The following is a 288,358-nucleotide window of genomic DNA, read 5'->3' as shown; positions in this document are numbered from 1 at the left end:
ATCAACTGAGTGAATGGTGAAAGGCAGTTTCATCTTAATTGGTCACTGGAAGTTGAAAAGACCAATCTGATAAACCAAAATGTAGGCCCAGCCCAACTAAGGAAGTGCTTTACTTTAAAAAAACAAAACAAAACAAAACAAAAACATTTTTAATCTTTTTTTTTTTTAACTGTTTTAAATTTTTTATGTTTTGGCTGGGTTTGGTAGCTCACACCTGTAATCCTAGCACTTTGGGAGGCCGCGGTGGGCAGATTGCCTGAGCTCTGGAGTTCAAGACCAACCTGGGCAACATGGCCAAGCCCCATATCTACTAAAATACAAAAATTAGTTGGGCCTGGTGGCACATGTCTGTAATCTCAGTTACTGGGGAGGCTGAGGCACAAGAATCGCTTGAATCTGGGAGGCAGAGGTTGCAGTGAGCCGAGATTGCACCACTGCACTCCAGCCTGAGCGACAAAATGAAACTTAGTCTCAAAAAAAAAAAAAATTATGTTTTGTAGAGATGGGGGTCTCACTATGTTGCCCAGGCTAGTCTTAAATTCCTGGCCTCAAGCAAATTCTGGTGCCTTGGCTTCCCAAACTGCAGAGGTTACAGAAGAGGTGCTCTACTGTTGTGTAGGCCAGATTTCCTCCCTGGAGCCTGTGTGTAGTGGCCAGCATCCGCTACTGGACCTGGTGTATCTGGACGCCTCCCTGCCTTCAACTCCCATCCCTCCCTCCACAGCAGGAGCTGTGGAGTCCTGGGCCTTCACTTTGGCCTCCTTCTCTGGAGGTAACTTCAAGCACAGGACGATATTTGTGGACCTAGCGTTCCAGCCCTCTGTTGCCTGCCTGCTTGCTGATCCTGGATTCTCGCTAAGTGTCTCCACTATGCAAGTGCCTGCTGGCTTCTCAGGTGGGGTTCACCAAAGGTTTGGCCAGGAGATACTCCCATAGGACCAGAACCACTCAGACCTGGCGTGGATGTCCATCCTTGAAAAATGCAGGACGTCCTCCCTGCCTTTGCCCATCTGTGGAGCCAACCATGCCCCAGGAGGGTCTCCCAAGCCCTTCCCAGCATCAGTGAAGCTCCTGATGGCTGCATACTGGCTGCACAGCTGAGCCCCTGTCTTGAGACCAAGGGGAGTATCTCGCAGCCTGGGAGATTCCAAAGCTTTCCATGTAAGACCCCAGAGACCCCCACACTCGGCCTTTGGTGGAGGCAGCCCTGAGAATCCTGTCCGGTCACAGACATGAACAAGACCTATTCTCTGGTTAGCAGACAGCAACGGAAACTCATTCCATTCTGACCTTCTCGGATACTATTTTCAACTTATTTGCCATTTCTGATAGAAATACATTAGTGCATTTCAGAAACCCCATAATCTGCCCAAATTCCTTCTTTCCAGCAGCATCTTTTGAGATGCCACCCAGATGGGCTCTGAGGGCTGCTCCTGGTCCTTCCCAGCAGAGGGGGTCTCAATTCTTTTTATTTTTATTTTTTTGGACACGGAGTCTCACTCTGTCGCCCAGGCTGGAGTGCAGTGGTGTGATCTCGGCTCACTGCATCCGCCTCCTGGGTTCAAGTGAATCTCATGCCTCAGTAGCTGTGATTGCAGGCATGCACTGACCATGCCTGACTTTTTTTGTATTTTTAGCTGGAGACAGGTTTCACCATGTTAGCCAGGCTGGTTTCGAACTCCTGACGTCAAGTGATCTGCTTGCCTCAGTCTCCCAAACTGCTGGGATTACAGGTGTGAGCCACCGTGCCTGGCCTGAACTCAATTCTTAGAAGCCACAAGGGGAGATGGAGTCTCTGAGGGTCCCAGATGTATGCTGCTTATATAGACATTCTGGAACTTCCCCAGACATTGATTTCTTCAAATGCCAGGTGATGTGGTTTGGGTGTGTGTCCTCTCCAAACCTCATGTCAAAATGTGATCCCCAGTGTTGGAGGGGGGGGCCTGATGGGAGGTGTTTGTGTCATGGGGATGGATCCTTCGTGAATGTCTTAGTGCCCTCCTCGTGGTAATGAGTGAATTCTTGCTCTGAGTTCCCTCGAGATCTGGCTGTTTAAAAGAGCCTGGCACCTCTCTCCCCTCTCTCTTGCTCCCTCTCTTGCCATGTGACACACAGCTCCCTTTTTCCTTCTGCCATGAGTGGAAGTTTCCTGAGGCCCCACCAGAAGCAGGTGCTGATGCCATGCTTCTTGTACAGCCTGCAGATCTGTGAGGCAAATAAACCTCTTTTCTTTATCAGTTACCCAGTCTCAGGTATTCCTTTTTAGCAACACAGAAATGGGCTAGAACAAACCAGGAGTTCTTTTTTTTTTTTTTTTTTTTTTGAGACGGAGTCTCGCTCTGTCACCCGGGCTGGAGTGCAGTGGCCGGATCTCAGCTCACTGCAAACTCCGCCTCCGGGTTTACGCCATTCTCCTGCCTCAGCCTCCCGAATAGCTGGGACTACAGGTGCCCGCTACCTCGCCCGGCTAGTTTTTTGTGTTTTTTAGTAGAGACGGGGTTTCACCGTGTTAGCCAGGATGATCTCGATCTCCTGACCTCGTGATCCGCCCGTCTCGGCCTCCCAAAGTGCTGGGATTACAGGCTTGAGCCACCGCGCCCGGCCACAAACCAGGAGTTCTAAGGTGCCCTCTGGCCAGTATCTTCTCTGAAGTCCGTCTGGCACCACAGCAGACAGAATACATTACAGAATGGCCACACAGGTCAAGTGCTGTTTCACTGTCAGTCTGGTCTCCTGTAAGATGGGATGTCGGCGCCTCTTCTACAGGGCTCGGGCAAGGACTGAGATAATTTACGGGAAGCCCTTAGCATGGTGCCTAGGACACAGATAACATTTGTTGTGCACTGTAATTTTTTTCTTTTGTTTTTAATTTTTAGAGACAGGGTCTCGCTCTGTCGCCCAGGCTGGAGTAGTGAGTGGTGTGATCACAGCTCATTGCAACCTCCAACTCCTGGGCTCAAGTGATCCTCCTGCCTCAGCCTCCTGAGTAGTTGGGAGTACAGGTGTGCATCACCATGCCTGGCTAATCTTTAAAAATTTTTTATAGATGTGGGATCTCACTATGTTGCTCAGGCTGGTCTTGAATTCCTGGGGTCAAGCGATTCTCCTGCCTTGGTCTTTGCTCAGGAATCCAGCCCAGTCCAAGCGGACAGTGAGTTGTGGAGTGGAGGGAATGACTCTAGAAGGAAAGGGAAGCGTCATTTCTTCATGGACCAGTGCACCAGGATCCTGACCCGTAGGACACCAGAAGGGTCCTAGGCCCTGTATCAAAGTCAGACATTTCGGTTCTGTGCTCTAGTGCTGTATCTCGGGTCTCAGTTCTGAATAAATCTGTGTAAGACAGGTCCTTCTAGCTTTCCTCATTTTGGGCAATCAATCCCTCCAAATAACATAAATAATTTGATTCAAAATAAGTTATGTGACAGGCACACACTTGGGAGAGAATACTGAAATGAACATACTGGTTTTGCTCCCTGCTGGCTTCTTGCCAGTGGACTGTGGCTGTGAGACAAGCTTCTTAAACTTACCTCACACGCAGCCAGGCGTTCAGGCAAGATTGTAGGTGGTCCTGTGCCCCATCTCAGAGCCCTGCTCCTGGCTTATCCTGGCTTCCACCCTGTAGACAGCATCTCCCCCGACTCCACATGCTTGGATAAACTGCCGTATGCCACCACTGTGTGCCCCAGAGTTCGAGTCTGTATCTGAGGCAGGGAGAGAAAGGAGCCGATTAGAAGCTCACACCTGTCATCCCAACACTCTGGGAGGCCTAGGTGGGCAGATCACTTGAGGTCAGGGGTTCGAGACCAGCCTGGCCAACATGACAGATCCCTGTCTTCACTAAAAATACCAAAAAAGAAAAAAGTAGCTGGGTCAGGCGTGGTGGCTTACACCTGTAATCCTAACACTTTGGGAGGCTGAGGCGGGTGGATCACTTGAGGTCAGGAGTTCAAGACCAGCCTGGCCAATATGGTGAAACCTTGTTTCTACTAAAAATACAAAAATTAGTCAGGTGTGGTGGCATGCTCCTGTAACCTCAGCCACTCAGGAGGCTGAGGCAGGAGAATCACTTGAACCCAGGAGGTTGAGGTTGCAGTGAGCTGAGATCAAGCCACTGCACTCCAACCTGGGGACAGAGCGAGACTCTGTCTCAAAAACAAAACAAAAAAAATATCCAGGCACAGTGGCAGACGCCTATAGTCCCAGCTACTTGGGAGGCTGAGGAAGGAGAATTGTTTGAATCTGGGAGATGAAGGTTGCAGTGAGCCAAGATCACGCCACTGCACTCCAGCCTGGGTGACAGAGTGAGTGAGACTCCATTGCAAAAAAAAAGTCCAACCCCCTCAAGCACCAACCCTACCCCGAGATCATGCCCAATGTGTCCACTGGCCTCCTCCTCTTTGCATCCTTCCCCCATGGGCAGGTGCAGGGAGCAGGCCATGGACACTACCTTAGGAGTTCCCTGTCCCACCAACACCCCCACCTGCTTGTCCAGGACAGAAGTAGGGTGGGCCCTGGCTTCAGGGTGGGCCCTAAAAGGTGGGTTGGGGTCACTCACAAGGCCCACCCCTACCACCTCCATGAGGCTGAGACTTTGGGGCCATGACTGAAGCTTTCTTTAGACTCTGTCCTGGGGTGCACATGTGGATTAAATTAGAGCAATATGTTTTTCAAACAGCATCTTGGCTGAAAAGTCATGCAGATAAATGGAAACAAACCCAGCTTTGTGTGAATGGAAAGGGGTTGGTGGGAGGACCGCTTCCGCCTGAAGCACCATTGCAGGCCAGGCTCCCCTTCTGGGCTCTCCCCACCCCCACCCTCTCCCCCTCTCCACCCTCCCCCTGCAGCCCTGACTCCTTCGCCTAACCCAGGAAGGTCTGAGCAGAGGCTTCCCCTGCCACTCCACATCCCCTCTCCAGGCCCCTGCTCCAGCCTGCCTGGCCTCCTGCTGCACCCGTCAACTGTCTTCTCCCAGGTCAGTCTGGCACCACGACGGAGAAAGCACATTTGAGTCACTGGGCAGGTCCAATGCTGTTTCCCTGTTAGTCTCCTCATCTGTAAAATTGAGGATGTTGATGCCTCCTCCAAAGGGCTCCAGCAAGGACTGAGTGAGAAAATTCACGGGAAGCCCTCAGCGTGGCCTAGGACACAGAGGTAACATTTGTTGTGCATGCCCTCTCTTTTTTCTTTAATTTTTAGAGACAGGGTCTCTGTTGCCTAGGCTGGAGTATAGTGGTGCAATCAGAGCTCACTGCAGCCTCCAACTCCTGGCTTCCAGTGATCTTCCTGCCTCAGCCTCCAAAGTAGCTGGGACTATAGGTACACGCCACCACATCCAGCTAATTAATTTATTTATTGGGGGGGCGGGTCTTGCTATGTTGCCCAGGCTGGTCTTGAACTCCTGGGCTCAAGCAATCCTCCTGCCTCCGCCTCCCAAAGTGCTGGGGTTACTGGTGTGAGCCACTGTGTACTTGGCTTCAATTTTTTCAGTCTTACAAAAGTTTAGAAAAGATAATTTTAGGCCCGGCGCGGTGGCTCAAGCCTGTAATCCCAGCACTTTGGGAGGCCAAGACGGGCGGATCACGAGGTCAGGAGATCGAGACCATCCTGACTAACACGGTGAAACCCCGTCTCTACTAAAAATACAAAAAACTAGCCAGGCGAGGTGGTGGGCGCCTGTAGTCCCAGCTACTCCGGAGGCTGAGGCAGGAGAATGGCATAAAACTCAGGAGGCAGAGCTTGCAGTGAGCTGAGATCCGGCCACTGCACTCCAGCCCGGGCGACAGAGCAAGACTCCGTCTCAAAAAAAAAAAAAAAAAGAAAAGATAATTTTAGAAGATACATTACCTTTTCATTTGTTTTCAGAGACAGGGTCTCATTTTGTTGCCCAGGCTGGTATTGAAGTCCTGGGCTCAAGTGATCCTCCCACCTTGGCCTCCCAAAGTGCTGGGATTACAGGCGTAAGCCAGCTCTCCTGGCCCATTGTCTTTATTATCATGTTATTATTATTATTACTCACCATCTCACCTCCTCTCAGCAAACAGCTCACTCCTCCCCACTGACCACCACAGCTGAGCCCTGTCTGGGGTAACAGCAGGGGCAGAGACAGCAGCTATTGAATGAATACTTGTTGGCGGATTGGCTTGTGATGAGGGGTTTTGCTATTGTTAGTAGGAGGGAAGAGTTGGGCATGCTGTCCTACAAAGCGACCTGAATCCATCCCCCCCGGGCCCACTTCCAGGTCCTGTGTGTGGAGCTGCTCGCAAGGCCCCCTGGCAAAACTGAGATGGCTGCTGCCAGGCATCCATTCAAGATGGCAACTTCCCAGCAGTTCAAACACTTGGTCAGGAACTGATTAGTCACTAGATGACATAAGAGTCCAGCAGTTGTGATTTAGATTTTTTTAAACCACTTTGTTCTGTAAGCATTTTTGGGTACTTGGACTCAATTAGCCCCTTCCACATAGGAGGAGAGTATTAGTGAAATCCCTGCTGTTCCAAGACCTTCCTCACTCACCCCAGGGCCCACTGGCCGCTGCCTCACCAGAAATTCCTCAGCCGCGTTGACCGCTCACTCACCTGATGCCCCCAAGAGACTGTACTCTTCAAGGAAGAGCAGAAAAGGAATTGTACCCTGCCTTGTGCACCTGCCCTCAGTGCTGGGATACTTAACACAGGCCTCCCCTGTGACAAGTGCTCGGAAAACCTTTAGTGACTGATGGTACTTATAAATGCCAAGTTATTACCAATCATCTTTCTTGTTTAATCTGTTTGTTTGCTTGTTTTGAGATGGAGTCTTGCTCTGTTGCCCAGGCTGGAGTGTAGTGGCACAATCTCAGCTCACTGCAGCCTCTGCCTCGAGTTCAAGCAATTCTCCCATTCCAGCCTCTCCACTAACTGGGATTATAGGGGTGCGCCACCACACCCAGCTAATTTTTGCATTTTTAGTAGAGATGGGTTCTCAGCATGTTGGCCAGTCTGGTCTCGAACTCCTGACCTCAGGTGATCCACCCACCTCAGCCTCCCAAAGTGCTGGGATTACAGGTGTGAGCCACTGCACCTGGCCTTGTTTTGTTTTGTTTTTTGAGATGGAGTCTCGCCCTGTTGCCTAGGCTGCAGTGCAATGGCACGATCTCAGCTCACTGCAATGTCTGCCTCTCCGGTTCAAGCGATTTCCGGCTAATTTCTGTATTTTTAATAGAGACGGAGTTTCGCCATGTTGACCAGGCTGGTCTCAAACTTCTAACCTCAAGTGATCCTTCCGCCTCGGCCACCCAAAGTGCTAGGATTACAGGTGTGAACCGCTGCTCCTGGCCACCTTTCTCATTTAATCTTTATTAAAGGTTAGTAAAGATTATCTAGTAAAGAGATAATTTTAGAAAGCCCGAGAGGCTGCCTTTTAGATGGTCAGATGGTCAGAAGTCCTGCCCTCACCTTGGCGCTGGCAGCTCTGTGTCTGCACTTCCCTCTTCTGGACACACCAACATCTCTTCGAAGGCAGGGACTCCATCCATCCCTCACCTGGCAGCATCCTTCCAGCATCTAGAATGTGGCAGACGCTGCACATAGATGCTGTGAGTGCATTCGTAGAGAAGAGGGAGTGGGAGACGGAAATTACTGAGAAAATGGCAATGCAGGTTTATTTCACTCTCCGGATACTGTCACAAAATTCTGGTTGTGGGTGGATGGGGAAAAAAACCAAAGGCCATGTGATAGCCCCTCTGGGCTGTAACCTTGAAGGAGGATGGCCCTGGAAGGAATAAATGGCCTTCTTCACTCTCCTCTCTCATTCCTGTCTTGGGCCAGAGAATCCCAGGAGCCAGATCCAACTAAAAGTCAGAGGCTAGGGAGACATTGATGCGGTCCACACAGGCCAGCCTTGAGGGTGGATATGAAAGGCACAGGAAACACTTGGGCTCCCGTGGAAAGGTAGAGAAGTGGTTCTTGTTTCTCAGCAGGTTTCTCTGATCTGTACCCCGGGGTCTTTATACAGCTTTGCTGATCCTCTCCAGCTCAGATACCAATGGATTCTCAATTCCCCCATAGAAGACAAGCAGAGGGAGACTTAGATAGAAATACGGTGAGAGGCTGGGTGCAGTGGCTCACGCCTGTAATCCCAACATTTTGGAAAGCCAAGGTGGGCAGATCGCTTGAGCTCAGGAGTTCAAGACCACCCTGCCCAACATGGTGAAACTCCATCTCTGCTAAAAATACAAAAACTTAGCCAGGTGTGGTGGCAGGTGCCTATAATCCCAGCTACTTGGGAGGCTGAGGCAGGAGAATCGCTTGAGGGGTTGCAGTGAGCCAAGATCATGCCACTGCACTCCAGCCTGGGCAAACAGAGCAAGACTGCATCTCAAAAAAAAAAAAAAAGAAAGAAAAAGAAAAGAAAAAGAAAGAAATGTGGTCAGAGGCAGACCTCAGACACATCCATTCATCCCCCACCTTCCTAGTACCAAATCTCAAAAGGGAGATCAGAAGTCATGGCCAGGCACAGTGGCTGTTTCCTATAATCCCAGTGCCTTGGGAGGCCACGCAAGGCAGGAAAATCATTTGAGGCTGAGTGTTAGAGACTAGCCTGGGCAACACAGCAAAACGCCCTCTCTACAGAAAATAAAGAAATTTGCCATGGTGGTGCACACCTGTAGTCCCAGCTTCTTGGGAGGCTGAGGTGGGAGGATCGCTTGAGCCCAGGAGTTGGAGGCTTCAGTGAGCTGTGATCATGCCACTGCACTCCAGTCTGGGTGATAGAGCGAAACTCTCTCTCTAAATACAATAAAATCACAGCAGGGCTCCATCTCCAAAATGATTTGGGATTGTTGAGGTTAGAGTGCATGGGAAGGAGAAAATAGATTTCTTTTTTAGGAAAAAAGTTATGATCTACAAGCTACTCAAACACCTGTTCTTTAGAAGACAATGGGCAGGTGGAAAGTTAGGAAGTCAGTTTCTTTAGGAAGTCAGTTTCTTTGGGGTTTTTTTTTTTTTTTTTTTGAATAAGGATTTGATGCTGGAGTCTTCAGAATCTGAGTTTATATTAAAAATGTGGAAGTGCCAAACCTCAAAGCAAGTCTGTGGAGCCAAAGTGAGTGGGATGGTAGCAGAGAAGAAAGACGCAGGCGAGGCTGTGATGCGGCACAGAGCTGGAGGCCCTGTGGGCTCGCTCATCTCGCATTCTGCACCGCGCAGGTGGTGTGGGATCGCAGCGCTTGCCAGTGCCTGTTCATAGCTTATTGCCACGGGGGAGGCGTGCGGGCAGCAGCAGCCCAGGCGTTCAAAAGACCTGCATCGCTGTCAGAGAGCTGGGGATTGGATCTCTGCAGAGACACCCCAGAGTCTGGGAAACTCCTTATTTGCAGGCAGTTTTCAGTTGTCCACTTGCTCCAACACTGCCCCGTTTTATGGGGCTGCAGTGGGAACCCTTTCTTAGGGTCCTGCTGAGCACCTCTCTTTCTGGGCGGTATATATCCTTCTGTAGCGCATTCTCTCTCTTGCTATCTGGCTCTCTCTCTCTCTCATATATATGAGCTCACCATGTTGATACATATAGATCTAGATCTAGTTTATTCATTTTGATTCTTCAATAGTATTCCATTGCATTATCTATACTTTTTTTTTAACCTATTGCTCAATTATTAGAAATTCAGCATATTCCTTCGGGGCTAACAACGCAAGCGCAAGCCTGGGCAACACCGTGAGACCCCGTCTCTATAAAAAATATCCAGGCGTGGTAGAGCATGCCTGTAGTCCCAGCTACTCAGGATGCTAAGGTGGGAGGATCCCTGAGCCCAGGAGGTCAAGACTGCAGTGAGCCGTGATCATGCCCCTGCACTGTAGCCCTGGGCGACAGAGCGAGATCCCGTGTCCAAAAAAAAAAAGCGAAGCAAAAAAACCAGTGTAGTGCTCAACACATTTTGAGCACCTAACCTAGTGTACATAACCTTGAGCATTGCAGGGCAGATAGCTAAATGAAGAAATGTCAGGTGATGTGGGGAAGTGCATCTTCAAATTCCCTAGCTCTTGCCAAATTCCTCATCAATTTGTTCTCTGAAGATACACTCCCATTAGGAACACAGAACGGTTTCCATTTCCCCACATCCTTGCCAACAGTCTGTTATCTGACAATCACATTTTGCCATTCTAATTTCTATTTTCCTGGTTGAGAGTGAGTTGACATCTTTTCACATGCTTGTGGATGATTTGATTTTTTTTCACTCATGATTTGCCTAGTGATATCCTAGCCATTTTTCATTAGGTTGTGTTTTTCTGATTGCTTTATAATCGTTTATAAAATATTCTGGATACTAATCTTTTTTGTTGCTGTTGTTATATGGGTTGTATATATCCTCTCCCAATCTGTTGGAGTTTTGTTGTTGTTGTTTTTTAAGAGAAAGCCTCACTGTCGCCCAGGCTGGAGTGCAGTGGCGCGATCTGGACCCATTGCAACCTCCGCCTCCCAGATTCAAGCAATTCTCCTGCCTCAGCCTCCGGAGTAGCTGGGATTACAGGCACCCACCACTACGCCTGGCTAATTTTTGTATTTTTAGTAGAGACAGGGTTTCACCATGTTGGCCAGGCTGGTCTTGAACTCCTGACCTCATGTGATCCACCCGCCTCAACCTCCCAAAGTGCGGAGATTATAGGCGTGAGCCACTGCGCCCAGCCTGTCGGTTGTTTTTTAATATTGAGACTGGTGTCTTCTGATACGTAGAAGTTGCGAATTTTAATGTAGTAGAATTCTCTTTGTCCTTTGTGGTTTATAGTTTTTATATATTATTCAAAAATATATTCTCTACCCCCAATGGCATAAAAATATTTTTTCTTTCTTTTTTCCTTTAATTCCAACTTATTGAGGCATAATTTTTACAAAATAAAATGCACCCATGCATTCTGACAAATGTATACAACCATGTAACCACCCTCCACTCGAAAAAGATATAGAACATTTCCATCCCTATAGCTGCTTCCCCACTCCTGCCTCGTAGGTCATCTTCCTTCCTAGCCCCTGCTCCAGGCAGTGGCCAATCTGCTTTTTGTCAGTATTTCTATTTCATATCAACAGAATAGTACAGCCTATACTCTTTTGTATCTGGCTTCTTGTGCCTGGCAACATGCTTTTTTTTTTTTTTTAGTTCTGGGGTACATGTGCAGGTTTGTTACATAGGTAACCTTGTACTGTGTTTACCTAGGAGGTTTGCCATGGTGGTTTGCTGCACCCAGCATCATACTTTTGAGGCATCATTTTGTTTTGTTTTTTGTTTTTTTGAGATGGAGAGATGCAGTCTTGTTCTGATGCCCAGGCTGGAGTGCAGTGGCATGATCTCAGCTCACTGCAACCTCCGCTTCTTGGGTTCAAGCAATTCTCCTGCCTCAGCCTCCCGAGTAGCTAGGATTATAAGCATGCGCCACCATGCCTGGCTAATATTATTTATTATTTTTTTTTTCTAGTAGAGATGGGGTTTTTGCCATGTTGGCCAGGCTGGTCTCGAACTCCCAATCTCAGGTGATCTGCCCTCCCCGGCCTCCCAAAGTGCTGAGATTACAGGCATGAGCCACCTCTCCCTGCTGAGGCATCTTTTGAGAGATCACTTATGCTTTTGAGAATCAGCCATGCCATTGCACCTAACAGCAGTTTATCCTCTTTTGTGCTGAATAGTGTTCTGTTGTATGGATGTACTGCAATTTGTGTTTTCACTTATCTGTCATTTGGATTGTTTCCAGTTTTTGGTTTTTATGAGTAAAGCTGCTATGAACATTTGTGTACAAGTCTCGGTACACCTAACTAATGGGCGTACGTTTTTCTTTCCCTTGGGTAAATATCTAAGTGTGGAATCTCTGGGTCATGTGATGAGCGTATTTTTTTCCCCTGTTCAACTTCATTTTTATTTTTTTATTTCAATAGGTTTTGTGGGGAACAAGTGGTGTTTGGTTACAGGCATAAGTTCTTCAGTGGTGATTTCTGAGACTTTGGTGCACACATCACCCGAGCAGTGTACACATAGATACAGTGTATATATGCTATACACTGTATGTATAGTCTTTTATCGCTCACCCCCCAACCCTTTCCTCTGAGTCCCTAAAGGCCATTGTATCATTTTTATGCCTTTGCATCCTCATCTTAGCTCCCACTTATGAGTGAGAACATATGATGTTTGGTTTTCCATTCCTGAGTTATTTCACTTAGAATAACCATCTCCAATTCCATCCAGGTTGCTGCAAAAGCCATTATTCATTCCTTTTTATTGCTGAGTAGCATTCCATGGTATTTATATATCACATTTTCTTTATCGAGTGTATGTTTAATGTTATAACAACTGCTAAACTGTTTGCAAAGTAGCTGAGTGATTTTACACTTCCTCCAGCCAGGGATTCGAGCTCTAGCTCCTCCACCAGAGCTCAGAATTATCTGTTTTTCATTTTAGCCCATTTTAGTAGGGATGCTTATTGATATCTTATTGTAGTTTTAATTAATATTTTCCTAATGACTAATAATGTTGAGCATTTTTCATGTGCTTCTTAGCCTGTGAAATGTTTGTTCAAATCTTTCACCCATTTTAAAATTCAATTGTCTTCTTCTTATTGAATCTTTTGTAAGATATTATACAAGTCTTTCTGTAAGATCTGTGTATTGACAATATTGTCTTATACCTTTTGTCTTGACTTTATTTATTTATTTATTTATTGAGACAGGGCCTCTCTCTGTCACCCAGGCTGGAGTGCAGTGGTGTGATCTTGGCTCACTGCAACCTCCACCCCTCAAGGCTCAAGCAATTCTCCCACCTCAGCCCCCCAAGTAGCTGGGATGGTAGGCATGCACCACCACACCTGGGTAATTTTTTGCATTTTTAGTAGAGACGGGGTCTTACCATGTTGCCCATGCTGGTCTCAAACTCCTGACTTCAAGACTTGATTTTTAAAGTGCCTTTCAGAAAGCAGTTTTTTCTATTTTGATGAAGGAAAAAAGTTGTCAAGTTTTTCCTTTATGGTTAGTGCTTTTATGTCTTGTTTAAGGCATCTTTGCCGATCCCAAGCTCACAAAGACTGTCACCTCTATTCACTTATAGAAGTTTCTTAATGTTATATTTTGCATTTAAGTCTACTACTCTATTTCAAGTTAATTTTTGTGTAAGTGAGACATAAAGGTTGAGGTTCATTTTTGCCTATGGATGTCCAAGTGTCTGGGACCATTTTCTGTGAACACTATCATTTTCCTGATGCTAAATAACCTTAGCACGTGTGTCAAAAATCAAGCAACCTGGCCAGGCACGGTGGTTCATGTAATCCTAGCACTTTGGGAGGCCGAGGCAGGTGGATCACTTGAGGTCAGGAGTTCAAGACCAGCTTGGTCAACATGGTGAAACCCCGTCTCTATTAAAAACTAAAAAAAATAGCTGGGCATGGTGGCACACGCCTGTAATCCCAGCTACTCGGGAGGCTGAGGCATGAGAATCTCTCGACCCCGGGAGGCGGACGTTGCAGTGAGCCGAGATCACAGCACTGTACTCCAGCCTGGGCAACAGAGTGAGACTCCGTCTCAACAAAATACAAATAAAATAAAAATCAAGTAACGAGAGAAGGGTGGGTTTATTTCTGGACCTCTATTCTGATCTCTATTTCAGAATCTATATTCACTGATCTACCTGTCTACCCTGACATCAATACCACACTGTCTTAATTGCTATTATTTTTATTGAAAGTCTTGAAGTTAACTGTAAGTCCTCCAACTTTGCTTTTCTTTTTTAAAAACTGTTTAGATATACTAGGATTTTACATTTCCACATAAATTTTACAACTAGCTTGTTAATTTTGACCCCCCCCAAAAAAGAAAGGCCTGCTGATATATTGTTGATTGGAATTATTTTGAATCCATAGATCCACTACAAGAAAATAGACATTTAGTAACACTGAACGTGAACATGAACTGTCTTTGCTTATTTAAGTCTTCTCTCGTTTATCTTGTTTTGTAGTTTTAAGTGCAAAGGTGTTACCTATTTTTTGTTAAATGTATTTCTATAAATTTCATTGTTTTAGACAAATGTTTTAAAATTTGATTTTTCAGTTGTTTTGTGCTAGTATGCAGAGAAAAAGCTGGATATATATTTATATATTATATACATTATTTGTGATATATATACATATAATATATACATATTACACACATATAATATACACATATTACATACATTATATATAATATACATAATATATTATATATATGCATATCTTTAGTATATAATATATACCATACATATAAAAGCTTGTATCCTGAGACTTTACCAAATTCACTTATTTCTAGTAGGCTTTCAGACATTCCTTAGGATTTTCTATGTATGGTATTATGTCATCTTTGAAGAAAGAAAATTTTACCTCTTTCTATAGGGTCCATATAATTTTTATTCCATATTCTTGCCTTATTGCATTAGCTAGGATGTAAAGTACAATGTTGACTAGAAGTAGTGAGAGTAGATGTCTTGTTAATCCTAACTTTAGGATGAAAACATTAACTCTTTCATGATTGTGATGTTAACTGTAGATTTTTCACAGATTCCCTTCATTGGGTTGAAGAAGTTCCTTTCTAGTCCAAAAACAAGTTTTTGCTGAACTTGTTTTTACATGAATGAATGATGAATTTTGTCAAATGCTTCTTCTTGCATCTATTGAGACAATCATGTGAATTTTTCTTCTTTATTCTGTTAATGTAGTAAATTATATTGATTGATTTGAAAATGTTAAGCCAGCTTTTTGTTCCTGAGATAAACCCTATTTGGTCATATGTTACTGAACTTAATTTGCTAATGTTTTGTCGACGACTTATACACCAAATTTAATAAGCATAGAGGGCGGAGCAAGATGGCCGAATAGGAACAGCTCCAGTCTCCAACTCCCAGCGCGAGTAACACAGAAGACCGGTGATTTCTGCATTTTCAACTGAGGTACTGGGGTCATCTCTCTAGGGAGTGCCGGACAATCGGTGCTGGTCAGCTGCTGCAGCCTGACCAGCGTGAGCTGAAGCAGGGCGAGGCATCGCCTCACCTGGAAGAGCAAGGGGGAAGGAAATCCGTTTTCCTAGCCAGGGGAACTGAGACACATAACACCTGGAAAATCGCGTAACTCCCACCCCAATACTGCGCTTTAAGGAACAGGCACACCAGGAGAATATATCCCACACCTGGCCGGGAGGGTCCCACGCCCACGGAGCCTCCCTCACTGCTAACACAGCCGTCTGCGGCGATCTATCCGCAAGGCAGCAGCGAGGCTGGGGGAGGGGCGCCCGCCATTGCTGAGGCTTAAGTAGGTAAACAAAGCCGCTGGGAAGCTCGAACTGGGTGGAGCTCACAGCAGCTCAAGGAAACCTGCCTGTCTCTGTAGACTCCACCTCTGGGGACAGCCCACAGCTGAGGTCCAATAGGGAAAGCAGCGGGGGCGGTGCAGAGGCGAACGACTCTGTCTGACAGCTTTGGGGAGAGCCGTGGATCTCCCAACGCGGAGGTTGAGATCTGAGAACGGACAGACTGCCTGCTCAGGTGGGTCCCTGACCCCTGAGTAGCCTAGCTGGGAGACATCCCCCACTAGGGGCAGTCTGACACCCCACACCTCACAGGGTGGAGTCATCCCTGAGAGGAAACTTCCAAAGGAAGAATCAGACAGGTACACTCGCTGCTCAGCAATATTCTATCTTTGGCAACCTCTGCTGCTGATACCCAGGCAAACAGGGTCTGGAGTGGACCTCAAGCAATCTCCAACAGACCAACAGACAGTCCTTCTGACTGTCAGACGGAAAACTATCAAACAGGAAGGACACCTATACCAAAACCCCATCAGTACGTCACCATCATCAAAGACCAGAGACAGATAAAACCACAAAGATGGGGAAAAAGCAGGGCAGAAAAGCTGGAAATTCAAAAAATAAGAGCGCATCTCCCCCTGCAAAGGAGCGCAGCCCATCGCCAGCAACGGATCAAAGCTGGTCAGAGAATGACTTTGACGAGATGAGAGAAGAAGGCTTCAGTCCATCAAACTTCTCAGAGCTAAAGGAGGAATACGTACCCAGCGCAAAGAAACTAAAAATCTTGAAAAAAAGTGGAAGAATTGACAGCTAGACTAATTAATGCAGAGAAGATCATAAACGAAATGACAGAGATGAAAACCATGACACGAGAAATACGTGACAAATGCACAAGCTTCGGTAACCGACTCGATCAACTGGAAGAAAGAGTATCAGCGATTGAGGATCAAATGAATGAAATGAAGCGAGAAGAGAAACCAAAAGAAAAAAGAAGAAAAAGAAATGAACAAAGCCTGCAAGAAGTATGGGATTATGTAAAAAGACCAAATCTACGTCTGATTGGGGTGCCTGAAAGTGAGGGGGAAAATGGAACCAAGTTGGAAAACACTCTTCAGGATATCATCCAGGAGAACTTCCCCAACCTAGTAGGGCAGGCCAACATTCAAATTCAGGAAATACAGAGAACGCCACAAAGATACTCCTCCAGAAGAGCAACTCCAAGACACATAATTGCCAGATTCACCAAAGTTGAAATGAAGGAAAAAATCTTAAGGGCAGCCAGAGAGAAAGGTCGGGTTACCCACAAAGGGAAGCCCATCAGACTAACAGCAGATCTCTCGGCAGAAACTCTACAAGCCAGAAGAGAGTGGGGGCCAATATTCAACGTTCTTAAAGAAAAGAATTTTCAACCCAGAATTTCATATCCAGCCAAACTAAGTTTCATCAGTGAAGGAGAAATAAAATCCTTTACAGATAAGCAAATGCTTAGAGATTTTGTCACCACCAGGCCTGCCTTACAAGAGACCCTGAAGGAAGCCCTAAACATGGAAAGGAACAACCGGTACCAGCCATTGCAAAAACATGCCAAAATGTAAAGACCATCGAGGCTAGGAAGAAACTGCATCAACTAATGAGCAAAATAACCAGTTAATATCATAATGACAGGATCAAGTTCACACATAACAATATTAACCTTAAATGTAAATGGACTAAATGCTCCAATTAAAAGACACAGACTGGCAAACTGGATAAAGAGTCAAGACCCATCAGTCTGCTGTATTCAGGAGACCCATCTCACATGCAGAGACATACATAGGCTCAAAATAAAGGGATGGAGAAAGATCTACCAAGCAAATGGAGAACAAAAAAAAGCAGGGGTTGCAATCCTAGTCTCTGATAAAACAGACTTTAAACCATCAAAGATCAAAAGAGACAGAGAAGGCCATTACATAATGGTAAAGGGATCAATTCAACAGGAAGAGCTAACTCTCCTAAATATATATGCACCCAATACAGGAGCACCCAGATTCATAAAGCAAGTCCTTAGAGACCTACAAAGAGACTTAGACTCCCATACAATAATAATGGGAGATTTCAACACTCCACTGTCAACATTAGACAGATCAACGAGACAGAAAGTTAACAAGGATATCCAGGAATTGAACTCATCTCTGCACCAAGCGGACCTAATAGACATCTATAGAACTCTCCACCCCAAATCAACAGAATATACATTCTTCTCAGCACCACATCGCACTTATTCCAAAATTGACCACATAATGGAAGTAAAGCACTCCTCAGCAAATGTACAAGAACAGAAATTATAACAAACTGTCTCTCAGACCACAGTGCAATCAAACTAGAACTCAGGACTAAGAAACTCAATCAAAACCGCTCAACTACATGGAAACTGAATAACCTGCTCCTGAATGACTACTGGGTACATAACGAAATGAAAGCAGAAATAAAGATGTTCTTTGAAACCAATGAGAACAAAGATACAACATACCAGAATCTCTGGGACACATTTAAAGCAGTGTGTAGAGGGAAATTTATAGCACTAAATGCCCACAAGAGAAAGCAGGAAAGATCTAAAATTGACACTTTAACATCACAATTAAAAGAACTAGAGAGGCAAGAGCAAACACATTCAAAAGCTAGCAGAAATAAGGCAAGAAATAACTAAGATCAGAGCAGAACTGAAGGAGATAGAGTCACAAAAAACCCTCCAAAAAATCAATGAATCCAGGAGTTGGTTTTTTGAAAAGATCAACAAAATTGACAGACCGCTAGCAAGACTATAAAGAAGAAAAGAGAGAGGAATCAAATAGACGCAATAAAAAATGATAAAGGGGATATCACCACCGACCCCACAGAAATACAAACAACCATCAGAGAATACTATAAATGCCTCTACGCAAATCGACTAGAAAATCTAGAAGAAATGGATAATTTCCTGGACACTTACACTCTCCCAAGACTGAACCAGGAAGAAGTTGAATCCCTGAATAGACCAATAACAGGCTCTGAAATTGAGGCAACAATTAATAGCCTACCCATGAAAAAAAGTCCAGGACCAGATGGATTCACAGCTGAATTCTACCAGAGGTACAAGGAGGAGCTGGTACCATTCCTTCTGAAACTATTCCAATCAATAGAAAAAGAGGGAATCCTCCCTAACTCATTTTATGAGGCCAACATCATCCTGATACCAAAGCCTGGCAGAGACACACAAAAAAAGAGAATTTTAGACCAATATCCCTGATGAACATCGATGCAAAAATTCTCAATAAAATACTGGCAAACCGGATTCAGCAGCACATCAAAAAGCTTATCCACCATGATCAAGTGGGCTTCATCCCTGGGATGCAAGGCTGGTTCAACATTCGCAAATCAATAAACGTAATCCAGCATATAAACAGAACCAAAGACAAGAACCACATGATTATCTCAATAGATGCAGAAAAGGCTTTTGACAAAATTCAACAGCCCTTTATGCTAAAAACGCTCAATAAATTCGGTATTGATGGAACGTACCTCAAAATAATAAGAGCTATTTACGACAAACCCACAGCTAATATCATACTGAATGGGCAAAAACTGGAAAAATTCCCTTTGAAAACTGGCACAAGACAGGGATGCCCTCTCTCACCACTCCTATTCAACATAGTGTTGGAAGTTCTGGCTAGGGCAATCAGGCAAGAGAAAGAAATCAAGGGTATCCAGTTAGGAAAAGAAGAAGTCAAATTGTCCCTGTTTGCAGATGACATGATTGTATATTTAGAAAAACCCATCGTCTCAGCCCAAAATCTCCTTAAGCTGATAAGCAACTTCAGCAAAGTCTCAGGATACAAAATTAATGTGCAAAAATCACAAGCATTCTTATACACCAGTAACAGACAAGCAGAGAGCCAAGTCAGGAATGAACTTCCATTCACAATTGCTTCAAAGAGAATAAAATACCTAGGAATCCAGCTTACAAGGGATGTAAAGGACCTCTTCAAGGAGAACTACAAACCACTGCTCAGTGAAATCAAAGAGGACACAAACAAATGGAAGAACATACCATGCTCATGGATAGGAAGAATCAATATCGTGAAAATGGCCATACTGCCCAAGGTTATTTATAGATTCAATGCCATCCCCATCAAGCTACCAATGAGTTTCTTCACAGAATTGGAAAAAACTGCTTTAAAGTTCATATGGAACCAAAAAAGAGCCCGCATTGCCAAGACAATCCTAGGTCAAAAGGACAAAGCTGGAGGCGTCACGCTACCTGACTTCAAACTATACTACAAGGCTACAGTAACCAAAACAGCATGGTACTGGTACCACAACAGAGAAATAGACCAGTGGAACAGAACAGAGTCCTCAGAAATAATACCACACATCTACAGCCATCTGATCTTTGACAAACCTGACAAAAACAAGAAATGGGGAAAGGATTCCCTATTTAATAAATGGTGCTGGGAAAATTGGCTAGCCACAAGTAGAAAGCTGAAACTGGATCCTTTCCTTACCCCTTATACGAAAATTAATTCAAGATGGATTAGAGACTTAAATGTTAGACCTAATACCATAAAAACCCTAGAAGAAAATCTAGGTAGTACCATTCAGGACATAGGCATGGGCAAGGACTTCATGTCTAAAACACCAAAAGCAACGGCAGCAAAAGCCAAAATTGACAAATGGGATCTCATTAAACTAAAGAGCTTTTGCACAGCAAAAGAAACTACCATCAGAGTGAACAGGCAACCTACAGAATGGGAGAAAATTTTTGCAACCTACTCATCTGACAAAGGGCTAATATCCAGAATCTACAAAGAACTCAAACAAATATACAAGAAAAAACAAACAACCCCATCAAAAAGCGGGGAAAGGATATGAACAGACATTTCTCAAAAGAAGACATCCATACAGCCAACAGACACATGAAAAAATGCTCGTCATCACTCGCCATCAGAGAAATGCAAATCAAAACCACAATGAGATACCATCTCACACCAGTTAGAATGGCAATCATTAAGAAGTCAGGAAACAATAGATGTTGGAGAGGATGTGGAGAAATAGGAACACTTTTACACTGTTGGTGGGATTGTAAACTAGTTCAACCATTATGGAAAACAGTATGGCGATTCCTCAAGGATCTAGAACTAGATGTACCATATGACCCAGCCATCCCACTACTGGGTATATACCCAAAGGATTATAAATTACTCTACTACAAAGACACATGCACACGTTTGTTTATTGCGGCACTATTCACAATAGCAAAGACTTGGAATCAACCCAAATGTCCATCTGTGACAGACTGGATTAAGAAAATGTGGCACATATACACCATGGAATACTATGCAGCCATCAAAAAGGATGAGTTTGCGTCCTTTGTAGGGACATGGATGCAGCTGGAAACCATCATTCTTAGCAAACTATCACAAGAAGAGAAACCAAACACCGCATGTTCTCACTCATAGGTGGGAACTGAACAATGAGATCACTTGGACTCGGGAAGGGGAACATCACACACTGGGGCCTATCATGGGGGGGGGGGAGGAGGGAGGGATTGCACTGGGGAGTTATACATGATATAAACGTTATGCACATGTACCCTAGAACTTAAAGTATAATAAAAAAAAAAAAAAAAAAAGAAAAAAAACAAGCATATTGGTCTGGAGGTCTTTTTTGTTTTTGTTTTTTGGTAATGTCTCTGTCTGGTTTTATTTTAGAGTTATGCTTGCCTCATAGAATGAGTTGGGAAATGTTCTCTCCTCTACTTTCTGAAATAATTTATGTATGCTTATGAATGACTTACTCTTTCAGTGTTTGGTAGAAGTCCCCAGTGAAATCATCTTGGCCTAAAATTTTCCGGCTGGGCACGTTGGCTTATGCTTATAATTTCAGCACTTTGGGAGGCCAAGGCAGGCAGATTACCTGAGGTCAGGAGTTCGAGACCAGACTGGCTAACATGGTGAAACCCCGTCTCTATAAAAATACAAAAAAATTAGCCAGGTATGGTGGTGCACACCTGTAATCCCAGCTACTCGGGAGGCTGAGGCAAGAGAATCACTTGAACCAGAGAGGTGGAGGTTGCAGTGAGCCCAGATCGTGCCACTGCACTCCAGCCTGGGTGACAAAGGGACACTCTGTCTCAACAAAAGAAAATAAATTAAAATAAATACATAAAATTTGCGAGAAATTTTAGAAATTATGAATTAATTAAAATTTAAAAAACAGATGATGGATTATTAATACTTCCTATTGCTTCCTGAGACAGTTTTTTGAGATTTTTTTAAAAATGCTACATATTTATGGGGTACATATGATATTTTATTGCATGCGTAGAACGTGTAATGGTCACGTCAAGGTGTTTGTGATATCCATCACCTTGAGTTTTTATCATTTCTTTGTGTTGAGAACATTTCAAGTTCTCTCTTCCAGCTACTTTGAAATATACAATACAGCTAGGTGTGGTGGCTCACACCTGTAATCCCAGCACTTTGGGAGGCCAAGATGGGCAGATCACCTGAGGTCAGGAGTTTGAGACCAGTCGGTCCAACATAGTGAAACCCCATCTCTACTAAAAATACAAAAATTAGCCAGGCATGGTGGTAGGTGCCTGTAATCCCAACTACTCGGGAGGCTGAGACAGGAGAATCACTTGAACCTGAGAGGCGCAGGTTGCAGTGAGCTGAGATCGCGCCATTGCACTCCAGCCTGGGGGACAAGAGTGAGACTTTGTCTCAAAAAAAAAAAAAAGAAAAAGGAAAAAAAAAAAGAAACATACAATACATTGTTGTTAACTATAGTCACCCTACTTTGCAATTAGAGTATTGATATTAGAATGTATGCCTCCTATCTACCTGTATGTTTGTAGAATGGACCAACCTGTCTTCATTTCCCTCTCCTCCCTACCCTTTCCAGCCTGTGGTAACCACCATGATGGCTCATGCCTGTAATCCCAGCATTTTGGGAGGCCAAGGCAGGTGGATCACTTGAACTCAGCCTGAGCAACATGGCAAGACCCCATCGCTACCAAAAATACAAAATATTAGCCAGGCATGGTGGTGCGTCCCTGTGGTCCCAGCTACTCAGGGGTTGAGGCGGGAGGATCGCTTGAGCCTGGCGGGTGGAGGATTCAGTGAGCCAAGATCGCACCACTGCACTCCAGCCTGGGTGACAGAGCAAGACCCTGTTTATATATATAGGGAAAGAGCAGCAATTTGACTTCTTATTTTCCAATTTGGATGCCTTTTGTTTCTTTCTCTTGTCTGATTACTCTGGCTAGGACTTCCGATACTATGTTGAGTAGGAGTGGTGAAAAAAGGCATCCTTGTGTTGTTTTAGTTCTTAGGGGAAAGGCTTTTACCTTTTCCCCATTCATTATGATGTTAGCTGTGGTTTTGTCATATATGGCCTTTATTATATTAAGCTATATTCCTTCTATGCCTAGTTTATTCAGTGTTTTTATCAAATGCTTTTTCTGTATCTATTGAGATGATCGTATGGTTTTTTTGTCCCTCATTCTGTTGATGTGATATATCACCTTTATTGATTTGTGTGTGTTGGATGATCCTTGCATCCCTGGGATTAATTTTCATGTATTTGTATAGTTTTCAAAGTTCCACTTGATTATGGTGTTTTTTGTTTGTTTGTTTTTGTTTTTTAAGACAAAATCTCACTCTGTCTCCCAGACTGGAGTGCAGTGATGCAATCTCAGCTCACTGCAAACTCCGCCTCCTGGGTTCAAGTGATTCTCCTGCCTCAGCCTCCCGAGTCACTGGGATTACAAGGGCCTGCCACCACACCTGGCTAATTTTTGTGTTTTTAGTAGAGATGGAAGGTTTCACCATCTTGGCCAGGCTGGTCTTGAACTCCTGACCTCAGGTGATCCTCCTGCCTCGGCCTCCCAAAGTGCTGAGATTACAGGCATGAGCCACTTCACCAGGTCCTATTTTTTGTTTGTTTGTTTGTTGTTTGTTTTTATTTGTTGTTGTTGTTTTTAATGTGCTGCTAGATTTGGTTTGCTAGTATTTTGTTCAGAATTTTTGCAGTCGTGTTCATCAGGGATGTTGGCCTGTAGTTTTCTTTTGTTGTTGTGTCTTTGTCTGGTTTTGGCATCAAGGTAATTTTGGTCTCATAGAATGAGTAGGGAGAATTCCTTACTCTTCAATTTTTTTTTTTTTTTCTTTTTTTCTTTTTTTTGAGACGGAGTCTTGCTCTGTCGCCCGGGCTGGAGTGCAGTGGCCGGATCTCAGCTCACTGCAAGCTCCGCCTCCCGGGTTTACGCCATTCTCCTGCCTCAGCCTCCGGAGTAGCTGGGACTACAGGCGCCCGCCACCTCGCCCGGCTAGTATTTTGTATTTTTAGTAGAGACGGGGTTTCACAGTGTTAGCCAGGATGGTCTCGATCTCCTGACCACGTGATCCGCCCGTCTCAGCCTCCCAAAGTGCTGGGATAATTTTTTTTTTATTAGTTTGAGGAGAATTGATATTAGTCCTTCTTTGGAATCTTGGTAGAATTTGGCAGTAAAGCCATCCTGTCTTGGACTTTTAATTACTGATTCAATCTCATTACTCATTATTGGCCTGTTCAGGTTTTATATTGCTTCCTGATTCCATCTTGGTTGGTTGTATGTGTCCTAGAGTTATGCATTTACTCTAGGTTTTGTAAGTGTATAAATGCTCATTATAGTCTCTCATGATCTTTTGTATTTCTATAGTATCAGTTGTAATGTCTCCTTTTTTGTTTTTGATTTTGTTTATTTGGGCCTTCTCTCTTTTATCCCCAGTTAGTCTAGCAAGCGGTTTATCAATTTTGTTTATCTTTTCAAAAAACCAACGTTTCATTTATTTATCCTTTGTATTTTTAAAGTCTGTATTTCATTTAGTTCTGGTCTGATTATTTATTTTCTTATACTAATTTGGGTTTGGTTTGTTCTTGATTTTCTGGTTCCTTGAAGTACATCATTAAATTATTTATTTTAAATTTCTCTACTTTTTGATGTAGGTATTTATTGCTATAAACTTCTCTCTTAGAACTGCTTTTGCTATATCTCATAGGTTTGGATATGTTCTGTTTTGATTTTCATTTATTTCAATAAATTTTTTAAATCTCCTCTTTCTTTCTTGACCCAATGGTCATTCAAGCATATGTCATTTAATTTCCATGTATTTGTACAGTTTTCAAAGTTTCTGTGATTATTGATTTCTAGTTTTATTTCATTGTGGTCTGAGAAGATAATTTTAATTTTTAAAAATTTATTGAGACTTGTTTTGTGTTCTAACATATGGTCTATCCTGGAGAATGTTTCATGTGCTGATGAGAAGAATATGTATTCTGCAGCTGTTGGATGAAATGTTCTATAAATTTCTGTTATGTACATTTGGCCTAATGTGCAGTTTAAATCCAATGTTTTTTCTTAATTTTCTATCTGGATGATCAGTCTAATGCTGAGAATTGGGTGTTGAAGTCTCCAACTATTTCTGTGTTGGAGTCTATCTCTTCCTTTAGATCTAATAATACTTGCTTTATATATCTAGGTGCTCCAGTGTTGGGTGCATATATGTTTAGAATTGTTATATCCTCTTGCTGAATTGATCCCTTTTTCATTATATGGTGATCTTTTTTGTCTCCTTTATACAATTTTTGACACAAAGTCTGACTTACATAAGCATAGCTACTCCTGCTCACTTTTGGTTTCTATTGGCATAAAATATATTCTTCCATTCCTTTGTTTTCAGTCTTGTAGGCAGCATATTGTTAGGTCATGTTTTGTTGTTGTTGTTGTTGTTGTTGTTTTTCCATTCAGTCAGTCTATATAAGTGGAAATGTAGGCCATTTTTATTTATTTATTTTTATTTTATTTTACTGTTATTGTAATTCTGGGGGAGATGAAGTCTCTGTTGCCCAGGCTGGAATGCAATGGCACTATCTTGGCTCACTGCAACCTCTGTATTGCAGGTTCAAGCAATTCTCCTGCCTCAGCCTCCCGAATAGCTGGGATTACAGGTGCTGGCCACCATACCTGGCTAATTTTTTTGTATTTTTAGTAGAGACAGGGTTTCACCATGTTGGCCAGGCTGGTCTCAAACTCCTGACCCAGGTGATCCATCTGTCTCAGCCTCCCAAAGTGCTGGGATTACAGGCATGAGCCACCACACCTGGTTGAAATTTAGTTCATTTATATTCAAGGTTATTATTGATATGTAAGGGCTTATTCTTGTCGTTCTATTACTTGATTTCTGCCTATTTTCTATACCCTTTGTTCTTTTCTTTCTCTCTTTTTGTTTATCACTATGGTTTTGTGATATTCTATACTCATAACATTTCAGTTTTTTTTCTCTTTCTTGTTTGTGTGTTTGCTCTTCCAGTGGTTTTTATATTTTTGTGTATTTTCATGATGCTAGTATTGATCTTTTACTTCCAGGTGTAGGACTCCCTTATGCATTTCTTGTAGGACTGGTCTAACGATGATGAATTCCCCAGCTTTTGCTTATCTGGGGAAGATTTTATTTCTCCTTCATTTGTGAATGATTATTTTGCTGGGTAGAGTATCCTGGGCTGGCAGGTTTTTGTTTTTGTTTCCCATCACTTAAAATATATCATCCCATTCTCTGCTAGCCTGTAAGTTTTCCCCTAAGAAATCTGCTGTAAGTCTGACCGGGGTTCCTTTCTAGGTGACTAGATGCTTTCTCTTGCTGTTTTTAGAATTTTCTCTTTGTTTTTGACTTCGACAGTTTGACTATAATGGTACGTGGAGAAGATCTTTTTGAATTGTATCTATTTGGGGATCTTTGAGCCTTGTGTATCTGGATGTCTAAATCTCTTGCTAGTCTTGGGAAATGTTCATCTATTATTTCATTAAATAGGGTTTCTAACCCTTTCATTTTTCCTTCACCTTTTGATACACCAAAAATTTGAATATTTGCTCACTTTATAGTGTCCCACATGTCATGATGGTTTGGCTCCTTCTTTTTCTTCTTTATTTTTATCTGACTGGGTTATTTCGAAAGATCTGTCTTCAAGTTCTGAGATTCTTTCTCTCTCTTTTTCTTTTCCCTTTTTTTTTTTAATTTAATTTTATTTTCTGAGACAGAGATTCGCTCTTGTCACCCAGGCTGGAATGCAATGGCGCAGTCTCAGCTCACTGCAACCTCTGCCTCCTGGATTCAAGCGATTCTCCTGCCTCAGCCTCCCAAGTAACTGGGATTACAGGCATGTGCCACCATACCCAGCTAATTCTGTATTTTTAGTAGAGACGGGATTTCACCATGTTGACCAGGCTGGTCTCAAACTCCTGACCTCAGATGATCTGCCCATTTTGGATTCCCAAAGTGCTGGGATTACAGGCATGAGCCACCTCACCCAGCCAAATTTTAAGATTCTTCTTCTGCTTGTTCTAGTCTATTGTTGAAGTTTTCAAATATATCTTGTATTTCATTGAATAAATTATTCAGTTCCTGAATTTCTGCTTGGTTCTTTTTTCTGCTTGGCTTTTTGGTAAATTTCTCATTCATATCCTGAATTGTTTTTCTGATTTGTGTTGTTTTACAGAATCTCTTGTTTCTTATTGAACTTCTTTAGTATCAATATTTTGAATTCTTTTTCTGGGATTTCATTAATTTATTTTTGTTTATTTTTTCTTCTTTTTTATTTTTTTATATATATATTTTTATTCTTTTCTTTCTTTATTTCATTAATTTATTTTTGAGATCTGTTGCTAGAGATTTCTTGGGTTCCTTTGGAGGTGTCACATTCATTTTTCATTTTTCTTGTGTCCTTACATTGATATGTGCACATCTGGTGTAACAATTGCTTCTTCCTTTTTATTTTTTTGAATTTGCTTTCATTGGGGAGGACTTTTTCCTTCAGAGGTATCTATGGTGTTGGTAGGTAGGGCACTTTGGCTTAAATTCTGGGTGTGTACAGTAGTGTAGTCTCTGTATGATTTCTTTGGCTGTAGACATTGCCAGTGGTGTCTGCAATTTCTTCAGTGGCTGAGGGTGTGGTTGTTAATGGAGGCTGTGATGAAATTTTGTTGAGGACTGGGGAGCTAAGTGGGCCAGTCTTCAGTCCCTAGTGGTGACAGTAATGGGTTGAACATGCCTGTCCTTGGGCCTCAGGGTGGCATACACTGGTACTTGTGTTAGCAGGCCTATTCTTGGGTCTCCTGCTGGCTTTCTTGGGTGCTAGGAATGACAGCAGTCAGATGGGTGGGCAGGCTCTTGAGCTCCTGAGCAATGGAGGTAGCAGTGGTGAGACAACCTTCTGGGACCCAAGCAGTCCACACTGGAGTTGGTAATGGCTGTGACAGGTTGGGCAGGCTGGTCCCCAGACCCACAGATGGCACATGCAGATGAATACCAGCTGTGGCAGTAGTGGGGGCTTGAGTGGACATGACCTCAGACCCCAGGGGGAGGGCTCAGGTGCCACTAGTGATGGACTAGGCTGGGCAATCCCCAGGACCTTGGACAGTGTGCACGGGTGATCCCCAGGCCCCTGGATGCCATGCTTGGATACTTTAAGGTGGGTGAAGCCAGGCCAGGTGGACCTGTCCTAAGGCCCCACAGTGCTGCATGCAATCTCTGGCTGGAAGGCAGAGGTGGGGTGAACCCCAGGCTGCTCATGGAAAGCTCAGGTCGGGCCATCAGCTGCTGCACTGTGGCCTTGCTACTGGGGAGGACGAGGTTGGTTTCCCTGGCAGCAGCCATAGATAGGCAGCTGTGGGGCAGTGTACAGGCTTTGCTCACACTCATGCCTTGGCCCCCGGCAGCCCTCAGTGGCAGTGGTGTAAACAGTGGAATTTGTCCTTGGGGTGCATGAAGATGTGCAACTGTCCCTCTGCTGGGGGTAGGGGGGTGGGATTGCTGCCTGTGGCTCCTGCCTCAGTACGGTGCCAGGGCAGACTTAGTCTGGTAGGGGCCTGTACTCTCAAAATGGTGCCATGTTGCAGCTGTTCAGGACCCAGGAGTTTGTGGGACCCAGCATGAATTATCTTTCTGGATTTATACCTTTGCATAGTCTCTAGGCAGCTCCCTATGCTCGTCTTGGGACCTGCGAGGGTCGACAGGCTCTCTCTTGGCTAGGATTATAGGAGTCCACAGAAGGAATGCGGATCTAGGGTCCTTCACTTACCTTTCCCTACATTAGAGGGCTACTCTAGACTTCTAGCCAATCTCAGCTGAATAGGCTGCCTCATTTCTTTCTTCTTCCTTGCTTTCAGTGCTTCTCTGTTGAATTCAGTGTTCTCTCTTAGATGATCTATTCAAAGTATGATTACCTGTGGGCTGTTTTGGTTCCTCTCCATGGAAGAGACGAATACCAGATGCATCCAGTCAACCGTCTTTCTGAGTCAGTTTTGATACTTTGTATCTTTCAAGAAGCTTGTCCAGTTCATCTATTTATCAATTTATTGGCATACATTTGTTTATAATATTTCTTTATTATTCTTTAGTGTCTATAGGATCTTTAGTGATGACTTCTCTTTCATACCTTATGTTGGTTATTCATGTCTTCATTCCTTTTTGTGATCATTTTAATTAGATATTTATAATTTTATTGATCTTTTCAAAGAACCAGGTTTTTATTTCATTGGTTGTTCTATTATTTGTACATTTTTAATTTTATTGATTTCCACCCTGATTTATATTCTTTCCTTCAATTTCTTTCTTTCTTTTTTTTTTTTTTTTTTGAGATGGAATCTCGCTCTGTTGCCAGGCTAGAGTGTAGTGGTGCAATCTCAGCTCACTGCAACCTCTGCCTCCTGGGTTCAAGTGATTCTCCTGCTTCAGCCACCCAAGTAGCTGAGGCTACAGGTATGTACCACCACGCCCAGCTAATTTTTGTATTTTTAGTAGAGATGGGGTTTCACCGTGTTGGCCAGGATGGTCTCAATCTCTTGACCTCGTGATTTCCCCTCCTCGGCCTCCCAAAGTGTTGGGATTACAGGCGTGAGCCACCGCACCCAACCGATTTTCTTCTACTTCTTTTGGGTTTAATTTGCTCTTCTTTTTCTAGCTTCTTATGATGGAAGCTTAGATCAGCTTAGATCAGGACCCAGTGGTGATAGTCACTTGAAACTTTGCTTCTTTTCTAAATGCTTTTAAGTTTTCCTTTAAGCATCGTTTTGGTGCTCTCAACTCCACTTTACTGTGTACTAATAACTTAGTGTGCTGCAGCTCCATTTCAAGATATTTTCTAATTTTCTGAGTGATTTCTTCTTGACTCATAGATTATTTAAGACGGTATTGTTTAACTTCTAAATATTTGGGGATTTAATAGCTATCTTATTGATTTTTACATTAACATTTTATGGTTAGAAAACATACTCTATGATTTCAATCCTTTAAAATGTATTGAGACTTGTTTATACTACAGTATACAATCTATGTAGCAAATGATTCATGTGCACTTGAAAAAAAATGTGTATTTCACCATTATTATGTGTAGTGTTCTATAAATGTCAGTTATGACAAGTTAGCTGATAATATTGTTCATGTCTTCGGTTGGGTATGGTGGCTCACACCTGTCATCCCAGCACTTTGGGAGACAGAGGCGAGTGGATCACCTGAGGTCAGGAGTTCGAGACGAGCCTGGCCAACATGCTGAAACCCTGTCTTTACTAAAAATACAAAAATTAGCCAGGTGTGGTGGCACGTGCCTGTAGTCCCAGTTATTGGAGAGGCTAAGGCAGGAGAATTGGTCAAATGTGGGAAGTGGAGGTTGCAGTGAGCCCAGATCGTGCCACTACACTCCAGCCTGGGTGACAGAGTAAGAGTCCGTCTCAAAAAAGAAAAAAAAAATTGTTCATGTCTTCTATATTCTTACTTGATATTCTGTCTACTTATTTGATCAACTAATAAAGAGGATTCTGGAAATCTCCAACCATAAATGTAATTGTATCTGTTTCTGTTTTTTAATTATGTTATTATTTGCTTTGCACATTTTGCAACTCTGTTATTAAGTGCATGAAATTTTAGGTTTTTAATGTCTTCTTGATGAATTGAGCTTTTCATCATTATGTAATGCTCTTGTTTATTTCCAATAATACTCTATCCTGATGTCTACATTGTAACATTTTAATATAGCTACTTCAGTTTTCTTGTATTTGTATGGTATCCCATTTTTCCATTTCTCACATTTATCTGTGTTTTTTATTTAAATTTTATTTATTTATTTGTTTATTTATTTTCTTGAGACAGGGTCGTGCTCTGTGGGCTGGAGTACAGGGACACAGTCATGGCTCACTGCAGGCTCAACTTCCTGGGCTCAAGTGATCCTTCTTCCTCAGCCTCCCGAGTGGCTAGGATTACAGGTGTGTGCTAATTTTAACCTAGCTAATTTTAAACTTTTTGCAAACATGGGGTCCCACTATGTTGCTCAGGCTTGTCTCAAACTGCTTGGGCTCCAGCAATCCTGCCTTGGCCTCCCAAAGTGTTGGGGTTACAGGCATGAGCCATTGTGCTCTACCTTAAAGTGTTTCTTAAACAGCATATAATTTCACCTTATTTTTTTATCCAGTTTGACAATTGCCACCTTTTGGCAGTTAGACCATTTACGTTTAAATTAATTATTAGTATGGTTGAGTGTTGGTGCACTGTCTTGTTTCTTTTTGTTCCATTTTCATGGTTCTTTTGCTCCTCTTTCCTGCCTTCTTTTAGATACATATTTTTTTTCTTTATTCCACTTCTATGTTGGCTGATTAGTAATACTTTTTCATTTTACTTTTAGTCATGTTCTAAGGTTGACTTCATGTAATGCCTCCAAGTAATATTATATTACTTCATGTATAGTATAGTAACTGTACAACAGTATACCTCTATTTACGTCCTGCTCTCTGTACACTCTCTGTACACTCTGTACACTAGTTTACTTCTGCATATGTTATAAACCTCAAAATGCATTTTTACTGTTTTTCTTTAAATAATCAAATATATTTTTAAAGTTAAAAAGAAGAGAAAAGAAAAGGTTTAAATGTATTTACCTATCTACCATTTCCACCTCTCTTCCCTTATTTGATTTTTATTTTGGGGGAGTAGGGGTGGGGCAGCAGGGCAGAGTCTCAATTTGTTGCCCAGGCTGGAGTGCAGTGGTGTGATCTCGGCTCACGGCAAACTCCACCTCCCAGGCTCAAGCAATTTTCCTGCCTCAGCCTCCCGAGTAGCTGGGACTACAGGGGCCCGCCACCATGCCTGGCTAATTTTTATGTTTTCAGTAGAGATGGGATTTCACCGTGTTGGCCAGGCTGGTATCAAACTCTTGACCTCAGGTGATCCCCCCACCTCAGCCTCCCAAAGTGCTAGAATTACAGGTGTGAGCCACTGCAGCTAGCCCTTTATTTGATTTGATCCAAGTTTCCTTATTTGATTTGATCCAAGGTGTCATAGTCCTTCAGCCTGAAGAACTTTCTTTGCTATTCCTTGAGGTGAAGGTCACTAGTGATATATTTTCTCAAATGCTAAAAGGAAAAAAAAAGTCAACCAGTAATTCTATATCCAGCAAAAGTGATCTTTTTTTTTTCTTTTAGCACCTGAAGATGTTATTTCATTTTCTTTTTGATTACATTGTTTCTGACAAGTCAGCATTAACTCTTATCTTTGTAAGCCCTGTATGTAATGTGCCTTTAAAATATTTTAATATAACTGCTTTTAAGTTTATTTTTATTACCTGTTTTCAAGCATTTAATTACGATTTATTTGTGATTATCCTGCTTTGGGATGCCAACATTCTTTGATCTATGAGTGTAAATATTTCATCAAGTCTGGGAAATTTTGGACCATTAGTTCTCGGGAAAAATCTCCCCCACTTCCTTGTGTATCTCCTTTTTTACGTATTTTAAACTATTTCATATTGTCTCATGTGTCACTGAGACTGTTTGTTTGTTAAAGTCTTTTATCTTTCTTCTTCACTTTGCCTCTATTCTATGTTTTCTGTTGCTATGTCTTCAAGTTTGCTAATTTTGTATGTTTAAAAGTATGCTCTTTGGCCTGGAGCAGTGGCTCATGCCTGTAATCCCAGCACTTTGGGAGGCTGAGGCGGACAGATCACCTGAGGTCAGAAGTTTGAGACCAGCCTGGCCAACATGGCAAACCCATCTCTACTAAACATACAAAAATCATGGGCATAGTGGCACGTTCCTGTAATCCCAGCTACTTGGGAGGCTGAAGCAGGAGAATCGTTTGAACTTGGGAGGTGGAGGTTGCAGTGAGCCAAAATCGTGCCACTGCACTCCAGCCTGGGTGACAGAGTGAGACTCTGTCTAAAAATAAAATAAAATAAAATAAAATAAAATAATAAAATAAAATACAAAATTATTCTCTTTTTCAAACTTGCTGGGTTTTTTTTCCTTGTAGACTCTAATTACTTTATTGTAATTCCCACTCCTTTTATCTCTTATCATCTTACACCCTTGGAGCCCTTTCAAATTGTTCTTTTACAGCGCTATTTTACAGTGTCTTTTAATTTGTCCTTTTGCCTTGAATTCTCCGGGTGATACTCCTTTGTATGTTGTGTCTGCTGACTCTACTTCAAGATGAATTATTTCTTCACACATGTACATTTTAAAGCTGTGAGCTCATCTTCATTGGAGATTGTCTTTGTCAATAGAAGCGAGCTCTGTGTACTTGGAGTCATAAGAGTGTTGCCACGGAACAGAACTAGGATTTTTTTTTTTTTTTTTTTTGAGACAGATTCTCGCTCTGTCGCCTAGGCTGGAGTGCAGTGGCGCAATCTCGGCTCACTGCAACCTCCGCCTTCCAGGTCCAAGCAATTCTCCTGCCTCAGCCTCCCGAGTAGCTGGGACTACAGGCACCCACCACCACGCGCGGCTAATTTTTTGTATTTTTAGTAGAGACGGGGTTTCACCGTGTTAGCCGGGATGATCTTTATTTCCTGACCTCGTGATCCACCCGCCTCGGCCTCCCAAAGTGCTGGGATTGCAGGCATGAGTCACAGCGCCTGGCCAGGATTTTGTTGTTTTTTTTTTTTTAAGCAATTCTTGTGCCTCAGCCTCCCAAGTAGCTGGGATTATAGGTGCACACCAACATGCCCAGCTAATTATTTTGCATTTTCAGTAGAGACAGGGTTTCACCATGTTGGCTAGGCTGGTCTTGAACTCCCGACCTTAAGTGATCCTCCTGCTTCAGTCTCCTCAAGTGCTGGCATTACAGGCATGAGCCACCACACCCGGCCTGAACTATGCATTTTAATGCCAAGAAAGTCCAGAAGTTTCACTACTCTGGGCTGGGTTTTAAATTTCCTCACCTTGGGGCTTATAAAATGTGAGTAGTATGAATTTGGATCCAGTACCTACACATATATATTCTTGGTTTTTATTTTCTCATGAGAGGTTGTGGCGGGTTTGTTCTTTTGTTTGCTTTGTTTTTTTTTTTTTTTTTTTTACCATCTAGAGGTTCAGGCAAAGACAGACTTTCTTGTTGCCTCCCTCCAGTGGTGTTTCTCTAGTTTCTTCTCACATTAGGGAACAGCCTTTCCAGAGCCCCAGCTTTACACACATACTGTGGTTCCAGCTCCCCACCTGGGGTTATCTGTGTCCTCGTGCTTTTTTTTCAGCAGATGTTACCCCCCAGTCCCTGGCCCCTGGCTTTGCATCTAGTCTGATAGGCTCACAGCTGCTTCAGCTTCTACCATGAACTCACTTCTCTGGCCTTGAGTTGTTGCTCCATTTCTGGTACTCAGGGATTTAATTTCTTTTGCTCTTTCATGATCCGCCATGCATTTTTTTTTTTTTTTTTTTTTTTTTTTTTGAGACAGGGTCTCACTCTGTCTCTCAGGCTGGAGTGCAATGGTGCAATCATAGCTCACTGCAGCCTCGACCTCCTGGGCTCAAGAAATCCTCCCACATCTGCCTCCCAAGTAGCTGGGACCACAGGCATGTGCTACCATGCCTAGCTAACTTCTTGTATTTTTTGTAGAGATGGGGTTTTGCCATGTTGCCCAGGCTGGTCTCAAACTCCCAGGCTCCAGCAATCCACCTGCCTTGGCCTCCCAAAGTGCTGGAATTACAAGTGTGAGTCACCATGCCCAGCTGCCATGCATTTAAAAATGTTTTATTAATTATTATTAACTACAGACTGAATATCCTTAATCTAAACATCTGAAATTCAAAATGCTCCCAATTTTTTGAGTGCTGGCATGACACTCAAAGGAAATACTCGATGAAGCATTCTAGACTTCAGATTTTTGGATTAGGGATGCTGAATCAATAAGTACAATGCAAACATTCCAAAATCTGAAAAAAAAAATCTGAAATTCAAAACATTTCTGGTCCTAAGCATTTCAGATAAGGGACACTCAGTGTATATTATTACATTTCACCAAATGTTTCTGTTTGTGTGTTGGGCAGGGGTTTCTGTTAGCTCAGTCCACCATGGTGCTGGGATTGAAGGCTCTATATTGGTTTTTTGACCATTATTTCTCTTCCAGTGATTCTGCTTTGTGTAGCTGAGAGCTATCTTCAGTCAAACTTCATATGTATTATTTAGTCTTTTTTATGTCTTGGATTTTCCCTGGGAGAATTTTTTGATCCTGTGTTCTAATTCACTGCCTCAGTTTTCTTTTTTCATTATCTAGTCTGTTGTTCACTGCCTCCTGCCTCTTTTGCATTTTATTTTTTTATTTGACATTCAGGCTCTCTTGCATACGAAAATTGAGTGATCAGCTTTTTCATCTCCGAGAACATTTCTGTCCCTAGATTGTTCCATTTTCGGTTTTTTTTTTTTTTGCTCTTATGTTTTAGATGCAATTACCTCTGAAAATTGTGAATATGAATTAGATTCTTTACAAATTTTACTCTTTCTTGGACCACTCTTTGTTGGACCACTGTGGGGGTCATCCCAAATCCTAAATTTGGGGGTTCCAGAGTCCAATATACTTCTTAGAAGTTTTAATAACTGCCCTATAGCTCACCTTCATCCCCAGCCCCTGAAGTTCTGAGGTCTTAGCATCGTTCTGCTAGACTCTGCTATCCATCGGCTTCTCAGATGAGATTTCCCTTTGCAGGAATCGTGGGCTAGTCTCGTGCCATTTCCTAGCTTCTCATAGTGATGGAGAGTTTTCCCTATCATGTTAAAAAGCAGATGTGATGCAGAAAATCCACACTAGGCCTGTGACAATGTGAGGATAGCTCATCCTTTTATCATCCCCACTGTCCCTACCTCCCTGTCTCCTCTCCTGCCCCCCTAACTCTGAATGCCCCTCTGTTACCCACACCTCCTCACACACTTGTGTTTTTGCCCTCAGCTGGTTTCTAATGCACTTCAACAACCAAAACAACCTCTATTCAATGTGCCCTGCAGAAAGATGGGGAATGGGCCCTCCACATCCCCAGCACCTTAGCTGTACGGTCCTTTCACCTCCTGCCTTTACTGAAGATACTGAAGGAATAAACAAACTCTAGCTTGGTGTCATTTCATATACCCATTGCTGGAATAATGCAAGCTCTCTTCCGTACCTAGAGCTTATTTAGGTGACCCCTGGTATAGACACACATTAAGGCCAACAAAGGCTGGGGAGCTGGGCATCCTGGGCTCTCACTTCTCCCTAAGGAGTCCCAATGTCCTTATTCCTTACCATTCTTGTTGGGCAAATATTCATTGAGCACCCGACAGGAGTCAGGCACTGTGTGAGGACATAGAATAAAACTGACATCCTGTTCCAGAGGGGCAGCAGAGCACAGAGACAGGTCTCTCAGAGTCCAAAGTGAAGTCCTCCATGGGCTCAAACTCTCAAACTTTACTTACGTATTTATTTATTTGAGATGAGTTTTGCTTTTGTTACCCAGGCTGGAGTGCAATGGTGCGATCTCGGCTCACTGCAACCTCTGCCTCCCGGCTTCAAGGGATTCTCCTGCCTCAGCCTCCCGAGTAGCTGGGATTACAGGCATGTGCCACCATGCCCGGCTAATTTGGTATTTTTAGTAGACATGGGGTTTCTCCATGTTGGTCAGGCTGGTCTCGAACTCCCAGCCTCAGGTGATCCGCCCATCTTAGCCTCCCAAAGTGCTGGGATTACAGGTGTGAGCCACCATGCCGGGCCTCAAGCTTTATTTTTTAAAACTGCTTATTTTGAAATAGTTATAGATTAACAGGAAATTGCAAATAAATGTATAGGGATGTCCTGTGTACACTTCACCCAATTCCCTGCTATGGTAACATCTTATATAACTCTAGTACAATGTCAACACTAGGAAATGGACATTGGTGCCATACACAGCTTATTTCCATTTTACTGATTATCCATGCCTTTGTGTGTGTGCATGCATGTGTGCGTGCAGGTAGCTCTATGCAATTTTGTCACATGTGTAGCTTTGTGTGACCATCACCCCAATCGAGATATTTAATTGGGCTGCGCACAGTGGCTCACACTTGTAATCCCAGCACTTTGGGTGGCCGAGGTAGGTGAATCACTTGAAGTCAGGAGTTCGAGACCAGACTGGCCAACATGATGAAACCCCATCTCTACTAAAATATAAAAACTAGCCAGGCGTGGAGGCAGGTGCCCGTAATCCCAGCCACTTGGGAGGCTGAGGCAGGAGAATCACTTGAACCTGGGAGGCGGATGTTGCAGTGAGCTGGGATCACGTCACTATGCTCCAGCCTGGGCGACAGAGCAAGACTCTGTCTCAAAACAAACAAACAAATGAACAAAAAAACTTAACTGTGCTATCACAGGATTCGTAGTGTTGCTCTTTTATACAAATACCCATTCCTTCTTCTCCATCCTCCCTTAACCCTAACCCCTGGCAACGACGAATCTATTCTCAATCTCTATAATTATATTATTTTACAAATGTTATACAAGCAGATTCATACAGTATTATTCTTTTGAGACTGGCTTTTTTCAACATAATTTTCTGCAGGTTCATTCATGTTGTTGTGTGTATCAGTAGATCATTCCTTTTTATTGCCAGTAGCATGCCAGGGTATGAATCTATCACAGTTTGTTTAACCATCCCCCACTGAAGGATATTTGGGTAGTTTTCAAGTTGGAGCTATTATGAATAAAGCGTCTATGAACATTTATGTACACGCTTCTACATAAAAATAAGGTTTTCATTTATCTGGAAAAAAAACGCCCAAGAGTATAATTGCTGGGTCGTATGCTAAGTTCACTTTTAGTTTTCAAAGGAACTACCAAACTCTTTTCCAGAGTGGCGGAACAATTTTATGTGCTCCCATCAGCAGTGTGTAAGTGATCCAGTTTTTCTACACACTCATCAGCATTTGGTGTTATCACTACTTTTTAATTTTAGCCATTCTGATAGGTGTGCTGTAGTATCTCGATAAGTTTTAATTTGCATTTCTCTACCAGCTAATGATGTTGAGCATCTTTATTTGCCATCTGTATACCCACTTCAGCAAAATGTCTGTGCAGATTTTATGCCTATTTTCTAATTTGGATTGTTGGAGAGTTTTGTTTTGTTTCATTTTTTACTATTGAATTCTCAGGGTTTTTTTTACAGTCTAGATACTCGTCCTTGGTCATATATGTGATTTGCAAATAGTATCTATTTTGCCTCTTCATCCTGAGCCTTATGCAAAGCAAAAGTTTTTCATTTTAATGTTAATAAGGTCTGGTTTATCAGATTTTCCTTTTATGGATCATGTTTTTATAGATAATACTCAGTCTTAGATTCTGAACATCTCCATATACATACAAACACACACACACACATACACACATATATACATACATGTATACATACATGTATATATGTATATATGTGTGTGTGTGTATATATGTATATATACACATATATATACACACATGTATATATGTGTGTGTGTGTGTGTGTGTGTGTATATTTTTTGAAACAGAGTCTCCCTCTGTCACCCAGGCTGGAGTGCAGTGGCATGATCTTGGCTCACTGCAACTTCTGCCTCCCGGGTCCAGGCAATTCTCCTGCCTTAGCCTCCCAAGTAGCTGGGATTACAGGCACCTGTCACCATGCCTAGCTAATTTTTTGTATTTTTAGTAGAGACGGGTTTTCCATGTTGGCCAGGCTGGTCTTGATTTCCTAACCTCAAGTGATCCGCCCGCCTCAGCCTCCCAAAGTGCTGGGATTACAGGTGTGAACCACTGCGCTCTGCCTCCTCTTATATTTTCTCCTAGATGTTTGATAAGTTTACATTTTACATTTTAGTCCATGATCCATTTTTAGTTAATTTTTGTATGAGGTGTGAGACAAATTGAAGTTCACTTTTCTGCCTATGAATGTCCAATTGCTCCAGCAGATTTAGGGAAAAGTCTATTTCTCCTCCATTAAATTCCTTTTGCTTCTTTGTCAACTGTTAGTCAGGCATCTTTATGTGAATCTACCTCTGTATTCCCTATTCGGTTCCATTGATCCATCTGTCTATCCCTAGGCAGTACCACATTGTCTTACTCACTTAGCTATGTAGTAAAATCTTAAAATCTTAACACCAGTAGAATGGTTCCTCCCATTATATTCTTTTTTTTTTACTTTTCAAAATTGTTTTGGTCAAGCTAGGTCTTGTGTCTTTTCCTATAAATGTTATTATTTTATTTTATTTATTTATTTATTTTTGAGACAAAGTCTCGCTGCGACGTCCAGGCTGCAGTGCAGTGGTGCGATCTTGGCTTACTGCAACCTCCACTTCCTGCGTTCAAGCAATTCTCCTGCCTCAGCCTCCCAGGGGCTACAGGCACCTGCCACCATGCCCGGCTAATTTATGTATTTTTAGTAAAGATGGGGTTTCACCATGTTGGCCAGGCTGGTCTCAAACTCCTGACTTCAAGTGATCCGCCTGCCTCGGCTTCCCAAAGTGCTGGAATTATAGGCTTGAGCCACCATGCCCAGCCTAAATTTTAGCATAAGGTTGTTTATGTCTACAAAATTCTTGCTGAGAATTTGGTAAGAATTGCATTAAACCTATAGATCATTTAGAGAGACTTGGCATTTTTACTATGTTAGGTCTTTCAATCCATGAACTTAGTATGTCTCTCCAACTATTTAGGTTTTCTTTGATTTCTTTCATTGCCATGTTGAAATTTTCATCATACAGATTCTGTACATGTTTTGTTAGGTTTATAGCTAAGGATTTTATTTTCTTTGGAGCAGTTTTACGTGGTATTGTGTTTTTTATTTTGATTTCCACTTGTTTGCTGTCAGTATATAGAAATGCAATTGATTTTATATGTTAATCTTGTGTTCTGCAACCTTACTGAACTCACTGAACTTTTTAATTAGTTCTAGGAGTTTTTTATAGATTCCTTGGTATTTTTCTTGTAGACAACATGTCATCTGCAAATAGAGATAGTTTTATTTTTTTCCATTCCAATTTGTATCCTTCTTCTTTCTTTTCCTTGCCTTATTGCAGTGGCTAGAACTTCCCATATTATGTTCAATCAGAATGATAAGAGTGAACATTCTTCTCTTGTTTCTGACCATAGGGGAAACCATGCAGTCTTTTGCTATGAAGTATGACGTAAGCTTTAGACTTTTTTGTAGATGCCCTTTATGAGGTTGAAGACATCCCCTTCAATTCCTAGCATACCAAGAGTTGTTATCATGAATGGATGCTGAATTTTTCAAATGCTTTGTCAAATGCATCAATTGACATAATCATATGATTTTTCTTCTTTAGCCTGTTAATCTGGTGGATGACATTAATTGATTTTTGAATAGTGAACCAACCTTGCATACCTGTAAGAAATTCCACTTGGTTATTGTGTATTATTCTTTTCATACATCGTTGAATTCAGTTGCTAAAATTTTGTCGAGAATGTCTCTAAGTTCATAAGACATGTTAGTCTGTAGTTTTCTTTTTTCTTTTCTTTTGAGACAGAGTCTCGCTCTGTTGCCCAGGCTGGAGTGCAGCGGTGTGATCTCGGCTCACTATAACCTCTGCCTCCTGGGCTCAAGCAATTCTCCTGCCTCAGCCTTCCGAGTAGCCGGGGTTACAGGCGCAAGGCACCACGCCTGGCTGATTTCTGTATTTTTTATAGAGACAGGTTTTCACCATGTTGGCCAGGCTGGTCTCAAACTCCCGACCTCAGGTGATCTGCCCACCTCGGCCTCCCACAGTGCAGGGATTACAGGTGTGAGCCACCATGCCCAGCTTTGTAGTTTTCTTTTTTGTCAAAATTTGGTATCAGGGTAATACTGGCCTCAATAAAATGAGTTTGAAAGTGTTCACTCCTCTTCTGCTTTCTGAAAGACATTGTGCAAAATTGATGTTTATGAATCTTTTAAAACATTAATTTTTGAATGTTTGGCACAAGTCTGTAATGAAACATTCTGGCCGTAGAGATTCCTTTTTCAGGAGTTTTATAATTACAATTCAATTTCTTTAACAGTTATGGAAAAATTCAGGTTATCTATTTCATCTTGGCCCAGTTTTATGGTTTTTGAGGAATAGCCTTATTTCTTCTAAGTTGTTGAATTTATGAGTGTAAAGTTATTTATAGTATCGCATTAGTATCCATTTAATGGCTGCAGGATCGATTGCAATATCATCTGTTTCATTCTTGATATTGATGATGTGTGTCTTCTCCATTTTTCTCTTTGTCAGTCTTGCTAGAGTTTTATATATTTTGTTGATCTTTATGAAGAGCCAGATTTTGGTTTAATTTTCTCTGTTGCTTTCTTTTTTTAATTTTGTTGATTTCTGCTCTTGTATTTATTGTTTCCTTCCTTCTGCTTGCTTCGGGATTAATTTGCTCTTCTTTTTCTAGGTTATTGAGAAGGAAGCTTAAATGATTGATTTGAGACTTTTCCTTTTTTCTAACATAAGACTTAAATGCTCCAACCTCCTTCTGTTACCATTTTCTTTCTGTCTGGGGAGATTCCTCTAAGGATAGATCCACTAACAACAATTCTCTTAGTTTTCCTTTGTGTGCGAATGACTTTATTTTCCCTTTATTCCTGAAGGATGGTTTCATTGGATAGAGGATTTGCAGTGGGAGGTTCTTTTCTTTCAACAGTTAAAAAATGTTGGGCTGTCCAGGCACAGTGGCTCATGCCTGTAATCCCAGTACTTTGGGAGACCAAGGCAGGAGGATCGCCTGAGCCCAGGAGTTTGAGACCAGTCTGGGCAATATTGTGAGACTCTGTCTCTATAAAAACCTTAAAAAATTAGCAAAGCCTGGTGACATGCACCTGTAGTCCCAGCTACTTGGGAGGTTGAGGTAGGAGGATCACTTGACCCCAAAAGGCAGAGGCTGCAGTAAGCAAGATCACACAATTGCACTCCAGCCTGGGTGACAAAGTGAAACCCTGTCTCAAAAAAAAAAAAAAAAAAACCGTTGGGCCACTTCCTTCTGGCCTCCATGGTTTCCAGTGGGAAATTCATTATCATTTGAATTGGTATGCATTTACAGGGAACACATTGTTTGCCTGGCTATTTTTAAGATTTTTGTCTTTGTTTTTAGTTTTCAGAATTTAATTATGATATATCTTGGGGTGGATTTCTTTTCATATTTCTTTAAATACTTTTTTAGTCCACATTCTCTTTTCTCATTCTGGGATTCTGATTGTATATAAAAGCATTACATCTTTGGTTACTGCTCCACAGAACACCGAAGCTCTTTCTTCTTTTTTTCAGTCTGTTTTCTTTCTGTTGTTTAGACGGAGTACATCCTATTGATCTGTTGCAAGTTTATCATTCCTATCTTGTGTCATCTCCTTTATACTATTGAGTCCATCTAATACATTTTTTCAAATTTCAATTATTGTATTTTTCAGTTTTATAATATCCATTGGGTTTTTTATTTAAATTACTGCTCTTTCTTTGCTGAGAGTTTTAAACTTTTTTTTTTTTCATTTATTTCAAGAGAATGTATAAGTGTTTGTTGAGGCATTTTTATGAGGCTGCTTTAAAATTCTTGTCAGGTAATTCCAACATCTGATTTATTAGGTTTCGGAGACAGTGTGTCTTTTCTCATTCAAATGGTGGTTCTTGGTATGATGAGTGTTTTGCAAGTGTATTCTGGACACTGGATATTATGTTAACACACTCTTGATCCTATTTAAATCTGTTTTAGGGCTGTGTATGTTGTCTCACACTTATAATCCCAGCACTTTGGGAGGCTGAGGTGGGAGGATCGCTTAAGCCCAGGAGTTTGAGACCAGCCTGGGCAACATAGCAAGACCCTGTCTCTACAAATAATAATATGATAAAAATTAGCCAAGCATGGTGGTGTGCACCTGTGGTCTCAGCTATTTGAGAGGCTGAGGCAGGAGGATTACTGGAGCCCAGAGGATTGAGGCTGCAGTGAGCTGTGATTGCACCACTGCACTGCAGTCTGGCGACAGAACAAAAGACTGCCTCTTTTTAAAAAACGGTTTTTTAATGTGTTTTAGCAGGCAGTCACTCTATTTAGTTTTAGTATATAGGTTCTGACATACATTTGTAGGCATTAGTTCCAGGGACAGTTTGGTCATCAGAACACTTTCTTCCTGGTTTGTTGTCGTTGTTGTTATTGTTGTTGTTTTGAGATGGAGTTTCACTCTTGTTGCCCAGCCTAGAGTGCAATGGCGCAGTCTCAGCTCACTATAACCTTTGCCTCCCAGGTTCAAGCAATTCTCCTGCCTCAGCCTCCCAGGTAGCTGGGATTACAGTCATGCTGAACTATGCCCGGCTAATTTTATATTTTTAGTAGAGACGGGATTTCTCCATGTTGGTCAGGCTGGTCTCGAACCCCCAACCTCAGGTGATCCACCTATCTCAGCCTCCCAAAGTGCTGGGATTACAGATGTGAGCGACTGCGCCCGGCCCATCAGAACACTTTCAATGTGGTTTGGAACTGCTTGATCCTTCCAGCACTGCTAGGGCTACTTCTAGCCGTGCCCCATCTCTGTTGATGTCATCAGTTAAGGCAGAAGGCACTTCCCTGAGCTGCTTGGTGTTTGTGAGCTACATTCTTCTGCTAAATGGTTTAGAGGGCCTGGGTCTTCTTCTGCCAGTGCATGGAGGGCAGATAGACACAGGGCTGAGCTGACGCTGCCCCTGCCCCTGCAGGTTGTGATTACAGGTGGGTCAGGTGAGGCTGCTTGCCAGTGCTTCTGTTGTGGAGGGGGCATGGGGACTCCCCACTAGGCGTCTTTTGGGTTTTCCTTAAGTTGTTCTTTGTCCATTTGTCCAGAGAGAGCAAGATTTTCTTATCTTTTTTTTTTTTAAGTGCTTAATGGAATTTCTAGGTTGTGGGAATCTTCAGCACCTGGTCTAGGGTATATGGAAGATAAAAAAAAAGAAGACACGGCCAAGCATGGTGGCTCATGCCTGTAATCTCAGTACTTTGAGAGGCCTAGGCAAGTGGATCACTTAAGGTCAGGAGTTCGAGACCAGCCTGGCCAACAGGGTGAAACCCCATCTCTACTAAAAATAAAAAGAAATTAGCCAGGTATGGTGGTGTGTGCCTGTAATCCTAGCTACTCGGGAGGCTGAGGCAGGAGAATCACTTGAGCCCAGGAGGTGGAGGTTGTGGGGAGCCGAGATCACACCACTGCACTCCTGCCTGAGTGACAGGGTGAGACCCTGTCTCAAAAAAATAAAAAGAAAAAAAAAGTTTCAGGGAACTCACTACATTATTTTTCCGTAGCTAGCTCACCTTTCTCTTTGCAGCTTTAAGTCATTTTTATGGCTGTTAAATAATTCCCAGGATATTTAGTTCTATTTAGAGGGGAGTGTTTTAATTGCCTCCTCTTCATTCCCTTGGGGCGGGGGAGGAATTCCTGCCCTGGGATTGTGGGGATAGTCAAATATACAACTGGTGAGACTGGACAGATGACATCCACAGTTAGTTACATATACTCATGGCCTGGGGGTGGAGAGCACCACATGCCACACAGGGTCACATGGGTGTTGGGGACAGAAGGAGCAGCCAGGGTCTGTGGGAGGCAGGCTTTGCAATATCAAGAGCATGGGGTGCTCCCTGGTTTCCAAGGGAGGTTGTGATGGTCCTTTTGGACAATTCCATGGGCTAACGGGGACCAAAAGCCAATACTCAGGGACAAACAAGAACTGCTCTTAGTGTCCCTGATGAGGAGGGCTGCTTAGCTAAAGGACCCTATCAATGAGAGCACAGTGAGGAGGGAATGTTGCAGTTAGGCCACTCGAGGATCTCCTGGTTTTACCAGATGTAAGGTAGCACATGGGAGTGAGCCTTTATACCAAAGGGAGGAGCAAGGAAAAGTACCATCTTGTTCCAGAACCAGGACTCAAGTTTTAGTTTTAAAATCCAGAAGAACTTTGTATTCTGATCCAGGCTTATTTTTATTTTTGTTTTTTTTGAGACAGAGTCCCGCTCTGTCACCTAGGCTGGAGTATAGTGGCCTGATCTCAACTCACTGCAACCTCTGCCTCCCGGGTTCAGGTGATTCCCCTGCCTCAGCCTCCCAAGTAGGTGGGATTACAGGCACCCACCACCACGCCCAGCTAATTTTTGTATTTTTAGTAGAGATGGGGTTTTGCCATGTTGGCCAGACTGGTCTTGAACTCCCAACCTTAGGTGATCCACCCGCCTCGGCCTCCCAAAGTGCTGGGATTACAGGTGTGAGTCACTGCACCTGGCCACACAATGTTTTTGAAGTTTGTCCATTTTGTAGTGTGTATTAGCACTTCATCCCTTTTCATAGCTGAATTAAATATTTCATTGTGTGGATATATCTTATGTTGTTTATCCATTCATCTTTTGCTGGGGACTTGGGTTGTTCCACCTTTTGGCTACAGTGAATAATGCTGCCATGAACATTTGTGTGGAAGTATTTGAGGCCAGGTGTGGTGGCTCACACCTGTAATCCCAGCACTTTGGGAGGCTGAGGTAGGCAGATCACTTGAAGTCAGGAGTTCAAGACCAGCCTGGCCAACATGGTGAAAACCCGTCTCTACTAACAATACAAAAATTAGCCAGGCACAGTGATGTACACTTGTAATCCCAGCTACTCGAGAGGCTGAGGCAGGAGAATTGCTTGAACCCAGGAGGTGGAGGTTGCAGTGAGCCGAGATTGTGCCACTGTACTCCAGCCTGGGAGACAGAGTGAGACTTGGCCTCAAAAAGAAAAAAATTTGTTTCAGCACCTGTTTTCAGTTATTTTGTATGAATCTAAGAATGGAATTACTGGGTCACATAATATGACCTTATCATGAGAAAATACCAGCCCAGCTCAAATTGGGGGACATTCTACAAAATAAGTGACTTGTAATAATCAAAAGTGTCAAGGTCATGAAAGTCAGGGAAAGATGGAGGAACTGAAGAGATGTGACCACTAAATGTGTTGATCCTGGGCTGGATGCTTTGCTACGAAGGATGCTACCAGGACAACTGGTAAAACCTGTGTGGGTTGGAAGAGCAGGTATTAGTAACACAGCTATGTGATTTCCTGGTATTGATGACTGTTTGTGGTTATGGAGGGGAATATCCTTGTTTATAGAAAACACATGGTATTTTGGGGGTGAAGGGGCATCATGTCCGCAACAATCTGAAATGGTTCATCAAAAAATAGTAATGGGCTGGGTGCAGTGGCTCATGGCCTGTAGTCTTAGCACTGTAGGAGGCCAAGGCAGGCGGCTTGCTTGAGCCCAGGAGTTCAAGACCAGCGTGGGTGAAAGAGTGAGACTCCGTCTCAAAAAAAAAAAAAAGTTTTGCTTCCTCCCATATCAATAATTTAAAAATCACAATTTTGGATCAACCACTCTAGAGGAAATGCAAAATTGCTTTTCTGTTCTCTCAATAAAAACATATATTATTGTAGCTATTTGAAGAAGTGATCAGGGTAGGTAGCTAAATTACGTAGGAAGAATGTTGTACATCAGCCAGTTGATTAATAATATAGGAATGAAATACTAATATGGTATTGTTCTGAATTTTGTGATGTTCATAGTATTTTATTTTTATTTTTATTTTTTTTTTAGAGACAGAGTCCTACTATGTCACCCAGGCTAGAGTGCAGTGGCATGATCAACAGCTCACTGCAGCCTGAAACTTCTGGGCTCAAGGGATCTTCCCTCCTCGGCCTCCAGAATAGCTGGGACTACAGGCACGCACCACCATGCCCAGCTAAATTTTGCTATGTTGCCCAGGCTGGTCTCGAACTCCTGGGCTCAAGCAATCCTCCTGCCTTGGCCTCCCAAAGTGCTGGGATTACAGGCATGAGCCACCATACCTGGCCATTTTGTGGTATTTTAAATTTGTAATATGTTTTGACTTTTCTCATTCTAAATAAATACTTTTGTTCATGGTAAAACCAAACAGTTTTGTACTGTCCTTGCAATTTTTTTGGTAAATTTGTGATTGTTTCAAAATACAACAAAATTAATTAAAAATAATTTATTGGCTGGGTGCGGTGGCTCACGCCTGTAATCCCAGCACTTTAGGAGGCCGAGGCTGGCGGATCGCAAGGTCAGGAGATCGAGATTCATCCTCCCAAAGTGCTGGGATTACAGGCGTGAGCCACCGTGCCTGGCCAGTCTCTTCTCTTCTTTTGACACTGCCTTGGAGACCTTATCCAGTCTTGGCTTTGAATGCTGTCTAACTCATGAGGACCCTCCAGCGTACACCTGCAGCCTGGACTCCCTCCTAAGTTCTGGAGTACCTGTCTGTCTCCCAGCCCAGCTTTGCCAGTCCTGTGCTTAACAGGCGTCTCAACAGCCCGCTCCATCAGCCCAACACCGTCAATCTTCTCATCCCAGCAAAAGGCAACTTCATCTTTCCTTTGCTTGGGCCCAAGCCCTTGTAGCCACCCTAGACACCTTACTGCCTCCCACATTTCATATCTAAGCAGGCATCAAGTCGTGTTGCTCCTCCTTCCAAGTGTACCCAGGATGGAACTGCCTCTCCCTACCCCCACATCTCTCACCCTGCTCCAGGCCACCTTCAGCTCGCTCTGAAGGATCACAGTCGCATCCATCTGGTTTCCCTGCTTCTCCCCAGCCCCCTTCAGTCTATGTCCCTCCTCTGCTCACCATTGGGCAGTGGCCACTGCTCTCACACTCAGGAAAAGCCCAAGTCCCAGTCAGGCGCAGTGGCTCACACCTATAATCCCAGCACTTTGGGAGGCCAGGAGTTCGAGACCATCCTGGCTAACATGGTGAAACCCCGTCTCTACTAAAAATACAAAAAATCAGCCAGACATGGTGGCACATGCCTGTAGTCCCAGCTACTTGGGAGGCTAAGGCAGGAGAATCAATTTAACCCGGGAGGCAGAGGTTGTGGTGAGCTGAGATCGCACCACTGCACTCCAGTCTGGGAGAAAGAGCGAGACTCTGTCTCAAAATAAAAATAAAAATAGAAGACCAAGTCCCAATCATGGCTCACTGCAGTGTCTTAGATTGGGATGCTCTGGAAGTTGATGCCGAGACAAGACCTTGCACAAAGTATTCACTGGGAGGTGATTCCTGGTATATAGGAAGAGAGATAGGGAAGTAAGACAGGGCAAGGAAGGAAGCCAAGAGAGGGAAGGCTAATAAGGGAGCTACTTGTCAGGGCACGGCAGCTCATGCCTGTAATCCCAGCACTTTGGGAGGCTGAAGTGGAAGGATCACTTGAGGCCAGGAGTTTGAGACCAGCCTGGGCGACACAGAAAGGCCCCTCTACCTGTACAAAACTAAAAATTGGCTGGGCATAGTGGCTCACACCTGTAATCCCAGCACTTCGGGAGGCTGAGGCAGACGAATTACTTGAGGTCAGGAGTTTGAGACCAGCCTCGTCAATGAATAGAAATGGCAAAACCCCGTCTCTACTAAAAATACAAAAATTAGCTGGATGTGGTGGTGCACATCTGTAATCCCAGCTACTTGAGAAGCTGAGACACGAGAATCGTTTGAACCCGGGAGGTGGAGGTTGCAGTGAGCCAAGATCGCGCCACTGTACTCCAGCCTGGGCAACAGAGCAAGACTAGGTCTCAATAAATAAATAAATAAATAGATAAATATAAAAAATTAGCCAGGCACTGTGGCATGTGCCTGTAGTTCTAGCTACTAGGGAAACTGAGGTGGGAGGATTGCTTGAGGCCAGTAGTTCAGCTTTACAGTGTGCTATGATCTACCACTGCACCCCAGCCTGGGCAACAGAGCAAGACCCTGGCTCTTAAAAAATAACAAATGAGGCCGGGCGCGGTGGCTCAAGCCCATAATCCCAGCACTTTGGGAGGCCGAGACGGGCGGATCACGAGGTCATGAGATCGAGACCACCCTGGCTAACACGGTGAAACCCCGTCTCTACTAAAAAATACAGAAAACTAGCCGGGCGAGGTGGCGGGCGCCTGTAGTCCCAGCTACTCGGGAGGCTGAGGCAGGAGAATGGTGTAAACCCGGGAGGTGGAGCTTGCAGTGAGCTGAGATCCGGCCACTGCACTCCAGCCTGGGCGACAGAGCGAAACTCCGTCTCAACAACAACAACAACAACAAAAAAAATAATAATAATAATAACAAATGAGGCCAGGAGTGGTGGCTGACGCCTCTAATCCCAGCACTTTGGGAGGCGGAGGCGGATGGATCACCTGAGGTTAGGAGTTTGAGACCAGCCTGGCCAACGTGGTGAAACCCAGTCTTTATTAAAAATACAAAAATTAGCCAGACATGGTGGCACATGCCTGTAATCACAACTACCTGGGAGGCTGAGGCAGGAGAATCGTTTACACCTGGGAAGCAGGGTTTGCAGTGAGCCAAGGTCGTGCCATTGCACTCCAGCCCCACTGGAGACCCCTGAGAGAGCCTAGACCAGACCTCCCCATTGTCAGACGCAAAAGGCAAGACACCTGGGTGTTTATTCGCCATCTCCACAATAGTAGAGAGCTAAGGGGGCATTAACTTCCTGACCTGCCCCATGCGTGAGGAGCTGTTGCACTCCTGGCCAACAAAGACCCTCAGGCAGAGAGTTACAGGAGCAAGCCACAGGGTCTGTGTGCACCTGAAGGCAAGTGCTGAGGGGAAATGGGTGGAGCACTGGCAGCACCTTTTTCAAAGACCCTACATGATCTGACTTCCCTCCTACCCCAGGCACCCCTGCGACCTCACCTTCTGCAACTCCCCAGCCCCTCACACATTCCAGCCACATAACCTCCTTCTTGCTGTTTCTCAGACACATCCTGCACACTCCTACCTCAAGGCCTTTGAACTTGCAGCCCCTCTGCCCCAAATGCTCTTCTGCCAGGAATCTACATGTCTCCCGCCTTACCTTCTTCTTTTTTGCTGGGGGCGGGGATAGAGTCTCACTCCAGCCTAGTCACCCAGGCTGGAGTTCAGTGACGCCATCTCGGCTCACTGCAACCTCCGCCTCCGGGGCTCAAATGATTCTCCTGCCTCAGCCTCCTGAGCAGCTGGGACTACAGGTGCAGGCCACCATGCCTGGCTAATTTTTGAATTTTTTGTTTTGTTTTGTTTTGTTTTGCAGTGGACTCTCGCTCTGTCACCCAGGCTGGAGTGCAGTGGTGCCATCTCGGCTCACTGCAACCTCCGCCTCACAGGTTCAAGCAATTCTCCTGTCTCAGCCTCCCAAGTAGCTGGGACTACAGGCATAGGTCACCACGCCCAGCTAATTTTTGTATTTTTAGTAGAGATGGGTTTTCACCATATTGGTCAGGCTGGTCTCAAACTTCTGACCTCAGGTGATTTACTTGCTTCGGCCTCCCAAAGTGCTGGATTACAGGCGTGAGTCATCCCGCCCAGTCTCCTGCCTTACCTTCTTTGGGGCTTGTTTTTTTTTTTTTTTTTTGAGACGGAGTCTCACTCTGTTGCCCAGGCTAGAGTGCAGTGGCCGGATCTCAGCTCACTGCAAGCTCCGCCTCCCGGGTTTACGCCATTCTCCTGCCTCAGCCTCCGGAGTAACTGGGACTACAGGCGCCCGCCACCTCGCCCAGCTAGTTTTTTTGTATTTTTTTTAGTAGAGACGGGGTTTCACCGTGTTAGCCAGGATGGTCTCGATCTCCTGACCTCGTGATCCACCCGTCTCGGCCTCCCAAAGTGCTGGGATTACAGGCTTGAGCCACCGCGCCCGGCCCTTCTTTGGGGCTTTATTTAAATTTTACATATGGCTCAGCAACGCCTTCTTGGTAAAAACAGACAGCACTCGCCAATTAATAAAGTACTATCGGCTGAGCATCCCTAAACTGAAAATCTGAAATCCCAAATGCTTCAAAATCTGAAACTTTTTGGGTGCCACCCTGATGTCACAAGTAGGAAATTCCACAGTTGACTTCATGTAATGGTTTGGAGCCAAAACATGAGCACACAACACACAGTTTATTCAGTGTCTCCAGGGAATAAAAGACTTCCTAGCTCCCATTAGTGGCAATATGTCTTTTCCACACTCACCCAGATCCCCACACAAGCACGCCCACAAAGTGTAATAAAACAGCACGTGTTCAGGCTGGACGCGCCAACAGCAGGTTCCCCACAACGTCTCACGTGGGGCCAAGACCTACTTGCATTACTCACTGTGTTCTTTTGCTCATTCTCTGCTCTGTAGTATGAAGATATGGTTAAAAAGTTCAAAAAGCCCTGCAGACACCCCTCAGGGTAACAGCGATAAGAAAAAAAGGAGCATTTATGTATATCTGTAGCACAGAAAGCCAAGCTGTTGGAGAATCTGGAGAGAGATCCAAATATGAAACATTTTACGGAAGAATGTGGTGTTGGAATGACCACCATGTATAGTTGATATATATGCATATATAAATATGCACCATGCATATGTATATGGCTGGGCACAGTGGCTCACATCTGTAATCCCAGCACTTTGGGAGGCTGAGGTGGGTGGATCACCTTAGGTCGGGAGTTCGAGACCAGCCTGGCCAATATGGTGAATCCCTGTCTCTACTAAAAATGTAGGCTGAGGCAGGAGAATCACTTGAACCCAGGAGGCGGAGGTTGCAGTGAGCCGAAATTGCGCCATTGCACTCCAGCCTGGGCAACAAGAGCAAAACTCAGTCTCAAAATAATAATAATAATAAAGATTAAAAAAATACAATGTATAGTAACCTTTTAAAATTTACTTTTGTAAAATTAACCTATATTTCATCTTGTTTTTTCTTTACCCCATACCTGCTGAATGCAAATATAGTAACCTTTGAATCAAAACGCAGCATCGGAGGTAAGAGACTGAAAGCTTTGCCATTGTGGCCGGGCGCGGTGGCTCAAGCCTGTAATCCCAGCACTTTGGGAGGCCGAGACGGGCGGATCACGAGGTCAGGAGATCGAGACCATCCTGGCTAACATGGTGAAACCCCGTCTCTACTAAAAATACAAAAAAACTAGCTGGGCGAGGTGGCGGGCGCCTGTAGTCCCAGCTACTCCGGAGGCTGAGGCAGGAGAATGGCGTAAAACCCGGCTGAGGCAGGAGAATGGCGTAAAACCCGGGAGGCGGAGCTTGCAGTGAGCTGAGATCCAGCCACTGCACTCCAGCCCGGACGAAAGAGCAAGACTCCGTCTCAAAAAAAAAAAAAAAAAAAAAGCTTTGCCATTGTTTGTCTCTGCTGTTTAACCACTGATGCGGTATTCCTGTGATGCTACCATGCTACTTAGGTACGCTAAATACATTATTTTTTTTCATTTTATGAATGATATACCAAATTTTTTACTGTTAAGTACTTATGTGTAAATAGGTGCAAGAAACGGATTACTTATTGGCAGCATATAAATTCAGTCAGGAATGGCCGGGCATGGTGTCTCACACCTGTAATCCCAGCACTTTGGGAGGCCGAGGCGGGTGGATCACTTGAGGCCAGGAGTTTGAGACCAACTTGGCCAACATGGTGAAACTCTGTCTGTACTAAAAATACAAAAATTAGCTGGGTATGGTGGCACAGCCTGTAATCCCAGCTACTCGGGAGGCTGAGGCAAGAGAATCGCTTGAACCTGGGAGGTGGAGGCTGCAGTGAGCCAAGATGGCGCCACTGCACTCCAGCCTGGGTGACAGAGTAAGACTTAGTCTAAAAAAAAAAAAAAAAGGAATGGTGTTGATGCCAACCCACCACAGATTGTCCACCCAGGTGGCTGAGATAGTAACACCTTTGCTTTCTGCTGCTCCATGTGCACAAACTTTGTTTCATGCACAAAATTATTTAGACTATTCTATACAATTACCTTCCAGCTGTGTGTATAAGATGTATATAAAAGAGATAAATTTTGTGTTTAGACTTGGGTCCTATTCCCAAGAAATCTCATTACATATAAGCAATATTCCAACATTGTAAAAAAGCAAAATCCAAAACATTTCTGGTCCCAAGCATTTCCAGATGAGGGATACTCAACCTGTATTTACAAAGGTGAGGGCAGGGTATAGAGAAATCAGGCGTAATGAGTCCTTCCCGGGAAGTATAGCCAACCGTTATTACCATCCCTAGGCTGGAAGGGGAGAATGGAGAGGTATTCTCAGAGCCAGGTGGGCTGTGTGAGATGTGAGAAAAGCCTTTGGTGGGGGTTGAAGTCTTTGTTATTTATTTATTTTATTTAGGTTCTTTTTTTTTTTTTTTTTTTTTTTTTTTTAGAACCAGAGTCTTGCTCTGTTGCCCAGGCAGTGGGCATGCAGTGGCATGATCATAGCTCACTGCAGCATCAAATTCCTGGGCTCAAGGGATCCTCCTGCCTCAGCCTTCTGAGTAGCTGGGACTACAGGTGTATGTCACCATAACCATAAAAAAATTATTTATTTATTTTTTTATAGAGATAGGTTCTTACTGTATTGTCCATGATGGTCTCCAGCTTCTAGACTCAAGCAATCCTCCCACCTTGGCCTCCCAAGGTGCTGGGATTACAGGCAATAAGACACTGGGCCTGGCCCAGGGCTGAGGTCTTTAGTGGAGTGATGAGACAGGCTGACTTGCCTTCTGCCCTCCAGTCTCCTGAAGATGCTTCCCATCAGCCATGCCCAACAGGAAGCCAAGAGGATAAGGGAGCCCCTTCACACTGTTTACAATGTCAGCTTCCAGGCCCAGGGTAGGGGGCGGGGTAAATGGGAGATGTCCAGCGCGCTGTCCAAAATAGCAACACACACACTCCTATTCCCCTTCCTTGCTTTATTTTAGGCACTATTTAACCTAGGACACATTTTACTTATTTTTGTTATTGGGTTTTTGTTGTTTATTTTTTGTTTTTCTTTTTTGAGACAGGGTCTTGCTCTGTCACCCAGGCGGGAGTGCAATGGTGGGTTGACTTCAACAGGCTCAAGCAATCCTCCCACCTCAGCCTCTGGATTAGCTGAGACCACAGGTGCATGCCACCACACTTGGCTAATTTTTTTTTTTTTTTTTCTGGAGAGATGAGGTTTCGCTATGTTGCCCACACTGGTCTCAAACTCCTGAGCTCAAGCAATCCTCCCACCTGGACCTCCCAAAGTGCTGGGATTACAGGTGTGACCCACCGCACCCGGCCTTATTTTTGTTTCTTGTGCATCTCTCTTCACTAGAGTGTAAGCTCCACAAGACTGGGGCTGTTCTGTATTCATTCACTACTATATCCTAGCGCCCGAAAGAGAGCATGTGTTTAATAACAATTGTTTGAGTAGATAAAGTTGCTACCTAGATGTGGTAGGCAGAATAATGCTACCAAATATGTCCACATCCTAAACCTGAGTATCTTGGGTTATGTGGCAAAGGGGAATTAAGATTGCCTATGGAATTAAGGTGAATGAGTAGACCTTAAAAATAGGGATATTAACTGCAGGGTGGAGGGTGAGCAATGGAATCACTAGAGTCCAGAAAAACAAGGGTGAGGGGATCTAAAGATGCTACACTGCTGGTTTTGGGGATAAAGGAAGGGACCACAACCGATGGAATGCAGGTGGCCTCTAGAAGCTGGAAAGGACAAGGAAACAGATTCTCCCCTAGAGCTCCAGAAAGGAACGCAGCTCTGTTGACAGCTTGATTTTAACCTAGTGTGACCCATGTCAGACTTCTGACATTTAGAACTGTACGATGAAAATGTATCATCTTAAAATCAGTGTTGGACTAGGCATGGTGGCTCACACCTGTTATCCCAGCACTTTGGGAGGCCGAGGTGGGAGGATCGCTTGAGTCCAGGAGTTCAAGACCCGCCTGGGCAACACAGGAAGACCCTGTCTCTACAAAAAGAAAAAAAAAAAAAAATAGTATTGTTCTAAGCCACATTTGTGGTAACTTGCCATAGCCACAAGAGGAAACCAATATACTAATCTCTGTTTTTAATCCAGGAGCACAAGCTCTGGAGCCAGTTGAGGCTGCTTTTTGGCTCTTCCTTAGGGAGAGAGCTTGCACCTTCTTTTTCTGTGTAAATGAAATCATTAAATATTGTTTCTTCCTGGGGGAGGTGGGAAATGGGTGGTGTTAGTTGTCAGGGTTTGGAGAGCTGGTGATGCATGGGACACTCACGACTCAGAGCCTGGCCTCCAGTAACCAGGCTGATTGTAGACACTCAGTAGATATTTGTGGAAGGATAAATGTATTTCTTCAACTGATGTTCCATAATCGATTTCATCTCTCCTGGTTTTAGGACACTAAGGGATCCCCTTCCTTTCTGTGACTACTGTAAATACAGTTTGAGAATCTGTGCATACAGGGGTGCTTTTCTTTTTGTTTTGAAATTAGCCTTCTGGCCAGGTGCAGTAGTTCACACCTATAACCTCAGCACTTTGGGAAGCCAAGGAGGGTGGATCACTTGAGGTCAGGAGTTTAAGACCAGCCTGGCCAACATGGTGAAACCCCGTCGGTACTAAAAACACAAAACTTCATGCTCGCTTCAGCAGCACATATACTAAAAACACAAAAATTAGCTAGGCGTGGTGGTGGGCGCCTGTAATCCCAGCTACTCTGGAGGCTGAGGCAGGAGAATCACTCACTTGAACCTGGGAGGCACAGGTTGCAGTGAGCCAAGATCACACCAATGCACCCCAGCCTAGATGGCAGAGCCAGACTGTCTCTAAATAAATAAATAAATAAATAAATAAATAAATAAATAAAATAATTAGTCTTCTATTTCTTCAAAGCAAGAGCCTTGCCAGGCTGGTGCTCTCCATACATGTAATGTGTATGGTAGTCAGCTGCCTTCTGTGCAGGGCTGCTCACTCACCCGGCAGCTGGGCACTGCTTGGCACAGGAGCCCCCCACGTGGCCAGCCAGGCTGGGGCTGGAAGGTGGGAGTGGAGAGGAGGCAAACTAGAGGCTGTGTGGGAAGGTGCTTTGATGAATTCCCTTCCTGGGCTGGGCTTCTACATGGGTTCCTCCACCTGGACATGGGAACTGGGGGAGGCTAAAGGGAGGGGAAAGAGGAGTGCTAGTGGTGGTGCTGGAAGCCTCTCCCTGATGCAAGAGAAGCCTCAGGGCAGTGCTGGCCAGGGTGAGAGCATCCAAACCTCCCTCCCTCCTGATGTGCGTCCAGGATCTGCAGTCCAGAGGCTGCACACCACAACCTATGCAGGGCAGTGGCGGCTTCCCCAGATATCTGGGGAGGTGGGAGAGCCTGGGCCTTGAGAGGGCAGGGAACTGAGGAAGCAAGAAAGCAGCTGCAGCCTTCTGCGGGGTGAGCCCACTCTCCAGGTGGCACCCATGCTCACCTCTGTGAGCCTCGGAGCTTGGCGTCCCTAAAACCCAGAGGGTTGCAACTCAGAGAGGGTTGGGAAGCAAAGCCAGCAGGAGAACAAAGGATGCTTTGCCGGAAAGGGAGGCACCTTCCACGAAGGCCTCGGGGGCCTGGGGAAGTGACTCACTGGGCCCGGGGATGGACCCACCCATGGGGGCTCCGCGGGCCCACAACAGACCCACAGGATAGGAAAGGGACTATCAGCCTCCTGCCTCCGGCGGGCGCCTCCCAGCCCAATCCCGCGGGATCTGGTCTGCGTCCAGCCCGGGGCCCCTTGGGGATAGGCCCTGTTCTCGTTAGGCTCTGCCAGTCGGGGCCGCCACCGCCGCTGCTGCCACCTGGGGCTGTGGGCGTGGCCCCTTCCGCCAGCCCTCCCTCCCCTTGGCCCTGCAGGGACCTGGGCTCCCCAGTTCTCGGCAGAGCCACACTACTCCTCTGCCAGAGCGAGGCTATCGGTGCCACCCGAAGGTGGCGTCGGGCTCTGTCCCGAGGCTCCCCGGAGGCCTGTGATGGGGACTTGGAGAGAGCCCTTGCTGCGCGCCCAGGCTTCCCGGGCAGTTGCACAACCCCCCCAATTATGCTCCGTACAGAGTGTGGCAACCGGGCGAGAATTCCAGGACCTTGTACCTACTCGTACCAATCTGCCTTCCCGCTGTTTGGCTGCAGGGCCAGGCGTGGCTCTGTGGGCCCCGGGAAATGGGGGTGTGTCCGCGTCCAGGAGGGCGTGGCCCGCGTCAGGCCCGGGAGCAGCAGCCCGGCCCTGCCAGTGCAATCGGCTCGCCCCAAACCGCAGCTTCCCCAGGGGCCCTGAACCGGGTCCAGAACACAGAAAAGGAAGCTTTGGTGACATTCTAGACACGGGCTTCGAGCAGCAGGCCTGGCCCAGCTACCGCTGGTGGCGCACCTCGGGCCCCGTCCAGCCAGGGATGCGCGGCCTGGGTTCTCCCGCGGGCAGGGCGGGCGTCCTCCCGGGCCCTAGCGTGGCTTGGGCGTCCCTGCCCCTCCCAGGCTCTGCTTTTTAAGCCTTTGGCCTGGTTTGTGATTTCCATGTTAAGAAGGATCCTAGGAGGAGACCCTGATGACCTAGCTCTTATTCCAGGGCCATGGCTCCGGGTCCAGGAACAGCGTTGTCCTGTGGGGCCTGGGCTGTGTCGGGACTGGCTGTTCTGTGTAATGGAAAAAAAGACAAAATCCCAAATGCAGCTGACCTCTAACCCCTCTCCTTTGTGTGTACCCGAGAGTGTGCCTGCCTCTTTCTCTGGGTCTCTCATTAGCATTTCAGAGAAGCTTCCTTTGCTATGGAGACGCTAGTCTTGAGGCCTGAGAGGTGGTTCTGTCTACATGCAGATCAATGCATTTGGGGTAATCCATGTTCCGTGTCATGACGAAGCGGAAAACTGCAATGTGGTCTCTCTTCCTGATAAATTTACAGAGCCTCAAGTACACAATTGAAAGTAAACAATTCCTGGCTGGGCGCAATGGCTCACACCTGTAATCCCAGCACTTTGGGAGGCCAAGGTGGGAGGACCACTTGAGGCCAGGAGTTCAAGACCAGCCTGGCCAACATGGTAAAACCCTGCCTCTACTAAAAATACAGAAATTAGCTGGGCGTGGTGGTGCGCACCTGTAATCCCAGCTACTCAGGAGACTGAGGCACAAGAATCGCTTGAAGCCAGGAGGTAGAGGTTGCAGTAAGCCAAGATTGCACCACTGCACTCCAGCCTGGGCAACAGAGTGAGACCTGTCTCACGGAAAAAAAAAAAAAAAAAAAAGGAGAAAAAAAGTAAACAATTCCTGTGCAAATAAACAAATGTCTGCTCGTAGCCTTATGAGCTATCTTGCCCTCCCAAGCACCTGCAGTGCTTGGCACATGCTGGCCACCAATAAATGGTGCTCTTGGGTGGTTGGGAAGATAAGGATCTTTGCAAGGAAACAGGGACCCTTTGATAATCAACATCCAAAGTCTTAATAGATACATCAGCGCCCCTTTTCAAATCATGACTTTTCCTCAAAAAGCAAAAACTCTACTCAACATATCCTTCCACTGGGGGTGGAGACAAAAACACAGAAGATTCTCTTTCCCTGTGGGTAAACAACTACCAACAGGCAGTTGTGCCTGGATGCACAACCTCAGGGGTGGGCCCGTCCCCAGGAACGAGCCCCCAACTCTGCCTGCAGCTCCTAGGTCCGTAGAGCTCACCGTGGGCCCGGCAGGGCTCTGCTTGTCTAGCTTTGGGGCTTGCGGAAAGAGAGCTCCTGAACCAGATCCAGGGATTAGCCTGGGATGCGGCAGGGTAGGCTTCTCTGGGGCTGGGGTTTCCCTGCCACTGAAAGCTCACAGACAAATGTCCCTGGGCTAACAGAGGCCATGTCTGCGAGAACTCACTGGTTGTGAGATCCGGAAAGAGCAGGGACACGCTCTTCTTTTCTGACCTTCAACCTTCCCTGGGGTTGTGTTCCATTTGGGTCACCTTAGAAAACTCTGGTGCTTCTAAGAGAACATCAGCGCTAGTCTTGGTGCTGGCAGGAAGCTGTCCTTTCCTGTCACCAACACTTTTTTCTTTCTCTTGGTCCACAAAGCATCACCTTACCTCACCGGTCCGCCAGAGAACATCGGGGGCTGCCTAGAATGTGGTGACAGGAGTGAACTCTTAATGGAAAGGGGTTCTGGAGGGAATGTTTCAGTGCCTTTCTGCCCTAGTTGGTGAATTTAGCAGTTTAACCTAAATACAGTTGTTTCTGGATAGACTTCCTCCAAGCAGGTGCCCTAGACCATCTTTTGTCTCGGGCTTTATGTTGGACATTAGAGCTTTATCTTTGTGATGCCTTTGTAGGTTTCTCTGGATACTGACAAGAAAGTTCATTTGATCTAATGAGGAATCTCTCACTAATAAAGGCAGGAGCTGCTTTTGACACATATGCATTAACATCATCCTTCTATTCTTACCATTTTTTCCCCTGTTTTTTGAGAAGGAGTCTCACTCTGTCACCCAGGCTGGAGTGCAGTGGTGAGATCTCGGCTCACTGCAACCTCCGCCTCCCAGGTTCAAGCAATTCTCCTGCCTCAGACTCCCAAGTAGCTGGAACTACAGGCGCACGCCACCATGCCTGGCTAATTTTTCTATTTTTAGTAGAGACGGGGTTTCACCATGTTGGCCAGGCTGGTCTCAAACTCCTGACCTAAAATGATCCACCCACCTCGGCCTCCCGGAGTGCTGGGATTCCAGGTGTGTGCCACCGCCCTGACCCTATTCTTACCATTTGTTCTAAGCATATCCATTTGTAGATAATTTTAAAGTTTGTGGCAGTTAACGATGTGGTTTTTCACTTTATACAGTGACCCAGACTCTTCATTGCAGGTAACTCCACATCAAATCTCCCATCAGAGATAAGATGGCTGCCAGCCCCTGATCTCCAGGTGAGGGCAAGCCCTCTCTCTACAATGAGTCTCCTCCTTTGGGCGGGGTTGGGGTGAGCAAAGAGAGCCACCCACATTCTCGTCACACATGTGACAAGACCAATATTACCTGACTGACTTGAGCCTCGTGGCTAAACACATTTGCCAACCCCCCTTGAGATGGCCATCAAACTGTGACATCCTACTTCCTACAACAGCTACCTCAGCCCAGAGGCAACACTCCATCCAGGCCAGCAGCTGCCTTCTCTGGCCGTCACTTGTCCCTCTCTCTGTCTAGACCTCCCTATTGTTTTGAACTGAGGCAGTTTTCCTGCCTCCAACTGAATATCCCCTGGCAGTTCCCATTTTTGTATTTTCCACCTGGTCATCTACTTAGGAGAAACTGAGTATCTTCCAGGGCCAATGCAGCCATTTTCCTGTCTCCGGAGAATCAGGAGGGAAGGCAGGGCTTGATGGGATGGGGCCATCTTGGCAGACAGCATTCCCCCGAGAACGTGGGTTGACCTCCAGGGAGGGGAAGACAGCAGGCTCTGATGGGCTTAGTCAAGTTAAATATTCTCTTGGTCAGTGGCTTAATGGATACAGTTCCCCATTTCTCACATCTGTTCTTTCCCTTTTTTTTTTTTTTTTTCAGATGGAGCCTCGCTCTGTCACCAGGCTAGAATACAGTGGTGAGATCTTGGCTCACTGCAATCTATGACTCCCGGGTTCAAGCGATTCTCGTGTCTCAGCCTCCCAAGTAGCTGGGACTACAGGCACATGCCACCACGTCTGGCTTTTTTTTTTTTTTTTTGTATTTTTAGTAGAGACGGGGTTTCATCATGTTGGCCAAGCTGGTCTTGAACTCATGACCTCAGGGGATCCACTCACCTCGGCCTCCCGAAGAGCTGGGATTACAGGCGTGAGCCACCACACTCAGCTGTGCTTTCTCTTTTTAATTTTATTTTGAGACAGGGGCTTGCTCTGTTGCCTAGGCTGGAGTGCAGTGATGCGAACATGGCTCACCGCAGCCTCAACCTCCTGGACTTAAGTGATCCTCCCGCCTCAGCCTCCTGAGTAGCTGGGACTATAGGCACAGGCCACCATGGCTGGTTCATTTTTAAATTCTTTTGTAGAGATGGGGTCTCACCAGATTGCCCAGGCTTGTTTTGAACTCCTGTGCTCGAGCAATTCTCCCGCCTCAGCCTCCCAAAGTGTTGGGATTACAGGCGTGAGTCACTGTGACCCGCTCACTTTCCTTTTTTAAAATGTGTTAGTGGTTTGGTTCACAGATATATACATATGCAAAACCAACATAGTGCAACACGCTCATCACAGCCTGAACACTTGAGTCCAGGCTTGGGGGTCTGGAGAGGTGAAGGGAGGCCATGCCTGTACCACCTTTCCCACCAGATCTGCCAACAGCATGTGCACCGAGCGCATAGAGACCACACTGCTGCTCTCTGGTCGGTCCTCAAATCAGGAAGCTTTGGGATTTGGGACTTGGGATGTTAAGGTCCTATTCAGTAGCCACACCAGGTCCCAAGTGTGGGGAGTGCTGGTTCCCGAGGACGCATGCCGGAGTACCTGATTGTGGCTGCTTCCGTGAATTACAAACCAAGGGCTAGAGCTGTAATTTATAAAATATCCTTTATTTATTCTAAGGAACAGTCAAGCAGTAGCTTAAAAAAAAAAAGACACATTTTTTGAAAGATATTATTAGTGTTGTGACCTGGCATTGGGCCCCCTGTGAGTGGGACAGTGGCTGGGGCCACCTGCTGTGGCTTTGCGAGTTCTCTGCACTCACTGGCAGGGGTTTGGTGGGAAACTGGGAAGCTTTGGCACGATTCTGTCCAGTTGCTTATAATCAAGAATAATGAGTTTTGAGGTTTACAAAGAGCAGAAGTAACATTTATACTGCTGGCATTTGACAAAAGATTGCTTATAATATACTCATTCCAGGAAGTGTAAAAATGCTTTAAAGGAATGATAATTTGTACTTACTGTTTATGGGGACTAGATATATTAGAATCATAGCATCATTATGGGAACACAGTATTTCTCTGTAAATTCAGAAATTCTCTGGTTGATGTAAAATCATACTTCCTGGTTTTACTTAGTTAGTAAAGAAATAAATAAATTAGAGTAACATTTAGTCAGGTAGTTACTCCTTTTTCCCCTTCTTTATTAATACATTTTATTTTTAGCACAATGCTTTACCCAAAAAGAGAGTTTGAGAATGTTCGAGAATCTCTACCACTCAGTAACCATGCTGGCTGTTATATCAGAAAAATCCATAAACACACACAGCAGCGAGCTGTTTTCACAAGACTTCCTTGCTAATAAACACAACACTTTCTCCTCCACTCAGATGGGAGCCTCAGATGCCAAAACGCAGATATGCCAACTATAGGCTCGTTGCTAAGCAAAGAAACCTATCAAGTTTGTCCAGCAAATTCGATTGTACAATGGAATGGCGTCTGCTCTGCGGCCTTGGACAGGGAGCGGCTGGTCTGTGCGGCTGTCCCCTGAGGCAAGTCGAAGCTGGTGGCCCTTAGGGGGCAGGTAAAATGGTTCTCATGGGTTAGAACATAAGGGCTTTGAGAAAAAAAATGCAAAAAGTCTCATTAAAATTGGAGGCCTATGTGAATCTGTTTACATAGAGGCATACTGAGATCTCGTTCTGTGCTCAGGTGAACTGCAGGTCTCACGCTGGCAGCGCGACTCGGCTCCCCCCCGCCCGGCTGGCCTGAGCCACCGCCTGCCACCTTCTCACACCATTACATGGGGGTCTAAAGAGGACATCATCCCCAACCAAGGAACAGTGAGAGAGAAAATCCCAAACATTTAAGACAGGGTTCAAAAGCACCCAGACGCCTTCTGTCTCTTTCCCAGTTCCCATCTGGCTAGGGGCTGTGAATCAGGATTCAGAATCTGTGCTGCCCGGAGGGGACAGACAACCAAATGCAATAAATAACACCAAGCTCAAGACCCAGTGACTGACCTTCCCCCACCACCGCTGCAGGTTATTCCTCGATGTGAACTGAAGGATCCAAGGGAGGAATCCGTTCTGCCCCCAAACCTCCCTGCACAACATCGGATGCGGGAGTCCGGCTGCTGCTTCTGCACAGGACAGAGCCTCCAGTCTTTTGCTTGAGAGCATCATTTATGGCATGGACTGGGAACACAATGTGTTCACACAAACGCACGACAATTGTACATCAGCATCTTTACAATATTAAAGGAGCCATATACAAGTCTACAGCCATTGTACACAGGATGGTGAGAGCTGGGGAGCCCCACCCTCCAGTCCTTTGTGGTTTCTCCACTGGAGAACACTCCGGGAGCTGTCACAAGGCCAGGGGGGCAGTGTCCATCTTTGGGCCTGTCATGGTGGGGGCAGCAGGTCTGCAAGGACTCCTCAGGGCCAGTCCTCACTGGAATCGGGGGTCAAGAGCGCCAGGTCTGTCTGTGTCCAGGTCTCATTGGCAGGCTAGTGTAACAAGTTTAATTAAAACTCTGTGCATATTCGCATGAGAAAACTGGAGCTGGGGATGGCTCCCTGAGCTGGGGACCTAGAAGACGCTGCTGACAGATGGGCCCCTTTGTGGTGGGGCCCATTCCTGAGGTAAGGTGCAGCCCTGAGCCTGGTCCGAATGGGAGGAGATTTCTCCAGCAGCCCAGGTGCCAGTCCACACAGACAGAACCAGAAGCCCCCGGGCAGTAGGAGGTCAGGTGACCCGGGGAGTGCAGCCTGAGCCCCCGACGGCAGCAAAGGTGAAGGTCTCAGGTGGTTACAGAGTCACTCAGCCCTCAGGCCCCCACCACTCTCCTCCCAGCAGCCCTGCAGCACACATCCCTGCATCTGTCCCGAGAGCCCCAGCCCTGCAGGCATCTAGGCCTGAATGCCAGGCAGCTGGTCCACCCTGTGGCCATGCTGTGCAGCCATGCTGCACATCCGACTGAGAACTGAGCACCAGATAAAGAAGCGTTGGTCCTTGTCAGCCTCTCTGACTTTTGCAGTTAGGGTTGCATCCATTTTAAATACTGTAGAAAAATAAGCCATCTCGGACGCTAGGAGACCCGCCAGAGTCTGCCCTGCGTGGAGAGGGATAAACAGCTCCTCTGAAGTAGCTGCAGACAGCTCTTCCAAACCCACCCCAGCGGGCCCCAGGGCCTCACAGGATGCTGCGCCAGGCTGGGAAGCTGAGGGGCTGGGAGAGCTGGCAGCCAAGTTCCCACTGCTGCATCTTTGGGTCACATCAACAGTCCTTCTGCAGGCATGCCTCCAGCATCCTACATTCTGTTGCCATGACACCTGGGGCCCTGGTGCTTGCTGGGCCTGCTTTGGACCCTGTAGCCTCACCCTCAGTCTCATGCCCATGGCCAAGCATACACAGGCAGAACTCCCCAGCACTGTTTCCAGGTTCCTGGGGGGGCCCAGGTAGGCACTGAAGTAGGGCCTAGTCCAGGGGTTCCTGCTTGATCCGAACAGCAGTGGGGGTGGGCTGCGGTCGCCGCTCCTCCCGGCAAAGCACATACTCGCTGAACTGGGAGGAGTCCACGCCGCCCCCACAGGACGCGGCCACGCTGAAACCCCTCTGGAACAGCCGCTCCAGGACCTGCCCGGGAAGAAACAGAGGTCATCAAGGCCAAGCTGCAAGAGGACACCTGGCTTGGCCTGGCAGGCAGGTGGGTGCCTGCTGGGGCAGCCAGCCAGAGCACCTTCTCCTGTGATGGTATCAGTCTCGCTCACCAACAAAGGTCCCTACAGAACCACGTGCTGGGTTCCACCATCAGAGGGACAGAAGTTGCCAGGCCCAGTGACCCCTCAGGTTACCAAACCCAGTTGCATGACCCCATCCAGGTCACCATTCTGTTGCCCTCAGGGCCTTGATTCCAGGAGGCAAAAAGAGCCTTTGGGTCCCTTCTTTCTTCTGTAGGGTGTAACCTGTGCCCTTTCTCCAGACACATGGCCCCGAGCATCCTGCCTAACTGAGTCCTGCCCCAATAATGGAGAGTTCCCTGTCCTTCCGCCTCTAGGCATCCAGCGGCTTCCCTGAGCTGTGCATTCCAGGTGGTTTGAGGCCTGGGGGCACATCAGCTAGTGGGAGCTCTGGAGGGAGAGAAAAAGGAGAAGTCCTCTCAATATTTGAGTCTCTGCAGGCGTCCACAACTATGTGCGTTTGTGTCTCTGTGAGGGTGAGTTCTGATGACTGTGTGTAACACCTGCCTCCTGCAACTAGCAAGTTCTGACCAACAGGCTGTGGAATGCATGCATGGGGGGACCTCTTCCCTGCAAAGCCCATTCTACCCTAAACCGGAAATGTGCCAAGCTCTTGGGTCTGCGAAGAGCTGTTGGAAAATAGGCCCTCACTCCATCTGAGCTGTCCAATTCTTGGACCCATCCAGGAAGAGCTGGTCCAGGGATTCTCTTGGCAGCTGGTGGGTGCCTATGGCTCCCAGGTCAGCAGGGAGAGGGAGGGGGCTCCAGGCCACCTTTCCACTCAGCCTCTGTCCTGCCTTGCCTGTTGCCTGGGTTTAATTCAAATCCAAAGTCAGAATGTGGGTGTCAAAATGAAGCACGCTTTGTTGAAAATACTCTGGGCCATTTTTATAGAACATCCTTTTGGGAAAAAAAAAAAAAAAAGTTCAGATCGATTTTTTTAAGTCCATCCCCCAGGCACCATCATTTAATTATGAGAGGAATATAAATTATGCATCCACACATTGTTGCCTTTTTTGTAGGATGGCACGGAGGGCTTCACCACTTCAGGGATCGCGCCTCCCTCCAGCTCACTCTGCCCCTGGAGGGCTCTGCGGACACCGGGGGTGCGGCGGGGAGGGGGCAGCGCGCAGCCCTCACCTGTACCGAGTTGAGCCGGCAGTAGCCATTGAGCGGGAAGCGGATGACGTGCGTGGGGTCCTGGTTCCAGCCGGCGTTGACGGAGTTGCACATGACGTCTCCTGTCTCAGGGAAGACCTCCTCGATAAGGGCCTTCTCGCCGCTGAGTGCGATCCGCTCCCCCAAGTCGGGCGTGACGCGCACCACCAGGCAGTCACAGGCCCGGCTGCGGCGCCGCTGCTCCTGCTCCTGCTGCCAGCGCTCCAGCTCGCGCACCATGGGCTGGAGCTGATAGTAGCGCGCCTCCTCGTACAGCAGGCTGAAGTCCTGGGGACAGGCGCACAGGGTGTTGATGTAGGTGTCGGGGTAGGGGTGGGTGGGGGGAGCAGGGGAAGGGGGAGGTGGGAGGCGGCCTGCTGGTTCCAACCAATTCTGCAGGAACTGCGACTCCCAGGGCATCGTGTGGACTGGGCCGGTTGCACCCATTGTACAGATGGGGCAACTGAGTGTTTGCAAGTATAAGGAACCTAGCCTTGTCCCAAGGGCAGCCGCTGATGTGCACCTGTGCCAGCCCCCCTGAACCCTTCCATCTGGCCCCAGGCACTGGGCAGTGAAGCCTCCCCATGGAAAGACCGGAAGCTCCACTAAAGGAGGAGGCTGTGCCTGTGCCTAGGGACCTGCTGATGGCTTAGAATCCCACCGAGAGAAGAGATCATGCTGGGCACAAGGCAGCCGGCCTGTGCCTATTCTGGAGAAGCTCACAGCCCACCTGGAAGCAAAAGCAGTTCTTCTCCAGCCAGGCCTGCCTGGGTCACATTTTCACCTTTATCATTTCACCTTTATTTCAACCAGCCCTGAGACCTCTAAACCCCTCTATACCTCAATCACTGAGCGTCTCAGTTCCTTTTTTTTTTAAAGACGGACTCTCTCTGTCACCCAGGCTAGAGTGCAGTGGCTCGATCTTGGCTCAAAGCAAACTGCACGATTCTCATGCTTCAGCCTCCCGAGTAGCTGGGACCTACAGGCACCTGCCACCACACCCAGCTAACTTTTATATTTAGTAGAGACGGGGTTTTGCCATGTTGGCCAGGCTGGTCTTGAACTCCTGCCCTCATGTGATCCACCCGCCTCAGCCTCCCAAAGTGCTGGGATTACAGGTGTGAGCCACTGTGCCCGGCCTCAGTTCCCTTATGTATAAAACGGATATAAACAACCAGTTCAGGGAATTAAAGTGAGGATCAAAGGATGCAAGATGTGCCAAGTGCCTGGCCCAGCCCCTGCCCAAACAAGCAGAGTGTGATAAAGTGTCCAGGGAGGGGAGGCCTGCCCCCTGCCAGGCAGCCCCCCTCTGGGCTGAGCAGGCTCACACAGACTGTCCCTCAGGCACTGATAGTGGCCCATGCCCCAGGTCACATATGCACACCATACATGCTCACCCATACCCATCCCACCAGGAGTGGCCAAGGTCCCATAGGTCCCATGACTCATGCCTGAGGAAGAGGCAAGGAAGCCCAGCCCCCTGACCTACAGGCCCTAAGTCCCTTCCACCTGCTGGTCCTGGCTTTTGGAACTGCCTCCAGGGAGGCCTAGATTCTAACACTGACCTCTGGGCCTCTCATCGGTCAGTGGCCTATCCTGCCTCTCCTGCCCCATGCAAGGGTTCCTCAGGGATCTATCCTGGGCCTCTGCTCTCTCCACTCTCACTTGCTTCTGAGATTTTTATTTTATTTTTTAAGACAGGGTCTCATTCTGTAGCCCACACTGGAGTGCAGTGATGTGATCATAGCTCACTGCAGCCTTGAACTTCCAGGCTCAAGGGATCCTCCTGTCTCAGCCTCCCAAGCAGCTGAGACTACAGGCATGAGCCATCATGCCAGGATAATAATAATAATTATTATTTGTAGACACAGGGTCCAGGCTGGTCTAGAATTCCTGGGATCAAATGATCCTCCTGTCTTGGCCTCCCAAAGCACTGGGATTACAGGTGTGAGCTACCTCTCCTGGCCATTCTCCTGAGATTTTAAATGATAACTGCATGCCAGACAACCCCCACCTTTTGTCATGGTCCAGAATTTCTCCATCTGATGCCCCACCAGCTCTCCCATGCAGGGGCAGAAACCCTACTCCCACAGCCTGGTCCACCCCGGGCCTTGACTTAACAACTCAGAATTCAAGCCACAAGCCCCGGGGCACCTGCAAGAGGCCCTTTACACTGCCACAACCACATGCTTTTGCTTGCTTGCTTGCTTATTTATTTATTTACTTACTTACGGAATTTCGCTCTGTTGCCCAGGCTGGAGTGCAGTGGTGCTTACTTACTTACTCACTCACTCACTTACTTAATTTTGCTCTGTCGCCCAGGCTGGAGTACAGTGGTGCGATCTCGGCTCACTGTAACTTTTGCCTCCTGGGTTCAAGCAATTCTCCTGTCTCAGTCTCCCAAGTAGCTGGGACTACAGGTGCCCACCACTATGCTCAGCTCACTTTTGTATTTTTAGTAGAGATGGCGTTTCACCATATTGGTCAGGCTGGTTTCAAACTCCTGACCTCAGGTGATCCACCTACCTCGGCCTCCCAAAGTGCTACGATTACAGGTGTAAGCCACTGCGCCCGGCCTTTTTGAATTAAAAAAATTTTTTGTATAGACAGGGTCTCGCTATGTGCCCAGGCTGGTCTTGAACTCCAGGCCTCAAAGGATCCTCCCCACTTGGCCTCCCAAAGTGCTGGGATGACCGTAATGAGCCACTGTGCCTGTGCTAAACAGAAGTCTGATGTGCCACCTTGCGCCATCTTCTCTATCTCCATCCTGGTCCATCCAAAGCCTCCACCCAGCCTCCCTTGGCCTGGGGAAGGGGCCTCATCCATAATTGCCTCACTGCACCCACCCCCGCCCCTCCCTGCCTCCTTCCCCACACAACAGTCAGAGAGATCTTCCCAATTTGCAGACCTAACTGCCCTTCCCCTGCACACACCCCTTCCACTGCATTCAGAGTTAAATGCCAGGCTCTGGGCCACCTGCCAAGGTCCTGACATCAAACAGCAGCCTCCTTTCCTGCCCTTCCCCTCCCAGGCCATAAGGCTCCAGGCTTGACACCTTCTTTCCAGTTCTGGAATGCATCAAGCCATCTGCCGCCCCCATCCCCTGCACCAAGGCCGTCACACCTGTTTGGCCCCATTCTGCCTTTACCACCCAGATGAACGTCGTTTCTTTCAAACCCACCCAGCCCAGGTCACATGGAATTCAAGTTCAGTATCCGCCTGCCCCCTAGACTGTAAGTGTTGTGGGGCAGGGTCTAATGTGTGTGTTTCACTGTTTTCAGCCTGAATGTAGTGGCTGGCACCCAGTAACTGAGTTGGATGAAAGACAAGGCCCCAGGGCTACTGGTCCTTTGAATAGAGGAAGGAATGAAGGAAGGAAGGACAGATATTTGCTAGTATTAGTTCATGCCAGTGGACCCTAAGCCTGAGTTTCCTTCCTCCCAGGGTCCCTGACACGTGGGAGGGGCTCAGCCCTGAGGCAGGACCCAGGGAACCAGGTCACCTGCCCTGACGGGCTCACCCTGAGACCTGGAGGTCACCTTGTTTAAAGGGTATCTGTTTCGGTCATCAGGGCTTTTCTCCCTGCAAATTGCCCAACACGGAACAGACCTTTTTTTTTTTTTTTGAGAGAGAGTCTTGCTCTGTCATCCAGGTTGGAGTGCAGTGATGTGACCTCGGCTCACTGCAACCTCTGCCTCTACCTCCTGGGTTCAAAAGATTCTTCTGCCTCAGCTGCCCAAGTAGCTGGTGTTACAGGCACCTGCCACCACACCTGGCTAATTTTCGTATTTTTTTAATACTTTATTTTTCAAAGTCTAATTACAGCTATCCTTTTATTTTTTTCTTTTCTTTTCCTCTTTTTTTTTTGTTTTTTTGTTTTTTTTTTTGCGATGGAGTCTTGCTCTGTCATCCAGGCTAGAGTACTCGGCCTACTGCAACCTCTGCCTCCTGGGTTCAAGTGATTCCCCTGCCTCAACCTCCCGAGTAGCTGGGATTACAGGCCTGCCACCACGCCTGGCTAATTTTTCTATTTTTAGTAGAGACAGGGTTTCACCATCTTGGCCAGGCTGGTCTCAAACTCCTGACCTCATGATCCACCCGCGTCGGCCTCCCAAAGTGCTGGGATTACAGGCATGAGCCACCGTGCCCGGCCTAATTTTTATATTTTTAGTACAGATGGGGTTTCACCAAGTTGGCCAAGCTGGCCTCGAACTCCTGACCTCAAGTGATCCACCCACCTCGATCTCCCAAAGTGCTGGGATTACAGGCATGAGCCACCGCGCCCAGCCGATGGAACAGATTTATGAACCTCTAACTACTATATCGCTGGCACGCACCCATGTTTAAACACGACAAATGTTCAGCTGAGGTACGTTCCGCAGCTTAATTGTTGTTATATACCCTGATAAATAAGCTAAAAATGTGAGAAAACAAAATTAGTTTAGAAAAACTGATTTAGCCCTCGGCTTCATCGTTTAACTTTTTATGGTTACCATGACAACCAGGGGTCCATTTATTAAGTCACAGCGTCCCCTGTGTAATGCCATCGCACAGGCAGCGCAGGGGGGCCGCCAGCCATGGACTTACCTTAAAGTCATCCGGGAGCAGCAGCTTGGACGTCCGCAGGAAGCTCAGGACGTAGCGGAAAATCTCCCCATCCCGGTCAATGAAATAATGTTGCTTCAAACTGTCCAGGACGATGGGTTCAGTGCCATTGAAGAGGCGGCTTATTCTAGGAGAGACAGGTGAGGTGGGACGTCTGAAGGATGGGGACAAGTCCACCTGTCTTCCCACGCCCTGCCCCCACTCCTTAGGGCCCACACGGCTGGAGGGACGAGGGACCTGACATGGATGACTCTGAAACTGTTCCAGGCCTGGCAACATCTGCACACACCCGGGGCAGCCAGGCTACAGTTGACAGGACACACCACACATCCTGCCTACACCCGCAAGTCACAGCCAGAGAGGGACACACCCAGCTGTACACACCAGCCCGCCAACACATGTTATTTTACAGGCCTGGAAAGCTATGGCAAGACACAGGCACCTTATCCCCTACACACAAACCAGCTGGCCACAGGCCTGGTGCACACACCCTTGCCGGACAGATCCACCCAGAAAATGCACATGAACCATCCAACACCCCTGCCAACAACCACACACCCAGTAAACCAGCCAGGACATACATCCTCCCCACCCAACCCATGTAAACGAGTGTGAGACACAACAGGCCTGTGCAACAGGCACGGGGTCACATAGTCCCTTCCTTCCCAACACACACATATCACGCAGTCCCAGACACATCCAGGAAAGGACACGCACCTGTCCATACCAGGTACCCAGAGACATGACGGCACAAATCCCCCACTGCCGCTCACTCAGGGAGCCCACGGGGAGAAAAAAGAGGCAGACAGGAGGGATGGCAAGTGTGCCACAGTACACACATGCAACAGGGCCCTTGCACACACGCCACAATGCAGACATACACACACGCCAGTATGTACACACACAGAAACCATGCACACACACGCGCCACAGTGCATACATATGTGCACACACGCCAGAGTGTATGCATACCACACCTAGCGGTGGGGGATGGGGACTGGAGAGAAGGCAGGTGCCGGTACCCTATCCTCTGAAGGGCAGTAGTTCTAACAAATGCAAGACTGGGAGAAGGGTCCTGGGGAGCCCCTGATGCCTGTCCCTGTCCACTCCAGGGAGAAGGGGCCAGGTCTCAGAGCCAGGGCTGATACCACCTCGCCAGTGCCCAGAGCGGCCAGCTCTGGTTTGGAAACTGCCCTGGCAGACCCCAGGTCGAGCTATGGATAACTAGGAAACCCAAAGAGGGCTGGGGATAGCCAAGGGCTTGGCTTGGGAACAGGAGGGAGGTTGGCATCGTTTCCCCAAAGGCAGCACCACCACATCCTTCAGCAGGCAGCCCAGCTGGACCCTGCCAAGGTGGCAGCTTCTCTGCACAGCTGGGAGAACAGTAGCTCCAGCTTGGGACCTAGGCTTCCCAGCCTGGCCTGCACACAAGCTGGAGCCTAAACCCTTCACTCTCTGCCTGCATCAGCAGGGACCCCTGCAGGGATGCCCCCTGTCCCAACAGCAGCCCACTCCTCTGTCCACTCCAAGTCAGCTGCCTCCAGGGCCCTGCCCCACTGCCACTTGCACCCAGGACACACTAGCTGGGCAGGAGCTGAGGGGGTTAGAGCCCCCAAGTCTGCCCTCAGGGCCTCCCGTCCACACTATCCTATGCTCTGATGGCCTAGCACACTCAATGCATTGGCCATGATGGTCTGTCCAGGTATGGAGTCTCTGGGAACATGGTGCGGGTTTCTGTCCTAGCAGGGTAGTATAAAGGGCACGGTTTAGCTGGGCACCGTGGCTCACACCTGTAATCCCGGCACTTTGGGAAGCTGAGGTGGAGGATTGCTTGAGGCCAGGGGTTCGAGACCAGCCTGGACAACACAGCAAGACCCCATCTCTACAAACAATTTAAAAGTTAGCTGGGTATGGTGGCATGCACTTGTAGCCCACTTGGGAGGATGAGGTGGGAGGATCACTTGAGTCCAGGAGTTTGAGGTTGCAACGAGCCGGGATCGCACCACATACTCCAGCCTGACCAAGAAAGCCAAATACTGTTGTTTAAAAGAAAGAAAGAAAGAAAGAAAAGGGCAAGGCTGTCTCATGCATGGGCATGGGGAGGTCAGAGTCTGCTGTGAGCCCGAGTCTGTGGAACCAGAGCTGCAGCCACCCAGATACAATTCATCTCAGAGCTGTAAAAGCCGAAGAGCCCTGTCAACCCCCAGGCCTGGTGACAATGGCACTGCAGGTCACAGCCCCTGCTGGAAAGGCTTGTGGGTTCCACAGCTGGCTCCAGTTCCAAAGGCCCTAGGACCTGGCCTAGCAGAGCGTGGGCATCCAGATGTCAGAGTGAGGGCCACCCGGCATTCCTGGAGACAGATGGGTCCGGCCCAGGCTGCCAGATACCATGGGCAGTGGTTGGCAAGTGGCTGAGGTCCATGTGTGGCACCGGTGGGAAGTAAGAGCTACATCCATAGGTGAGTCAGCAGATCCAAACCCTCGGGCTCTCTGGGAACTCTCCCCACCATTCCCAGTGGAGCTCCAAAGTCCATGTAAGCAGGCAGCCTTCTAGGCCTGGCTGAGTTCCCGACCCTTCTGACGTCAGGTCTGGCTGAGGCTCTAGCTGGTCCTGTTGGTCTAGAAGACTCCTGATGCACCCACATTCCAGGACTGGATGGGTTCTTGGTTGTCTCATTGGTCCAAGTTTAGAAGGTTCTCCATCTGCCTTATTTCAGGACAGGCTGATTCTAGATCTTTCCATGGTTCAGTGTCGACTCCTGGATCAACTGGCAGCTGCAGCCTCTTAGGACAGAGGCCTTTCATGCCCTCGGCGTCCAAGGCTGCCAAGGACGTGAGCAGGTTGAGGAAAGGTGAGGATAATCACCATGGAGGAGCCCCCAGCCATTCTCAGCCCTGCAGGTGTGAGTTCCCAGCTCTGTCAGGGGCTCCACGTTCCCCATGGAAAACGGCCCAGGTCACCCTCTGAGAGAGGCTGCAGGGATTGAGGTGCCGGCTTCCGAAGTCCTCCATGGAATTAGGTGACCAGTTCATGCTGCAACAGCTGGGACCCTCCGGGGCAGAAAAGATGCCTCCAACCACCCGCCCTATGTGCACAAGGGGGAATATCAGGATGGCCTTCGTCTTTTTGTTTATTTCCTTTTTTTTTTAAGCTCTGGCTCCAATTTCCTGGCTGTTTCAGGCAACAGGTTTTAAGAGTTCTGAAGCTCCTGGCCATCTTTATCTGATGCTTCCCACAGTCAGGATGGATGTCAGAGTGGGCTGTGCTGGCAGCATCTAATGGGTGTCAAGCAGGCAGGACACCAGCAAGGGGGCCGGCCCAGGGAGTCCACTCCCAGCCCCGGCTGCGCTCAGCTGTCTCAGGTGAGGAGCAGTGACTGCTCCTAGGCAGACCAGAGGAGGCACCCGGCATGAGGCTCTCCAGCATCCAGGCCACCCTGACCGCCGAGACCCAGAAGCCCAGGCAGAGTCCCGGTGGGAACTGAGCGTGGAGGTCCCAGCTTTTACAGTGCTGCCTAGGGCAGGTCATCACCACTATCCAGAAATACCCTGAGGACCTTAACACTCTTAGTCTTTCATCTCCAGGTGTCTCATAGATCAGTGACACTAGGTGAGACTGATTTTTTTCCAGAATTGGTGGAAAACAGTGCTTATACTATAATAATCCACTACAAGAAGGACAAGAGAGATCCGAGGGGCTCTTGCCAGCACAGCTGCTTGACCCACTTCTCAGGCCCCCCGGCCCCCTGGCCCCTGATTGTCCTACAGGTCACACCATCCCTGGTCTCTAGTCCAAAGCTTCAGGCCTGCAGGGCGCCCCCATGGCAGCCAGAGGCCATCCAGGCAGAGCAACAGATTCACCTTGAGCCCCAGCCATGGGGAAGAACGAACACAGACTGCCACCCTTTGGGCACACCAGGAGGGTCCCAAGTGCCAGATCACAGGGCCACAGGGGCCCTAGCTCCCCATGAGAGCACACCCTACACCAGAACAGAGCAATGGGTGAGCAGCACAGTGGGGCTGGGTGTGGGGAGATGGCCCCCTGCCCTCCTGCTCCCAGGCAGCAGCCAAGAGCCCAGAATGAGAAGCCCCTCCCACCCGCCTCCCCCAGGGCCTGGGCTGTGATTACTCCAGACAGACAACTCTGATTTCAAGAAACACTCTTCAGAGGGGGTTGTGGGCAAAGGTTTTATGAATTTCACTCACAAACGTCGTCAACCGATTAAGGGATGATCTATCTCAAACAACTCGGAAATGCCGCAGAAGGCAAAATGGAAATTAAATAAGCAGAATCTATCTCCCATCCTAGACAGGGCTCTGTGAGTGAGCACACAGACCGATACTGCTCACCTGGCCCCATGGCTCTTGTCCCCACCCCACAAGCCCCTAGGCTGAGTCTCTGTCCACCCGGGGTACTGGAACACCAGTCACCATCTGCACCCTAGACTCTCTGAATTTGGAACTAGACCCTGCATCCATTTCCAGTTTTTCCTCCTCAAGGGACCACGCCAGCCCCTGCACGGACTCCCCTGCAGCCCCAACAGGCTCGGAAAGCCACCTCCACGTACTACCATCCTCCCTGCTCTGAGCCACCACACCAGTGACAATGCAGCCTGCCACATATGCTCCCCAGAGACGATCCCTTAGTGTCTGGGGGATTAATTAACTCCTCCTGTTATTTTAAATGCATAACACAGGGGTGATGCCCGCAGCCTTGGCCCCTCCCACGCTCAGCCTTTAGCAGCCCCAGGGGAGCAGTGACCGCCTCTCTGTGCCAGGAGCAAACATCCTCGGCTGAGCAAGCTGCTCAGAGACCCACCCCACCTCGGGTCAGTCCTGCTGCCGTGCCAACGGGGAAAGCAGGTCCCTCACCCAGGAGAGAAACGCCCTGCAGGGAAGAGCAGGAGAGCTGGCAGCACCCAGCACCCCGCACCTCTCGCAGGCCCAAGGGCCTGGGCAGCCTGTAAGTTCAGCAGCATGGAGGGTACCTGTGAGCCCCCAACCAGAGTCCTGGCCTGAGATCCTTTATCCACTGCTGAGGTATGTGGTTCATTCCTAGTTAGTCACTGCAACACCAGCTCCACAGAAAGCCTGCTGCTAGCCTCTAGGGCCCAGCAGTGGCCACCGAAAATGACAAAGATGACACACTGCTGCTTATTGCAGCTCCTCCTTCCTCCCCTTGTGAATTTCCCAGGGGTGGAATAGGAAATAGGATTAAATACCCACCCCCATAACCCCAAGACTTACCTACTCAGTGTCACTCATAAATGACCCTCTGCAGAGGCCAGGCCTAAGTCTTGCTCCAGAGGAACCTTGAAGGTACGTGAGACTATCCAGCCCGCTGCTGGCGGGCTCAGGCAGGGCTGCCTCTGAATAAGCCCTAGGCCCCTGAAGGTGGGTCAGGAGATCCACCTTGCACTACCAATGCCGCCAAGTCAGGGTCACAAGCCTCTGTGCACAGCAGCTTTCAACAGGCAGATACGCACTCCCCAACCCTAGCTCCTTCAGGCTGTGTCAGCTTGTGCACCCTAGAGAGCCTGGTGGGTGGAGTGACAGCGGGGAGAGACCCCATCCCCCAGGCAGCAGATTACAGCTGCTGCCGTGACCCACACGTGCCTGATGTTTCAAGGGGCTTACTCTTACCTGGAGTCAGGGTACTTGGTGAGCGTGGCCAGGCTGCTGGTGTACATGTGGCCGCCCACATCGATGTGCACAGGTGCATTGGACTTGGTGAGCTGCGCTGGCAGGGGGATGCCCTGGGCTGCCAGGGGAGACACAGGCGACCGGGTGAGAGACAGCCGGGACATGTTTCCTCCCTCCTAGAGATGGAAATAAAGCGGAACACAAGAGTTTCTCCACAACATGGCCATGCGCTCCCTTTATTGCGAGTGTGATCACAGATCTAATCAGATCACTTCTGCCGGTGCCTGATCACATATTCAGCTGACAAATTATGGCCACCACTGTAATTAAGTGTATTTGCATCATTTTCTTCAAAGTACCAGAGGGAAAAAGAAAGATGCTTATTAGCAATAAGAAACCAAGAAAAAAAATTTTTCAAGGTGTCAGCCTCCAGGGGCATAAAACAAACTGCAAAATTCTAATTAAAGGTCATGGGCTTATGTGTTAGATGTGAAATATCCCCTGACAAACGAATCACCAATTTGTGAATTGGGATTCAGGGGTTTTTTGCAAGTTTGTCTCAGTAACGAGACACCTCTAAATTAGTGACTTCCTCAGCACCTAAGGCGTTGAGTTTTATACATGTAGTAAATTTCACATCAAATTAAGAGCATTTTTGTTTCAAAAATACATAATCCTACAGCCAGTCAACAGCCACCTTGAGTGTCATGGCCCCAAGGAAGGGCAGCCAGTGAACAGGTGCTGGGGAAGAAGGGAAAGAGGGGACCCCTGGTGGGGACCCAGCCCACCCTGCAGGCTCACCGCGGTGCCGGTGCTGCCGTGTGTGTGAAGCGAGGACCCGCTCGGCCGCTCCTTGCGGTGAGGCATCTAGGCTTCCATCCCTGCCCAGAGTATCTGCGGGAGGCATCCACGAAACCAGAGAAGGCTTATTCCTCATAGTCATCTACCATGGAGTCAAAGACACTTAGAATCGTTCTTTCTGCATGCTGAGACCCTGCGAGGTCCATGCAGCCCTCCCTGATTGACTCCACCACCACTATCTCTCTATCTGTCTCCACACCCCAAAGCAGGCCTCCAGGCTGTAGCAGATGACACATATACACATGCACACACACACAGTTACACTCACACGTGTTTTCTGGGCAGCTCCATGTCTGCTAATTCGCCTAATGACAGCACTGAAACATATGCTCACCATTATTGCCCCAAAATGTTTCAGAACAAATCAGATTTTCCTGGTATTTTCGTTTCAAGCCATGTTACCAAGCGTGTCTCCTCTTGCAAAAGCCTCGTGGACCAAGGCTCAGAAAGCACCCCTCACCCTCCATGGGCCAGGGAACCTAGGACCTCTCTTAGTACCATCCCCATGGTGACAAGATACATCTTGCATCTGGCTAGACACAGGGAAGCCTTTATGCAGAAGTCCAGGCACACGGATAAGGGCAAGTCATCTGGGAAGCCACCTCTTCTCTGTGGCTCCCAATAGCAGAGAAAACCTGTCTTTGTTTGCCTAGTCTGCACCTCACAGTTTCTCCCCAGACTCCCAGAGTGGTGTTGTCTATGCCTAATGCATTCCAGACCCCTCACCATCACATACCCCTGAGGCATCAGGAGATGGCCAGGAGGAAGCAGAGAGCAAGCAGATCAACCAATGGACCCTTTCTACTGCTCCTCCCCAGAAGCACTCAGTGACTCTCCTCTGTGCTGTAGCCACCTGAAATAAGATTGTCCCTCAGTGCCTGGAAGCCACACCCAGGGGCGCTTTGCAGGCCCTAAGCAGGAGGGGCAGGATTCTGCAGCCCCATTCACTGATTTACAGCTGTCTCAAAAGGGAGGAAGGAGGAGATTTGCACGTGAATAGTCACCCCCCTTCACACATCCACAGACACTGGCTTCCACAAACCTACGCTGGACGACTCTTGAAGGTTTAGTCTTTAAGACAGCAACCACATGAAATTCTTGGGACCCATGGGATTGCTTTTTCCCATTAAAACTCTGGTATCAAAATTTGTGCCTTGAAATTCAACATCCAATTTTAATCCAATGAGAATCAAATCCTGCAAACGTAAGCAAGGTTGCTCTCCTGTGACTTGTTCTGCCCTGAGTGCCCGGGGAAGTTTCCTGACATAAAACTGGGGTGGGAGGTTGCAATGGGCAGACAGTGATGTGTAAATATATACCCTCACTGGGGCCTGTGGGCTCAGAGTCCACTGCTCTTGGCATTCCTGAGTTCCAGAAGCTTAAAAAAACAAAACCAGGTCACTTAGCTCAAGGAGTTCTGAGAACCAAAACAGACCTCAGGAACGGATTATCCTGCCCTAGGAGGCTCTGCTGGGGGAGGAGTCAGAAGGGAAGACGCGCTGAGGATAAACTGAACAGGAAGGAATTCTGGCTGAAATTCTATCAAAGCGGACTGCAATATATTTTACCCAATACCAGGACACTATTCCAAAGTGACATGAACACCAAGCCCCCATCACAGAAGCCGATCCACCGTTCTTAGCCCCTTTTACCTCCCAAGCACAACCTGATGTTCATGGCAAACTAGAAACTTACCGTTGGAAGCCCCAGGCTTTACGCCTTGCCGTGAATCTCCAAGGCTTCCCCCAACAAGCGCATCCGTGCAGGACCACGACCTTCTTTCCGAGACCACTGCTTAAGTCAGAGCACAAAAGTGGGTGCAGTGAGAGATATAAGTTCATTCCACCAGCACCAGCATCAAACCCACCACCCAGCCCCAGTGCGCCCTGGCCCGCCTGTTGCAGGGGCCTCAGCGATAGTGGTCGGGAGGGCCCACGGGTTTCCAAACTGGCCCGGTAGTGACCCGCTTCTCCAGCTGCGGCGGGAGACCCGGGTCCCCGCCCGCCCGCCGCCGAGCCCCGCCCGCCCGAGCAGAGAGAAGTGTGCAGAATGCCACGCTCATTTACACACAAAATGATTTTGTGTCCCATTGCGCTCGCAGTTGTTCGGCTCTCTGGGGGTGATTAAACTGGCTGAGCTGCGGCAGCTTGAGACGATTTCACTAAATCGCTTCTTCGTGAAGTCGCTTTTTTGCTAAGCTGTTATTTTAACCATAAAAGGTAAACAGAAGGCGCCTCTCAAGCTCCCTTCGGCTCCGCACTCAGGGCGCTGGCCCGGGGCGAGTCCCGGGGACCTGCACAGTTGTCCCAGGGGTGGCCCCCGAGAGGCAGGCGGGCCACCTGGTGCGCGCCAGCTCCCCCACCCCACCCCGCCCCGCCGCGGAGCCAGCCGGCCGGTGTGAACTTAGGGGCGACGGGAGACGGCTGGGCCAGAGCTGGAGGCGCCGCAGGGCGGGGTGGCCGCGGCACCCGAAGCGCCGGGCTGGGCTGGGAGGGGTTGCGGTGGAGGCGGGGCGGGGACAAAGTTAAATCAAGAGGCAGACACTTGGAGACCACAGATGGGAAGCTCGCCTAATTAAGGACGTAAAAGCGCTTTTGTTCTCAAAGTTTATTGTTGCTGGGATTAAAAAAATTAATTGAAACTAATGCTGTTATTCACTCGTGCAGTTAAATTCCTTCATGCACATTTGAGATACGAAGCGAAAACTTGAAGCTTATCTTTCTGCAGTCGGGGGTGGGGGCCGCCAGAAGACAGAAAGGCGCTGCAGTGGCGGGGGTCCGCCCCCGGGTGTGTTTGCGAGTGTGCCCGGTGCGCGCGTCCAGGTCAGGGGGTGCGGGCGGGCAGCGGGGAACCGGATCTGCAGGCGGCGATCCCGTCTCATCGCGGCCCTCTCCCAGCCCCAAACCCTGTGCACCCGGGACCACCACTAGCGCGACAGCCCCTCCTGCCAGCTTTCGGACTCTTGGGGTGGGCGTCAGAGGACGCACATCTGTCCCGCTGGAGACTTTCTCTGATTTTGGGCGCCAAGCCGGGCCTTGTGCACCTCGAAGCCCCAATTGCGTGAGCCCGTTTCCGACCCCGGAAACTCGCCAGCTCTGCAGGGCGCTCGGCCCAGAACAGGGGCCAGAGTGCGGGGACCTGCACGCGCGCGCGCGCGCGCACACGCACACACACACACATACACCGCGCGGCAGGAAGCTTCGAGCCCGCCCGCGTGGGGAGGGTCCACCCGCGGCCAGGACCAGCCCACGTGGGCAGCCCCACTCTCGCACCAGGCCTTTGTGCTGGGCGCCCCCGCGCCGCCAGCCCCCGCCGCCCAGCAGAGGGACAAAGCGGCCGCCCCCGCCCAGCTCCGGACCCTGGCCGGGCGACTTTCTCAGTATCGCAGCCACTTCGGGGACAGGGGTGCGCGGCGCTGAGCGGTGGCCGCCCGCGCTGGGCTTACCTCGCAGCCGGAGCGGCAGATCGGGCTCGGGCGCAGCCCCCGCCCCCCGCAGCCGCCGGTCTCGGGCGCCGGGCGCAGCTTCGCCGCCTATGCTCGCTGCGCGGGTCGCTCCGGTCTCGTCCTGGAGTTACTTTCTCTCTCGCCCCCAACCCTCCCCCCACCCACCCCTCCCGCCCCGGCCCCCGCTTCGCGCGGCCCCTCGCGGCGCGGCGCGCCGGGGCCTCCCCTCCCCACACTCCCCTCGCCTCCTCCCCTCCTCGCGGCCGCGGCCGCCGCCGCCGCGCCGCCGCCTCCTCCTCTTCTTCTTCGCGCCGCTCTCCGGCTGCCCTCCCGCGGCTCCCACCTCCTCTCCTCCCTCCTCTCTCTCCGGCGGCCTCCTTCGATTGCTGGAGAGAAAACCAGCCCCCCACTCCAGCCCGTAGCCCGCGCCTTGCCGCGGCCCAGCCCGGACGCAAAGGGCAGCGATCCGGCCCCAAATTACCCAGCGCGAGCGGGCGCGCGCGGCGACTCCTGGCTCGGGGCTCGGCTGCGCCGCGGGGCAGAGGATTAGAGTCGCAATTAGCTCGCGCGCCCGCGCCTGCCGCGCTCGGCGACAAAAACGCGTCGTTTCCCCTCCTTTCGCCGGGCGATCCCCACCCGCCTCTCCCAGAGCCCGCGCCTTCCCGCCGGGGCCGCGGCCAGGACCCTCCAGGGAGCGGTGCGCCCAGGCCCCAGCGCCCTCCGCGGCCCAGCCCCCCGCCCCCCGCCGACCGGCCACGCGGCGCCCGGGCCTCCTCCGGGCTCGGGGAGGGGGCGGGGGAGAGGCTGATTTTAATCATTGTCATTTCATCTGATGTAATATTTCCCCGGGCGCTTTCAGCTGGGCATAAATTTTCGGCTCCCAAATAAGTAACACAGGGCACGTTTCTCACATTTCTTGACTCCTCGGTTACAAAGGGGAGAGCAGCCGCCGCCGCGGCGCCCGGGGCTGGGGGCGGGACTTGGGAAGAAACTGGGCTGCGAGTCGGCCCGGGCTGGAGCGGAGCCGGGGGCCAGGCAGCCCCTCCCCCGCTCCCCGGCCGCCCTCCCAGGGTCCCTGCCCCGCTGCCCCTCTCCGGTGACGTCTGCGGACACGCGGTCGGCCACCGCGGGGGAGGGACGCGCGGGGGCACCGGGCCGACCGCTCGCGGCAAGACGCGCCATTTCCTTTACGCGCGCGGCGCGATGGAGACGGCGGCGGCCAAGACTCCCCGCGGCCGAGGTCCGCGCCCGGGGCGCCCCTCCCAGGTCTCCACTTCGGCCGCCCCTTCCTCCTCTTCTCCCACTCCCACTCCTCCTCCCCTTCCTCTTTCTCCGGTTTCCCTTGCGCCCCGCCCGTGCCTCCTCCTCCTCCTCCTCCGCGACCATTTCCCCGCTCCTAGGAAACGGAGCGCGCGCCCGGCCGGCGCTGCGCCCCCGCCTGGCTCCTGGGACGCCCGGGCCGGAGACCGGCTGAGGCCGCGGGGCGGCTGCGCTCGGGCCGGAACGGCGCCTGGGCCCCGACCCCGAGCTCCGGCCGGGCCTGGGCGCCCCCTAGCGGCCGCACTCCCGGGGTGGGGGTGCGCTCGGGGTCGGCCTGGAGCTGGGGTGAGGGGAACTCGGGGTGCCAGTGGGAGGAAGGTGAAGTGAGTGGGGGGGCCTTTCTCCCTCGACTAGAGGACCTCTTCCGCGTGGAGAGAGCGTCCGGACCGCGCTTCCGTAACTTCTTCACACGGGAATCAGCCGAAACTTTTCTCCTAAGGGAAGGTTTTATTTATTTATTTATCTTCGAACTCGAACTACAGGAGAAAGGGGGAAATTTTCTCATTAAAGTTACATCCCCGCAGTTAGTTCAATTACTTGATATATGCAGAAGATGTTGTAAATTTATAGATTTAAATAGCTTACAAAGATGCCGCAGGCCCCATCAGTTAATTTCCTTAATTTATGGATTTTGAGCTGTTCCTGTAACAGAAAGAGGCCCTGGAAGTAGGTCAGGGATCTGTGCAGGGGTTGGGAGGGGCTCCCGCGAGGCCCAAGGGCTGCCCACTCTGCTCCCCACGCCCCGGTACCCCCGGGCTTCCAGCTCCCAGCTTCGGCTCAGCAGCGCTCTCTCTGCGCGCTCGGCACCCTGGCCAGGCCAGGCCCGGCCCGAGAGGTCGGCCCAGCTCTGTGGCCGACTGTCCCAAGCACGACATAGGAACAGCAAAGCCCTCCATCAAGGCACATGCCACTCAGCATTGAGGGACCAGACCCAAAGAGAAAGTGAAGCAAGTATTCAAATACTTTGAACTCCTGAGACCACCCTTAACTGCTGGCTAGAATCACAGTCGGAGGAGGTTGTGTGTGTGGGTACCCCCAGCTTCATGGACAGAAACGTCCTCCCCAGCACCAGGCCTTTGAGGAGGATGGAATGAGGGAAAATGGAGCAGGCTCCTGTTGGATGATCAGGGACTCACTGAAAATCCGCTTGTCAAGGCCCCTGTGGCCCCCAGGCCCCTCACACCTCTTTTGTCCCTCATCCTAGGTGGCTTGCGGGAACGCCTTTGTTTTGTGTTCAATATGGGTGAATATATACATATAAATTAATACTTGAAAGATGGGTATAAGCAAAACTGTTTTAGGAAGCTACATGGCAATGTGATTAGTATTGGTATTCATGATTTAGCATTTCTTTTCCCACTAGATGAAGTTTCTAAGATTTGCAAGGTACATGTCAAGGACGGGTGTATAAATGGATTTTTATTTATTCACAACTCCAAGACTAATTGCTTCTCTTTGCCTCAAGGCCATGAAATTGGTTTTAATATGACACTTCAAAAGTATTCGTGGAACTACAGAGATACTAAGTGTCATTGTTTAAGAGACAAATCTCACTATGGTAGTGATGACCCTGAAAATAGGATATTCTACTTTATTTTAAATTCCTACTTTTTTTTAAAAAGAGTTTCACTTTATACCAATTATAATAAAAACGTACAATTTAGTGGAAACAAGAACTGACCATTTTGGATGACTTTTGTTTCCTTAATATGGCTGGGGACTTTGTTTCTGTATTCCTGAATCCTTTTATTTAAGAGCTGAACTTTATACGTGTCATTAAGAACAGTAAGTTTGGGTCATAATTTATTCTCAAGTGTTTTAAAAGTTCCTAGCTAAATGTCAGCCATCTCTTCCACTGGGAGACTTGGATATGGACAGTGATAGGTATTTAATGATCTGTGGTATATAATGCAATGGTGATGCATTTTTTAATTGAAAGATGTAGAATTTGGACTGAGAACATATTGAAACATCTCATGGAGTACATCCTGTTTCATTACCGTGGTTCAAGAGATGACATCAGACGTGAGTCCAGTCAGAACTTGCTCTATCATTAAGAGTTGACTGGCACTGTTGCAGCCTGTGGGGGAGCCAGCCGCCCCCTAAATTGCTCAAAACTGCATTTGAGCCTTTTCCATCAAATTCTCAAATGCTCTATGGATTTGGATGCAAGTAACAAAGGCTGCAACAGAATAGCTTCATGATAGAACACCTGATTCACAGAATGCGCCCAGAGGTGAATCAGTGGATTGTAATACTATTCAAGGACCTGGTCTCCCCAACTTTCCTCTGCCATCCTCAGCACGTTGGCCTGTTCTCATGCCAGCACTTCTCTGGTCTCAAGATGAACAGAGCTCAAAGCTTCACACCTGCCTGGACACCTACAGAGAACAAGGGAATTCTCCTAGTGGCTCCCACAGCCCTCCTTGTCGCGTCCTATTGGCTAAAACTGGGTCACATGCCAAGTTGCAAGCCAATGGGACTGCTGCCCTGAACCCTGGGAAGGAAGTGGGTACTGGGCAAAGTCAGACTTTCCCTGGGGGCGGGGGTCGGGGTGGGGAGGAGCGGATGGATTCTGTGTTAAGGGCTGGACTCCTGAATGTTTAAGCACAGAACCCTGAGCTGGCCTGACACTGGGGAGAGTTCAAGAGCATTCCGAGGGACCCGTAGCCCTTCAGTGCAACAGGGCTGAAACGATTATTGAGGCCGGGCGCGGTGGCTCACGCCTGTAATCCCAGCGCTTTGGGAGGCCGAGGCGGGCGGATCATGAGGTCGGGAGATCCAGACCATCCTGGCTAACACGGTGAAACCCCGTCTCTACTAAAACTACAAAAAATTAGCCGGATGTGGGCGGGTGCCTTTAGTCCCAGCTACTCGGGAGGCTGAGGTAGGAGAATGGCGTGAACCCAGGAAGCGGAGCTTAAAAGTGAGCCGAGATCGCGCCACTGCACTCCAGCCTGGGCGACTGAGCCAGACTCTGTCTCAAAAAAAAAAAAAAAAGATTGTTGGAACATATTAGGCTGCTGTAGTCAAGGGATGCCAGGGAGGCCCTCTCCAGGGAAGTGGGGGGAGTCCTCCACTTTTCTCAATCACTATAAGCCCAGACTGGATCCTTGGGAGAATGGCTTTCTATAGAGTCCTTCCCCAGGTGACTGTGTGTGGCTGCCACTCTGGCTCCAAGTGACCACCTGAGGCTCTGCAGATACATTTGCAAGGGTCCAAGGTAGTTTTTCCCGTCAAAAAAGTTTAGATAATGAGGAGAGTGGCCTTTGTTCAGTCAGAAACCCAGGGCTGTCCCTCCTTGGACCCAAGCCCGGTACATGGAGCCCCTTCCATGTGACAGGCAATTCCTTCTCCTTGGGCCTGCCCTGTAGTAGGCAGTCTGTGCAGGGCATGAAATTGAGAATCTGAGTACAGCTGGGTGACCTTGGGCTTTGCCTCTCCAGTCTCAGTGTCGTCCTGTGTAGTGTGGGAACAGAGATAGGACCTAATGGGTGGGGTTGCTGGAAGAATTAAATGGGAGAACACAGCAAAGCAAAGCACTCAGCCCAGCCAGTGCGAGTGCTCTGTAGGTAGGAGCTGTTGTTTAGAGCTGATGGTTTCCTCTTCCAACATAGATCCCATCAAGCCATGGTTTCAGCCCCACCTCTACTCAGGTACTGTTGCCCAGAGCCCACCCACAAGAGGTGCACAGGAGCACAGGAAGGTGAGTACAGCAGAGTCCCCTTTCACCTTTTTGTTTTTTAAGAGGACGGGGCTGACTCCATTGCCCAGGTTGGAGTGCAGCAGCATGATGATAGCTCCCTGTAGCCTCAAACTCCTGGGCTCAAGCAATCCTCCCACTTCAGCCGCCTGAGTAGCTGGGACCTTAAGCGTGCACCACCACATCAGGGGCCAATTTAAAAATTTTTAGTAGGCCAGGCTTATGCCTGTAATCCCAGCATATTGGGAGGCCAAGACAGGCAGATCACCTGATACCAAAAGTTCGAAACCACCCTGGCCAACGTGGCAAAACCCCGTCTCTACTAAAAATTCAAAAAATTAGCTGGGCGTGGTGGCGGGTGCCTGTAATCCCAGCTACTCGGGAGGCTGAGGCAGGAGAATTGCTTGAACCCAGGAGACAGAGGCTGCAGAGACCCGAGATTGTGCCATTGCACTCCAGCCTGGGTAACAAGAGCAAATCTCCATCTAAAAAAAAAATCTTTAGTAGAGTTGGGGTCTTGCTATGTTGCCCAAACTGGTTTCAAACACCTGACCTCAAGCGATCCTCCTGCCTTCTCCTCCCAAAGTGCTGGGTTTACAGACACACATCCAGTGGAGTCCATTTGAGTGCCCCCTTGACTACAAAATTGACAAACAAGTCAGCAAGACAAACATGTACATTACAGGGGGAGAACGTGAAATCTGCCTAACGTTTAAAGATAAAATACAAGACTCCAGAGAAATGATATGATTGCTTTGGGCTGTGCCCTGGGGTTGGGACAGGAAGTGTCCCCAGGCTCCTCTGTCCCCAGGGCCCTTGAGGGTGGGTGGGATGGATAATCCAGGCCCAGGAGGCAAAGCAAAGTATAGCTCAAAGGAGGAGCCCCAGAGCAGAGTGCAGAATCGGCTGGTAAATTCTTATTGTTCAAGCTGTGAAACTGTGTACTGTCTTTTATTTTATTTTTATTTTTTGAGACAGAGTCTCACTCTCCCCCCGGGCTGGAGGGCAGTGGTGCAGTTTCAGCTCATTGCAACCTCCACTTCCAGGGTTCAAGTGTTTCTCGGGCCTCAGCCTCCTTCGTAGCTGGGATTACAGGTCTGTGCCACGACACCCAGCTAATTTTTGTATTTTTAGTAGAGACGGGGTTTCACCATGTTGGCCAGGCTGGTCTCAAACTCCTGAGCCAAAGTGACCCGCCTGCCTCAGCATCTCAAAGTGCTGGGATTTCAGGTGTGAGCCACTGCGCCCGGCCTCCGTGTACTTTTAAAAAAGTATTTAAAAATTTAAATAAAGAATACATCGTCATCGTCAAAAAATAATGAATCACCATGAAATGTACAAAAGGGAAACAAAAATCCTCTTTCTCCCCTTCCCAGAAAGAACTGTGTCAATGATTTGATGTTTGTCCATCTAGTTTTTTTTCTATTTATATACACACAGGTGTGCAGGCACACACGGACACACAACTACACAGACTCACACAGATACACACATACAATGGCCGGGTGTGGTGGCTGATGCCTGTAATCCCAGCACTTTGGAAGGCTGAGGAGGGCAGATCACTTGAGGTCAGGAGTTTGAGACCAGCCTGGCCAACATAGCGAAACCCCGTCTCTACTAAAAATACAAAAATTAGCTGGGCATGGTGGTGGGCACCTGTAATCCCGGCTACTGGGGAGGCTGAGTCAGGAGAATTGCTTGAACCCAGGAGATGGACGTTGCAGTGAGCCAAGATCTCTCCACTGCACTCCAGCCTGGGTGACAGAGTGAGACTATGTCTCAAAAACAAACAAACAAACAAACAAACAAAAAATATGCAAATACACACAGTCAAAGACACATATACAGAAACACAACTATAGACACAATTGCACAGACACAGACATGGACACATATACTAACAAATATGCAGAGACACAGACATATATTTGCACAGATACGCAGACACATGCACACACACACAAGCGACACAAAGGGACACACACATACCCATACCACACCCACACACACAGTCTACAGACACAGACATGCACAGAACCACAGGCAAAAAGACACCTATATAACACCTGAGCACACAGACATGCACACATGCACTCACGTGTGTGCTTTTAAAATATGGGATCAATCTATTCATACTGATTCACAGCCTGCCTTTCCTCTATCATGCATGTATTTCAAAATGTAAAAAAATAATGTAACAGACACCCAGATGTAACAAACTGTTTTGAATATTTGCTTCAGATTCCTCTTTAAAAAACAATACGAAATGATACAGATGTGTTAAACCCCTCCCTTCTTCCCCAGCCAGTTGTATCCCTCCTGTGCACCCTTTTATACTTTTTGCAACATTGGAATGTGTTCATAAACAATGATTATATTTGTGTAGGTTTTAAACTTGTACATGAATGGGATGGAAGTATGTATCCTTTTGTATCTTGTTTGTTGCCTCTTGCTGTTCTCACATCACTGAGCATGGGAGGTGCCCTCCCTTGTCACTCCTTTGATCCACATGGGGCCTCTGTCTCCTGCTCTGTCTCCCCTCCCTCAACTAGCTCCCTGTCACCCTTCTCTCCCTCCTCCCTTCCTGTCCTCTCTCTCTTTTCCTCCTCCCCCTTCCCTCCTCCCTCCCTCCCTCGTTCTCATCTCCCTCCCTCCATCCCCTACCACCTCCAGGCAATGCAAGCCTCTGGCTGAAAAGCTGGAAGGTCACCCAAGGAAGGGCAAAAAAGAAAAAGCATCTTGATATATTTCATAATATTATCGCCCTCTGAATTTTTACAGTTCTGTTTTTACATCTAGGTCTCTCATCCTTTTGGAATTAACTTGTATCTATGGTTTGAGGTCTGCATCTAAAAAAGAATTTATTTTTCAAAATGGCTAGGCAGTCTTCCAAAGAAATCAACTCGTAACAATTGTATTTATTAGGATTTTAACTGGAATTGGGGAGAATTGAGGGCTTCTGATTTTTGCTTTATTACAGAAAGAATATGGGAATACAGATACGTTGTAAAAAATTAAAACATCGATTCTTTTAGTAATTAGAACTAATTACAGATTAATCCCCCACACCCTGGCAATCTCATTTTCTTCTTCCTAGGGAACCTCTGTTTGGTATGTGTGATAGGTTAAATTATTGATTGCAATTTTTCCCTGCCCTGTGGTACCTAGAGACAACTACACCCTTGTCACAGCTTCGTGGTTGGCAGAAATAACTTCTCCACACCCTGATACTGGGCTTCACTAAGGGGGAGTTAGCAGGTAGTGACTATGCAGAGGCTTAAAGTGTGCCTCTGTGGCTGGACTTGAAGTTTCTGCTGTGACCATAAGAATAAGCTCCAGGCAGCTGCAGACTGGAGCCACAGAGTGAGATACACAGGGTGGGATTGCATAAGCCTCCCACAGACACAGGAGAAATTCGTGCTTATCACTGTATGACGCTGAAATTGTGTGTGTCTTTGTCACACGGCAATAGCTGACTACTATAAACTATATCTGTGTGTGTGTGTGTGTGTGTGTGTATACACATCCATACACAAATTAGACTGGGATGATATACACGTTACTCTATTATTTATAATTATATAATATATATATATAATATGTTATATGTGCTATAGATATTATATAAAATTATATATGTGTATGTATTACGTATCTTGGCCCAACCCTAACCTTTCAGGGCAGAGAAGAAGAGGATAAATAGAGATCCACATATGATATGTCTAAATACCTAAAAGGTATAAATCAAGCTAGCAACTGTTTAATAACATACATTATGTTCTCCCACCTTGACAAATATACCTTCATAATGACCTGGAAGACCACGTTCGGTCTGGAATTCTTGGGCTCCTTGGAGTGGGGTGCTGGAATGTGCTGGCTTGGGAAGAGCTGGCTGTATTAGTCTATTCTTGCATTGCTATAAAGAAATACCTGAGACTAGGTAATTTATACAGAAAAGAGGTTTCATTGGCCCACAGTTCTGCAGTCTGTACAGGAAGCATGGCTGGGGAGACCTCAGGAAACTTACAATCATGGCAGAAGGTGAAGGGGAAGCAGGCATATCACATGGCTGGAATAGGAGCAAGAAAGTGAGGGGGAAAGGTGCTATGAACTTTTAAACAACCAGATCTCCGGAGAACTCACTATCACGAGAACAGCATCAAGAAATGGTGCTAAACCATTCATGAGAAACCACCCCTGTGATCCAATTACCTCCTACCAGGCCTCACCTCCAACACTGGGGATGTTTTTTTTTTTTTTTTCTGAGATGGAGTCTTGCTCTCTCGCCCAGGCTGGAGTGCAGTGGCGTGATCTCGGCTCACTGCAAGCTCTGCCTCTGGGGTTCGTGCCATTCTCCTGCCTCAGCCTCCTGAGTAGCTGGGACTACAGGTGCCCGCCACTATGCCCGGCTAATTTTTTGTATTTTTAGTAGAGATGGGGGTTTCACCATGTTAGCCAGGATGGTCTCGATCTCCTGACCTTGTGATCTGCCCGCCTCGGCCTCCCGAAGTGCTGGGATTACAGGCGTGAGCCACCGCGCCCGGCCAAACACTGGGGATTACATTCAACATGAGATTTGGTGGGGTCACAGATCCAGACCGTATCACTGGCCCTTTCCATACATGGGGAAACCGAGGCCCAGGGAGGTGAAGCAGCTCCCCCCAGAGCCCAATGGTAAGTCCAACATGCCTTTCTCTTTTGACCTGCTGCATAGCCACGCTGTTTGGAGGGGTTGGTTCATGTGTATAGTTTGGCTGCTATTGAAGAGCTCTAGGAATGACTTAAGGAGGGCTAATTATTTCTTAGGACTGATTGAACTGAGGCCATTATGTGTTAGAAGACACGCAGCCAAGGTCTGCCTTGTGAGCTATTTAACGATGTCCTTAAAACTGGTGCCTGTCCCCACAATATGTTTTTCTGGACCTAAGTGACCACAAAGTCCCAGACAACCAGTCCCAATTCTAGCAGGCTATCCCCCTGACCAGGCTGAACCCTCTCTAGAGAGGCAGGGAGAGAAAAGGGACCCAGCTCCCCTGAGTGCCATCATAAAGCTAGTAAGGATGTATGGTAGGGCTGGGAGTGGTGGCTCACACCTGTAATCCCAACACTTTGGGAGGCTGATGCAGGTGGATCACTTGAGGTCAGGAGTTCGAGACCAGCCTGGCCATGATAGTGAAACCCCATCTCTACTAAAAATACAAAAATTAGCCAGGTGTAGCCGGGTGTGGTGGCTCACAACTATAATCCCAGCACTTTGGGAGGCCGAAGTCAGAAGCTCGAGACCATCCTGGCTAACACGGTGAAACCCCATCTCTACTAAAAAAAATAGAAAAAAAATTAGCCAGGCATGGTGGTGGGCGCCTGTAGTCCCAGCTACTCAGGAGGCTGAGGCAGGAGAATGGCGTGAACCTGGGAGGTGGAGCTTCCAGTGAGCCAAGAGCTAGCCACTGCACTCTAGTCTGGACAACAGAGCAAGACTCCCATCTCAAAAAAAAAAAAAAAAAAAAATTAGCCAGGCATGGGAGCGGGCACCTATAATCCCAGCTACTTGGGAGACTGAGGCAAGAGAATTGCTTGAACCTGGGAGGTAGAGATTGCAATAAGCCAAGATTATATCACTGCACTCCAGCATGGGTAACAGAGCAAGACTCCATTTTAAAAATAAAATAAAATTAGTTAGATGTGATGGTTCACACCTGTAGTACCAGCTACTTTGGGGACTGAAAGGCAGGATTGTTTGAACCCAGGAGGTCAAGGCTTCAGTGAGCTCTGATCACACCACTGCACCCCAGTCTGGGCAACAGAGTGAGACCCTGTCTCAAAAAAAAAAAAAAAAAGAGAGAATATATAGTGGGAAGGAAGGAGTCACAAATAGTAGTGCCATTTATTACCCCAAGTATATACCATCCTCTCTGTCATATACACTTTATTCATCTATCTCTTATATGTTCATATGATACCTATAATTATGTCTTTTTATATCTATCTATATCATCCCTCTATCCCTCAGCAGCCCTGTGGGGGAGAGGGGGCTTCCTCAGTTTTTTACAAATGGAAAATTGAAACTCAGAAAGGGTAATTCATTGGCCCTGGCTTCACCCCATTGTGGAGGCCTTGTGTGTACACATGTGCATGGCCCTAGCTTGCACATTCAGGCTCTGTCTACATGCCCCCAACCAGCCACCCTTGCCCACCTCTCGAGCCTGGGGTGCACACACTGGTGGATGCTGTCCCCACTCAGGCCAGTGGCCCTAAGGAAGAGATCCACAAAGGCCCTAGCTGCATGCTCAGGACAGTATAGGCAGCAAATTTCAGGGTCCCAGGGATGCCAGTATATACAGACTGTATGACCTCTAACCCTGTTGATCATCTTTTCTTTCTCTTGCATAATTCATCTCTCCCTTTTTTTTTGGTTTGTTTGTTGTTTTTTGTTTTTGAGATGGAGTCTCACTCTGTTACCCAGGCTGGAGTGCATTGGTGTGATCTCGGCTCACCACAGCCTCTGCCTCCCGAGTTCAAGTGATTCTCCTACCTCAGCCTCCCAAGTAGCTGGGATTACAGGCACACACCACCACACCCAACTGATTTTTGTATTTTTAGTAGAGATGAAGTTTTGCTATGTTGGCCAGGCTGGTCTCAAACTCCTGACCTCAGGTGATCCACCCGCCTTGGCCTCCCAAAGTGTTGGGATTACAGGCATGAGCCACTGCACCCGGCCTCTCTTTGTTTTTTAATTTTTAAAATATTTTGTAGAGGCGGGTCTCACTATGTTGTCCAGGCTGGTCTCCAACTCCTGGCCTCAAGCGATCCTCCTGCCTCTGCCTCCCAAAGCACTGGGATTACAGACATGAGCCACAGCACCCAGCCAGCCTCTCTCTTTCAGTGGCTCCTTTCCAGTGACCATCAAATATATTCAAGTTACCTCCCACTAAAAACCACAAACGAAACTCTATCCTTTCGTGGCCTCTGCTTCCAGCCTCTTCCCTGTCTCCCTCCACCCCTCCCAGAGGACACTTCTCATCTTCTGTCCACCTCCCAGTTCCTCCCCAGCCAATTCCAGTCTGCCATCTGACCTTTGTTCCCTTAAGGTCTCCAAATACTGCTCTGTCAGGTCATCAGAGACCTTTATCCTTTTTTTTTTTTTTTTTTTTGAGATGGAGGTCTCGCTCTGTCACCCAGGCTGGAGTGCATTGGCATGATCTCAGCTTGCTGCAAACTCCACCTCTCAGGTTCAAGCAATTCTGCCTCAGCCTCCTGAGTAGCTGGGATTACAGGCACATGCCACCACACCCATCTAATTTTTGTATTTTTGTATTTTTAGTAGAGATGGAGTTTTACCACATTGACCAGGCTGGTCTCAAACTCCTGACTTCGTGATCTGCCCACCTTTGCCTCCCAAAGTGCTGGGATTACAGGTGTGAGTCACTGTGCCTGGCCCCTTTATCCTTTAAAAAAAATTATTATTTTTTTAGGGACAAGGTCTTGCTCTGTTGCCCACGCTGGAGTGCCAGGGTGCAATCATAGCTCGCTGCAGCCTTGACCTCCCAGGCTCAAGCAATCCTCCCACCTCAGCCTCCTGATTAGCCATGAGTACAGTTGCATACCATAGTACCCTGCTCAATTTTAAATTTGTATTTTAAATTATCCCCAAAGATGGGGATTCTCCGTTTCCCAGGCCAGTCTTCAACTCCTGATCTCAAGTGATCCTCCTGCCTTGGCCTCCCAAATTGCTGGGACTATAGGCGAGAGGCATGGTGCATGACCTAAGTAGGACCTTTGTATAGCTTAATTCAAAGGATATCTCTCAGTCCTCAAGCTACCTGACCCCTCAGCAACATTTGGCTCAGACAGCCACCCCTTTGCCTCTAGTGCTCTTTCCTTAGCGTGTTAGTGATAAGTGCTGCCCAAGAACTCCCAGCTCTCTTCCTTTGAGGGCTGTGTGGTGGCATTGTCCTTCCCTGCCTCCTCTGAAGCTACACAAGGCCATGTAACTTGCTTCGCCAGCAAAATAGGAGACAGAAACATCAAGAACCGGTATCAATTCCAGGGTCCCTTCTCTGCCTTGGCTTTCAATCCCACCCTGACAGTCTGTTTCTCCCTGGCAGCCAGAGAAATCTTTTCCAAAGATCATGCAACTGCTTGCTTAAAGCCTCGCAAAGGGTCAGGTACAGTGGCTCATGCTTGTAATCCTAGCACTTTGGGAGGCCGAAGCGGGTGGCTCACCAGAGCCCAGGAGTTCGAGACCAGCCTGGCCAATATGGCAAAACCCTGTCTCTACTAAAAATACAAAACATTGGTTGGGCATGGTGGCGCACACCTGTAATCACAGCTACTCAGGAGGCTGAAGCAGTTTCTTGAGCCTGGGAGACAGAGGTTGCACCACCGCACTCCAGCCTGGGTGACAGAGCGAGACTCTGCCTCAAAACAACAACAGTAACAACAACAACACCTTGCAAATGCTTCCCTTGTTCTCATGATAAAGTTAACACTGTCCTACATGGGATGCATGGACTGCTATACCTACTTCTCTAGCCTTGCTGCCTCTGCTTCTTCATTCTCTGTTGCAGACAGAGCTCTCTGGGAAGTAGACTTTGAGGTGGATGTTAGCGTGTAGGAGGTTGAGTAGGAATGCGTTTTGCATCAACCAATTGTAAAAGGAAGGGCAAGGAAGGAGTGGGAACAAGGAGAAGTTGAGCTCTTATGCAGTCTTTACAGAAGCTCCAACAAGGAGTTGTCCCCCGATTTGCGGTGAGTGAGCTGCGCCTCTATGTCCCCACACTGATTGTTGGATGTGTCATTGGATGTGGGGTATGATCTTGTGTGAGGCATTCCTCTTCACCTGAGGCATTCCCTGAAGGGAACTGGTGGCTGAAGACTTTGCAGGCAGTACTCCCAGAAGCCAGGGGGCTATGCCCTTCATCACTAAAAAGGGATCTGGCTGATGCATTGCAGTGTCCAACGCAGCCCAATTCTTGCATGCCTAGGACTCATGTTTTGATGAACTTTTCATGTGTTGATGAGCGGCTCCTCCAGGATTCTGGTGTGCCTCTCCGTGGGGAAACTTAGAAGAAGAAGATTTGATTATACAGCTGGCTGGGTGCAGTGGCTCACACCTGTAATCCCAGCACTTTGGGAGGCCGAGGTGGGTGGATCACTTGAGGTCAGGAGTTCAAGACCAGCCTGGACAACGTCTCTACTAAAAATGCAAAAATTAGCCAGGCATGGTGGCACATGCCTGTAATACCAGCTGAGACAGGAGAATCGCTTGAACCCAGGAGGCAGAGATATCACTGAACCGAGATTGTACCACTGCACTCCAGCCTGAGCAACAGAGCGAGATTCTGTCTCCAAAAAAAAAAGAAAAAAAAAAAAGATTAACTACAGTCTCCACTATCACAGTTGGTCTTGGAGCTGCAATAGATACTCATCTTCTCTCCTCCTTATTATCTCTTCAGGACTCCTGCACCCTCAGCGAATAGCAGCCTGGTCTCTGGGGCTTACCTGATGGGGAAACCAGATTTTCATCCCTGAGGGTCTGAGACTCTCTGGCCAACATCACTTCTCAGACCAGAGTTGCTGCACTTGCCCATTCACTGTCAAAATTGGGCAAGGGAGTACCGAAAAGCATCCAAATGGATTATCCAGGCACCAAATAGATTTCTCCTGGCTCCACTGTATAATAAAAATGCTCCTTCTTGCTGATGATCAGGGCTTATGGTCTGGCTCAGGTCCTGTGGCAGGAAAAGCAAACCTATACTCAGAATATGTGTTTATTCCTGACAAAATGAGTCACTACTTCTTCCAGGATGAAAGGAATCCAGTGTGGTGGGCTTGCCACCAAGTGATGGATGGGTGGACTCATGGAATTGTGCTGCATTTGGGACTTAGCATCGGTCTCTGCTGCTGGAGAGTGAGAGATCTGGCAGCAGCAACAGCAGCTAGATCAGCCATACTGAGTGGGAGCCCATGCTGTTGGACGCATGCATAGCCTCCATCCCTGTTCACCACATCCTCCTTGCGTGTGCTTTTTGTACCAGCCATGAAGAGGCCAATGACAAAAGCTGGCTGATGTCACTTAGTTAAGTTGCCAAGAGGGCAACTCGTCTTCCTTGCTGGTGTCTTAGCACAAGGAGCCTAAAGTGTCCAGGCAGCATCCACAGCTTACAAGTCCACAGGACTCTTGCTGTGTTCGTTCACAGATGCATTGCTCATGTGGGAAGCAGGATTACCAAATCCTCAGAGCCCAGGGTTGTGGGAATAAGAAGCACGCATTCTTCAAATGGGCAGATGAGCATGAGGGTAAGCAGGACCTCTTGCATCTACTCTTTTCTTCCCAGACCCATTTTACCTAGGACATAGTGCATTCGTTTTCTATTGCTGCTGTAAGAAACCACTACAGATCTGGCGAGTTGGAACAACATAAATCTATTACCTTATAGCTCAGAAAGTCAGAGTCGAACATGAGTCTCCAGGGTAGAAATTAAGGTGTAGGTAGGGCTGCATTCCCTCTGGAGGCTCCAGGGAGGAACGATTTCCTTGTCTTTCTCAGCTTCTGGGGGCCTGTTGCTCCCATGACTCATGGCTTCCTCCATCTTCAAAGCCAGCAAAGGCTGGTTGAGTCTGTTTCATGCTGCATCACTCTCCCAATGACTCTCCTGCCTTCCTCTTGCAGTTAGGAGAACCCTTGTGATTACATTAGCTGCCCCTCACCCCCAGGTAATCCAGGATAATTTCCCCACATCAAGATCCTTCACTTCATCACGTCCTGTGGAGATGGTCCTCTTTGCCACGTAAGGTTACATAACCACGGGTCCTGGGAGCCAGGTTGTACATCTCTTTAGGGGAAGAGGGTGATCATTCTGCCTACCACACCCAGGTAGACCCATGTCCACCTGTTGTTCATTTAAGGTACATACTTTGCTCTGGAGAACAGTACCTCATCTTTGCAAAAAGCTGTGCTTTTAACAGGCCCATCCATTGGTTATCAGATTGACAGATTTGGAGGGATGATATGACCAGCCCGCCCTCGCACCTCCTTTCTGTAAAGTGAGTTCCTTTATCTGATACAATGGCACGTGGGATGCCGTGCCGTGCGTCAAACACTCTGTAAGCCCTTGGGTTTGTGGTCTGGCTCAGGCCCTGTGGGCAGGAAGGGAAACCCATCCTCAGACTTTGTGTTTATTCCTGATGAAATGAATCACTGCTCCTTCCAGGATGAAAGGGATCCAGTGTGGCGGGCTTGCCACCAAGTGACGGGCCGGTGTCCTCATGGAATGATGCTGCATTTGGGACTTAGCGTGGCTCTCTGTTGCTGGAGAATTGGAGATTTGGCAGCAGGAATAGCAGCAGCTAGATCAACCACAGTGAGTGGGCACCCCTGTTGCTGGACCCATGCATAGCCTCCATCCCTGTCACCACGTCCTCCTTGCGTGTGCTTTTTGTACCAGCCGTGAAGAGGCCAATGACAGAAGCTGGCTGATGTTGCATGCCCAAGTAGTTCTGCCTACTTGGTTGCTTGGTGCTTCTTCCAATGAGTGCTAATGTGAGAGACAGACGTCACCACACTTTGTGCCAAGTCCCGTCCACATGACTTCCCCTTATCTCCTAACTTCTAATCTTTCTCCTTTTAGGCTCCTGACTATCTGGTCAAGCCATTGGCCACTGCCCATGAGTCCATGTATATTCTGAACTGAGGCCATTTCCCTTTCCCCCAAAGTGGATGACCACTGTCTAAAGCTCTACCCATTGGAAGGATTTCACTTTACCACCATCTTTCCAGGTCACTCCTGGGTGGAGCTGTGGTGCACACACCATCCACTGCTGCAGTGCAGACACCATCAGTTTTTATTTTGAATTTCTATTTACAAAAAAAAAAAAAAGATATGGGGGTCTTGCTGTGTTGCCCAGGCCTGCCTAACTCCTAGCCTCAAGCAATCCACCTGCCTTGGCCTCCTAAGGTGCTGGGATTACAGGTGTGACCGCTGCACCCTGGTCACCACCCATTTTTTTTTTTTTTTTTTTTTTTGAGACAGAGTCTCACTCTGTCACCCAAGCTGGAGTGCAGTGGCACGATTTCGGCTCACTGCAACCTCCGCCTCCCGGGCTCAAGTGATTCCCACACCTCAGCCTCCGGAGTAGCTGGGATTACAGGTATGTGCCACCACGCCTGGCCAATTTTTTTTTTGTATTTTAGTAGATACGGGGTTTCAACATGTTGCCCAGGGTGGTTTCGAACTCCTGAGTTCAGGCAATCCACCTGCCTCAGCCTCCCAAAGTGCAGGGATGACAGGTGTGAGCCACCATACCAGGCCTCCGTCCACTTTTTACCTGCTTCTGCACAAGCCAACACATCTGTGAAACAAGCTCTAGCCTTTTCCTTTCATTAGCTGATCATACCCCTCACCATATGGCCTCAGAGGTAAACTGAGGAAGAGGTCTCAGTGCAGCAGTGGGGATCCCATGGGCCCAGGCTCCCTGCTGACATAGCTCACTTGTGTCCTCCCACCCTGCTCGCACTTGATCCTGGGTGTACCACTTCTATCTTATTATTATATAGAGACAAGGTCTCACTCTGTTGCCCGGGCTAGAGCACAGTGATGCAATCATAGCTCACTGCAGCCTCCAACTTCTGGGCTCAAGCGATTCTCCTGCCTTAGCCTCCCTAAGTAGCTGGGACTGCAGGTGTGCACCACCAAACCTGGCTGATTTTTGACTTTTTATTTTTAGAAACATGGTCTCGCTATGTTGCTCACGCTGGCCTCAAACTCTTGGCCTTAAGCGATCCTCCTGCCTCGGCCTCCCAGAGTGCTGGGATTACAGGTGTGAGTGCTGCATCTGGCCAACTTCGATCTTTTGATAGGAGGCTGCTGAGTTCACTTGGCCTTTTGACTTGGTGGTTCTGACAGGACCTAGCTCATGACGGGCAGCTATGGCTGCAGTTTCATTGAGATCCCACGGTGATATGGTTTGCCTGTGTCTCCACCCAAATCTTATCTTGAATTGTAGTTCCCATAGCCCCAAGTGTCACAGGAGGGTTCCACTGGGAGGTAATTGAATCAGGGGGGCGGTTACCACCATGCTGTTCTTGTAATAGTGAGTGAGTTCTCACAGGATCTGATGGTTTTATAAGAGGCTTTTTCCCCTTTGCTCGGCACTTCTCTCTCCTGCTGCCATGTGAAGAGAGACGTGTTTGCTTCCCTTTCTGCCATGATTGTAAGTTTCCTGAAGCACCCCCAGCCATGTGGAACTGTGAGTCAATCAAACCTCTTTCCTTTATAAATTACCCAGTCTCAGGTATTTCTTCATAGCAGCATAAAAATGAACTAACACAGTAAATTGGTACCAGGACTGGGGCTGTATCCTGCAAAGTCATAAGGGTGGAGCTGCACAAGGCCATGGCAGCCCACCTCTCACATTAGTGTGACCTGGATGTGAGACACAGAGTGAGAGGAGATCATTTTGGAACTTTAAGTTTAATGACTGCCCTATTGGATTTTGGACTTGCATGAGACCTCTAGCCCCTTTGTTTTGGTCAATGTCTCCCATTTGCAATGGATGTATTTACCCAATGCCTGTACCCTCATCATATCTAGGAAGTAACTAACTTGCTTTTGATTTTACAGGTTCATAGGCAGAAGGGACTTGCTTTGTCTCAGATGAGACTTTATATTTGGTCTTTTGGGTTAATGCTGGAATGAGTTAAGACTTTGGGGGACTATTGGAAAGGCATGACTGTGTTTTGAAATGTGAGGACATGAGATTTGGGAGGAACCAGGGGCAGAATGATATGGTTTGGCTGTATCCCCACCCAAACCTCAACCTGAATTGTAGTTCCCATAATCCCCACGTGTTATGGGAGGGACCCAGTGCTGGGTAACTGAATCATAGGGTGGTAACCCCCATGCTGTTCTCAGGATACTGAGTTCTCATAAGATCTGATGGTTTTATGAAGGGCGTTTTCTTCTTTGCTTGGCACTTCTCTCTCATACAGCCATGTGAAGAAAGACATGTTTGCCTCCCCTTCCACCATGATTGTATGTTTCCTGAGGCCCCGCCAGCCATGTGGAACTGTGAGTCACTTAAACCTCTTTCCTTTATAAATTACCCAGTCTCAGGTATTTCTTCATAGCAGTGTGAAAACAGACTAATAGACATAGGTAGAAACTCTGTCTATACCAGGGCCTGGAGCATAGTAGGAGCTGCTTTTCCAAAGGTTTATAATTCTCTGCATGGAATGGCTTTGTGCCAGAACATTAAGAGTCTGCATTGTAATTCTTCCTTTGAGGCTTGCCAAAATCTCTGTGTGGTGTCCTTCCCCAATGCTGACACCTCGACCGCCATATGGTCCCCTGGGCCGTGTGGTCCAGGAGTTAGTACCTCTTGCACTGCAGTCCTGCTCTGGGCTGACTCCAGTCTGGCAGCTTTTCCTGTATCCTCAGATGTGGTCTGGGGAGTGTTTCTGTGTGTGGACAATGCCTCCAAAACCCCAAAAGGCCTAGAAGTATCGCACTTCCTTCTTTGAGCAGGGAGGTGCAAGATGTCATTATTTGCCTTTTACTTGGGATGTCTTAGCATGCTGTAGACCACAAGGGCTCCAAATATTTGTACTGATGTGACAGGACCCTGAAACTTTCCTGGGCTTACCTCCCACCCTCTGGGGTGGATGGATCTCACTAAGGTCTACAATGTGCTAGCCACTTCTTCCTTATCCATTCTGATTAGCATGAGGTCATCGATATGGCAGAAAAATACAATGTTCTGCAGGATGTCTGGATAATCCAGGTGTTTTTGAACTATAATGGTACAGAGGACTGAAGAGTTAACATATTTCTGGGCCAAGACTGTAAATGTGTACTGTTATCCATTCCAACTGAATGCAAACTGTTCTCTGATGGGGATGGAAAGGAATGCATTTCTCAGATCAATAGCCAAATATCATGTACTGAGGTCCCGATAATTTGTGCTAGCAAGGATGCCCCGTGTGGCACAGCAGTTGTGCTTTCTACCACTTCACTGAATTTCCACTGTCATCTCCAGGTTCTGTCTGGTTTTTGCAGGAGTCAGATCAATTATTTCAACAGAGATATAACAAGGACCCTACTCTTGTACCCTTTAGGTCCTAAAGGGTAGCACCAATATCTGCTATCTCCACCCCCAACCCGGGATGCAATATTGTTTTTGCTTTTTATTTATTATCTTGGTAGGGATCAGAGGGCAGTTTCGGAGGTTTCCTCTTTGCCTGTCCTACTACAAAGCTCTTACTCTACGGGTCAGAAAGTGAATCTAAGAATAATGACAACCACTAACATGTCTATTTCGACTATACATTTGTGGAATGGGGGAATGACCAGTGGGTGGAACCATGGATCTAGAAGCCAGACTTGGGCTAGCATATGCCTAACTCTAGTGGAACACCACCATGACACATGAGATCTCGCAGTGTCGATATCAACTCAGACCCTCCCCAACAGTCCTAAATTTGCCTGGATGTTCCCTGTTCCCAGTGTACCTACTGGAGAAGGACTGGAGGGTTGATTACTATACGTACTTGTTTTGGCATTGTAGAATTATCCTGGTGACCCGACCTCTCCTTTGGTCACTGGGTTCCTGCTCTGAAAACTGACTCAAGTCTGGAAACTGGAAAAGGGATCCTGACTTTTTTTTTTTTTTAATCAAAGTAATGCCATTTTTTATTTCTTTTTATTGCATTTACCGAGTAGCCCAAGTGCTGGCTCCCCATCCATTTTGCTCCCTGGGAATGCCTTGTTCCATTAGCCATTTCCATAGCTCTCTGCAGCTAAGTTTCCCTGACTCAAGTCTGGAAACTGAACAAGAGATCATGACTTTTTTTTTTTCTTTAAATCAAGGTGACTGCCATTCTTGATTTCTTTGGATTACACAGACTGAGTACCCCAGGTGCTGGCTCCTCATCCATTTTGCCACCTGGGAATGCCTTGTTCCATTAGCTATCTCCAAAGCTCCCTGCAGCTCGAGTCTCCCTGGCTGACCCTCTGACCTTGCCACTTATTACAATAATTGTTTCCCCCTCACTGCTGGTGGTTAAATGACACTCCTGGACCTCTGTTGTTTTGGGGTTCGCTTGCCCTCACTGCTGCCCATGATCCAAGTCCCACAAGAGCCTCTGTCACCAGCACCCTGGCCCACAGAAGCGAACCTTCAGTTAACCCCTCAGTGATGTCACTGCTCCCCTCACCAGCACGTTCCCTGTTGCCCTGGTCAGTGGCGTATCCTACAGGCCCCTGGAGAACAGGTCCTCTGCTGTTTCCTTCCTGGCCTTATAGCATGGCCACTTCTTTGAGCCGTGTGTCCCCCATTTCCACCACTAACGCCACAATCCTGACATTCCCACCTCACTCAGTATGGGCCATTATATTTTCCGTGCTTCGTGCGCGTGCGTGTGTGTGTGTGTATGTGTGTGTGATGGAGTCTTGGTCTGTCACCCAGGCTGGAGTGCAGTGGCATGATCTTGGCTCACCACAACTTCCGCCTCCCGGGTTCAAGCGATTTTCCTGCCTCAGCCTCCTGGGTAGCTGGGATTACAGGCATGTGCCACCAAGCCCTGCTAATTTTGTATTTTTAGTAGAGATGGGGTTTCTCCATGTTGGTCAGGCTGGTCTCGAACTCCCAATCTCAGGTGGTCTGCCCGCCTCGGCCTCCCCAAGTGCTGGGATTACAGGCGTGAGCCACCGCACCCGGCCTTACATTTTCCGTGCTTCTAAGGGCTAGCCTAGCAGTCTTGCACTAGGATGGCCCACCTCCTCTGGTCCTCACCAGATATTGAATCCTGTATACCAGAAAATTGTTCTCATATTGATAAACTCTACAGCCTATTCCAGCCCTATATGCCACCCCTCCTGAATCAAGCACCTTCCAAATGCAGTCCCCGTGTGCTTTCCTCGCTCCTGCTGTGCATGTGGACAAGGTATGTCCTGCAGCTCCTTTGGGTATCGCTTTTCCTCCTTTATTGAGCCTGGCACCACCCTCCTAATTACTGGCCTAGTGGCCAGAAAGGGAAGTGAGGACAGATCCTGAAGGGGGTATACATTGTCTTGCAGGACAGAGACCTCTGCATTTCTTCAAGGAATGAGGGAACATTAACCATCAAGAAAGAAAAAGGGAGCTGGGTGCAGTGGCTCACACCTGTAATCCCAGCAGTTTGGGAGGCCGAGGTGGGTGGATCACAATGTCAGGAGTTCGAGACCAACCTGGCCAACATGGTGAAACCCCATCTCCACTAAAAATAGAAAAATTAGCCGGGCATGGTGGCAGGCACCTGTAATCCCAGCTACTCGGGAGGCTGAGGCAATCATTTGAAACCAGAAGGTGGAGTTTGCAGTGAGCCAAGATCGTGCCACTGTGCTCCAGCCTGGGCAAAAGGGCAAAACTTCACCAAAAAAAGAAAGAGAGAGAGAGAGAAAGAAGGAAGGAAGGAAGAAGGAAGGAAGGAAGGAAGGAAGGAAGGAAGGAAGGAAGGAAGGAAGGAGGGAAGGAGAGAAAGAAAGTCACTTCTGCAGGCTCAGAGGGCTCAAGGCAATTGAGACATTTAGGATTAGGGGACATATTGACTCTGATGTCCCATCTCAAATGTCAGGGTGCCATTCTTTCCCAGCCAGCACCTGACCTTGGCATAGCAGGCCTGCTTAGGTTGAGAGTTTAATCTTTGAAACTTGGTCATTGTGAGGTCCTCAGCTTTCTCTGCCCTTCAACTGCAGCAGATGAAAGCCTCCTTAGATGCTACCAAGGAGGTCTTCTGGCTGCATATTTAGCTTTTTTTTTTTTTTTTTTTTTTTTAAGAGACTGAGTCTCAGTCTGTCACCCAGGCTGGAGTGCAGTGGCACAATCACGGCTGACTGCTGCTTTGAACTCCTGAGCTCAGGTGATCCTCCTGCTTCAGCCTCCTGAGTAGCTGGGACTACAGGCATGAGCCACTACGCCCAGCTAATTTTTTAAAATTTTTTTGTAGAGACAGGGTCTTGCTATGTTGCCCAGACTGGTCTTGAACTCCTGGGCTCAAACGATCCTGCTGCCTCAGCCTCCCTAAGTGCTGAGGTTATAGGCGTGAGCCACATGCATGGCCCACACTCAGCTGTTAATTGCTCTCAGCCCTTTGCTATCTTTCTTCAAAGTGTCAGTCTAACTTAGCAGTAGCTACCTCATTCCACTGACTTTGCTTTTCCCGGAGAGTTTTCAAACACTGGATACGTTGCCCCCACATTGCACTGCCTTTCAGAGGTAAACCACCTCACCTCACCAGTGGTGAAAGTTTGGCTGATTGCACTTTCATCTAATGATGGGGCTGTCTGGGCTCCACCTACAGCTGTTGCCAGGCAAACAGGATGGTGACCAAGCTCCAAAATCTCAACGTAGCCTCTGCGTTCTCAGGCTGGTGCAGGTCGGGTTCCCTGGGAGTGCAACTTGATAGATATCGGCATGTGGGACGTTATGAGGGAGGGCTCCTGGGATCAGCATCTGTGGGACGGAGGGGTCTGGGCAGCAGGATTAGGCAGAGGGAGGGGCTGGGCTCTGAGGCTGGATTAGTTTCCTCTTGCTGCTGTGACAAATTAGCACTGGCACAAATGTACTGGCTTAGAACAACACAGGTGTGTTATCGCACAGTTCTAGAATCCAGGGGCCTACAATAGGTCAGCAGGGCTGTGCTCCTTCTGGATGCTCCAGGGGAGGCTCTGTTTCCTTGCCTTTTTCTCTCCTTCTTAAAGACAGGGTCTCACTCTGTTGCCCAGGCTGGAGTGCAGATGGCAAGATCTCTCGGCTCACTGCAACCTCTGCCTCCTCTGCCTTCTGGGCTCAAGCAATTCTTCTGCCTCAGCCTCCTGAGTAGCCGGGATTATGGGTGCCCACCACCATGCTCGGCTAATTTTTCTTTTTCTTTTTCTTTTTTTTTATAGAGACAGTGTTTCACCATGTTGCCCAGGCTGGGTGTTTTTGTTGTTGTTGTTGTTGTTGTTGTTGTTGTTGTTGACAGAGTTTCGCTCTTGTTGCCCAAGCTGGAGTGCAGTGGTACGATCTTGGCTCACTACAGCCTCCGCCTCCCGAGTTCAAGTGATTCTCCTGCCTCAGCCTCCTGATAGCTGGAATTACAGGCATGAGCCACCATGACTGACTAATTTTTGTGTTTTTATGGAGACGGGGTTTATCCATGTTGGTCAGGTTAATCTTGAACTCCCGATCTCAGGTGATCCGCCCACCTCGGCCTCCCAAAGTGTTGGGATTGCAGGCGTGAGCCACCGTGCCCAGCTGCCAGGCTGGTCTTGAAGTCCTGGCCTCAAGCAATCCACCCACCTCAGTCTCCCAAAGTGCTAGGATGACTGGCATGAGCCACCACGCCAGGCCTCCTTGTGTTTTTCAACTAGGCTTCCCTCATTCCTTGGTTCCTGGACCCTTCCTTCCAAAAGTCTCCATCACTCAGAGCCCTTCTTCCATTGCTCCACCTCATTCACCAACTCTACCCCTCCTCCCACCCCGTAACAAGGACCCCCATGATCCCATGGTGTCTGCCTGGATATGCCATGGCAGTGCCCTCATCCCAACGTCCTTAATCATCTCTGAAAAGTCCCTTTAGGCCGGGCTCAGGCCTGTAATCCCAGAACTTTGGGAGGCGGAGGCAGGTGGATCACTTTGAGGTCAGGAGTTCAAGACCAGCCTGGACAACATGATGAAACCCCGTCTCTACTAAAAATACAGAAATTAGCCAGATGTGGTTGTGCACAACTGCAGTCCCAGCTACTTAGGTGGCTGAAGTGGGAGGATTGCTTGAGCCTGGGAGGTCAAGACTGCAGTGAGCCGGGCCACTGCATTCCAGCCTGGGTGACAAAGTGAGTCCCTGTCTCAAAAAATAAAAAATGAAAAAATGAAAAGTCCCTTCGCCCACATAAGGTAGCATATTCCCAGATTCTGGGAATTGGGATGTGGACATCTTTAGGGGGCCACAGGTCTGTCCACATAGATGCAATCTCAGCAAAGGCTTCAGCTGATTGCACATGGAACCTTGGAGCTGGGGCGCCCCTGTAGGGTGAGAACACCTCCATGGCGATTAGTCATTGGGTGTGGGTGTCACCACAGGCGAGCAGAGGTCTTTAGTTCGGCAATCCACTAAGAGGGCTGACAGCGGCACTCCCGGGCCTGCTGGGGCAAGTGCTTCATTCCTGTAGAGGGTCCGGGCGGCACATCAATGGCACCTACACAGCCCCTCTGCCCCAGCCCCACCACCTGCTCTGGTTTCTCACCTGGCCCCGCGGGCTTTCACCCCAGGGCATTTGCACATGCCCCTCCCGTTCCCACTTGTCCTTCTGATCTCTGCTCCATCACCACTTCCTCCAAGAAGCCTTCCCTGACTTCTCTGACAAGGTCATCTCCATCACAGCCCTTGGGACGGCCGTGCTGCTACAGTTGCAGTTCTTACCATCCTTTCCTTATTAATTAGAGTCAGACTCCCCCAGTGGACTGAGTTCTGCAAGGCACAGATGGGGTTTGTTTTTGTTCAGTGTTTTTTTTTTTTTTGCTTTGTTTTGTGTGTGTGTGTGTGTGTGTGTGTGTGTGTGTGTGTGTGTGTGTGTGTGTTTGAGATGGAATCTCCCTCTGTCACCCAGGCTGGAGTGCAGTGACACAATCTTGGCTCATTGCAACCTCCACCTCCCGGGTTCAAGCTATTCTGGTGCCTCAGCCTCCTGAGTAGCTGGGATTACAGGTACCTGCCACTACGCCCAGCCAATTTTTGTATTTTTAGTAGAAACGGAGTTTTGCCATTTTGACCAGGCTGGTCTTGAACTCCTGACCTCAAGTGATCCGCCCACTTTGGTCTTCCCAAGTGCTGGGATTACCTTCGCTCTGTGTTTTATGCCCTTCACTGGGCACCGTGTCTCTCACACAATAGGTGCTCAGAAAGTTTTTGTTGAACAAAGGAGTGAAAGACCCTACTTTCTCTTTAAGAGGATACATGGTATTTGGTAGCATGGGTGGATCCTAATTTGTTCATCCATTTCCCTCTTGATGAATATTTAGGCTGTTTCCAGTCCTCTGATAGTTCATATACATGATGCTGCACTGAACATTTTCCACCCCTGTTCCTGTCCCCATGCCTGGAGTTTCCGTAGGACAGATTTCTAGAGATGGAACTCCTGGACCCGCGAGTCTCCGTAGAGCTGGGGCCGGGATGAGGGATGGCAGCAGGGCCTATAGCGTGTCCCCATCTATGTTTCTGCCATGGCACAGAAATGCCAGAGGAAATGGATCCTCAATTGGACAGAGGGACATGAAACAGAAGGTGCAGAGGTGAGGCTGATAGAGAGAGCCTTGGCGGCATACGAGGTCCCAGGCCTTGGTTCCTGCCACCCCACTGTGTATTTCCCCATCTTACTGGACCCCTCAATAAGGTCCTCCTTCACCTAAAGTTGGTATCAGTGGGTTTTTAAAATATTTGCTACCAAAGGGCACCAGCTATAACAAGTTCCAGTTGTTATCGTTGTTGATTAAAGATGTGGCTTTCAGATTCCCTTCTTGGGAATTCACTGAGGGGTGTGTGTGTGTGTGTGTGTGTGATCTATATAAACCTTTTTTTTTGAGACAGAGTCTGTCTCATCATCCAGGCTGGCATGCAGTGGCATGATCTCTGCTCACTGCAGCCTCTACCTCCTGGGCTCAAATGATCCTCCTGCCTCAGCCTCCCAGTAGCTGGGACCAGAGATGCATGCCACCACACCTGGCTAATTTTTGTGTTTTTTGTAGAGATGGGGTTTCACCATGTTGCCCAGGCTGGTCTCGAACTCCTGAGCCCAAGTGATCTGCCCGCCTTGACCTACCAAAGTGCTGGAATTATAGATGTGAGCCACCGTGCCCAGCCTATATAAGCTTTTATAAGTATTCCAGAGGCCTCTTAGAAATGATTGATATGGTTTGAATGTGTGTCCCCTCCAAATCCCATGTTGAACTGTGATCCCCAGTGTTGGAGGTGGGGCCTGATGGGACCTGTTTGGGTCATGGGGATAGATCCTTCATGAATGGCTTGGTGCCCCCTTCATGGTAATAAGTGAGTTCTCACTCTATTAGTTCACTCAAGAGCTGGTTGTTTAAGAGTCTGGGACCTCTGACCGGGCATGGTGACTCACACCTGTAATCCCAGCACTTTGGGAGGCTGAGGCGGGCAGATCACAAGGTCAGGAGATCTGGCTAACACAGTGAAACCCTGTCTCTACTAAAAATACAAAAAAAAAAAAACCGGGCATGGTGGTGGGCACCTGTAGTCCCAGCTACTCAGGAGGCTGAGGCAGGAGAATGACTGGAACCTGGGAGGCGGAGCTTGCAGTGAGCCAAGATCGTGCCACTGCACCACTCCATACTGGGTGACAGAGTGAGTGAGACTCTACCTCAAAAAAAAAAAAAAGAAAAAGAAAAAAAAAAGAGTCTGGGACCTCCTCCCTCTCTTTCTTGCTCCTGCTATTGCCAAGTGATCCACCTGCTCCCCCTTCATCTTCCGCCATGATTGGAAGCTTCCTGAGGCCTCACCAGAAGCAGATACTGACCCCATGCTTGTACAAGCTGCAGAACTTTATAGCCAATTAAACCTCTTTTCTTTATAAATTACCCAGTCGCAGGTATTCCTTTATAACAATGCAAACAGACAAACACAATGATACATTTCTCTGCGGGCTGCAAAGCTCTAATTATGTGAAAATACACATATATCAGCTTGAGCCCATTTGTTGGCCTCGGTCCTGGAACAGGCTGGGCCTCTGTGCCTGGCTCTGGTTCCGATCATGGCAGAGAGGGAGGAATGGAGGGCAGGGGAGGGGTTCACATACACCATGGAGGTTGAAGTGGGTAAGTGCATCCAGCAGCTCAATCCTGGGCCAGACACTGTGGACACAGCAGACAGAAATATGACCCGGAGTGGGGGTGGGTGCTGCACAAAGCGGCCGGCTGTGAAGCTGAGGGGTGCACGGCTTCAGAGTTTGCGCAGCTTCCGGGGCTTGTGGCTAAGGCTGGCAGCAGGCTGGCGTTCCTGCAGGGGCATGGAAGCTCTAGTGACTTTGTGAGTGGCAGAGGACCTTGTGGAGGAGTCCTCCCACTTCTCTGTGGTCCCAGATGCTCGATGCTCAGCCGTGTTCCAAGCTGGGGGCGCGAGGGTGCCATCACCCAGGCCTAGCACAAGGCCTGACACGTGTGACCGCTCTAAGCATTGGATGGAGGTGTGCTGGTAGCCTCTTCTGTGCGCTGAATGTCCCCCCACAATGTTGTGTCCTATGTTGAAATCCTCAACCCCAAAGTGATGGTGTGAGGAGGTGGGGCCTTTCGGAGGTGATTAGGTCCTGAGGGTGGAGCCCTCGTGAATGGGATTAGTACCCTGATAAGCGAGGCCCTGCGGAGTTCCCCACCCCTTCCACCGTGAGTTCACAGCAGGAAGAGGGCCCCCTATGAACAGGAAACTGGCCCTCCCCAGACACTGCATCTGCTGGCACCCTGATCTCAGTCTCCAGAACTGTGAGAAATTGTTTGTTGTCTAAGCCACCCAGTCTATGGGATTTTTGATGTAGCAGCCCAGACAAAGATGGATGAAGACAGCCCCCTAGCCTCGTTCTGGATCCTTCTGGGCATGGAACTTGACCATAGTACACCCCTCCTTCAGTGGTTCCACTGTTTCCAGCACAAAATCCAATCTCCTTATCCCTTATCCAAAGTCCAGAGTTCTCCCTGACCTGGCGTCTCCCAGTTCCCCACTTCCGTGATCCACAGGTGTCTATGTGGGGCCCACACAGTGTTTGTGCACACTCCCCTAGGCTCAAGCCTGCTCCTCCTCCTGGTCCTGATTCTTGTCCTGAGAGCCAGTACTAGGAGGTCGCATGCACTCAGCGGGGGTCCAGGCCAGGACCCCCACCCCCACCCTGAGCTGTGTTCCTTGGTCACTCTCTAGAGCCTTGGGTCACTCTCCGCTGTTAGGCCAGCAACCCTGCTTGCAGTTCTACAGAGAGCCGAACCTTGAAAAATGATGATGAGCCCTTCTCCTCGTGTCATTAATCCTCTCATGACCGAGGCATTTCCCCCAGGGTGGGCGCGGGCCCAGGGTGACTGATGGTACCTGCCCACCCTCTTGAGGACTTTGGCCAGTGGGAGGTGTTGACAGCATTTCCCAAGTGAAATGCCACATGGAGATTAATGACCCCTGAGCTGTGGGCTCTAGGTGGGTAAGGCTCGAGCGTAGCGGGGTCCCCCAGCCTGCCAGGTCTGTGGACCACCTCCCGCACCCCGATCCTCCCAGCCCCTTCCAGGAGCAGTGCTGCCGGTTCGCTACCTTTGCCCGGGTTCCCAGCATCTCTCAGAAATGGTTGCCTCAGCTTCACGCCTGAAACCTCAAACACAAATAATTTTCAATTTGCCTTGGAGTTTCAATCGCACAATCCGATGTTAAATAATAGATTAGCTGCCTCAGGGAGAGAAACAGGATTTAAGAAGAAGAAATAACTAAAAGGAAAAGTAAAATTCAGCACATCGGTTTGGAGAGCAAGAATGCAGCCTTCCCTTCCGGCCCAGATTTGCCGGCCCCATCCCATCCTCCCAGACCGGGCTCTCTTCTGGGTCTTTGGGGACTGCCAAAGACCACAGCCTGGTCTCCCCAGGGGCAGGCTGGAGGCGTCGGCAGTTCTGGGCTCATCTCCAGATGGTGCGGCCAGATTGGCAGACTCCGTCTCCCACACCCCTGCTCTCAGGCCCTGCACGCGGAGGAGGGGTCTGACCTGTAGCCCCGAAACCACCACCCACCGAGGCAGATGGGTGCAGGTGGTCACAGGCAAACTCAGGTAGTCACAGGCAGGTGGATACAGGCTCAAACAGGTGACAGCAGGCAGGTGAGTGGGCAGGTAGCAAGTGTAAACTGATGGAACCAGATGCAGGCACAGGTACAGGACGACCGTGTCACTAGACCCCAGAGAAGGCTGAAGAGGGTCCCTTTGTGGGGCATGACTTATTCACAAGCCCTGGAACCGAGGTCATCTCCACCCAGGAGATCATCATGATGGGCAGAGGTGAAGGTCATCATCACGATCCTGGCCACTGCCAACCTTGGGCACAGTTTGCCTGTCACCACAGGAAACCACACCATCTCCAAGGTCACAGGTCCCCAACTCCCACCTCACTTCCTCCACAGACCCCAGCGCCTTCTCTCTGCCTATCACCCCTTCCTGTCTTGATGCCTCTCCTCATCCAGCTTTGTTCTGCTTGGGTGACTATTCTCTGTGCCCTTCACTCCTCTGCCCTCCACTCACACATGCCTAGGAGGATCCCTGCTGGTGACCTTGCTAATGCTGCAGCGGGAAGGTGCGTTGGTGCCCTGCACATCCGTCATAAACTGCAAATGGGCGCACAGCAATGCCTGAGACGCTCCCTCTCTTTCCCCAGAGAGCTTGTCTTTCCCTTGCCCTAGTGACCATTTAATTTCTTCTCTACTGTCGCAAAACCTCCTACCCCATTGGAACACCAGAGAGCCAGTAAGAACTGTGCACTCATGGGCACACAGAGCCAGGGCCAAACCATCAGGCTCTGAATTCTGGAAGATCCCCATAATAGCTATGTGGCCTTGGGCAGATTACTTAACCTTTCGGTGTCTCAATGTCTTTATCTGCAAAAAATGGGGAGGATGATAACCATCTTACAGTGTTGTAGTGAGGGTTAAATAAGCTCATATACGTGAAATGCTAGCCAGGCGAGGTGGCTCAAGCTTGTAATCCCAGCACTTTGGGAGGCCAAGGTGAGTGGATCACTTGAGGTCGGGAGTTCGAGACCAGCCTGTCCAACATGGTGAAACTCTGCCTTTATTAAAAGTACAAAAATTAGCCTGGCATGGTGGCAGGCTCCTGTAATCCCAGCTACTTGGGGGGCTGAGGCAGGAAAATTTCTTGAACCTGGGAGGCGGAGTTTGGTACAAAAAAATATGAAATACTTAGAGCAGTACCTGGTAAACCGGTAAATTCCATAGTTACTTATTACTTTAGGTGCCAAGGCAGGAGATGCTGGTGTGATAGTGGCTTGGGTTAAATGACAGCCTTGGAGAGGGAGAATGGACATGGATTCAGGATGCCCTTGGGAGGCAGCATGAAAGGGACAATCCAGGGCTTGTAGGGAAGGCTGAGCCGGGAAGCCAGGAGAGGAGGGGCTTGAGGTGTGAAAGGTGTGCGGCTCAGGTGAGACGTTTAAGTGCAGGCACCCGCTGGACGTGCTGACAGCTGAAGGTGAGGCAGTTGGCTACTTGGGTCTACCAATCAGGGCTGCAAGGGCAAATCCGGGAGTCTAGCATAGGGGTGATGTGGAGCTCGTCCAGGGAGTGTGTAGGCAGAAGAGCTCCTGGAACTGCCAGCGTGTGGCAGTGGAAGGTGCCTTGTCAGCGGACTCTGCGGGTGGCAAGATTGGAAAGCAGGCCAGGGTGGGGTCCAGAGTGAAAAGGAGGTGAAGCCATGGGGGCTGAGGGGTGGATTCTGCGGCAATCTGGCTATGGCTTCTCCGTTTTTTAAGATGGGGAGATGACAGTTTGTTTTCTGCTGATAGGAAAGCCTGCTGTGTGTGCAGAGAGGGCGCAGGTGCACGCGGGAGGTGCTTAAGCAGTAGGCTAAGGGACTGGGATCCGGTGTGTGTGTGTGTGTGTGTGTGTGTGTGTGTGTGTCGGGGGTGGCCTCTGGCCAGTGCAGGAGGGGAGGTGGAGGACAGGGCTCAGGGTGGGAAGTGCGTGCACTTGGCTGAGACAGTGAGGGACCTTCCGGTTCTTCCCGTTTATTTCAATGCAGCAAGAGGCCCCGTCCTGAGCCGTGCCTGTTTCTGTGTGTTTACGTGTGTGTCTATGTGTCCGCGTGCATCTGGGTCTGTGTGCATGCGTGTGTCTGCATATCTGGGTGTGTGTTTGTGAGGATGGGTGTCTGTGTGTCTGTGTGTGGTTGTGTGTATCTGTGTGTGCCTGTGTGTGCATGCATTTGTGTTTGCGCGTGTGCGTTCGTGTTGTGGTTGAGGTTGGAGAAGGCCTGACATCACCCTGATGGAGCGTGCAGGACAAGCCCCCGGGGAGGTTGTGGATGTCACTGCTTTAGGGACGCTGCGGGTGTTTGGGGGTTTGCTGTTAGCACAGGCGGGTCCCCTGGAGCTGGTGGGTTTGAGAGTAACCTCTGGAGGCCGCCTGCAGACAATGGAGAGGCGGGAGCCGCGTGACCCCATGGTTGGGAGGGCGAGGGGACACAGGAGCCGACTGCGCGGTGGGGAGGCTGTGGACGCGGGGCGCTCCAGAGCTGGAGTCCCGCTGTCGGAGCGCTGCTGCCACCTGGCGGTCCCGCCGGAGATACCCGGGCCGCTGCTCGGGAGCGGGGACTTAGCCCCACCTGGCGGCGGAGGACGGCTCTGCGCCTGTGGGCACAAAAGCGAGGGGGCCCCGCCGGTCGTTTGGGCGCAATCCCAGCTCCAACTCCTGCGCCGCACAGCTCTGGTCAAGCCTTTGTGTGCCTCAGTCTTCTCACCTATACATTAGAGCGAGGCATGAGCGGACGGGGCCGCTGGGAGAGGGGCATTGGGCCACGCACACGAGGCCACACAGCACAGCACCCAGCATGGGTGACCCCCGACACCCGCACTCCCGACACACTCGGGGTCCCAGTCCCTTGATCTCCTCTTTAAATACCTCGCGCACGCACCTGCTCTTCTCCACACTCAGCACTCTGTCCACTTGACTTAGGCTGGCATACCCAGGTGGCGCGGCAGGGTCGCCCAGGTCCGTGACAGGAAGTGGCTTTCTCTGCCCTCTGCCCCCGCCCCCTGCTCCCTTCCCTAGCTTCCAGAGCTCTTGGCACCTCCAGCTGCTCCCCTGCCCCTCCCTTCCTGAGGCCGGCCCAGGGTGAAGGAGAGGCAGGAGGATAGTCCCCTAGTAGCCCCAGCCCGGCCCAGACCCCGGGTCCCCCTCTGCTGCCATCTCCCAGCAGAGCCTCTTGTGCAAAGCGTGCCCTGGGCAGTGAGAAGGGCCAAGGAGCAGCCAGGCCAGGGTGGTGGGAAGAACCCAGCTCAGGGCTCCCACGCCTCCTCCCCAAGCCTGGACAAGGCAGCGGGGCTAACACACAGTCCTCTCCCCACACCCCGCTCCCAGGGCACCTGCCGATTCCTCATCCAGGAGTCGTGGTACCCATCAGCTGGGGGTCCCCGGAGGTAGGGGCAGTGTTACTTGAGCCCAGACTACCACACCCCCAGCTTCCACTTTTGCCCATTTCTGGATCCGGTGGTTCAACACAGCCTCCTATGCCCAGCTCTGGGTCCCCTGGCCTTGTAGAGGGAGTGGAGGAGTAAGGGATGCCAGCAGAACATCCCCTGGGTTGGCCACAGGTGCTCCCTGAAGACGGAGGGGCCGAGAGGAGATGGGGGCAATGAGGTGAGGCCGCCTCCAGGCCTCAGAAACATGATGGGGTTCCACAGGCTCCTGTCCCCCTCCCAGGGGCTCAGCCCTGAGGATGAAACTGGCAAACCCTGCCTGAGAGCAGCGGGAGGTGATGGGGGACACTCTGTCCACTGCCTGCCCGACTTTGTCCTGGGCCCCTTGGACAGGCCCTGTACGGGCCACCAAACCCCGAGGAGACAGCAGGGAAGAGGGGGAGCTGAGGGAGGCCAGAGCTGCCCGAGTTTCCCACCTGACTGTCTGCCGGGACCTTGAATCCCACCTCCCCAGGAGACTCAAGGCCTTTGGGGTTCCCAGGCCACAGGAGGGACCCTAGGCTTTGGGACGTCTGTTCTCATCACCACTTGGAGAGTGGGGCTCCCATCCGGGAGGTCTCAGCCACTCAAGGGCAGAGGCCTGGAAGGGACTTCCCTGGGGCCGCCCCGAGAGGCCCACAGGGGGACCAAGCTGGGGAGGGCCCTGGGGCTTGGGCTGTTCTCCCAACTCGATGGGCTTCCTTTGTCCCTGGGAGCTGCTGGCAGCCCTTTCTAGGGAATCTGATCAGATGGGCAGGGAGAGGGGAGAGGGTGCACAAGATGGTCCTGGAGACAGGCACGACTCAGACCTCACACAGCCCACCCCTGGCACGGACGCAGGCTCACACACGATGCACACCCCTCACTCCAGAAACACACACACAGACACACATGCTCACACCCACCCTATAGCACAGGCTAGAAACACACACACACGCTCACACCCACCCACCCCACAGCACAGGCCCGACACCTCACTCCCCCAACACACACCCACATACTCACACCCATTTACCCCACAGCACAGGCCCGACACCTCACTCCCCCAACACACACCCACAGACTCACACCCATTTACCCCACAGCACAGGCCCGACACCTCACTCCCCCAACACACACCCACAGACTCACACCCATTTACCCCACAGCACAGGCCCGACACCTCACTCCCCCAACACACACCCACAGACTCACACCCACCCACCCCACAGCACAGGCCCGACACCTCACTCCCCCAACACACACCCACATACACCCACCCACCCCACAGCACAGGCCAGGCACCTCACTCCCCCAACACACACCCACATACTCACACCCATTTACCCCACAGCACAGGCCAGGCATCTCACTCCCCCAACACACACCCACAGACTCACACCCATTTACCCCACAGCACAGGCCCGACACCTCACTCCCCCAACACACACCCACAGACTCACACCCACCCACCCCACAGCACAGGCCCACCTCACTCCCCCAACACACACCCACATACTCACACCCATTTACCCCACAGCACAGGCCAGGCACCTCACTCCCCCAACACACACCCACATACTCACACCCATTTACCCCACAGCACAGGCCCGACACCTCACTCCCCCAACACACACCCACATACTCACACCCACCCACTCCACAGCACAGGCCCGACACCTCACTCCCCCAACACACACCCACAGACTCACACCCATTTACCCCACAGCACAGGCCCGACACCTCACTCCCCCAACACACACCCACATACTCACACCCATTTACCCCACAGCACAGGCCAGGCACCCACACAGACACACACCCACACAGACAGACCCACATTACCTGTTTGCTCACACCCGTCCACATAGTACAGGCTAAACACACACACCTTCACACAGTACAGGCCAGACACACGCATACAGACATACACTTACACCCCCCCACCCCACAGCACAGGCCATACATACACACAGAGACACACACACACACACACGCTCACACTCACCCCACAGCACAGGCCATACATACACACAGAGACACACACACACACACACATGCTCACACTCACCCCACAGCACAGGCCATACATACACACAGAGACACACACACAACACATGCTCACACTCACCCCACAGCACAGGCCATACATACACACAGAGACCACACACACACACAACACACACACATGCTCACACTCACCACAGCACAGGCCATACATACACACAGAGACACACACACACACACACACATGCTCACACTCACCCCACAGCACAGGCCATACATACACACAGACACACACACACACACACACACATGCTCACACTCACCTCACAGCACAGGCCATACACACAGAGACACAGACACACATGCTCACATTCACCCCACAGCACAGGCCATACATACACACAGAGACACACACACACACACACACACACATGCTCACACTCACCCCACAGCACAGGCCATACATACACACAGAGACACACACAGACACACACACATGCTCACACTCACCCCACAGCACAGGCCATACATACACACAGAGACACACACACACACATGCTCACACCCCACAGCACAGGCCATACATACACACAGAGACACACACACACACACACATGCTCACACTCACCCCACAGCACAGGCCATACATACACACAGAGACACACACACACACACACACATGCTCACACACCCCACAGCACAGGCCATACATACACACAGACACACACACACAGACACACACACATGCTCACACACCCCACAACACAGGTCATACATACACACAGAGACACACACAGACACACACACATGCTCACACTCACCCCACAGCACAGGTCATACATACACACAGAGACACACACACACACATGCTCACACCCCACAGCACAGGTCATACATACACACAGACACACACACACACACACACACACACACACACACATGCTCACACTCACCCCACAGCACAGGCCATACATACACACAGAGACACACACACCACACCACATGCTCACACTCACCCCACAGCACAGGCCATACCTACACACAGAGACACACACACACACACATGCTCACACTCACCCCACAGCACAGGCCATACACACACACAGAGACACACACACACACACATGCTCACACTCACCCCACAGCACAGGCCATACATACACACAGAGACACACACAGACACACACATGCTCACACCCCACAGCACAGGCCATACATACACACAGAGACACACACACCACACATGCTCACACTCACCCCACAGCACAGGCCATACATACACACAGAGACACAACACACACACATGCTCACACTCACCCCACAGCACAGGCATACATACACACAGAGACACCACACACACACACATGCTCACACTCACCCCACAGCACAGGCATACACACACACAGAGACACACACACACACATGCTCACACTCCCCCACAGCACAGGTCAGAGAGACACACACACAACACACACATGCTCACACCCCACAGCACAGGTCAGACAGACACACACACATGCTCACACTCACCCCACAGCACAGGCCATACATACACACAGAGACACACACACACACACATGCTCACACTCACCCCACAGCACAGGCCATAATACACACAGACACACACCACACACCACACACACATGCTCACACACCCCACAGCACAGGCCATACATACACACAGAGACACACACAGACACACACACATTCTCACACTCACCCCACAGCACAGGCCATACACACACACAGAGACACACACACACACACATGCTCACACTCACCCCACAGCACAGGCCATACATACACACAGAGACACACACACACACATGCTCACACTCACCCCACAGCACAGGCCATACATACACACAGAGACACACACACACACACATGCTCACACTCACCCCACAGCACAGGCCATACACACACAGAGACACACACACACACACATGCTCACACTCACCCCACAGCACAGGTCAGAGAGACACACACACACACACACACATGCTCACACCCCACAGCACAGGTCAGAGACAGACACACACACATGCTCACACTCACCCCACAGCACAGGCCATACATACACACAGAGACACACACACACACACACATGCTCACACTCACCCCACAGCACAGGCCATACATACACACAGACACACACACACACACACACACACACCACATGCTCACACTCACCCCACAGCACAGGCCATACATACACACACAGAGACACACACAGACACACACACATTCTCACACTCACCCCCAGCACAGGCCATACACAACACAGAGACACACACACACACACATGCTCACACTCACCCCACAGCACAGGCCATACATACACACACACACACACACACACATGCTCACACACCCCACAGCACAGGCCATACATACACACAGAGACACACACACACACATGCTCACACTCACCCCACAGCACAGGCCATACATACACACAGAGACACACACACACACACATGCTCACACTCACCCCACAGCACAGGTCATACATACACACAGAGACACACACAGACACACACACACATGCTCACACTCACCCCACAGCACAGGTCAGAGACACACACACACACACACATGCTCACACTCACCCCACAGCACAGGTCAGACACACACACACACACACACGCTCACACCCCACAGCACAGGTCAGAGACACACACACACACACACATGCTCACACTCACCCCACAGCACAGGCCATACATACACACAGAGACACACACAGACACACACACATGCTCACACTCACCCCACAGCACAGGTCATACATACACACAGACACACACACACACACACACCATGCTCACACTCACCCCACAGCACAGGTCATACATACACACACACACATATGTTCACATCCACCCACCCCACAGCACAGGGCAGACACAGAAACACACACAGACACAGACATACACACACACACACGCTCATACCCACTCACCCCACAGCACAGGCCAGACACATACACTCACATGCTCACACCCATTCATCCCACAGTGCAGGCCAGACACCCACACAAACACACCCACCCACAGGATCCATATGCTCACACCCACCCACAGTACAGGCCAAACACACACACACACACATGCACAGAATACAGGCCAGACACACACATAGACACACGCGCGCTCACATCCACCCGCCCCACAGCACAGGCCAGACACCCCACAGACACCCAGACACCCACACAGACACCCAGACACACACACAGACACATGCACATGCACACACACACATACTTCCCTACCACTGCGCTGAGTCCACTCTTCCTTAGTCCTGTGAGGTTTCGGGCTGAGTTGGGGGTTGGAGCTGGGGTGGTCTCCAGCCTGGGCCCGCAGTTGGAGGTCACTCTCAGGGCCGTCAAGTGGTGATCATGGTCACGCCTGCACCTGTCTTCTGTCATTGCCACCTGCAACAAAAGCCCCCCGCTGATGGCTGTGTTGTGTGTGTGCATGTCTGTCCAGCTTGAGCCGGCATGTCTCTGAGAGATTTCTCCCCCCAACACACACATGCAGATGCACACACACGCTCACACTGGGGAGGGGCAGGGCCATCCTCCCTGTCTCCAAGCCGCTCCCAGATGCTGCCTCAGTGTGGAGTCCAGGTGTTCCCTGCTGAGCAGATGCCACGGGGGCACTGCCTCTGGCTTCATCAAATGCACCCATGACCAGGGACACTTTCCTGCACATGAATGTGGTCTCATGTTTGAGCGCCGGGGCCCAGGGCACCTCTTTCTAGGTCTTCTTCAGCCAGGCACTTCCCTGCCTCCTCCCACACAGACCCTGGTCCTGGTCAAGGTGCAGGGCAGCTGCTCTGGCTTTCTGGGCCCCTCAGCATCTGCTGTCTCAGCTTCCGTGGGTCCCAGGAGTTCCCCAGGCCCTGACCGCAGCCTCTTCCCTGCCCCTCCGGGTCACTTCTGTCGGATGGTCCAAGCTGCTTCCAGCTGGAACCCGAGGGAGGTCTCCCTGCTTCTCGGGTCTCCTGGATGGATGTTACCCCAAAGGGGCAGGAGGAAGGCTCAGTGCCTTGTCCCCCTTTGCAAGGTTCCAGGGTCCAAGGTGGAGGCAGAAAAGGAGATGGAGCAGCTCAGGTTGGTGTGAGCCTGGGGAGATTCCAGAAGCACCTCCAATTGGGAATACAGGAGTGCCTCCAACTGAGGATCCAGTAGCCCCTCCACCTGCGGGCCAGCAGCTCCTCCACCTGGGGATCCAGCAGTTTCTCCACCTGGGAATCAGTAGGGCCTCCATCGGGGGGTCCACCCAGGGATCCAGTGGCACCTCCACCTGGAGAATCAGCAACATCTCCCCTAGCAAGTGGGGACAGATGGAGGGCAGCCTCCTGGGAGGGCCCACAGAGCAACCCACAGAATGACCCAGGAGGACATGAAGAGGTTCTTGCAGACAGGCTGACAGAGGGCAGAGACTCCAGAGTCAGGCAGACTTTCCCATCACAAACCATATCCAAATGCAGCCGCACTCATGCCGGCACTCAACACTCCAACAAACACCTCCTCCCAGATCTTCCCAGAACCACCGTGGCTGCTGACACTTCTGGAGCCCTGTCTGGTGTGAACATGTATGCTTTTGGAGAAGTTTTCTCTGTGGCTTCTCCTCTCCTCCTCCAGAGCAGGTGCATCCTGACAGCCCTGAGGCGGTCTTGTCAGGTGAGTGGGGCCAGGGATCAGGGTGAGTGTCTGCAGACGACAGCCTCAGGCCAGAATCCTGCTTGGCCCAGAGGTGCAGAAAGCCAGGGACAGCCTCGCTGCCTACTGAGAGCACCACACCCACTGAGATGCAGGCAGCGTGCGCCCTGGCCCCAGCCTCAGCCCTGATTAGCAGCTTGCCTGGAGAGCTGGCCACTGCTCTGGCAGTCCCCAGAGGCCCCTGCAAGGTGCACTGATAAGAAGACACCCCAGGAGGCCCCCATAGGAACAGGCCTATCTTCTCCTTTCAGGATGAATGTGCCGGGACTGAGATGGAAGCACCCCAGTTGACTGGGCCCTAGCCTCAGATGCCTGCAGGCCCTGGTTGAGAGCCTCTGGGTCCTCTGTGCTCTCCTCCCACGAGGCTGCTCCTGAACTGGACTTCTCTGCAGTGGGGCCTGCAGCACTTGGCTCAGGCTGCCCCAGGAAGGCAGAAAGAGCCCCCAGAAAACCCAGCCCAGGGTCCATGTGCTCCCACGCCACCACAGAGTACACACTGCTGCTCTGGAAACCATGTGCTTTATTTGGAACCTTAATCCAAGGGAACCTCCCCCCTGGCTTGTAGAAAAGCTGCAAACCATGTGGTTTGGTCCAAGGCAATGGCTAAGGGAGTGCAAGACATCCCTTACCGCTGGGGCCCCTGTTCTCTGGGCCTCAGACTTCCCTGCTCATCGAAACTGCTGGCTGAGCCTCCGGGGTGTCTATTCCAGTCCTCAGCCTCTCCCTCAGTCAAGGAGTGAGGAAACACGCACAGGCCAGGGGCTGGGGTCCCCATCTAAGGCTGGGCGCCTCCGCCCCCCGCCACCCAGGGCCTGCTTCCTCCCACAGCCACGGCTCCTCAAGTCCTCAGAGCCCTGTTGCTCCCGGGATGAGGCGCCACCGACAGGAGGATGCCCGGGAGCACAGGTGAGTGACCAGGGCAGGGCCACCCCGGCCAGCTGCAGCGCCCCTCAGTACAGATCTGCAAAGGGCTTGGAGTAGTTGAACATCAGGTAATCCATGTAGTAGAAGTCGTAGGTGCGCTGCCGTTGCAGGGCTGAGAGCTGGGCGAAGTACTGGTGGGCGATCCTCGCTGTGGTCCGCGCCTCCTGCGAGTGCCGGTCCTTGAACCGCGGGAAGGTCAGGTTCCGCGGCGCGCGGATGAGGCTCAGGAAGAAGTTGGCATCGTCCTCCATGCTCTCGAACTTGCCTACGAAGTCATAGTCGATGAGGCAGGGGCTGCAGAGCCGGCTGACATGGTCCCAGTGAATGTCCATCCCCACGGGCCGGTGCACGTCCAGCAGGTACTGGACGAATTCAGGAAAGCGCACCCCAGAGCCCGTCCGCAGGGCCTCCCGAGAGGCATTGGCCCGGTACCGGGCCAGGATGGCCTTGCCGAAGACCGGGTGGTAGTAGCTGTTGGGGTGCTCGAACTTGTCGCGGAAGGCTGACACCAGCCTCTCGAAGGGCTCGCGGACAAACAGCATCTTGGTGTAGGTGCTGAGACGGTGCAAGATACCCTGGCGGTCGAAGGTGTCCAGGCGCTTGAGGGCGCTGCCATAGTGGACGGTGTTGTGCTGGATGTCGGCGGTGGACGAGGCCAGGCCGGCCAGCACCATGAGAACCCGCTTCCAGTTGGAGCAGCCAGCCTTGGGCACCTCGCAGTAGAGCACGCGGTGGCGGTCCTCCACGAAGATACGCGACACGTGGCGGGGTGTGACGGCCCGGCGGCTGCTGCTCCCCCGGTACTTGGCGCAGGCCTCCTGCATCACCCGCTTGCGCTCCTGCTGGCTCCGGTGCAGGCTGACCCAGCGGCCATCCAGTGCCCCAGGTCCCAGCCGGATGAAGGGCACGTCCGAGCTGTTGGCCGGGATGGTCGCCGCAGCTGGCATTTTCTTGATGAGCAGACGGCGACGGCGCTGGCGGAGCCGCAGACGGGTCCCCCTCTGCAGCGGGGATTGAGGCTGGTCAGGCGCTGGCAGGTTGTGGCCCCTCGGGGCCCCACTGGACAAGTCCCGAGTGATCCTTTCTGTGGGTGCCTTCAAGTCACCATCCTGGGAGCCGCCTGGTGGGAGATCCTGGGGCAAGAAGAGAAGTGGCTATCTGAGTGGAAAGGACAGCTGGGCACTGAGGGCCACACAGGTAGACTCTCACCATGGCTAGGGTTCCTGTCCCTCTCAGATGAGGGATGCAGGCTGACCCTATGGGTGAGGCCCCTCCCGTCTGAGCCCTGGCCCAGCACCCAAAAGCTTCCCTCCGGCTGAGGTGCAAGTGTCATTTCGGCCACAAGATGGTGCGATCCTCCCAGGAACCTGGGCTGAGCGAGGGTGGTGGGAGTAGGTGGCCTGCAGGCGGGCTCAGATTTACTGCCTCTATTAGCACCGTGCAAAGAAGCCTTCTAACAAGGAAGGGAAATTCATGGATCCAGAGCCCTGGGCTTTGTTCCCAAGGCTCCCGGGAAAGGCTGGACACATTTTTCTTTCCAAGAATGGATTCAATGTGAGCTCCTAATTTTCTTCCCAGCCCTCCCCAGTTTCCCTGGGGCTGCATGCACTGAGATTTATCTGGCTCTCAGAACTTACGTGGTGGGGCTGCCTTGGCCTGATGTTGAACTTTATTCCTAAAAAGCAAACAGAGGAGAGGACAGTATTAGCAGCATATGTGCCACGTGGCTCCCAGGGAACTGCTTATGGGCTGCTGGCTGTGGACATCCAGGCTGGAGGGATCTTGTGGTAGGCTCCAGGGAAAGGCAGCTTAGGACATGGGGAGAGGGCATGGCTCAGTGCTGAGCCCCTCCATCCCCTACCCATGCAGAAAACAGGAACGCAGCAAACATGTGGTCCCACAGGCTCGCAGCTGAGGCTCTCTTCTTTGCATCACGCCTGCCTCCTGATGTGACCTACAAGGTCTGGAAAGGCACCCTGCCCAGGTGTACCCACACACCTGCCCTGTGAAGCAGCCAGGACTCTCGCAGGCCACCTCCTCCTGCACCCCACCATGTCCTTAAGTCACAGGGAAAGGACCCTTCAGAAAGCTCGATCCACCCTCTCTCCACACCCCATCAGCCATGCCCCAGTTCTGGCCACTATGGATTCTCCACGTTTGGAATATGACATATTCACACCCACACCTTTGCACACACCAGGCCTAGGAATGGAACGTGCTTCTTCTCCTCTTGCTCCAGGAAGTTCCCTACCCTGGGTATTTGCTTTGAGATCTTGGTCTTCTCGCCTGGCTCTGGAGTTCTGGGGTGAGCTGAGCATATCTTGCTCGCCTTGGTCTCCCTCCAAGCCCTAAGCAGTGCCCAGGTGGAGGGTAATTGTCCAGCGTTAACTTACTGATGACATCAGGAAGACAGAGAGAGATCAGTGCATCACTGGCCATGCTCTGGAAAGCCCCCTCTGGCCACCAAGGAGGCCCATGCCTGGGCTGGGCTCACCCAAGAAACAAGCTCTGGTGAGCTGAACCTTTGACCAGCGTAGAAGATTCTGAGTCATACCCTGTTTGGTCTGCTTTGGGGTAAGTCCTGGGAGGACAAGGAGATACCCTTTGGGGGGCATCTTTAGAAGCTGAGCCTCCTTCCCCAGTCCCTACCTGGCCATCGAGGAATCAGGGGATCTTTCTGTTCCAGTGCCATGTGGGTGGACATTTTTGTCCTGAGGCTCTGCCAAAAGCCATGGTCACCATCAGAGCCAGCTATCCCCTAAGCAGAGAGCTGGATCTTCTGGCTGACATGCCAGGCCACTGTGCCTGACCACACCTCAGCAAATCCTGGCTGCTGCTTGCGGGTGGGGGGTTCCAGTGTCCCACTACTTTCCTGGCTGTTTCTATGTCCTGGGCAGAGGTCCAGTGGCAGGAGCCCAGCTGGTAAAGGGACATCCAGGTCTTCCCCCAGCCAGAGAGTCTGTGGATTTCTCCATGGGGTCCAGTTTTACAGACTCAGCTAGTGCCAGGCCCCAGACAGTCTAACGTTGAGGCTGTGCCCGCACATCTCCTTCAGTCATTAGCAAGCCAAGAAGGGGATGCAACATCAGCCCTGGGATGGACAGCCTGAATTCCCTGAGCTTGCCAGAACCTTCCTCAATTCCCAGGAGAGGCAGAAATGCAGGCAGAACTGGAGCACACTTCATCTTTCTTCTGCTTGTCCCTCTGGGCTGGGAACAAGGGTATTCTCTCCCCTGGGCAAAGGGCAGAGCTTCCCCGTCTTCCTGGGCACTCCCAAGCTTATGTGCCCATGCGTGCATGTGGGGGATCTTTGAAACAGGCCTTCTAGACTCTTCGTTGGAGGCTGAGGGGAAGCTCCAAGTAGACCTGGTTTCACCACTCAGGGTATGGGGTGTAAGCAGCAGGTGCCTGGCCTGCGACAGGAGTCTTTAGAATCAAGCTGCTCATTGCCACCCCCTGCCATCCCCAGAGTCTATTTCCCTCCTTGACAGCCACCCCCTCCTCTTCCCTGTCCCATCTTTACTGCGGCTATCCCAGCACGAGCCTCCAGAGCTCCTTCCTCTCCCGCAGCCGATGATGACAGCTCCCTTCACCAGAAGGGACCTGCCACACCACTCCGTTTTACTCTACTCTGCCAGATTTCCTTAATTATTTTCTTCTGGTGATGGCAGCTGGCTCTGCTAAACCACCTCTCCTCCTCAGAGTCTCAGATGTAGGAAACCACTCTGCTTGTCACTCCTGTCACCTCATCAAGGTGTGATGGTGCTTATATATTCCTTTTTTTTTTTTGAGGCGGAGTCTCGCTCTGTCGCCCGGGCTGGAGTGCAGTGGCCGGATCTCAGCTCACTGCAAGCTCCGCCTCCCGGGTTCACGCCATTCTCCTGCCTCAGCCTCCCAAGTAGCTGGGACTACAGGCGCCCGCCATATCGCCCGGCTAGTTTTTTGTAGTTTTAGTAGAGACGGGGTTTCACTGTGTTAGCCAGGATGGTCTCGATCTCCTGACCTCGTGATCCGCCCGTCTCGGCCTCCCAAAGTGCTGGGATTACAGGCTTGAGCCACCGCGCCCGGCCATATATATTCCTTTTCTGGAGCAAATGAGTCATGCTAGGTTTGGCCAAGAGTGGGGCTGAGAAGCCACTTCCAAAAGGGATCCTGCCAGTCGGGTGGAAGATGGAAGGCCATGTGCTTGTTGAGATTGCAGCCCCTAAGGCCATGACCTCCCACTGGCACTGTCCCCACAGCCTTGGAGGGCAGTGGGCTGTGGTCCTGTTCCATTTTACCTGTGAGGACTGGACAGGGGGACACTGTCTCCTGGACCTCTGGACTCTGAGCCTAAGCTTCTGGGGCTGTCCCACTCCAATGCAGGCTGAGCTAGAGCCCTTGGCATGAACTAGAGGAAAAGTTCCTGTTTACATGTGTCCATAAAGCCAACTTGCCTGCAACTTCCTCCTTTGAAAGGAAAAATTGCCTTGTGGACAATAAGAGAAATCAGTAACATCGTAAGCAGAGCGTGAGTTTGCCATAAGTTATTCCCAACCCTTAGACTTATGGCAGCTTATCGGGCAAAGATTAGCCCTATCCCCACAGGCTCACTTTAACATTTTTAAAAATTTACTGCCAGGCACGGTGGCTCATGCCTGTCATCCCAGCACTTTGGGAGGCTGAGGTGGGCTGATCACTTGAGTCCAGGAGTTCGAGACCAGCCTGGCTAATATAGTGAAACCCCATCTCTACTAAAAATGTAAAAAAATTAGCTGGGTGTGGTGGTGCATGCCTGTGATCCCAGCTACTCAGTAGGCTGAGACATGAGAATTACTTGAACCCAGGAGGCAGAGATTGCAGTGAGCTGAAAGATCACACCCTGCGTTCCAGTCTGAGCAACAGAGCAAGATTTGGTCAAGAAAGAGAGAGAGAGAGAGAGAGAGAAGAAAAAAATACTAATTTACATTATTTTAGAAATAGAGATGGGGTCTTGCTATGTTGCCCAGGCTGGTCTCAAACACCCGGCCTCAAGTAATCCTCCTGCCTTGGCCTCCCAAAGGGCTGGAATTATAGGTGCGAGCCACCAAACCTGGCCACAAGTTCACTTTTGAATAAAGACAGAAACATAATGAAGGAATTCTAAAGGGACCTCCCCTTTGCCATGAGCCTAGTGTCCCCACTAGGGAGAAAGCTGCTCTTCCACGCACCACTCAGATAAAGGCTGAAGCAAAGACCACTGCCCGCTCTGGGCAAGTGAAATCCAGGAGAAATCTTGGGTATCCTGGGCTAGGGGTCTGCACATCCCTAAGCGGGCTGCACGTCAGGACCCTGGACAGCTCCATGAGGGCTCAGGGAAGGGCAGCTAAGGGCTCACAAAGATGAGGAAGGTTTGCCACCAGGGGTCAGTGGTACCAGTGCCTTGGGGGGACTTATGGGTGGGAAGGAGTTTGGCCTCGGTATAACCACCTCCAGCCCCTCTCAAGCCCCCAAATGAAACGTACAATCTAGATAACATCAGTGGCCTTGCAGAGCAACTCCAGCCAAACCCAACTCCTCTTCCATCCAATGCCACCAATGCTGCCATGCACCTTCCCTGCCTCCCCACCTCCACCCCTGCCACAGAATCCAAGACCAACCACGTACACCCCACTTTGGGTGTCTTGAGTGACCTCTTCTCTCCTCTCAATATAATGCTCACAGTCTGTAAGGGAGCTCCATACCCCTGCACAGTAAGAAATAAACACTTTCTCTTTCTGGACAGATGACATGCGTGGAGTGGCTGAAACACATGTGCTATGATAAAAGCATCGGTGAGAATAAACAAGGCGTGAGTTATGGGCACTGCCAAATGTGTTCCACGGTGTGAACTCTTCATTGGTTGAAGTTCTCAGCATTTAGCTGAAAAGCCTCCTGATTGAGGAGAGGCAGAGGCTGATAAGTATGTGAGGCCAGTCTCTTAGTCATCAGGCCTGGGCCCGGGGCACAGCTGAAGAGGGGGATATACTACCAGCATGTCCAAGGAGGAGGGTCTCTTGCCCACTTCTCTCTAGGCTCACAGGAGGAAGACCTGCAGGGTGCCACACAAAAGCCCCAATCCCCCCTGCCCAGGACCCATGAAGGGTGATAACTGGAGAGCAGCCTTTTGGTCAGGCCCTATAGACAGACAGCACTGACAGGTGAGGACAGGACCCAAGTGCCTCAAAGGAACCCTTGGCCTGCCCCAGCCCCATGTGGCTCACTCTTGGGAGAGTGACGGCTGCATTGGCTGCTCATGACCCTGATGGGCAATGATGAGAGGGTCTTGCCACTCCCATCACTGCGTCTGTCCTTAAGGAGTCAAATCTGCAAAGGGACAGGTATGAGAGAGAACTGGGAAAGGAGGGCAGGAGCGGCCATGTCAGTCCCAAGTCCCTGTCTGTGGTTGAGTTTGAGTCGTGCTTCTTGGTCTTTTGGGATTTCCTGATGGAGCCGTTTGTGTGGCCACATTTCCACGTGCCGGGGGCTTCTGGTGGCTTCGTGGCAGGCTGCCCCACACCCATTGGCGCTGTCCACTCCACGTCCACTTCCATTGCCCAACTGGCCAGGTAGCCTCCAGGGCTTTCAGCTGCTTCTCTTGGCTAAGGCTGGCCCGATTGGGGGCGGGGGTTCCCTGAAGGCAAGTTCCTGGTTGTATCTTGGTTCCCAGCACCTGCAGGACCCTGATTCTGAGCTTGGGCCCCACCTAGACTCCTTACAGTGGCATCTGGTGGGATAAACACTGTTGTCCTGGATAGCCCAAGCAGTCGGCCTCTGCCCTGCTGCTTCCACACCCCCATTAGGAAGAAGCGGCTCCCACACCCAAGATGTGCAAGAGAAAGGCCTCCGAGCCCTGGGGCAGCCCCACGACCGGTCATGCACCTGATCTCACAGTGCAGTGCTGAGCTACAGATGCCTGCCCTGAGTGCAAGGTGCTGGCAAGAGAGAAAGTAGGTGGGTCGGGGGAGAGAAGCCCAAGGGAAATGCCAAGCTCCTCTCCATGGGAAGTATGGAGGGTTCTGAATGTGGGGAAGGGTGCTAGTTAGGGTTCTCAGAGAGAGAGAGTCCACAGGTGATATATACGGAGCAGGGAGAGACAGGGAGAGAAAGATGTATGTATGTGTATGTATTATATATATATATATGATGGAATAGTACTCAGCCATAAAAAAAGAATGAATTAATGGCATTCACGGCAACCTGGAGGAGATCAGAGACTATTATTCTAAGTGAAATAATGGAATGGAAAACCAAACATCGTATGTTCTCATTCATAAGTGGGAGCTGAGCTATGTGGATGCAGATGCGATTCGAAGGCATAAGAATGATACAGTGGATTTTGGGAACTCGGGGAAAGGGTGGGAAGGGGGTGAAGGATAAAAACTACAAATTGTGTACAGTGTACACTGCTCCAGTTATGGGTACATCAAAATCTCACCAATCACCACTAAATAATTTACTCATGTAACCAAATACCACCTGTTCCCTAAAAACCTATGGAAATAATTTTTCTTTTTTAAAAAAGGGCCACTCTAGTGGCCTCAACTTGATTACATCTGCAAAGACCCTGTAAGGTCACAGTTTACAAGCACAGGGGGCCAGGATTGAGCATTTTTTGAGGGTGGGGCAGGCACCCAATTTGACCCAGTACAGACAAGGAGGGACTCATGTGATCTCATGGGGCTTTAAGAGTGTTTTTTGTTTTTTGTTTTTTGGTTTTAAGAGATAAGGTCTTGCTCAGTCACCCAGGCTGGAGTGCAGTGGCATAATCCTGGCTCACTGCAGTCCTGAACTCCTGGACTCAAATGATCCTCCCGCTGTAGTCTCGCAAAGTGCTGGGATTACAGCCATGAGCCACCACGCCCAGCTGGATGTTCTGAAGACAGGGCAGGATAGCCTGAGGGAGGTGAGGAAATAGCTCGTCTGCTGGTTTAGGTTGCCTGCTGATCAGCAGTGAGGGGTTGTTAGTTCTCGATGTTTTTGGGGCAGGGCCTGTGTCTTGTCCGTCTGTGTCATTCTGGCACAATGCCCATCAATGCCTGTGGAAAGGCTGGTGCTTTCTGGACTGAGAGCTGGCCTTGGACATGAGGGGTACGGGGCTTCCCAGAAGCTGGGCCTAGAGTTCTGACTGGAGCCTCCCAGCTGGGAAGGGCCCACGCATCTGGGCAGCAGGTGCCAGCCCCCTAGCTAGATGCAGACGGGGGCAATCCCACTGGAGGAGTCTGTCCACCCCCAGCCCGGGCTCAGTGGCCATGAAGCCTGGCTCAGGAACCTCCTTTTGCCATGCACAGTACACCAGGCCGGGGCCTGCTTTGGGACCGCGCCACACCTTCTCTGGCTCCTCTCCCACCGGCTCCAGACTCTGCCCTTGTGAGGTCTCTGCTGGTCCAGGGCTGAGGGGCACATTGTCCCTGTGGGCCTCTGACTGCCTGATTGTGAACCGCATCCTCCACCTGGGGCAGGCTGTTCATATGCAAATTAGATGCAAAACTGAACTTTCAACACACGCAGCAATGAGCTGGCAGCCTGGACTCCTGGGCACAGAATTCACCCGGAAGAAAGCCTCACTCAAGGGCCTTCAATTCTCGCCTGTGTTCATGGGAAAATCCAACTTCTTAACATTCTCTGCTGGGTCCCCAGGGCACAGCCTGGAGACAAGCCTCTGTCACAGTCATGGCCACCTGCTGCCCTAGGACACAGGACAGGTAAGTGGGGTTCCAGGTGGCAGGGCTACCCCTGGCTGCTCCTGGGCCCTGATGACAACTCTGTGGTCAGAGTGTGGACCTCGAGTGGAGGCAGCAGTCAGGCCAGACACGCTGGACAGCTGCATCGAGCTGGTCATGCATTGGCCTCTCTCTTCCAGCTTCGGCCTCTGGGTGGGGGGCTTCTTCCCCTAGGTGCTGAGATGATCAAACTCAGTCACAGTGACCTTTGGCTCAGACCAGAGCAAAGGCTTACTCCCTCCCTCAGTGGACCACATGGAGAACCACCCTGGGGGGTCCATGTGGAGTCGCACTTTTTAATGCAGGCTTAGCACATCAAAAATTAGAAAACAAGCCAGGTGCGGTGGCTCACGCCTGTAATTCCAGCACTTTGGTTGACTGAGGCAGGCAGATCATCTGAGGTCAGGAACCTGGCCAACATGCTGAAACCCTGTCTTTACTAAAAATGCAAAAATTTGCCAGGCATGGTGGTGGGCACCTGTAATCTCAGCTACTCTGGAGGCTGGGGCAGCAGAATCGCTTGAACCTGGGAGGTGGAGGTTGGAGGCTGCAGTGAGCCAAGATCGTGCCACTGCCCTCCAGCCTGGGCAACAGAGCAAGGCTCCGTCTAAAAAAAAAAAAAAAAAGATGAGCAAACTAAGAGCGCACACACCCACTGCTGTGTGACCTTGGACAAGTGCCTTGACCTTGCTGAACCTGTTTCATTGGTAAAACGGGCTAAAAATTCATTGGTAAAATGTGCCAAACATATGCATCTTGCAAATCCACAAATGTGCACATGAAATGGGGCACGATGCCGGGCAGGGCCGGAGCCCACTGGTTGGAAGCCAGCTGCTCCCGGCATGCCGATCACCTGGTTCCCTCTGCAGGGGCTGAATCTCCCGCAGCCCAGCTCCTGCCCCCAGCGCAGAGACACTGGGGTGCATCTGCGGAGGAGGGGAGCCAGCATCTTCCTGTCTTGGGCTGATGAGCGCCTGACGGCTCTGACCGCACTTGTTTTGTTTAGTGATTCCGTTCCCTCGCCTTCGTGATTAGGATCCACGATTCAACTGGGTGGTTCCTGTCAGCTCAGCCTTGGCTGTGAATTCCCTTGGAGCTGTCAGAGTCGAGCATCAGAGCTGCCTGTCAGTCAGCCAGTCAGCCGGTTAGCCAGTCTGCGAACCCAACAGCTGTCCCGCCTGCGCCACATCTACCCACCTGCCCATCACTGAGTGGGTTGGGGAGCGGAGTCCTGAGCTGGTGCCCTGCCTGTCTATGGGAGGGATCCTCAGCTCCTGCTAAAAGCACTCCTCGGTCAGAGCCTGCAGTGACTCCTACAGTGTTCAGGGTGTGTGTGACCCCAGCACACCCGTGCCACCCACTGCATCACCCCTTACACATGTGCATGTCGCATGGGATTAGGTGTACATGTCGAATGACCTGTCACACCAGGCATGCCGAGGAAATGCACCACAGCACACGTTTGTGCTGCACAGGTGCCTGCTTCCTGTGTGTGCGATGTAGCATGTCCTGGGTGGGGAGTGTGTATGTGTCTGTGCACATCCCTGTGAGGTTTCTAGGAGTCTACGGCACATGGCTTACAGCAGGTCATGCCTCTTCTTTCCTTTATGTATTCATTCCCTCTCTCTCCCTCCCCCACTTCCTTCCTTCCTTTCTGTTTTGAGACAGTGTCTCACTCTGTTGCCCATGCTGGAGTGCAGTGGCGTGATCATGGCTCACTATAACCCTGAACTTCTGGGCTCAAGCGATCCTCCCACTTCAGCCTCCCAAGTAGCTGGACTACAGGTGTGCACCACCAAGCCCAGTTAATTGAAAAAAAAAAAATATATATATATATAAAATATTGGCCAGGTGTGCTGGCTCATGCCTGTAATCCCAGCACTTTGGGAGGCTGAGGCGGGTGTATCACCTGAGGTCAGCAGTTCAAGACCTGCCAGACCAACATGACAAAACCCCGTCTCCACTAAGTAAATACAAAAATTAGCCATTGTGGTGGTGGATGCCTGTAATCCCAGCCACTCGGGAGGCTGAGACATGAGAATTGCTTGAACCTGGGAGTTGGAGGTTGCAGTGAGCTGAGCTTGTGCCACTGCAGTCCAGCCTGAGCGACAGAGTCAGACTCTGTCTGAAACAAACAAACAAAAAATTCACAGAGGCAAGGTCTCACTATGTTGCCCAGAAACTCCTGGCCTCAAGCAATCCTCCTGCATCAGCCTCCCAAAGTGCTGGGATTACAGGTGTGAGTCACCGTGCCTGGCTGCATGTCTTCCTTCAACACATGTGGGCCTGGAAGAACAAGCCAGAGGTAGTGGATGTTGCCGCAAATGAGAAAGAACGATCTGCGTGGCCCTAGCCCACAACCCCGTGTCGCTCCCTGGCTTGCTCTGTCTCTGCTTCCCATGTGGGAAGTTGACAGCAAGACCGACTGGCTGGCCTCCACTTTGCAGCACACCACGCGGACAGTCCTGCCATCTGCCACCATGAGTCCATTCACTTCACATTGATGGAGCACCTGTACGGGCCAGCAGCATCTTAGGTAATGATGACAGTGTCTTAACCAGGAATGGGACAGTGTGGCCCTTGCCCTCATGGAGCTTCCAGTCTAGCAAGGAGGTGAGGCACTGGCCAGCAACTCCATGTGTGATGGCAGCCATGGAGGGCATTGCAGGCAATGTGGGACAATTGACATGTTACCTAGGTCAGTGTTGCAGGTGATAGCTCCCAAAGATCATGACAATAAATTGGCACCTGAGGGTAATGAGGACATTTCTGGCAGAGCTTGGTGGACTTCCACCATGACGGCAAGGCTCCTGGGATGAAGGGATGGGCCTAGAGACTGAAGGGTGTCAAGAAAAGGCAGGGCCAGGTACAGTGGCTTACACCTTTAATCCAAGTGCTTAGGAGACCAAGGCAGATGGATTACTTGAGGCCAAAAGTTTGAGACCAGCCTGGACAACATAGTGAGACCCCATCTCTAAAAAAAAAAAAAAAAGAAAAAATTAGGCTGGGCACAGTGATGGGCACCTGTAGTCCCAGCTGCTCAGAAGGCTGAGGTGGGAGGATCAGTTGAGTCCAAGCGTTAGAGGCTTCAGTGAGCTATGATTGTACCACTGCACTCCAGCCTGGTGACAGAGTGAGATCCTGTCTCAATAGAAAAGAAAAAGAAAGGAAGGAAAGGAGGAAGGGGAGGAAAGGAAAGAAAGAAAGAAAAAGAAAGGAAGGAAAGGAGGAAGGGGAGGAAAGGAAAGAAAGAAAGAAAAAGAAAGAAAGAGAGAAGGAAGGAAGGAAGGAAGGAAGGAGGGAGGGAGGGAGGGAGGGAGGGAGGGAGGGAAGGAAGGACAGGCAACCATGATGGCTGGCCAGCAAGAAAGAGGCTTTATAGCCATGCAAGGGCACTAGACCTTACCTCCTAAGGCCCAGGGGAGTCTCAAAGAGCTTTAGGGTGTGGAGTTATTTTGAATTTAAGGACCGTTCTGGGATGGAGTCAAAGACACAGAAGAAAGGTTGGTCAGGGGATTGCTGCCACTATGATGAGACAGTGGATGGAGAGTTGAAGAACATTTCAGGAGATGGGGGTGTGCTGGGAAATGTTGAACACCTGGTTCTCTGGGTAGTGGGGTGGGAGCAGGGAGCAGCCTGGTTTGCAGTGTTTGCTGATTTCCATGGTCTGAAATCCCATTATGGCAGATTTCAAACTACTGATGTCACGTGGGGCTGGGCCCTTGGGGGCCAGGACAAGTTGGCCTGAACTCGCCACTACATCAGCAAGACCTGGGACTGGCTGAGTGCGGAGCGAGACGCTGGCTTCTGGCGTTAGCAGTGGTGAATGCTGATGCTATTTCCTGCACAGGAGGACAGATCCCTGTTGACTTTGAGGAGACCTGACTACAGGTCTCCCAAGTGCATACATCCAGAGGGCAGTTGGAGGAGAGGGATTTAGGGGATCAGGGGTGGCTGGTCAGAGGTGCAGGGGCAGATGTGCCTGTGGGAGCTCATTCAGCCACCTGTGGCTCTTCTGGGTCAGTGGGGGCATGGTACCAGCACTTCTTAGGGAAAGACGGGTAGAGGCAGTGGGCCTGGGCATGGGTGCCGCCCTTCTCTGGGCCCATGGGGATCCCAGCCTGGGCTCTGAGCAGCCATGGTCTCAGAGCACCATGCCCAGTGGGTCAAATGGGATGGACGTCAATGCCTCCTCTTGTCTGGCTGACAGGGAATATAGTGACCACTCTCCAGCCAGCTCTGCAGGAAGACATCTCACTTGGTCTAAATAATGGTGAATTCCCATTGTGGGGTTACCAGCAAATAGAAGCGAGTGAGTCAGAAGCCTGAAGCTGGGGTGGCCCCATAAATGGGGCTGTCTTGATGTAGTTTGGACATTTGTCGCCGCCCAAATCTCCTGTTGAAATGTGATCCCCAGTGTTGGAGGTGGAGCCTGGTGGGGGGTATTTGGCTCATGGTGGGGATCCTTCATGTCTCGGTGCCGTCCTTGTAACAGTGAATGAATTCTCATGAGATCTGTTGTTATAAAGTATGGCACAGCCTGCCCCCAAGTCTCACCCTTTGTTCCTGCTTTCACCAGGTGACATGCACACTCCCGCTTGCCTGCCGCCATGAGTAAAAGCTCTTTGAGACCCCCACCCCCCAGAAACCGAGTGGATGCTGGGGCCACACTTCCTGTCTGGCCTGCAGAGCCATGAGCCAGTGAAACCTCTTTTCTTTATAAATTGCCCAGTCTCAGGTGTTTATCTAGAGCAGTGCAAGAATGCGCTAACACGGCCTGCTCACAGGAAAAGTGCCCCTTACCCACTGGCCCAGCCCTGAGACAGGCCCTCCAGGGGCAGACATGGGCAGTGGGCATCCTTCTTCCCTGGAATGGAGTCAGGCAGCCAGGGGGGCAGCCTCATTACCACGGTGGCCCAACTGCAAGATAATGATCGGTCCAGCTCCAGCCGGCCTAGGGATGCATTGTTCTGGCTGCCACGTCAATTACTGAGCTGGCCTGGAGCTGTCAAGCCTGTCACAGCTGTTGCTGTGATACCCTAAAGAGCCACAAAAGTAAATCTGTCTTAAGTGATGCTTCTTTGAAGTGCCCCCCGCTGCAGGCTGCTCTGGCCTGAGTGGGGTACTGCAGACACCCTGGAGAGAGTGGGGCTCCAGACTGAAAAGGGCTGCCTAGGGGCTCAGGGATGGGTGCTCTGATCCTTGGAAGAGCTCCCTGATGGTCACTGACTGTACCCACAGCGGTCCCGGAGTCTGGGTGGCGACCACGACTCAAGCACAGTGAATGGGCAGCTACAGTTCCAGGCCCACCCTGTCCCCCCACACCAGTGTCTTCTCTCCAGCATCGCAGGGAACACTGAGGGGCAGCTGCCGCTGAGGGGTCATCCTGTTTCCCCCCACCCCAGAACAGAACAGAGACCCTGGCAATTCACAGATTGCAAGGACAAGGCCAGGGACTGCCTGGAGCTCTCAGAGGCTCCAGCCGTCAGTCTGGCTCTTCCCTGCTGAGAGTCTGGATAGCTACGGTCTACATTTCAGAGCCAGGGTGAATCTCCCAGGGCAGGGCCTTGAACCTGGAGTCAGGTCCAGCCAAGGGCCGGGGCGAGAACAGCTCTGGAAAGCTCTGGCCTGAGGATTACACCAGCTTCTTTGAGGGTTCAAACTTGAGCATAATACTGGCATGGTGGTGTGCACATGGAATCCCAGCTACTCAGGAGGCTGGGGCAGGAGGATTGCTTGAGCCCAGGAGTTTGAGCTCCTATGTTGAACCTGGGCAACACAGTGAGATCCCATCTCTTAAAAAAAGACACCAAACCCGAGTATGGATGCCAATCTTCGGCTTGCCAGTGGCTGGCTGTGGGGACATCACCTCCCCTGGATACCTGTTCAAGAGCTCCTTTCTGCTCCCTTCTGAATAGCCAGCTTCTTTCTTTCTTTCCTTCTTTCTCTCTCCTTCCTTCTTTCCTTCCTTCTTTCTCTTTCTTTCTCCCTTCCTTCCTTCCTCCTTCCTTCCTTCCTTCCTTCTCTTTCTTCTCTCTCTTTCTTTCTTTCTTTCTTCTTTCTTTCTTTCTTTCTCTTTCTATCTTTCTTTCTTTGGCATGGTCTTGGCTCACTACAACCTCCACCTGGTTCAAGCAATTCTCATGCCTCAGCCTCCAGAGTAGCTGGGATTACAGGCACATACCACCATGCCCGGCTAATTTTTGTGTTTTCAGTAAAGACGGGGTTTCACCATGTTGCCCAGGCTGGTCTTGAACTCCTGAGCTCAAGCAATCCACCCACCTCGGTCTCCCAAAGTGCTGGGATTACAGGCATGAGCCACTGGGCCTATTCTGAATGGCCAGCTCTTCCTCTGCCCAGCCCAGTACCCTGTAGCAGCAAGAGCCTCCACAGGGCCATGTGGGCTGACCAGGGGGCCCCAGGCCATCATGGGAGCACAGACAGCCTGTCTGCCACTGCCCCCTCACAGCCATGCCAGGCGAGGCTGGCTTCACACCCCCATACCACACTCACACCTAAACCACAGGCCCTTTGCATCTCAGTACCTGCACAGCCTCCAGAGCCCTGGAGTGCTGACTGCAAGGTTGGGGAAAGTGGGGAGGGCGGAGAGATCCCCGAGGGCTTCTTGTTCAGAAGTCATTCTGGAGGTGACTGGGGAACTTGGAGAAGAGTGAGGCCCAAAAGGAAGTGGGAAAACAAATTCAGGTTCTTAACCTTATGATGGAGGTGAGGAGTGGGGACATTTGAACTTAGGCAGGTTGGGCGGGAGTAGGAAAAGGGGAGGTTGGATTTTGCAGAACAACAAAGCCAGAGGGCCAGAGGATTTGGTGAATCAGGGGCATGAAGGGTGAGGGTGAGGGAAATGTCTGGGGGACTCCCCCCATAGCATGCTCCCAGGACCCCCAGACAGGGAGGTCTCAGGGAATGGAGGAGCCCTTGGGGGAGAAGACCCAACCCTGGCTTGTGGAGAACCAGAGACAGACTCGAGTAGCACCTGCAGGTAGCAGCTCTCAGCTGGAAACAGGACAGAGCTTGGGTGAAACTGTCCATTAGCCAGATCTGGGCCACATACCTCGGTTTTGAAGGCAGCCCAGACACACACCACGCAATCCAGCCCCGTGACTTCCAACATCTTTGAAACAGGCCCACGTCATCACCTAAAGCCAGCCTCATTAGCTCTGAGCGCAAGAATATTGAGTAGATGTAAACACTGGAAATAGCTGGAATTTTCACGATCTTCATGCGTACTTGGAATTTGCCATCATCACAGTATTCACATTATTCAATAACATGAAGTCTTCTAAGGCAATCCCTTAGCCAAGACCCAACCCCCTTCCCGTTCTTTGCTTTCCAGCATTTTGGGGGTGTCTCCTTGCCCCAAGAGTGGCGCTATTTGCAGGGAACTCGAAGCCGGTGTTTACCTGGGTGGGGGTGGAGGAGCTTACTGGGCTCCTGGAAGACAGTGCCCGAGGTCCCTGAATTCCCCTTTCAAGGCCTCAAAGTCTCTGCTTAGTCTCTGCCTGCACATCTCCACCAAAGGCCCTGCAATTAGACCCGCCGGCTTTGCAAACGGAATGTGCTCCCATGTAATGGCTGTTTGTAGGGTGGCTGGGGTCACTGTGAAAGGAGAGCTAAGAAGACATCTGAGCTATTTTCCTGCTTCCTTTGAAGTCCAACCAGCAAAGCTGCTCTCGGGAGGAAGAGAGCCCACTATGGACAAGGAGGCAGCCCCTCCAGGCTGCATGCATTTCCGGAGGAATTAAGGCTCCAGTCTGGAGCACTGGGCATGTGTTTTGGGCACCTCTTTGCGGTTGTGGAATGTGCTATTCCAGGAAACAAAGAAGCCTGGCTTGTGCCTTCCGCTTTCACGCCTGTGCATGGCAGGGATGAGGAGTGGGCCAGGTAGGTGTGGGGAGGGCCATTCTTTCTAGAATGAATGATTCCCTAGCAGGGTGAGAGGTGATTCACAGTGAGAGGTGATTCACCGCTGCTTAGCCCACCACAGCATCTTCTGCAGGATTAAACGTCATTCCTTCTAATGACTTGATTTATGTCCGGAGGATTACAGCTCCAAACAAAATATTGTGATGATGGCAATAAATCACACAGGGGATGCTTACAACGGCTGCTAGCATGTTTTCTGTTTGTCTGGGAGTTGATTACAGAATGAGGGGCTGCTGTGTAACAGGGAGTATGGGGCGGGGTGAGCACAGCACAGTTGTGTCAGGCGGTGGGTGCTCTGACTGGGGCATCAGAAGGTTTTCAGTGCCAGAAGTTTCTGTGAAAATCTGTGGTTGCAGACAGCAGGGATTTTGGAAATGGTGAAGTCCACAGGAAAGCGCCATCCTGAGCCCCTGAGGGGTGCATGGGTTGTGAGCATCCTGAGAATGTCATTTCCAGCCTTTAGCTCTGCTGCATCCGCAAGTGAGAGACACAAGGATGGGCCAGGCTAGGATGCCTCTGCAGGGCTGAGCTCCTTGGAAGAAGGAAGATCAGGCTGCAGACAGGTGCCCCTGAGCCAGCATCTCCCACTCAGGTGCTCAGCAGAAAGGGATCCTTTTCCATCAAGACCTGGCCCTGCAGAGCAGGATCTCAGAGGTTCACATCCTCTGCAATCAACCTCAAGGTTCACATCCACAACAGATTTGCACAGACCCCAGCCTGGGTTCAGGAGGAAACTGGTAGCCTTGCTCTCCCAGCTCTGTTCTTAGCTGGTCTATCTGAGAGGCTGTTGCCCCTGCCTCTGACATCTGGGACTGCTGTCCCTGTGAGACGTGGCAGAGGCTGCAGCTGGCATGCAGGTGGGCAAACACTTGAGGGGCTGCCACACACACCCTGGACTGTTCCCACCAGTCCAGCTAAAGCGCCATCCTGGTTGGAAGTCTGGGAGAGGATGAGCCTCCCCCTTGGTAAAGTCAATCCTGTCCTTGGATCAAACCAAAAACAGAGGGAAAGGGGATGAGAGCAGGCATAGGGTTAAGATGCACAGCAAGGTCTCCTGATCCCAGCAGAACAGTCCCTTATCCTGCCTGGTGTGCTTCTTCCAGAGAGAAATCTGTCCTCAGAAGAGCCCTGCAGCCTAGAGTGCTGTAGCAAGGACAGTTTGCTCATAAGAGGTCATGGACCAGGGTGACTTGGGGATGCCAAGTGCAGGGATAAAGTAGTCCATTAGCAGGTATGAGGCCCCAGACCCGGCTCATGGCACCCTTGACGGCCAAGTGCGAGTGAGGGGGGGGTTTGTGCTGCACAAGGGTGTCTTCCATGTCAGATGTGATGCACTGATGATGGGGAGATGCACACGGGGGGTACACTGATGGCAGGTAGGATGGTACACAGAGGGTACTGGGGGATGGTGTGAGAACGGTACATGGATGGTGGGGGATGGTGTGGGGATGGTGGGAGGTTGGTGGGGGATGGTGGGTGGATGGTGAGATGGCAGATGGTGGGGGATGGAGGGGGGATGGTAGGAGGATGGTGGGTGGATGGTGGAGGATGGCAGATGGATGATGAGGAGATGGGGGATGGTGGGTGGATGGTGAGGAGATGGGGGATGGTGGGGGATGGAAGGGAGATGGTAGATGGTGGGGGATGGTGGGAGGTTGGTGGGGGATGGTGGGGAGATGGCGGGTGGATGGTGAGGAGATGGGGGATGGTGGGGGATGGAGGGAGGATGGTGGGGGGTGGTAGGAGGATGGTGGGTAGTAGGGGGAAGGTGGGTGGGTGGTAGGAGGAAGATGGGAGGTGGTGGGGGATGGTGGGGGATGGCAGGTAGATGGTGAGGAGATGGGGGATGGTGGGTGGATGCTGAGGAGATGGGGGATGGTGGGGGATGGAGGGAAGATGTTGGGTGGATGGTGAGGAGATGGGGGATGGGGGGGGTGTAGTAGGGGGAAGGTGGGTGGGTGGTAGGGGGAAGGTGGGAGGTTGGTGGGTAGATGGTAGTAAGATGGTGGGAGGATAACAGGTAAATGGCGGACAGTTGGTGGTGGTAGAGATCCTGAGGAAAGGATTGGAGATGGGGCCTAGAAAGGGCTGGGGCTAGAAAGGGGTGCTGGAGGGAGACGGAAGCAGAGACGGAGAAGCCACATGCAGGCTAGATGGGCAGGCTCCTGGCCGCTCCCCCTAGTGAAGATGCAGCCTCTGGCTGTGCTGCCCCATGGGCAAGAGTGACCTCCCTGACCTATATGGCCTCCGATGCCCAGGCCATGGCACAGGTGACAGTGGTGGCTCCAATTCAAATGCAAGCGAGCCTTCCCCAGCCCCCAGTGCATCCCCCTGGCTGCAGGGAAAGCTGTGGCTTCTTTCTCCACCAAACGCTGAAAGCAATCTCCAATGTCAGAAGACAAAGCCTTTGCCCATCTTTGTTGAACACAAGGACAAAAAAAATGTTGTTTGCTTTATAAAGTCTGGCAAATTTTGATAATGAAACCTTTAGAACACTAATTCTGAAACCTTTCTAATTCCAGGCAGATAAGGAATAATAGTAACGTATTTCAACTTCAGAAGCAAAAATAACCTTTTATCACCTAATTTAACAATGTTACTGGGGAAATATGTTAGGAGAATGTAAAATGCTATTTAAATGATAAAATATGCTGTCTCGGATGGCAAGGATTTTAATTGCCACAATCAGAGTCCAAACACACTAGCATGCCAGCCCTGACAGACACCGCTAATGACAGGGTGTCCATAACATGGGGCAGCAGGAAGGGTCAGATGCGACTTCCGTGACTCCCCTGGGAACTGCCTAAAACTGACAGCTGTCTGGGCTCTGCCGCGCTCCTCAGCATGGTGGCCTGTGAAATACGAATCGGTTCAGATATTAATATTAATCGGCCAACACATTAATATTAATCAGTTAATATATACTTTCCATGACAACAAGAGATAAAGGAATCTTATTATGTGGCGGATCAGGGAACACGGAATATCTAAATGGATTTCCTCGGGATCCACAGCATAAAGAAGACTAAGCCTCTTAGACGTGTCATCTCGGCAGACAGCGAAGCCCGGCTCACGCGTGGGTCGAGTAATGAGCAGGAGAATTCCCTGGGGGAGTTAATTCCTCTCCCCGGGCAGGGGGCGGTGCTTCCCCCTAGGCGGCGGCAGGTTGGGGGGACTGCGGTCGGCATGGGCAGCCCCCACTTCATCCCAGGGCTCCCGGGCTCAGGCAGCTGGGGCGTCCAATACCCCCCCAGACAGAGCCTCCCCTTTGTCCTGGGGCTCAGGCAGCTGCGGCAGCAAATCTCACTCCAACCCCTGGGCAGAAAATCTCATCCAATCCTGGGTGCAGGGTTGGTGGACTCAGAATGGGGCTGGCCAAGCAGGCCCCTCCGCTGCCCAGAAGGGGAAACGCCACGATGCTACCTCGATCCCTGACCCTCCTGGCCCTGTTGGAGGGGAAACTTATTCTGTCATTGTTCATGTGGGAGCTGGCGCTGCAGGCCCCATGCTGAGAGGTGGAAAATGGTGGATAGAGAAATGATCCCAATCCTGTGGGGGCTTCAGCAGGATAGGTTTTACTACCCCTGTTTGGCATGAGGGCACTCACTGAGTCTTAAAGAAGTTAAGTGGGTCACCTTCATCCACATTGCTGCCCAAGTGGGCTGGCAGAGCCGGGGTCCAGGCCCGAGCTGTCTGATTCCACGTTGTTGCTGTAACCGCTTGCTGATGCTGCCTGCCAGTGCCTGGGGACGGTGGGCCGGCCAGGCAGGAGGCTGGGGGGTTCACAGAACGTCTCACTATCATTAAGCCAGTGTCCACCATCAGAAAAGGTGCCAGGGTCTTGGCCTTGGGCTGCCCACACTGGGGTCCCTGGGGAGACCAGCCTACCTGGTGGGGGCCGCTTGAGGGCAGAAGGTAACCTACCTATGCCTGCTCACTGGCAAGCTGCCGCCACAGCACAGGCATATCTGAGCACAATTAACATTTTAAGCACTAATTATTTCCCTTGGATGTCTACATCTGAGGATCCTTCAATTTCAGTTTAATTGGAGAAAAATGGTCATCAGTTATTGAACAGCGGGAGGGCGGCTCTGTGCTTCCCAACACCGAGCCAAGCCATGAATCCTGCGAACATATGGGTCCCCACCGCGGCAGCTGGGCAGCCGGGCCAGGCGAGGGTGCGGTGGGCAGGCTGTGGGCACCCTGCCCCGCCATCCCTGACATCTGCTGGGAAGGCTTTTTGGCCAAGTTAATGACTTGCTTTTTTATCTTTTCCATTTTGTTCCATTTTCTGCAACAGCATCTGTTGCAAGAAAACCAACTGCAAGAGGAAATGGGATTCATTATTAAAAGGAGAGCTTGTAACTTTGCCATCACTCCCCCTTGTCCTTGATGATAATCTGAACTCATAATGAAATCCTCAGGCCCTCCCTGGCTTGGCCGGGAGGGTTGCAGGGCTGGGCGGGGTGAGGGGTGCATCTGCCTGCTGCTGAGGGGTACCAGTGGTGAGCCTGGACCAAGCCTGGAGAGGCTCGGTCTGAAGGATATCGGATGCATCACCTCAGAGGCTTGGCCCACGGCCCATCACTGCCTCTTCCCTCCCTTGGGGGTGGACGGCTGGTGCCCGGGGCCTTGGAGAACCACACTTCTGGAAAATGAAAAAGAAAGGCTCATTTTGCTTTGCCTGGTTTTATTCTTTGTTTCCCTATGGGCAACCAATTAAGAGAATCAATACCTCTGGACCCTGATGAGAAAGTGAGCCGCTGCTGGACGCTGGGGAGTGGCTCTCGCCTCTGGCAGCTTTCAGGGATGGCTTAGCCAAGGCTTAGGGATGGGGGATGCAGGGGTGGGGTGTGGGATGCAGAGGTGGGGTGTGGGATGCAGAGGCAGAGTGGCCCAGGACACAGGCATGTGCTCACTCTGGTGGCTTCTCCTCCCGGATGGATGGCTCTCAGATCCAGGCCCTGGGATCCTGGGGGTAGCCCCAGAGGGGACTGAGCAGGAAACCCCGAGGTCTGTCCCAGCATGTGCCTATGCTGGTGACCACAGCCCCTATAGCAGAGAGCTAGTTATGAGAGGCCGGAGCAGCTGAACTCAGCCAGGACCCTACTCAAGTAACAGGACCCTGCCCAAAAGTGCATCCTCCCAACCCTGATGGCCCTGCTTAACTAGCCCTTGATGACCCCTGTGACCTCATGCTGCCACCGCCCCCCTTAGGTCACCCTCCTCTCTTGGGTTCCAGACCCCTTTGCTGTACCCCCTTGGCGAGGGACCCTGCCTTCTCAGGGTCCTTCCAGGCCTGAGCCCCTGGCCCATCTCTGGACGTTTTGGTCTCCCAGCCATGCCAACTTCCTGGACCACACTTAGCTGGGGCGCCAGGCCTCAGAGAGGACCCAGACAGTGCAGCCTGTGGACAGGAGAAAGGCAGGAAGCAAGGCACAGCGCACCTGCAAATGGCTGCTGCACAATGCAGGCCACAACCCAGACCCTTTCATGAGCTGTGTGCTCGGTGCGCCAGCTGGACAGCACCCAGTACGTGGCATACAACTCACCCACAGCTGGGGGCACATGTCCTCCCTCCCTTTGGAGCCTGACCCTGGGTCTCCTGGCTCAGCAGCCTGGGGCTCGGGGAGGTGCTCCCAATCTCCTCTAGCACCCACAGTGCCTGGGAGGGAGGTGGGTGAGTAGCAGGAAAACCAAGGACTGCAGGACCTGCCCAAGTTACTGGCTCCAGTGACCACCCAGGGACTGAGAGGCAGAGCCTGACCCTGCCCTGCGCCCCATCACCATTGTCTTCATCAGTGATGGGGTTCATTGAGCACCCACTGATTCCAGCCACCCACGGGTTGTGAAGAGCTCATAGCATTGGCCCCTACAGAAGGCCATGAGGTTGGTGGTTGGTTGGTGGGGGAATGGTTGGGAGACGGGGGGATGGTGAGGAGGATGGAGGGAGACGGTAGGAGGATGGAGGGAGGGTGGGTGGTAGAGAAAGGTTCTTATTTTGCCCCAGCTTGACACTGATGAAGCTGTGATGTACACATGTTTAGCCACTAAGGTCACACAGCTGGCAAGTGGCTGAGCCAGGGATTGAACTCAGGGATCAAACTCAGTTGTTCCTGGTTCTGGGTGTGCTCTCCTAGCCACGTACTGCCTTCCCTCGGAGCTTTGTTCATGGCTGCAAGGCGGGACCGGTGGTGAGCTGGGGGACCCCTGGACACAGCTGCTCTTACTGCCATCCCTGGGGCATGCACAACCCTTCCGCCTGCCAGGGCCTCTCCTGCTGGGGGCCCCCTTGCTGCTGTCCCTCTGGCACCACCCAGGCCTCCTCTCACATGGCGTCCTGAACTCCTCTGATGCCCTCAGGGGTGTGTACCTATGGGGTGGGAGCTTCCCAGCCTCACTCCTTGAGGCTCTCCTCCGAGTGAGCCTTCGGTCTTGATGCCTGCACCTTCCTTCTCTTCCAAGGACTGTCACACCCTTATCCATTGTGTGGCCTCTCCTTCCTCACTGCACTGGCTTCCTGATGAAGCAAGTTGGCCGAGACACTGAGGATCTGAGCTGTGAGAGCCTCCAGAGGGCCCAGGACTGGCAGCAATTTACCTGCCTTTAGCCTCAGTTTCACTATCTGTATAACGGGGAAATCAGGGCTTACTGTCCAAGCATCTCTTGCAATAGAGGACAAGGTGAGCAGCCGGGCCTGTGGGCTTGCTAAAGGAGCCTGCAGGAGTGCCCCCCGCACACCATGTTGAGACAGAAACAGACCCTGTGTCCCAGGTCTGGGCCAGACCTTTCATCTCCCCCTCCCCAGCTGGGACCCCAGCAGAAGCTATGAGCAGAAGTGGAACCTCAGGCGAGGAAGGCTCAGGGGAAAAGAACCTGGGGTGACACGGCCATAAGCCTGCCCAGTGGCGCTGGCACCAACGAGCGGGTAGCATTGTGTGATGGCCAGAGCATGGGCTGCAGGTCCCATCTGTCCCGGCAGAAGCTATCTCTCCACTTCCCACCAGGTGTGGGGCCTTGGTCAGGTTCCGACCCATTAGGTCCTGCACTTCCTCAGGCCCTGGAAAGTGGAGATGATAATGGGGGATGTGGAGGGTCCCTGAGCTCACTGCCACCAAGTGGAAGCAGAGTGCCTGGGCCTGGCGAGTGTCTGGGGCAAAGCTAATTACTGATTAAGGCCCTAGATGCCGTGGATCAGACAGTGGGAACAGCTTGGCTTTGGGCAAGTGGCAGGCGGCATTCTCCTGTGCCCTTGGCAGGAGGGAGCACTGGACGGGACAGCTCTGTGGACAGCCCCTCATCCACCTCCTCTTCCTGCCTGTCTTGAGGGAAAGGAAAATATCCTCCCCCAGGCCATGTTCCTCCTCCACCAAAACTCATCAAAGTGTGGACTTTGTCGTCGTACCCAGCGGGCAAGTGCAGGGGAGCCAGGAGACCCGCCGAGCCGCATCCTCAGCCTCCACAAACAGCTATGAACTCCCTTGTGTGTCAGTTAAAAAAAAACTCAAAGCTTAAAAGGCTTCCTTAGACTTGGTTTTTGTCATGAAACATTTCATTCATGCAAAAGAAAATATATAACATTTAAAGACGAAGAAAACAAGAGGCCAGGTATTCACCACCCAGTTTCAGAAACAGAATTCTATCAATACCATTGACGCTCCATCTGCGCCCCTCTTGGACAGCCCTCTCCTGCTCCTGCTGGGGTAACCACTTTACAGAATTCTGTGTTTATCATTCCTGTTTCTTCTTAGTAGTGTGTGTGTGTATGTGTGTGTGTGTGGGGGGGGGGCATATGTCTATATCCCCTAAGCAACGTATTGTTATTTTTACATGGTAGCTTAGAGCTGGATGCAGTGGGAGTATTTACACCATGGATATTGGCAAGTGCTACAAATCAGGGCTCTGTTCTCCTCCTCCCTGGAGAAGGGGTTTACCAGCATGTGAATGGGTTGCAGGCCAACTCCAGGGGGAAAGTGTCACCTTCCAGAAGAGGAGTCTCCTATCAGCTGAGATCAGATCTCTAAGGACAGGTGCAGCTGTGAGCCATTAGCCGTCCCCACTCACCACAGCAGGGGAAGGGTGCACCTGCCCGCTGAAGTGTGTCTGAGTGGGGCACCTACGGCTTCTACTACAAGTTATAGCAAGGTCCAGACCAGAAGTGACCCCACAAATCTGCCCCCTCGTTTTTTATTCTCTGGCCCGTCATATTTACAGGTCATTCCCTGGAGTCAAACATATGCTTACTAGAGCTCTCCCCAACCTGAAATTATTTATGACTTGGCATTCAGGGAGGAAAAGCAATTTTCTCAAAATGTCTGATGTCATGATATATAGTCCGTTTGACATGCATGTGCCCAAACTGATTGCTTTGCAGGTCTGCCCCTCAATTACCATTGCCCCGATTTAAAAAGGAGAATTCATATTGCTTGGCAGGATGCTAACTCAAGCAGCATCCTAAGAAAATGACCAGAACATCTTATGGAAAAATAAATGCCTTGAAAAAAAAAAAAGAACAAAATGTACCAGTTATTTGGCCAGATCCTTGTTTTCTACAGTCTTTTGTTAGGTGACGCTGGAATGGAGTGAAGTCAGGCCCTCCCTGGTTTGCAGAACTCACCTCCCGCTAACTCCTGGTTGCATGGCTGTGACTAGGACACTCCTCCTGCCTGAAAGTCACTAAAGACAACATGGCCTGTGTCTAGGTATGCTGTGTCAGGAAACTCAAAGAACATGCCCATCAACAGGAGAACTGATAAATGAATATGGTACATCCATTCTATGGAATACTGCTTGTCTGCAAGAAAAAAAACTACTCATATACAAGACCATCATGGATGAATTTCACAAACATTGCGCTGTGCAAAATCAGCCAGACATAAAGGAACACACATCATAGGATCTCACTTACATAAAATTCTAGAACAGGCAAAATGAATCTCTAGAGATGGAATAAGATCAGTGGTTGCCAGGGGCAGTGCAGAGAGTGAGTGAGCAGGAACACGAGGGAATGTTCTGGGGTGGGGGAAATGTTTCACGTCTCCAATTAGGGTGATGGAATACATTTGATAAACAATGCATGTGTTTTCTTGTTGATAAATTACACCTCAATTAAACTGATAAAAAAGATGTGAACATATTTTAGAACTCTAAAGTGCCATGTTTTTTAAAAAATGCTATTTTAGTTTTACAGAGATCTTGCTTGTATCTCAGTAACACCAAATGGCACCACTTGGAAGGAAAAGGCTTCTATAAAACTGAAAACTGCTGTGAGTTCAATAACATCAGCTACAATTAATTTTCAATGATCTTCGAATAAGCAAAGGAATTTGGAAAATCTGTCCCCGCCCCAGTCAAGTAAGCCTCAGTCACTCCTTGTCCCATGTGGAATGGAGAAGCCAGGAAAGCAGGGGCTGGGAGCCAGAGGTGAAGGGTGCAGAGAGGCTGGGGTCAGGTGAGACTGTGAAATCAGAGCCCTGTAGCTCGGCTGGGTCTCTCTCCAGAGAGTGATCTCACCTGGACAAAGTCCCCTCACCCAAAGTTGCACCTTCCCCCTGGGACTGCCTGCATCCAGACACTGGTCGATGTGTGGTATAAAGGCACAGCCCCCTTGCATCAATTCAGGTCAATTCTGTGGGAATATCCCAGCTCCAGAGCTCCCTGTGGGTCTGGCAGACTAAATCCCCAGCCGGTGCACTCACTCCTGCTTCCTTCGTTCCCCCACAGGTGTTGATTGGAGGGCACCTCCCTCCCAGCCCCCTGCAATTCACTTCCTGCACTTCTTCAGCGTCTCTCTCCCAGGAACCCAACAGTCAGTGCCAGCGGGGCAGAGAGAGCAGATGCTAAGATGAAACGTTAGGGTTGAATCACCTGCTAACCAGCCAGCAAGGAGGTCCCCAGCATTGGTGGTAGGTGGAGCACAGGCAGCTGTGGCACAAGGCCAGAGGCAGTAATGCCTCCGTTAAAATGTTTACTGATGATAAACTAGGATGGCGCACCTGTGGAAGAAAATGCCCTGGCATGTAAAAAAATGTATCTGGAGGCTAAGAAATATGGGGCAAATAGTAATTTGGGAACAATGGCATTGGCTGGCAATGAACTCTGTGGCAGACTATACAGAGACTCTTACCTCCAGCAAGAGGACAGGTCTCAAGACTTAAGAGTAGCAGAGGCGGCCGGGTGCAGTGGCTCAAGCCTGTAATCCCAGCACTTTGGGAGGCCAAGACGGGCGGATCACGAGGTCAGGAGATCGAGACCATCCTGGCTAACATGGTGAAACCCCGTCTCTACTAAAAATACAAAAAACTAGCCGGGCGAGGTGGCGGGCGCCTGTAGTCCCAGCTACTCGGGAGGCTGAGGCAGGAGAATGGCATGAACCCGGGAGGCGGAGCTTGCAGTGAGCCGAGATTGCGCCACTGCACTCTAGTCTGGGCGACAGAGCGAGACTCCGCCTCAAAAAAAAAAAAAAAAAAAGAGTAGCAGAGGCCAGACACGGTGGCTCACACCTGTAATCCCAACAATTTGGGAGGCCAAGGCAGGAGGGTCTTTAAGGCTGGAGCTCAAGATCAGCCTGGGCAACACAGCCAGACCCCATCCCTACAGAAAATAAAAATAAATTAGGCGGGGCACAGTGTCTCATGCCTGTAATCCCAGCACTTTGGGAGGCTGGGCTGGGTGGATCACGAGGTCAGGAGTTCGAGACCACCCTGGCCAACACATTGAAACCCTGTATCTACTAAAAATATAAAAACTAGCCGGGTGCAGTGGCGGGCACCTGTATTCCCAGCTACTCGGGAGGCTGAGGCTGGAGAATTGCTTGAACCTGGGAGGTGGAGGTTGCAGTGAGCCAAGATTGCACCACTGCACTCTAGCCTGGGTGACAGAGCAAGACTCCATCTCAAATAAATAAATAAGTAAATAAAAAATTAATTAACTAATTAGGTGGGTGTGGTGGTGCACACCTGTGGTCGCAGCTACCCAGGAAGCTGAGGTAGAAGAATTGATTGAGTCCAAGAGTTCATTCAAGGTTGCAGTGAGCTATGATTGCAGCACTGCACTACAACCTGGCTGACAGAACGAAACTGTCTCTTAAAAGAAGAAAAAAAATGAAGGGGAGAAAGGAAGAGTATCCAGCTTCTGAGGGGTGACTCTTAGCAATGGTGGGCACCTGGCTGAGAAGGAACAGGACCCTGAGAAATGGGATGGGAACGGTAGGCTGAAGCCTGTGAAAGTCTTGAATTCCCAGATTTCCTCTAATCTTCTGGGCTGTAGAAGCATGCCACCTTCTGCAATACAGGCTGGTGGTCTTCCATTAATTGAAGACACCGCAGAGGTCTCTGCCCTGCAACACAACACAGACCTTCCTCAGAATCCGCCCCCACCTTTTCTCCACTAGACCAATAACTACAGTTAAATCACAGCGCATCCCCACTGGGGAAGTGCTAGATTTGCTAAGGGAAGAAAGGGACTATACGCCAAAAGAAAAGAAGGATCCAGAAATCAGATATTGGCAGGAACCAGGAGAGTACACATAGACCTTGATGCTGGGGCAGGGTGTGTGGGATAGACAAGAGAGCAGAGAGGTTGGGCGCCAGGGCTCATGCCTGTAATCCCAGCACTTTGGGAGACCAAGGCGGGTGGATCACTGGAGGTCAGGAGTTTGAGACCAGCCTGGTCAATGTGGCGAAACCCTGTCTCTACTAAAATACAAAAATCAGCCAGGCATGGTGGCAGGCGCTTGTAATCCCAGCTACTCAGGAGGTTGAGGCAGGAGAATCACTTCAGCCTGGGAGGCAGAGGTTGCAGTGAGCCGAGACTGTACCACTGCACTCCAGCCTGGGCCACAGAGTGAGACTTCATCTCAAAAAAAAAAAAAAAAAAAAAGCAGAATACAAAGCTGGATAGAGGAGTAATTGATTGGGGGGAGGATTCTCTTGGGATAGAGGACCTGACAGTGCAGCAAGGACCCCAGAAGACGATGCAGACATGCTGCTAGATGGCGCTCAGAAACATGCAGAAAGCAATGCCCACACTCAGTGAAGCAGGGATGATAGAACTGCTGTGGTAGATAGTGCAGGAAGAGATCAAAAGGCTCCCAAAGGTGGTTATGCTACAGTGGATGTGCTAGGGAAAGCTGGAAAACCCGCCACTGCCTAGAAGACACCCCCACCCCTTTCTAAAGCAATATAGAACACACCAGTGAGAGGGGCAGGAGGATCACAGGGCATGTGTTGTGTTGTAGGACAGAGATCTCTGTAGTGTCTTCAATGAACAGAGGACCACCAGCCTATATTGCAGAGGGCGGAATGTCTCTGCAGTCCAGAGAATTCAGGAAGCACCAGCATGAGTGAGAAGCCCAGAGTGCCTCTCCCCTGTAGGACAGGGCTGAATGTAGGCAGTACCACTACAGACCTGGACACCCCAAGACTGATGGGGGACAATAGGATTGTAAAATAACAGAAACCACACGGTGGTACTTAGCCATCATAACCAAAGTGTGCATACGTTACCTAGTGAGTAGCAATGTCAGTGCAGCAGCCAAGTGGGGCTGACCTGCAGAGAGCTATGGAGGTGCTCACCAAATCATGGCATCCCAAAAAACAAGAAAGACAGGTGGTCGACAAGCCAATATATACAACCAAAAGAAATCAAGGAGGGGTGATCAGTTGTCCCAAGAAAATGGCACAGTTCTTTGCCCACTGTTATGGCTTGGATGTTTTGTCTCCTCCAAATCTTACATTGAAATGAAATTCCCAATGTAGAGGTGGGGTCTGGTGGAGTGTTTGGGTCATGGAGGTGCAGCCATCATGGATGGCTTGTTGCCCTCCCCATGGTAATGAGTGAGTTCTTGCTGTTAGCTCACATGAGAGCTGGTTGTTTAAAAGAGTCTGGCATGTCTCTTGCTCCCTCTCTCACTATGTGACATGTCTGCTCCCTCTTCGCCTTCTGCCATGAATAAAAGCTCCCTGAGGCTGAGCAGATGTTGGTGCCATGCTTGTACAGCCTGCAGAACAATGAGCCAAACAAGCCTCTTTTCTTTTAAATTACCCAGTCTCAGGTGTTCCTTTATAGCAACACAACACAGACTAATACGCCCAATTTTCAGCTCCATAACTCAATGACCAAAGAAGAGACCACATTCCCAAGAAGAACTCCATGGCATCACGGCAAATGCGCATGGGAATGTTTTCTCAGTCCTTCCCCAATAGGACACACAGCCATTGATTTAAACAGGTGTACACTTGGGGAAGGAGAACACTCAGACATTTCTAGATTTCTTTTTGACATTTACATCTGGGGTCTTAGCCCCTGAGAACTAGAAGTGTTGCCATAGCACCCCAATACAGTGAGGGCACATGGGGTACCAGGTAATAAATGACCCAAGTCTGGCTCATGTTGGGTTCACAGACTCCCATCTGGTGAGCATTTCTCCCCAGTTCCCAGACGTATAATCTGAATAGATATATGTGACAGCTGGCAAAACCCCCATGTCCTTGATCTGTGGGATAAGAACCATTACCATAGGGAATGCCAGCCTTTGACGGTGACCCTCTCCCATGAATCTAGACATTAGATCAAAGGCAATATTACTTCCTGGGGCATCACAGAGATTAGCACATTTTTAAAAAAATCCACAGGACTCTGCTTGTTAAAAGACCTCAAGAATGCAGGAGTAGTCATCACCATCAAACCACCATGGAATTTCACCAGTCCAGTCCTACAAAAGACATGCAAGTCCTACCAGAGTCCTGTAAATTCTATCAAGTTGTAGCCCCAGTTGCAACCACCATGTTGGTGGGATAATGGTATGTTTGCTAGAGAAGATTTACGTGGCCTCAGGTATGTGGTGTGTGACCAATGGTTTGGAAAATAGGTTCTTTTCCATCTCTGCCAAAAAGGACTATCAGAAACAGTTCATGTTGACTTGCAGTGGACAGTAGACACTTATATTTTTCTCCAAAGTTATTTTAACTCTTCTTTGTCATAATATAAACCCAACAAGCTTCCTAAGTGCAAATCGCTGCCTCAGTCTGCTTTCCAGGGAACCTGACATACAACAGGCTGGAATAAAATACAGCCTTGCAGTCAGAGGCCAGTCCTCGGCCAGGGCCTGGCAGGACTAATGTTACAGGCAGAGTCAATACAAGCAAGACCGTGTAGGTACCTCAGAGCGTGACTGACAGCAGCAGCAGGCCAGATTCTGGCTAGGGGCTAAGCTGGACCAAGAAGCAGAAAATTGGCAATTAGTTGATCAAAACGAGGCTGACACCACAGGCAGCTCTGACCCTGCCACAGCAGCTCAGGCAACTGGAAGGAGAGGGAGTGTCCTTTTCAGGACCACGGACAGCTCCCAAGGTTCTCCCCTCTAAGGGTTTAGCCACAGGTCTTGTTCTCTGGGTTAGGAGGTCCCTGGAAATGTAAGACATGAAATCTGTCAACACAATGGATAACCCGTGAGGTTCTGGCTATTTATATGATTAACTGAAATGACTACAATGGGGTCTCAACACCACAGACAGCCCCCCAAGATCCCAATAGCTTCAGAAACTAAGACTTGTGTGTGCACTGTCCCATATGATGCCAGTTCTGGGGGCTGATGCAAAAATAAATAATTTACCTCTAGAGAGGTTTAATCTCTAGTGGGGAAGATAGGTAGGTGGACAGGTAATGGCCTTTAGGGCTTCCTGAACCTCCTGAAATGGAAAGCTGAAACAGAGAGAAGAGGCAGAGAAATTCAGTGCTGCAGTTTCAACACAGTGGTCTGAGAGTCCAACTTATACTGACAGTCTGGGTCTGTTTCAGGGTAATTCTCCTTTCCCTGGGAAAGCTGTTTCCACGAATTCCCTGAAGTGGCCCAGTCCAGCAAGCTGTCTTTGTCCCAGACCCCACCTCCCATGGCAGATGCTACACAGGCTGCATGGCCACAGGGAAACCTGAAGATCTTCTCAGCCCAGCAGCTACTCAGACTTCAAACTTAGTATTCCATGTGGTTTCCATGACACAGTTCTGCAAACCGATGCCCACAGCCTTGAGAAAGGTCCCTGAAGGTCACTGAAGAGCCCTCTCACCCTAAGAGATTGGGGACTTCCACAAAGAAACTCCACAACCCACAACTGAGGTACCCTTGGAGGGAGCAGCATGAATTTTGCTCCTGTGTACCAGTTTGAGTTTCTCCACTTGGGGCTCCTACAGCTTGCTGAATGGCTCTAGCATAGCCTCGTATTTGCATCAAATTCCAGGACAATTTGCAGGCCTCCTTGACAAACTGACTTAGAAAATATTTTAAAGTATCGACTTTCTTTTAAAAAGGAGTATGGAAACTCACTAGGAAAATGAAAGGGCCTCCATCCTCACCTCTGTCTCTGAGAGCTGCTCTCCTCTGACCACACCAGCCTGAACCATTTGCTTTCTGTGTGAGGAGGCGCCACTTGCCAGGATGGGGGCTGGTCTGGTTCTCCATGGCACCCTTCCTTTTCAGCAGAGACCTCATCAGATTCTTTGACCATCTCCTTTTGAGAGATGCCCAGAGCCTGGATGTCAGAGAAGAGAGCTCTCATTCTCCACTCTTACCTAAGCATTCAGGACTATTAGAAGAGACAAAAGGTGTTTTGTAAAAAAACAGACAGATACATGTGAACTCTTAGGAGTGATGTTTTGGGACTGACAGAAGGAACCTTGGATTCCACTCAATACACAAGCAGATCCAGTCACTCATCCACCCATTCACAAATATCAGTGAGATCTCACCTACTCGAGTCTCACACTGTGATTTAAAGCAAAAAGTAAATGAGTGACTTAATTTCTGTTTATTAATCAGCTCTGAGCACACAACAGGCTAAAACAACAGTGTAATTTGGGATGAACAACTGCAAACACTCTCTGGGATATCTGAGGATGATGAAATCCTCAGGGGAGGGAGACAACTGGCCACTCAGCCCTGATGAAAAAGGAGGAAGGCAGGGAGGAATGGCTTCTGGCTTCCATGACTTCTGTAGGGCAGGGGAAGTTGTGCTGGGGAAGTGGAGCTAATCTTCCTCTGCTTGTTAACACTTCACCTCGTGGAGGCAGAGGAAGAGGGGTCAATGGAGGATGGTAATAGCCACGGCTGGGACAATGATAGGAAAGGGATTCCATCCTGGCTGAAATTAATAGTTACAATGAGATTCTAAATCTCCAAGAACGTTCATTTTCCTCTTTCTCTGCAGGTGGAAATGGATCGACCATCAAGTTAAACCCTGTAACTTTACATGGTAAACAGGTTTCAGAAGGAGGGTGGGAGAGTTTTGCCTGATCCTTGTGGATGCAGCCCATACCAGAGAACCCTACTGGAAGGCAAAGGATGCAGGGTCCTCCCAGCTTTAGTCCTGGCAACACCCTCCCCACCCACCATCTCCCTCTCTAGCCACAGAACAGTCTGCGCACATGCTAAAAATCTTGGACTCCCGTCGGGCGTGGTGGCTCACGCCTGCAATCCCAGCACTTTGGGAGGCCAAGGCAGGTGGATCACCCGTGGTCAGGAGTTCAAGACCAGCCTGGCCAACATGGCAAAACCCCGTCTCTACTAAAAGTACAAAAATTAGCCAGGCATGGTGGTGGGCGCCTGTAATCCCAGCTACTCAGGAGGCTGAGGCAGGAGAATTCTTTGAACTGCAGAGGCAGAGGTTGCTGTGAGGTGAGATCAAGCCACTGCACTCCAGCCTGGGCGACAGAGCAAGACTCCATCTCAAAAGAAAAAACAAAACAAAACTTGCACTCTATCTCTCCAGATGTCAAAAGAGAACTAATATTTACAGCAGAATAATAGCTGTAAGAGCTCCTTTCTGGCTTTCTGCTTCATTTAGAGTCAATGACTCTTTGCTTCTGAGAGGATGGACATTCTGAAGTAATATGGGAATGTGCTTAATTAATCCTTCTCTGCCCAGGGCCTACTGGTTTGTGGCATTTTGCTGAAAGCCCAGGGATGGGGGCTCTGAATATGTACAGATTTGATACAAAGGACAAAAGTCCCCCTGCTTCTCCAATTCTTCCATTCTCCCAATTAATGACTCAGTGAAAGGCAGAGGTCAAATGCTGCAAAATTTTTCCAGGCAAACATTTTCAGGGCCTTTTAACTCAGCCAGTCCATGACCCTGTCCTCTCACAGAGGCTGACAGTGAACGGGGGTCACAAAACCCCCAAATCTGCCCCTGGGAGGTTTTGAGCAGTCAGAGAATATGATATATTTATCTAGCAGAATGTTCTAGCTGCATGTCATATCCTCATCAAGAATGGGAAAAGGGTAATTGGATTTAAATGTCAAGATGTTCTCAGTGTAGGGTGGAAAGCACATATCTATTTTCTCAGCTACAGTTTTTTTTTTTTTTTTTTTAGTCTTATGATAATGAAAACTGCAATGAAAACTGCAACCACTTGTTGCTGAAGATGACAGGAGAAAATTCTCTAGGACTTGGAGATAACACTGAGTCACAGCCTGGGGGCCAGGTACGTGGCTATCAAATGCAGAGACAATGGGGTTGGAGGAGAGTGAGAAGTCCAGGGTTAGGTGAAGGGCATTAGCTGGGCAGAAAACACACTGGAGAAGGCTGGGGGAAGCTCAAAGGAAGGGGTGGCCAGGACACCCATCCTAGGAGGACCTAGGAGGACAGCCATGCTTTAGAGGAGAGCCTGGCTCAGACTGCAAACTTAGTACAGCATGTGGCTTCCATGACACACTTCTGCAAACAGATGCCCACAGCCTTGAGAAGTGTCCCCAGTAGTCCTTGGGGACAATTCCCTTCTGGGAATTCTGTATCGTGGCTTTTTTCCAGATTTGGAAAAGCTGACAATTAGGACCTAATAGCCATTTGTCCCAGCTCTAATTATGGCCACGGTGAACCCTTAGCCCTGGTCACCAAGGCAGCCAATATCCACTGCTAGGGACAGTTCTGAATGCATGTCTCAGTGGCCCTGAACCTGGGGATGGAATTGTCACAGGGCGAACCCCAAAACTGGGGCTCAGCCCAGAAGGCCAAGTGGGCCTTTGTGTAGGAAATAATTCAAGAATGAGCTAACAGAGTAAAGTGAAAACAAGTTTATTAAGAAAGTAAAGGAATAGGCCGGGCGCGGTGGCTCAAGCCTGTAATCCCAGCACTTTGGGAGGCCGAGATGGGCGGATCACGAGGTCAGGAGATCGAGACCATCCTGGCTAACATGGTGAAACCCCGTCTCTACTAAAAAATACAAAAAACTAGCCGGGCGAGGTGGCGGCGCCTGTAGTCCCAGCTACTCGGGAGGCTGAGGCAGGAGAATGGCGGGAACCCGGGAGGCGGAGCTTGCAGTGAGCTGAGATCCGGCCACTGCACTCCAGTCCGGGCGACAGAGCGAGACTCTGTCTCAAAAAAAAAAAAAAAAAAAGTAAAGGAATAAAAAGTGGCTATTTCATAGGCAGAGAAGCCCTTGGGGCTGCTGGTTGACTATTTTTATGGTTATTTTTGACCATATGCTAAATAAGGGGTGGCTTATTAATGAGTTTTTCCGGAAAGGAGCTGGGAGTTCCTGGAACTGAGGGTCCTTCCCCTTTTTAAACCTTAAAGGGTAACTTCCGGGAGTTGCCATGGCATCTGTAAACTGTCACCCGCTGGTGGGCATGTCTTTTAGCATGCTAATAAATTATAATTAGCATCTTAGGAGCAGTAAGGGTAACAAGAGGTTGCTTCCATCACCACCTTTGGTTTTGGCCAGCTTCTCTACTGAATCCTGTTTTTTCACAGGGTCTTGGGAAACTAGTCCTGCTGAACTCCTATCTCAGAATGACAACGACACACCACGCATTCCTTCATGTATGTTGGAGACAAAGCTGTGGGCTGCATCATACATGGCCACAGACTCCCAAACGTCTGCAGTATGGGGTAGCGAGAGAGAGATGGTGGCCACGGTGTCTGCTGGTGCTAGAAAATCTCAGGAACAGAAAGGGCATCTGAATAGAACATTTTCTGGCTGCCCCTGACACATGAGACCCCCCTCAGTGCCCCATGTCCCCAGAGCTGCTCTCACACACTTATCTGCTGGATAAGTGGTCACCCCAGTTGGCCTGGCAGGCACCAGGCTATGCATCTGGTCTGAGCTTGAGCAGACACTGCAGAGTGCCTCGGAAGGGCCCTCTGAAGGATCCCTTCTCTGCAAAAGTGAGTTCACTATTCCCTGGGAAAGGCAGTGCTAGGCTGGCAAAACAGCCTGGGGTAAACCATCCGCAGGAAGGCAGGCCTGGGAGTGGTTAGCTGGGGAGCCTTCTAAATGCCTGCAGCAAGCACCCCTACACTCCATCCTGATTAGTAGCGTCCGGTAGAGCCCAGGTAGGCTCCAGGCTGGTATAAAATCTGGCGTGATCAGTTCCTGGCTAGTCCTCCACTGCTGACCTCCAGAACAACACCTCAACTCAGAAGCACCCTCCAGTCTATCCCCTGACCTCCTTTCTCAGTCCAAGTCTCAGTTCAACAGCTTGCTGAGGCTGTCCCCAGGCTGAGGGTCTATGACATCATAGTGAGGCAAGAGGTGCTTCCAAGGGCAGGCTGGGCCTGGGATCCTCCCCCCACGTCTGTCTCTGTCACCATGGATTCTTAGCATCGTTGGGCTGAGGCGGTCCCTGGCCCCGCAGCAGGGAGCAGTCTCTTTTGTAAGGACATTGCCAGGTGGTGGGATGGTGCCTTAAAAAATACACATCCTTAATTAGAAACAGGTGGAGAGGATACACACTCCATTTACAGGTGTGAGCGAGCCTTCTGGTAAAAGGTGGAGAATGTGATTTTGGTTTGTTTTTGTTTCTGTTTTTGAGATGGAGTCTCGCTCTGTCCCCCAGGCAGTGGCGCGATCTTGGCTCACTGCAACCTCCACCCTCTGGGTTCAAATGATTCTCCTGCCTCAGCCTCTCAAGTAGCTGGGATTACAGGTGTGCACCAGCATGCCCGGCTAATTTCTGTATTTTTAGTAGACATAGGGTTTCACCATGTTTGTCAGGCTGGTCTTGAACTTCTGACCTCAAGTGATCTGCCAACCTTGGGTTCCCAAAGTGCTGGGATGACAGGTGTGAGCCACTATGCCCGGCCAAGAATGTGATTTTGTATGGTTGCAGTGGAGAGTGAAGAGTGTGTGTGTGTCTGTGTGTCAGAACATAAGACCCTCCGACTGCCTTTGCAGTGGGCAGTCGGGAGAAGGTGGCAGCCTGGCTGGAGGCAGACACTGTTCCCGGTCCCATTCACACTCTCCTGCTGCTGGGGGTGCATTTACTGGCTTTCCCCATCAATCTGTGAGTTTCCTCCTGAAACCTGATTGCTAACTCTGCCTGTGAGGCATTTTAAGCCTTTTCTCCAAGAGCCCCCTCCCTCCCCATGGAGAAGCAAGGTCAGCCCTGAGAGTGGGAGGCTATGAGCCAGCTGGGGAGGGGCCAGAGCTGACCCCACCCCCACCCCACACTGCCCTCTCTTCCATCTCTCCCCAGCCAGGCTGTTTCCAGGGATTGCCTTTGTCTCTGCCAACAGCTAGGATGTTTTGATCAAAAGCCAGGCCTGGCACTGCTGCTTGCCAACAAACACAAGCCTTTTTTAAAGCCTCCTTCTTCCCTGGGCCGGGACTTCCCTATCTGACATTTGATGCAGCCTCCGGGGGGCCCAGGTCATGGCACAGAGGACCCTCACACAGAGACCCCGTTTACCCTCTGTTCAGCTTGATGCTGGGGTCAGGGGATGTTTCAGGGACCAAGTTGGGCAGGAGACTTGGTTGTCAACATAATCTCACCCCCAACTCACCCTGCAGTGTCTTTCCTTGTCCCCATGTCAGGAAGGTCGCTGGGGGAAGTCAGTGCTCCCAGGGTAGAATGCTGGGCCCGGTGGGAGCGGGCAGCCCTGGGATCAGGAAGGTGGGTCCTCACTCCCAACAGACCCCACTCGTGATGCCCCTCCTGGCCTGGGCACTGAGGAAGCGCTCTCCTTCCTTCCTCTCCTCTCTGAGCTCCTGCAGTTGGGACGATGGTGGCAGGGCGTTCTCCTGGGGGCTGGGAGCTGGCCCAGTGAGCTGCCACCCCATCCCTTCATATTCACGCTACCTGGAGGAGCACACCCCTGTGTCACACAGTGTGGGTCCCCACTGCTGTTATAGGAAGGGGTCCTGATCCAGACCCCCAGAGAAGGTTCTTGGATCTTGCACAAGAAATAATTCAGGGAAAGTTCATAGAGTAAAGTGAAAGCAAGTTTATTAAGAAGTAATGGTTATTTATGGTTATTTCTTGATGATATGCTAAACAAGAGGTGGATTATTCATGCCCCCCCTTTTTAGACCATATAGGGTAATTTCTTGATGTTGCCATGGCATTTGTAAACTGTCATGGTGCCGGTGGGCGTATAGCAGTGAGGACAACCAGAGGTCGCTCTTGTGGCCATTTCGCTCTCGTGGCCATTGGTTTTGGTGGGTTTTAGCTGGCTTCCTTACTGCAACCTGTTTTATCAGCAAGGTCTTTATTACCTGTATCTTGTGCCAACCTCCTATCTCATCCTGTGACTTAGCATGCCTTAACTGTCTGGGAGTGCAGCCCAGTAGGTCTCGGCCTCTTTTTTCCCAGGCCCTAGTCAAGATGGAGTTGCTCTGGTTTACACACCTCCGACACTGTTGTCTGGTCACAGAGAGAGGAGGCTTGCCTCATAGATCACAGATCAGCGACAGAAGTTTGTGGAGCTCTCTGCAGCAGGCTGCAGTCGTGGTGTATGGGCCCTTGAGAAAGTGCTCCTAGAGGCTGGCTGTGGCTCCTAGAGGCTAACGGGGGCTCCTATGTAGGAAGTTCAAGCTCTTATGTTGCATGTTTTTTTGGAGCTGAAGCAAGAGTCTGCAATAATTAATCTGTTACAACCCATCTTATGCAGAGAAGGTGTTTAGAATGCCATACAAGAAATGAGGGCATAAATTAGAATGGAACTGACAGATGAAAGGAAATCTGGTAAAGAGATAATAAAATGGATCCCAAAGTAAGTTTGAAAGTTGCACTTCCCAAGGCTGTATTCACCTGGTAATGGGCTGTGGTATCAAGAATATACCTGGGCCAGGCACGGTGGCTCACACCTGTAATCCCAGCACTTTGAGAGGCCAAGGCGGGTAGATTACCTGAGATCAGGAGTTCAAGACCAGGCTGGCCAACATGATGAAACCCTGTCTCTACTAAAAGTACAAAAAATTAGCCTGGCATGGTGGCAGGGGCCTGTAATCCCAGCTACTTGGGAGGCTGAGTAAGAAGAATTGCTAGAATTGCTTGAACCTGGGAGGCAAAGGTTTCAGTGAGCCAAGATCAGCCAAGATCATGTCATTGTGCTCCAGCCTGGGCAACAGAGCAAGAGTCCATCTCCAAAAAAAAAAAAAAGAACATATCTGTTCTTTGTCTCTTGATTCCAGACACAGTGCTTGAAAAACCCTTGGAATTTCCACAGTGATTGGCATGTCTTGTTATGCTAATGAGATGGGTCCTGGTGGGCTCCTAGAGAGCTTCAGTATAGGGGCTGGTCACCAGAAAGACCAACCACTTGCAGAGAGGAGGGGAGGGTGATTGGAGATTGAGTTATGTCATGCAGCCAATCAATCATCAATCATTGGTTACTCATAATCAAACTCCAATTCATAATGCAATCCCAATAAAAACTCTAGACACTGAGGCTCAGAGGAGCTCCCAGTTGAGCACACTGACCTGCTGAGAGGGTGATATGCCCTGACTCCATGAAGGAGGTACAATGGAACCTACCTTAGGGAACTTTGTGAGAATTAAATGAGGTAATACAGGAATCAAGCTAAGCTCATGCTTTGTCTCTTCCTCTAAGACTCACATGCCCCACTGCCTTTCTGAGGGTCTGGTGTTGCCCTGCTGCCTACTTCAGTTCATTGGATGTGTCTTCATGTGAACAAATAATGATTGAGACAAGGTTTGGGCTCTTCACCAGGAACCCAGAGCCTGCAAAAACTGTGTTAGGGACCCTCCCAGACTCTGTTCTATCTATGGGTATCCTTTCTAATAAAAAAGCAATTGTAAGTATAGCACTTGCCTGCGTTCTGCATCTTTATGACAAACTTTCAAACTGGAGGGAACCGAGCACCTGCACTGCTGGCCAACTGGCTACAGATTCATAGGAACACCTGACTCTGTAGCCAGTTCGCCAACAGTGCAGGTGGCCTGGGGACCCCACCTGCGGCCAGTGTCTGAAGTAAGGTCATTCTCATGCAGGGCTCTGTCCTTTACTTGTGGTGTCTGGTGCTAACTCCAGGTGGTCAGTGTCAGGACAGTATGTAGTACAGCCCAGCTGGGGGCAGAACAGAACATGGCTTATTTATTAGGCATGAGCCTTGCAACAGCCGGTGCAGAACAATGATTCTTGGTACAAGGACCAGACAAGAGGATCTCCTGAGTGACAGCCAAATATGCTTGACCTCCTCTTTAAAGTAAGGGCAATCATGAGCCTCAGGGGGCGGCTTTTCAGAGTCCAAAAGAAAGAGGCAGCATTGCAACAGCGCATAGTCGATATGCAGCTGAACTCACATGGCCAAGCTCATGCAGGGCAGAGCTGGCTGGGATGAAGTGGAGGCTCAGCTGTCCCAGTGTGTGCAGCGTGTAGATTAAGGGACTCCCTCCCCTTGCACCTCAATCTCCGCCCGTGTGGACTGAGCCATTGAGACAGGCTCTCTTGTTTCCCTGAGTCCATGAGCTTCTTGGGGTGGAAAAGAGGTCACCGGCAGCCAGCAAGGAGAACAGTGCATCCTCACACCTTTTCTCTGCCCGAGATCTTCTCTGGGCAAACCAGAGGATCTGGTCACAGCCTCAGGCACAGGCTCTGGGCTCCTTGTGAAAAACCCAAACCTCGTCTCAATCATTGTTTGCATACACGAAAACACATCTGTCAAAGGCTTTTGAACCAGAGTGACTCCATCTTGTATAGACACTGGGTAAAATAAGGCTGAGACCTACTGGGCTGCATTTCCAGGAGGTTAGGCATTCTAAGTCACAGAATGACGTAGGAGGTTGGCACAAGATGCAGGTCACAAAGACCTTGCTGATAAAGCAGGCTGTGGTAAAGAAGCTGGCCACACCCCACCAAATCCAAGATGGTGATGAAAGTGACCCCTGGTTGTCCTCACTGCTCATTATATGCAAATTATAATGCATTGGCATGCGAAGAGACACTCCCACCAGTGCCATGACAGTTTACAGATGCCATGGCAACACCTAGAATTTACCCTCTATGGTCTAAAAAGGGGAGAAGAGAAACCCTAAGTTCTGGGAATTGCCCACCCCTTTCTTGGAAAACTCATGATGAATCCACCCCTTGTTTAGCATATAATCAAAAAGTAACAATAAGTATCCTCAGTTCAGCAGCCCAAGCTGCTGCTCCGCCTATGGAGTAGTCATTCTCTATTCCTTTACTTTCTTAATAAACTTGCTGTGATGATTACTTTTGAATATCAACTTGATTGGATTGAAGGAGGCAAAGTATTGTTCCTGGGTGTGTCTGTGAGGGTGTTGCCAAAGGAGATTAACATTTGAGTCAGGGGACTGGGAGAGGCAGACCAGCCTCAATCTGGGTGGGCGTCATCTAATCAGTTGCAAGTGAGGCTAGAATAAAGCAGGCAGAAGAAGGTGAAAGGACTTGACTGGCTGAGTCTTCCACCCTCCATCTTTCTCTGTGCTGGATGCTTCCTGCCCTCGAACATCAGACTCCAAGTTCTTCAGGTTTTGGACTCTTGGACCTATACTAGTGGTTTGCCAGGGGCTCTTGGGCCTTCAGCCACAGACTGAAGGCTGCACTGTTGGCTTCCCTACTTTTGAGGTTTTAGGACTCAGACTGGCTTCTTTGCTCCTCCGCTTGCAGATAGCCTATTGTGGGACTTCACCTTGTGATTGTGTGAGTCAATACTTCTTAATAAACTCCCCTTCTTTTTTTTTTTTTTTTTTTTTTTTTTTGAGGCGGAGTCTCGCTCTGTCGCCGGGACTGGAGTGCAGTGGCCAGATCTCAGCTCACTGCAAGCTCCGCCTCCCGGGTTTATGCCATTCTCCTGCCTCAGCCTCCCGAGTAGCTGGGACTACAGGCGCCCGCCACCTCGCCCGGCTAGTTTTTGTATTTTTAGTAGAGACGGGGTTTCACCGTGTTAGCCAGGATGGTCTCGATCTCCTGACCTTGTGATCCGCCCGTCTCGGCCTCCCAAAGTGCTGGGATTCCAGGCTTGAGCCACCGCGCCCGGCCTAAACTCCCCTTCATATATGCATCTATCTTATTAGTTCTGTCCCTTTAGAAAACCCTGACTAATACACTTGCTTTCAGTTTATGAATTCGCTTTGAATTTTTTCTTGTATGAGATCCAAGAACCCTCTCTTGGGGTCTGGATTGGGACCCCTTTCCAGTAACACATCCGATGAACTCCAGTGGGCAGCAGCATACACCAGACTCTTGAAAAGACAGTGGGGCATGTGCATCTTAGGGGAAAAGACCAAAGAATGAGCTTAGCGTGGTCCCTGTATTATCTCATTTAATTCTTACAATGTCGCCTGAGATAGCTTCTATGATTAACCTTACATCCACCGTACAGAGAGGGAAACTAGTTTTAGTGAAGTGTTGTTTCTCCCAAGAGGTCTTCCTGCTTCATCCTTGCCTCCTCTGATTGTTTCTTCACAGCATCCAGAGTGACCCTTTTACAGTGTAATGCAGAACATGTCATTTTGAAACTGTCCCCATGGAGTTGGGAAGAACTGCATGCTGGGTTCTCGACAGGAATATAGTTATAATTAAGCATCAATCAGGCTGCACTTTGGCCCACTTCCTTGTAGTGGAAAGTCACGTGGCACTAGGTCTTGATGACGCACACCCCCAGTGCTCCTATAGGTAGGATTTCTGACATGAGGGTCCTAAGACTGTTTGAGAATTGATTGGCATCCCTGTTGCTCCTATAGACAGGATCTCCAACCTTAGAATCACAGGCTTTTGTTTAAGGATCACATAAGACGTTTTTCTTTCAGACTGTGAATTCCAGCAAAACTAGTTTGCAGACCCCACAGAAGATGGGGATCAGCCTGAGAGGTTCTTCTTCTCCCTGCCCCTGACACTTCACCCTGCACTCTTCCACCAATCAACAATCTCTATACTTCAGCCCACTCCAAAACCCTTAAAAACCCTAGCCCCAAACTCCCTGGGGAGCTGGATTTGAGGTCTTTTCCCATTTCCTTGTTCAGTGACCCTACAATTAAATCTCTTTCTCCGTTGCAACCAGGTTTGGGTGTACTGACTTGCTGTATGTACTGACCAGTGGACCTATGATGGTTATAATTTCCCTATGAAAGCACCTCAACCATACCTCACCTGTGGCAGGCAGCCTCCAAGATGGTGCCGGCAATCCTCACCACCTGGCAACATGCTCTTGCAATACCTCCCCAGGTGGGCTGGACTTAGAGATTAGCGTCTAACATATAGACTGCAGCTACAATGATGGGCTGTCACTTCTAAGGTTAAGTTACACACAGGCTGTGACTTCTGTCTCATTTCCCTCTCTGGCTTGCTCACACTGAAAGAAGCCAGCTCCTATACCAAGAACTGTGCTATGGAGAGGCCCACATGGCAAGGAACTGAGGCAGTTCTACAACCAACAGCCTGAGACGGACTCAATCCTGCCAGCAGCTACTTGGCTGAGCTTGGAAACAGATCCTCCCTCAGTCATTGAGCCTTCGGATGAAACTGCAGCCCCAGCTGCACTTTAATGATAGCCTGTTTCCCTTTGAGCTTTCCCCGGATTTCCCTCTAAGTTCTACTGGAAACTGGGGCCTGGGGGTCTTGGGATTACTAAATTGCAGGGCATCCTGTTGCACAGTGGGGAAGTGCCCATCTCCTCTCTGCCCATGCCTGCTAGAAGCCAGCAGAGCAGCTCCCTGTGCCAGGGTCTTTCTCAACATGCCCTAGATGACTCTTCTTGGACTTACTCCAAGCCCATCCCACAAGACTCAGATGTGGGTCCACAGAGGGCAGGGCCAGAAGTTAGACTAATGCAGCAGCACCCTGTGGTGTGGGAGCTTACCTCTGTCCTCATGACTGAGTCTCCCTCACTGGGCAAGCTTGCCTTGTGTTGCATCCTCTCCCTGGCTGATCCTAGCTCCTCCTGAGCTGGGCTCACAAGCCTCCCAGGGAGCTCAAAGAAGTAGGGTCTGCCTCCCTCCCTCCCTTCCCTGGTCTGGGCTCCCCTGCACCTCTCCCTTCTAAGCACCTGTACTTAGAGCATGTGTGGCTCCCTTCCCAGTGGTCTAGGAGTGTGTTGAGGGCAGGTGCATGTCTGGGTGCCTGTGGCTGTCTCAGGGACGCTCATCGAACCACACCCAAATATCAGGGTCCATGCCAGGAGTTCTCTCCCGGGACTGTGTGAGGCCTGCAGGGCACGCTTACTTGAGGCTCGGCTGAATGTGCCTCTTTTCCTTTGCCTGGCATTGCCGGCACTGTGTTCCCCCACCTCTTCCTTTGATCTGGCAGCAACCCTGAAAGACATCTGTTGAGGGCTGTGACATGTAGTCCTAGGTCAAGCCTAGCAGAGACACAGCTGCTACTCAGGAAGCAGAGGGCACCACCCTGGCCACAGGGGCTGCGCCAAACCAGCATCTGCATACAACCACATCAAGGACACAGATGCCACTCCTCACCCAGGCCAGAGCCTGCAGAGAACTGCGAACTCAGCGGGGATGTGGGAATGATGCTGAATTTGTGCAAGAAAACATGATTGGATGAAATGTACATGAAAGAGTAACTGAGTAGTCTGACATGGGGCTGGCTGGGGTAAGGGATTTAAAAACTAACATGTGCTCTGGAAATAGAGTTCTATCTGCTCTGATGGCATGTGTGTGGACAGTCACAGGTGTGGCCATGAACCTGCCATGGGAGCAAAAGCGCTTGCTGGAGCCCCCAGGCTCTGCTTACCAAAGTCCCACGCTGGTGCCTCAGCTGCCCGCAGTCTGCTTTTTGGGGGTGTGGGCTGGGGCTGGGCCAGAGGAGAGCACCCACCCACAGAGGGCACAGCCCAGCCAAGTGAAGGACCCAGCAACCAGTGGAGTTTGAAAAAGAGAGGCGCCGGAAGGCAAGGCACATAGGTTTGTGCAAACGGTACACAGAGGCTGGCCTAGAACGCAGCCACTGGCCCGCTACGGCAGGAGCCTTCTCCAGGGAGCAGATCCACTTGGCACCCGGTCACGGTAATTACTGCTGAACTTTAAAACCTAACGCAGCAAAACCACAAATATTTAACATGTGTTCCTCCTCCTGGGGGGCCTGGAGGAAATGGGAGCAAATGGTCAGATTCCCAACGTGAACTCCCAAGTTTATTCACAAAACGGATTAATAAAGAAGCCAGGCGCGACAAGATGCACAGCCCCATCCAGTGCTGAGGCCCCAGTCCCAAGTACGGCCTGACCACGGCAGACTCTCAGCTCCACTACAGCCCACTCTGGGACTCCGGGGCACACACATGTGCATGGACACTCACGTGCATGGATGCAAGTGGCCACAGGCTTTCAGGGGCCGGGAGCACACATTCTAGACACACAGACACGGGTTCACAAGTACGGGGACTCCTTGAACAGTGCTGCAGCCACCACGGGAGGCCGGTCCGGCCTCCTGGGTCAGCACAAGTTGTGGTCCTGCGCTGCCTGTCCGTCCTAAGCCTGACAGATGGAAGATTTCCAGAAGGGGATGCCCAAGGCACCAAGTTTTTCCCGTGGCAGGAACACAGGGTCAGCCAGGGAGCCTCATCTGAAGAAAGGGAGGTGGTGGGAGAGGATCCCAACCATAGAATGCACCTGGGGAGCAGGACGCGTGGCCAGAAGTGGCTCCCGGGTGACTCTGGATGAAGTGCATCTTTGGCACAGAAAGGGCCTGGGAAGGGGAGGAGAGGGCTCAGGATCAGGCATCAGGGAAAGTGGCACTGAAGGGCTGGGCTTGGAAAAGTGGGTGGGACTCAGATACAAGCAGAGGAGGGGAAGGTGCAGGAACTGGGAGGGGAGCACGGCCGACAGAGGTGCAGGTGGGGGTTGGGGGGCGGGAGCAGCTGCACTGAGGCTGAGCACTCAGGATGGTCCCGAGGGCAAGGCTACCAGTATGCATTGTCCCCTCAACTCCTTTACTTGCAGCCCCTGGCCCACATCTCCCAGCCCCTTGCCAGGGAGCCCCCTTCTACATGGCGGTCAGGATGAAGAATCATATCTAAACCTGTCCTCGCCATGTCTGAAGTTCAGCATTGTCAAGAGGTGGGATATTTAGGTGGCCTTCCTTTCTCCTGAGACACCGATCCAGCCCCATCCTGTGAGCCGCCCAGAGGGAGCTCTAGTGCCCACAGCCTTCACTCCCCACCTCCCAGCTGATGCTGACACTTATTATTATTATTATCATTATTATTATTATTATTGAGACAGAGTCTTGCTCTGTCACCCAGGCTGGAGGGCAGTGGTACAATGAGGACTTCCAGCAGCCTCCATCTCCTGAGTTCAAGCCATCTTCCAACCTCAGCCCCTGAGTAGCTGGGACTACAGGCACACGCCACCATGCTAATTTTTGTATTTTTGGTAGAAATGGGGTCTCGCTATATTGCCCAGGCTAGTCTCGAACTCCTGAGATAAAGTGATCCTCCCACCTCAGCCTCCCACAGTGCTGGGATTACAGGTATGAGCCAATGTGCCCAGCTGATACTCACCTTTCAAGACATCAATACCAGGTCCCAACATGGCAAGGCCTTTAGGACCTGGTGTGTGACTGGCTGGCCCTTTCCCCTTCCCCACCTACCACCACACCTTCCACTCCGGGCCACAAAGTACAGTCAACTCAAGAGGTCAGTGGCCTGAGGGCCCTCTGCCCGGTTCCTGAAGGCCTCGGGATAGCACTAGGTCAACTCAGACCCCAGCTCTTCCAGGAGGAAGAGGGAGGGTGCAAGAAGCCTCTGCTGCAGCGGACAATGACCTTCCTGCCCCATCTTGAAAACTTCTCTCTGGCCCAGGGGAACCAGACCACTTTCAGGTGAGAGCCCTGAGTGGCCCATTCCCAGTGTCCCCAGTGGGCAAGTCCAGCTCTGCCCAAAATACCAGCCACCTAGACCCTGTGGCTAGGCTCCAGCCCAGGCCACTCTGCCCTGATCCTTCCCAAAGCACCCCCTACCACCAGACGAGAGAACATAGAAGATGGGGCCAGAGATAAGGGGCTGCCCGAGGCTGAAGCCTCCAGCTCTGTTCTCTGGGCTCACCCTGGCAGCCCCTAACCCTTCTCTCATCACACCTCTGTGCCAAGACCCCCAGAGTTCCAGTGGTGAGGACCAGAGAAGCCAGAGGGGGTGGGAGAGCCAAGGGAGAAATAGTATCTTCCGCTTACATCGAATTTGGGGCAGAGGAAAGTGAAGGCAGGAGAAGCACCCTTCTTGCTAATGAGGGAGTGAAGGCTCACTGAGTGAGCTCAGGGCAGGGAAGTGGGGAAAGGGCTGGTACTGCTGCCTCGAGACCCCAGATGGGGCTCAGCAGGGACCGTGGGCCACTGCAGGGACCAGGAGATTGTGGCCATGGGTTTTTAATTTTCACCTTTCACAGATTTCATTACCAGGAATTTCAGGTTTAAAGGATTAGGACTTGAGGCTCAGCTGTCAGAATGAGTCGAGGAGGGGCCCACAACGGCAGGTGCAGGATGCCCCTGCGGGGTGTGTGGGGAGGGGCATCAGTCTGCAGCCAAGGAGAAATGCCCTTCCCCTGGGACCTCTTAGCCTGATCAAGGGTTTGTGACATACAGCCACAGACAGAGACTCGGTTGGGTCCCCACAATCACACGCAGCCACGCAGCACTGGAGACAACCCTCACACTCTGTGCACACACACTCATGTCCCTCATAACAGCACCCCGATACACATGCTTGCACTTGCACACACAGCAGGGCTGGTCTCCTGATGACAGCTGGACGCTGCTGATGGCTCCTGGGGGCTCTGTGACCTCACTCCCTCCCCAATCCCGAGCATCTGCTGGGTCTGCTGGTGAGCAGCTGCAGCCTGGACCCTGGCTGGGGTGTACCCAGGTGTGGCCTCTCCCTCTGGGCCACAGTCCACACTTGGAGCAGGCTCTGTCAGTGCCCAAGGAGAGGTGGCGTGGCTGGGGACCTCCCCAGGCCCAACGGTAACCCACCCAGAGTGGGTCTCTCTGTGCCACCTGGCTGGGGAGCTCCAAGGCTGGGACTCTATGCCTGCCACCTGCTAGGATGGGGAGAAAATGGAAGGTGCGGAAGGAGAGGGGGCAGTGGCAGGGCCCAGGAGTGGCAGGTCTGGACCTGGTCTTTGTGCCCCTCCAGGGCCTTCCGAGGCAGATGCGGCCCCCGGCAGTACTGTCCAGGCTTGCGTCTGCACATGGTGAGGGAGGGCGTGTCCTCCAGGCTGCAGATGCACATTTTAAGGGAGCTTCAATTATTCATGGAGCCTGGGAAGAGCAGCCCGCCTGCCACCGGCAGCCCTGCAGCCACACTTTATAGAACTGCTTACGGCTCCTTGGCTGAGCCCGGACGGGGGCCGGGGGTATCCTCATCTAAAAGTGGAGGGAGCACTGGGGAAGGTGAGGCCTCCAATGCAGCACCTGACCCCTGGGTGGGGATTCGCCCAGCACCTTCCCCTTCTGCACAGTGAGAGGACAGTGGAGGTCCCAGGCCCCACACCCAGGGCATGGATGCTGCCTGTGGGGCAAGGTGTGTCAGGAGGGGGCTGGACCTGTGTGGGGGGTAACCGGTATAGCCTGGTCAGGAGGCTAGGCTCATCTAAAGCTTGAGGCCAGAGCAGCTGCCTGTGGCTGCACGCAAGTGACTGCACAGCACCCATGTAGGGCCAGGGGCACCGAGGAGCCAGGCCAAGTGCCTGCAGGCTGAGCCCCTTAGTGCCTGAGACACAAGACCTCACCCCAGGAGGAAAGTACCCACACTCAGCTTCTGTCCACCTAACCTCCCCCTTCACAACCACACCAGCACCCCTTCGCCACAGGAAGCCACTTCTCCCCACTCTCAGCCCCTGTGGTTTGGATGAGGTGGCACCACTCACATCAGGAGGGGCATGGGATCCTCCTGCCAAAGGAATTGGCTCAAGGATGATCAGGTAACACAAAGGGGTGACAACAGAGGCCTAGAGATGCCAGGGCCACCCCTAGGCAAAAGGCTATCTGGGACTGAAGCCCACAAGGGGCGAAGCAGAGGCAAGGAATGGAGAAGCTGAGTTCTGACTACACTGAGGCAGAACCTAGATACAGCCCTACCTGATGCTGTCCCTTGCAATTGAAATGTTCCTGTCCAATCCAGGATCCTTCACCCTCAGACTGCCTTCCTCCTACAGACACCTGCTTTCTCCAGCAGGAAGGGGAATGGCAGGTGAGCACAGGATTCCAGCCATCACTCCTCTCTTCTAGGCACCAGCTGAGCAGGGAGTGGCAGTGAGATGGCCCAGGGAAGGACAGCCTGCAGGGAATCCCATCTCCTAGAGAGAGGACTCAAGGGTAACCAAGGGAGATGCAGATGCTGGCGTATACAGCAACACCTTGATGATGAACACAGGCCCTGCACACACCTTTGCGTAGACACACACATGCACACAAATGGTCAAACACATGCTCCTAGGTGCCTGTGCATGCACACACTCACATGGATACTGACATCTGCATGGATGTGCACACAGACATCTACACATATACAGTCATGCACATTCTCAAACAAATACTCAGATATGCACACACTCACAGGTATTCAGCCTCCAGGCATGCACGCCCACACACAGATCCAATTCTACCTACAGACACATGTGCTCATAAACCCAGGGTGTGCACACATTCCCATGGAGCCCCGCACTCAACACGGGATCACGCATAGGGAGTGGAAATGTGAGCCAGGCTACTGCCCTGGGCTCTACAGGAAGTGGGGCAGGGGAGCCTCTGATGTTGCCTTCTTGTTCCCAGCAGAGCTGTGCTTATCTTTGCAAGGGTGAATGCCAGGTGAAAAATGATTAGCTGTCACTCAGCACTTGATAGATGCAGACCCCCTCTTCCCCTTGCTCCTGGCAAAGGACTGACATGTTATTGATCCACTTAGTGTATTCATATCAGCAGCTGTAGAGGCTGAGCCAAGACTAACTCGAGAACATCAAAGCAGGGAGAAAAGAGAGGTGGGGGTGGAGGATCTGGGGGTGGCTTCCCAAGGCCCATGATGGGCCAGGAGTTATGCTCGGGGTGGGAAACAGTTGTTTCTCCCCAGAAACCTCATCTCCATTCACATCCCCTCCAGGTTCGTGTTACCAATTGAGAATTCCCAGCCCCAGGGAAGAGGGGAAGGGGTGCAACCAAGGAACAAAGCGGTAACAAAAGCAGGACCAGAGGCAGCCTGATGACAAGACCACAGGAATGCTGGGTGTGAGAACTGCAAGAAAATACCTTCTGGAGATGATGTTAAGCTTTCAACCTGTTTCCTGAGAGAATTTAGTTTCAACCTGTTTCCTGAGAGAATTTAGGGGCTCTGATTCAGTCTACTAACAAATCTTTGCCTCTCCTCATGTATTTCCTTCTTTTACTACATATATCTACCCATCCGTCTGTCCATCCATCCATCTGTCCGTCCATCCATCCATCCATCCATCCATCTCATCCATCAGTCTGTCCACCCATCCATCCATCCATCTGCCCATGCACCCACCCATCTGTCCATCTTTCCATCCATCTGTTCATTAATCTATCACTCTCCCTCCCACCTTCCATTCACCTATTCATTCAGCTCATCCAGTCTGTCTACCCACCCATCCATCCATCTGCCCACCCACCCACCTATCTGTCCATCTTCCCATCTATCTGTCCATCCAATCCATTCATCTATTCATCCATCCCTCCATCCATCCATCCATCCATCCATCCATCCATCCATCCATCCGTCTCATCCATCAGTCTGGATGAGTGGGCCATCCATCTGCCCACTCACTACCTCTCTGTCCATCTTTCCATCTATCCATCCATCCATTCATCTGCCCACTCACCCACCCACCCATCCATCTGTCCATCCATCCATCCATCCCTCTATACAAACATCTATCGCTCCATCACCTATCTGCCCACACATGCATCCATTTGCCCACTCACCTACCCATTTGTCCAACTTTCCATCCATCCATCCTTCCATTAATCTATCCATCCACCCTTCCCTCCATCCATTCATACATCCCTCCATCCATCTACCCACCTGCCCACACATCCATCTATCTGCCTACTCATCCATCCATCCATCAATCCATCCATCCATCCATCATCCATCCATCCATCCATCCATCCATCCATCAATCCAACCATCCATCCATATGCCCACTCACCTACCCACCCATCCATCTTTCCATCAATCTGTCCATCCACCTATCTACCCATCCATCCCTCCAACCATCCATCCACCGACCCACCCACCCATCATCCATCTATCCATCTTCCTACTCCCCATCCACGCATCCATCTGTCCATCCATCCAACCACACAATAGACGTGTTAAGAACCTAGCATAGCAGTGTTAGGCCTTGCACACACTGTGGTGATGCAGTGCAGGAAGGTGACTGTGGGTGTTCAGAGACAGGAAGACACCTGGGCTCTGTCCTGGAGGAAGCCTGATCTCAGAGGACAGAAGATGGAGAAGGACTGGGGACTGGAGGGTTGTGAGCTGGCTCAGGGCTCCATCTGCTGGCGTCAAGGCAAACGCATGCTGCTGGAGCCAATGCTGACTCCAAGGACCCTGAAATAGGGCTTCCAGGCATGGCCATGGGCCCCCAGAGAGGGTCACCAAGAGCACTACCTTTCTGGATGGGTCCAGTTGTCTCCCACAAATGATTCCCTTGTGATTACATGGACTGTGATTTCCTATTTCCACAGACCGGACAGAGCTGAGATGAGTGGCCCTGAACCTGGGATGGCTAGAGGGGCAGGCTTAGGACAGACAGGGTGTCTCTGGTCAGACCAAGCTGCAGCCACCCTGGCTTGGGCCAGGTCTGAGCACCACTCCTCCCTGCGTCTAGGTCGGGCCAGTGCTGGTGGCCGCTCTGCTTTCAGCTGTTATGGACATGGCTATCACTGATGTGGAAGCCCCTGAACTGGCCCCAGCTCCCAGGCTAAGCTGACCCCTGCAGGGGGAAGGAACTGCATGGTGGAAGGAGGATAGGGGAGTGGGGGCCTGCCCTGGAGGCTCCTGACACTGCATACCACTGCCTGCCCTGGGTCCTGCCCACAGGACACAGCTCCCTGCCTCCTGTGTCCCCACGGCCTTGAACGGAGAAGTTCTAGCTCTCAGCAGTGTGCTCTGCTCAGCTTACTGTGGGAGTCCCAGGAAGAAAAGGGCTGCCCCTCCACAGTAAGCAGATGCCAGGGTTGGCAGAGGAGCTTTGGCTGGTGGACAGAGGCCAATGGGCAGAGTGTGTGTGCTGCATGCATTCCGTGTGTGTGGCAAGCATATGTGGTGTGTCTGTGGTGTGCAGTGTGTATGTGTGGCGCATGTGTGTGCAGTGTGGGTATGTGTGGTGTGTATGTATGGTATGTGTATATATGTGTGGTGTCTGTCTATGTACCGCGCATATGTGTGCTGTGTGCATGTGCGTGGTGTGGGTACATATGTGTAGTGCATGTGTGTGCTGTGTGTATACATGTGGTGCATGTGTGTGGCACATGTGTGTGGGATGTGTGGTGCATGTGTAGTGTGTGTATGTGTGTGTGGCACATGTGTGCATGTGTGGTGTATGCGGGGTATGTGTATATGGATGTGTGATGCACGTGCGGTGTGTATGTATGTATGGTGCATGTGTGCAGTGTGTATATGTGATGTGTGTGTGGCCCCTGTGTTTATGTGTGGTGTACGTGTGGAATGTGTATAGGGTATGGGGTGTTGGGGTGTGTATGTGTGGTGTGTGTATGGGGTATGGGGTGTGTACGTGTGTATGTGTGGTACATGTATGGGTGTATGTCATGTGTCCATGTCACCACCAGGCCCACACAGTCCCTCCTGTTCCTCCCCATGGTATGGGGAGCCACCCATGCCCTTCTTCCGTGGGAATTTCTGGGCACAGAGGGTGACTCCAGCCTGGCGGAGGAGCTGTGTGCACAGACCATGAGGCTGCCGCCACCACAGCGCTGGCTAGAAGAGAACACGTGGTGCTGAAGCTCTCCCAGAGGGCAAGCTGGAGCCACAGGGCCTCGTGTGCGGCCTGAAGCCTTTCCATTTCCATCTAGTGCCAGAGCGACTGCTGCAGTCACAGAGGTCAGGACGAGCTGGCTTCCCTGGCTTTCCAGAGAGCTGCTGGAGGAGACAGTGGGTACCACGGGTCATGCTTGAGTGTAAAGCCTGGCTCGCTGTGCATGGTCCGACTGCATGTGATTTTTTTTTTTTTTTGTAACTCACAGTAAATTGTTCCAGGTCCCCACCCTCCTCTCTAGGGCCCTGTGAAGCTCCCTGGACCCAGACAGCCTGGAGTGTCTGGGGGATCTCTGCCTTCCATCCCCTCTGGTCAGGCGGCTGGGAAGTCAGCCCTGGGGCTGCAGTCCAGTCTCCCCAGGTGTCCCCCCGAGTCCTGTTTCTCAGCACCTGCCACCTCCAGGGACGGTTGCCACTCCCCAGGGAACACTCATCTTGGGCAATTCCCCATCCCCTCAGCTTTGGACTTCGTGTCTGCCTCACCTACTTCAAAGACACTTCCCCTAGAACAATTCCTCAGTGAGCTTAGGCTTCCTAAAACAGAAGTGTCTGAGGACCCAGTCCCCATCTCCCCAACAAGGACAGAGAGACCTTGAAAGGAAAATTCCACCGGGAGTGAACAGCCATGGCCGTCACCAATGACACCAGAGCCACTTGATCCTGCCTCCCGACACAGGGCTCCCCCACCCGGCCCACCCCCAGCTGACAGAAGGTATTTGCCTTATATCAAGGGAAGTGTAAACGTTTTACAAAACATTTTAGCAGCTTCAGCAACAGTTTGGAAAACACGTTTTATTTTGGAGGTGGTAGACACCCGCCTGGGTTCGCCTGGTCTTTGGCTGCAGAGTGTCACACCTATGACATCACTGGCAGGGGGGTGGGGGACAGGAGGCTGGGCATGTCCGGTCCTGGGAGCCCAGGTCTGGGGTGGAAGCTCTGGAGGGAAGGGACACCTCTCCAACAAGACTAGAGCCCCCGAAAGTGCAGAGCAAGACCTGGAGGCCTCCTTCCCTCTCAGTAGCAACAGAGATTCAACACTTCAGGACTCCAAGGACAGATGCACAGGCCCCGCCCACAGCTCTGTCTCTCTCCCTCCTCAGCCCTAGGGGACCGTGACCTCTCCCCACTGGATCCTTCAGGGACAGCCTCATGCTGGCTGAGCTGCCTCAACGCCCTCCTCTGCAGACCGTGGCTCTGACCTCTTCTTGGGGAGAAGCCAGGAGGATTCTGGGTAAACACAGGGACTGAACGTGTGTGTTGAGCTCATCTTCTTCCTGAGATCCCAGCATAATGACAGCGAAGGAATGAAACAGAGGGGTTCACGGTAACGAAGAGAGCTAGAGAGGAACAGCAGCAGATGCCAGATTGCAATACGATTGTGGAAGATGGGAAGGGGACGGAGGGTGGGAGCAGATTCTACAGGGTGAAGGGGACACGCTAGCTGAGCTGCAGAGGAGTGCAGGGAAGACTGCCTTGTCCCACAGAATGCAGCAAGTTTTGAGACTTGGAAGTACCAGGACAGGCAGATTGCTGGGGTGAAATGAGGGCTTAAAAATCTAGTGGCAGTTGGGCACAGCGGCTTACACCTGTAATCTCAGCACTTGGGGAGACAAAGATGGGAGGATCACTTAAGATCAGGAGTTCAAAGCAGCAGTGAGCTATGTTTGGGCCACTGTAGTCCAGCCTGGGCAACAGAGCAAGAGTCTGGAAAAAAAAAAAGGAAGGAAGGAAGGAAGGAGAAAGAAAGAAAGAAAGAGAGAGAGAGAGAGAGACAGAGAGAGAGAGAGAGAGAGAGAGAGAGAGAAAGAGAGAGAGAGAGAGAAAGAGAAAGAGAAAAAGAAAATCCAGTGACCAGGCAACTATCCCCTACTGCATCCCTGGTGGGAGATGGAAGATATATCTGCTGAGGAAACTACAAATAACCTATGGACTCCAAGCTGGGAGGAGAAGCAGGGAACACTGTAATCGGAGGACTAACTAGGAGGCTTCAGACGGAATGATCAAAGCCCTGGCTGCCTTCCTGTCCTGCACACACTGGGGGTCTTCTGCCAGGATGGAGACTGCAAGTCCGCTTGGTATAGAGTGAACTGCATTCCCCTCCAAATCCACCTTGAAGTCCTAACCCCCAGTACCTGTGACTGTAACTGCAGATAGAGTCTTTGCAGAGGTAATTAAGTTAAAATGAGACAGGAATAATACAGGGTGGCCACAGGAGAATAAAAATTCCAGGCAGTAGTTTCACATGACTCGAGCCTATGGGCTGACAAGACTCTGAAAAGCAGGGTGTGGACCAAGCTGGCGAAGAGCAACTGGGCCCAACATGGCACATGATATGACCTCGGTTTCTCCTAGGACCTCGCTGTATGCTCACTGACATCCTAACTCACTCACCCACCAGCACCATGACAATTCCGAGACCACCCGTGTTTGGTGTAAAAATGTGTGGCACTACAGTTCTAGGAAATCTCCACTTTTTCCCCAGGAATTTTCATGAATATTCCACCCCTGGATTAAAGAAACCCATAAAGGTAGCAGCCCCACAGCCCACCACGCAACTCTTAAGTCTGCCGGCACTCCTTTCTTAAGCGTGTATTTTTTTCTTTTTTGAGACAGAGTCTCGCTCTGTTGCCCAGGCTGGAGTGCAGTGGTGCAATCATGGCTCACTGCAACCTCCGCCTCCTGGGTTCAAGCAATTCTTCTGACTCAGCCTCCCGAGAAGCTGGGACTACAGGTGTACACCATCACACCCGGCTAATTTTTGTATTTCTAGCAGAGACAAGGTCTCACCATATTGGTCAGGCTGGTCTCGAACTCCCAACCTCAGGTGATCTGCCTGCTTCGGCCTCCCAAAGTGCTGGGATTATAAGTGTGAGCCACCTCACCTAGCCAGAGCATGTACTTTTCACTTTGTAATAAATCCCCATATTTGCACTATTTTTTGAATTCCTTCTTGCAAGGGTGTCAAGAGCCTGGACACTGGCTAGGGTTGAGGCCCCACTGGCGTTCGAGGACCTCCCCCAGTCCCACCAGTATCAAAAATGGAGTCATTAGAGTGGACCCTAATGATCCCTATAATGGGTATCCTTATAAAGAGGAAATTCTGATGCAGACAGGGCAGAGGAAAATCCATGGGAGGACACAGGGAGAAGATGGCCATCTAGAAACCCAGGAGAAAGGTCCCAGAAGAAACCAACCCTGCCCAATGCCTTGATCTCAGATTTCTGGCCTCCAGGACTGTGAGAACACACATTTCTGTTGTTTAAGCCACTTAGTCCATGATACTTTGTTACGGCAACCCTAGCCAACTGATGACTCTCCCTTGGAACCAAGAGAGGGTTTCAGGGTCTTTGGCTGACTCTTCACTCAAATACCCTGAAGAAAGCTCTTCCCCCCTCTTCTGATTACAACATCAGGTGGCCGGGTGTGGTGGCTCACATCTGTAATTCCAGCACCTTGAGAGGCCAAGGCGGGAGGATCACTTCAGCCAGGAGTTCAAGATCAGCCTGGGCAACAGAGTAAGACCTTGTCTCTACAAAAATGAAACAAAATTAGGCAAGCATGGTGGCACACACCCGTAGTCCCAGCAACTGAAAAGGCTGGGGTGGGAGGATTGCTTGAGCCTAGGAAGTGGAAGCTGCAGTGAGTCGTGATCGGGCCACTGTACTTCAGACTGGGTGACCGAGCGACACCCTGTCTCAAAAACAAAATAAAACCAATCAGATGTTTAGTGCGCCACTCTCAACTACGAATGGGTAACTAGGGCTCACCGAGCATCTGAGGACAGCCTCTACCACAAGAGACATCAAATGAAGCAAACAGAAAAAGATGACATCAGAGGAAACAGAATTAATTCAGGAATAGCCATAAAACTAGAAACAGTTGGCCGGGCGCGGTGGCTCAAGCCTGTAATCCCAGCACTTTGGGAGGCCGAGACGGGCGGATCACGAGGTCAGGAGATCAAGACCACCCTGGCTAACACGGTGAAACCCCGTCTCTACTAAAAAAAATACAGAAAACTAGCCGGGCGAGGTGGCGGGCGCCTGTAGTCCCAGCTACTCGGGAGGCTGAGGCAGGAGAATGGCGTAACCCGGGAGGCGGAGCTTGCAGTGAGCTGAGATCCGGCCACTGCACTCCAGCCTGGGCGACAGAGCGAAACTCCGTCTCAACAAAAAAAAAAAAAAAAAAAAACTAGAAACAGTTTAAATATGAACCAGAAAGGAGCTGGCTAAAGAAACTAATGGTGCATCTTTACAATGAACACCGTAAAGCCACTGAAATGGGTGAAAAAAATCCATCTCGACATGGAAAGAGGTTAAGAGGTCCACCCTGCAGTGTTAAGTGAAGGAAAACAGACTGTTTTTGTTTTTGCAAATGATGTGTCTATGAGAAGGGCCTGGTAGACGTTGGGCGACAGGCTTGCAACACTGCATGTGTTGAGAGTATCTTTCTAAATGTGCCCACACATGTGCCAGGAGCAAAACTTCTATGGACTTCCTGACCTCCCCGCTTATTCCTGTTTGACCTGGAGAGAGGGCCAGGAACTCGTGTACCTGCCTGGAGAAGCTAACATGAGGCCAGGCACACAGCAGGTGCTCAATGACTGCTTACTGGATAAACAGATGGATGAATGGATGGATGGATAGGAGGGATAGGAGGCAGGGGCAGCTGGTTGGACATGATCATAAGCTCATGCAGGCAGCCAGGGACAACCCAAGGCCAGCTAGCCCAGCAAGGTGAAGGTCAGCCTGAGCTCCAAGTCGTCTGCCTGCTGAAGATCTGCACACCTCCAGGGGTCCTGTCACCTCCGGCCTGAGCAGACACGGATGCCCAGAAAAGTTTAACCTGTTGAGTTGTCAAGGCAACCAGAAGCATGCTGGGATGCAGAGCTGATAGGTCCAAGGAAATTCTGCCTTTCATTTCCTAAATCACTGTCCTATCAAGTTGTCTCTCAAGCTCTGATCCTATCTATCTGTTCAGAAACAGGCCCTCTGTGTCACTGCTTTCTCTCCCTGACCCCAGTTTCCAGGAGAAACTGCTACCACCCAGCCAAGAGCCCCATGTTACCCACATGGGTCTGAGCCCCAGCAGGAGCTGAGATCATGCTGGAGACAGCGGGACAAAGCAGATGATACCACAGCCAGAGAGGGGACTGGGAGCTTCTGGCATTCACATATGTCCATGGCCTTGACCAAATAGCAAGTGGGGGAGTGGGCCTGGGCGAGTGGGGAAGGGGAGAACCAGGGCACAGCGTGAGAAAGTGACTTGGTCAAGGGCAGGGCCAAAATTCTTTCCTGACTGGAGAACCTTGGAGGGCAACAGGGCAAATATGAACAGAGCAATTGTGTGGGAGGAGTGATCTTGAGGAGCAGGATGGTGGGAGAAGTGACAGCCACCACGGTGCTGGGACCGAGCCTGTAGAGGGAGGGGCTGGCTGAATCTCTCAAGGTGGGCTGCAGAGGTGTATCTGTCCATTTTCATGCTGCTGATAAAGACATACTTGAGACTGGGCAATTTACAAAAGAAAGAGGTTTATTGGACTCACCGTTCCATGTGGCCGGGGAGGCCTCACAATCATGGCAGAAGGTGAAAGACACATCTTACATGGCAGCAGACAAGACAGAATGAGAGCCAAGCAAAAGGGTTGGAAACCCCTTATCAAACCATCAGACCTCATGAGACTTACCATGAGAACAGTATGGGGGAAACCGACCCCATGATTCAATTATCTCCCACTGGGTCCCTCCCACAACACGTGGGAATTATGGGAGCTACAATTCAAGATGAGATTTGGATGGGGACACAGCCAAACCATATCAGTGTTGAAGTCCAGGCTTTTAGTGTACCCATCACCCAAACAGTGTGCTTTGTACCCAATAGGTACTTTTCTTTCCTCGTGCCGTTCCTATCCTCCCACCTTTGAGTCTCCATGTCTATCATTCCATTCTGTATGTCCATGGGTACCCGTTGTTTAGCTCCCACTTAGTGAGAACATGTGGTATTTGACTATTTCTGAGTTATTTCACTTAGGATAGTGGCCTCCAGTTCCATCCGTGTTGCAGCAAAAGACATGATTTCATTCTTTTTTATGGTTGCATAGTATTCCATGGTATATGTGTACCACATTTTCTTTATCTAATTCTCTCTTGGTGGACATTTAGGTTGATTCCAAGGCTTAGCTATTGTGAATAGTACTGTTGCAAGAAACATATGAAGCAGGTGTCTTTTTTATAGGGTGACTTCTTTTCCTTTGGGTAGATAGCCCAGTAGTTGAACTGCAGGATCAAATGGTAGTTCTATTTTTAGTTGTTTGAGAAATCTCCATACTGTTTTCCGTAGAGGACACTGAGGTTTGTTACACCTCCACAGGTGGTTCTAACTAGCAGTCAAGGTTGAGAACTGTTGTTCTAAGCAACGCCTGCCCCTCCTGGTGCAGGTAGATTGAAGGAAGCCACAGTGTTCAGGCTGTTCTTGCCCCGAGTCCCGCATTCCTCAGCCAGGCTCTGTCAGGGATTCTGCAGCTTAAAAGAATGGCAGGTTCAAAGCTCCCACTGGCCCGGTGTGGTAGCTCACGCCTGTAATTCCAACACTGGGAGGCCAAGGTGGGTGCCCACTTGAAGTCAGGAGTTTGAGACCAGTCTGGCCAAGATGGTGAAACCCCGTCTCTACTAAAAATACAAAAATTAGCCAGACATGGTGGCAGGTGCCTGTAATCCCAGCTACTTAGGAGGCAGACAGAGGCACTTGAACCTGGGAGGTGGAGGTTGCAGTGAGCCCAGATGGCATCATCGCACTCCAGCCAGGGCGACAGAGCAAGACTGTGTCACAAAAAAACAAAAACAAAAACAAAAAAAACCCCAGTGCCAGCCTCCCCAGTGGCCATAACTCAGAATACTCAGGTTTTACCTGAGAGCTATATGCTCCCAGGAGAAATGGAGACCCTGGAGGAAAACAGGGAAGTGGGCAGCTGCTTGGCCAAGTGCCCAGGCTGCAGTGGTATTCATGAGAATGTCACTCACCAAGCATGCCATTGCATGAGAATTGGCTCCCCTGAGAGGGCACCATCGCATCTCACATTGCATCTCCCATGAAATAGTGCCCTACCAGGGGAGCCAATCCTCATTCCTCCATCAGGAGAGCTCAGATCTTGAAAGGAAGATGTGGCATCTCCACAGACCGCTGTGGGTGGGGAGAAGCAGCAGGTGAACTTCACCTGCGCTCCCCCATAGAATCACACTAGGTCTTGGGATGACAGTGAGCACTGCTAGGCTACGAACCCCCTCATGTGTGTGAGGGATGGGGGGGCCGATGTCAGAGGCTGGGGTTGCCTATGGCTGGTGTTGAGTATGAGCGCCAGCCATCCGATGCTGGGCTCAGCACCTCATCAGTGATGCCCGGCTGCTCTCCAAGGGGCGAAGGCCACAGGGGTTGGCCAGCCTCCATATACATCATTGAAGGAGGAGCCACAAATGAGCCCCAGGGCTATAGATTTTGACAGCATGTCCCTGAAAGTGAAGATGGACAGATGGTAGAGACTAACATACAGACAGGTAGAGTGGGAGGGCAGAGGGTGATCAGGGCAGACACTGAGGGGAGATCCCAGCACCAAAGTTGGGGGTGGGGGTCTTGAGTCCCCCAAGGAGCCTCCTCCTCAACTCACTTGGCTTGGGGCAGCCCCACTCAGGATAGAGAAAGTGCTCCCACCCTTAGGTTCCTGTGAGACAGTCTGCCACTGTGGTGCAAGGCCTAAAGTTAAGACCCTTAAAATTATGTGCTACTTTGACACCTGGAGCAAGTGTGGGCAGGGGGGCATTGCAAATGGACTAATGGCATGTTCCCCTCCCCACTGTTCCCTTGGATAAGTCCCCCAGCCAAATGACCTCCTTATCAAGGGACTAAGCACAGTGACTGCTGATCCACAAGTAGCATGTTTCATTCCCTATCTGCCCGTGGAATTATTCAAACAAGCCCATGACATCCTCGCAGCAACCAGTATCACTTTCTTGATATTACAAAGCCTGCCTCCCACAGCCCCGCTTGTCCACCCTGTTTCTGAGTGCAGTCCCTGCAATCCTCCTCCCCCAGGCTTGGGCGTAATAACGAATAAACTACTGTTGATCTCTTCTGTCCAGTGTTGAGTGTTGGCCACGCCCATAACCATGGGTTGGGAATTCCCCCTCACCAGTAGGGTGAATGGGAAGTGATTAAACAGCCACCCAGCTCTAGGAGTGGGCTGTACTGGGAGGGGTCAGTGCAGAGGCCAGAAGATAAACATCACAATTCCAGTGACTAGGCTTGTTTTAAATAAAGTCCAAAGTTGTTTTGTTTTGTTTTTTACTATTCTTTTTGTCTTCCCTAACAACATAAAGATCTTAGACCTTTTCACTCCAATTACGGTTTCCCGTCTAAACTTCCACATTATGGCTGTTCTTACACACTGACAAAATTAGTGTTTATTATTTTTTAAGTAAATATTGGCCAGGCGTGGTGGCTCACACCTGTAATCCCAGCACTTTGGGAGGCCAAGGCGGGCTGATCATTTGGGGTCAGGAGTTCGAGACCAGCCTGGCCAACATGGTGAAACCTCATCTCTATTAAAAAATACAAAAATTAGCTGGGTGCGGTGGCGTGCACCTATACTCCCAGGTACTCAGGAGGCTGAGGCACAAGAATTGCCTGAACCTGGGAGATGGAGGTTGCAGTGATCCAAGATCATGCCACTGCACTCCAGCCTGGGTGACAGAGAGTCTGTCTCAAAATAAATAAATAAATAAATAAATAAATACTTATTTACACTTAACGATGTTCCTACAATTTATTTCCTTACTACTATTTCTTGTATCCATTCTTTCTGGTTACATTTTCTTCTTACAGAAGTACACAATAACTTATACTACACAATGACGATATCATTTATCATCAAATAAACCCACTTCTGAGAGTGAAGGGGCACTGATAATAATTACATCAGGCCACAGGTGTAAACTAGGATTGTCCCAACATACTCCACCAATGGCCAGAGGTTCTAATACCTTCTGAGGGCTCTATTTACGGAGCAGCTGCACTTCCAGCTCAGCACTGTGGTTGAGTCAGAGACCTCATGTCCTGTCTGTGTAGACATCAAGATCCCAGTCCCAGACTTACTGCTTCTGGAAGAGCTGAGTGAGAAGCCTGGTAGATTCTTTCCCAAAATGAAATGACAGAACAGATGTGAGCCACCGTGCCTGGCCCAAACTTTTTAAATGGTGGTGGTTGCTAAACAAATGAGACAATTTGAATGATATGAACAAAGTTCTAGAAAGACTAAAGCTGACTCAAGAAGAAATAGAAACCCTGAGTAGACCTATGGTGAAGACAGAGAACTAGAAATTTAAAATTTTAATGTCTGGAGCCAGGTGTAGTGGCATGTACCTGTAGTCCCAGCTACTTAGGAGGCTGAGGCAGGAGACTGTCTTGAGCCCAGGAGTTAGAGGCCAGCCTGGGCAACATAGCAAAACTCCATCTTTAAAAAAAGGAATGTCTCACAAAGAAAAGTCTAGTCTCAGATATCTTCACTGATAAATTCTAACAAACATTTTAAAAGAAATAATGCCAATCCTCCCTAAACTATTCCAGAGAAATAGGGTAGGAGGAGGAAAAAACACTTTCCAACTCATTTTAAAACCTGTATTAATCTGATAGCAAAGCCAGACAAAGACATCACAAGAAAACTACAACTATCCCTCAAAAAAAAAAAAAAACCCACAACATAATTTAAGCAAACTTAATTCAGCAACATATAAAAAGGATTATACGCCATGACCAAGTGAGATTTATCACAAGAATGTGAGGCTAATGTATCAATATAATACACCCTTTTGAGAGAATAAAGGATGTAACAACATAATCATCTCAACAGATGTAGAACAAGTATTTGACAAAATCCAACACCAATTCATAGTTAAAATTTTTTTTCTAATAAACTAGTAGTAGAAGGGAATTTCCTCAAAGTCATAAAAGTCATCTACAAAAATCCTAGAGCAACCATTATACTTATTGGTGAAAGATGGAATGTTTTTCCCCTAAGATCCGGAATAAAGCATGAATGTCTACTCTCACCACTTCAGCTTCCTACTATACTAGAGGTTCTAGTCAGTTCAATCAGGCAGGAAAAAGAAATAAAAGGCATTCAAGTTGGAAATGAAGATGTAAACATCTCATTATTTGCAGACAGCATAATCCTGTATGTAGTAAATCCTAGGGAATTTACATAAACTATTAGGATTAACTTACAAATTACAGGTTCCAAGATAAATATACAAAAGTCAACTGTATTTCTATATATCAGCAATGAACGATCCCAAAATTAAATTAGAAAAACAATTCCATTCACTATAGCATCAAAAAGAGTAAAATACTTAGGAATAAATTTAACTAAAGAAAGATGAGACTTGTATACTGAAAGCTACAATATACTGCTAAGAAGAATTAAAGATGATTTAAATAAGTGGAGAGACATTCCATGTTCATGGATTGGAAGACTCCATATTGTTAAGAAGACAATTCTCTCAAGTTTATTATTAAAATCAGTGCCGTTCCTATCAAGTCCCAGCAGGTGTTGTTCTTTTTGGCAGAAATTGACAAGCTGATCCTAAAATTTACATGGAAATGCAAAAGACTCAGAATACCCAAAATGATTTTGAAAAAGAACAAAGCTGAAGGATTTACACTTCCTGATTTCACAACTTTTAATTATAAATCTATACTAATCAAGACATTGCACTATTGGCAAAAGAATACATATACAGATCAATGAAATAAATTGAGATTCCAAAAACAAACTCTTAAATTTATGGTCAATTTATTTTTGACCAAAGTGTGAAGGCAATTTGATAGGGAACAGATAGTCTTTAGCACGTGCTGGGAACTGGGATAATTGGATATTCACATGCAAAGAGAAGAAGTCAGACCTCACACAATACACAAAACATGGCTCAAAATGGACCACAGACACAGATGTAACAGCCAAAACTAAAAAACTTAGAAGAAAACGTAAGAGAAAATCTTCATGACTAAGATTAGGAAAAAATTTCTTAGATACAACACAAAAAGCATGATCAATCAAACAAAAAAAATGATGAATTGCACTTTTTCAAATTTAAAAACTTTTCCGCTCCAAAAGACACCATTAAGAAAATGAAAAGACAAGCCACAGATGGGATAAGTTATTTGCGAATTGAATAATACTTACATCTAGAAAATATTACAACACAATAAAAAGACAAATAACCCAATTTTTAAAATGGGCCAAGCCTTAAATAGACATTTCACTAAAGAATGTATCCAAATGGCTAAGAAGCACATGAAAATATGCTCAATAGTAGTCATTAGAGAGACACAAATCAAAACTACAATGAGACACCACTTTACACCCACTAGAATAGCTATAATTAAAAAGACAGATAATAACAAGTCTTGATGAGAATGCGGAGCAATTGGAACCTTCATACCCTGCTGGTGAGAATGTAAAATGGTACAGCAATTTTAGCTAACAGTTTGTCAGTATCCCTTAAATTTAACGTAAATTTACTATTACAACCTAGCTATTCTACTCCTAAATATCTACCCGAGAAAAACGAAAACATAGGTTTGCACAAAAATTTTCACATGAATGTTCATAGCAGCACTAGTCGTAATAGCCAAAAGTATAAAAAATCCAATATCCATCAGCTGGTGAACACATCAACCACAATTCCATATAATAGAATAATATTATTTGGCAATAAAAAGAAACAAACTGATATGAGTAAATATCAAAAAATATGAGTCTCAAAAACGTTATGCAGAGTGAAAGAAATCAGATATAATAGACCACACAGTGTATGATTACATTGATACGAAATGTTCAGAAAGGGTAGCGCTAGAGTGATAAAAAGGAGATGTGTGGTTGCCTGGGACTGAGGGTGGAAATGGGGAGTGATTGAAATGGGCACAAAAGATTTGGTGGTGGGGGCAGTGGAAATATCCTAAAATTAGTCCAGGCAAGGTGGCTCACACATGTAATCCCAGCACTTTGGCAGGCCAAGGCAGGAGAATCACTTGAGGCCAGGAGTTCAAGACTAACCTGGGCAACACAGCAAGACCCTGTCTCTACAGAAAAATTTAAAAGTCAGCCAGGCTTAGTGGCACATGCCTGTGGTCCCAGTTACTGGGGAAGCTGAGGTGGGAGGATCGCTTGAGCCCAGGAGTTTAAAGCTGCAGTGAACTCTGACCTTCACTTTAGTTTGGGCAACAGAGCACCCCACCCTTGCAACACTGCTAAAATGCCTGCTTGGGAGGAGTCAGGGTGGACCCCAGAAAGTCCCCATCACCTTACTCACTGTGAAGCCCCATTGAAGCAGGGATCTTTCAGTAAATGCCTCTAAAATAAATGAGTGAAAGTGGAAATTCTCCCCAGCAGGAAGAACCCACCTCCTCCCGGCCTGTGGTCCTCCCACAATCTCGACCTGTCCTTTTCACTCCCCAGTGAAGGGATGAGGCCTGCACACATTTTGCAAGCCCTGTGTGTTGTACACGCTTGACGCGCACGGTTGATTTAAGCCCAGAAAATCCTTTAATTACTGCCGCTACTTCTGGCTGGCTTCTGGGAAGGAACTAATTCAAGCAGCGATCACTCGACCTGAAATATTATGAATGTAATTTCATTATTTGGTCTGTGCGGGTCGTGGGCAAGGGGTTACAATAATTGGCTTTGCTGAGTGCCTGCTGGAATGGCAATTTGTCACCCAATTCTGTGGCTGACAACCGACAGACAACTCACCCTGTGGGACCCAAGTCATTTGCCCCTGCCTGGCCCATGACCTGGCAGGTGACATTGTCAGGGTTGGCTCACAGCAGCCAGCCCAGACTTCAAGGTGAAGTGCTTTCCACATGAGCCATGAGGCACCTGTCCACCCATAGGTGTACGGTAATACCGGGGTGAGCACACATACTTGTACACAGCCAGGATTATGGGTGAGAGCCAGATGCACACACACATGCACACACAGGGACACCTGACCCTTCACCAGGACACACACACGTGTGCACAAGAAACAGAACGTATCTGCTGTGAGCAGGAATGAAGCATACCCCAATAGTCTGCAGGGCAGTGCCGTGCAGCCCCCAACCTCTAACCCAGGCTGGCCGTCCAATGCCATGCATCTCATAGCGTGGTGCTTGCTCCCAGCCCTGAGTGGTTGTCAGGTCACCAAGAAGACTTCAGACCTTTGGGATCTGAGGACCGGGATTTTAGTTCAAGCACTGACATTTCCTGGCTGTGTGACCTTGGGCAAGTGACTTTGCCTCTCTGTGCTTCAGTTTTCCCATCTGTAAAATACAGACGGATGCAGCGAGGCTCTGGCATGAGGATATCAGTAAAGCATGTAAAACACAGTGCCTGGTACACAGTAGGCACTGAATGCTTACACCATCATCAGTGCCCACACCACACCCCCAGATGCCACCTCCTTGAATGCTCTCAGGAGTCTCGGATCCCTCTCCCAGCCCCGGGAACATCGCCATGACACAGAGGCAGTAGGGAAGGCAAATCTGCAAAGTGTCCCTTGCTGGGTCAGGCCAGGCTCTTCTCCAAAGGGACTCTTGCTGGGTGTGGCTGCCACGGTGCTGGAGGCAGGGCAGAAAGGGAGCCAGGATGGCCATGCCTGCCACACCCCATCACTGTGGGAAGCAGGCTGCCAAGTCAGAAATCCTCCTCCATTTACACCCATGGGCACCCACACCCCCATCCCCAGGTGGATACTGGAGAGAGTGCTCACTCGCAGGAAGGCTTTGCTCAAAATGATTCTTCCTTTGCTACAGCAACAGAAGCTTGCCAGTGGGTGCAAATATTTGCACGTGGGTAACTGTACATAAATGAAGGAGGTTTTAATTAGGTGTGCTCCCCAGAACCCCACTCCCTGGCCCTTGCCTCCCCTTTATCTCTGCTGACCAGTCACCTCTTAGACCTCCCAGGTCCCCTGCCTGACCTGAATGGTGAACAGGTATCTGGCAGGACTCCCGGCTGCTGAACCAAACAGCGCCACCGAGGGGCTCTGTGCAGCCACTGTTGGTCAGCGGGGCCCAGGAGATGCTCTGCTCATGGACCGCTTGGGGTCTGGCTTCATGGGGGTCCTATGGGGCTGGAAGTAATTCTTAGAGTCCCCTTCCCACCAGGAGACCCACCGCCTCTGTGTCTTCCCAGGGGGCACAGGGAGAGCAGGCATGGAGCCAAATAGGGCCTAGCGGGCAGGTCTCGGCCCAATGGGGGTTTAGGGTATTGGAAAAATTCAGTCCTCTCAGCCCACCCAACCAACAGGAGGTGCCAAACGTCACCTATTATCTAACATTACATAACACATTCCAAATTAGAGTTGCCCCTTAAAATCAGGAGAATCCACATAAACGTATGTTACAGATTCTTAGCTTCTTTCTTTCTCTTTCTTTCTTTCTTTCTTTCTTTCTTTCTTTCTCTCTCTCTCTCTCTCTTTCTCCTTCCTTCCTTCTTCCCTTCCCTTCCCTTCCCCTCCCCTCCCCTCCCTTCTCTCTCTCTCTCTCTCTCCCTCTTTCTCTCTTTCTTCCCCTCTCTCTCCTCCTTCCTTTCTTTCTTTCCTCCTCTCTCCTCTCTCTCTCTCTCTCATCTCTCCTCTCCTCTCCTCTTTCTTTCTTTGACAGGGTCTCGCTCATCACCTAGGCTGGAGTGTAGTGCATGATTTCGGTTCACTGCAACCTCCGCCTCCTGGGTTCAAGCAATTCTCCTGTCTCAGCCTCCCAAGTACCTGTGATTATAGGTGCCTGCCACCAACTCCAGCTAAATTTTGTAATTTTAGTAGAGATGGGTTTCACCACGTTGGCCAGGCTAGTCTCAAACTCCTGACCTCAAGTGATCTGCCTGCCTCAGCCTCCCAAAGTGCTGGGATTACAGGCGCGAGCCACCGCACCTGGCCAGATTTTTAGCTTTTTAAAAAAACAAAACAAAAACAAAAAGGATGACCTGGCCACTCTGGATCTACACTCCTGCACAGAGCTCTGGGCTGGAGAGGAGCAGCGTGGCCCATGGCCCTGGGGCCTGCCTGTCCACTTTCCCCTCACACCATCCCCTTCCCCGCATCCTGTGGTCTCTCGCTCCCTGTGGCTCTGTCAGACCTACTGTCTGATGGGTCCCAGTGACCCCGCACAGTTTCCATGGGCATCCCCTCATTCCCCTCCCTCCAGTGCAGACCCAGACCCTGAGGGCAAAGGTCAAATGCACTCACAAATGGCTATAGCCTTTGGAGGAGGTGGGATGCGGTCTTGGGACTCCATCCAGGCCCTGAGGAACGCCGAGAGCAGCCTTCCCATGGTGAAGCACCTTTGGACACAACCAGAATGTAGTGAGGGGCTCACAGATCACCATCCCTGCATCCCACCCTGGTGGAGAACCATGAAGGCACACAGCTTGGTGGGGAGCTGGGATGGGGCCAGCTCACCCAACTCAGAAGTCTTCAGGCCTTCTGGGGAGGGCTGAAAAATGCCTTAACCAGGCCTCAGGGCAAGGTGACAGGCAGCCCCCGACTTCCGTCTGGGACTCCAGATGCGAACAGGAGAAGCCCCCAGGAGCTCCTCCACCACCCACTAGGAGCCTGCGCTGTGCAGGGACTCCCCAGTGGCAGCTGTCAGAGGGCACAACCTAACCGATTTAAGCTCAGCTATTTTCCCCACATAAAATAAAATTTCAAAATGAGCGAATCTTCCACTGACTTCTACTATGATTCAAGTCAAAACTGCAGAGCCACAAATCCTGGAAAATAAGCTTCATAATGAAAGCATCAGCAGGCATATAATGGTGAAGCTTTTTTGGCTTAAATGAGATCTGCCCAGCAGCTCCCAACTTCTGCAAATATTGTGAGAAGGAGAGGGGGACCTGCAGTGACCCTAAAGGCACCACAAATGGTGTCTTTAGACAAGAGCGGGATAACCCCACCGGCAGGCAGTTGGAGCCCAGCAGAAGGTGTGTCTAGACCCAGGGCGTGTGGGTCCTCGCCCGTCCCTACGAACCCACCACTTTGGCCTCCAGAACCAGACTTCCAAGCTCCTGTTGTCATAACTACCATCATTACCTTTTCAGGGTTTTAAAAAACCAAGACCCACGCAGTGGCCATGGAGAAGGACAACAATCGTAGCAACAGCCCTGTCCTTGGAGCGTGGGTGGACTCCTCACCACTTCCCTGCTGCCTGTGTTAGGAACAGGGGCTCGAGGACATCAAGAGCGTTGGCACACGGTGGGACCCCACCAGGCCCTTCTTCGTGCTGGCAGTGGGTGTGCCCCATTTCAACCCACTGGCTGTCCATAGGCCCTCCCCCTGGGCTCTGAGACTCCAGGCCAAGTGAGCCTGGGGGATGGGGTCAGACCCGGGCAAAGGGCCTCCCACCTCGGGCCCCTTTGGAGCCTGGTGCCACTTGGGGAATAGAGTCTCCTCTGCCCTCCGCCTCCCCACAGCAGCTGCCCGGGGCTGTGCAGGAGGCTTGGCTCTGGTGCCAGGTGACTCGCACTGAAAATGCTCAGGCAGTGAATGGGGACGGAGGTGGGGGAGGCGTAGGCACAGGCAGAGGGAAAAGAAGTCCAGCCATGTAGTATCCCTCCCTAACCCCCAGCCTTCAGTCCTCCTTGGGCTCAATGCCTGGCCCTCAGAGCAGTCCCAGCACTCCAGACCTGAGGTAATCCTGCGGCATCTCATGCACAGATTGTGACCCCTGCTTCCTCCTCCCCTAGTCCCTCCAATGCATTCTGGGCCAGACAGAGTGGGAACGGGGTCATCCCACACCTGAGACCTGCTCTGGGCCCTCTGGGCTTTGACTTACACTGCAGGTGAACAGAGCCGGATTCACCCCCCTCTGGGGTCCTCCAGGGAACAATTGGCCACTGTGGAGACACAACCCAACACCAGGGCTACCTGGGGACGCAGGACAAGCATCGGAACCGCCTGCTCCTCCTGGACCCTGCCTAGGCCCCCACATAATGGGAGACCCAGTTTTCCAGTTGGACTGAAATTTCAGACGGTGTCTTTGGTATGGGTTTTATTAATCCAACCAATGGAAGAGCCTTGGGGCTTCAGTTTGGGGAGTTGACAGTTGCCACAATCTGCTGGGTGTTGGCAAGAAATATCCTTCAAGAAAAATGGTAGAATAACATCAGAAAATAAAAGAAATATCCAGGAGTTTGAGGCTGCAGAGAGCTATGATCATACTGCACTGCAACCTGGGCAACAGAGCAGACCCCTTCTCTTAAAACAAAACATATAGGCCGGGCATGGTGGCTCATGCCTATAATCCCAGCACTTTGGGAGGCCAAGGTGGGTGGATTACTGAGGTGGATCACTGAGGTCAGGAGTTTGAGACCAGCCTGGCCAACATGGTGAAACTCTGTCTTTACGAAAAATACAAAATAAACCAGACGTGGTGGTGCACGCCTATAATCCCTATTACTGGGGAGGCTGAGATAGGAGAATCGCTTGAACTTGGGAGGCGGAGGTTGCAGTGAGCTGAGATCCAGCCTGGGTGACAGAGCGAGATTCCATCTCAAAAAACAAAAACAAAAAACAAACAACAAACATATAGACCATGACAATAACTTGTAGCAAAAGGAAAGAAGGACAGAGAAGGGGGAGCACAGGCTTTGGAATCAGGCAGATCTGGGATCAAATCCTGGCTGAGCCATGCAGGCTTCAGGACTTTGGGTAAATGACTGAACCTCCCTAAGTTTCAGTTGAGAATAAAGATGCCTGTGGAGGAGGGCGAGGGAAGACAGAGTAAGTACCACGTGCTAGGCACCCAATAAACAATAACCCTGAAGCTTGATTACATTGTCTCATTTTATAAATTACCATCACACACGTGCATGGAGCTCTGCGGTTTTCAAAGTCACTTTTGTCCATTACTTCATTAGATCTCCTCTTCTATTTTTAGAATGTTACTGTAGTTCTTTTAAAACATAAGTCACACTCTTATTGGACATGATCGTCCCAATTTTCTATTCTGCTCTCCTTTTTAATTTCCCCACCCCTAGGAACCTTTAGAAAAACAATTCTGGGACTGTTTCTATTAATATCAATTTTCAGATTACAGCGATGTGATGTCTGTTTCCTAATTTAATTAGGTGATTCCTGTTATTAGTTCCTACATGCTCATTATTTTTCATTTAGCATATTTTAATGCACCAAAGGAAAGTAAGGCTCTGGCTAGAGACTCCAGGGTGTCTTCTGCAGGAAGAGGCGAATATTCACTCCAATTGTAGAGGGTGGAGGAACCCAGGAAATCGTGGCCACGAAGAAGACTGGGAAGACACAGGATGGGTCTGCTACGGGGAACAGCCCAGGCTCAGGTGAGAGAGGCTTGAGACTGAGAAACTTTCACGGCAGAGACAGGGCCCACAGTGGGTACCCCCTCCAAATCAGGGCCTCCCAGGGAGGGTGGCAGTGAGGGTCATTCACGATCCCCCACCCTCAAACAGCAGAATCCAATGATGGTCCCACAGCCAGCACCACCCAGACCCATCAAACCCACTGGGCTTGGGGTATCCAGACCTGAAGTTTCCATGTTCAGACCCTGCCTATTTCTGGCACCTGGGCAATCACCATGCGGGGAGCACTCCATGTCCACCCCTCCGTCAGTACCAGTCTTTGCACAACTCCAGGGGGCACCCTTCACACTGCAATCTATGTGAACCATACCCCAGAATTAGCATAAAGCACAGTATGGGTGTGTCCCTGCTGGGTGCAAAACAGCAATTGGGGCTTGGCTTTCTGGGCCCCTGGGCTCTGGCCACCCTCTCTGCCCCTCCCCACCTCCAATTGTGCATAATGATGGCTGGCCTGGCCTAGCAGGAACCTTCACAAAGACATTCTGGAGTTTATGAGAAAAAAGGAGGGCAGGACTTCCAGAGCCACGCTTGGAAGGAACACTGTTATAAGCACCCCACCCACAGCCCTGACGCGGAGAGCCTGGTGCATTAGGTGACAAGGAGGGGGCACTCCAGGAGCACTGAAAACCCAGTGGGTGGCTTTCCCTGGAGTGAAATTGTCTCCACTGTGGCCCAGGAAAAGTGAGGCACGGGAGGGCGATGTGGCCCTTGTCAGCCTTGGGTGCTGTTCAGGAAGATAGTTTGAAGCTGCAGGTGCATTGTTTAGAAACACTGGGTTCTGAGAGTCCCAGCCCTGCTGATTTTGAGATAATGTATTGCCAGCTACTTAACAGGATGGATCACTGCAATTACATGTCACTTCTGATATTCACAGTCACAACAAGGATGTGTCAGCCTCGCAAGGTTTGTAGGAAATATATATGATGTTCCACAATGCCGTTAGAAAATGGTTTCAGGAAACAGACTCGAGGGTTCCAATAAAACCCACCTGCCCAGGGAAAGCAGCCAGCTCCATGGAAACTGGAGGGGCCGATACCAGCCCCAGAAGGAGTGTGGGCTTAGACGCCCAGCTGCGCGAGGACCGGACTCGCTCTGAGAGGGCCAGTACGCTTATTTCCCCTGCAGCCAACCGGACCCAGCTGCTCAGAGAGGGCAGTCAGGGGCGGCCGCTGCACTTCTGTTGCCTCTGTCACCCTCCTTTGGGTGAGCTGTTGAGAGCCTCTTAGCAGGCGCCCCTGTGGTCCTGGCATTTGTCTCAGAGCTCTAGGGGGACACACTCAGAACATGACAGTCACTACAGGATCTGGACAGAATTTCTGATGTTGCAGTTTAGTCCTCCGCACAGGCACAGGCACAGGCAGGGCAATCTGTCCCTGGTAACCCTGGGACCCAGAGGGAGGGCCACACTTTCTCCAATCAACACAGCGCTGCCTCCAGGAGATCAAAACAAGAGCCCTGGCATCAGGCAGAACCGCAGGCATTGGACTTCTGGGTCTGTCCATTTCTAGCTGTGAGATAATGGACATGACGCATAACAGCACGTGCTCTGGAGGGAGACCCCTGGTTCCACTGGAAACTCACCCAAGCCCGCTTCACTACTTCCACTGCAGGTCAGTACCTCCTATGCACTAGAGAGGACAAACAAGCAGCCCACAGTTCCCCTCCTCCAGGAAGTCCTCCTGACTCCTCCAGCACTCACCTCTCAAGAAAGGTTTACAATCTGCCTTAAGTGTCCCCCAGGCCCCACTGAGCCAGGGCCAGGCCTCCCCTCCACTGCCCCCAGATTGGAATCCTCTAGGGAAGGGCCTGGATAACCTCCTTCCTTGACCCCACAGATTGTGAGCTCCCGAGAGCAGAGCCCGAGCTTCCTCCTCCCGTGTCTCCATCTCCCTATGCACCCCTCCCCTGCCTCAGTACAGCTAAGAGGCTGGGCTTGCAGGGCCCTCACACAGATGGGCATGTACAGATCTCTTCCTGCGGTGGGCAAGCCCAGGGACCCAGGCGTGGAGGTCCCATCCCAGGACAATGTGAGGTTTGGGCAGAAAAGCATGAATTTCCATGCTGGCATCCAGCCCAATAGGGAGCATGGACAGCTTCCAGGACACTGGTTTCCTGGCCTGGAAATGTGGAGTAGATGTGAGTCCAGAGCTGCCAGCCCCTATCCCAAGGCAAGGCTCTCTCACAGCCCTCTCTGCCCTGCATGGCACCAGCACCCAGGCCTGGGGTGTATGAGGGTGAAGGAGTGAGTGTGTTGACCTGTGAGTGGAGACGCAGGTGCAGAGGGGCTAGGACATGGTGGGGGCTTCCTGCCTGTCTTGCCTGGTCCTTCATTCTGTGGGGCTGGATACCCCTTGGTGGAGAAGCTACAGGGAGATGCCATGCACCCTGCCAAGCATTTCAGATGCCGTAAGCCCCAAATGGAACTGGTGATCTCCTGCCCTCTCCCCACAACCTCTCCCCATCTGGCACATCTGCCCCAGTGAATGGCACCCCCAACCCCCCTCCTCTACAGCCAGAAACCCAAGTCCCCCTGAACCAAGACCACAGCCCTCCCCACCTCCTCGTCCTCTCACTCAAAAGGCCTCCAATGCTGCATGTGACATCCTTGGTTGCCCCGAATCTCCTTGCATTTGCCGCATCTCCCTCTCTGCTCCCTGCCCACGGCCACACAACAGGCAGCCAGCAGAATTGGCTGGCTGGCTTCCTTCCTTCCTTCCTTCCTTCCTTCCTTCCTTCCTTTCCTCCCTCCTTCCCTTCCTTCCTTCCTTCTTTCCCTTTCTTTCTTTCTTTCTCTCTTTCCTCTCTCTCTTTCTTTCTCTTTCTTTCCTTCCTTCCTCCTTCCCTCCTTCTCTCTCTCTTTCCTTCCTTCCCTCCTCTCTCTCTCTTTCTTTCTCTTTCTTTCCTTCCTCCTCCTTCCCTCCTTCTCTCTCTCTTTCTTTCTTTCTTTCTTTTTGACAGAGTCTCGCTTTGTTGCCCAGGCTGGAGTGCAGTGGCGTGATCTCAGCTCACTGGATAAAGGACTGTAGTTCTTTTTAAAAGAACTACGACCTCTGCCTTATGGGTTCAAGTGATTCTCCTGCCTCCGCTTCCCAGGTAGTTGGGATTACAGGCCCATGCCACCACGCCTGGCTAATTTTTGTATTTTTAGTAGAGACAGGGTTTTGCCATGTTGCCCAGGCTGGTTTTGAACTCCTGACCTCAGGTGATCCACCGACCTCAGCCTCCCAAAGTGTTGGAATTACAGGTGTGAGCCACCATGCCCGGCCTGGAATGAGCTTTCTGATGAACCACTCCCTACTCCAGGGTCCCCAGAGCTCCTTGTTGCCAGGGGCCAAGACTGGCTCCTCTACCACACTGCAAGGGCCTGCTGGGCCCAGGGCCGGCCGTGTCTTCGGCCAGGAGTCTAGATTCACAGGTCATGCTGCAGCCCCTAAACCACTTAGAGTTCTCCACGTGCCGCATTCTCTCAGGACTCTAATCCTTTATCCACACTATTCTCTCTGCCCAGGCTCTGCTCCAGGCCCTGAACACAACAATACCGGGTGCCCCAAGTTCTGGGGAGACAGTATGGTTCAGTGAACAATAGGCAGCCACCGAGGCCACATCCCAGCTCTGACGACCAGAAGGGTTGGAGACCCCTGCCTTAAAAAACTAAAAGTAGAACTACCATTCACTCCCTGAATCCCACTCCTGGGTATCCACTCAGAGGAAAAGTCATCATATGAAAAAGACACATGCTCATGAATATTTACTGCTGCACAATTCACAATTGCAAAGCTATGGAACCAACCTAAGTGCCCATCAACCAATGAGCAGATAAAGAAAATATAGTGGCCGGGTGCAGTGGCTCATGCCTGTAATCCCAGCACTGTGGGAGGCTGAGGTGGGTGGATCACCTGAGGTTAGGAATCCGAGACCAGCCTGGCCAACATGGTGAAACACTGTCTCTACTGAAAACACACAAATTAGCCAGGTGTGGTGGTGGGCACCTGTAATCCCAGCAACTAAGGAGGCTGAGGCAGGGGAATCGCTCCAACCCAGGAGGCAGAGGTTGCAGTGAGATGAGATTACACCACTGCACTGCAGCCTGGGAGACAAAAGCAAAACTCCATTTCAAAAAAAAAAGAAAGAGGCCGGGCGCGGTGGCTCAAGCCTGTAATCCCAGCACTTTGGGAGGCCGAGACGGGTGGATCATGAGGTCAGGAGATCGAGACCATCCTGGCTAACACCGTGAAACCCCATCTCTACTAAAAAATACAAAAAACTAGCCAGGTGAGGTGGCGGGCACCTGTAGTCCCAGCTACTCGGGAGGCTGAGGCAGGAGAATGGTGTAAACCCGGGAGGCGGAGCTTGCAGTGAGCTGAGATCTGGCCACTGCACTCCAGCCTGGGCGATAGAGCGAGATTCCGTCTCAAAAAAAAGGAAAGAAAGAAAGAAAGAAAAAAAGAAAGAAATAAAAGAAAGAAAGAAAGAAAGAAAGAAAGAAGAAAATGTGGTAGATATACACCATGGAATACTACTCAACCATAAAAAGGAACAAAATAATGTCTTTTGCAGCAACTTGGATAGAGGGGGAGGCCATTATTCTAAGTGAACTAATTCAGGAATGGAAAACCAAATACCACATGTCCTCATTTATAAGTGGGAGCTAAGCAGTGGGGATGTAAAGTCATGAAAGTGACACAATAGACTATGGGACTTGGGGGAGAAGGCTGGGGAGCAGGTGAGGAATAAAAGACTACATATTGGGTATGGTGTACCCTGCTTGGGTGACAGACGGGTGCACTAAAATCTCCTAATTTACCACTAAATAACTTATCCATATAACCAAAAACCACCTATACCCCCCCAAACTACTGAAATTTTAAAAGTAGTAAATGAGTATTAAATATATGTAAAGTGCTTGTGATTGTGCCTGGCTCAACTCGAGGACCTGAGAGCATTAGCTAGTATTAGTATTGTTGCTGCTTCTGTGTCTGCCCCAGTGAATGCTGGCACATTGTCTCAAACTAGACATAATTTATTTGTAAGAATTATATGTAGCCAGTTGTGGTGGCTCACACCTGTAATCTCAGCACTTTGGGAGGCTGAGGTGGGAGATCACTTGAGCCCAGGAGTTTGAGACCAGTCTGGGCAACATAGTGAGATCCTGTCTGTATAAAAAATAAAATAGGCTGGGCGTGATGGCTCACGCCTGTAATCCTACCACTTTGGGAGGCCGAGGCAGGCGGATCACGAGGTCAGGAGATTGAGACCATCCTGGCTAACACAGGTGAAACCCTGTCTCTACTAAAAACATAAAAAAATTAGCTGGGCGTAGTGGCGGGCCCCTGTAGTCCCAGCTATTCGGGAGGCTGAGGCAGGAGAATGGCGTGAACCCGGGAGGCAGAGCTTGTAGTGAGCCAAGATCACACCACTGCACTCCAGACTGGGTGACAGGGCAAGCCTGGGTGTAGTGGCATCTGCCTAACATCTCAGCTACACAGGAGGCTTAGGTGGGAGGATCACTTGAGCCCGGGAGGTCAAAGCTGCAGTGAACTAAGCTGCAGTGAGCTATCTTGGCAAGACTACACACCAGCTCGGGCAACAAAGCAAGACCTTGCCTCTTGAAGGAAAAGAAAAGGGAAGGGAAGGGAGGGGAAGGGAAGGGGAGGGGAGGGGCAGAGAGGAGAGAGGAGGGAAGGGAAGGGAAGGGAAAATTTTATGCATTAGAACATATAAAGCCAGACGTGGTGGCTCACGCCTGTAATCCCAACACTTTGGGAGGCCAAGGCGGGTAGATCACCTAAAGCTCAGGAGTTCAAGACCAGCCTGGCCAACATGGTGAAACTCTGTCTCTACTAAAAAGACAAAAATTAGCTAGGTGTGGTGGCGGACAGCTGTAATCCCAGCTACTTGGGAGGTTGAGACTTGAGCATTGCTTGAACCTGGGAGGCAGAGCTTGCAGTGAGCTGAGATCACGTCACTGCACTCCAGCTTGGGCTACAGAGAGAGACTCTGTCTCAAAAAAGTAAAGTTCTTAGTACAAGGCCTGGCCCATGGTAAATTTCAGTCAATATTCATTATTATCTTCATCGTTAAATTTCCCTGTGCCCTGCAGGAATGCCCTGAGACAGGTCACAGACCTAGGAGTCATCAGGGGGCTGTCCAGTCCCAGTGTCTGTGCTAGGGGTCCCTGAGGGGGATCTTGCTGTCCACCACAGCTGCCTCCCCACTGGGCACCCAAGAACTACCATCCACAACTCCTTGACTCCAAGAAAAGGCAAAGGGCTCTGAAGCGTGGGGTGGCCCCACTTAAAGAAAACTCACTCTTAAAAGAAGGAAGGATTAAGTTCCTTAAAAGAAGAAACTATTTACAGTGTGCCAGCAACAGAATCTGTATGGTAACATTATATATGGGTATATATATATGAATAAACTGCAACAGAATCTGTATGGTAACATTATATATATGAATAAACTACAACAGAATCTGTATGGTAACATTATATATGAATAAACTACAACAGAATCTGTATGGTAACACTGTATTTTATGTACATATCTATGAATAAACCAATCAATCCACACCACTCACTTTGGCTTCATGGGTCACTGACAATGACTCACCTTGCCCCATTAAAACAAAATCCATTCCACTTAAAAGAATGAAGGAGGAATGATAAAATCAGAACATTGCCACTGTGTAACCCCTAATGAATGGCTGGATCCAGGTACGATCGCTGGCAGCTGATAACACAAGACAGCCAGGCAGACAGGAGCCTCCTGATGGAATAATACAGAACCACCCATGAATTCCCGCCCCCCCAAACTCCCCCAGAACAAAACAAAAACCAATCCAAACCTGTATCTGATCAAGCTTCAAGATTCACCTAATTTATTGGACAACAAAGAACAGAGAACAACGTGATCCATATCAGACAGGCCCAATCAGCCAAATCCCAATTTACAAAAAGTTCTACAGGAACCGTGACCTGGTTTCCTCAAATAAATAGAGGGAGGAAAATACAGATGGAGAAGGAAACTTACAGATTACAGACTTAAAAGACTTATCCGCCAACTGCCATGTGAGGGCCTATTCTGGATATTGGATAGAACAAATTGGAAATAAAGGTAATCACATTTGTGAGACAGCTAGACATTTGCACACTGTCTGACTATTTGATTGAGGAATCGTTAAATTTGATGTTATTAAGGAATGAGTTTAGTGGTAAGGTCAACAAAACAGTTCTTATCTTTTAAACTGAGAAATACATTGAAACATTTATGGCTGAGGTTGGGAATGGTGGCTCACGCCTGTAATCCCAGCACTTTGGGAGGCCGAGGCGGGCAGATCACCTGAGGTCAGGGGTTCGAGACCAGCCTGACCAACATGGAGAAACTCTATCTCTACTAAAAATACAAAATTAGCCAGTGGTGGTGGTACATGCCTGAAATCCCAGCTACTCGAGAGGCTGAGGCAGGAGAATCGCTTGAACCCAGGAGGCAGAGTTTGCAGTGAGCTGAGATTGCACCATTGCACTCCAGCCTGGGGAGCAAGAACAAAACTCTGTGAAAGAAAGAAAGTAAGGAAGGAAGGGAGGGAGGGAGGGAGGGAGGGAAGGAGGAAAGAAAGAAAGAAAGAAAGAAAGAAAGAAAGAAGAGAGAGAGAGAGAGAGAGAGAAAGAAAGAGAAAGAAAGAAAGAAAGAAAGAAAGAAAGAAAGAAAGAAAGAAAGAAAGAAAGAAGGAAGGAAAGGGAGGGAGAGAGAAAGAGAGAGAGAGAGAAAGGAGGGAGGGAGGGAAGGAAGGAAGGAAGGAAGGAAGGAAGGAAGGAAGGAAGGAGAAATATTTACAGCTGAATTGATAGGCTATCTGGTATAGATTTCAAAAATCACATGGAAGAAGGGAAGTGGATGGTGCTGTGGATGGGGCCAGCCTGGTGTGGGTGGAGGGTGCTGGGTGCCAGGTACGTGATGTTCATGGCACTATCCTACTCCACTACTGCATGTGTTCCAAACTCTGTATGATAAAACATTCACAAAGAAAGCAGCTCTTAAAATTCAGTTTGCTCAACCAAATGTGGAGTCAGCCTTCTGCAGCCCCCAGAGCCAGTACACTGGGAGTTCTTTGTTGTTTGAGACAAAGTCCGGCCCTGTCACCCAGGCTGGAGCACAGTGGCACAATCTCGGCTCACTGCAGCCTCGACCTCCTGGGCTCAAAGGATCCTCCCACCTCAGCTTCCCAAGTAGCTGAGACTACAGGTGTGTACCGCTATACCCAGCTAACTTTGTTTATTTTTTTGTAGAGACAGGGTCTTGCTATGTTGCCCAGGCTGGTCTAGAACTCCTAGGCTCAAGTGATTCTCCCACCCAGGCCTCCCAAAGTGCTGAGATTACAGGCATGCGCCACCACACCTGGCCGTTGGTGTTTGTTATTCTTGATTCTGGCCTGGTCTCCAAGTCTTTCTCTTGGAGAAGAGGTGAGTCTTGTCTACTGGGTCAAAAAGTGAATTTCCTGAAAGCAGAAGCTCTGGCCTCTGGGCCTGGCAATCTGGAGACTGGAAAAGAACTCTTAACTGGAGAGGCGAATTCTCTGATACACAAAACTTCATCTTCGAATGTGGGTAACTTACTGGGTAGCTCTTCCTGTTTCCAAAGATTTGATTTGGACTAGAGCAACAAAGATGTTTAAAATGTGGTTTGATTTACAAAAGTTTGGCAACCCCCTACCATTCCATCTACTGCCTGAGCCAGGTGAGCTTGGCTGGCTGATCCACGTAAAGTTCAGGTGCTGTTAACACCTGGTGGCTGCATGGGAGAGACACGAATGAGGCCAGGCCCCAAGGGATCTCAAGCAACTCAGAACTCCCGCCACTCCTTGTCCCCTTTCTACACTTGTAGTGCCACAAACTGCAGCTCCCAGAGAACTCCGTCACCAAAACAGTTCATGCCACGGTGTAGAATTTCCTCCATAGATCTGCTCATCTCTACTCCCAACCCGCCGCCCCAACACCTGCCTGTTTGCCTGATTGGGATGGCAGGGTAGCTCCCAGAATCTGTTCCTCCCACCAACAGAAATTCACAGGGAGAAGGCTTGTCAGGGGCCCTTGGGGCCACCCAGCCATGCAACTGGACACATACATTTTATAAGCACTGGTTTCCAACAGATAAATGTAATCAAGGTTTATATGCTCAGAGAAGCCAACAGGATGGGATTGTTTCACTTGAAAGATCAGAAGAAAATTGTAACTAATGTTGTGGAAAATTACTTTGATATTGCTTTCTTGGTACCGAATCACAATTAGGCTGCCGTGAGAAGTACAGGGAAGGAATAAATGAATAGTAACAAATCAACACAAACAGCCTGTGTCAGAGGCACTTTGCTCAGGGAAAGTAACGTAAGCATTACTTAAAGTTTTATGACTGTGTTTGGTGTGATTTACCCAGACCATCAAGTCTGCCCGTCACCTGGCACGTGGTGAGGCTGGTCTGGCTACATGGACCATCAGAAGACCCACGTGTGCTCCTTGCCAGGTCTGCCAGCTGTAGAGGGATGATGGCCTTGGCTCCATGCCATATGACACCACCTGCCAGCCTGAGGCTCCGATCTTCCCAGAAATCCCAGCCGTCCCGTGGGTCCCCAGCCCACCTGTAATCCACACATGTGTGTACTCAGGCAGCTGGGTAGGGCAACAGGGACCTGCACAGCAAGCGCTGTGGCTGCAGCAGGGCAGGGCACTAGCTGAGGCCACCAAACCACAGTCAGATCCACGAGTGTCCCACTCCAGGTAGGGTCCAGGCCCCGGTCCCAGGTAGGCATCACAGGCACACTCATGCCTCCTCTCCCAGGCTCCTCCTGTAGAATGTGGGCACTGGCTGTCTGGACCCTCTGCCTACATGCACCCCCAACCACGCACACACCAAGGACACACCCAGGCAGTGTTTGCTTGCCCTTCTTCCTGAGTTTGCTTCTAGGCAGGTAACACGTGACCATAGGTACCAGCTCGCTGTCTTCCCTGATGGCGCTGTCCCGAGGGGCCCTGTTCTGCCAGCGCAGTGTCATGAGCTGCTCTGCGGCTCATGTGAGGCTGCAAAGCTCCCACAGGAGAGCTGGCTCTGCTGTGCACCTACTGCTCCAGAAGCCTGGGAGCGGCCAGACACTTCTGACAGCCACCACCTGTGGGACTCTGGCCTAGGCATGAGTCAGCACCCATGACTCGCCCACCATCTCCTGGAGGCCACTGCCTTGGCTGCCTCCCTCTGACTCTCAACTCATCCACCTGCCCATGGGAAGCCTCTGGCAGCTGCCAGACCCAGGGCCCCAGCACTGGCCTCCTCGTGCTCTTTTCACCTTCCTTCCTGGTGTCCACGGGCCCTCAATCTGCACTAAGGGCCACACATCATGGGTGCTCGTCCACAATGGGGGTGGGGGTGGAGGGGTTGCAGATAAGACCCCTTCCTGTGCTCTGGGCTTCCGGCAGGGGTTTGTGCAGGAACCCCTCTGCCTACACCTCCGGCCCCCTTCTCTTTCATCCTGTCTCTGGCTCATAGCACAGAGCAACCAAGAGAGAGTGAGTGGGTTTCCCTGGGGAGGAGCGGTGTCTCCGGGGGTGCACCAGCCTGTCCATGCCCTAGAGCATGTGGACTGTGAGTGTGTGGCTTCTGCTGAGACACCTCCCCTCCTCTCCCTCCAAAGCAGAGAGCTCCCAGGTCTTGGCACCCTGCCAGCTGACCTTCTGTCCTGCCAAATCTTTGGGACGCAGACCGTGTCCCAGCAGCAGAGACCTTGCCTGAACTCCCCTCTCCACACTCTGTCTGCCCTGAGATGCCAGAATCATCCTTCCTGCTCTGGCCTCCCTGCCATCCCACCTGTCCCCAGCAGCGCTCTGTGACTCCAGTGGGCCACCAGGTAGGGGTGGAAAGGAAGTGGCAGTGGGGGACCTTCGGAGGGGGTCTTGGCCTCACAAAACCAGGAGGTACCCTGACCCCCTTTGTCCAGACCAGAGGGGCTAGATTCTCCAGGGCTGAGCAGGGAAACCGAGTCTCACCTGTGGGGCATGGGTTCAGGGAGAAGTTGTCCACTTTCTGATATCCCTGACAATGTGGAAGAGATCTGAGAGGTGGCGGAATCCTGTTTAAATCTGAGTTGCATCAAAGGCAACAACTGGCTCAATAGACAGCAGCCTTGCCATGACCCCCAAGAGAGGCCACCCTGCTGCTAGGCACTGGCTGGAGGTCTTGCATCAGACACAGCACTCCCACATTGAGACTGATGCCTTCCCCGGGAAGCCAGGACTCTGCCTGCTGGGGGTCTTGGCACAGACTTGCTCCTTTCCCCCAAGCCCAGCACACCAGGGCAGCCGTGGAGGCCTGAGCTTCAGGCTGGAAAGCTGGGGGGGTTGATGGCAGGACTCAGCACAAGGACTCACCTGGCGCCTGCTGGGGGGCGAGTTCCGTGGGGTCCTGCAGGCTGATGAAGAGGAGGAGGCCTGCAGCTCCGAACAGCAGGACGGATGAGAACATGCAGGCCAGCCGCATCGTTCCAGGTCGCGGGGTCATCCGGGACTCGCTCAGGGGTCACCTCTCGGGTGTGGGAGGCACGTTCTTCCCTCATCGTCCACACCAGGCGTCCATCAGGCCGAGGTCTACGGGGCAGAGTGGGGACAGTCATCACCGAGGTGCAAGGCACCAGGGCAGGTGGAGGCCCCACTCACTGCAGCAACCCAAGTGTAATTCCCGGATGCCTCTCCCTCTACAAGTTACCCAGGGGTGCCCTTTCCACCCTTTCATGCCCGGGAGGCTAAGGGCAGCCTGTTCCCACCTGTGGCTGGAATGCTAGCTTTCCACCAGGGTCTCCTGTATCTGCACCTCCAGAAAAATCATGTAATGAGACACTGTCTGGCCCTGCCTGGGGAGCCGGAGTGGGAACCCCCAGGCCCCTAGTCAGTAGCCAGCAGCCATCCCCTGCACTGTCCAGACCTCCAAATAAGCATGTGTGCCCCCAGGGTGGGGGCCTAGGTACTGGCGGGAACCTGGGTCCTTGTCCCTGGCACCCGGCCCAGTGGGCACAAAAGATCTTGAATGTGCCTCCACCCTGCTCCTCTCTGTAGGGTACTGGGGACAAGGTCTTCACAGAGCAGGCAGCTCTGAGAAGGGGCCTGCTAGGCTCAAAAAATATTCAGGCACAGACGGACTCCCCCACACCAGCCAGGGCTGTCCTCACTGATGGACTGACAGATGGGTTGGCGGATGGCAGTCCCTCTGGACAGTCACACCAGAGGGAGCTGAGGCTCTGGCCAGACCACAGGAGTCCCTGAGCTCGAGGCCCTTGGCCTGGAGGGGAGATGGGGCAGTTAAACCTGGGTCCAGCAGACTCCAAGCTCAGAGGTGCAGAGGCTGCGTGCTAACACCCCCTCATGTTCCTGGGGGTGGGCACTAACTGCTCCGGCCACTGCAGACCCAGAGTATATCCACGTGACCTACTCCTTACCCTGCTTCCTCCTAAAGGGCAGGGAGAGAAATTCCCCATCCCCCACATAGCAGCCAGTCATGCCAACAGGGCCAGGCTGTGCATCGAGATGGGGGCACCCCAAGGCCATTTGCCCAAAGGAAGAATATAAGTTCCTGCAGTGGAGGGTAGAGAGAGCATGGGCAGAGTACAGGGGGAGGAAGGCACAGGCGGCAGGCACCCCAGGGAGCCCCCCTCCTTTGAAGGTCGGTCACTCTGTCCCCTTACTTTCCAGTGGGCCTGCTGGCCAGGCCCGGGGGACCACCCTTCTTTCACCCAAGGAGCCCTGGGGAAAACTTCCCCACCCTGGCATAGGTCAGTGTCTGAGGGAGGTGAGGCCAGGCGGGCAGCTCCCAGTAGCCTCTGAGCCCACAGCTAGGTAGCTGGTCAAGCCCCAGGCCAAATGTGCTGCTTGGCCGAAGGACATTTCCCTGCCCAGGGACAATACTTCAGCCAGGCGACTCCTCCCCAACATGGACCCAAGCACTGGGGGAAGAAGCCCCCACATCCAGCCCATGGAGCATGAGGGATGAGAAGAGGCGCTCTCCCTGCTCCCCACCCATAACTCCCCACAACCAGATTGTTCTCCTGAAAAGCTCAAGGGCTGGGGAGGGTAAATTATAGGTTTGGGTTTCTCCCCTCTGCAGTCTCTGTAATTATTTTTTCACTCAGTTAACTTTAATTAACCTGCCCCAGGCCTCTCCGCACCGGGAAGGCACCTGATGCTGGGCTCTCTGGACTGTGCCAAGCAGGTGGTTCCTGCGGCCTTCCAGCTTTTTACAGAAGCACTGAGCTGGGCCTGTTTTGTCTCTGGAGCTGGCTCCGGGGTGTCAGGCCGGCCCCGACCTCACTGCAATGACCTCTGCCCTAAAGACAAACTGCTACTTCCTGTCACCCACCAAGGCCACCCCTACCCTGCCTGCAGAGGGTAGAAATGGACAGTCACGTGTCCCCAAGGGCTCAGACTCAAAGCCCCTTGTGTGGGGCTGGGGCCTCTCCCTCCATGGCTGCCCTGGATGAGGCCATCCTGAGGACTTGGGGTTCACTGCTTTGCAAAGACACAGATGCAGCAGTGCAAGCCCCACAGCAGGCTGCGACGCCCTACCATTCCCCAAGCCCTTCCCTCTGTGAGGACAGCGCTGCACTGCAGAGTCCGAGGCCCACAGGGCCCAACCCCAAAGGCTCAGGAGAGAGTGAGCGGCTGACGAGGGAGGCAGAGCTGTTCTCTCCAGCCTCACTCGGGGGAGCCCCAGGCAGTCATAGAAAGGAGTTAGAAGAATGGAAAAGACGTCACACACCAACATAGCGGAGCCATGGCTCTCAGATGGGGACCAGGAAGAGCATGCAGGGTCTCTCAGGAGCAGCCGCTGTTGCAGGGTCATGGGGACAGCGTTCACATGTGCACCGCACCCACGGACCTAAGCAGATGTGGGTTCGCTAACGCGCATATGCACACATGCCCGGGTGCATGCCGGCCAGTGTCTGCACACACACACCATCGATGGTCCCCAGCAAGGCCCCAGCTGGAAAGCAACCGTCACGAGCCCCTGAGTAAGCTGACCACACTTTGGGCGCACTTCCAGCAGCCTCCTGAGTCAGACACCAGGAAGCCAGTTTGACCTAGGGTAGCCTCCAACATCAAGACATTTTGGAAGGAGGGAGGGAGGAAGGAGAACAAGTTCATGGCTAGTGCCCAGCACTACCTGGTAAAACAGCTAATAAGGGGTCAATATCAGGCTCTACTTGATGAACAAAGGGGACTCAGGAGCATGTGTGATCATCATCTCATTTGTTCAGTAGCTGGCGCTGCAGAATGGTTACAAGAGAGCTGGCCGGTGCTCTCTTCTCCCCCAGTCTGTCTCCATTCAAGCCAGTACAGACATCCACTGTCAAGGACTAAATAGGTCCTGCAGCCAAGACCTGTCCTCACTTGTTTCTGAACCTGCCCAAACCAAACCCACCCCATGATGCCTGGCTCCAGCCACCCATGTGCCTGGGAACCAGAGCAAGGACCACATCCATGCCCCCAAATCCAGGAAAGGGAAGAGGACACAGACCCAGGACCACACCTCCATGGTGGTAGAGCTTCATCTGTTCGAGTTCCCCCTTTCAAAGACCCTGCCTTTGCTGGCCCCCCAGAGAGAACATGAACATCCTCTCTACACCAGGGAAGCTGGCATTGGAGCCGCCTGTGGCTTCAGGGTCCAGCCCCTAAGCCCCAGACCCCAGTTTTTCCCTCTGGGACCCTCAGCTCTGTGTTTGTTCTCACTGGGGGCCATCTGACCAGCTAACTCCCTGCTCCGTGCAAAGAGAAATCAAAAGGTCAGCGTGCCTCCCCTCCTGGGTAACTGGCCAGCAGTATGGCTGGGCCTTCAATGCCCCACAAGGAAGCCAATTGGACTCTATAGAAGCCTCCTTTCCCCTAAGGTGTGGGAAGGAAGGGTGGTCACTGACAGACCCCCGGGCATTCCAGGCGGTGTGGAATCCTCTATTGTTCCTCAAGGACCCCAGGCTTCAAAGTCACAAGTTGTTTTCAAGGCAACAAGAGCTGCTGGTCTAAGAGCTGTCTGTCTGCCTCTCCTGGGAGTCCAGCTGCTGCCTGGGGAGTGGACACCACCATCTGTCACAGACTGGGGCCTGGAAGGCTGGGGGGTGGGGCAAAAAACCAGTCACAGGCCTCAGCCTCCACCTGGGACTGTCCCATCCTCACCACAGACTACATCACTCTCAGCTCTGATGACAAGGGCAAAACCTGCCTTCACCTCCCTATACCCATCCCAACACCATCAGACAATAAGAAAATCCAGCCTGCCAGGGGCACAGAAGAGGGAGGGTTCAGGCAAGAAAAATAAACAGCCCCAGAGAGTTTCCAGCAGCTCCTGCCCAGCCTCACAATTCCCAGTCCTCCTGGTGGCTTTTCTCCCTGAGGCCTGAATGGCGTCACCAATTTTTACTTCAAGAAAAAAAAAAGATCCAATTAATCTTATAAACACCTACTGGGACACAGGGCAGGGCAAAGGATTCCTCCCATTTCCTTATTTATTTGATTTAAAAATGTGTCTCTTTGAAGAAATTCACTTCAGGGCACAAGCAAGGACTTGGGAATTCAGCCAAAACACACGCACCTCCAGTGGCGACCGGCAGCAGGTGGACAGACGCATGGACGGCTCCAAGGACACGCTTGGCTGCGGCTGCTTCTGGGCCTGGACGCTCCCCCTAGCCGCCCAGAGAATCCCCTGTGGCCATGGGGACCTGTCCCCGTGCCTGGCTCCAGATAGCATGGGTGCACCCACGTGGTCAGTGGACCCTGGGCTCTGGAAAGTTCTCTGTCCGGTGGGTCTCCTTGCACCACACGGGCAGGAGAGAACAATGACGTCCCTCCCAGCTGAGGGCTCCCGGAGAAGCTGCTTGTTGGGAGAGAGGCTGCTATGGCAACTTGAGGAGAATGGAGCCAGGCACTGCCGTCACCTTGAATCCGGCACCGTGCCTTCTGCTGCGGTGGCAGCAGCGGGGACTCTGCACCGGTCGCTGGTCCCTGAGCCCCGGCTTCCCTCCTCAGCCTCCTGGCCTCAGGAACTCATCTGCTCCTCGCCGATCCATCGGTCGGAGCCCACAGCCCGGTCCCCCGAGAGCACCACCTCCTTCTGTTTTGTCAGACTAGTTCTTCCCTGTGCGCGGCTCTCGCTTACTTCTGAGATGGGGCTCTTCTTGATTTGAGCTCATTAAAAATCCTGCAGCTAATTAAAACCGCTTTAATGGCAGCGGCGGCGGCAGCAGCAAACTCTGGGACGAGTCCCTCCAGTTTTTATGCGTAGGCATAAAGTTGCAATGCTCTGCAAGGATGACGGATGGGCGCGAGTGCTCAGACTCCAAGGCGGGGCTGCAGACTCTCAGGCTGGCTCCCGCCGTGCTGCTGGGGAGCGCTGGCCTGGGTCCTGAAATCCCCAGAGCCTGGCCTTGGCACACCCTGGCCCCTGCCGGGCTGCACGCTACTCCCGGGGAATGCAGTTTACCTGCTGTCCGCTCCCCTGCTACAAGGCAGGGTTCTCTCCACTCCCCCCAGCCCCATGCTCTGCAGCAGGGAGAAAGGGCTTTCTGGGGTGGAGGCTACCCCGTGAATCAGGCTCACGAGGTCCTAAAGCTTGCCGCCATAGCCGTACTAGGAGCACCACGGCCCAGCCTCCTACCATCACGGACACATTGCCAAGTGGAGTCTGAGGGGCGCCTGCAAACACACAGCCACAGCGAGGGGGGCCTGAGAGCGTGGCCAAAGACTGACAGGCCACGTCAACTGACCGCACCATGGACACTATCTCTGCCAGGGCTCCTTACATATTGAGTACATTTTGCGCCAGTGGGGCAGGGCATGGGACAGTCATTCTGCATGTAGAGAAACTGAGTCCCCTCATCCTGGCAGAGTCCGGAATGCTGACACAGTGCCCCGAATTCCCTGAATGTGTGAACGTTGGTCCCCTGAGAGCACCATCACGGTGACAGCCCTTCTCCCACTGTGGGAAGAGCATTTGCCGCCTGCCTCTGACTCTGTGCCTCGGAATCGGGAACCACATGGAGGCCTCTCCCGGTCTTTGTATTCCCAGCACCTAGCACAGTCCCCGGCACAGGGAAGGTGATCAATAGCCTCTGCTGCATGTTGAATGAGCACAAGTTAATAGATGGAAGTGTTTGGGGCTATCTGGAGAGAGGCACTCCATGAACCTGGAATTCTAAAAAGGTCATTTATGTTTCAGGGAGCTGAGGGTTTGTTTTCATCAGAGCTGCGTTGGAATCAGGTCCAAAGAGTAGCCCAATCCTATGACAGGAGGCAAGGAAGAAGCAAGGAAGAAAAGGTCCCCAGGGAGCCCGATGGAGCCTTAAAACTTGGAATACCCAAGGCACGCTCGCCACCAGGACCTCACTTTTGCCTCCTCATGTCGGTATGACAGATTTCAGATCACAGAGCTTGAAGACGAATATATTTTTAGAGACAGATGTTGATTCTCTCTCTACATATGTATGTATATTAACAGGTGCAATGTTTACACAAAAGACACACGCCACTGAGATGCCACAAAATTGACTGATTGTCCCCTGACATGGTTTGGATATGTGTCCCCTCCAAATCTCATGGTGAAATGTGATTCCCCAGTGTTAGAGGTGGGGCCTGGTGGGAGGAGACTGAATCATGGGGCGGATCCCTCATGAATGGCATGGTGCCATCCCCTTGGTGATGAGTTGGTTCTCACTCAGTTCATGTGAAATCTGACTATTTAAGAGTCTAGGACCTCCCCCTTCATCTCTCTCTTGCCGTTTCTCTTGCCATGTGACCTGCCTCCTCCCACTTTGCCTTCTACCATGATTGTGAGTTTCCTGAAGCCCTCCCCAGAAGCTGAGCAGATGCCAACACCATGCTTCTTGTACAGCCTGCAGAACCGCAAGCGAATTAAACCTCTTTTCCTTATAAATTAGTCAACCTCGGGTATTTCTTTATAGCAATACAAAAGTGGACTAATGCATCCCCAAACCTTTAAAATATATTGTGATGCTAGGAAACCCCCCAAAAAACTACAGCTTGCTTGTGTCGATCAAAAAGTCAATGACAGCAACACATGCTATGACATGGGAGACCCTTGAAGACATCATGTTAAGTGAAACAAGCCAGACACAAAAGGACAAACACTGTATAATTCCACTTGTGTGGAGTGCCAGGAGTAGTCCAATTCATAGAGACAGAAAGTACAATGCAGGTTACCAGGGACTGGAAGGAGGAACAGGGTGTTGTTTAATGGGTACAGAGTCTCTGTTTGGGATGATGAAAAGGTTCTGGAGATGGATGGTGGTGATGGCTGCCCAACAATGTGAATGTATTTAATGCCACTGAACTGTACACTTAAATATGATTATGAAGTGGGTGGATCACTAGAGGTCAGGAACTTGAGACTAGTCTGGCCAACATGGTGAAACCCCATTTCTACGAAAATTACAACAATTAGCTGGGTGTGGTAGTGCATACCTGTTATCCCAGCTACTTGGGAGGCTGAGGCAGAAGAATTGCTTGAACCTGGGAGGCAGAGGTTGCAGTGAGCCGAGATTGCTCCACTGCACTCCAGTCAGGGCAACAGAGCGAGACTCTGTCTCACAAAAAAAAAAAAAAAAAACACCAGGCACGGTGCCTCAGTCTGTAATCCCAGCACTTTGGGAGGCCAAGGCGGGTAGATCACCTGAGGTCAGGAGTTTGAGACCAGCCTGGCAAACATGGTGAAACTCATCTCTACTAAAACTACAAACATTAGCCAGGGATGGTGGCAGCCACCTGTAATCCCAGCTACTCGGCAGGCTGAGGCAGAAGAATGGGAGGCAGAGGTTGCAGTGAGGCGAGGTTGCGACATTGCACTCCAGCCTGGGTAACAAGAGCAAAACTCCGTCTCAAAAACAAACAAACAAAACAAAACAAAACAAAAACCCCAAATCCTCAGTGGAAGCAGCTTGAACAAGGCATGTGGATGTTACAGGGTGGCCATCAGGCTCAGAGAGGGGCACTCCAGGTTCTCTGGCCTGACTTCCCCTCCACTCAAGTCTGATGTTCAGGACTTGAGTTTCCCTATCTCAGAATCAGTCCTCATCCAAAATATCTACTGTAGATGAGTTCCCAAGTTCCCTGCAGCTCTGGTGTGAGACAGATATCTTGAAACAGGGAGGCACCTTGTGAATTTCATTTGCATAGGGTTACTTTCAAGCATGTCAGGTGGGCTTTAGTCAAGGGCACCCCTCACCCACACCTGCCACCTGTCCCTCACCAGGGATCTGGGTCCGTCCCATGGCATGGCCTCAGGGAGGCTACCAGGGCTGTGCCCAGAGTTCTACACTCTGGGAAGGCCTGTTTCAGGGATAACTGGGCTCCTATAGCCCACATGAGCCCAGCCAAGCTGCTTCCCTTCTTGACAACCCTGTCCTTGTTTGAGAGATCAAAGGTCACACTGCAAGTGTCAAACTGAAAACTGTTCTCAGGCTCTTTCTGATGTGCAAAGCTGTGCTCCCATGAGGTCTTCCTGGCTGAGGTGAGTTCCACCTGGGCTACTCTTTACCTAGGGGACCATTCCCCTGTGTGAACTCCACTGAGCCCAGCTGGAAGCGTGCCTCATTTAGTGATAGCTATTGTTTCAAGGCAGAAATCTAACAGGGTCCTTTTTCCTTCAAAAATCTTTAGTTTTTAAAGGTCTGAAGAAAGCAACACAAGGATCCTTGTGGGGAAGGAAATGTTCTCTATCTCAACCGTATCAATGTCAATATCCTGGTTTGAATACGGTTCTACGGTTTTGCAAGATGTTACAGTCGGGGGAAAGGTGTAAAGGATACATGGGATTTCTCTGCATTATTTCTTACAATTGCATATGAATATATAATTATTTCAAAATTAAAAATTTAATTAAAGAAATCAAAAACTTAAAAATAAAAGTGACTGGCCTTTCAGTTCATGCAGAATGGAAGCAAATTCCAATGCTGTGCACGTAAATAATAGATAGTCATTTCCATGGATCAGCTCCAGCCCCTGTTGTATAAGACACATTTTAAAGTGAAGGGACTATACCTTTAATAGGAAAATTTGATGTGTTAGCAACTACTGGTTGATCTTTGTGCACTTTTCAATTGCAAATTGCACTTTAAAAATGCAAACAATTATTAATATTGATTTGGACTAAAACAATATTGAATTTCAATATATTTCCAGCTCTTTTATGAATTACCCTGTGGATACGCGGTGATTATGATAAAAGAGTATTTGCATGCTCGATTTCTTTTCAGTGAGGAACCTTGAAGATGGCTGACGTGATCCATGGATAATGAAGTTCACAGGGACAAGAATGGCTCTGAAGCCATCAGCCAGGATCTCAGATTTAGCTGCAGCACAGATTCTCAGGGCCACTTGCCTCGCTGGGCTTTTTCCAAACCCGTATTACAGAGCACAGGTTAGGAACACCTGCTCAAGGCCCAGAATGGGATTTTGAGTCACAGTTTTTAGGGGAAGAAAAGAAAAAGGAACAGATATTTATCATGATTTGGCACGATGCTGGATACTACATAAACATCCCATTTAGCTTTCACACAATAACCTTTTGAAGTAAAAATCATTATCCTTATTTGCCACAGGTCTGGCTCTCTGTAAGGAGATACTGAGATGGAATTTGGGGTGTAAGATGTTTATTAAGGATCAATACCTGCGAAGGAAAAAGGGAGGAAGCTAGAGTGGGAAGAAGTGGAATAGGGATGTAGGCCTTGATGGTGGGCTCTGGAGTGGATTCAGCCTGTCGGAGTGTCCTGCAGAAGGAAGATAGGGCTGGACCTTTACACCTCCCGCTTACTCAGTAGCTGGATGTCTGTTGCCCAGAGAAGGGTGTGATATCAGATGAGGCAGTTTGCTGCAGATGAAGCAGCCCCTCGTGGAGCTGAGGACTGGAGGCTGGCTGCTGACCACACAATCCCCTGGTGGTCAGCAAATCCTTCTTGGAAGGAAGATCTGGACAGCAGATCTCCAAGGCCACCACTCTGTTTTGCAGATGATGAAATGAAGACCCAGAGAGACTAAATATGGCCAAGGTTACACACAGGAAATAAGTGCCACCCCAGATCTGACTCAAATCCTCTCTCTCTCCACCCCAGCCACGCTTTTCCAAAACAAAAGCTTAGATCAGACTGTCCTGACCTTCAGTTACTGAGACACGAAGGTCTGAGAGTCTCCAGAGGAACATGCAGAAAGTTTGGCTGCGTAAGCAAATACGCTCACCTCGCCTCCTCTGCTAACGTCCCTGCAACAGACACGCATGCGTGTGCACACTCTCATGGATACACACTTACTTCTTGGCAATTATCTCATTGCTAATGGAAGAAGGTGGGAACATGAATTATTTGGGTTAAAAGTTCCCTCGACAGTACAGCCTGGAGAGCATCTCTCCCCAGCTGAGCTGCCGGATCCTGCCAAGAGCACCTGGGGATGTAGGATGCGGCGTGGCCAGCCTCCTTTTACTTCTAGAAAGCACTGAGCTATTCACATTTTCCAGCGGCTCTGACATCCACAGCCACAGCAGGGAAAATTACAGGGAGGAAAAAAATTGCATATTTACTTCTCAAAATCAAAAGTTGGGGTATAATATGGACAGAGAGGAGTCTGTGAGTAAACCTGGAGTGCCCCGGCCCCTGGCAGGGTGCAGAGACACAAGGCAGTCCGTAGACTTCCGAGGAGGACAGAATGGCAAGAAGGCTTGGCTGCCTTCCAGGGAATCTCTCCCTGTGGCTGGCACAAGGAGGCCCCAGAGGACTTGTCTTTATGTTTCCAGCTGCCAATAGTGCCTGGCACAGAGCAGGTGCTTGGGCAATGTGTGGTGAATGAAGAGAAGCTAGTAAGAGGATGACGAAGGTGAAAGGAAGCTCCTGCACTGGAGTCAGCTGGGTCCTTTGGGCTGGGGTCACACAGAGTCCAGTGGTTGTGCTCTGGGGGTCCACTCAGCACACATGCATGGCCACACCCTTTGGAAGCAGGCTGGCTTCCAAAGGGTAACCTCCAAGATCTTTTGTTATTTTTATTTTTTTAGAGACAGGGTCTCACTCTATCACCCAGGATGGAGTGCAGAGATGCAATCATGGTTCACTGCAGCCTCGAACTTCTGGGCTCAAGCAATCCTCCCACTTCAGCCTCTTGAGTACCTTGGACTACTCAATTTAACAGTGCCTGGTTAAATGTTTAATTTTTTGTAGAAGTGGGGTCTCACTATGTTGCCCAGGCTGGTCTCAAACTCCTGGCCTCCAGTAATCCTCCTACCTTGGCCTTCCAAAGCACTGGGTTTACAGGTGAGCCCCCACAGTCTTGACCTCTACCAGTCCAGCATGATTTTCCCTGCAACTCATCTCAAAACAGGCTGGTCTCTTCCAATGTGAAGGCTCAAGACTAAGAATATGGCAGAACAAAAGTCTCTTGGCCCTATCCTGGATGCTCTGTGGAAAAACAGGTCTCCTTCAGGCCACCAGGAAGGGACCGGCGCTTCAAATGACCTGGAAGCACTAATGAGTGACTGTGCATGGGACAGGAACCTGCCTTCTCCATTAGTCTCTGCCTAAGGTCTCCTTCCAGCTAACATCCTGTGTTCCAAGTCTCCTCCAGCCTAGTGACCCCTTGGTGCCCTTCTTTTTCCCCACAGGGGGTTGGAAAGCCAGAAATGTGGGTCCAGCCTAACATTTCCTCCCTCTCTCCTGACACTCAAGTGCAGATCTGGCCTTCTGAACATGTGTCCTGTCTTTCTTTCCCAGTCCCTCAGTGCGGCTCTGATTCAGGACCTGTGGCCTGGACAGCTCCCCATCTCGACATCTGCCTTGCAACACATCTGTGGTCACTCCCGAGCCCCCCAGGTGCCCAGTGACCCAAGTTAAAATGTCTCAGCATGGTCCACCAGATCTGTGAATATCCTGCCTCTGCCGACCTCCCGTGCCCAGTCTCATCTCTCACCATTCCTTGATGGCCCTCGGGCCAAGTGAGGCACCCTCCTGTGTGTTCCCAGAGACTAACGGCTTTTCTACCCTGTGAGAGGGTAGCACAGGGGAGACAGCACTCAGCATTCAATGCTGTCACTGGGAGATTTTGGTCATCCTCATGTTATATATCTGAGCTTCTGTTTTCCCAGCCACTAAGTAGGTCCCTGGTGGACTGGTATCACGGAACTGAGAAGATCCCTGCAGTGGTGGGATGCTGCCCTGGGGTGGAGGAAGAGGCTTGGGTCAGGTGGAATAGGCTGCTGGATCCCAGTCCTCTCTGCAGGGTGCCTGCTCCTCCACGGCAGGTCTCACCATCTTTCCACATGGCTCTGCTGAATTATTCGCTTATCTTGAACAACATCCAAGGGAGTCTGGTTTCTCTGGTTTCTCTCCCTAAGCCTACAGCCTCTTTTCTACCATCCTGGGTTTCGCATGCCCTCATCACTCAGCCTCAAGGACACAGGCAGAAGAGCTGTAAACCATTATGATCCCTGTACATGGGGCTCCGTGGCATCTGTCCCAGGCGGGGGCAGGTGGGGCAGGGATGTGGGCAGCACTCGGCTAACTGGGACCATCTCAAAGCAAAAGAGCATCCACACAGACCCCACACTCATGCCCCAGTGCCCCCCTGCCGGCTGATCACACAAGGGGTTGCTTGAGCCCTGACTTCTTATGTGATTGCTCTAAAGAGGAAGGAAGACAGGCATTTTTATAGTGGGACTCAAAATGTCAGTCATTGGTCTTTAGTGAGTAGTTGTTTGAAGCAGCTCATTTCATATAATAACTACATGACAGTTTCATAATAAAATATATGTTTCAAATGATTCATCCAATGACCCTTGGTAGCAGATTGAGACCTTCAGATTTTCCCATTTGGAAACCTGGATTTTTTTTTTTTTTTTTCTTTTTTAAGAGTCTGGGTCTCGCTCTGTCACCCGGGCTGGAGTGCAGTGGTGTGATCATGGCTCACTGCAGCCTCAAACTCCTGGGCTCAAGTGGTCCTCCTGCCTCAGTCTCCTGTGTAGCTGGGACCACAGGTACATGCTATAACCCCCAACTAATTTTCAAAAATTTTTTATAGAGATGGGGTCTCACTATGTTGCTCAGGCCAGTCTTAAACTCCTGGCCTTATGTAATCCTTCCACCTCAGCCTCCTAAAGTGCTGGAATGACAGGCATAAGCCATCACACTGGGGCAAAAGTTATTATTATTATTATTATTATTATTATTATTATATTATTATTATTATTATTATATTGAGATGGAGTCTCTCTCTGTCACCCAGGCTGGAATGCAATGGCATAACCTTGGCTCACTACAACCTCTGCCTCCCGGGTTCAAGCGATTCTCCTGCCTCAGCCTCCTGAGTAGCTGGGACTACAGGCATGCACCATCACACCCGGCTAATTTTTGTATTTTTAGTAGAGACGGGGTTTTGCTGTATTGGCCAGGCTGGTCTCAAACTCCTGGCCTCAAACGATCTGCCTGCCTCAGCTTCACAAAGTGCTGGGATTATAGGCATCAGCCACCACACTGGCCCCAAAATTATTTTTTAAATGAAACATCTGATGACCCTTGTAGCAATGCAGACCTTTAGACCTTCCAATTTGGAAACCTGGATTTTTAACTTGAAATTTCCTGATTCTGAAATTGGCAAGCAATGCACATTTTTAAAAACTTACTTGAGCCTTATGTCTATGCTGGATTTGGCCTGAGGTCTACCACCCATTGCCCCCTCTATGATGAAAGAGGACTCAAGTGACCCTCCTGCTTCAGCCTCCTATGATGAAAGAGGGGGCAATGGGTGGATCTCAGGCCAAATCCAGCATGGACATGAGGCTCAAGTAGGAGCCTGGATTGGGGAAAGACAGATGATCCTGCTGGACTGCCACTCTCGAGTTCCCCCAACCCAGGAACCTGGATTGGGGAAAGGCAGGCGACCCCTGAATAAGAATAATGCTTCCCAGTTCAAGGACTTTTGTGCAAAATCAGCTGAGGGAGAAAAATCCTCTGGGAAGAGAGGCTGCTACAGTCTCGCCGGTCAGAAGCTGGTTTCTACAGCTCTGTGACCAGATGGCACTTAAACATGGTTGTTCAAGCCACCCAGTCTGTGGCCTTTGTTATGGCAGCCCCCGGCTGCTGACTTCAGTCCCTGTGCCAGGAAGGCTCAGCCCTGACCTACAGGGCAGCCTCCTCAATGGGGCAGGAAGGAGGCTGGGGTGTTGCCAGGAAACCAGCTCTTGCGTGGTTCAGTGGTTGCCATCAACCGTGTGCAGGGTGAGACCACGCACTGGACACAGACCCTGCCTAGACCAGGATGTTTTTGGAGGCGAGAAACAGAAAAAACAGCTCATCAGGAAAATCGAGGCTCCACAGTGTCACTGGGGACCGAGGCTCTGCTAGTGGCTCTGCTGCTCTGTCCTTGGGGTGGGTTTTATCCTCAGAGAGCTCCCTTCATGGTTCAATGGCTACAGCCATAGTCCAAGCTACAGGCATCCTCATTATGTCCAGTAGAAGGGAGGGAGTCCCACCTGTAACCAGGGAACAAGTCCCTGGATCCTGAGCCAATAGAACCTCCTGACCCAGTGTGCCTGGGGCTGAGGGGATGCTCTGTGCTGGGGGTGGTGCAGGCCTGGCTACTGGAAACAGTGGGATGAAACTGCCCTGGGGTCAGCCCCTCCCAGCTCTGTGAGTAGGAGACAAGAGGGATGGGGACACAGGGATGGCCCCAGGGCCCACTACACATTCCCTCCTTTGCTCCTGAGTGGACATATGTACACACACGTGTGTGAGCATGCAGGTGTGTCTCTATGGCTCCATCCTGTGTATCTGTGTGCCGGGGTGTGCACATGCTGTAGACATGTGTGCACACACGTGTACTCATTTCAGAAACTCCCACTCCTCTGCCTGCGGCCACCAGCCCGGAGCAGTCCAGCCACACAGCCAGAACACACCCAGCTCCTGGCCAAAGGGAGAATGACCCTGGCAGCCTTCACTGGGTCTCGCTCTGTCTGGGTCTCGCTCTGCAGGGCTTCCTCCTAGTTGCTGCCCAAGGTCAGGTCTGCTTCCTGGAAGAGGGAAGTGAGGCTCCCTTGTCCAGGCAGCCCGGAGGGAAGGCAGTGGGAGGGTGGCCTGGGGCTGGGGGTACTCCGGAGTAGCAGCCCAGCATGACCATCTGCCATCTGTGCCTCCCGCTCCTCTCCCTACTCCATCCCCTCTCCACCCACTCTCCGCCTCAGGGTGCATCACTCTGGAGACCCCTGGGGATTGGAAGCTAATTTTCCACGATCATTAGTGATGGAAAGACCTCAGGTTCTGCCTTTAATTAAAGTCAAACGTGGGGCTGAGAAGTGCTGCGCTGCATGCAATCGTCCCCTTCCCACTTGTAAAAGCCATATGCAAATAATTAAGCCAGGCATGGGAGCCGTAATTAAAAATTTCACAGACGCCCTCATTAGCTGAGCAGTCTGCACAGAGGAGCGGGACCCAGCCCCTCCCCCACGCCGACGGCAGCTCCTGCAGATGGTTAATTGGGGCTGGGGGAAGTAGCAGGCCACACCTAGGTGACAGTGCACCTGGCAATAAGCTGACAGGGCTCCTGGCCTCCCGGGCCAGCAGCGATGTCTTCCCACCTCTGTCCAGGAGGCCTCCAGCCAGGGCCAGAGCTCCTGGACTGAAGTGGCTGAATCCCGCCATCCCTCCATCCTAGTGCAAGGAGACCCTAACCAAAATCTCCTAGCCTCCCCTGGCCCCAACCCTGACTTGTGCACAGCTAGGATCTACTGACAAAAGTGGGGAGAAGAGGCTAGGTGCAGTGGCTCATGCCCGTAATCTAAACACTTTGGGAGGCTGAGACGGGCAGATCACGTGAGGTCAGGAGTCCAAGACCAGCCTGGCCAACATGGCGAAACCCCACATCTACTAAAAATACAAAAATTAGGCTGGGCGCGGTGGCTCAAGCCTGTAATCCCAGCACTTTGGGAGGCCGAGACGGGCGGATCACGAGGTCAGGAGATCGAGACCATCCTGGCTAACATGGTGAAACCCCGTCTCTACTAAAAAAATACAAAAAAATAGCCGGGCGAGGTGGCGGGCACCTGTAGTCCCAGCTACTCGGGAGACTGAGGCAGGAGAATGGCGTAAACCCAGGAGGCAGAGCTTGCAGTGAGCCGAGAACCGGCCACTGCACTCCTGCCTGGGCGACAGAGCGAGACTCCATCTCGAAAAAAAAAAAAAAAAAGTACAAAAATTAGCCAGACATGGTGGCGCGAGCCTGTATTCCCAGCTACGCGGGAGGCTGAGGCAGGAGAATCGCTGGAAACCGGGAGGTGGAGGTGGCAGTGAGACAAGATCATGCCACTGCACTTCAGCCCGGGCGGCAGAGGGAGACTCTGTCTCAAAACCAAAAAAAAAAAAAAAGTGGGAGAAGGGTCTCAGCTAGAGCCCAGAGACCCCTTCAGCTTGACATTTTTGCAGCCCCTCCTCCCAGCATGCCCAGGAAGAAGGCAGGTTCAGCAGACCCATTTCAACCCCTTCCACACACACAGATGTCCTCAGGACTGGTAGCCACTATGCAGGGAGTGCCACACTTGAAGACAAAAGCTCCAGACAGACAGGAGAGCCACAGAACTGGGGGTGGGGAGGCAGGGAAATGTGTCTGACCTCACTGTCCTACACATTCTCTGGCCTCCACCACTCCCCCTGCCCCACCCAGGGTCCCTGGCTCCCGCCTTCGGTCCCCGCCAACGTCTGGTTCACCTCATGTCGAATCGATCCTGCCAGACAAGTCACTGCAGGCATCATCTCCAGTTACTCATTGACATTTCCAAATGAATATTCACTCGTCCCAATCACAGCTACTAGTTTTCCATCTGGCCTGATCAATGGGACTCCTCAGAAGGAGTCATGCTCACCAGAGGCACTGATCGATGTGTGGGAAGCTGCTCGGCGGGCGCGAGGACCAGCTGTGTCCTCCCAGCCACGACACCCGGACATTGGCCAGTTCACCTCGCCCATGGACCACATGACCCTGGGCTGGGCCAGAGCTTCCACACAGCCTGGACTCCTACTCCTTCTGGTTATATACATAAACCAGAGGTGACTGCCAATCCAGGAAGTGGCTCTCCTTCTGAGGATTTGGGGGATCTCATGGGGTCACAGGGAGTGTGGAGGTGGGTGCCTCCTGCCTGGGTCCATCCTGAGTCACAGCATCACCCCACATGATGTCTTCATCCAGGTCCCTGAACTCAGCCCTTCCCCATTCAGGCCTCTTCCTTCTTGGTGGCTCAGAAAATGTTATTTCTCTTTCTTCCTCTCCTCTGTCAAACAGAGATGCAGGCTCCCCTGCCAAGGATGGTCAGACATCCACGCCAAGCATCCTGCTCTCAGAAGCTGGCCCAGGGCTGTCTCATCCTGGCTGACTCTCCACCTCGTTTCTCATCATTCCTCAACACTCTTGCTTTGACTGTCAGCTCCTCCAGTCATGTGGGCCCCGACTGCCCGGCCGGTCTGAGCCCCTGCCTAGCTTCTCTTCCTGTTTCTCCACATCTTCCCCATTGCAAACACATCTGCCTAAGAACTTGCACTTTCTGTCACTGACATGAGATGGTATACAAAGATGAAAAAATACTTTTGATGGGGGGCCAGGCACAGGGGCTCACATCTGTAATCCCAGCACTATGGGAGGTCGAGGCAGTTCGATCACTTTGAGGTCAGGAGTTTGAGACCAGCCTGGCCAACACGGTGAAACCCCATCTCTGCAAAAAAATACAAAAATCAGCTGGATGTGGTGGTGTGCGCCTGTAATCCTAGCTTCTGGGGAGGCTGAGGCAGGAGGATTGCTTGAACACCCAGGAGGCAGAGGTTGCTGTGAGCTGAGATTGCGCTACTGCACTCCAGCTTGGGCAACAGAGTGAGACTCTTTATCCCACCAAACACACACACACACACACAAAAAGATATACTTTCACTGGAGAAGAGGATTCCACCACTTACATAAAGCATACATCACTTTTACTTTTTGACCCTGTTTGATTTTTTAAAATTTAATATGAAACATTTCAGATATACAGAATATACATATGTGTGTATATATATATGCACACACATATATACACATACACACACACACATATAGATAAATAATATAAAGAAGAACCAGCACATTCATCACCCAAGCTTAAAGAATAAAATAATTACCAATACTTGGGGTTCCCTTTGTACCCCTCCTCCCCTCTGGAGGTAAACCACATATGTGGTGAATATTTAATGAGCACCTACTACATGCCTGGCACTATTCTAGGCAACTGGGATCCATTCATGAACAAAACAAAGATCCTGCCCTCATAGAATTCCACTCCAACCAGGAGAGAGACAGATTATATATAACCTTAGCGGGTGAGAAATACTAAGGACAGAAGAAAAACAGAGTAGGGGGAGAAGGACTGGGAGGGCTTGAGGCCAAAGGCGAGTATGTGGGAGGAGTCCTGACTGAGAAGATAACATGTGAACCAAGGGTTATAGAGGGAATCAGCTGTGCAAAGGCGCTGGGGTGACGGCATTCTTGATATCCAGTGTGTCTGGAGAGACATAAAGAAGCATGAAAGAAGATATGGTCAGAGAAGCAATTGGGGGCAGTGATGTGGGCCACTCCAGTGATTTTGCCTTTGACTCTGAATGAGACAGGAGCAGAGGGAGGACACTCTCTGACCTGGACTTCAGCAGGACCCCTCTTGGCCTTGAGGAAGAGGCCAGGCAGAAACAGTGTGACCTGGGAAGAGACAACAGCAACAGGATTGGTGAGAAATCTTGGGCCAGGATGTGGAAATCTGTCCACTATTCTCATGTGAAAATTGGTGCTTTGAAGAGAAGTCTTTGTTTGGATATTGAAAATTACATAGCTTTTACTTTGATGCTGTGATATCAACGTGTGTTGGTATCACACTTGCCGGCCATGAGCTTTTCTGATGTGGATATTCTGGATCTTGTAAAAACTGTAATTCACTCTTTTCGGCAAGCTGGGCCCCCGCTGCTATCCAGAAACTCAGGAAACTTAGCTGCTCGTTATATGTGAGTGAAATGGAAACAGAACAACGGAACACATAGTGATGACTGGGAGAAGGAGGCTGGAGCTGCCAGGATGCCTGGGTTCAGACTCTGGTTCCGCCACTTACCAGCTACATAAGCTACTTAACCTCTTCATGCCTCAGTTTCCTCATCTGCAAAATGGGAGTAATAATCTCTTGTGGCTACTTTGCAAGGTTATTATGAAGACAAAATGGGCAATAAGGGAGCAGTGCCTGGCGTACAAGAGTGTCACTCATGTCAGTGACTACTTTGGGGAGATGAACAGAGCCCCACGACATGCTCTCTCTCAGACAATTCCATCAACCTAATGTTGGCAAAGGCTGAACGCCTGCAAGTGAGGGAAGCAGTGGAAGCTTCTAATGGAGGTCTTTAGGAAATGTCTCGGGAGCTCAGGCTGCAGGCAGGCCCACAGAAAAATGTGATGCTCCCGGAAAGGGCTTCCAGAAACTGGCCTGTAAGCACTTCATCAAGAAAGGGAAATGAGCGGCCGATCTTGGCACCATGCCTCTGCAGCCTGTGCTGGCCCTGGGCTACCACTGCTAGTGTGTGTCAGGACAGGCGATGGGGTCGGTATTTTACGTTTATGCTCTGTGTCTGCAAAACTATTTCAATCACATCCGCTGAGTATGCCAAGCACTATTCAGAATGATCAATTTTGAAGGTTTGGTGCAGTTGGTCTTTCCTCAGATGATTAAAAATATGGTAACCTTCAGCCCATAGACTCACCCAACATCTTTGACAATTTCAGTTCAGATCAGAAGAACCCAGTGTGCAATTTAATCCACTGACATTCAACTTCACAGAATCAGGAAAACAGCAAGGCATTCAATGCATTGGGGTTTTGTTTTCGTTTTTGTGGGTTTTTTTTTTCTTTCTTTCTGCTTAATTACTTTGCTAACAAGGTTTAAGTCTTCTAAAAAACTTGGCGAAATACTAGAAGCTGACGCTTGGCAGGAAATGATGGAGTATATTCTGCAAATATCTGAAAAGTTTCCCCTTGTATTCACACACATAGAAACGGACACAATCCTTGTCTTGAATTTGGCATTTCTGGAACACCCCTGATGGAAGTTTAATATTATTTTCCAATTTGGCTCACTTAGAAGAAAATTTGACTCCAGTTCCAAGACATAATCAATTCTATAGTTAGTCACCAAAGCTTAAGAAAACAGCATTTCCTCGATGATAGCATTTTCGGTCATGCCTCATGCATACCTGCGTTGGTTCCCTTCATCATCCATTCATCACAACTAATAGTCAAATAATAGATTTGGGCTTTTGCAAAACTTGAAGCCTGCCACTCTCACTAAGTTAATAGTTTGGCGCTCCAGGCTGCCTTCACAGTTTCTTTGCTAAGTTAAGGTCTGGCTGCCCTCACTGCAGGTTTCATGGAAGTTCTCCAGGAAGGTGAGGATTTGTCTCCTTGAGGACTGCCAGGGTTTTGCACAGATGGGTGGCAGGCGTTTTGGATCCTGACGAGGTGTTTCATTGCTAATTTCTCTTATGTGAAGCAGAGAATGGAGCTTTGGAGGAAGAAATAAAAACCACAGGTTTTAGAATAAATTTCACATGATCTCGATCCAACATTATTTAAGGCACGAGAGTGGTTTGGCATCACTGCCTGGAATTTGCCAGCACCTCCAGGAAGGTGCACACCGCCATCTTTGCAATAGACATAAATCCATCATCTTTAGCTACCCCCAAACGGGACAAAGAAAACGCAAACGAGAGTCCTAATGCTCACGTTTGGTTTGCAGACGGCAATGTGAACTCTGTGACAATGTGAACTCTGTGGCCAGCAGCCAAAGGGTGATGGAGCAGGTCAGGCATCCATCCACACCTGGGCTCCAAGAAGCAGGAATGCATCTGCGTGTCTGTGGGTTTGTTTAGCACAAAAGGTCATGAGCGCCGTGCACTGGTGCCTGTGGCTGATGGGAACGACTCGGCTTGGTGGGAGGGCCCTTTGATTTCGCTCTCATAGTATTAGAACCAACTTCAACTCTAGGAAAGGATAAAACTAAGGATGCAACACAAATACGTTTCCTGAGGCTCATGGACCCATTTTTGTGCTACTCTGTTATAAATACAAAAATCAAACTTTCCTCCTCTAAGCATATCCTCATGTTCAAACAGAAAATGCTTGTTTCTGACCTGTGATGGGAACCACAGTATAAATGGTGACATACACACACGAGAGTCTGTATGTCTTTTTTTTTTTTTTTTTTTTTTTTTTGAGACGGAGTCTCACTCTGTTGCCGGGGCTGGAGTGCAGTGGCCGGATCTCAGCTCACTGCAAGCTCCGCCTCCCGGGTTCACGCCATTCTCCTGCCTCAGCCTCCCAAGTAGCTGGGACTACAGGCGCCCGCCACCTCGCCCGGCTCGTTTTTTGTATTTTTTAGTAGAGACAGGGTTTCACCGTGTTAGCCAGGATGGTCTCGATTTCCTGACCTCGTGATCCGCCCATCTCGGCCTCCCAAAGTGCTGGGATTACAGGCTTGAGCCATCGCGCCCGGCCAAGAGAGTCTGTATGTCTTAACACGAGTGTCATGGAGCAAAATTTCAGAATCTCCAAATCTCTTTTATTCAAAATTCTGCAGAGCTCTACCCACCAGGAAAAAGATGAAAAGCCTTAATTTTTATCATTTGATTACAAAAATATAACTTTGTATTTTGAAGTACCCCACAAAAAAAGCCTCTCAAATTATTCAATATTCAAGTCTTACAAATCTTCCTTTCCCTCCCCAGAGATTCTCATATACTTGCCAGAGGGTCACGTGATCTGTTCTTCCTCCCCTCCACCTCCCTGGAGAACTTCTGCTCTCCACAACCACTTCTGCCTTAGGTGGTAAGATGATTCCACTATTTTTCCAAACCCTAATTGCTCAGAGGCTATCTTTCCCCCCTCACAAAGCCCAGACACCTCTTCCCATTTGAGACATCTCCGGACAAGCCCAATATCCAATATGGCGGAGGTTATACGTTCTCCCAGCTCCACGATGAAGGCCAACGAAGGCTCTCCTAAGGAGGGCAGAGTGTTAGGCAGTGTGCATGGCATGGAAAACCCAGGGTCCCCAAGCTATACAAGCCTCCACCCCCTGGCAACAATCACATAGATGCAATTTAGTTAATTCCCTTCCACACCATCTCAACATTCCTGGCAGCCTCTCAAATAAATACCATAGCAGAAGGGGCAGAGTCATGGGGATGAAAGGACCTTGGGACCATTCTTTCTCCAGCAGAGACAATCGCAACCGAGTGTCAGATGTGCTGTCTGACTCATTCATTCGGGGTTAGGCCCACTCTCATTCTTTTCCTCAGGCCCTGTTGTTTTAGGATACGAAGTGACTGTAAAAACGGCTGATATTTTTCCCCCGACACAAGGGCATAGATCACTACGTCTTCGGCGCTTTCTTTGTGGTATCGATTCTTCTGAGAATGAAGGCAGAGGGTTCCGATATGGCATCATCTAATATTCCCTCAGCTTGATTTATAGATTTCTTTGTGCATTACCTGAACATAAACGAGTCTTGCATTATTTCTTGTGTACTTGTCAAATTAAGGTAAGATATTCTTGTTGACCTTTAAACCTAAAAAAAAATAAATAAATGTGTCTGAGACGTTTTCCAACAAGCATTAAAATGAGCTGGGCTCTCAAATGCCCATTAAGAGGATGTAATTACGAGGGGGTGCGTCGTCTGTGCTGCGGGTAATGATTTAATTTTAGTTTTAATGCATTCGCTCAATGGAGGAAAAGAAAACAAGCCAGTTACGAATCATCTCGCAAAACAGACAAGAACAATTTGGCACCGTTTGTTCCTTAATTTACCAAAATGGGAAGGAGCTGGGGGAGCTTGCCACCCCAGCCTTCCAGAAGGAAGGAACACTTCTTGAAAGGTGCAGAGAGAAGTGGCAAAGCAAGAACCAAAATAGAGACAAGGTGGTCGTTTGCTGCGATGTTATCAAACAGAATCAGTGCCAGCCGTCGGGCTGCGCGAGGGTGTGAATTGGATCTGACTTCAAGCAGGGGAGGAAATTCCGTTTGGGGCTGCAGGAAGGCTTTCTCCTACGTTATTTCTCCCACTTCCCTTCCCACAGCCGGACCAAGACCCAAGGAAAGGGTCTCTGGGCAACATCCACTTGTGGCTGACCACCGCTGGCCAGGACACAGGCAAACGGGATGAATGCGCCCTTCACCCTCTGTCTACAAACCCCGTTTTTCAAGGTGGGGTGATGCTGGCTGCAGCCTCACTATGTGCAAACCTAGGTGCCTTCTCATGGGTACTAGATGCACACACACACCTGTGATCACACGGGGCTGGCCCCCAGGCTGGCTTTGGCATCCCTGGGGTCCCTTTCAGAAAAATACCACCTAACTGTAATCCTAGCACTTTGGGAGGCAGAGGCAGGAGTTCAAGATCAGTCTGGGCAACGTAATGAAACCTGTCTTTACTAAAAATACAAAAACTAGCCGGGCGTGGTGGTGTGTGCCTGTAGTCCCAGCTACGCAGGAGACTGAGACGGGAGAATTGCTTGAACTTGGGAGGCAGATGTTGCAGTGAGCAGAGATCACACCACTGCACTCCAGCCTGGGTGACACAGCAAGACTCTATCTCAAAAAAGAAAGAAAGAAAAACAAAAATACCACCTAACCACCACTCTCTAATTAAGTCTATCTTCAAATCCCACTAAGATAACAAGAGGAATTCCACTGGTCATGCCACCTATACCCCTCTCCTCCCACTCTCCAACCTCTCCCAGCACTCTCTTCCCTGATGTCCAGCCTCTGGGCTCCATCAGCCACCTTCCCCAGACCCTCCCACCTTCTGGTCCCTTCTCTTCTCTGCAGTGTAACTCTGCTGGTCTCTGCGTTACCCCGTCCCCTCTTCCTGGACCCGTGAGCTCTGCCTCCTTTTTGTCATCACCCTGACTCTAGAAATGTGAGGCAGACAGAATTCTCCCCGTGAGGCTGGGAGGAGGAGACAGCAGAGTCCTCATCTGCTAGTGACTGTTTCTCTGCCACATCTATTTGCAGGGTCCACATACGTGTACACACACACACACACACACACACACACACACAGCCTGGAGGGCTTCCATGGGCATGGAGGAGAGGAGAAAATACATCTTCCCTATGGGTACCCCCTGACTTTCACAGTCCTGTGGGGCATGAAGGGCTAAGTTCCAGATATGACTGCTCCATCTCCAGCCACGTGACTAATTAGCGTGGTCTACATCGACGGGCACTAATGGGCCCTTCCTGTTGTGCAGCCAACGTTGCTTCTTTCTTAGGCCCCAAGGCACCTGCACAGACATGATCCACGAGATAGCTATGTGGGGCACAGCAGTTTCTGACACCCCGTCCCAGAGCCAGAGGCCTGCCTCTTGCCTCCAGCTGCAGGGACGCCACCTGTCCCCTCCCAAACCTGAGGATGTCATTTTGTCATTTGTCCACCCCAGTCTGACCTTGTCTGCTGCCTGCCCAGAGCTGGGTGGGCCACTGGGGCCCTGATCACTTTCCCAGATGCCCACTGAGTGTGGACCATGTGCAAGCTCAGGCTTGAGGAAGGCCTGCCCATCCCATCCACACTCCACCCATCAGGAGTCACAGAGGAAGTGGTCCTTGGGGGACCCTGCTCCTGGGTTCTGTGGCCCCAGCCTCACCCTGGTCCAGCGGGAAGAGGCTACAGGATTGTACTTGAGAAAAGCTTTTTTTGTGTGTCAATTTTGAAGATACTCAAACAATGCTTTCAACATGCTAATTCTGATTAAATGTCCAACACATTTCCATTTGCCATCTTCCTCCATTTCCATACCCATCTGTGTCTTACAATCCATTAAACCAGTGTTCGGCAAACTGTAGCCCGTGGACCAAACTCGCCAGCCACCTGTTCCTGGAAATAAAGTTTTATTGGAACACAGCCACGCCTGTTCTGTGTCATCTGTGGGTGCCTTCACGTTATGATGGCAATTGAGTGATTTTCACAGTGACCTTTTGGTCCATGAAGCCTAGAATATTTACTCCGTGGTCGTTTACGAGAAAGTCTGCTGACCTCTGGCCTAAACTACAAATATAATTCACTTATAAATAGTCTGTCTGGCATAACAGATGCTAGTAAGGATATGGAGAAAGGGGAACTCTTGTACACTGTTGGTGAGGATGTAAATTAGTACAGCCACTATGAAGAACAGTATGGAGATTCCACAAAAAACTAAAAATAGAACTACCATATGATCCACTCCTGGGTGTATATCCAAAAGAAAGGAAACCAGCGTATCACAAAGATATCTACACTCCCACGTTTATTGCGGCACTAGTCACAATAGCCAAGATATGAATCAACCTAAGTGCCCATCAGTGGATAAATGAATAAAGAAAATATGGTACATACATACAATGGAATAGTATTCAGCCATTAAAAAGCATGAAATCTTGTTATTTGCAGCAACATGGATGGAACTGGAGACCATTATGTCCAGTGAAATAAGCCAAGCATAGAAAGATAAATAGCGTATGTTCTCACTCATATGTGGAAACCATAAAATTGGATCTCATGAAGACAGAGACAAGATTGGTGGTAACCGGAAGCTGGGTGGTAACCGGATGGGGCAAGAGAAAGGGGAGAAAAAGTAAATATATTCCCAACCAATTTGAGAAAACAACTTGAGATATTTAAGTCCATGCATAAAAATGGCAGTATAATTTTTTAAAAATCATCTGTCAAATAACCTTTTGAGATGTCCAGTGAACTTTTTTGGGTAAGCCACTTAACATAATCACTCAAAGAAATAAAAAATGAAAATCCCAGAAGCTCAGGGTAAACCATATAGACTCCCAATTCTAAATCCATATATCTCTTTAAATTACACAGGAATGCGTTCTCACAGGAAAAAACTTCAAACAATACAGTGGAAGTGAAGATTCCTTTGAAAGTCACCCCAATCCAGTCCACTCTGAACTGCGATCATTGGCGTAATTCCCTTCAGACTTCTAGATATGAACTTACAAATATGTAGAGGACCGACAGTGTGGCTTTGTGTGTGTGTGTGTTTTAGCCATAAATGGTGTATATATGTACATATTGTGCTACAGTTTGCCTTTTTTCACTTAATAACACTGTTCAGACATCTTTCCCAGCAGTGCATATGAACCTACCTCATGCTTTTTATTTTATTTTATTTATTTATTTATTTATTTTTGAGATGGAGTCTCACTCTCTCACCCAGGCTGGAGTGTGGTGGCGGGATCTCGGCTCACTGCAAACTCCACCTCCTGGGTTCAAGAGATTCTCCTACCTCAGCCTCCCAAGTAGCTGGGATTACAGGCACCTGCCACCATGTCCTGCTAATTTTTGTATTTTTATAGTGACGGAGTTTCACCATGTTGGCCAGGATGGTCTCGAACTCCTGACCTCAAGTGATCTGCCTGCCTCTGCCTCCCAAAGTGCTGGGATTACGGGCATGAGCCACTGCACCTGGTCTCTCGTGCTTTTTAAACATTTTTGGGGTACAGGGTCTCACTATGTCGTCCAGGCTGGAGGCAGTGGTGCCATCACAGCTCCCTCCAGCCTTGACTTCCTGGGCTCAGGTGATGCTCCCATCTCAGCCCCCTGAGTAGCTGGGACCACAGGCACGAGTCACCAGGCCCAAATAACTTTTAAGTTTTTTGTAGAGACAGGGTCTTGCTATGTCGCCTGGGCTCGTCTCAAATTCCTAGGCTCAAGTGATCCTCCTGCTTTGGCCTACCAAAGTGCCGGGATTATAGGTGTGAGCCACCTGATGGTTTTTAACGTCCAGAATATTCCAACGTGTGGGTGCTGCAAAGTCCAATCTCCATGCACATAAACATCTGAAGCATCCATAACCAGCTGTTCTTCCCAGGAAGAAGGATCCTTTGTCCAAGGGCCACTTCAGAAAGTGACTTTTCAGTGGATGGACGGCGGGCTCCGGCCACACATCCCATCCGTTTGAAGATACCTCCACTCTGGTATATAGGAGAGTCCCTTGGTCTTCCTCTACAACAAAGACCCCATCACGGGGTCTTTGTGTGACCCTGAGCCTTTCCTGGCAGAGTCCCTAAGATCCATGACTCCATACGCCCCATGCAAAGAAGTCTTTGAAAGGAGAATCACTGTGAATATAAACGACTGTCTCAGAAGCTTGACTTTTAAAAAAGGAATGTGGATCTGGCCCTTGCAAATATAAAACAGATTGAGAAGCTGAGCTTTGTGGAGTGACTTAAACAGGCATTCTGAGTTGGCACCCGCTGGGAGCAGTGCAGCAAAGGTTGGCGTTCGGGAACAGGCAGAACCCAGAGCTGGGCTCAGGAACAATCCTCCCCGTCACCTTCTCCTCTCCTCCTCTTCCCCTCCTCCCTTCACTATCTCCTCCCTCCTGCCCCTCCACCTTTACCTCCTGTTCCTGTTCCGGAACCCTCACTGAGCACCCACTATGCACTGGTCAATGGGTACCGCTGGGACTCCAGGCTCCCCCTCACATCATTCCCAGTGGAGCAAAGACAGTCCCTGAGCCAGGGACCACAGCATTGCCCTGGTCTGTGCCATGGAAGGCCCCCGTGCTAGGACAAGCAAAGATGAGACCTAGAGTGGAAAGGCAGTAGGTAGGGGAGGGCACTGCCAGGCAAGGATGTAGCTGGGTGGGGGGTGATGTATGAAATTGTCCTTTCAAGCTGGGTGCAGTGGCTCACACCTGTAATCTCAGCACTTTGGGAGGCCAAGACTGCCAGATCGTTTGAGTCCAGGCGTTTGAGACCAGCCTAGGCAACACAGTGAAACACCATCTCTATGAAAAATACAAAAAGCAGCCAGCCGTGGTGGTACGCATCTTAGCCCCAGCTACTGGGGGCTGATTCGAGAGAACTGCCTGAGCCCAGGAGGTCAAGGCTACAGTGAGCCGAGGTCATCCCACTGCACTCCAGCCTGGGTGACACGGTGAGACTCTGTCTCAAAAATAAATAAATAAATAAAAGAGAAAAAAAAAGAAATTGTCTTTTTATTTATTTATTTTTGAGACAGGGTCTCACTCTGTTGTCCAGGCTGGAGTGCAGTGGTATGATCCTATCTCACTGCAGCCTCAAACACCTGGGCTCAAGTGATCCTCCTGCCTCAGTCTCCTGAGGAACTTGGACTACAGGCACACACCACCATACCCGCCTATTTTTTTTCTTTTTTCTTTTTTGTAGAGATGAAATCTCCCTATGTTGCCCAGGGTGGTCTTGAACTCCTGGCCTCAAGTGATCCGCCCACCCCAGCCTCCCAAAGTGCTGAGATTAAAGGCATGAGTCACCGTGCATGGCTGAAATTGTCCTTTTAAAAAGACCTCTTGGGCTGCTGGTGAAGAACAGGTGAGAGGCAGCTCCTCTGCCCATCCACTCTGCCCGAATAGGGGAAGCCAAAGGAGCAAGGGTCCCCCGAGCGGTGGGGGCAGGAACTGAGCAGCCTACAGGGCAGAATGTGGTGAGGCAGTGGGCATCATCTCTTTCCTGATGGCCCAGCCATGGGGGGCTGGACCACCCACTGTGCAAAGGGCTCCATGGACCCTCCCTGGGGAAAGACAGAGGGGCTCTGTGGGTGGGGAGCTTCGCTTATAGAAGTTACCTCCATAAAGGTGGCCTCCACAAGGGACCAGGGACAGAGGACTCAGGTGAAAATCCCGCTGGGTTGCACACATGAGCTGAACCTCAGTTCAGGGCTTTGTTGTGAGAACTGAATGAGATAACATACTGATGTTTAACTGCCCAGAATATTCCAAGGTGCAGGTGTTGCCAAGTCCAGTCTCAATGCACACAAACATCTGAGCATTCGTAACCTGCTCTCCTTCTTCCCAGGAAAGGGGATCCCTTGTCCACAGGTCACTTTGGAAAGTGAGACTACAGGTGCACAACACCACATCCAGCTCATTTATTTTGCTTTATTTTTGTAGAGACAGGGTCTCCTGAACTCCTGGGCTCAACCCAATCCAGTGCTGGGCATGTCAACCAGTCAGCCAGCCAGTGGACCAAGTCCCTGTGCCTTGCAGACAAGAGGGGGCGTAAGAAGTCTCCCTCCAGAACCCAAGCCCCAACCCCAGGCCACCAAACACACAGGCCAGGCTGCTAGTGATGCAGAACAGGTGGGCCCCAAAACTGGGGCTTAGTCTGGGAGGGTCTTTGGCTTCACACACCCTTGAAAAGAATTTAAAGGTAAACAGGTGGTGTTAGACAGCAATCTTTTATTGAACAGTATGGCTCCTTGTGAAGCAGGGCTAACTCACAGGCAGTGCACCCAAGGCATTGGCTGTTGGCAACCATATTTATACGCATTTATACCCACTTTTAATTGCATGCAAACTGAAATTGAAAGGACGCAGGTTAATGCAAATCAAAGGGTGGGTTATTTAGAACTTTGCAGGAAAGGGGCAGTAACCTCCGGGTTGCCGATGTGAAAGGGGCGGCAACTTCCGGGTCATTGCCATGGTATTCATAAACTGTCATGGCACTGGCAAATGTGTCTTACGCTAATGAGCAATGAGGGCAGCCAGGGACTGCTTTTGTCACCGTCTGCTGGTTTCTACCAGTTTCTTCACTTCATCCTGTCTGGACCAGATCTTGTTTTGGTCAGCAGGGTTATGACCAGAAACGAGTCCTGCTCATCTCCTACCTCACGAGCACCACCCAGCTCTCTGCCCCCTACGAAGGGCATCAAGGGGGCTGGAAACATTCCTTCCTTCCAAGAGCGGCGTAGGAATGGCCAGCATTCACCTCCAGTAAGCATGAGGCTGGAGCTAAGGAAGGAGGTTAAGCTCAGTCGTCAGGAAAAGAACTTCCATGCCTAAAAAAGCAGCTGTAGAGGGGATCTAAGAAAATGTACAAATGGCAACTAGCATCATTGGTTGAATTGCTTTCCCTCCCCAATTTCCACCAAAAAGAGCAAAAAGATATGAAAACGGGGTGAGGGGTGGGGGCCGTATCCACAGAGGAAAGCTGGTCAGACACAGCAAGGAGCCCTGCAGGCCACCACGGACAGCATGTGAGGAAGGCCGGGCAGCCCCTCGGAGGCCAGGAAGCCTGGCGGAGCCCAGGGCCCGACTCTGAGGTCCCCAAAAGCTTCAGGAGGATGCCAGGGATCAGCCCCGTGGAGTGACTGCCATGAACAGGCACCTGTACGTCTCACAACATAGCTTCCAAGTCTACAAAACAAATGATTAGGGCAAAAGAAGGGGACTTAATAAATCCCAACACATACAGTTTCTAACACTCTTTATTTTTATTTTTAAACAGGGTCTTGCTCTGTCACTCAGGCTGGAGTGCAGGGGTGCGATCACGGCTCACTGCAGCCTCCACCTCCGTGGGCTCAGGTGATCCTCCCACCTTAGCCTCTTGAGTAGCTGGGATTTCAGGTACATGACACCTTTCCTGGCTATTTTCTTTTATTTTTTGTAGAGACAAGATCTCTCCAACTCCTGGGCTCAAGCAGTCCTCCCACCTCGGCCTCCCAAAGGGATTACAGGTGTGAGCCACTGTGCCTGGCCTTAACACTTTTTAAATGAACAAATTGTGCAAACAAAATTGAGATTATTAAGGCTTCAACAGATACAATCTGGCACTCCCTTTCACATTTTTGTGCTCAGCAAACAGAATATAGTTTACTTACAGATTATTTAGCAAAATGGGCTTATACTGGACTACAGGATAAAAATCTCAACAGAAGTCATTACCTGGCTGGTCCCGGTGGCTCATACCTGTAATTCTAGCACTTTGGGAGGCTAAGAGGGGGTGGACACCTGAGGTTAGGAGTTCGAGATCAGCCTGGCCAACACAGTGAAACCCCGTCTCTACTAAAAATACAAAAATTAGCCAGGCGTGGTGGTGTGCGCCTATAATCCCAGCTACTTGGGAGGCTGAGGCAGGAGAATCGCTTGAACCTGAGAGGCGGAGGCTGCAGTGAGTTGAGACTGTGCCACTGCACTCCAGCCTGGGCAACAGGAGCGAGACTCTGTCTCAAAAAAAAAAAAGAAAAGAAAAAAAAAGAAGTAATTACCTAACCATGATGCCATGAAAACAGAATCTAGCAAAAAGAGAGAAATAAAAATGTTGGCTACAGCATTGTTTTTAGTAGAAAAGTATAAATTTTCATTAGAAGAAGAATCGTTTAACAAACTATTAAAAATAATAAATGCTTAAACGAATAAATCCACACTCTGGAATCCGAGGCAGTTGTTAAAAAGAAGCACCCCATTCATCTAATATGGAGTCCTAGAAGAAGAGAACAGGGTTCTGGTAGAAAAAGTAATACATTGACAGGATAATGGCTGAGAACGTTCCAGAAAAATGTACACAAAGTGCTAAGGGGTAAAAATAAATTCAAAATCTTGGTAAAACTCCAGAATATCATAGAGAAAAACCTCAAAGTTTACAGGAAGAAAAGAGACACCTACCAACAGTTAGAACAGCTGTAAACATTTTGGCATCAAGAGATGCCCAGGAGACAATGCAGTAATACAATATTTTTATAAAGTGCTACGGGAAAATAAAGGTCATCCTACTCAATTATTCAGGAATGAGGGCAAAATAAAGACATTTTCAGACATCCAAAACTAAGAGGGCTTGCCCTGAAATTGATTTTTTAAGGATACATTTTGGCAAGAAGAAAAATGAACTCACAGAGAAGGAGTGAGATTTAAAATACATGAACATTGGTATAATTTATCAGTAAATTTAATTAACTACCTACTGTAAATATGGGTTTTTTGGGGACAGCATTTCATTCTGTCACCCAGGCTGGAGTGTAGTGGCGTGATCTTGGCTCACTGCAACCTCCGCCTCCCTAGTTCAAGTGATTCTCCTGCCTCGGCTTCCCAAGTAGCTGGGATCACAGGTGCACACTGCCACACCTGGTTAAATTTTGTATTTGTGGTCCCAGCTATTTGGGAGGCTGAGGTGGGAGGATCGCCTGAGCCCTGGATTTCAAGGCTGCAGTGAGCCATAATTGCGCCACTGCATTCCAGCCTGCTGGGTGACAGAGCAAAGCCCTGTCTCAAAAAACAAAACAAAAATCAAAAAAATGAAACTGACCACATATCAAATACCAAGTTACAGTGTATTTCAGGGAACTATTACAATACAGATCACATTCTCTGAGCAGGATGCTCTCAGATTGATGGACAAATAATCTCCCTATTTCACACATTCTAAGATGTACTTTATTTTTTCACATCATCTCTAAAACCAGAATGCTTCTTATAACTGATGGAATGTTACAGTTTAATGAGCAATGGGTTTTTTTTTTTTCCGCCTTCTTTGGTGGTATAAAAAATAATGGAGTCCATTACAATCAACAGCATTTTAGATTTTATGAAAATACGGTAGTTTTTAAAAAAATGTATGGGCTACATTACTACCTAACTAGAAATTAGTAACAAAAGAAACAATAAAAAGCTATGAAGTACCCTCCTGAATACCTCTCTTGTATCAAGGAGGAAATAAAATTAGCCATTTTAGACTATGAAAAATTATGCTAATGACAATTTACTCATACCAAAACTTACGGAATGTGGCCAGAACTGTACTCAGAGGAAGCGTCATCAGTTTAAATATTTTATTCGTAAAGAAGAAAGATAATACATGACCTGCACAGATGTCCAACTTAAAAAATTAGAAAAAGGGCCGGGCACGGTGGCTCAAGCCTGTAATCCCAGCACTTTGGGAGGCCAAGACGGGCGGATCACAAGGTCAGGAGATCGAGACCATCCTGGCTAACATGGTGAAACCTCATCTCTACTAAAAAATACAAAAAACTAGCCGGGCGAGGTGGCGGGTGCCTGTAGTCCCAGCTACTCGGGAGGCTGAGGCGGGAGAATGGCGTAAACCCGGGAGGCGGAGCTTGCAGTGAGCTGAGATCCGGCCACTGCTCTCCAGCCTGGGCGACAGAGCGAGACTCCACCTCAAAAAAAAAAAAAAAATTAGAAAAAGAACAAGAAAATAAGCCTTAACAAGTCATTAAAGATAATAGGAGGAAGTCCTGATTTTTAAAAGAGTTTAACATTTAACAGCAGGATGAATAAATAAATTCAACAGCTGTTTCTTAGAAAAGGCCAAAGAAATCAACAAATCTCTGGGAAAGTCTAACCAGGAAAAGAGAAAAAAGCAACATTAATGAGAAAGAGAGATAAGTAGAGATGAAAACAAATTTATTAAAATACAAGAATACCAAATAGAATTCTCTGCTAATAAATTTTAAAATCTTGATTAAATGTATGATAGTCTAGGGAAGCAAAATGATACAAACTGATTTAAGAAGTAGAGAAGCTGAATGGAAAACACATGTGGAAAACAGTCCTCCCCACCCCTAAAGGCACTGTCCTCAGACAGTTTGAAACCTTCACGGAACAGACATTTTCTAAGCTATTTAAAATGTTCCAGAGGATAAAGAAAAGAGAAAAACTTCCTAATTAATTTTATGAATAACGCATAATCCTGGTACCAAAACCTGCCAAAGATGAAACAAAAGTAAAATCACAGACTAAATCTTGCTTGTCACTATAGATGCAAAAATCCTAAATAAAAGGACATGGACAGCTGGGCGCAGTGGCTCATGTCTGTAATCCTAGCACTTTGGGAGGCTGAGGCAGGCGGATCTCTTGAGATTAGGAGTTCGAGACCAGCCTGGTCAACATGGCAAAATCCTGTCTCTACAAAAAATGCAAAAATTAGCCAGGCATGGTGACAAGCACCTGTAGTCCTAGCTACTTAGGAGGCTGAGGCATGAGAATTGCTTGTACCCAGGAGGCGGAGGCTGCAGTGAGCTGAGATCATACTACTGCATTCTAGCCTGGGCAACAGAGCCAGACCCTGTCTCAAAAAAATAAAAAAAACCATGGAAGACTCACATGGCCCCTACCATCACTACCCTCAACTCCAAATGTATAGCAATGCTGAATAAAATATAAGATAAAATCATTTTTTTTTCTTTTTTAGAGATACAGTATTGCTCTGTTGCCGAGGCTGGAAAGCAGAGGTGCAGTCATAGCTCACTGCAGCCTGGAACTGTTGGTGTCAAGGAATCCTCCTCCCTCAGCCTCCCAAGTAGCTTGGACTATAGGCGCACACTACCATGCCTGGCCAGTTTTTAAATTTTTTCAGTGACAGGGGTTTTGCTGCATTGTCCAGGCTAGTCTCAAACTCCTGGGCTCAAGTGATCCTCCCACCTCAGCCTCAAAAAGCACTGGGGTTACAGAAGTGACCCACCATGTTTGACCTGATAAAAATAATTAGATACAAAGCTACGCTTAAGAAAAGAAAAGGAAATATTCCGACGCATGAGCCGGAACAATGAACTGTCAGCAGGTGCCCCAGAAGTCCTGAACACAGATGGCAAACCCTAGAGGTCAGGGTCTAGGGCATTGGTGCCCACAGGAGATTCAGTCGGGGCCCTCATAAGATGAGGAACTGGAACTGAGTTATTGCACAAAGCTAGGGCTCTAGAAGGGCTCACACCTCACTGAAATGGAAGCCTAGAAAACTCAACCCCTGTCTAAAAGAAAATATAAAAAATCCTGGGGCAGAGGGAAGCCTCCCAGAATGAAAAGAATCCCAAGCCTGAACCGTGGCTGTGGAGTTCAAATTTACATGACCAATATGGAGCTAGAAATAGTAAGAAAAATAGGTCCCTGGCCGGGCACGGTGGCTCAAGCCTGTAATCCCAGCACTTTGGGAGGCCGAGACGGGCGGATCACGAGGTCAGGAGATCGAGACCATCCTGGCCAAAATGGTGAAACCCCGTCTCTACTAAAAAAATACAAAACCTAGCCGGGCGAGGTGGCGGGCGCCTGTAGTCCCAGCTACTCGGGAGGCTGAGGCAGGAGAATGGCGTGAACCCGGGAGGTGGAGCTTGCAGTGAGCTGAGATCCGGCCACTGCACTCCAGCCAGGGTGACAGAGCAAGACTCCGTCTCAAAAAAGAAAAAAAAAAAAAAAAAAGAAAAATAGGTCCCAAACTGATGCATCCATGGGGGCTCCCAGCAGAAACAATTTTTGAAATGTTCTGAAGCAACACCTCCACAACCCGGGAAGCACAGGGCTACCATTGTCTAAAAATCAACAGTCTTAAATTAGTTTGGATAATTTTTGCTTCCCTAGAATATTGCACAGAAATTATAATCTACCAAAGGAAATGATTTGCCATGAGGAAACACAGGCTGACAGACAAGCAGAAAGAATAGACCCCAAGATGTGGGAGAAACCTGATTTATGTTAATTTATCTATTGTTTATGTTAACATTTATATTTTAAATTATAAAATGAGAAAAATAATAATACAGGCATAAAAGAACAGGAAACTACAGGAAACAAGCATGTAGATTTCAACACTCTCCATAGAATTCCAAGAGATGAAAAATATAGTGATTGAAATTAAAAACTAATTGCTAGGATTTCAGAACAGATTAGTAAACTAGGAGACATGGTGATCCAGGGGGTGAATCTAACATAATCACCCAGAATGCAAACATGGAAAAACATGAATCTGAATTCCAAGGAAGAGAATAGAATGAGAGAGTCCAAAATAAAACTGATAATCATAGACTCTGGCTGAAATGCATCCCCAGGGACTAAAACAAAGGCAGGGTCCTTCTGGATCACTTACACTAATGACTTTTAGGCAACTGTGTCAGTGTCAGTACAGAGTCTCTAGGGCACTCAAGACAACATTAATCACCAAGGCTTACATAGAGCTGACTATGTGCCAGGATCCATTTTAAACACCTTATATACATTAACTCATTTAATTCTCACAATGATCTAAGAGTTTGGTAATATCATTATCTCTATTATATAGATGTGTAAACTGAGGAACAGAATTTAAGTAATTTTCCCCAGCTATTAAGTGTTGGAGTAGAAGTCAGTCCAAGAAACTATCTCCAGAGTCTGTGTTCTTAACCACCATGCTATACTGTCCTTCAAACATGTGACTTACATTTCAAAGGCTAATATTGAGAACAGGGTCGACGAGACTAAAAAAATTTGCAGAACTTAAGAAAGCCATGAGTCCTAAGAGTGAATAAGTGCCTCAACTTCCAAGTAGGAAAAATAAAACTATACACCTAGATATAACTCAGTAAAGCTGAAGAATATGAAACAGAGAAAAGTCACAAAAATAACCAGAGAGAAAGACATTATACACAAAGGACTGACACACTAACTCTCATCTTCTTTGAGGAACGGGGGGACCAGAAAACAATGAATAAGGCTTCAGAAAGCTAAAGGAAAATAACTATCATCCCAGAATTCTATACCCAGCTCAACTATGCAGGGAAAAATAATACTGAAATGAACAAAGTCCAAGAGAGTTTACATAGGCCTTCCCTGAAAGAACTACTAAGGGGTTATATGAGGCAGCTGAAAAAGGAACTCACACACACACACGCAAAAGAGTAGAATGCAATGAGCAAGAGTGAGAAAAGAAATTGGTAAACAGCTGTAAGTTGAAATAATCAACAGTAATAATTATTTTTTTAAATTGGGGAGTTTATAAATAATATGGTACTATAACTAGACAACAAAAGATATAGGATGGGAGTATGATCAGAATTAAAGTGTTCCAAGATCATTATGTTGTTTTGGAGGAAGGTAGACATTTTTGTTTAAATCATACTGTGTTAAATCAAATCACGTGTGCATATTAGCAACATAAAGGTAAACACTGGGAGAATAAAAAATAGAATGTGTAATTTCCAAACCAGTAGAGGGACTAAAAAAAGAGTAAAGTGCATACAATCAATCCAGGATAGATTTTAAAAAGACACAATGAAAAAGCAAGTTAAATAGGAAACACAAAATAAAACAGAAAAAAGAAAAAATATACTCTGGGCTCGGTGGCTCATGCCTGTAATCCCAGCACTCTGGGAAGCCAAGGTGGGCAGATCCCCTGAGGTCAGGAGTTCGAGACCAGCCTGGCCAACATGGTGAAACCTCATCTCTACTAAAAATACAAAAATTAGCCAGGCGTGGTGGTGGGCACCTATAGTCCCAGCTACTTGGGAAGCTGAAGCAGGAGAATTGCTTGAACCCAGGAGGCAGAGGTTGCAGTGAGCCGAGATCGCGCCACTGCACTCCAGCCTGGGTGACAGAGTGAGAATCCATCTCAAAAAAAAAAAAGAAAGAAAGAAAAAATATAAATAAACCAGTAACCATGAAAAAAAGAAAAAGAAAACCAATTAAACTTACTAGAGAGATACTTTCAAAACATGATGGCACAGAAATGTCGACAGTGAAGCGATATACCAAAGACAAACCAGACAAAATAACAAAGACAGAGTTGTTTTGTAATATTAATATATGGTAAAATAGAATGTAAGGCCAAAACAAAGCATTGATGGGATTTAAAAGAGTTATTAAACAAAGAAAAAGGAAATAATTCACTAGGAAGGCATAATCATCTTGAACCTATATGCACCTAATAACATTGCGTTACAAAAAAATACAGTCAAAGTTGATAAGATTATAAAGAAAATGAACAAATTCATAACCATATTGAGAGATCTTAACACATCTCACTCTAATGTTAATAAATTCAGCAACAAAAAAATAAAAATATAGAAGTTACAAACAACATACATGACTGAGCTAAAGAATGTATACAGGTACAGATCTACATAGAATTCTGAACGCAACCATTAGAGGAGACATATTATTTCCAATATAATGGGCCAAAAAAATTATCATATACTAACCAGGACACAAAGGAATTCTCCACTAAAATTAAATGATCGATAGCATGCACACCACAATGCAATAAAATTAGAAACTCATTTTTTCAAAAACAGAAAAGAAAAAAATGCTTTTGAAGTGTCTGCATCCAAATAATTCATGAGTCAAAGAATCATAAGGAAATGGTAAAACCTATTGGCTATTGAACAAGCAATATGATAAAATAATTATGTACACCAACAAATTAAGATTTAATTCAGAAATGCATTACAGAATGGCTCAATATTAACCATATTATAAATATTAATATGGCTTGCTGCATAAATAGATCAAAAGAGAAAAAACCACATTTATGTCGATAGATTAAACACATTTGGGGGTAAAAAGAGTCCTCAATTATTTATAAACACTAGTAATATAGGAGGCTTTTTTTTTTTTTAAGTTTAAAAGATCTCATCCCACAGCTACAGTCATGATTAATGGTGAAATATTAAAGTCAGGAATAGAACAAGGGAAGCCCACCGTTATTTAACATTGTCTGGAAAATACTTGCCAATTCATCTAGAAATGAAAATTAAATAGAAAGCATAAATCAGTAGAAAACAGAAAAGAGAAAATCTTCATGACCTTAGGTGGGTCTAGACTGTCTTAGACACAATACCAAAAGCATAAGCAATAGAAACACAAATAAGATAAACTGGATTTTATCAAAATTGAAAACTTTTGTACTGCAAATGATACCATCAAGAAAATATGGCAACCCACAGAACAAGATAAAATATTTGCAAATCATATATAGTACCAGCTACTTGGGAGGCTGAGGCAGGAGAATCGCTTGAACCAGGGAGGTGAAGGTTGCAGTGAGCCAAAGTCACACCACTGCACTCCAGCCTGGGTGACAGAGCAAGACTCTGTCTCAAAAAAAAAAAAAAAAAAAAGAAAAGGAAAAAGAAAAAAATTAACCAGGTGTGGTGGTGGGTGCCTGTAATCCCAATTACTTGGGAGGCTGAGGCACGAGAATCGGTTGAACCTGGGAGGAGAAAGTACCAGTGAGCCAAGGTCACATCACTACACGCCAGCCTGGGCTACAGAGTGAGAGACTGTGTCTCAAAAAAAAAAAAGGAAAAAGAAAGAGAAGAAAGAGAAGAAAAGAAAAGAAAAGAAAGAAGAAAAAGAAAAGAAAAGAAAAAAATAAACTTGTATCCAGAATACATTAAAAACAAAATCTTTCCAACTTGATCATTTAAAAAATTTAACAACTCGCCGGGCGCGGTGGCTCAAGCCTGTAATCCCAGCACTTTGGGAGGCCGAGACAGGCGGATCACGAGGTCAGGAGATCGAGTCCATCCTAGCGAACACGGTGAAACCCCGTCTCTACTAAAAAATACAAAAAACTAGCCGGGCGAGGTGGCGGGCGCCTGTAGTCCCAGCTACGTGGGAGGCTTAGGCAGGAGAATGGCGTAAACCCGGGAGGCGGAGCTTGCAGTGAGCTGAGATCCGGCCACTGCACTCCAGCCTGGGCGACAGAGCGAGACTCCGTCTCAAAAAAAAAAAAAAAAAAAAAAATTTAACAACTCAGGTTATGGGCAAAGGATCTGAAGAGATCATCTCTGAGAACTAAAAAGAAAATCCTAAGCTCCCCAACTGAATAAACAGTCCCCCTCTTGGCCAAGAGGAACCCAGAGAAACCTTAAAAACTGGGTTCCTGGCCATGCGGGGCTGGGAGGTTGGGCACACACCTCTCCCTTGCTGACCGCCATTAGACTTCCTCTCCTAAGAGTTACTACAGCGGGACCTCCATCCCTTTTGTGGTTTAGACACAACTGACCAACATGAACGTTAACATAGAGATCATAAGACTCACAGAACAGACTCTTTGTGGCAGTAAGACACCAAGTTATAAACGTTACCTAAGGCCATGCCGGGCAAGGATAAAGTCACACACCCCTACACTTTATAAAAAATAGACTATGCTCTAACTGCCACAGGACTTTCTTTTTCTCTAGCAGCTAAACAAGCACCGGTTTGGAGATAAACAATACTGAAACAGTTGCAGCTCACCCACGGACAGGCACTAACTGACCCCCTAGCCCTCTGATTTACCAGCCATAACTACAGCTTTGCTTGGACAAGAGATTGATTTCAGTAACTTTCTCCTGATAAGAGACCACCCACCGCCGCCTGGTTCTGGCTGGTTTACAGAGGCTGCTGTGCACTGAATACCTTCATGTCCTGGCTTCGCCTTTTGTGTAATGCATTTAAATGCAAAGTCTGCAACCCAAGGAAAACATGGGACGCATGTAACATGCATGTTTGTTCAGTATGTATGTGTCCAGCCCCCCCACCCATGCATATTGATAGCTCTTCCTGTAACTTGCTGAATATGTGTACTTGGCCAGCCCGTTCAGCATAAATTCCTGTTCCACCCTGCCCTCCCTTGAAGGGTTGGCTTTCGGTTTTCAGGTGGAGGCTGTGCTTCCCGCCTGTAGGTTGTGAACCCCTTCTTAAGAAATAAAGTTCTCCTTTCTAAGTCTATAAATTATATGTTTTTTCAGCTGACATCTCCAAAGACATCCAAGTAGCAAATAAGCATGTGAAAAGATGCATCCCCAATGAGATACATCATTACTCATTGGGGAAATGCAAACCCAAACCACAGTGAGATACTAGCACACAAACACTAGGATGGCTGTGATCAGAAGGAAAGACAGGCCAGGCGCAGTGGCTCCTGCCTGTAATCCCAGCACTTTGGGAGGCCGAGGCAGGCACATCAATTGAGCTCAGAAGTTTGAGACCAGCCTGGCCAACATGGTGAAACCCTGTCTCTACTAAAAATACAAAAATTAGCCAGGCGTAGTGGCAGAAGAATCCTTTGAACCCAAGAGGCGGAGGTTGCAGTGAGCCGAGATCACGCCACTGCACTCCAGCCTGGGAGACAGAGCAACACTCCGTCTCAAAAAAAAAAAAAAAAAAAAAGAATAGACAGTAACAACTATCACTACGGAGGTGAAGAAATTAGAATGCTCGTACATTGCTGGTGGGAATGGAAAATAGTGCAGTCACTTTGGAAAACAGTCTGGCAATTCCTCAAAAGGTTAAGCATAGATTTACCAAATGGCCGAGCAATTCCACTCCTGGCTATATACCCCAGAGAAATGAAAATACATGTCCCCAAAGACTTTGTACACGAATGTGTACACAGCAGCTTTATTAATAATCTCCAAAAGGTAGAAACAACCCGAATATCCATCAATAGATGAATGGATAAAATATAATAATAAAAGTGTATATCTGTACAATGCAATATTATTCAGGCATAAAAAGGAATGAAGTGCTATTAATATAACCTGGCTGAATCCTGAAACCATTATTATGCTAAGTGGAAAAAAAGACCACACGTTGTAGGATTCAATTGACATGAAATGTCCAGAATAGGCAAATGTATAGAGACAGAAAACAGATTAGGGTTTGCCTAGGACTGGGCAGGAAGGAATGGGGAGTGACTGTGAACAGCACAGGGTTTCTTTCTGGAGTGATGAAAATGTTGTGGAATTGACTGTGGTGATGGGCGCACAACACTGGGAACATACCGAAAACCATGGAATTGTGCACTTCAGGTGGGTGAATGGTGAGGTATGTGATTATGTCTCAATAAAGCTGTTAACAGAGAGAGAAGCACAGAGGAGAGAGGGAAAGAGGACTTCCAGACCCTAGAGACCATACTTGCACCCACTGTTCTGCCCTCCCAGATTTGACCCTAGGAGGACTGTCTGTGCTTCTACCTATGGCCAATCCCCGACGTCCACCAGCTCCAATACTCTCTAAGCTTCTCAAGGACTGAACTCAAGCAATTCTCGCCCTCTGAACCACCTCAGTTTTTCATGTTCTATTCTCAGTCTCATCAGCATACAGATATGCTGTGATTTCTCCAATCCTAAAAAAAATAAAAACCCCCAAAACAAAAACCTTTCAACCCCTCTTCCCTCAGCAGCTATCTCCTCATTTCTATTTTATTTTATCTTATTTTTTAGACAGACCACTGCCCAGGCTGGGAGTGCAGTAGTGTGATCTTGGCTCACTGCAACCTCCACCTCCCGAGTTCAAGTGATTCTCCTGCCTCAGCTTCCCAAGTAGAAGGGATCATAGGTGCATGCCACCACGCCTGGCTAATTTTTGTGTTTTTAGCAGAGACAGGGTTTCATCATGTTGGCCAGGCTGGTCTGGAACTCCTGTCCTCAGGTGATCTACCCGCCTCTACCTCCCAAAGTGCTGGGATTATAGATGTGAGCCACCGCACCCAGCCTATCTCCCCATTTCTTTGCCCTCATTTGCAGCAAAACACCTTGAGTTATCCCTATGCACAATCTCCAGTGTCTCTCTTCCCATTCTATCATATACTCCCCCAAATCAGGCGTTTGCTCCCCTCATTCGACCAAAGCCATTCTTGCCTGGAGCACATTACAGAACCCACTGGTCAGCCCTTGGTCCTCACCCACCTGGCCCGCCACCAGCATTGGGCACAAGGGACCATGCATTCCTCCATGGTGCACTTTCCTCACTTGGCTCCCAGGACGTGATAGTCTCCTGCTTTCTTCCTTTCTCACTGGTCACTTCCTGCCTTGTTTTGTGTCTTCCTCATCTCCCTGAAGTCTTCATGTCAGAATATTCCAGTTCTCAGTTATTGGTCCTCTTTGCATCTCTATTTGCACTAACTCCCTCGCTGACCTCGATCAGTCTTCAGGCTTTAGAAACTATCTATATGTTGATGACTCCCAAATGTATTATCTCTGAAACCACCTTTGTAAAAATTACAACTGCAAGAGAAATCTGATAGCTGACTCCATTTTGCTTCTAACCTCACAAGCTGTCTTTGTTCATTCCTGGGCGTAGGCCAAGCTAACTGTGGGAGGAATTTAGTTCATAGTTTAACTTTATTTTATTTATTTTTATTTATTTATTTTGAGACAGAGTCTCACTCTGTCGCCCAGGCTGGAGTGCAGTGGCACGATCTTGGCTCACTGCAAGCTCTGCCTCCCGGGTTCAAGCAATTCTCCTGCCTCAGCCTCCCGAGTAGCTGGCACTACAGGTGTGTGTCACCACGTCAGGCTAATTTCTGTATTTTTAGTAGAGACAGGGGTCTCCCCATGTTGGCCAGGCTGGTCTTGAACTCCTGGCCTGAAGCGATCTGCTGGCCTCATCCTCCCAAAGTGCTGGGATTACAGGCGTGACCCACCGCGCCCGGCCCATAGTTTAACTTGAAAACAAAGATGACAATAGCTCCTTCCTGAAACTAACCCCCTCCTTGCTCAGGGACCAAAGCTACCTTTGTGAAACTAACAAATTAGCCACAAGGTCAAAAGATTTTACACCATATCCCCAACTGCTCCTATAGATAACATCACTATTGTGAAACCTAAGATTAGTGTTTGAGGCATCTTTCAGACCTTGCTTTCCGATGGACCAGTTGGTGCCACCTGGACCAGTAACTCATACCAAGAAACTGGCTCAAATGGTCTTGTGACTCCCACGCAGAAACTGACACAGCAAAATAAGACAGCTTCGACTCCCTATAATTTCATCCTCAACCCAGTCGGCCAGCATTCTCCATTCCTCAGTCCTCTGTCCACCAAACTATCCTTGGAAAACTCTAGCCTCCAAAGTTTTGGGGAGGCAGATTTAAGAATTTATCTCCCAGCTGGGAGTGGTGCCTCGTGCCTGTAATCCTTGCACTTTGGGAGGCTGAGGAGGGCGACTCACCTGAGGTCAGGAGTTCATAACCAGCCTGGCCAACATGGTGAAACCCCATCTCTACTAAAAACACACAAAAAATTAGCCCGGTGTGGTGGCAGGCACCCGTAATCCCACCTATTCGGGAGGCTGAGGCAGGAGAATCACTTGAACCGGGGAGGCGGAGGTCGCAGTGAGCCAAGATCGCGCCGCTGCACTCCAGCCTGGGCGACAGAGCCAGACTCTGTCTCAAAAAAAAAAAAGAATTTTATTTCCCAACTACTGATGGGCTGGCCTTGCAATTATTAAACTTTTTTTTTTTTTTTGAGACTGCCTCCCAGGCTGGAGTGCCATGCATGTTGCCATCCCAGTTCACTGCAGCCTCAAACTCCTGGGCTCAAGTAATACTCCCACCTCAGCCTCCCGAGTAGTTGAGACCACAGGCACGTACTAGCATGCCCAGCTAATTTTTTGTATTTTCTGTAAAGATGGAGTTTCACCATGTTGTCCAGGCAGCTCTTGAACTCCTGGCCTCAAGCAATTCGCCCACCACGGCCTCCCAAAGTGCTGGGATTAGAGGCATGAGCCACCACACCTGGCCCTCACTAAATTTCTCTGCCGTAATACTCCTGCTATTCTCTGTGTATTGGCCAAGAAGAAGAATCCACTGGGACGTAACATCTCCAGCGCTAACCACTCTCCATTAACTCCAGACTTGTATATCCAACCAAATATTCAACATCTGCCGTTGCCTGTGTACTGGACATCCTAAATCCTACATGTCCTTCGCTGAATGTTTAGCCTAAGCCCCTCCAACAACTGTTCCACCCACTCTTTCCCACCTCAGCTGTGGGTCACTCCATCCTTCTAGCCGCTCAGACCAAAAGCTGTCTCTTCCTCACACCCCATCTAACCCATCAGGAAATCTTGTTGGCTCTGCCTTCAAATATATCTAGAATTCAACCCATCTGCTCACATCCACTGCCAACATCTTGGCTGGATCATCCTCTCCCACTGCCAGGCCTCTTTGCCCCTTATCATGGCAGCAACAGGGAACATGTTTTAAAATATAATTTCAATCATGGCACTTCTCTGTTCAAAACCCTGCCGTTGTTCCCCACGCATGCAGAGTAAAGTCAAATTCCCTACTCTGTACTCTGCTCTGCAGGGCCCACATCCTCTGTTCCCTGCCTCCATACGGCCTCATCTCCAGCGGCCCTATCCCCCAACTCCCAACTTCCTCACTGTTCCTCTCACTGGGTGCCCTCTCTGCCCACACCCATCTTCACCCAGGTCAGAATTTCTCAACCTCCACACTATGGACATTTGGGGCCAGATGGGCCCCTGTCATGGGGGCTGTCCTATACACTGTAGAGTGTTTAGCAGTGTCCCTGGGCTGTAGCCACCAGATGCCAGGAGCATCCCTGAGTCATGACCATCAAAAATGTCACCAGCTGTTGCCAAATTCCCCCGGGAATACAATCGCCCAGGCTGAGAACCACTGGCCTAGACCGTCTGTAGGGTCCACATCTTCCCAACCTCAAATCTCATCTCACCTTCTCAGGGAGGCCCACCTTGATCCTTTCCCTCCTCCCTCACCCCACACTTCCAATCCTCTTAGCCTACTTGGCTTTTCAAAGCAAGTGCCACATTCTAACACTACATAATTCATTTATTTTTTATTTTTTTTAGAGACAGGGTCTCGCTCCGTTGCCCAGGCTAGAGTGCAGTGGCACAATCATGGCTCACTGCAGCCTCCACCTCCTGGACTCGACTGATCCTCCCGCCTCAGCCCCTCAAGTAGCTGGGACTACCTCTCAAGTAGCTGGGACTACAAGTGCACACCACCACGCCTGGCTAATTAAAAAAAAAAAAATTATTTTAGAGACGGGGTCTTGCTATGTTGCCCAGGCTGGTCTCAAACTCCCGGCCTCAAGAGATCCTCCCGCCTTGGCTTCCCAAAGTGCTGGAATTACAGGCATGAGCCACCACACCCAGCCATGATTTACTTAAGTATATTAGTGTTCGCTGTCTGCTGCCCTTACTAGAGCATTGGCTCCGTGGGGGCTGGGATTCACCTCTGCTTCACTTCCTGCTGTATCCCCCAGTGCCTAGAACAGACCTGACATGTACTGGGCACACACTTGGTTCTCCATAAATATTTGTGGAGTACATGGATCAGCTCAGAAGACCCAGCATAATAATAATAAATACAGTAAAGCTGGGCACAATGGCTCACGCCTGTAATCCCGGCACTTTGGGAGGCTGAGGTGGATGGATCACCTGAGGTCAGGAGTTCTAGACCAGCCTGGCCAACATGGTGAAACCGCATCTCTACTAAAAATGCAAAAACTAGCCAGGCATGGTGGCAGGTGCCTGTAGCCCCAGCTACTCGGGAAGCTGAGACAGGAGAATTGCTTGAACCCGGGAGGTGGAGGTTGCAGTGAGCTGAGATCGAGCCACTGCACTCCAGCCTGGGTGACAGAGCAAGACTCCATCTCAAAAAATTAAAAATAAATAAAGTAAAGGAGTCAATTTATCCTTATTTGTAAGGATACATTGTAAACTTATCCTAAATTTATGTGTAAGTGAAACACTATCCCAACACTAATCTTCGCTAGATATTATTTGAAATATGATGCCCTATATCCAAAAGAATACAAATACGATATCACACAAGAATCATAATAGAGGGCATCTGCCCCCTAAGATACTAGAAATGCGCTCCTAAGCTGCGATAATTAAAATTGTGGGTGCTGGGACTAGAAGAGTCGGGCTAGAACAGAAGAGTACAGAAGAGGCCCTAGTTAACATAGGAATTAAGCAAATGGTCAAGGTGGCATTTAAAAATCAGCAAGCAAAGAGTGAATGTTCCATAAATGATGCTGGTACAACTGGCTGGCCATTTTGCACCTGCGGCGTATGTGTGTTATTTAGAAATATGGAGGCAGAACTGCAGCGCCTGCTGGGGAAATGGCTAGAAGAGTCATAGGTGGCTGCCTCCAGGACACAGGATTAGGAGAGCTGGGGAGGGAGGGAGCAGAGAACTCGCAGATTTGTTAAAAGCCTTTTTTATTATTTATGCCTTCTTAAGCTATGTACATGCATAACTTTGGTAAAAATAAAATATATGTTAAAAAAGCAATAATCACGCCCCTCTTTAAGCTATCTAATTGACACAGATTTAAAAAATAAAAAACGAAGATTCCCAGTGCAGTTGTGATTATGAGAAAAAATAGGCCCGCTCACGCACCGCTGAGTCTTTCTGGAAGGTGATTTGTTGGGAAGTACTGAAAGTCTTAAAGCCGTGCATACCCTTTGAGGCAACTATTCCACTTCTAGGAATTTACGCTGGGATGGCACAGAGGTATACTGCAAGAAGGTTCATGTCAACATTCTTTAAAATTGAAAAACAAAAGCAAAAACCCCCAAAATGTCCAACAGGGAACTGGTTCTATAAATTATGATAAACTCACGGGAAGGGATGCCGTGCAGGTGTCAAAAGCAAGACAGAAACAGATTCATCACCATGGAAAAGAATTCATGATATACAAAGTGATTAAGCAGGTTATGTGCGGTAGGCATAAAGATTATTGCATTTTGATAAAATGAATAGGATTTACGAGTTTACATATATAAAGCGATAGAGACGTAAGACAGCCCCTTCTCTGGGACAATGGATGCCAACACCAGAGCCAGAAGGATTCAAAGGACGGTAAGACTTTAATCTTTTTGCTCTTGCAAAGGCATTTCCACAGGAAATCTTTAAGACTTCTGGCCGGGCGCAGTGGCTCACACCTGTAATCCCAGCACTTTGGGAGGCCGAGGCAGGCAGATCACTTGAGGTCAAGAGTTCAAGACCAGCCTGGCCAATGGTGAAACCCCATCTCCACTAAAAATACAAAAAGTAGCAGAGTGTGGTGGTGCGTGTCTGTAATCCCAGCTACTAGGGTGGCTGAGGCACAAGAATCGCTTGAATCTGGGAGGCAGAGGTTGCAGTGAGCTGAGATCACGCCACTGCGCTCCAGCCTGAGTGACAGAGACCCTGTCTCAAAAAAAAAAAAAAAAAAGACTTACAAAGCTGGAAGTTAGAATGCTGAGGACAGGCTCCTTAGAAGTGAGGGGTGTGTGGGGTCCTCCATAGGCCCCCTCTGCTGCCCACTCATCCTCGGGGTCCTGGGGGAGTGGGCCAGGCTCCAGAGGCACACAGAGCCCAGCCAGTCGCCCACCCACCTGCAGTACCAGAGGCGAGGGCTGTGACCCCTTCCCAGCAGACAGAGACGTCCCAGAACAAAGGCCACAGTCAGTGTGGGTGCTGAGCCACACAGCCCTGCAGCCATGGCCTGTGGTCTTGGTGGTTCCTGTCCCTTTCCAGGGCTCTGGCGAGACACCAGGCCTCAGGCCCTCATCCTCCAGGCAGAAATCATCCACCTTGCCAGTGAAGTTCTGGACTCCAAATTCTTCAGGCCCAGAGGCCAAAGTAATATACAGACATATGGTTTGGTCAGCATAGGACTTTGGTTTTAAATTCTGAATTAGTCTCCAGACTTCAGAGGGAAAGCGATTTCACATAAAAATCGACCTCTGTTCTTGAATATTTGAATACCTGACCACCCTGGAAATCTTCATCCCTTCCTGCGATGACAGCTGGAGTGCCACTGCCCCCTTCCAAAGCAGCAGGTCCCCCACAACCCCTACACCACCCCCGGCATCCCAGACCATACCCCTCCCTTGCCCTGAGGCCTGACCCCAAGGGTAGCTAAATTTTGCCGGCTGAGCTGTCCAGAACCCCCTCATTTCTGGGTTGTCTGAGGCTCCTTCTCCCTACTTTACCAGCCCGCCTCTTCCCTTCCACCTTCAGCTATGGGAACCAGTTCCAATATACCACCAATCCTTAGCCAGTGTTCCACCTTGCCCCTTGGGGACATGTAAGTTTCCTTGCAGAAAACCCCCCACCCAGGGCCGGAAGCCTGGCCCACCACATGCTGAGGAGTGGCAGCTCAGATCTGGAGGAGCCCTTAACCCTGCTGCTCCTCGAACCCTGTCCGGGGGGATGAGGGGCAGAGATCTAGGCTGAGGCTGAGAACCTGGTCAGTGCCTCACCCCCCAGTCCTGACCTCAAGAAGGGGTCCCAGGGCAGAAACAGCAATCCTGTTCCCCAAGGACTCTGATCCCAGCAGAAGGACTCACCCAGCCGACCACGGGTTTAGGAACAGGTAAGTCCCTAAGAGCCAGGATCTTGGGCTGAGTTCCCTGGATGCTCTGGAGTAGACGGTGCAGACGGGTTTGTAGGGGAGGGCTCCCGGCACATTCCACTGCGAGGAGCTGAGGAGGGCAGGAGCGGGCAGAGAGGGAAACTGACAGCAGTACCTCTCAGCTGAGGCCTCAACCCATCCCATAGGTGCTCTGGTGCTGGGAGGGACCTTCAGGGCAGTCCCAAATGGAGACAAGGAGCTGGGCCTTTGTGATCCCACAGCAGCAGCAGTCTCTGGGGATGGGATGGGGTGTGACTTTGGGCAAGGAGCTCCCTGGGGCCCAGGGCGGTTCCCATCCTGGGGCGCCCCTGGGAGCATCAGCAGCAGCTATTCCCGGCAGCCCCCGCGCCTGGGCAGAGCAGCACCTTGGCCATCACCCAGGAGCCATCAGGGAGGCGTCCTGGAGCACCCCACCTCACTAGAAGGAGGAGGGAGGTGTCTTCTTGGGCAAGACCACCCAGGAAGGGCCAGAGATGCAAGAGGAGAGTGCGCTGAAGATTCAGTCACATCCCCGGCATTTATTGGCAACAGAACATTAATTCCGACTGTCATTAGAGTCCATTTCAATTTTGTAATAACATAAAAAAGTTAAGACTCTAATTTATTCATACAAATCTTGTTAGCATCCAACTTCCACATAATGTAACATATTCCTTAAAAAGCTGACAAAGCAGGAGAAACTGAAAACATAAAAGACATCCACGAGCTCTCAAGGCCACAGAGCCAAAGGTGAGTGAGAGGTCGGGGAGACCAGGGCAGTCCCTGAAAGGGCTGGAGGCTTGGAACAGGAACGGACAGACCTGAAGAGGTGGGCTGAGCCACCCAAAGGAACCACGGTTTCCACCGCATCCCAGATTGAAACCATCCCCACAGGGCTGGCAAGAATTGCACACTAGGTTCTGGACAGAAATATAGTTATAATTAAGCATTCATCAGGCTGCACTCGGGCCCAGTTCCTTGTGGCAGAAAGTCACGTGGTGCTAGATCCTACCCCATTGCTCCTATAGGCAGGATTTCTGACATTAGGGTCATAAAATGGCTTAAGAACGTATCTGTTTTGCCGGGCGCAGTGGCTCACGCCTGTAATCCCAGCGCTTGGGAGGCCAAGGTGGGCAGATCACGAGGTCAGGAGTTCGAGACCAGCCTGGCCAGCATGGGGAAACCCTGTCTCTACTAAAAATACAAAAAAAAAAAAAAAAAATTAGCCAGGCATGGTGGTGCATGCCTGTAGTCCCAGCTACTTGGGAGGCTGAGACCGGAGAATCACTTGAACCTGGGAGGTGGAGGTTGCAGTGAGCCGAGATTGCACCACTGCACTCCAGCCTGGGTGACAGAGTGAGAGTCCGGCCCCCAAAAAAGAAAGAACTGATTCTCCATTGTCCCTATAGACAAGATCTCTGATTTTAGAATCATAAGGTTTTTGTTCACTTAAGATGTTGAAAATACCCCAAATTGCAGCAAACAGTTTGAGGACCCCCTACAGAGGATGGGGATCAGCCTGAAAACACAGCTTCTTCGTCTCCCGGTCCCAAGATTTCACCCTGCACTCTTCCACCCATCAACGATCTCCGTACTTCACCGACTCCAAAACTTACAAATCCTAACCCCACATTCCCCAGGGAGATAGATTTGAGGTTCCCTGCCATCTCCTCGTTCCATGACCTTACGATTAATCCTCTTTCTCTGCCGCAACCTGGCATCTTAGCACATTGACCCGCTGCGTGCATCAGACAATGGACCTGTTATGGTTACAAGGCTGCCCCGATGCTGAGGGGCTCCTCCTCGACACCTTTGGAGCCCCCACACCATCCCAGAGGCGTGCCCCTGCCCCTGGGCTCCAGACAGCACCCTAGCGCTTCCCTCAGCAAATTCATCCTCAAGCGCTGTAACTCCTCTTAATTACACGTCTGCGGTGTTTGCATTAGATAGCTGTCACCCTGTAATTTACCCGTACACGGGTTTTAATTGTACATTAATCTTTTCTACATGCCACTCCCCTGCTAGAATCTCCAACGGCAGTAGTTTGGGCCATTTTGTTTATTCCTCAGCCAAAAATAGCTGACGAATGTAATCGCATATTGTACCTCCTCCTTTTTTTTTTTTTTTTTTGGTCAGGATCACCTGCTGTGTGCTGGGGCTGGAGAGAGGCTCCTGTCACCTGCAAGTCACCTTTAAGCACAATATTTGACTGTTTCCTAGCTGACAGCAATTTTAGAAGAAAGGTCAGCAGCAACAAGACATCTTCTGATCGCCAGCCACGCGTTCTCTGGGCACCCCCCGCCCCCCACATCCATACTCTCTCCCTCAAGCTCTTGCCTGATGGATCAGGGAGCACTCACTTGGGGAGCAATCTCACCAGGGGATGGAGGACAATGTGTGAACCTAAAAAATCCACCAGCCTGCTGGTTCCAAGGTCACTTGGAGAACCACGAAGGTGAACTATAAATTACAAAGCCCTGGCTGGCTGCCAGGGCCCCAGGAAGCTACATTTAGCATATCATTCTCCCAGCAGCAGGATGAAGCCTTAACTCCCTTTCTGACGGAATTTGAATGGAATTGGTTACAAGAACATTGTGATTGAAATATCACCCATTGGCTTTTCATGACAACTCAGCGATAGATTGCAATTGCTATGGAGAGCCTGTGTGTGTTGAGGGGTGGCTGTTGTGCACTCCCGCCGGCCAAGGTGGCAATGAGGGAGTCCCATACAATATTTATGAAATCCAGATGAAGTCCTACACTGGCAATGAGCTGATATCATAACACAGATTTCAAAAACGCCTTGACATTTGCCTGAGATCAAATTTCCCCTTGCGAAAACCCACGAGGCTTTGTGCTGACAGCGGTCTGTGCGCTTCACCCCCACCTGCAACCTTCCTCGTTTAAGCTTGGGAAATTAACGCTACCATGGGAGGAGGCCGGAGGGGCTGGAGCGGCAGATACAGTAGAATAACACCACACAAGTCCACTTCTTTGAGGAAAACATGAGCGGTGGTGTTCAGTGGTGAAAGACAGGAGTTTTTATAATTTTTATTGTTAAACACTTTCCCACCAGCAAAAACAAAGCTCGAGTGATCTCCTGAAATTGGTGAGGTTCTGACAGCATATTTGGATGGAGAGAGCTATGCAGGGAAGATCCATCACACAGTCGCCCAGGAAACAAACATGAGAGCAAGAAATCTATCTCCTTGGGGCCAAAGATCTCACTTGGGTGCAGCCTTTATTTCCTTTTAGGGCAGGCTTGGAGAATCTGTTAGGAAGGGGATGTTTGAGCCCTCCTGGAAGAGAGGACATGCTGCTTCAGATCCTACACTTTGGGACCTTTCTTTTCTTTTTTTTTTTTTTTTCTTTTTTGTTAAAAGACAAGGTCTTGCTCAGGCTGGAGTCCAGTGGTGCTGTCATAGCTCACTGCAGCCTCGAACTTCTGGGCTCAAGTGATCCTCCCGCCTGGGCCTCCCAAAGAGCTGGGATTACAGGCGTGAGCCACCATGCCCAGTTGAAAGTGAACCTTTCACCGGGCCCGGTGGCTCATGCCTGTAATCCCAGCACTTTGGGAGGCCGAGGCAGGCGGATCATGAAGTCAGGAGATTGAGACCATCCTGGCTAACACGGTGAAACCCTGTCTCTACTAAAAATATAAAACATGAGCCAGGCGTGGCAGCGTGCGCCTGTAGTCCCAGCTGCTGGGGAGGCTGAGGCGGGAGAATGGCGTGAACCTGGGAGGTGGAGCTTGCAGTGAGCCAAGATCATACCACTGCACTCCATCCTGGGCAACAGAGTGAGACTCCGTCTCAAAAAAAAAAAACAAAGAAAAGAGAAAAGAAAGTGAACCTTTCTTTAGGCATCTCACATCCCACCCATCTTGAGTAGGGGCTGGGTAAAATGAGGCTGAAACCTACTGGGCTGCATTCCCAGACGGTTAAGGCATTCTAAGTCATAGAATGAGATAGGAGGTCGGCAGAAAATACAGGTCATAAAGACCTTGCTGATAAAACAGTTTGCAGTAGAGAAGTCAGCCAAAAGCCACCGAAACCAAGATGGTGATGAGAGTGACCTCTGGTCGTCCTCACGGCTATAATCCCACAAGCACTATGACAGTTTACAAATGCCATGACAACATCAGGAAGTTACTCTATATGGTCTAAAAAGGGGAGGCATAAATAATCCAGCCCCTGTCTTGCATATCATCAAGAAATAATCATAAAAATGGGCAACCATGTCTATGAAGTAGCCGTTCTTTATTCCTTTACTTTCTTTCTATTTTTGCTTTTTGAGACGGAGTTTCACTCTTGTTGCCCAGGCTGGAGTGCAACGGCACGATCTCGGCTCACTGCAACGTTTGCCTCCCGGGTTCAAGCGATTCTTCTGCCTCAGCCTCCTGAGTAGCTGGGATTATAGGCACCAGCCACCATGCCTGGCTAATTTTTGTATTTTTAGTAGAGATGTGGTTTCACCATGTTAGCCAGGCTCGTCTCAAACTCCTGAGCTCAGGTGATCCACCCACCTTGGCCTCCCAAAGGGCTGGGATTACAGGCATGAGCCACTGGGCCCAGACTACTTTCTTCATAAACTTGCTTTCAGTTTACTATACGTACTAGTCCGAATTCTTCCTTGTGCGAGATCCAAGAATCCTCTCTTGGGGTCTGGATCGGGGCCCCTTTCCTATAACACTTCTACCTCTAAATGTGGCTTCTGGAGACAAAGACTCACTTGCTCACACACATACCAGGACCCAGAGTGGTGAGATGTGAAATACTGCATAGGACCCAAGCCTGAAGCCGCCAGATTGTTTACGAGTCAAGGCAAGGGCGATTTAGGTGGTTTTTGATAAACACTTCATATTCCACATCCTAAGAGAAGCAGAATACTTGTCAAGCATGCATCTTTATGAGCTGTCTGCCTATAAACCTTGCGCGAGAGGTCCGTGCTTAATGTTGGTTTGGCAGTAAATTGGCGCGATGCACAGGTCTGCTGCATCAAATTAGCATCGACCCGTAAAACGTTACTGAATGATTCCTCAAATCTGCCAAGTCTTCAAATCAATTTTGGAGAAAGCGTCAAAAGGTTTTTTTTTTTTTTTTAACTTTGATAAACCTTTCATATTAGTTATCACAGAAAAGCGTAAACCTCTCTAATCTGTCTTTCCACAAAAAAAAAAAGGTGTTGTTTTTCCCAAACTGCTTTTAGTTCTTCCGTCTTTGCGTGCCCGCCTCTACATCGCGTAAACAATGTGTGTGCCATGGATTAATTTCTGCCGTATTTTAAAGCAAATGGTAGTTGGCACACGCTGTCCATGCCCCGTGGTCCCAAAGCTTGGTGAGAATTTCCACTGCACCAGCATAAAAAGTTCTCACCCCTGGCCTTTAAGATAAGCAATCCCCAGCTCGCCTCCTCCAAGAAGCTCTCCATAGCTCTCCAATGAACCCTGACCATCTCCTTATGCCCTCGTGTTTTGGGTCAACTGGACCGCGATATCTCCCAGGGACTAAGCCCACATTTTTTCCACTGCTGGCCCTCAGGGACAGAGCTCGCGTTTAATGGTCCATGAGGTGTTGTCACCCCCCGCCCACCCATCTTTGAGGTCTAGTCTGGGCCTCCCTCCTCTGTGGAGGAGATGCCATCATAACTCACTGCAGCCTCCAACTTCTGGGCTCAAGAGATCCTCCTGCCTGGGCCTCCCGAAGAGCCGGCATTACAGGAGTAATCCCAGCCGGAATCCTTTGCCTTCCCTTCCCACTGGCTAAGTCAGGGTTGTGTATATGAAACTGCCTCCCTCCTCTGGGGACAATGACTGGGTCTCAAAACTACCCAAAGGGTCTGACCCAGAGGTCTCTTCCCCCAGACCATCCTGCTTTCCCAGTAGCTCTGCTAGACTTGAGGAGGGAGGGGCAAGCCACATCCAAAGAAAGGAGGCTTCACCATGGTCTTCATGAAAACGTCGAGGGGCAGGAGTGGAGCAGCTGATGACAGGCCTGGCCCTTCTGCCTTAGTTTGACCAAGGGCACATCATCTATGAAAAGACGGTGTTGGAAAAGCTCAGGAGGCCGCATGGTGCAAGGATGGAGTGCTGTTCTTTTAGGGGGATCAGGGGGCTCCTAGGCTTCTCCAGAGGGTCCCAATAACAGATACATCATCGGGGAGGAGGTTGCCCAAGGATGCCCTCAAATGGCCAGTGCCTAGAGGACTGGGGGTGAGCAAGGCCGCTGGGGGCACGGCTGCAGCTCTGTCGGAAGTTGGCTTTGGAGAAGGAGGAGGTCGTTCAGACACGGGACACCCCCCAGGGAGCGAGAAACCAGCTTCCAGAGCCCTCACCATGGCAGCCCAGTTGAGTCCCCGCCAAGTCAGCTGGGGAGAGGATGGAGACACCAATGGGAAACACATCATCCCGGCAGGCCTGGGCCTTGGGCAGGACTATTCCGGGCATTGTGACACAGCCGTGAACATGACAGACTGGGCAGTATCCATGTTTTCTTTTTTTTTTTTTTTTTTCATCTCAAGAAAAAAAAAACCGCCCTAAAGGGATGAATTGGTCAAGAGCTTTCTGATGAGTCCAGGGCTGGGCCAGGGCCCAGCATCTGCATCTCTGACCAGCAACCCACGTGATTCTGGGGCAAGTGGCCAGTTCCCCAGACTCATCCAGAGAAACTCCTGTCTACTCCATCCCTTGGCTTCCAGCCTGGGAGATTCAAACCCGCCCAGCAGAAGAAATGAGAAGCACCGCCAGACGTTTCCACAATGTGGGGATGGAAGTGAGTTCTACAATTTGGGGACGAAAGGAAATTTTCAAATATGTTGAATAATGTTTCCAGGTCCAAAATATCCTCGGTAAAAAAATAAACTGCATTCGTCATCTGAGAAATAAAGTTAAAACTACGGTGTGATACCTCTGCATACTCATAGAATGGCTAAAATGGGAAAGACTCACAACGCCAAGTGTTGGACAGGACGTGGAGTGGGAGAGTTATGTATGGAACACTCATGCATGACTGGTGAGGAGGTGGAAACATCAGTACGACCCCTTTAGAAAACAGTCCAGCATGGAGCCAGGAGTGGTGGCTCATGCCTGTAATCCCAGGACTTTGGGAGGCCAAGGCGGGAGGATCACTTAAGCCCAGGAGTTCGAGACCAGCCTGGGCAACACGGGGAAACCGTGTTGTCTCTACAAAAAATACCAAAAAAAAAAAAGAATACCAACAAAAAACAAAACAAAACAAGCTAGGAGTGGTGGTGATACACACCTGTGGTCCCAGTTACTTGGGAGGCTGAAGCAGGAGGACCACCTGAATGTGGGAGGTCGAGGTTGCAGTGAGCCATGATCACGTCACTGCCCTCCAGCCTGGGCGACAGAGTGAGACCTTGTCTTAAAACACACACACACACACACACACACACACACACACGAAAAAGAAAACTGTTTGACAGTACCTGCACCCTGGGGTCCAGCAATTCTCTTCTAAGTACATCAGGAATGTGCAGGAACTGGACATGGTGACACACACCTGTCATCCTAACACTTTGGGAGGCCAAGGCAGGAGGATCACTTGATCTCAGGAGTTCAGAACCAGCCTGGGCAACAAAGTGAGACCCCCCATCTCTTTTTTTTTTTTTTTTTTTTTTTTTTTGTTGAGACGGAGTTTCACTCTGTCGCCCAGGCTGGAGTGCAGTGGCCCGATCTCAGCTCACTGCAAGCTCCGCCTCCCGGGTTTACGCCATTCTCCTGCCTCAGCCTCCCGAGTAGCTGGGACTACAGGCGCCCGCCACCTCGCCCGGCTAGTTTTCTGTATTTTTTAGTAGAGACGGGGTTTCACCGTGTTAGCCAGGGTGGTCTCGATCTCCTGACCTCGTGATCCGCCCGTCTCGGCCTCCCAAAGTGCTGGGATTACAGGCTTGAGCCACCGCGTCCGGCTGAGATCCCCCATCTCTACAAAAAATAAAAATAAAAAATTAGCCAGGCGTGGTGGTGCACACCTGTGGTCCCAGCTACTTGGGAGGCTGAGGCGGGAGGCTGGCTTGAGCCCAGGAGTTCAAGGCTGCAGTGAGCTGTGATTGCGCCCCTGCGCTCCGAACTAGATGACAGAGCAAGACCCTGTCTCTAAAAAAGGAAAAAATGTGTACGTATCACCAAGAGACACACACAAGAATATCCATAGCAATGCTGTCCATAAAAGCCAAAAACTCTAACCCAAATGCCAATCAACAAGAGACTGGATAAATAAATTAGGGTCTATCCACACAATGGAATCCTGTACAAAGAGGAAGGAACAAATAACAAGTCAAAACAATGTGGATGAATCTCAGAAACCAGATGCTGACCCAAACACAGGAGCATACATACTGCATGATTCCATTTTTATTAAGTTTAAAAACAAGGGGCTGGGTGCAGTGGCTCATGCCTGTAATCCCAGCACTTTGGGAGACCAAGACAGGTGGATCACCTGAGGTCAGGAGTTCAAGACCAGCCTGGCCAACATGGTGAAACCCCGTGTCTCTAAAAGTACAAAAATTAGCAGGGTGTGGTGGTGCATGCCTGTAGTCCCAGCTACTCGGGAGGCTGAGGTAGGAGGATCACTTTAACCCAGGAGGCAGAGGTTGCAGTGAGCCGAGATTACGCCACTACACTTCAGCCTGGGCAACAGAGTGAGACTCTATCTCAAAACACAAACACACACACGCACACACACACACAGACACATACACACATGGAAAACCAATCCATGTTGTTAGAAGTAAGGGGAGCAGTTTTCTGTAGTGGAGGGGAATGACTGGAAGAGGTCATGGGGACGGTTTGGGGTCCTGGTCATGTTCTGATCCCTGTTCCAGTGCTGGGTACACAGCACACTCTGTTTGCAGACATTCACTGCATTGTATACGTAGGATCTGTTCGCTTTTCTGTATGCGTACTACACTTGGAATAAAAGGCTTAAGTATGTACAATGGTGCATGCAGGACAAGAAGAAGACACGATTAGCAAACTGCTTAGAAAAAAACAGAATTTGGCTGGGTGCTGCAGCTGATGTCTGTAATCCCAGCACTTTGGGAGGCTGAAGCGGGTGGATGGCTTGAGCTCAGTGGTCCAAGACTAGACTAGGCAACATGACAAAACCCTTTCTCTACTAAAAATACAAAAAAAAAAATAGCTGGGCATGGTGGTGGGAGCTTGTGGTTCCAGCTAATCGGGAGGCTGAGGTGGGAGGATTACTTGAGCCCGGGGGATGGAGGTTGCTGTGAGCTGAGATCGCACCACTGCACTCCAGCCTGGGTGACAGAGGGAGATCCTGTCTGGGGGAGGGGGGGAAAGGGAGAGAGAGAGAAAGACAAGAAAAGAAAAGGCAGAACTTGAGGGGACACTGGCCAGTGGGGCTACCTGCCCCCTAAGCCTCTGTCACATCACCAGGAAAGGCCCTTGACCAGTGTACTTCCTGACACCCAAGATGAAACGGGACTGAGTGAGCAGACACCGTGGATAATAGTAGTAATAGCAGTAGCAGCTGCCACTGATTGTGAGCTGTTAGGCATAACAGCTCTAGGAGGTGGATTCTCTTGTTAACCCCATTTCATGGATGAGGAAACTGAGTCCCTAGCCCACACAGTGACCGAGCTAGGACTGAACCCAGGCGGTCTGACTCCAGGTCCCGGTTTCAGCCGCAACCTAGAGGTGGCTGCCTGGGGTGGAGGGAGGGTGGGGAGTGGTTGCCATGGCTGTGGGCTGACACATTAACTTGTGGAAGAGGGAATCAAGAAGAGTGAAATAATAGGCATAGATTGCGCTTTCATAGGGATGAATGGTCATGAAATTAAATTTGCAGATGAGGCCAAACCTCATGAGGCCCCAAATCTAAGCAGGAAACAGCAAGATGGCCCCAACCAGGAGAAATGCAATTTACCATGCACACCAAGGCGGTAATCCTCGCTAAATGACTTTTGTGAGAAAGAGGCGTGTGAGTGGCTGTCGCCAGGGATGGCGAGGTAGCGATGACCACTGACAGCAGGTAGTCTCTGCACCAGCAGCAGGCCCGGCCCCAGGCACAGCAACAGGGAGGGGACATCCAGGTGCGATCCCGGTGCCACTCCCAGCCCATGTCAGCCTCTGCCAAGGAGATTCAAACACACACGAAAGCCGAGTCCTTGGAAGTCAGAATCAAATCAGACCCAGATGTCTATAGGAAGAGTAAGGAAGAGTATTCCTGGGAGAAAGAATCACATACAAAAAAGGGAAGATGTCAGGAGGAACCAAGAGCACTGGCCTCAGCAAGCCAGCGAGAGGCTGGCCGCGTCACCCTCCGGCTCAACCTGTGTGGGCAGATTGCTGAATCACATGCTGAGCCCAACCAGCGTAGACAGTGCCGGCTTTGTGCACTGGCTCAATCAGTGTAGACAGCCTGCCTACATCACATACTGATTTCAACCAGTGTAGACAAACTGCATTGCACACTGGGCTCAACCACCCCAACTTTGGGAGACAGCGCCTGATGGACCTGGCCAACATCTGAGAGGAAGCCTGGGCCTAGGCTGAGCTCAGACACAGGAAAACCCACCGAATCTAGAGAGTTTGAGAGCTCTAAGCCTTGTGCAAAGACCCCACAGAGAGAGGGGCAAGCACAGACTGCATGGAAGGTTCTAGTGCTCATGCCCTAGACTCAACCAACTGTAGACAGACTGCCTGCCCCACACACTGGCTTAGCCAGTGTAGATAGACCATGTGCTGGCTCTGTCAGTGTAGACAGCCTGCCTGCCCCACCAGTGCAGGCAGACTGCCTGTACCATGCACTGGCCCCACCAGTGTAGACAGACTGCCTGCCCTATGCACTGGCCCTTGACCAGGCAAGTAATAATAGTAATAATTGTATTATTACTCTTGTACAGTGTAGACAGACTGCCTGACCCATGTGCTGGCTCTGTCAGTGTAGACAGACTGCCTGCCCCATGCACTGGCCCCACCAGTGTAGACAGACTGCCTGCACCACACACTGGCCCTGCCAGTTTAGACAGACTGCCTTCCCCACACACTGGCTATGCTAATGTAGACAGACTGCACAATTTAATGCACTCCGCCGGCCCACAAGCAATCGCTGAGTACCTTCTCCATGCCGAGCTCCTCCTGGCCAACACAGCCAGAAAGAGCAGCATCTGCACTAACACTGTGACCTGCTTGTGTTTGCTCAACTTCCCCAGGGCCCGGTGTACGAGGTTCTGCACATGGCAGATCAGGGTCAGTGTTTGCTGGGTGCCCGAGTGCGGCACAGGAAGCAAAGCTCCCGCAGCTCAAGGCTGGAGGAGGGTCTCAGTGCTGCAAGCCTGGGCTGATGATTCTTCTCCCAAGAGATGAATCAGCCCCCAAAAGAGGCAGCCTCGAAGGTGGGGATGACTTCTCTGCCAAGCACAAGTCAGTCTGTGCCCAGGCTAGGGGCTGCTGGCAGAGGGGCTCTCCCGTGTCAGCTTCCCACTGATAAGCATCTGGGCATGTCCAGGGGTCCATGGTGGTGAAGGCAGCAGATAGAATGGAGTGGCCAGGCCAGCCCTGGAAGTCTCATCTGGAGAAGCCGCCCTCTGAGCAAGGAATCAGCCCTGGGAGGGGCCTAGGGGACCAAGGAGTAATGTGTAGCTCCTGGCATCCTCTACTTGGCTCTCTTCCCTCCTGTCTCCGAGTCTGGCCCAGCCAGGGAGGAGTTGGCTCAGGCCCAGGCAGTTTTGAGGACAAGGTGACAGCAACCTGGGCTGTTGCCTGCAGCTCAGCGGCCACTCAGCTCAGGGCCTGCAGCCAGCAGTGTGGGCACAACGGGAAACGGGGTGACTCACAGACCTGCTTCCCTGCTCCCTAGCTCTGGAGGACAGAGCCTGGTAGATCGGGCCGATGTCTGCAGAGAACCCAGGGCCCAAGCTGCGCTGCAGACAGCCACAGGACATCCACCAACGTCAGAGGGCACTGTGGAGCTCCCAGCCTTGGGCAGAGCCCCTCGCAGAGGGTGCAGCAGGTAGAGACTGGCTCCCTTGGGGAGGAGGAAAAGGAGAGAGGGCTGAGAGCAAGAAAAAGGTATAAGAGGCCAGGTGCGGTGGCTCAAGCCTGTAATCCCAGCACTTTGGGAGGCTGAGACGGGCGGATCACGAGGTCAGGAGATCAAGACCATCCTGGCTAACACGGTGAAACCCTGTCTCTACTAAAAAGTACAAAAAAAAAACTAGCCGGGCGAGGTGGCGGGCGCCTGTAGTCCCAGCTACTCGGGAGGCTGAGGAAGGAGAATGGCGTAAACCCGGGAGGCCGAGCTTGCAGTGAGCTGAGATCTGGCCACTGCACTCCAGCCCGGACGACAGAGCGAGACTCTGTCTCAAAAAAAAGAAAGAAAAAGGTATAAGAAAGGATTCTTTCTGGGGCAGGTGCCAGCCAACTGCCGGGTTACATCAAGCAGGCGGCAGGTGAAGGACCTCTGGGGGTCCAGGAAGCTAAGTGGATGAGACACACATGGAGACCACCATTGGCCAGCACTCAGCTCCAGAGGAAAGTAAGCATCTGAGCCACAGTGGGTGGTCAGCTCCTTTCCCCCAGTGAAGGCCCATCCTCAATGAGTCTGGAGGCAAAAGTTGGGCCAGGACCCTGGGTATGGACGTCGAGCAGCTTGTCCCCACCATGGAGCCATGGGCACTGGGCTGTCACTTGTCGAGTGCCTTGGACGTGCTAGGGCTGAATGGTGAGCAGACAGGAGAGGAAGGCAGTGGAAGAACCAAGGTCTCAGAGCACAGTGGGGCCACACAACCAGCGGCCTGGCCACCCAGTCCTAGGAGGATGTGACCCAGCCAGAGTGGACAGGCGCTTAGCACTCCAGGGGACGGCCCTGTCTCAGGGAGTAGACAACTGCCAATAGTGTCCCACGGGTAACCATCCTGACCACTCCTTACCACGTCCCCTCCCACACCTAGTCCAGCTGGGTACCAATTCAGACAGAATGACCTGCAGAATGCACTGGTTCGACCAGTGTAGACAGATGACGTGAATGGTGTGCTGAGATCCCCCAGTATAAACAGATGGTCTGCATCATGACCTAGGGGCTCAACCCATGTTACAGTGCCTGCTTTGTGCACTGGCTCAACCAATATAGACGCACCACCTACACTGCACACTAGTTTCAACCAGCGTAGACACGCTGCCTACATCACACACTGGTTTCAACCAATGTAGATGCACTGCCTATATCACACACTGGTTTCAACCAGTGTAGACAGACTCCATTGCACATTAGGCTCAATCACCCCAGCTCCTGGAGACAGAGCCTGATGGACCAGACCAATGTCTGAGGGGAAGCCCATTCACTCCTATTTAAGGCCACAGTGGTCTTTCTTTCTCCAAGATTCCTGCAGCTCCGTCCTCGCTGGCCTTCCTACTCTGCAGCAGTTCGTAGAATAAAGTCCCAAGTCCCCCCTGGTTGTGAAGACCCTACACAGATGGTTCTCCAGCCACACGTCACCTGCTCCTTCACTCTGCTGGCCACATGGGCCTTCCCACAGCTCCTGAATGGTGCTCCTCACGCCCTCTCACACATTCCCTACACAGGAAGCACTGTGCATGCTCTTGTCTGTGCCTGCCTGGCATGCTGGACTCCCTCTCTCCCTCCTTTCCTCCCACACTCCCTTCCAACCCTGCTTAGTTCCCACTCCTCCTTCAGACATCAGCTTAAGGGCTACCTCCTCCGAGAAGTCCTCCTGACCTCTTAGTGCAGGTCAGATTCTCTTTGGTAGGTCTCATAGCACTTGGGTGTTTATTTCCTTATATTCTTTATATCCTTATCACAGCCTAGAATCACATATTAGTCATTCTTTTTATTAATGTCTTTGTCTGGCAGAAAATGAATTAGTGAATGAGGAATAAATGAGGAGGGTCTCCATTCCAGCATCTATAAACTCACAAGGGCAGGGACCACCCTCAGCTTTGCTCACCTCATGTCCCCAGGGCCGGCACAGTGCAAGACACCTTATACCTGCTCTATAAACATTCAGGGGCAGGGTGAGGGACAGGGACAATGGGCCTGGCACCAGGAGTGTGGGACTGAGAATCATTTGGCTCCAGGTTTCAATGTTGATGATTCTAATTTAGTTCAAATAAATGTCACTCACCAGGGCCAACACTGGCCATGGCTTGACAGGGAAAGGGCATCTTGCCCTCAGTCACCAGCACCTTCGAGAAATACTGACTTCCCAGAAATGTATGGTGTTCTATGTGGGGAGTGCGAATGTGAGACCCACGCCACCAACCTGGGAGGACAGCTATGTCTGCCGCCCGCAGCCCCAGGCCTGCATACGGACTGTCTTAGTCCATTTCTGTTGCTTTAAAGGAATCCCTAAGGCTGGGTAATATATAAAGAAAAAGGGTCGGGCACGTTAGCTCACACCTATGATCCCAGCACTTTGGTAGCCCGAGATGGCAAGATCACTTGAGGTCAGGAGCTCGAGGCCAGCCAGGCCAAAATGGTGAAACCCCGTCTCTACTAAAAATACAAAAAAAAATTAGCTAGGTGTGGTGGTGCACATCTGTAATCCTAGCTACTTGGGAGGCTGAGGTGGGAGGATTGCTTGAACCTGGGAGGCAGAGGTTGCAGTGAGCCGAGACCATGCCACTGCACATTCCAGCCTGGGTAACAGAGTGATACTTCATCCACCTCCCAACCACCAAGAAAAAAAAGAGGACAGGCGTGCTGACTCACACCTGTAACCCCAGCACTTTAGGAGACTGAGGTGGAAGGATTGCTTGAGGCAAGAAGTTCAAGATAAGCTTGGACAACATAGGGAGACCCCATTTCTACAAAAAAATTTTAAAAATTAACGGACATGGCGGTGTGCATCTGTAGTCCCAGCTACTCAAGAGGCTGAGGCAGGAGGATTGTTTGAGCCTGGAAGTTCAAGTCTGCAGTGAGTTGTGATAGCACCACTGTACTCCAGCGTGGGCAATAGAGCGAGACTTTGTCTCTAAAAAGAAAAAAAAAAAAAAAAAAAAGAGGCTTATTTGGCTCACAATTCTGCAGGTTGTACAAGAAGCATGGCACCCACATTTGCATCTGGTGAGGGACTCATGCCCTTCCACTTAAAATGGAAGGGGAAGAGAAGCCGGTGTATGCAGAGACAGAGGTGGGGGTTAGGTGCTAGGCTCTTTTCAACAACCAGCTCTTGTGGGAGCTAATAGAGCAAGAACTCACTTCCTGCCTCACAATAGCATTAATCGGTTCATACAGGATCTGGCCTCATGACCCACCTCCCACTAGGCCTCACCTCTAACACTGGGGGTCACATTTCAAGGTAAGATTCACAGGGGATAAACATCCAAACTGTTGCACAGATACTCTCTGACTTCCTGAAAGGTGGCTTTGGCAATGGGCCCAGGGCTGCTTCTTGGTGTCAACCCACCTACACGGAGGCTTCCCCAGTCTCTCGGTGGCCGAGGCTGCATTGCTGAGTTTCTAAGGGCCCAGGAATGAATCCAGCCAGTGCAGGCTAGAATGCCACATCACAAATGACAGGTAGTTTTGTACAGGGTAAAAGTCACAACTTTTTCCATGACCAATTTGTAAGCCTCATGATCTGCCATGCTGATTTACTGACCACAGGGTCACACATCCTCTAGCTGATAAGAAATGAGATGGCGTCTGCCGCATCCTCTGGCACCTGAGCTAATGCAGCTCTGTCCCCAGTTTGTCTGGGTCCATGGGTTTCCTCCGGAGGGAACACAGCCGCTCTGGAGTCAGATGAGCCCTGAATGTGGTGCCAAAGCCTACTGTCACCATGCTGTCACCATGCAGACTGTTCATGCCCAGCCAACTTTCTGTGATTGCAGGACACTGATGCCATATCTACATCCAGGCACCAACCTCAATTTTAAAAAAAATCTTTTTTTTTTTTTTGAGACAGTCTCACTCTGTCGCCTAGGCTGGAGTGCAGGGTCATGATCTCGGCTCACTGCAACCTCTGCCTCCCGGGTCCAAGTGATTCTCCTGCCTCAGCCTCCCGAGTAACTGGGATTACAGGCATATAATCCCGCCACCACGCCTGGCTAATTTTTTTCTTTTTAGTAGAGACTGGGTTTCACCATGTAGGTCAGGCTGGTCTCAAACTCCTGACCTCAAGTGAACCGCCCGCCTCGGCCTCCCAAAGTGCTGGGATTACAGGCATGAGCTACCGTGGCTGGCCGATTTTTTTTTAAAAATTTATTTACGGCCGGGCGCGGTGGCTCAAGCCTGTAATCCCAGCACTTTGGGAGGCCGAGGCGGGCGGTTCACTTGAGGTCAGGAGTTTGAGACCATCCTGGCTAACACGGTGAAACCCCGTCTCTACTAAAAATACAAAAAACTAGCCGGGCAAGGTGGCGGCGCCTGTAGTCCCAGCTACTCGGGAGGCTGAGGCAGGAGAATGGCGTGAACCTGGGAGACGGAGCTTGCAGTGAGCTGAGATCTGGCCACTGCACTCCAGCCTGGGTCACAGAGCGAGACTCTGTCTCAAAAAAATAAATAAATAAAAATAAATAAATAAATTATTTATTTACTTATTTATTTAATTTTTTGCTGTGCCACTGCTGGGTCACATTGATCTCCTTGGGCCAGCACTATATAAATCTCCTGTTTTATAACTCATCACTTTCTGGTTAGCTAAAAGGCTGGCCACTCATTCCACATGGTGTTTATCAGCTCTAATTGCCACAGTTGCTCATTAAAGAGCAGCTGTGCCCGGGGCGGTGGCTCACGCCTATAATCCCAACACTCTGGGAGGCCAAGCTGGGTGAATCACGAGGTCATGAGATTGAGACCATCCTGGCCAACATGGTGAAACCCCATCTCTACTAAAATGCAAAATTAGCGGGCGTAGTGTTGCATGCCTATAGTCCCAGCTACTCAGGAGGCTGAGGTAGGAGAATCACTTGAACCCAGGAGGCGGAGGTTGCAGTGAACCAAGATTGCACCATTGCACTCCAGCCTGGGCAACAAGAGCGAAACTTTATCTCAAAAAAAATAAAGCTGCCATAATCCTGTGTCCTCTTTCTTGCTCACAGGTTCCCCACTGCCCCACGTTTCTCCAATGTGGCCTCCACGCACCAGTAAACTGGGGAGGTGAGGTTTTTCCAAGCTGCAAAGCAGCAGATGTGGCTAAGACAGGGATCTCAGACTCCAGGCCAGGCAGCAGGCAGGAGAGGGGGTTGTCTGCCAGGGACACCAGCTCGGGCCACACCTTCCCCATCATCCCCTACAAGCACAGCCACACTCACTGAAAATTTCTCCAGCCAGATGCATCAGCAATGATCAAAGCTCCCCTTCCTCTCTTCCATCAGCAAAACCACAAAAAGCCTATCAGGCTGCCTCTGGCAGGAACTCGGAGCTTAGAGCAGGGGAGCAGCCTGTGCGAGGTTTCCAATCAGGCAAATCTGACTCTCCCCCTTTTAAGAGAATTGAAGGCAAATTCTGAGACGAGCCCACCAGGCACACTTTCTCAACAACCATACGGCAAAAAAGTAGTTTCTGAACTTTCCCAGACTTATTAGCTTACATAAACAGAGATTTGAATAAATGTTTAAAAAATGAAATTCCCTGGATACCCTGTAATCAGTAAATGTTCATTATGGAAACACAGCAAATATGCATGAAATTTCCCAAGTGATATTCTGGCTACAAGATTAAAAAGACATCTCTAACAGCAAGCTGAGTTACAAAGCATCCTCTGTCATCGGTTACAGTCCAAGGGGGACGTTCTGCCAAGCCCAGGAGGTCAGACGAGCCTGTTCTCCTCTCCCAACTGGAGCCAAGGAAAATCAAAAGATGCTCATTTTGCCTGCTCAGGCAATTTATAAATGAGCCCCCACGCTGCCTGATTGATGCCTCTCGATAAATAATTAATCCCTGACCTTGCTTTAAGAAAGCCTTGACTTTTTAATTTGGGGTCTTTTTAAAAATCAATACCCGAGAAACATAATTCACTCTTGCCGAGGCTGATTCCAGGTGAACAAATAAATAAGTAAATAAATAAGCTGCACTGTTTGTGTGGTCCCAGAGCGACTGGGCCAGGCGATGGGTCAGGTTGTGGCTTTGAGGTTTTCTGTGTTCAAATGCTTTTGGATAATTGATCAGCCAATCCCCCTGGAACCAACATTCAGACCCTCAAGAGGTCTCTCTCTTCAGGGTTCCAATGTTATTCCTCCCGTGGGTCACTTCACAGAGGCCAGTCTGCTGAACGCTCCTGAATGAACTTGCACACTGCCTTCTGTGCTTGGGGTGTCCTCATTAAAATTAAAAGAGGATCTCCTGCTGGGATGCGTGTCCTTCCTGTGGCCTGTCTGCCTTGCCTCTGGGACAGGGGCACAGGGTGGGCAGGAAAGGTCATGGCAGCTGGAAAATGTTAAGGGCTCTGCCACACCTGCTCCAGCGGTTGCCCTGTCCTAGGGCAGGACTTAGGAAAAGACTTCCCCACAGATAGGCAAGGGTCAAGGTGAACTTAGAAGAGAAAGGTTACCCAGGAAAGTGGGCTTCATATTGTAGCTCCTGAGCCCCTTTGTGGAGGAGGGGAAAAAGGGGGTTGATCTGCCTCTTACCTCTATGTCCCCCGCCCCGCTCCACCATCCACTCCAGAGCAGCTACTATCTCCCTGCACCCAACGCCTCTCCCACGTGCTCTGCTGCTGCGCCAGATAGCGCCAAGCAGATGGAGAGGGGCCGGGACGCCCGTTCCCCTTAACGGAGCTGACCACGGCTCAGGAGCCAGCGGGGGTGGCCCAGGGACGCAGAGTCCTCTGGGACGCCTGAGACCACTGCGGGACAGAGAGCCCCAGGATCGGCGCCTACTTCTCGGGTAAAACAACCAGCCGGGCAGCAGCGCCCACAGCCGAGGGCGCCGCAGCCTCTTCAACTCCGGGTCAGGGTCGCGGGCCTGGAGACAAGACGTACGCGAAAGTTAGGGCGGCGGGAGTCCCGCACCGGCGAAGGAATCCGGGTCACCTCAGACGCAAGCCCCAGCATCGGCACTGCCAAAACCCGCGATCGCCCTCCTGGCCCGGCCGGCCTCCAGCGAGGCCAGAGCGGGTCTGCAGAGGCTGCAGCCGGTAGCCGGAGTTGCAGCCACTGCCTGACCTCGGCTTGGTCCAGAGGCCAAACGGATCCTTTCCCCGCCCCCTGGAGCCGCCCAAGGCGCCGACTCCCGCACTCCCGACACACGCACGCACACACCTTCACACCATCGCTGACGCACGCACACTCGCCTCCAGCACTCACAGGCCGGTGCCCTGGAGAGTAGCGGGGTGGGGACGCGCGCGACGGAGCCGCTTGATAGGAAGCCAAGGCCACTTAAACTTCCCCCATAGTCCCTGCCCGCCGCAACCCGTCCGGAGTCCCGGCCCCGAGCGCGCAAGGAAGCCCCAGCGCCCCGAGCGCTCCTGCCTGGCCCTCGGCGCTCGCTGCTCCGCGCCCGACGCCGCCTCCTCGCGCGCAGCACCCAGGGCCGGGAGAAGGAGCGGGGGTCCGCAGGGACCAAGAGGGCCCGAGGGACGGCAGTTCACAGAAGCGCGGCAGTGAGTGGGATCCAAGGAGCGAAAGTCTAATTAAAGTTGCCGCTACCGGGGCCGGTCCCCAAAGTGCAACCAGACCCAAGCCCCGCGCGCTCCACCTCCGCTCGCAGCTTCGGACTCCCATCCGCGTGCGGTGGCGGAGACGGCGCGCGGTGCAGTCCGGGACCCGCTCGGGACCCCTCTGGGAGTCCCTGCAGGCCAGGAGCCTGCGCAGGGCGGGAACAGGGGTGGGGCAGGGGCGCAGCCACTTACCTGGCGCAGCGGACGCTCCCAAGGCCGCGGGCGCCTCCAGTCCGGGCGCGGTTCTCCGCGGTGGATCCTCCGCTCCGGGCGCGCAGGCGGCGGAGAGGACCTCCGCCCCAGCTCGGGCCCGGTGCCTCCTCCCGCTCCGAGCGGAACCCGGTGCGATTTGTGGGCGAGAAGCGTGGGGCCGGCAGCCGGAGCGCGCGGGTAGCGAGAGGGCGCGGTGCGGCGTTCCTCTTCGGCCCCCGGCGCGTTCGGTCCCCCACCTCCCGCCGCCGCCGCCGCCGCCTCGTCCTCTCTTCTTCCCGCAGCACTACCGGATCCGGCTTGCGCGCCGGGAAGGCTCCCAGCGAAGTGCGAGCGAAGCCTCCGGCGAGGCTGGAAATAGCGCCGCGCCCGCCCGGCGCCCCGCCCCCGGCCCGTGCCCCGCCCCGCCGTGGTGGCGGCTACGGCGGTGGCCGGGCCGGGCGGTGATCGCTCCCGCGATGCGCTCGGCCTTCCCGGGGGCTCGCTGGCGCCGCGCCCACGCGCGCTCTGCGGCTCCCGCGGCCCCGCTGGCAGCGCGCTCAGAAGGAGTCGCTGCTGGGCGCGGTCCGGCGGCCGCGGGGGTGGGAGCGGTCGTGGCGGTCTCCCCGCAGGGGTGGAGGCTGAGCCGGTCTCCTGGTCCAGGAGAGCAGGACTCCGGCCTGACGCTAGGCTCCAGACCGCGGCCAGTGCTGCCACTGCCTCGGTGGGTCGCACGCGGCGCCAACCCTGGAAAAGGACCAGGCGTCACCGGAGCGGGCCTTGACCACAGCGGGGCAGGGGTGCGCGCCCAGGACCCAACGCTGCGGGGGCGCAGGGCCGGCGAAAGGCAGAAGATTGATCCTGAGGAAGATTCTGGGAGATCCCTGGGCTTCAGCTAGCGTGGAACTCGATCAAGGCCGCGGGCTGCCTCAGGCCCGGGTGTCCGCATCCATCCCCAAATCCCTGGGGCTCTAGATTCTGCTGCAAGTGCCCTGTGATCCAGGCGCTCCCTTCAGGGCTTCATCCTGGAAGTTTCTGTTGGGTCACCAGCCTGAGAGCAGGGCCAACCGACCCTCTTCATAGATACTCGGGAAAACAGCATGGAGGGTGGAACCGGCCCACAGCCACACAGCACCGGGACAGAGTAGGGACGGGAACAAGGGGCCCTGGCTTCGGTCCTTGTTCTTCCTGAGAAGAGACAGCCCCAGCCTGCAGGGGACAAGCAAGCCTTGGGAAGGAGGGCAACTGCTTTCTCACAGGAGCTCGAGGAAAGTGCACACGGTCACCTGTTAGTCTTGAAGGGACACCCAGTATTTTCAAACAACTGCAGAGAAGCCTTTAATAAAGTGAAAGACCCGTGCTCTTCCCTCTTTAATGGAACCTGCTGGCTGGTTGGCCTGACTCCTACCAGCTAACCCAGAGTGAGTGATGGAATTGGGGACTGGGCTGGGCCCATGGGTCTTGACTGACCAGAGTCGGGGACAGCAGGCAAAAAGTGTAGCCACTCCTAGGGATGGCCAGGGACCCCTCAGCCCCAGAGCCCCGAGGCCTCCTTAACGCCCCAGGTAAGCTCAGAGCATCCAAAAATAGACCAGGACAGATAAGAAGACAAATAGAAGCATGACAAAGAGATGATGGTCTTCCTTTAATTCTTGCAGCAACAGAGTAGGCATTATCACTCCCGTATTACAGATGACGGAATTGAGATACAAGAATGCCACCATGTTGCTGGACTCCACGCATCTGGAGAATGGCCCAAGTGCGATGATTCCAAACTGGGATAGATTTGGTTCTGGGGTTCCCTCTCCACGACTTTAGGCCTGGAGTGACCCAGGCCCGGGGCTGCGCTGGGACCCAGGTATGCTCCACTGGCTGCACGCATGAGGGGAGTGTGTGTGAGTGTATGTGTGTGTGTTCGTGCATGCGTGTGTGGCTGAAATCACCCTTCTCCACCTCAGTCAGGTGCAGATTGGAGGAGTCGAGTGCAAGGGCCAGGGACTCAAGTGTCAGGAAAAACAGTGCAGTGGAACCCTTATTCATCCCACATCCCAAAGCTGTTGGAGCAGAGCAGGAGGAGAGAAGGCAGGAACAAAGACAGGGGAGAGTGGAGTGAGCAGAAAGCCACTTGCCGGACTAACTCACAGTGCAGTGGCCCCATCCCTGTCCCTGTGTTCCCCTTACCCCACACTTGCAGCCCCTCTTGCCACCCAAGGTCCTGAACACAGCTTAGCTGGGCAGCTGCCCACGGGCTCCCTGTCTGCAGTTGGGCCTGAAACAGAGCACATGACTTTGGCCACTGAGGCCTGATGGTCAAGAGACCCTCTTCAGTACAAGGCACACTCCAGAGGGCAAATGCATGCACACACACAAGTGCACGTGCACACACACACAGAGGGAAAGAGAGAGAGAGAGAGAGACTTAACTGTGCAATAGGGAGATAATGGGAGCTCCCATTTCCAGAGCCCAGCCTCGGAGCTGGAAAGGGGGCTCTGGACCGTGACTACTTCCATGGTACAAGTCTACACAGGCTTTATTTCCATGGGATGCGTCTATACAGGCTTTGCCGTGACCAGTGAGTGGAGCGAGCCAAGCCATCTCAGCAACCCTGTGCGTCTGTGTGCCGCGATCCTCCTGGGAAGGATGGTTTTTCCATTAGCTTTCCCAGCTGTACTTATTAGCACTTATTTGCATCTAATATTCAGGCAGGCACCACTAGGAATCAACAACGCCGCATTCCTTTGACATTCTCTCCATTTTCCATTTTTAACTCAGACTTCCTTCTTGTTTTGAGAGGCCGTGGGGGAAATCTCCAAAGGGGGCCTGAGGCCCCTGGCACCAACTCACAGTGAGTTTTCCTCCCAGATTTGCCAGGGCTGCGTGCCCTTTTTTGAAAGTCAGGCTCAGCCTCTGCAGCGAGGGAGGAGCAGGAAGGCTGCAATTCCCGGCATGAAGCCTTGTGTGCTCGCTTGCAGTTTTTGATATGTGTGTCTCCACCAAAAGATTAGTGGCAAACTTGTCTTTGCATCCCAACTAAGGTGAAAAGACATTTTTAGTGCATGGCCCCATGCGCCCACAGCCTAAGCCCTAAGAGGGCTAATAGATTCAGATGCCAATCTGTTTGCTGCAACAAGGATGCAGGAAGGAGGAGGGGTCTTGGCTGTGGGATACAGGCAGACCCCCACCTCCACCGGCTCTGGGCCCCCTTTCCTCAGGCCATTCCTGCAGGTGAAGGTTTCTGCCCATCTTTGGGCTGGGGGTTGAAGGTGGCACAGTGGGAAGCTGAGACAGTCTCACATTGTGTTTGGCAAGACTGAGTCTTGAGTCCTGAACCTTCCATGTGTTGCCATGAGAGGAACCAGAACAGGTTGGGCATGGTGGCTCATGCCTGTAATTCCAGCACTTTGGGAGGCTGAGGTTTAGAAGGCTGGATCACTTGAGGCTAGGAGTTCGAGACCAGCCTGGCCAACACAGCGAAACCCCATCTCTACTAAAAACATGAAAGTTAGCGGGGTGTGGTGACATGCACCTGTAATCCCAGCTACTTGTTCAAGGAATCACTTGAACCTGGGAGGTAGAGGTTGCAGTGAGCCGAGATCATGCCACTGCACTCTAGCCTGGGTGACAAAGCAAGACTCTATCTCAAAAAAAAAAAAAAAGAAGAAGAAGGAGGAGGAGGAGAAGGAGGAGGAGAATGCTTGTTCTACAGAGGAGTTTGGGAGCTATCTATACTGGCAGGTCAGGAACACCTCAACTGTCTCTCTGCATCCCATGAGAGAAAGAAGAGAATTATGGGATGGGCCAGGGGTCTGCTTCAGCTCTCCAGTTGGAGCTAGGAGGTCTTGAACTTGTCTCCTAACCCCTCAGAGCCTGTTCCCTGTTTGCAGAAGAACAATAGACTGTCCCTGCGGAGGAAAGGTGAAGGGTGTCACGGCATTTTGGGAATTGGAGTCCTGTGACCAGATTGCCCCAAGCTACCCACAGACCAGTCACCTCAGGGTATGACCTGACCTGGCCTTGCTTCCACATCCAACATCTGGCCCTATAATGGCCTTTGCAATATTGTGACCCCAAGGTTTCCTGAAGTCAGTTCAATACACAGACGGGCCAGTGACGTGCTGATCAGAGCGCCGTCCAGGTGGCAGACTCCTCCTGGTAATGGAGCTGCCTTCCCCAGCTGCTCTCTGGGGCCTGTGTGGGTTCCGGGCCATGCCTTCCCTCCCCACGCCTCAACCTCCCCATTCAAAAGGTGAGGGATGGGCACCCAGGATCTGAAGCCCTGCTTCCAGGCCTGCTGTGCGATTCCATGATTCCTAAAAATTCCTCACCGGGGAAGGAGACTCAGATGCATTTTCCAGCCAAGGTATCCCTTGGCCACTTTGTGGGATGAATGTTCCTTCCCAGTCCTTTTCCTCCTCTCTCCTTTCCCCTTTTCTGTCGCCTCTTGGGTTTTCAAGGAGCTAGAGGGTCACTTTTTTCCTCTGGAGTTGAGTTGCCTGAAATTTCCTGATGTCAGGATGCCTGGGTGGGTATCCCCTGCATAAGCAACATTGTTGGGGGTTCTGGGCATCCCCGAACCCCATATACCTGTCACAATTCTGAAATTTCACCATCATTCCTCAGGGTATAAGAATGGTTTCTCTTGACTGAGTACGGTGGCTCACGTCTGTAATCCCAGCACTTTGGGAGGCAGAGAAGGGCGGATCACGAGGTCGGGAGTTCGAGACCAGCCTGGCCAACATGATGAAACCCTGTCTGTACTAAAAATACAAAAATTAGCCAGGCACAATGGCGCACACCTGTAATCCCAGTTACTGGGGAGGCTGCGGCAGGAGAATCACTTGAACCCTGGAGGTGGAGGTTGCAGTGAGCCGAGATGGCGCCACTGCACCCCAGCCTGGGTGACAGAGCAAGACTCCGTCTCAAAAAAAAAAAAAAAAGGAGCGGTTTCTTTTTAAAGAGAAGATTTTCTGGGGCAGGCTAAAGTGACACCAGTCCTTAACACAGAGGAGAGTTGGTGAACAGATATGGTTTTCTAGGTAGTGCACAATAGAAACTATAACTAACTTGGCAAAAAAAGGGGAGACTATTTTTTTGAGACAGGGTCTCACTCTATCACCCAGGCTGGAGTGCAGTGGCATGACCCTAGCTCACTGCAACCTCAAACTCCTGGGCTCAAAGCGTCCTCCCACCTCGTTCTCCTGAGTAGCTGGGACCACAGGTGTGTACCACCACACCTGGCTAATTTTTTATTTTTTATTTTCTGTAGAGATAGGGTCTCCCTATGCTAACTAGGCTGGTCTCATATTCCTAGGCTTGAGTCATCTTCCTGCTTGGCCTCCCAAAAGTGCTGGGATGATAGGCATGAGCCACCAGACCCTGTCAGACTTTCTTAAAAGTATGCTGGGGAATCCAACAGAGCAGAGATGCACTGAGTACCCAGGAGGGAAGAAGGCAGGAACCAGGGAACAAGGTTCGAGTACCCTGGGAGCAGCCATTAGGCTCTCTAGGAGGGGTCACCATCCCTAGAGCTGCAGACCACTCACTGCCTTGGTGGCCCTGATGCCCTCCCCACAGCCTGAGGAGGGCAGGCCCGCAGGGGGCTTTGCTGACCCCAGAGCCCAAGAAACAGCCATGCCCAAGCCAAGTCCAGCCCCTCCATGCAAACCGGGCTCGGAGCCAGCTTGACTTCTCTGTTGAGGTCTTGCCAAACTCAAGTTCATTTTGATGCTTCTTAATTACAAAAAAAGTCTCCACTGGACTGCCTGCTCCTGGTCACTCCTTCGGTTCCCAAGGATCCTTGAGACGGATGATCCTCCAGTGGCGGGGATCCTTCTCCAGGCCCGCCCGTGGTGGCGCGAAGGACACTGTCTAAGGTGATGGTGAACTGCAGGAGGGGATCTAATATGCTCCTGGCAGAAATAGTAGAGACTTCTCTTTTTACTTTCGGGGTAAAGAGTTTAAAATTCTAGAATATGTCTATGTCACAATTCAGTAAGTCCTATTTAATTGGAACCAAACTAATTCAGCACTCATGTCATACAGGGCCAGGCTGAAGTTTACTTTTTTACTGTCAGTCAAAATGCAGTGGGAATAGGCTTGCAGGGGGAACATCTCCCCCACCTTGTATAGTAAATGGATTTTGACTTTTATTAACATTGGAGTATTTCTGTGTATCTATCTGCATTCAGATACGAATGAGCTCATTATAAATAGTTCTCTTTATTCAATCAAGTTGGCCGGGCTAACCTTCTTGTTTGGTTATATGTTGTTAGTCATTAACTGGGGTAGCTATTAAAATGAGGAAATTACTATATGACCAAAATAAACAGCACTTCTATTTAAATGCTCCCTAATTTGGAGAGCTCTCTGGCTTAGTCCAAATTGTCCAGGCTCAGCACTTGCTACTGGCTTCCCAGAGCAGAGTGGCTGTAGCTTGCTCAACTTCACTCAACCTTCTGGAGTCTGAGTAGGGCAGCAGGGCCTCTGAAGGCAGGATCTCCTCTCCAGAATCAGAGCCTAGAGTGCATTTTCAAAACTCCTGTGTCCTGGCCAGACACAGTGGCTCACGCCTGTAATCTTAGTACTTTGGGAGGCCGAGGCAGGCAGATCAAGAGATCAGAGATTGAGAGCATCCTGGCTAACACAGTGAAACCCCATCTCTACTAAAAATACAAAAAATGAGCCGGGTGTGGTGGCACACACCCATAGTCCCAGCTGCTCAGGAGGCTGAGGCAGGAGAATCGCTTGAACTAGGGAGATGGAAGTTGCAGTGAGCTGAGGTCATGCCACTGCACTACAGCCTGGGCAACAGAGCAAGACTCCATGTCAAAACAACAACAACAACAATAACAAAACTCCTCTGTCCTTTCCAAGTGTCTTTCTATCATGTCGTAGGAAAGTTGGGCTTAAGTATCTTCTGAGTTCCTGGCGTACTTAAAAGTATTTTTTAAAATCTAAACTTGAATTCTTTTCTAAATTTAGTGTTTGGTATAAGGATTGGGTTTGGAGATTTTGAGAAGAAGGAAGCGATTGCTTTGAAATGAATAAAACTACTTCCCCAGGAACACTGCGGAAACATTTATCAGATACCACTGGGGGCATGCTATTAGGCAAGCAAGTGCACTCTGAGACTTCCCTGCCCCAGGGAGGTTTATGATCAGATGGGCTTAGAAATGTGGCATCAAGGACAGACCAGTGGTAGTGTCATAGGCTAGCGGGACTGCATTCTGGAGGAGTCTCAGGTCTGCAACCCCAGAGCTAGAAAGCAAAAGGGTCACCAAGCTCGGTACTGGTTGTTGCCTGCCCAAGACAGACATTCTTAAAAAAAAGAATCTCCCAGAGGTAGTTAGTGAGTTTCCAGGTTTTCTCAGTCCCTTTTAGCATAGGCAAGTTGTGCCGTAAACCACGTGGGCGGCCACAGCAGAGATGGAAAAACAGCAGCAGGTATGGCCTTTCTTCCCCAGGCGGTCCTGAATAAGTGTTAATTTCACCATGCACCAGGAGCCCACACAGTGCCTGGCAGCATGAATCTCTCCATCGGGACTGAAAACAAAAGCCTCACAAATGATGCATCCGAGGAGACAAGATCAGGGGGAGCCCACCCATCAGGCAGGGTGCCCCTCAGAGGGACATCCGAGAGCAGCAGACCCGGAATGCCGGCCCCATGTCCAGCACCCAACCTGGGCCCCTGAAGGGCAGCCTCTGCCATCCACTCTCCTGTGGGAAGATGCATGTATTAGTCCGTTCTCACGCTGCTATGAAGAAATACCTGAGACTGGGTAATTTATAAAGGAAAAAGGTTTAATGAACTCCCAGTTCCGCATACCAGGGCAGGCTTCAGGAAACTTACGATCATGGTGGAAGACACATCTTCACAGGGCGGCAGGACGGAGTGAGTGCAAGCAGGGGAAATATCAGACGCTTATAAAATCGTCAGATCTCGTGAGACTCACTCACTATCACGAGAACAGCATGGGGGGAAACTGCCCCCATGAGGCAGTTACCTCCACCTGGTCCTGCCCTTGACATGTGTGGATTATGGAGATTACAATTCAAAATGAGATTTTGAGTGGGGAAACAGCCCAACCATATCAATGCAACAGGAAATTTACAAGTTAGTTTTGGAGGGATGTGCTCAAATCCTTATTTTACAGGTCCACAGAGGTGAAGGAGAAACTGGAAAAACTAGATGCACAAAATTTTTTCCAGATTGGAAGCAGGTAATGCTAAAATGTACTGTCAACCTCTTCTGCCCCCTGCTCAGCAAGTGACAGCCAGCCAGCCAGGCTCCCGGGGGATACTCCCTTTCCAGCTTTGCTAAGCCGTCCTCCAGTGCAGAGAAGGTGCCAAGGTCAACAGATGGCATGGCCTGCAGAAGGTTTATAGAGACATCTCCAGCTTTCCCAGATTCCTGGGTGCAGAAGTGTTCTGAATGGACACCCTTGGACATCTGAAAAAATGAAATTCTCTCACCAAAAATAGAAGGTGGTTGAGGCAGAAACTGAGACAATCAACTGCCATTTTGTTGCTGGGTTCTCCCAGCGCCCAGGAAATTTCATGCCTCTGGCAGAGCCTGGGATGCCCTGGAGTTGAAAGCACTGCCCAGTGGCGTCCTGTCTGTAGCTATGGAAACAGAGAGACAGTCGCCTCCCTGTTGGCTTTCGTGCCGGAGACATCTTGCTGTCAGTCGTGTTTAAAGTTAGCTTGGAAAAAACAAGACGAGGCAAGTCTCCTCTTTTGACATCATGCAAGGGGCCCTGTGGCATGGAGGCAGCCATGAATATCCCAGTGTGGAACCTGTCACATTCCGTCCCCCGTCCCTGTCCTCAGACAGAGCTTCCTGTATGCATTCTTGTTGCAGTGATGTCTTGGGCTCCGATGAGTGCACCCTTCACACCTGTTCCTGCATTGGTGTCTTGTCCCAAGATTCAGGGGGACACAGCATAGGCCTGGCTGAGCCCCAGTTACAGATGTGCTAAGATAGTGCCCAAGCCCAAGCACTAGCTGGAAGCAGGCTTGGAGGCAAAGCCCAGCTCCCTTTACAGGTGTCCGGGCTATCTGCCTTCAGGCACAGACTGTCCAGCAAAGGTCTTGCTGAGGAACTGCAAGGGACAGGTTGAGGAGGGGCAGGAGGTGGGCAGTGCAAAGGGGTAATGCAGCTCACTCTCAAGGAGGAAGGCTGAAAGACAGACAGACAGAGACAAACAGACTTTAACTAGAATGCGAGGCATACTGGGATGGAGCCATGAACAAGGTGACTGAGTTATCTTCCCTGGGAATCAGGGATCAAAGGTGACATTTGCCCCAACCGAGTCTCACCTGGCATGACCTCACTTATAATAAGACTCTCAGTCACAAAGAACCAAGGAGACAATGATTCAACATGTATTTTGTTAAACACAGAGGATACCCTGGCACCTACAGATAAAGGACTCTCTCTTCTATGCTCAGAAAAGAAAAAAAAAAAAAATAGAACCTGCAATTAGAAGGTAAGATTGCTGAATTCTGGAAAACAAACCTAGCATTTAGGAAAGACAATGTCTGGGGCAAGCCACTAATCAATCAGGGCCTCTGGAGGGAATTAAGAGGGTGTAGACAAGGAAAGATAAGCATTTAACTTATGTAGACTAAACGGATTTCTCACCAAAGGTCCTTAAAAATATTAAGCTGCCAGGCACGGTGGCTTGTACCTGTATTCCCAGAACTTTGGGAGGCCAAGAAGGGGTGATCACTTGAGGCCAGGAGTTTGAGATCAGCTTGGGCAACATAGTGAGACCCTGTCTCTACAAAAAGTACAAAAATTAGACGGGTGTGGTGTAGTAGGTCCAGCTACTCGGGAAGGTGAGGTGGGAGGATTGTTAGAGCCCAAGATTTTGAGGCTGCAGTGAGCTATGATTGCATCACTGCTCTCCATCCTGGATGACAGAGCGAGACCTTATCTCTCCCTCTTTTTCTCTCTCTCTCTCCATATATATTTATATGTACACATAATAATATATATTATATACACGTGTATAATATGTAATATATATGTACACATATAAATATATATTATATATTTATATATATACATATAATATATATTACATATTTATATATACACATATAATATATATACACATATACACACATATACGCACACACATATTTATATACATATATAAAGCTAACATTATTCCATTTTTGAAAATCATAAGTGGATTGCATGTATTGGTCTATTCTCACATTGCTATAAAGAACTACCTGAGAATGGGCAATTCATACAGAAAAGAGGTTTAACGGCTCACAGGTCTGCAGGGTGTACAGGCTTCTGCTTCCGGGGAGGCCTCAGGAAACTGACAATTATGATGGAAGAGGAAGCAGGTACATCTTACTTGGTGGGAGCAGGAGGAAGAGAGAGAAAGAGGGAGGTATTATATACTTTTAAACAACCAGATCTCATGAAAACTCTATTACAAAACAGCACTAGGGGGATGGTGCTAAACCATTAGAAACCATCCCCATGATCCAGTCACCTCCTACTAGGCCCCTCCTCCAACACTGGGGATTACAATTCAACACGAGATTTGGGTAGGGACACAGAGCCAAACCGTATCATTACACTACATGAGAGATGCTTGAATCAGGCCAAGCTATTGGAACACAACTTCGTGTCTACCTTGGGTTGTTTCCCCAAAAGGAGGCAAGAGACAAGCACATGGGTTCCGGCAGCTTATTTGGGAGTGATCTCAGTAAGTACAAGGCAGGCTGGCAAGCTTTGGTGGTACCAGTGAAAGTCCCTGGTAAAGAAGAAGAGAGATGTAGGTGCTTGAGATTAGAAATGCCTCCTGGGGTTGAGCTCGGGTGGGCTGAGCAGATATGGGAAGCCGTCAACAAGACCTGCTACAATGTCATAATCAGCACAAGACAAGCTATGCAAACTACTGTTTACTCCTCCAGTTTTTTCTCCTCCAGTTTGGTTGTTACAACACATTCCTTAAGGATGTTAAATTGTCAATATTGAAGTTCTCCCTGGGGTGTTTTTGAGAAGATGGCAACAGTGTCAGGGGCATCATTTTGAATATGCCATTAATAAAAAACAGACAAACTAGATAGCAAAACCAAAAACCTATGGGAAACACTCACAATAAAACTAGTGGGCAATGCATCCCCTCAAACACCAAAGTATTGGTGGGTAGGGACTGCCCATTTTGTAACAGTTATTAAACCGGCATAGTATTAGCATGCATACAGAAGGAATCGGAGGGAAGAAACAGGGTGTTTGTCATCTTTAAGGATGGGAATGCTGCAGTTTGGGTGCGACTTGTTTGTCCCCACCAAAATTCATGTTGAAATTTGATCCTCTATGTGTGGCATTGGGAGATGGGGCCCAGGGAAAGGTGTTTGAGTCACGAGTAGATTAATGCCCTCTCAAGGAGTGAGTTCTTGCTCTCAAGGGAATGGATTAGTTACAGTGAAAGCAGGATGTCAAAAAGAGTCTGGCTTCCTTGGTTTCTCTCCCTCTTGCTTACCCCCTTGCCCTGTGATCTCTTTGTGCACATCCCCACTTCCCTTCCAGTTTAGCCAAGAGTTGAGGCAGCATGAGGCCCTCACAGATGCAGCTGCTCAGTCTTGAAATTTTCAGCCCCAAGAATCACGAGCCAAATAAGCCTCTTTTCACAAATTACTCAATATTCTGTTATAGCAACACAAAATGGACTAAGACAAGGAGTAACCCCAAAGAAGCAAAAAGTATTCATTCACTGGAAAGCAGAGATCCAGCTTGACAACAGGAGCTGAAACGGGAAGGGTTTTCCTCACTCCAGTAGTGTGTAAGTACAAAGGGCCTCATTAAAAAGATGAGAAGAGGATGGAGTAGCATAGCCCCTGTGAACTCTTGAAACTGACCAGTCGGGCCCTCCTTCCAGGACAGGGCTGCACATCAAGAAGAAACTGCTGAAACAGAAAGTAAAATTGAATAGAGCAGGAACAATAGAGGGGAAGGAAGCAGAGGATCCAGATAAAAGTAGAGACATTTTATAAAAATCAAGAATCTAAAAAAAAAAAAACTGCCATATTTTTTAACAGTGCATGAAAACAACAAAAGAGAAAGCTTTGTGAAGTTATAAAAGCTGTCTTGAACTCAATCCCATTTTTAAATTCAGAAAAATTAATTTCACCTTTACAAAAATGAGCAGCAGGCAAAGATCAAAGTCCTACTCCACAGTTATTTTTTTAAAAAAGAATAAGAAATAGAATAACATCTTCACAGATAATGTAAAACATGCCAAAAGACATGCCAGCAAACAAAAAACTATAACCTACTGTTTTAAGACAAGCTAGAAACAATTATTTAAACAAGATAAGATTTAAAAAAGAAACATAAATCAGAAATAGAAAAACTCAGAAATTAAACAACAAATTTAGGGGGGAAATGGGTTTAAAAGAAAAAAGTTTCAGAAATTGAGACTAACCTAGAAAGAATGCAAGAGTGGATAAACATAAAAGATAATGCCTTAGAAGAAACAGAAAATGAAACAAATGGAAATTTTTAAAAATCAAAGAAATGAGCAAAAATATAAAGGCTTCAGGAGAAAGTGACAAATCTCAAAGTTAGGTAAAGAGGATCCAACATACAGAGAATCGGGTTTCCTGAAGAAAAACCCAAAGCAGGGATCAGAACAAATACTAGAAGCTATAGTTCAAAAAAGTACCTTTTAGAAATAAAAAGTTTTCAAACTGCATATTGAAAAGTCACACCAAGTTCCTGAGAATATTGACCCAGAATGACTAACACCAAGGCATGAATTTAGTGAAATGACAGAACTTTAAAGGAAAAGAAAAATCTTTTGAGTGTCTAAGCAAAAATAGCCCATGATTTGTAAGGGATTGGAAATTGGATTATCATCAACTTTTTGACTGCAACATTTGTGCCAGAAGAAAATTGAGTAACATATTTAAAGAACTCAAGAAAATAAAATGTGAGCCAAAGATCTTATATTCAGGGAAACTGACTTTCAAGTATAAAGGGTACAAACAAACTTATCAGTATGTAACAGCTCAGGAAATATTGTTCCCATGATTCCTTCCTGAGGAATTCACTGGAGAATGAACTTCAGAGAACCAAAGTGTCTAGAGAGACGTCAACATAAGGGGGTCAACATTAAATATATAATTTACAGAATTAAGAATAAGTGGAAATTTTTAAAAGCATAGTATATAATGGCTATATTCTCTGACAATATAGATATAGTACAGTTATTTATAAATTGAGGGATAAGAGAATAAGAAATGTATGCAGAAAAAAAGCATACTGAAAAAAGTTTTAACTTTTCAATAATGATGTTGATGGAAGTAGTATTGGTATTTTATACTGAGAATGTTGTGTGTGTAATATGGGATAAAGGAAATAAGTAATTATTGTGTATTTCAATTCTGTCATCTCCTGGGCCCTTGAGAACCAGGATTTTTTGGTGAGAAAAAGGAATTCAGGTATAAGAAAGAAAAATTTAAGTAAATATCCAATAATTCCTTTAAAAAATTTTTTTAGGTACAGATTGAGTCTCACTGTGTTGCCCAGGTTGGTTTTGAACTCCTGGGCTCAAGTAACCCTCTACCTCAGCTTCCCAAAGTATTGGGTTTATAGGCACGAGTCACTCCACCCAACCTCCATTAATTCTTAATTTTTTTTTTCATAGAGATGGACGTTTTGCTATGTTTGCTGGTCACAATAGAACTCTTGGGTTCAAGAAATCCTCCCTCCTCAACCTCCCAAAGTTCTGGGATTACAGGGTTGAGCCACTGTGCTCGACCAACACCCAATAATTCTACATTTGAATTGGAAGAATCAATAAAGACATATGAGACATTTTACATTTATTTATTAATATAATTCATTTTTAGAGCAGTTTTAGGTTCACAGTAAAATTAAGTGGACAGTACAGAGAGTTCCCATATACCCCCTTCCCACAGGCACATACAGCTTCCCCCACCATCCGTACTCCAGATCGGCATGGTACATCTGCTGCAATTGATATACTAACATTGACCAACATCAACCAAAGTTCATAGTTTACATTATGGTTCATTCTTATTATCTGTGAATTTTGACAAATATGTAATAATATGCATCCATCATTATAGCATTGCAAAGAATAGTTTCACTGCCCTAAATATCCTCTGTGTTCTGCCGATTCATTCCTCCCTCCCCACAAACCCCTGGCAACCACTGAGTTTTTTACTGTCTCCACACTTTTGCCTTTTCCAGAATGTCATAGAGTTGGAATCATATAGTATGCAGCTTTTTCAGATTGGTTCTGTATACTTAGCAATATGCATTTAAGTTTCTTCCATGTCTTTTCATGGCTTGATAGCTCATTTCTTTGTATATTTTGGTTAACAGTTCTCTATTAGATATATTTTTTTGAGACAGTTTTACTCTGTCACCCAGGCTGGAGTGCAGTGGTGGGATCTCGGCTCATTGTAGCCTTTGCCTCCAGGGTTCAAGAGATTCTCGTGCCTTAACCTCCCAAATAGCTGAGATTACAGGCACGTGCCACCACGCCCGGCTAATTTTTATATTTTTATTAGAGACAGGGTTTCACCACGTTGGCCAGGCTGGTCCCGAACTCCTGCCCTCAGGTGATTCACCCGCCTTGGCCTCCCAACGTGCTGGGATCTTTTGAAATACTTTCTTGCGGGCCCAGTGTGGTGGCTCAAGCCTGTAATCCCAGCGCTTTGGGAGGCTGAGACGGGCGGATCACGAAGTCAGCAGATTGAGACCATCCTGGCTAACACAGTGAAACCCCGTCTCTACTAAAAAATACAAAAAAGTTAGCCAGGCATGGTGGTGGGCACCTGTAGTCCCAGCTACTCGGGAGGCTGAGGCAGGAGAATGGCGTAAACCTGGGAGGTGGAGCTTGCAGTGAGCCAAGATCACACCACTGCATTCCAGCCTGGGTGACAGAGCAAGACTCCGTCTCAAAAAAAAAAAAAAAAAAAGAAATACTTTCTTGCAGTCTGTGGCTTGTGTTCTCACTCTTCTGACATTTTTTCTTTTTTAAAAAGATAGATAAACAGATAGACAGACAGATGATAGATGGATAGATAGATGATAGATTGCTAGATAGATAGATAGATAGATAAATAGATGATAGATAGATAGATACATACATACATACATGCATACACACATACATAGATACATAGATCCTCTACAGATTAAAACCAGGACTTCTTGGAAAAATGGCTGATTCCAGGTCAGGAACAGAAAATGTATAAGATGAGCCTGGAACATCTTGTCATGCTAAATAACAAGGAGGCGATCAGAGACTAAAAGATCATGTCAGGAGATCAAGACCATCCTGGCTAACACCGTGAAACCCCATCTCTACTAAAAAATACAAAAAACTAGCCGGGCGAGGTGGCGGGCGCCTGTAGTCCCAGCTACTCGGGAGGCTGAGGCAGGAGAATGGCGTAAACCCGGGAGGCGGAGCTTGCAGTGAGCTGAGATCCGGCCACTGCACTCCAGCCTGGGCGATAGAGCGAGACTCCGTCTCAAAAAAAAAAAAAAAAGATCATGTCAAAAGGACACAAGAACCATCTGCAAGAGGCTCCCACTGGCCAAATATAGAACCGTTTGAGCATCAATAAAGATGATAATTGTGATGGATAAAAACCCATCAAATATGTTTAAATCTTCAATTTATGAAACTACTTAAAACATTCTCACCTTCAGAGGATGAGGAACAAATTCACTCTCTTAAAAACAGATAAATAAAGAGGAAAGAATTGCACATTTATCCTGCCTCTGTTTAATACGTGAACTGTACCACTGGGTGAGCAAATAAATGGTGGACGACTGGAAGCATCTCTTTATAGAAGTACTCAAGTTAATATGTGAGGAAGAAGTGACAGAATTAGAATGTCACCATTTTGAAACCCCTATTCAATTAACAGAGCTAAGCATTGTGCTGCAACAGCTGTTAGCATCACACAAAGAGAGACAAACTGGATATTATGTGCCTCCTAACGAGGGAATGCAGCACCTCTGGTCCTGCCAAAGGACAGAAGGCGAATGTGATCCAGCCTCTGGATCGAGCTGCTAATTTGCAGCAAATAGTGAAGAACATCTTGAACTGTGCCAAGAGTATCAATCAGCAGGATCCCGACAGTGGGAACTCTGTGGATCAAAAGGCTTTGGTTCCTCGACAGAGAAATTGTAAAGAAAAGAAGTGGGAGGAAACCTGTGGATTGAAAGAGATTCAAATGATAGACCGCATTTTTTAAAATGGCAAAGCTACATCATATGTCTTGGAAGGCACACTTAGGTGATGAAAGATGTTACCAGAAAGGGAGTCCTGATCCAGACCCCAAGAGAGGGTTCTTGGATCTCGTGCAAGAAAGAATTTAGGGCAAGTCCACAGGGCAAAGGAAAAGTAAGTTTATTAACAAAGTAAAGGAATAAAGAATGGCTACTCCATAGACAAGAGCAGTCCTGAGGGCTGCTGGTTGCCCATTTTTATAGTTATTTCTTGATGATATGCTAAACAAGGGATGGATTTTTCATGCCTCCCATTTTTACACCATAGAGGGTAACTTCTTGACGTTGCCATGGCATTTGTAAACTGTCACTACGCTGGTGGGAGTGTAGCAGTGAGGACAACCAGAGATCACTCTCATTGCCATCTTGGATTTGGTGGGTTTTGGCTGGCTTCTTTACTGCAACTTGTTTTATCAGCAGGGTCTTTATAACCTGTATCTCGTGCTGACCTCCTATCTCATCCTGTGACTTAGAATGCCCTAACCATCTGGGAACGCAGCCAAGTAAGTCTCAGCCTCATTTTACCCAGCCCCTATTCAAGATGGAGTTGCTCTGATTCAAACACCTCTGACAAAAATATACAGAAAGACAGGAAAGAATTTACTGTAAAAGTCATGTGAGGGTCATTTTTGCAGGGAGGGTGGCAGTTCAGACTAGAAGGAAACCCAGGAGGGGCT

General features: G+C 49.6%; 2 protein-coding genes across 12 annotated transcripts; both read right to left on the bottom strand.

Moving 5' to 3' along the window:
• Window positions 1-60,838: 60,838 nt before the first annotated feature.
• On the bottom strand, window positions 60,839-80,918 carry KCTD15 (potassium channel tetramerization domain containing 15). 8 transcript variants are annotated; one of them, XM_033225640.1, is made up of 8 exons: window positions 80,125-80,918; window positions 77,894-77,992; window positions 76,935-77,051; window positions 76,139-76,231; window positions 75,338-75,513; window positions 69,677-69,821; window positions 65,072-65,377; window positions 60,839-63,827 (listed from the first exon to the last, which is right to left on the bottom strand). In XM_033225640.1, exons 4-8 carry the CDS (start codon window positions 76,202-76,204, stop codon window positions 63,669-63,671), a joined length of 852 nt encoding a protein of 283 aa, XP_033081531.1. In that variant the 5' UTR covers window positions 76,205-76,231; window positions 76,935-77,051; window positions 77,894-77,992; window positions 80,125-80,918; the 3' UTR covers window positions 60,839-63,668. The 8 variants fall into 8 exon arrangements, with proteins under 8 accessions (XP_033081531.1, XP_033081528.1, XP_033081529.1 ...); XM_033225637.1 differs by lacking the exon at window positions 80,125-80,918 and adding an exon at window positions 79,644-79,829; XM_033225638.1 differs by lacking the exon at window positions 80,125-80,918 and adding an exon at window positions 79,644-79,829 and having other exon boundaries at window positions 77,894-77,989.
• Window positions 80,919-120,120: 39,202 nt separating this feature from the next.
• Window positions 120,121-271,731, bottom strand: CHST8 (carbohydrate sulfotransferase 8). Of its 4 annotated transcripts, XM_033225629.1 has the most exons (5): window positions 207,795-207,994; window positions 207,452-207,590; window positions 203,248-203,463; window positions 122,182-122,219; window positions 120,121-121,677 (listed from the first exon to the last, which is right to left on the bottom strand). In XM_033225629.1, exons 3-5 carry the CDS (start codon window positions 203,375-203,377, stop codon window positions 120,571-120,573), a joined length of 1,275 nt encoding a protein of 424 aa, XP_033081520.1. In that variant the 5' UTR covers window positions 203,378-203,463; window positions 207,452-207,590; window positions 207,795-207,994; the 3' UTR covers window positions 120,121-120,570. The 4 variants fall into 4 exon arrangements, with proteins under 4 accessions (XP_033081520.1, XP_033081521.1, XP_033081519.1 ...); XM_033225630.1 differs by lacking the exons at window positions 207,452-207,590; window positions 207,795-207,994 and adding an exon at window positions 271,385-271,731; XM_033225628.1 differs by having other exon boundaries at window positions 207,452-208,123.
• Between the last annotated feature and the right edge of the window lie 16,627 nt (window positions 271,732-288,358).

The sequence above is a fragment of the Trachypithecus francoisi genome, unplaced genomic scaffold (assembly GCF_009764315.1).
Source record: "Trachypithecus francoisi isolate TF-2019V2 unplaced genomic scaffold, Tfra_2.0 Lachesis_group12, whole genome shotgun sequence".
NCBI lineage: Eukaryota > Metazoa > Chordata > Mammalia > Primates > Cercopithecidae > Trachypithecus > Trachypithecus francoisi.
This window is presented reverse-complemented; position numbering and strand designations above follow the sequence as displayed.

What these genes read in the sequence shown, in the direction of transcription:
- CHST8 (XM_033225630.1), bottom strand. Translation starts at nt 203,377, where the DNA reads ATGACCCCGCGACCTGGAACGATGCGGCTGGCCTGCATGTTCTCATCC. An exon ending in CGCCCCCCAGCAGGCGCCAG is followed by an intron (nt 122,220 to 203,247) that starts GTGAGTCCTTGT and finishes TTTGCTTTTTAG; the next exon opens with GAATAAAGTTCAACATCAGG. An exon ending in GGCCAAGGCAGCCCCACCAC is followed by an intron (nt 121,678 to 122,181) that starts GTAAGTTCTGAG and finishes TTCTTGCCCCAG; the next exon opens with GATCTCCCACCAGGCGGCTC.
- KCTD15 (XM_033225640.1), bottom strand. Translation starts at nt 76,204, where the DNA reads ATGCCTCACCGCAAGGAGCGGCCGAGCGGGTCCTCGCTTCACACACAC. An exon ending in TGCTCCCGGATGACTTTAAG is followed by an intron (nt 65,378 to 69,676) that starts GTAAGTCCATGG and finishes GCCTGTCCCCAG; the next exon opens with GACTTCAGCCTGCTGTACGA. An exon ending in GCCGGCTCAACTCGGTACAG is followed by an intron (nt 63,828 to 65,071) that starts GTGAGGGCTGCG and finishes CTTCCCGGGCAG; the next exon opens with GTCCTGGAGCGGCTGTTCCA.